At 49.5% G+C, this 281967-nt stretch overlaps 8 protein-coding genes and 6 non-coding genes across 17 annotated transcripts; 5 read left to right on the top strand and 9 right to left on the bottom strand.

Annotated features, from left to right (window-relative positions):
• Nucleotides 1-8636: 8636 nt before the first annotated feature.
• Nucleotides 8637-21144, bottom strand: TMEM40 (transmembrane protein 40). The gene is made up of 9 exons (XM_049766107.1): nucleotides 21072-21144; nucleotides 14599-14652; nucleotides 12482-12517; nucleotides 12056-12085; nucleotides 11271-11321; nucleotides 9577-9648; nucleotides 9327-9401; nucleotides 8771-8833; nucleotides 8637-8707 (listed from the first exon to the last, which is right to left on the bottom strand). Exons 1-9 carry the CDS (start codon nucleotides 21142-21144, stop codon nucleotides 8637-8639), a joined length of 525 nt encoding a protein of 174 aa, XP_049622064.1.
• A 13082-nt stretch (nucleotides 21145-34226) lies between these two features.
• LOC125998528 (U12 minor spliceosomal RNA) lies at nucleotides 34227-34375 on the top strand. Its single transcript, XR_007492073.1, has one exon. It is a non-coding gene; the product is annotated as a U12 minor spliceosomal RNA (small nuclear RNA).
• A 19945-nt stretch (nucleotides 34376-54320) lies between these two features.
• On the top strand, nucleotides 54321-90441 carry CAND2 (cullin associated and neddylation dissociated 2 (putative)). 2 transcript variants are annotated; one of them, XM_049766257.1, is made up of 15 exons: nucleotides 54321-54388; nucleotides 60113-60256; nucleotides 61836-61990; nucleotides 62822-62945; nucleotides 65803-66068; nucleotides 71130-71235; nucleotides 71364-71510; nucleotides 73845-74133; nucleotides 76618-76759; nucleotides 76937-78439; nucleotides 80772-80867; nucleotides 83724-83893; nucleotides 87233-87397; nucleotides 88272-88379; nucleotides 90217-90441. In XM_049766257.1, the coding sequence occupies exons 1-15, from the start codon at nucleotides 54321-54323 to the stop codon at nucleotides 90439-90441; spliced, it is 3708 nt and encodes a 1235-aa protein (XP_049622214.1). The 2 variants fall into 2 exon arrangements, with proteins under 2 accessions (XP_049622214.1, XP_049622215.1); XM_049766258.1 differs by lacking the exons at nucleotides 61836-61990; nucleotides 62822-62945 and having other exon boundaries at nucleotides 83796-83893.
• LOC125998322 (U6 spliceosomal RNA) lies at nucleotides 68242-68348 on the bottom strand. The gene has a single exon (XR_007491912.1). It is a non-coding gene; the product is annotated as a U6 spliceosomal RNA (small nuclear RNA).
• Nucleotides 86673-86804, top strand: LOC125998450 (small nucleolar RNA SNORA51). Its single transcript, XR_007492018.1, has one exon. It is a non-coding gene; the product is annotated as a small nucleolar RNA SNORA51 (small nucleolar RNA).
• A 1087-nt stretch (nucleotides 90442-91528) lies between the features above and the next one.
• On the bottom strand, nucleotides 91529-97463 carry RPL32 (ribosomal protein L32). 2 transcript variants are annotated; one of them, XM_049766344.1, is made up of 4 exons: nucleotides 97416-97463; nucleotides 96153-96253; nucleotides 95174-95355; nucleotides 91529-91706 (listed from the first exon to the last, which is right to left on the bottom strand). In XM_049766344.1, the coding sequence occupies exons 2-4, from the start codon at nucleotides 96246-96248 to the stop codon at nucleotides 91577-91579; spliced, it is 408 nt and encodes a 135-aa protein (XP_049622301.1). In that variant the 5' UTR covers nucleotides 96249-96253; nucleotides 97416-97463; the 3' UTR covers nucleotides 91529-91576. The 2 variants fall into 2 exon arrangements, with proteins under 2 accessions (XP_049622301.1, XP_049622300.1); XM_049766343.1 differs by having other exon boundaries at nucleotides 96153-96250.
• On the bottom strand, nucleotides 96340-96485 carry LOC125998432 (small nucleolar RNA SNORA7). Its single transcript, XR_007492001.1, has one exon. It is a non-coding gene; the product is annotated as a small nucleolar RNA SNORA7 (small nucleolar RNA).
• A 1818-nt stretch (nucleotides 97464-99281) lies between the features above and the next one.
• Nucleotides 99282-117345, bottom strand: EFCAB12 (EF-hand calcium binding domain 12). The gene is made up of 9 exons (XM_049766106.1): nucleotides 117279-117345; nucleotides 112289-112746; nucleotides 109796-109981; nucleotides 108871-109027; nucleotides 106616-106779; nucleotides 104868-105060; nucleotides 101395-101560; nucleotides 100049-100105; nucleotides 99282-99540 (listed from the first exon to the last, which is right to left on the bottom strand). The coding sequence occupies exons 1-9, from the start codon at nucleotides 117343-117345 to the stop codon at nucleotides 99282-99284; spliced, it is 1707 nt and encodes a 568-aa protein (XP_049622063.1).
• A 2639-nt stretch (nucleotides 117346-119984) lies between these two features.
• Nucleotides 119985-131606, bottom strand: MBD4 (methyl-CpG binding domain 4, DNA glycosylase). The gene is made up of 7 exons (XM_049766285.1): nucleotides 131397-131606; nucleotides 129350-130170; nucleotides 125220-125294; nucleotides 125006-125140; nucleotides 122710-122859; nucleotides 121522-121625; nucleotides 119985-120143 (listed from the first exon to the last, which is right to left on the bottom strand). The coding sequence occupies exons 1-7, from the start codon at nucleotides 131567-131569 to the stop codon at nucleotides 120066-120068; spliced, it is 1536 nt and encodes a 511-aa protein (XP_049622242.1). The 5' UTR covers nucleotides 131570-131606; the 3' UTR covers nucleotides 119985-120065.
• A 2555-nt stretch (nucleotides 131607-134161) lies between these two features.
• On the top strand, nucleotides 134162-204938 carry IFT122 (intraflagellar transport 122). Of its 2 annotated transcripts, XM_049766256.1 has the most exons (30): nucleotides 134162-134264; nucleotides 147231-147297; nucleotides 149020-149104; nucleotides 153708-153786; nucleotides 156004-156080; nucleotides 159796-159862; nucleotides 160902-161048; nucleotides 162157-162333; nucleotides 164813-164888; nucleotides 168411-168602; nucleotides 168705-168843; nucleotides 170135-170337; nucleotides 172606-172743; nucleotides 173750-173914; nucleotides 176537-176734; nucleotides 181159-181299; nucleotides 184601-184654; nucleotides 187224-187385; nucleotides 190949-191115; nucleotides 193214-193385; nucleotides 194719-194821; nucleotides 196546-196686; nucleotides 197550-197644; nucleotides 199602-199702; nucleotides 201559-201724; nucleotides 202265-202376; nucleotides 202529-202654; nucleotides 203712-203791; nucleotides 204068-204232; nucleotides 204473-204938. In XM_049766256.1, exons 1-30 carry the CDS (start codon nucleotides 134224-134226, stop codon nucleotides 204560-204562), a joined length of 3726 nt encoding a protein of 1241 aa, XP_049622213.1. In that variant the 5' UTR covers nucleotides 134162-134223; the 3' UTR covers nucleotides 204563-204938. The 2 variants fall into 2 exon arrangements, with proteins under 2 accessions (XP_049622213.1, XP_049622212.1); XM_049766255.1 differs by lacking the exon at nucleotides 162157-162333.
• Nucleotides 150323-150427, bottom strand: LOC125998354 (U6 spliceosomal RNA). The gene has a single exon (XR_007491944.1). It is a non-coding gene; the product is annotated as a U6 spliceosomal RNA (small nuclear RNA).
• On the bottom strand, nucleotides 150462-150568 carry LOC125998340 (U6 spliceosomal RNA). Its single transcript, XR_007491930.1, has one exon. It is a non-coding gene; the product is annotated as a U6 spliceosomal RNA (small nuclear RNA).
• A 5557-nt stretch (nucleotides 204939-210495) lies between the features above and the next one.
• RHO (rhodopsin) lies at nucleotides 210496-216430 on the top strand. Its single transcript, XM_049766309.1, has 5 exons — nucleotides 210496-210856; nucleotides 212331-212499; nucleotides 214068-214233; nucleotides 214440-214679; nucleotides 216320-216430. Exons 1-5 carry the CDS (start codon nucleotides 210496-210498, stop codon nucleotides 216428-216430), a joined length of 1047 nt encoding a protein of 348 aa, XP_049622266.1.
• Nucleotides 216431-236919: 20489 nt separating this feature from the next.
• PLXND1 (plexin D1) lies at nucleotides 236920-278126 on the bottom strand. The gene is made up of 36 exons (XM_049766352.1): nucleotides 276692-278126; nucleotides 261638-261814; nucleotides 261158-261289; nucleotides 260929-261029; nucleotides 260723-260852; nucleotides 259808-259985; nucleotides 259614-259722; nucleotides 259263-259365; nucleotides 255309-255413; nucleotides 253986-254075; nucleotides 253531-253624; nucleotides 252100-252257; nucleotides 251419-251570; nucleotides 250546-250645; nucleotides 250328-250467; nucleotides 248780-248947; nucleotides 248599-248689; nucleotides 248229-248492; nucleotides 247988-248137; nucleotides 247556-247670; nucleotides 245368-245475; nucleotides 244940-245052; nucleotides 243731-243835; nucleotides 243377-243507; nucleotides 243057-243255; nucleotides 242456-242602; nucleotides 241834-241990; nucleotides 241223-241326; nucleotides 241074-241137; nucleotides 240485-240519; nucleotides 240156-240260; nucleotides 239579-239742; nucleotides 238422-238569; nucleotides 237770-237910; nucleotides 237605-237679; nucleotides 236920-237402 (listed from the first exon to the last, which is right to left on the bottom strand). Exons 1-36 carry the CDS (start codon nucleotides 278075-278077, stop codon nucleotides 237286-237288), a joined length of 5856 nt encoding a protein of 1951 aa, XP_049622309.1. The 5' UTR covers nucleotides 278078-278126; the 3' UTR covers nucleotides 236920-237285.
• Between the last annotated feature and the right edge of the window lie 3841 nt (nucleotides 278127-281967).

The raw sequence follows: 281967 nt of genomic DNA, 5'->3' as shown, positions 1-281967 counted from the left end.
AGACAGGAGTAACCCCTGAGCATCACCGGGTGTGGCCCAAAAATAAAAATAAAAAAAAGAACTTTTCCTTAGGAGGGACCCCCTGGAGATGCATGAGGAACCATTATGTGGTGTTAGGGATTTGAATCAGATTCAGTCACCTGCGAGGCAAGTGCCATCAATAACTTGCATATATATACACCTTGCCCCAAATTTCAGGTTACATCCTACACCCCAATTCTCAGAGCCTATGGTTGCTGGACCCAAGAGCAGAAACCATTTTACCAGTCCTATTTGGTGTCTCTGAACAGAAGGTAGGATGTTTTCCTTGCACGTTGGCCAAGCCGAGTTCAATCTTCAATATAGCCACTCCCCAGCATGGCCAGAAATGACCCCTGAGGATAGCCAGATATACCCCTGAACACCGCTGGATGTGACCCCCCAAAACAAAACAGAACAAAAAAAAAATTCAGGGTTGGAGAGAGAACAGTGATAAGTCACTCACCTTGCAAGCAAGTATGGTCCCCCAAGGTCCTCCAAAATAATTCCTGAGTAAGCCCAGAGCAGCACCCACTTTGACCCCCAAAGAGAAAGCAAAACAAAAAATTGGCTCAGGGATCACTCCTGACTCTGCTTAGGAATCATTTCTGGCTGAATGCTCAGGATCACTTTTTTGTTTTGTTTTGTTTTGGGGCCACACCCGGTGATGCTCAGGGGTTACTCCTGGCTGTCTGCTCAGAAATAGCTCCTGGCAGGCACGGGGGACCATATGGGACACTGGGATTAGAACCAACCACCTTTGGTCCTGGATCAGTTGCTTGCAAGGCAAACACCGCTGTGCTATCTCTCCGGGCCCTCAGGATCACTTTTGTCAGTGCTTGGGAGATCCTGTGATTTGCTGGAGATAGACCTGGGGTGAGCATCATGAAAAGTAAACATCTATCCCCATATACTTTATCTGGACCCAAGCCTTGCTCTTGTTTTTTTTTTTCACAGTCCAGAAAACTTCTTCCAAAAACAAAATCTAGAAAAAACTGGCTCGGCACTCAGAGATCACTCCTGGCAATGTTCCATCTAGAACCTCTTTTTTTTTGTTTTTTTGTTTTCTTGGTTTTGGTTTTGGGGCTACACCGGGCAACACTCAGGGGTTACTCGTGGCTCAGAATTCGCTCCTGGCAGGCTGAGGGTAATGCAGGTATTCTACTATGGGATGTCAGGGATTAAACTCGGGTCAGACACATGCAAGACAAACATGACCTATCCACTATGCTATCACGCCAGGCCCCAAAAAACTTATGTTAATGTGGGTTGGTGCTTTTTTGACTGTGGGCAGTTTCTCCTAAATATCCTTCATTATGAGGAAGAGAAAGGCCAAAGTGGCACGCATCAGGGACGGTTAGGGATGATCCTAGAGTTGGCAGCGCGCTCCAAGTGCCACAAGAGGACCGTGGGCCCACCTGGTTTTAGCAAGAACCAAAAAATATCAGTTAAAGATCTCTAGAAGTTTCCTCATTGTTTTTCACCTTTTCTTCTCCAAAGAAGTCTGGTTAGAGTCCCCTCTTGTGTCTGTGTCCTGTAATTGCACCTTTCATTGAGCAAAGGACAAAAAGACTTTTTACGATTTGATTTCAATCTTTTTATTTTAAATTTATTTATTTAAAGACAATGTATCACCTAGTTGACATAACTGATCATAATACAAATGTTTCAGGATGATCGAAAGCGAAGTTATTAAAAAATAGAAAATAGAAAAACTAAAAAATTAAAATAATAATATGGAAAAAAGAAAGAAGAAAAAGTTCATTAGCAAATATATTCATGAAAATTATTTATCTGCAATAAAGTTCCTAGTACAATAGCAGAAGATTTAGTAAGATCTTTTTTTTTTTTTAAGATAGGAGATACAGGGGCTGGAGAGATAGCATGGAGGTAGGGCATTTGCCTTGCATGCAGAAGGACAGTGATTCAAAACAGCATCCCGTATGGTCCCCCAAGCCTGCCACAAGCGATTTCTGAGTGTAGATAGGAGATACAAAAATACATTTAAAAAAAAAAAGTGGGGGGGGGCAGTTGTTTGCATAGGAACAGCAAAATAGGGGAGAAATAGAAAGGAAAAAACCTTTGGCCTAAAAACAGGGAGACCCTATCCATGAAGTATCCTGGCATAGGACCAAGTCCAGGCTCCAGGCGTTCTAGGTTGTCCAACCCTTTGTCATTCTCTTGGTCCCAGTAAGAGCTCTTCCCAATCATGGTTGTTGTTGTTTTTGTTTTCTTTTTGTTTGGGGGCCACATTCTGCAATGCTCAGGGGTCACTCCTGACTTTGAGCTCAGGAATCGCTCCTGGTGGTACTCAACAATACAAGTTACTGGGGATCAAACCCATGTTTGCCTCATGCAAGGCAAGTAAGTGTAAGCACTTGCTGTACGACCTCTTCAGCCCCTCAATCATTTATAGTGCAGACTATAATCGCAGATCAGCATCTCTGAGCTCCCTTTCCTTCTCAGCTCTACTTGCAAGCTTCAAACACTCTTTTTTTTTTTTTACTGCCTTCTCATTAGTTTTGTTACTTGCATATTGTTCTTGAACGATATGGCCTTAGTTTTGTCTGTTAGGAAGCTTTCATAAATGAAACTTGTTCTTGTTTGTTTGTTTTTTGGGAGGGTTGGGTCACACCCGCCAGTGCTCAGGGGTTACGCCCAGCTCTGTGCTCAGATATTGCTCTTGGCAGGCACAGAGGACCATATGGGATGCCAGGATTCGAACCGTCATCAGTCCTGGATCAGCAGCATGCAAAGCAATCACTATTGCTCCTGCCCCGTATTTGTTTATTTGTATTTTTTGGGGGGGTGGGGTAATCTTAGTCTTCTTATATGATATTCTGGTCCAAATTTGATCCAACCACTATGAATTCTTGCCCTACTGATGGATATTTGGGCATTGTTTCTGGTTCTACATTCTTCATTTGCTTATTTGCTGCCATTTTTCTGGGGTAGAGGGGTTCACCAAGCCTGGCTCAAGAGCTATTCTCAGCCTGATAAGCTGATGTTCTGACACACTCTCTATTTGGGGGGCATATCCAGTGGTGCTCAGGGGTTTCTCCTGGCTCTGCACTCAGAAATCGCTCCTGGCAACTCAGGGGACCATATAGGATGCCGAGATTCTAACCCAGGTCGGTCTTGACAAACACTCAAGGTGATCAAGTATGGGGCAGTGGGGAATCAAACCAGGCAGGTACTTGATCTAGTTGCCCCACCCCAAAGTCAAAGATTGACTAGAAGTTTCTGTTCTGCTTTGAAGTATGCAAGGCATGTTGTGCTCCACCACTGAGCCACACTCCCAGTCCCCGGATTGGCATAATTTTGAATAATGCCATGATCGATATTCTTGTACAAGTATTTTGCCACACAAATGCTTATATTTCCCAGGTTCCTACTGATTATATGTATCTCCAACTTGATAATGCATAATAATCAAATTAAACTAATATTTGTCAGTGTGCTATCTATATGTGCCAGTCATATGAGATGCCGCAATGTATACAAATTATAAATCTGTACAAGCTGATATTAGCAAGATCAAGCACATTTTCTTTTTCTTTTTTTTTTTTTTTTGGTTTTTGGGCCACACCCAGCGGTGCTCAGGGGTTACTCCTGGCTGTCTGCTCAGAAATAGCTCCTGGCAGGCACGGGGGACCATATGGGACACCGGGATTCGAACCAACCACCTTTGGTCCTGGATCGGCTGCTTGCAAGGCAAACGCCGCTGTGCTATCTCTCCGGGCCCGATCAAGCACATTTTCAGGTTTTTGTTTTGTTTTGTTTTGTTTTTGGGCCACACCCGGCGATGCTCAGGAGTTACTCCTGGTTGTCTCCTCAGAAATAGCTCCTGGCAGGCACGGGGGACCATATGGGACACCGGGATTCGAACCAACCACCTTTGGTCCTGGATCGGCTGCTTGCAAGGCAAACGCCGATGTGCTATCTCTCCGGGCCCACATTTTCAGGTTTATTGGTCAATTGGATGCCACTTGTTGAAGCATGGGGGACTATATGGGATGCTAGGATTCAAACCACCCTCTGTCCGGGATCGTCTGTGTGCAAGGCAAAATGCCTCAGCTGTGACCCCAACAGACACCAGCTCCTATGCCCTTCCCCAGATCTCCCCCCCCCCACTTCTACTTTGTCTTCTGGGTTGGATTTGGGGTTTTATTTTTAGATCACATTTGGACTGGGGCTGCTTTGGGGATCTGTGTGGCACCTGGGGTGTAACCAGATAGTGGTTGTCACTAGCCCTGAGCTTGGGGGATCAGGAGAGGGTCTCAGGTTAGAGCTGGGGGCCAAGGCTGGGAGACAAACCCCAGCCCTGCCATATGACGTCCCTGAACATCAGGACAGCCTGGACTAGAGTTCACTCTGCAGGCAGCTCAGCTGCTGGAACCCAGATTCCTGCTCCCACTTTCTCTCACATATACCTAGCCAAATCCCAGACGTATTTGGCCACACATAGAGATTATTTCCTAAACTGAAGTAAAATATATACAATGTGGGGCTGGAGCAATAGCCGATAGCAATAGTCCTGCTGTACTATCACTCCAGTCCCCTGAATTTTTTTTTAATTAGGATTTTTTTTAGGCTTTATTTATATTGATTGATGGATTGATTAGTATTTGGGCCACATCCAGTGGTGCTCAGGGGTCACTCCTGGCTCTGCACTCAGAAATCGCCCCTGGCAGGTGGGGGGACCATATGGAATGCCAGGAATTGAACTGGGTTCCTCCCAGGTCAGCCACGTGCAATGCAAATGTCCCACTGCTACGCTATCTCTCTGGCCCCCTCAATTAGGAAATTATTGAATAAAATATCAGTACATATGATTTAGTATTCAGCCCAGTGCAAAGGAGACTCATTGTATTTTGTATATTGAGCACACATCATTTTTCACCTGAAAATCTGGGTAATTTTTGTTTGTTTGTTTGTTTGGTTGGTTGGTTTTTGGGCCATATTCAGTGATGCTCAGGGGTTACTCCTGGCTATGCACTCAGAAATCACTCCTGGCTTGGGGGACCATATGGGATGCTGGGGTGATTGAACCATAGTCCATCTTAGGCTAATGCTGGCAAGGCAGATGCCTTACTACTTGTGCCACCACTCTGGCCCCAAAAGCTGTTATTTTTTTATTAAAAAATGTGCAGCACTATGATTTATAATACAATTGATATAGTACTTCACATATATAATAATCCAACAGTGAAGTCTCACACCAGAATGTTTCAGACTTGCTATTTATGTTTCCCCCCAGTTTTTGTGCTTTTTTTAGGGGGGTGGGCCAAACCCAATGGTAACTCAGAGATCATTCCTGATGCTACCAGCATAACAAAAGTAATGCTTAAGATCAAACGAGGCTTGGCCAGAAGTGATCCCTGAATGCAGAACTAGGAATGAGTCCTAGTTGCCAGGTGTGGCCCCAAAACAAACAAACAAAATCAGCAATCTTGGGGTCCGAATTATATACAGTGGGTAGAGCATTTACTTTGCATACAGCTGTCCCAGCTTCGATTCTCAGCATCCCGTCTGGTCCCCTGAGAATCGTCAGGAATGACTACTCAGCACAGGGCCAGGAATAACCCCTGAGCACTGTATCCCCTAAAAAAAGCAGCAGCTCACCAGCATCCCCTGAAACAAGGGGACCCCCAAGCTGCCTTCCTGTTCTTAGGCTTCTCTCCAGCTTCTCGGTTTTTCTGACTCCGACCTCTCAGCTGTCTCCCAGCTTTAGATGGCACCTGCTCTGCTCAAGGCAGCTCCTCTTTGGGGGGATCCTCAGGTGCCTGCTAAACACAGCCCCATGCTGAAGTCCTTGCTGTGGTCTGTGGCCCTGGCTGGGACCACTCTGTTGGTGTCACTGCCTCTCAGGACACATAGGGGCCCTTCTACTGCCCTGTCCAGTTTTCCATGTGGGTTCCCTTTGTCTCAGGGATGACATCAGGGGTCTGGGTGGGTGATGAGAAGTCCTTGTTTTTGTGAACTGTCAGTAAAGAATCCCACTGTGATCAAAATAAAAAGTTTTGGGTCACACCCAGTAGCGCTTAGGGTTACTCCTGGTTCTACGCCCAGAAATTGCACCTGGCAGGCTCGGGGGACCATATGGGATGCTGGGATTTGAACCAATGACCTTCTGCATGCCAGGCAAACTCCTTACCTCCATACTATCTCTCCAGCCCCAAAATAAAAAATATTAAAAAAAAGAATTGGGGCCCGGAGAGATAGCACAGCGGCGTTTGCCTTGCAAGCAGCCGATCCAGGACCAAAGGTGGTTGGTTCGAATCCCGGTGTTCCCATATGGTCCCCCGTGCCTGCCAGGAGCTATTTCTGAGCAGACAGCCAGGAGTAACCCCTGAGCACTGCCGGGTGTGACCCAAAAACCAAAAAAAAAAAAAAAAAAAGGGCTAAATGTTTGGGCCCGGAGAGATAGCACAGCGGCGTTTGCCTTGCAAGCAACCGATCCAGGACCAAAGGTGGTTGGTTCGAATCCCGGTGTCCCATATGGTCCCCCGTGCCTGCCAGGAGCTATTTCTGAGCAGACAGCCAGGAGTAAACCCTGAGCATGGCCAGGTGTCGCCCAAAAACCAAAAAAAAAAAAAAAAGAATTGACCACACACACACACACACACACACACACACACACAGCAACAAAGCAAGTTTATTCAAGCCCAAGCAGTTAGTTTCATATACTTTAACTCTAAACAGATGATCTATCTTCCATCACAATGGGGTGATATTTAGGTGGGTCCAAGATAGATGATAATTGACAGGTATGGATTACAGAACTAAATGACTATATGCAAACAATTATCCATAACCCATTCCAGAAAAGTACCCTTGGCGGTGGGAATTTCCTTCCATTGCTGTTCCTTGAAGTGTCCATGCCAAAAACCAAGGGTCTTTCCTATAGCATATTGAAAGCCATCTTCATGTTTCAAGCATGTGATCAAGCAGGAGAAAGTTCAAGATGACTGAGTCTGGGGACTGGAATAGTAGCAGAGAGGTCATCGGGGCTCTTGCCTGGCACATGGCCCACCTGGGCTTCATCCCCAAAAGCACCACTTATGGTCCCCTGAGTCCCATTAGGAATAATCCCTGAGCACAGAGCCAGGAGTAAGCTTTGAACATTGCCAGGTGTGGCCCAAAACAAAAACAAAAAGATGAACAGGTTTGAGGCTGGAGTGATGGCACAGTGGTAGGGCGTTTGCCTTGCACATGGCTGACCTAGAAAGGACCTGGGTTTGATCCCCGGTGTCCCATATGGTCCCTAGAACCAGGAGCGGTTTCTGAGAGCATAGCCAGGAGTTACTCCTGAGCGTCACCAGGTGTGGTCCCAAAACCCAACCTCCCCCAAAAATATGAACAGGTTTGAGGACCAGATAATACAGCAGGTAGAGCACTTGCCTGGCATAAAGCTGACCTTGAATAGATGGAGACTCTAGTAAACTTAAAAAAAAGAAAGAAAATACTTGGCTGACATTTTCATCCAGGGAATATGTTTATTGATTTGGATTTGAGGGGCAGGGTGGGATTTCCAGGGCAGTGGGGCTGGCAGGAGGCAGGGGAGTTGAGGTCAATGTCCAATGGTTAGCTTTAATACCTGGCCTCTCACCTGTTTTAGTTTCACCTTTGTCACGGCAATTCAGGCAAATAGGTTCCCCATGTCTGGGTCATGGTCTCCAAGCCTGTTCTAAGAGACTCTGGGGGACCCCTGAGATGGGGGATTTGAGAGCTGTACAGAGAGGATGTTGTGCAGAGTCCAAGGTCTCCTGTCTCCTGAGACATCAATTCTGCTATTGATTTAGGTCCTGAGAAAGGCACAGGTCGGCCCCTGCCTCTGCTGTTGGCCCCTGCAGCTGACTTGCATAAATAGGGTGGCCTGGGCCAGTGCCACGCATGGTTCAGATCACAAAAGGGATGGCACTCTCTGTATTGCTCTAGTCTGGTCCGCCTGGTGCCTCTCAAAATACAGCTTTGTCCTCTAGTGTCTTGGGGATGTGGTGGTGCTCCAGCGGCTGGGCTGTCTGCCCAGGCTTCAGTCAGTTTTTCTGAACCCTGGAAGACAAAGCAGGCAGGATGGCATGGAATGCTGAAGGCGGCTGATCTCAGACACACCCTGAGGCCCAGACTGATTGGAGATCACTGTAGACTGTCACCCAGCAACATTTGGCCTCTATTTCCACAGCCACCAGAACTGAACTCTGAGCAGAGATAGAGCCCCTCCCCCCACACCTCTTGTTGAACAGGGGGAGTCCTTTAGCCCTACCCTGCCATGCTAGCTGTCTGACCCTGGGAAAGCCATTCTGCCCCTCTGAGGGGCATTTCCCCATCAGGAGTAGGAAAAAGTCTTGGTTTGTTTTGAGGCTACACCATAGCTGGCAGTACTCCAGGTCTACTCACAGCTTTGTGGTTGGGAAACCCGTCCCCCCAAGAGTACTTGGGTACCATATGGTGGTGCTGAAGACTGAACCTTGTATATAAAGTGTGTGCTTAGCCCACAGAGTCATCTCTCTGGCCCCTGTTTTATGGCATTTCATGCTGAACGACTTTTGCATTCATGCTTTACTTGGTTTCTATGATCCCTTGTGCTACAGGCATCATTATACTTATTTTCCAGGTCATGAGAAGTGGAACTCAGTCCCCAAGTCCCGATTCCAGACCCTCTGTCCCTTCTTCCCTGCTAACCCTCCTGCACAACAAAAGAGCCTGATGGGTTGGGCCAGTGTCAACAAGAAAATGGCGGGAGAGTTACCCATGAGTCTTAGTTTCTGGAAGAGAGGGATGAAGCCTTGCAGGACACTGTGGATCCGGTACACTGTAGGAAGCAGAGAAAGGCAACTGAGCTTTGAGCCCCAACGAGACTAGACACCCCCTCTTCGAGCAAAGGCCTAACCACACATGCAAAGCTCCCGGTGGAATTTCAGGCAGTAGGTTTACTTACAAAATAGCACTAGTTATCACTATTAAAAACAATTAACACAGGCATTGATAACAGCACCAGGAAACTCAGTGAATCCAGTACCAGGTTCCATTAACTAACTTGTTTTCTTATTGGACTTAATCATTTATTTTGGGTATTTTTCCTCCCTTTCGACTGTTTTTGTTGCATTTTCATGGAACTAGCCATTTTTCCCCCACTGGGTTTTGCCAACAACATCACAATGACCTGAGCAATGGTCAGAAAGAAAACACCAGCATAGAGACATCTTTTACAAAATGATCTGGGTGATGGCTTTCTAGCCCTTGGTGGGCATCTGGGACTGGTGTGGCCACCTGACCCTGGAGGTGCATAGATTAGGGGGTCTCACCTAGCCCGAAGTAGATGCCGACGGTCTCTAGAGAGGCAAAGGTGAGCAGGCCAACGCCAAGAGACATGAACCAGTCTGCAGGGTAGGAAGGCAGAGGTCAATCTATGTGCCCTGCCCTTCCAAAACCCTGTCCCTTGGTGGCATTCCCCAGGGCATGTCCCTCCTCCTGATATGCCCGCATGACATGCCCATCATCAGGACAACCCCCCCATAGGACACACCCCTCCAAGCCAGCCCTATCCCCACTCACCTGCATAGTAGTGGTAACACACCAATAAGGACCCAATGGCGAAGCAAAGGAGGACAAAATGGAAGAACTCATCTGTAGAGGCAAACCGGGGACTTGACTTACCATCTGCTTCATTTTCTTTAAATATTCATCTCTGCTGGACCATCAGGTGACCCGGGACAGACTCCAGAGCCGCCCCACTTACAGAGCATCCCAAGTCTCACTCCTTTCTTTTTTTTTTTTTTGGTTTTTGGGCCACACCCGGCGGTGCTCAGGGGTTACTCCTGGCTGTCTGCTCAGAAATAGCTCCTGGCAGGCACGGGGGACCATATGGGACACCGGGATTCGAACCAACCACCTTTGGTCCTGGATCGGCTACTTGCAAGGCAGTCTCACTCCTTTCTAACCCTGATCACCTTTATTATTTTTCTGACGTTTATCGAACTTAAGATGTTTTTATTTGGATTTATTCTTTCTTGGTTCTGTTGGTTTGTTTTCAAGTCACACCAGACAGTGCTTAGAGGTTATTTTCAGGACCAGGCATGTTGGGTATCCTTGGGGGCTGGGACAACAACAGTACAGAGGGTAGGACCTTTGCCTTACACCCTGCCAATCTGAGTTTGATCCCCAGTGCCCTACATGGTTCCAGAGCCCCTCTAAAAGTGATCCCTAAGTGCAATGCCAGAAGTAAGCCTTGAACACCACTGCATGTAGCCCCCTCTAAAAAAACAAAACTGGGGCCGGAGAGATAGCATGGAGGTAAGGCGTTTGCCTTTCATGCAGTAGGTCGGTGGTTCAAATCTCGGCATCCCATATGGTCCCTGAGCCTGCCAGGAGTGATTTCTGAGCTTAGAGCCAGGAGTAACCCCTGAGTGCTGCTGGGTATGACCCCAAAACCAAAAAAGCAAAAACCAAAACAAAACAAAACTAAGTATATGCTACCCTTTGGCCCTTCTCCCCAACCCTCTTTTCTGTTGATTCTTTGATTCCCTACAGGGTGGCAGATAAGAGATCTCCAAGCATGAAGAATTGCCCAGCCTTTATTTGTCAAAGGAACATGAAAAACAACTGTAAAGAATACAGGTTTTGGGGCCGGGCAGTGGCGCTGGAGGTAAGGTGCCTGCCTTGCCTGCGCTAGCCTAGGACAGACCGCGGTTCGATCCCCTGGCGTCCCATATGGTCCCCCAAGAAGCCAGGAGCAACTTCTGAGTGCATAGCCAGGAGTAACCCCTGAGCGTCACAGGGTGTAGCCCAAAAACCAAAAAAAAAAAAAAAGAATACAGGTTTTGGGCCCAAGAGATAGCATGGAGGTAAGACGTTTTCCTTGCATGCAGAAGGATGGTGGTTAGAATCTCAGTATCCCATATGGTCTCCCGAGCCTACCAGGAGCGATTTCTGAGCATAAAACCAGGAGTAATCCCTGAGCACTGCCAGGTGAGACCCAAAAACCCAACCCCCCCCCCCCATAAAAAGAATACAGGTTTCAGATTCCACATGGTTGCTTCTCTTGGTGCTCATGGCTGCTCCCTGGCTCTGTGCTCTGAAGTCATTCTCAGCAGTGCGTAGGGGACCAAACTGGGATCAGTGGCCTGCAAAGTGCCTTAACCTAATACTATCTCTCCAGCCCTTTGTTTGTTTATTTGTTTGTGGAGTCAGCTGAAATCCACAGCCTGCACTAGCCAGGGCAATTCTCTATCGCTGAGTTCACATCTTACCATCTTTCTTTATATTCAGTTTTCTTAGTTGAGAGGCCTCCACTTCCCCTTCTCCTGAGGAATGAGAGAGAGAGAGAGAGAGAGAGATGAGAGAGAAGAGAGAGAGAGAGAGAGAGAGAGAGAGAGAGAGCGAGAGAGCGAGAGAGAGAGAGAGAGAGAGAGAGAGTGTTTAACTTTGGCATGGGAAGTTATCTCTCCCCTGCTCACTGTAAATGGCACCCTGGATCCTGGATTCTCCTTGCTGGGCCAGAGGGCAGTCACAGGTCATAGCAGGCACCAGACCAGACCAGGCCAGAGTATAATGGTGGGGGAACTATCCTTGGAATCCCAGGACCCATCCCTACCTCCTCAGGCGAGAGTTTTGTGTTTTGTCCCATTTCCTTTGGGCCTTGAAGTCTCTTTTCTTTATTTTTTATAAACTTTATTTATTGATTAATTGATTGGTTGGTTGTTGGGCCACACCCAGCGGTGCTCAGGAGCTATTCCTGACTCTGCACTCTGAAATCACCCCTGGCAGGCTTGGGAACCATATGGGATGCCAGGAATCGAACCGAGTCCCTCCTGGGTCGGCCACATGTGAGGCAAATGCCCTATTGCTGTACCATTTCTCCGGCCCCCCAGAAGTCCCTTTCCTAAATCACCAGGACATTGCGTTGGGGACAGATGACTTCCTTCCCAGGACAGACATGAGAGACATTGAAAAAGGTCGACTCACCCTTCAGGCCATGCATGTACCCCCAAACCTGCCGCCCAACACTTATTGCTCTGAGCGTGTGCATTACCACCGGCCATGTCTGAACCTCTTCTTCGAAGTCCTGCAAGCAAGAGACACAGTGTTAGTCTTAAGAGCAGCTAGGATCTCTCCCAGGGGCTCTACTTGGGAGAGTCCATGGTTGAGCCCGGAAAACACTGTGCTTGCATTCTCCAGCCCCCAAGAGATCTTTGTCCCTATCAGCTGTGATACACACACCCCTGACCTCTGCCTGAAGCTTCCTTTCCCATCTCCTCTGGCCACTGTGCCGCAGCTACCACCAGCCTTTTGGACCCAAGATGGAGACCCAAGAGCTGCTGGACCCAAGATGGAGACTCAGCCCCTAAATGGACTTGCATTCTTGTGCACCCAGAAAGTAGCTGGTTCTCGGGGCAGGGCAGGTGATGTACAGAACCCACCCACTCTATCACTGATGTCCCCCCCTTTACCCCAAACTCACCTGATTCTCCTGAATGTACCAGCTCTCCATGGGTCCCTGCACAGAAGGAGAAGCATCGGTCACACCCCACCACTTTGCCCAAGATGGATCCTGCTTAGGGTTGGCTTGGGCTCCTCTTTCCAAAGGGATAGTCTCCCCACCAGTCCTGCTGAAGGCAGGCAGGCTCAGGAAGTGGCCTGAATCTCAGCTCAGTTTCTCAGGAGAAGCCAGAAATCTAGAGCTAAAGACGGACATCTTGATGATCAAAAAGATAGATCAGTGGGGTGAAAAAAAATGATTTTTGGTTTTTGGGTCACACTCAGTGGCACTAAGGGGTCATTCCTGCCTCTGCACTCAGAAATCGCTCCTGGCAGGCTCAGGTGACCATATGGGATGCCGCTCTGGCCCTTAGTATAATGGTGAGGGCGTTTGCCTTACATATGGCCGACTCAGGTTTCATTCCTAGCCAGGAATAACTTCTGAGTATTGCCTAGCCAATAAATTATAAAAAACTACTTTTCCTACACTGAGATAATAGTTTATTGGTAGAGCACTTGCCTTACTTTAGAGTTTAATCCTCAGCATGACAATAAATAAATCAAGTAATACCTATTATTTCCAAATACAAAAGTAAAAGATAAAAAAAAAGACAACTTGAAAACTCAGATAAGGGCTGGGGAGAAAGCTTAAAGAACAGAGCAATGTGCTTTGCATGTGTGGTGACACGGGTTCAATCCCACACAGCTAAGAGAATAGCATGACACATCTCACCCTATACCATCATCTCTGTTCCTGGGTGCCTGGACAGTGCCACACTGCAGACCATGCACCAATTATGTCAGGCCATGTGTCCTGAGAGTAGCCACAGAGCCTCCAAACACTGCCAGGGATCTAATACCTTTAAAAATGCGAAGCAAGGGCCAGAGTGACAGCACAGTGGGTAGGGTATTTGTTTGCCTTGTATGCAGCCAATTCAGGTTTGATCCTCAAGCACTGCTCTACCCCTAAGAACAGAGCCAAGGGGCCCGGGCAGGTGGCGCTGGAGGGTAAGGTGCCTGCCTTGCCTGCGCTAGCCTAGGACGGACCGCGGTTCGATCCCCCGGCGTCCCATATGGTCCCCCAAGCCAGCAGTGACCTCTGAGCGCATAGCCAGGAGTAACCCCTGAGCGTCACCGGGTGTGGCCAAAAAACCAAAAAAAAAAAAAAAAAGAACAGAGCCAAGAAACCCCTCAGTGCAGCATCCAGCAATGACCACTGAGCACCACCAAAGCACTGGCCCAAAAATCAAAAACAAATAAAAATAAAACATGAGGGCCAGAGAGATTAGGGCATTTGCCTTGCACGCAGTCAATCCAGAACAGATGGTGGTTCAAATTCCGGCATCCCATATGGTCCCCAAGCCTGGCAGGAGAAATTTCTAAGTGCAAAGCCATGAGGAACCCTGAGTGCCCTGGGCACCAAAAATAAATAAATGAATAAATAAAAATAAAAAGCAAACTAAACAAAAAGCAGATATGGAGCTGAAGAAGTTTTGCAGAAGTTCTATGAAGGCCTTTCAAGCAGCTGACCCAGGTTCAATCCTTGCAACCCATATGGTCCCCAAATCTGTCAGGAATAATTCCTGAGTGCAAAGCCAGGAGTAAACCCTGAGCATTGTTGGGTGGGACCCCAAAATCTAAAAATATAAATAAAATTTTAAAGCATATTAAAGATGACTTATTTGAAGACAGCACACATAATATTTGGATAAAGAACATTGACTGGCTCTTTGGCAAACTGGTTTTCCATTTCCCCCATTTCATTAAGGCTCATCTAGCCAAGCTCCCTAACTTTATCCCTACTGCCATGATCACAGAAACAAACAGGTATTCCTTCAGCAGATTAGTATAAGATCATATATCATTGTCAGGCTGAGATCCAGCAAGATGGGGTGTCTGTCTGGTCAAGGTTATATGTCAGGAGAAAGTTCGGGTTAGTCTGGGTAGAAAGTTCTTGACTTCATCCCCATATGCTATGTCCTAACCATGGCCTGGCCACATTCATTCCCCAGAATTCTTCAGACTATAAAATCTATTCACTATCTTGGTTTAGCCCTTAGTCGATTCTACCCTTGGCAAAGCTGCTGACACCCCTATTACCTCTGTAGATCTGAAGCTCATCCTTCGAGACATCAGACTCTCCATGCTCAGCATCTAGGTGGAGATAGAGTCTTTAGTTTGTTACCTTTATCCCTGGACAGAGCACCCCACAGCAGCTTCCACCACCAGGGACCTGGAATCCTAAGAAAGTAACACCAGGGCTGGAGTGGTAGGGCAACAAGAGAGTACAGCAAGTAGAGCATTATTTGCCTTGCACAAAGCCCAACCCAGCATCCCATATGGTCCTTCAAGGACCACCAGAGTGATTCCTGAGCATAGAGCCAGGAGTAGCCCCTGAATATCACTAGTTGTGGGGAAATGTAACCCCCATCCTTATGCTGAGGGTCTTCCAGAACCCAATGGTCTCAGAACTCAACCTCACTAGAGATTGAGGGGGGATTATGTTTATACTCAGACCTGGTGCTCTAAGGCCTGGTATTTGCCTTTGAATCTGTTGTCTAGGACTGTATTTCTTTTTTTGTTTGCTTATTTGTTTGTTTTGTTTTGGGGCCACACCCGGTGATGCTCGGGGTTACTCCTGGCTCTGTGCTCAGAAATTGCTTCTGGCTTAAGGAACCATATGGGATGCTGGGGGATCGAACCGTGTCTGTCCTAGGTTAGTGCATGCAAGGCAAACACCCTATTGCCTATGCCACCACTCTGGCCTCATCTAAGTCTGTATTTCCAACTGCTTCTTTTCTCCTTCCTGGACCACACCTAATGGTACTCAGTAGATTATGCTGAGCCATGGATCAAGCTTAGGGATCCTGCATACAAAGTCTGTGCTCCAGCCCTCCCTGGCCCATCCCAATTATTTTTTGGTACTGAGTTTATACATATATACATACATACATACATACATACATATATACATAGTATATATGTGTGTTTAGGGCCATACCCAGTGGAGTTTAGGGCTTACACCTCGCTGTGTGCTTAGGAGATGCTTGAGGAAACCATAGGCAGTGCCAGGGATTTAACCTGAGTCTACCATATGCAAGGCAGGTGCCTTAAGCCCTGTACTATCTCTCTAATTCCCTCCAGTCATTTTTATCCCCAGAATTCAGACTTATAACTACATGATGCATAAAACTCCAGTGTCACAGGCATCGTGATAAAAACCCCCTCATGTGCTAGTGTCTGTGCTAGGTGCTTAACTGCACAATCTTTCCTTCCCACAGTGTGCTCCGATGTATCATCATTTAAAAAATATCAGGGCTGGAATGATTGTACAGTGGGTTAGGACATTTGCTTTGCATATGGTGGATCAGGATTTTAGTCCTTGACATCCCATATGGCTCGGTGCCCACCAGGAAGTCATTGCTGAGTGAAAAGCTAAAAGTAATCTTTAAGTACAACTGAGTTATGCCTCTAGAAACAAAATAAAAAGAATTCTATTTTCAGGGTGAGAGAGATAGTAACAACTAGGTAGAGCTTGCTTTGCATGTGGCTGACCCAGGTTTGATACCCAGCACCTCATATTGTCCCCTGAAGTCACCATGAGTGATTCCTGAGCACAAAGTCAGGAGTAAATCCTGAGTACTGCCTAGGTGTGGCCCCCTGTTAGGTTACACCTTATTTTACCCAAACGAATCATCATCCAGCCTTGTCTGCTACATGCAAGGCAAAGGCCCTACCACTGTGTTATCTTTCCAGCCCTCTTGTTGTTGTTTTGGGGCTATAACTGGAGGTGCTCAGGGGCTACTTTTGGTCTGGTGCTTAAGAGACCATGTGGTTTCCAGGGATCAGACCTGGGTCTCCTGTATACAAAACCTCGTCCTCAGTCCATTTTTCTCTCTCTGATCCAAGAAAATATTTTGTTACAATTATTTGATTCGGGGACTGTACAATAACTCCACATGCCATACCCTCCAACCCCAGATGAACAAGTCGGAATCAATTCAAAAATAATTCAAACCAGGCTGAGGATGAAAACTCATATAGTCTGGCAGTCTTCTACCTCATATCTAGAGCAAACTGCCTGCCATAAATGTTTTTATTGGGGGGCCAGAGTAATAGCAGTGGTAGGGTGTTTGCCTTTGAAAGAGGCCGACCTGGTACAAACCCGGGTTCAAATCCCGGCATCCCATATGGTACCCCCCCCCAAGCCTGCCAGAGTGATTTCTGAGTGCAAGAGCCAGGAGTAAACCCTGAGTACCCCAGGTGTGACCCAAAAAGCCAAAAAAAAAAAAAAACCAAAAAACCAACAACAAGAAAATTATTTTCTTGTATTTGTAGAAATAAGACATATTTTCTTCTTGTCAACTATTTCTGGAACCTGATCGTTCTAGAAAGAGAGAATTAAAAGCACCATATAATTTAACCATCTGGAGCGAACATTCTTAACATGCTCATGTTTTTCCTTCCCTTCTTAGTTACAATGACATGACGTGTGAATTTTTTCCTGAAGCCTCGAGGAGAGCAGACTCAGGAAGTGATCTGACATCTGTCTTCTGTCACTTAACAAATGCAGCTAGCACAGAGCCCCAACGGAATAGGGTTGCTCATATCAGTGTTGCTGTCACATGGGGTGGTTCTTTCTCTCAATGACACTGCTCGGAGCCTGGGCAGTGGCCTGGGCAGCCCTTAGGACACTTACCTTGGAGCCAGAGGGCCGGGGAGGAAGAAGATCTATTACCTACCCAGAGAGCCATCCTTCGGGACCAGCCCAGTGCCTCCACCTGGTCCTGGTTTTCTGTTTACTCTGGAATGCTAGGTCCCTCATCACTACTGTCTACAGAGAACAAAATATAAAGCTAGAGTGGGTGGCATATCTGGAGTTCCTTCTCCAAATTACAGCAGTTGAAGTGAGGCCTGTGGCCTGAGGAAGGAGTTCAATTCTGGAATTGCGAGGTGCCATGGACTTTAATTTTTTTTTTTTTTTGGTTTTTTGGGTCACACCCGGCGGGTGCTCAGGGGTTACTCCTGGCTGTCTGCTCAGAAATAGCTCCTGGCAAGGAAACGGGGCGGGACCATATGGGACACCGGGATTCGAACCAACACACCTTGGTCCTGGATCGGCTGCTTGCAAGGCAAACACCGCTGTGCTATCTCTCCGGGCCCGGACTTTAATTTTTAACATATCACTGTTGCCTCCATAGGCCTTCTGAAAAGACATGAGCAAGCCATAAAAAAAAAAAAAAAAAAAGGAGAGCATAAGATAGCACAGAGGTAGGCTGTTTGCCTTGTACGTGGCTGAGCCAGGGAAGACCCAGGTTTGATCCCAGCATTTCCATTGGTCCCCATGCCTGCCCAGAGTGATTTCTGAGCACAGAGCCAGGAGTAAACCCCTGAGAGCAGCGGGGTGTGACTCAAAAACCAAGAAAAGAAAAAGAACAGAAATTAATGAGAAAGAAATTAAAGAAAGGGAAGGAAGAAGGGAAGAAGGAAGGAAGAGAAGGAAGGAAGAAGGAAGGAAGGAAGGAAGGAAGGAAGGAAGAAGGAAGGAAGGAAGGAAGAAAGAAGCGAAGGAAGGAGAAAGTAGAAAGGAAAAAGGAAGGAAGGAAGGAAGGAAGAAAGAACGAAAGAAAGAAGAAAGAAAGAAAAGAAAGAAAGAAAGAAAGAAGAAAGAAAAGAAAGAAGAAAGAAAAGAAAGAAAGAAAGAAAGGAAGAAAGAAAGAAAGAAAGAAAGAAAGATAAGAAAAGAAAAGAAGAAAGATAAGAAGAAAGAAAGAAAAAGAAAGAAACTAAGAAAGAAAGAAAGAAAGAAGGAAAGAAGAAAGAAAGAAAGAAGAAAGAAAGAAAGAAGAAAGAAAGAAAAAGAAAGAAAGGAAAAGAGAGAAAGAAAGATGGGAGAAAGAAAGAGAGAACAGAAGAGAAGAGAGAAGAAAGAAACGAACGAAAGAAAGAAAGAAAGAAAGAGAAGGAAAGAAAGAAAGAAAGAAACGAATGAAATAACTAATGAAAAAACAAATATTTGTTGCTTAGGGGCCAGAGAGATAGCTCAATAGACTGGGGCACATTACTGTGCTTACAGGAGGTCTGAGTTTGATTCTCAGCCATGCAAATTCTCGAAGTGCAGCTTTCACTCCTCAAGGCAGTGCTTTACAAGCTTTTATCTATTTGTTTTAATATTGCTCAAGAACTCTTTGATTGGGAGCCGGGAGCTAGGTGGCGCTGGAAGGTAAGGTGCCTGCCCTTGACCTGCGTAGCCTAGGACGGACCGCGGTTCGATCCCCCCGGCGTCCCATATGGTCCCCCCAAGAAGCCAGGAGCAACTTCTGAGCGCATAGCCAGGAGTAACCCTTGAGCGTCACAGGGTGTGGCCCAAAAAACCAAAAAAAAAAAAAAAAAAAAAAAAGAACTCTTTGATTGCACCAATCCTCAGACCCAGGTGCACAGAGAGAGAGAGAGTTCAGAAGATTGGGGGCACCTGGGTTCAATCCCTAGCACCCGCATGGTCCCCCCACACTGACTGAGAGCTGAGCTGCCTCATCTCATAGAATAGGAAAAGCCTCAGAGCAACACCCTGATGTGGCCTCAAGAAACAAAAATCAAACCTCAGAACCAAACCGCTGTGTAACACAAATTCTCCAAGCAAGATTCCTGCTGGAAGAGGAGACCAGTACCACCCCCGTTGCTCCCCAAGAGACTTCCAGGCCCCTCTTAAATTGCCTGAGCCTCCTTTAAGCAGGTAAGGAAGCCTCTCTGGGCCTCAGCTCCATCACCTATAAATTGGAAATGATGATACTGTCCTAAAAGGGGGCCATGGGAGCTACTTTATGGCGTTATTACACAAATAGGGCTCCTGGCAGCATCTGGCCTAGAGTTTGTGCTCCACAAATGCTGAAGCTGCTGCTACAAATTCAGTTTGAGACACTAGATAAGAGAGTAAAAAGGGTGGAGAGAGAGGACAATGGTTAAGGTACTTGTCTTATATGTGGATGATGCAGATTCAAACCCTGACACCATCTATGGTACCTGAACCCTGCCAGGAGCGATGACTTAGCACAAAGCCAGGAGTAAGCACTAAGCACAGCTGGGTCTGACCCTCCCCAAACAAACCAAAGAGTAACAAGGAAGGGCTTGAGAGATAGCATGGAAGTGAGGCATTTGCCTTGCATGCAGAAGGACGGTGGTTCAAATCCCAGCAGCCCATATGGTCCCCTGAGCCTGCCAAGAGCTATTTGTGAGCGTAGAGCCAGGAGGAACCCCTGAGTGCAGCCGGGTGGGATCCAAAAACAAAACAAAACAAACAAAAAGGGCCCGGAGAGAAATAGCACAGCGGCGTTTGCCTGGCAAGCAGCCAATCCAGGACCAAAGGTGGTTGGTTCGAATCCCGGTGTCCCATATGGTCCCCCCAAGCCTGCCAGGAGCTATTTACTGAGCAGACAGTCAGGAGTAACCCCTGAGCACCGCGCCGGGTGTGACCCAAAAAAACAAAACAAAACAAAAAAAAGAATGAAGAGTAGAAAAAAAGTTAGGGAGACGGTGATTCAGCAATAAAAACTGATGGTTTGCATATGTGAGATCCAAAGTTTAACTTCTGACAATGTAAAAAAAAATCCCACCAAAACCCAAAAACAAAACAAAACAAAACAAAGACCTGGGGCCTGAGAGATAGCACAAGCGATAGGACGTTTGCCTCGCACACAACCAATCTTGGACAGACGGAGGTTTGAATCCCGGCATCCCATATGGTTCCCCGTGCCTGCTAGGGGCGATTTCTGAGTGCAGAGCCAGAAGTAACCCCTGAGCACAACCTGGTAGAATGTTTTTCTCTGTAAATGCTGCATGCAAGTGCGTGTGTGAATGTGTGTGTGAATTTGTGTGTGCATGTGTGTGTTGTGTGTGTGTGGTGCCAGGATACATTCCAGGTACCTTCCCCCTCAGCCAAAACCCTATATAAGCTTTTGCTTTAATAAGAAACCTTTGCTATACCTGAAGAAGAAGAAGAGGAGGATGAAGAGGAGGAAGAAGACGAAGAAGAAGAGGAGGAAGAGGAGGAGGAAGAGCCTGGCTTGTGTGTCTCCCGGTGTCCGGACTCCCTTGCTTTCAGGCGGGTGTCCTTCTCTCCATCTGGATGGCACACACAGGCAAGATGGTCACCCCCACTGCCACCCACAGACCCCACAGCCACCCCATACTTCCCCCTGGACTTGGAGAACTAGATCCTCCATGGCTGAGGGGGACTGCAGGAGCTTTAGGCTTAGAGACCCTAAAGGAAGGCTAGAGCTAAAATTCTCTGAATAAGGAACCCCTTGATGGGGTTCAAAGGCCCCATTATGCCATGGAAGAGGTATGGTGCCAACTTAGATGCTCCTTAAACTCCAGGCAAGGGAAGGGCTCTGAGCCCCCCCAGAGTCTCCTTGTTCCCCATTCCTGGACCAGGCATGAGCACTCCCACCCCGAAACTCCCTGACTGCAGTTCCAAAAACCTCTGAGGGTCCAGGGAGGGTGTTGGCCAGATTTGAGCAGGGCCTGTGCTTCCCACCCAGGGGTTCAGCCCAGGGGGTGCAAGAAGACAAACTTACAGTGGAGATCTTCAGTGTTTCCATGTTCTGGGCTATGTTCCTCTGTGGGCACGGAGGGTCCTGAAGTCGCCATGTTCTTCCTTTCTGCAGGAAGCACAACAACAAAGAAGAACTCTTTAGTGGACAGTTTTTGGTTTGTTTCCTGATGGTGCTCAGGACTTCCTCCTGGTACCCGGCTCAGGGATCACTCCCAGTAACCTATGGGGACCATATGAGATGTCAAAATTGGATCTGAATTGGCCACACGAAAAGCAAGGCCCTACCCACTGTATTCTCTCTCCAGCCTCCACCATATATGTTTGTATATGTTTTACTAATGTAAAAATCTAAAGCAAGGGGCCATAGAAATAGCATGGATGTATGGTGTTTACCTTGCATGCAGAAGGATGGTGGTTTGAATCCCGGCATCCCATAGGGTCCCCCGAGCCTGCCCTGCCAGGAGCAATTTCTGAGCGTAGAGCCAGAAGTAATCCCTGAGCGTTGCCGGGTATGACCCTTAAATCCAATATGTATGGGGCCGGAAAGATAGCATGGAGGTAAGGCGTTTGCCTTTCATGCAGAAGGTCATCGGTTCAAATCCTGGGGTCCCATATGGTCCCGTCCCCCCGTCCCTGTCCCCCCCCCTCCCGTGCCTGCCAGGAGCAATTTCTGAGCATGGAGCCAGGAGTAACCCCTGAGCACTACCGGGTGTGACCCAAAAACCACACACACAAAAAATCCAATATATATATATAGTCTCAGGCAGAATTCAGCCAAGTGTCAGAAAAGAACATTTTTTTTGTTTTTTGGGCCACACCCTGTGATGCTCAGGGGTTACTCCTGGCTATGCACTTAGAAATTGCTCCTGGCTTGGGGGACCATATGGAACACCAGGGGATCGAACTGCAATCTATCCTAAGCTAGTGCATGCAAGGCAGATGCCTTATGCCCTGCACCACCGCTCTGGCCCCAGAAAAGAACATTATTAGCTAGCAAATCCAACTGATGCTCAGGGTAGGTCAGAGGTGATCTGGTCAGGGCTGACCACATACATCTGAGGCCTGAGAGTCTCAAGGAGAAATTTAGGTGGAGCAGAATTGTGCAGTCATTTGGGGAAAGGGGGGCTAGAGTGATAGCACAGCAGTAGAGTGTTTGCCTTGCATGCTGCAGATCCGGACGGACCCAGGTTTGATCCCCAGCATCCCATATGGTCCCCTGAGCCTGCCAGGAGCGATTTCTGAGCACAGAACCAGGAGTAACACCTGACATCGCCAGGTGTGGCCAAAAAAATTGGGGGGAAAAGGGAGCGGAGGGCCAAAGCCAAAGATCCCGGAAGTCAACCCAACTGAAACATCAATTTTCTGCTGCAGTTGCTCCTTCCCTTCCACCTCCCAGGACACAGAGCATATTCAGACCTCAGCCATGCTTTCCTATTGTCCAAATTTTAACTGATTCCAGATATAACTAAAATGTCACCTCCTCCAGGAAGCTCTATTCTCATTGCTTCACCAGCCACCATATTTCCTATTCCACACACCAGTCTTCTGGCTAACCAAAATTCTATTTTGTACTTTCAGCTCCAATTAGTAGCTTGTTTTTCTGGTCTCTCTTGTATCGAGGCACGAGTCGCATGACCTAGTTTTTGGGTTTTGGATTTTGGGGCCACACCTAGCAGTGTTCAGTGCTTACATCTTGGGTCTACACTCAGGGACCGATCCTGGCAGGGTTTGGGGGACTCTATAGGATGTTGAAATTTGAACCCTAATTAGCTGAATGCAAGGCAAGTGCCCTACTCGCTGTACTATCACTAGGCCCCAATATGTGACCCAGTTTAGAGCAATGAGTAAATAGATTTGGCTGGAGTCCTGGGAAGGATTTTTTTAACCACACCCAGCAATGCTCAAGAGTTATTCCTGGCTCTGCACTCAGGAATGTCTCCTGATGGTGCTTGAGGGACCATATGGGGTGCTGGGATTGAACCTAGATTGGTGGCATACAGACAAGCTTCCTCCCCACTGTACTAACTCTCCAGCCCTCTTTCTCTTCTGAGATGGCTGCTGTTGTGTCTGTCTTTTCTTCCGGCATCATAACTATAATAGCAGGAGCTACAGTGGCCATCTTGTGACCATGAGGAAAAGCCAAGAAAATGTAGAGAGCAGGTTGAGTTACTGAGAGCTGGGCCCAGTGGCAGGGTGAGGGGGGAACTCAGCAATTAGTTCATGGGAAATAATAATAAAAAAAAAAACCAACATGGTTTTCTGTCACTAGCCCTAAAGCAGATCAAAGAATTGTGTCTGGACCCATTTTATGGACACAGGAACTGAGGGTCTGATAAGACTAAGTGGTGCCAGCACAAGCCAGAAATGGCAGGGCCCCCTCCAGAGAGAAATTCATAAGGACATAGAAGTGGACATCTTGATAATGCCTGTCTTGAATATTGGCAGGGGTAGGGGGGCACTGGTGGTGGAAATGTTGCACTGGTGAAGGATGGGTATGTTCTTTTCATTTTTTGTTTGCTTTTTGGGCCACACTCGGTGACACTCAGGGGTTACTCCTGGCAAGAGCTCGGAAATCGCCCCTGGCTTGGGAGGACCATATAGGACACCAGAGGATCAAACCTCGGTCTGTCCACGTGAAAGGCAAATGCCCTACCACTTGCACCACTGCTCCAGCCCCAGGAGGTGTTCTTTTTATGACTGAAACCCAACTACAAACATGTTTGTAATCATGGTGCTTAAATAAAGATATTTATTAAAAACAAGTAAAATAAAAAGAAGTAATTCCTGAGTGCAGTCAGGAGTAAGCCCTGAGCACCCCAGGGTATACCTCAAACACACACACACACACACACACACACACACACACACAAAATAAAATGAAAACAGACAGCCCCACATTGAGGGAACCCATAAAACTAACTTTTCAAAGGCAAGTGTGTGCCTCCCCATTTTGGGGTGACCTGCATCTCTCTCTGAGATGTGGTTTCAGCCCTTTGGAGAAGTCCACGTTCTCTCTTGAAACATCATTCTCTCTCTTCTTCCTCACAATCTATTTTTTTTTTTTTTGGTTTTGGTTTTTGGGCCACACCCGTTTGATGCTCAGGGGTTACTCCTGGCTATAAGCTCAGAAGTCGCTCCTGGCTTGGGGGGACCATATGGGACGCCGGGGGATGGAACCGTGGTCCGTCCTACGCTAGCGTTTGCAAGGCAGACACCTTACCTCTAGCGCCACCTTCCTGGCCCCCTTCCTCACAATCTTTAATAAAACCGTTCTATTTCATGGGCCGGAGAGATAGCACAGCTCTAAGGTGTTGGTCTTGCACCCACCCAATCCAGGACAGATGGTGTTTCGAACCCCAGCATCCCATATGGTCCCCCGGACCTGCCAGGAACAATTTTTGAGCACAGAGCCAGGACTAACCCCTGAGTGCCACTGGATGTGACCCAAAAACAAACAAACAAACAAACAAAGAAAAAACTGTTCTAATTCAATATTCACTATCCTCCAAACATTCTTTTCTGAGGGAAGGTAACAGACCTGAAAAGCCTGGGGAAGTCTAGGGCTGACTTTCCTTTTCTGCCAAGAGAAAATTCCAGCTTAAGTTCATGGCTCCCTGAGAAATCGGGAGTCAGGGGTCACCTTCCATACTGTGTAGGGATGTCATGTGTGATTTAACAGCCGCTTCGTGGGGGTAGTGGGACATGAGATCCGCACTGCGCAGGAGCTCAGAGCAGACTCCATCCGTCCTGGATCCCCAAGCACGGATGACCAAGGTAGGAAGGTAGAGAAGGAAGCAGCAGAGTCCCTCCTCGAGGCTGTCCCCTCTTTTCATTTCACATCAGTCACCCACAACATTTCCTTGCAGAGCAGTGTTGAGAAAGCAAACGCCATTTTACTTACACCTCTATTTAGAATTTTTTTTTACACTTGTAGTCGAACAAAATCCTGACCTCTCTTACACCCACATACTAATTCAACATCTATTATGTGCTAGCGAGGGAGAACATTATGATCAAACATTGTAACATTGTCCTCAGGGAATTTTGAGGCACGTCGACAGGTTGTGAGAATTCAGGGGTTAAATCAGAATCCATTAGGAAATGTTCTTTTTGTTTGTTTGTTTATTTATTTATTTTTGGGCCATGCCCAGTGATGCTTAGGGGTTACTCCTGGCAGGTTTGGGGGCCCATATGAGATGCCAAGGATCCAATCTGGGTCAGCAGCATTCGAGGCAAACACCCTACCCATTGTGCTATCGTGCCAGCCAAGGAAATGTTCTTTTTTTTTTTTTTTGAGTGGGGGGTTTGGGCCACACCCGATGACACTCAGGGGTTACTCCTGGCTATGTGCTCTGAAATCGCTCCTGGCTTAGGGAACCATATGGGGCACTGGGGGTTCAAACCGTGGTTCGTCCTAGGTCAGCCCGTGCAAGGCAAACGCCCTACTGCTGCGCCACTGCTCCAACCCTTTCCAGGATATGTTCTTGAAGGAGATTCTGGGAGTGAGTTTGGAGAGGTCTTTCTATATTCAAAGAGCCAAGGTCCCTTTCCCAGCATGGGAAAGTCTTGCCCAGAAGAATTGGGCAAGGAGAGACCTAGAGGTCAGGGGAAGAATATGTTTTGTACACACCCACACACCACGCCCCAGTTTTAATCCCTGGCACTGTATGGATCCCTGAGCACCTCAGGGAGTGGGAAAAGGACTGAATAGACAACTCAAGAGATGCTTTTTGGGGTGCAGCAATAGCACAGCAGTAGAGTGCTTGCCTTGCACATGGCTGACACTGGCAGATATGCACCAGTGCTCCAAGAAAAAAAAATTCAATTCAGTGAACCGGAGAGATAGTCCCGGGGATTAGATGTATGCATTGCATGTAGCTGACCCCATTTTGATCCCCAGTTTGGTCAGTACTTGAAACATCGCCCAATGACCTCTGAGACCTGAGAATGGTTTCTTTCAATCCCTCAAAATTAAAGTTCAAGCATTGTCAAATGTTACTTAGACTTATTGTGGTGGTATATATACAAATATCGAACATATACAAATACCGAATCACTCAAGGGGCCCGAGCGATGGCGCAGAGGTAGGGCATTTGCCTTGCACACAGCTGACTCAGGACAGACCTCAGTTCGATACCCCATCCAGTCCCCCAAAACAGGAGCGATTTCTGAGCACAGAGCCAGGAGTAACCCCTGAGCATCACCAGGTGTGGCCCAAAAGCAAACAAACAAACAAAAAGAAAGGTTCAAGTTCATAAGCTAGAGCTAAGAGGACTCAGGAAGCTGAGACACAAGTGAAGAAAAAAGCAGCAGCTTTGGGAAAGAGCCATGGCCCCTCTCCCCAAGAACCTAGTTTATCTACGCAGGGGATATGGGGGTTCAGGGAGAGGATCAAGCTCATCCACAGGCTCCCCAATCCCGAGATATAACCTTGAATGTGACCCTGGCCCAAGAGAGAGTCCCTCCCCTCTCCCGGGGTTTCCAGGCCTTGTACTGAGGCCCCTGGCTTATCCTAAAGAAAAGGAAATGCCTGCCTTTCTAGCACTTTCCTCTCAAAGGCCCAGCCCTGCTGACTCATAGGTTTGTGGAGCTTTTGTACCCACATTTCTTGCCGAACTGGATCTCCCCTTAAGTATGGCCCCTATTTCCTAAGCTCCTGCTTTTGCCAGAAACCAGGAGCTGAAATCTCCTCGCATTGTTCCCCTGACCACCTTGCTGAATTTCCTTATTTGTTTGTTTGTTTGTTTGTTTATTTATTTATTTATTTATTGTTTTGGGTCACAACCAGGAGTGCTCAGGGGTTGCTCCTGACTCTGTGCTCAGAAATCGCTTCTGGCAGGCTTGGGGGACCATATGGGATGTCAGGATTCAAGCCACCATCCATCCTGTATCAGTTGCACTCAAGGCAAATGCCATACTGCTGTGCTATCTCTCCAACCCCTTCCTTGCTGTATTCTCACTTACCAGCAAGGAGGCTAGGGATTATTGTTCTATGCTCAGGTGGAGAAACTGAGGCCTAAAATAACAAAGAAACAGGAACACAGGAACAAATGACATCTCAGGACCAGGCTGACTTTGTCTTTTGTTTCAGAGGCTCCTTTTTTCTTTTTCTTTTTTCTTTTTTTTGGTTTTGGGGTCACACTCTGCAGTACTCAGGGGTTACTCATGGCTCTAGGCTCAGAAATTACTCCTGGCAGGCTCGGGGGACCATATGGGATGCCGGGATTCGAACCAATGACCTTCTGCATGAAAGGCAAAAGCCTTACCTCCATGCTATCTCTTTGGCCCCAAATGCTTCTTTAAAAACAACAACAACAACAACAAAACTTTACTTGGGGCCAGAGTGATAGCACAGAGTAAGGCGTTTACCTTGCACGTGGCTGACCCAGGACCAACCTGGGTTAGATTCCCTGTGTCCCTTATGGTCCCCCAAGGCAGGAGCAATTTCTGAGCACATAGCGAGGAGTAACCCCTAAGCATCACCGGGTATGACCCCCCCCCAAAAAAAAAACTATGTTATGTATTGATTGATTGGTTGATTGGTTTTTGGGCCACACCTGGCAGCGTTCAGGGGTTACTCCTGGCTATGCACTAAGAAATCGCCCCTGGAAGGTTAGGGGACTATATTGTATGCCAGGAATCAAACTGGCAAACGCCCTATCGCTGTGCTATCTCTCCAGCCCCACAGGTTTCTTATACGGCCCTAAGCCCCACCTGGCAAAGAAAATAGGGTGGGATGCAGACAGAGGTTGGGCAAATGCAGCTGGACGAGTCTGGGCAGGAAATAGAACCCCCTTGCTTGGGGGACCACATGGGATGTTGGGGGATCGAACCACGGTCCATCCTAGGCTACCGCTTGCACCACTGCTCCAGCCCCTCTTAAGTTCTTTCTAACAACTAGACCAAGCTTGGCTTTGAGGAAACTCAACCCCAATGGACATACATCTTGGAATGGGCCCTCCAGGGGTTAGTCTGAGTGCTTAACTAATCTATTATTGCCCTAAAATCCCAAAGCTATCCCCGAGACATAGCATCACCATTGAAAGTATTTGTGGCTTGGACAAGCACCCCTCAAATGGGCGGTACTTTTGACGCAATTATTCTGAAGGGTCACTGCCCTTTGACCAAAGTGGACCACCATTCTCTCTCTCCTGTGGCCCTCCTTTTCTGACCAGAATGACACAGAGCCAGCACTGGGGAGTCTCTTCTTGCTCTGACCTCAGTCATGTCTCCTCCCAGATTCTCTACGTGCTGAGACACCAAAGCAATCCTATTTTGACAGCCTGGGGTGGTTTCTGTCACTTCTGGCACTGAAGAAGCCCTTTTGCTAAAATGGGGCAGAAAGAGGGATGGTCCAGTTGTTCTGCAGAAGCATTTCCTAGCCCCTATCACAGAGCAGCCTCGTAGCCCATTCTCATAGGAGGAGTAAGAGGCCCCAGAAGGAAGGGCACTGGCCTAGCACTTGGTTGACCTGGGTTTGACCCATGGCATTGCATATGATTTCCTGTTTCCCTTCAGAAGTGATTTCAGAGCACAGAGCCAGGAATAAATATTGCACACTGCCAGTTGTGACTCAAACACTTCCACCAACAAATACATTATAAAAGTTAAAATTAAGTTCTGAATAGCTCCTATAGGTTTTATCCCACTAAAATTTATCATCCAATCTGCTTGGAATTCCAGCTTAGTTAGTTAGTACTTGGATGATTTCCCAATTAACACTACATAAAAAAAAAAGTAATAATTGCCATCCCAGCTCTGGGAGAGTCAACATAAAACAAAATAAAGACAAACTCGATGGTCTTGACACTAATTTTTATGACACAAATTTATAAACTGATTTTTGTAAAGGACCAGGTTTTGAAAGCATATTTCACTGGATGTTTTCTACTTGCATAAGTAAAGTATCATCAAAATAGTTGTTTAAACCAGTTGTCAGAGAATCTTTGCACATAGGAAAAAAAAACCAGCAAATGGCTGTTAAGTTGAAATGTTGTTTTGACATGTTAGGAATATTCAGAATGCTCACAATGAAAAATAAAATAAAACCCTCAGTTTTCTTAAGAAACCACCTTGAGTGGCCTCTAGATTTCTTTTTTTTTTTTTTTTTTTTTGGTTTTTGGGCCACACCCTGTGACGCTCAGGGGTTACTCCTGGCTATGCGCTCAGAAGTTGCTCCTGGCTTGGGGGACCATATGGGACGCCGGGGGATCGAACCGCGGTCCGTCCTAGGCTAGCACAGGCAAGGCAGGCACCTTACCTCCAGCGCCACCGCCCGGCCCCTGGCCTCTAGATTTCTAATGAAGAATGATGATACAGTTTGAAGGAAGTATCGAGGACTGTTTCAGATAGTGCTTTGTACCGGATCTGCTGAAGCATCAGTCCAGTTTGGATTCCTGTGAAAGTTATTTTCTGTGTAGACATTCTTATTGAGTATTGTCTTTAAAATCAGACAGTCTCTTCTATATGGAAAGCATTTTTATGTTTTCTAATTTAAAAATTAATATTTTCTTATAGATATTGTGCAATAAAGCTCAAGTAGGCTGTGTGGTTATTTGCAGATGCTTTAACAACTGATAAAATTTTACATTTGTAAAATTAATATATTGTACTGGTACAAAATAGTTTTAAATTATATTTTAAAAAGTTAAAATAAAAGTTCTGAATAACTCAATCGAGGCAGCAGTTTGCAAACAAAGGAAGGAAGAGGGGTCAGAATGATAGCACAGTGGGTAAGGCTTTTGCTTTGTACATGGCTGACCCTGATTTGATCCCTGGCATCCCATATGTCCCCCACCCCAAGCACGGCCAGGAGTGATTCCTGAGTGCAGAGCCAGGAGTAATGCCTGAGCACTGCCAAATGTGGCCCCAAAATCAAAAAGAAAGAAAAAAAAGATAAGGGGGGCCAGAGCAATAGTACAGCAGCAGGGTGTTTGCCTAGCACTTGGCCGACCCTGGACAGACCCAGGTTCGATCCCCAGTACCCCACATGGTCTCCTGAACCTGCCAGGAGCGATTCCTGAGTGCAGAGCCAGGAGTAATGCCTGAGCACTGTCCAGTGTGACCCCAAAATCAAAAAGAAAGAAAAAAAAGATAAGAAAGAAATATTGAAAATATGTATTTTAAAATGCCGTGTTCAAGAGCATCTTTGAGCCTTCTGATTTGGGAGGACATGGTGTGTATATATATTGGGACAAGCCCCAGGTGAACAAATATATGTTGTTGCTTCCTGCGTTGTTGTTTTTTTTTTTTTTTTTTTTTGGGCCACACCCAGCATTGCTCAGGGGTTACTCTGGGCTGTCTGCTCAGAAATAGCTCCTGGCAGGCACGGGGGACCCTATGGGACACCAGGATTCGAACCAACCACCTTTGGTCCTGGATCAGCTGCTTGCAAGGCAAACACCGCTGTGCCCTGCTTCTCTGGGCCCTGCTTCCTGCTTTTATAGTTGTATTTTGAACAACTATAAGTGTATCTTAGTGCCCTTCTTTTTCTATAAGTGCATAGATTCATTAACTGTCCATGTCTAGTGTTCTCAATAGTTAGCTAAAGACACTTATTTTTTGTTTGTTTTTGGGTCATACCGACAGCACTCAGGGTCACTCCTGGCTCTATGCTCAGAAATCACTCCTGGCAGGCTCGGGGGTCCATAAGGGATGCCAGAATTCGAACCACTGTCTTTCTACATGCAAGGTAAACGCCCTACCTCCATGCTATCTCTCCAGCCCTGGAGATCACTTTTGAATGAGACTTATTTCATCTTTATCCTTTCATTGGATTGGGTTCATCAGTTTAATAAACTACATGACTTAACAAAATAAGACATGCTTGAAGCTGGAGAGATAGCACAGGGATTAATGTGCTTGCCTTGCACATGGCCAACCCTGGTTCAATCCCTGGTACTGGATACGGTCCCCCAGTATCACCAGGAGTGAGCCTTGAGCACTGATAATTGTGAACCCCCATCTCCCACTACTACACACACACACACACACACACACACACACACACACATACACACACACACACACATGAAACTAACCAAACAGGGGCCGGGTGGTGGCGCTAAAGGTAAGGTGCCTGCCTTGCCTGCGCTAGCCTTGGACGGACCGCGGTTCGATCCCCCGGTGTCCCATATGGTCCCCCAAGCCAGGAGCAACTTCTGAGCACATAACCAGGAGTAACCCCTGAGCATTACCGGGTGTGGCCCAAAAAAAAAAAAAAAAGAAACTAACCAAACAACATTCTACTTATGAGAAAATTAGACCATCAGTAAAATCATAAAGTTTTTAAAATAAAATATTTTTGTATTATAAAAGAGATGACATTAAATACATTAAAATAATATGAATGCGGGGCCAGAGAGATAGCACAGCGGTGTTTGCCTTGCAAGCAGCATTCCATATGGTTCACCGTGCCTGCCAGGAACTATTTCTGAGCAGACAGCCAGGAGTAACCCCTGAGCACCGCCGGGGGTGGCCCAAAAACCAAAATAATAATAATAATAATAATAATAATAATAATAATAATAATAATAATAATAATAATAATAATAATAAATATGAATGCTGACTACTAGGTATCTTTGAAGTTTTAATTGTTTCTTTGTTTTTTGGGGGTCACACCCAGCGGTGCTCAGGGGTTACTCCTGGCTCTACACTCAGAACTCATTCCTGGCAGGTATGGGGGCCATATAGGATGCTGGGAATTGAACCTAGCTCTGTCCTGGGTCAGCCACATGCAAGGCAAATGTCCTACCATTGTGCTATCTCTCCTGCTCGCTCGTTTTGTTTCTTAAAACGTAATAAGAAGTGTCAGTAAAAACACACAAATCTAGAAAGCAACGTGGATTCAAAGTCACCTAATGTTTAGAAACGAAACAAAAAGCAGCAGATCAACAGCAACAAATTGCTGAGCAAACCTCAATGATTTCATTGAGAGATAAATTAGTTTTTGTTTGCACTCAGAAATTGCTCCTGGCTTGGGGGATCATATGGGACACGGGGATAGAACCGAGGTTGATGCCTGACCCCTTGCACCACTGCTTCGGTCTCTCTCAGGCCCACAATTGTACTTTATTTTTTAAAAAGCTTAATTTCCACTTACCTATAAACAAGAAATATAAAATATATTATTTTATGCCTGCCAAGAGGATAGGCTTGGAAATGGATGGGAATCTGGGAACAATGGTGGAGGGAATTTTATAAGGATGGGGTTATTGGTCTTAGAACACATACATTATGAGCAACTATGTAATACATAATCTTCAAATAAAGTGATATACCTAAAATATGGCAAAAGTCTCTACCAGGGAAGACCTTGCCGCTACCCTGGCATTGACTTATTCTGAAGAGTGTTCTCTTAACACCCAGACGACTTAGCAACAGCAACAGCCTGCTTGCAGGGCAGGGCTCTCTGCATCTAATAATGAGGTGAAACTAGAAGTTGCTCCACATCATCCTGACTTCGATGAAGGAAATGCACAGAAACCAGAATCTTTAACTACAGGAACCTGACACCAACAACAGCAAAAAAATTTCACTGGGAGCACACAGAATGACTCAGTGATTGGACAACCTAGAATGCCTGGAGCCCAGAGTCGGTCTTATGCCAGACAACTTCAGGGGTAAGGTCTCCTTGTATTTAGACCAAGGCTTCCCCCCCACCCATTTTCCCCATATTTTTCTGGGCCTATACAAACAACAATTGCCACTCTCACACCATTATTACTGTACTTTTTTTTTGTTTGTTTTTTGTTTTTTTTTTTTTTGGGCCACATCCGGCGGTGCTCAAGGGTTACTCCTGGCTGTCTGCTCAGAAATAGCTCCTGGAAGGCACGGGGGACCATATGGGACACCGGGATTCGAACCAACCACCTTTGGTCCTGGATCAGCTGCTTGCAAGGCAAACGCCACTGTGCTATCTCTCCGGGCCCTACTGTACTTTTTTTTAAGAAGAAGAAGAAGGAGGAGGAGGAGGAGGAGGAGGAGGAGGAGAAGAAGAAGAAGAAGAAGAAGAAGAAGAAGAAGAAGAGGAGGAGGAGGAGGAGGAGGAGGAGGAGGAGGAGGAGGAGGAGGAGGAGAAGAAGAGCTTACTAAACTTGAAAAATAAAAAGTAACTGTAGTAAAAGCCTTCTTGAATACAGGTAGGGGATGGGAAGGAGAAGGGGGGGCAATGGTGGTGGGAATGTTGCATGATGAAGGGGATGTTCTGTTAATGATCGAAACACAACTATGATTGTGCTTGTAATCATGGTACTTAAAGAGTTTATATAAAAAAATTATGGCAAAAGTGGGGACCGAAGTGATTGTACGTGGCTGACTCAGGATAGACCTGCGTTCGATTCCCAGCATCCCATATGGTTCCCGGAGCCTGCCAGGAGCAATTTCTGAGTGCCTAACCAGTAGTAACCCCTGAGTGTCACTGGGTGTGGCCCAAAAACAAACAAACAAACAAACCAAAAAAAAGGCAAAAGTGGAAAAAATTATTAAGAGGCCAGAGCAATAGTACAGCATAGTGCATGTGGCTGACCCAGGTTTGATCTTTGGCTAGAAGCAGTGCATAAGAATGTAAAACCAGAAGTAATTCCTGAGCATTGCCAAGTGTGGCTCAAAAAGAAAAAATAATAATTAAGAAATCTAGGCCTGGGGCCTGAGAGATAGCATGGAGGTAAAGTGTTTGCCTTGCATGCAGAAGGATGGTGGTTCAAAACCCGGCATCCCATATGGTCCGAGCCTGCCAGGAGCAATTTCTGAGCATAGAGCCAGGAGTAACCCCTGAGCACTGCCGGGTGTGACCCCCCCCCAAAATCTAGGCCAGAGATATAGTTCAGTGGGTAGAGAATTCACTTTGTATGTAGCCAACTCTATACCTGACATCCCATGTGGTCCCCCAAACCTCAGCAAGAGTGAACTCAGGACCAGGAGTAAGCCTTGAGCATTACTGTTTATGACCAAAAAAAAGTTATTAAGAATTAGAAGTAGGGCCAGAGTGGGTAGAGCATTTGTCTTGCATGCAGCCAACCCAGGTTCAATCCTCAGTATCCCATCTGGTTCCCTGAATCTGCCATGAGTGATTTCTGAGCGCAGAGCAAGAAAAGAAAAGAAGTCAGAACCAATGAATTCCCAAACAACTACATGAGACCAAACAATTAGCCTTTGATTTAAATGTGTAACTGCTATGCCTTAAACTTATGAGTAAGGAAAATAACAATTTGGGGTGGTGCCAAATCCTCACTGCTAATGTGAGACAAATTTTTGCAAGGGTAAGGGATGTCTTCCTATTAACCCACCTACTTTACGGGATGCTGGAGTGGAGAGATCTGCCCTACCCTCTTACGCCAGAAAAACAGATTGTGCAAAGGGGCAGGTGAGGCAAAATGCTGGAGTTTTGAAATGCGGAAGTGGTCGTTAGTCTGCTAGTGGCTAATGTCAAATGTCAACTTCAGGATTAAGGGATCTAGGCTATTAAAAAAAAAATGTGTAGGGCTGGAGCGGTGGCGCAGTAGTAAGGCATTTGCCTTCCATGTGCCTAACCTAGCCAAGATGGCGGTTCCATCCCCTGACGTCCCATATGGTCCCCAGGCCAGGAGCAATTTCTGAGCACATAGCCAGGAGTAACCCCTGAGCATCACCAGGTATGGACCCCAAACAAACAAACAACAAAACACACACACAAATGTGTAACTGCTGATTTGTTTCCTCGAAGAAGCCTTTTTTACATGGTGCCTGTTTCATGTAGGACAGTTTTACCTTTCAGTCAAGATGCTTTATCTCCCTACCCCAGAATCAATGTCTAACTCTTCAGATGTTTATTTAACTTCAAAAAGTTAAATATCTTAACTTTTGAAATTTGAAATTAAATATATTAAATGTTTTTATTTCTTTGTTTTATTGTTTTTATTGAGCAGTGGTGTTTTTTTTTATTTTTCATTTATTTTATTTTATTTTTCATTGTTTTTATTGGTGGACCACATCCAATAGTGCCCGGGGGCTACTTTTAGCTCAGGGCCTGGGGTAAGGGTAATTTCAGGACATAACAAGATGATGGAATTGAAATGTCAAAGAATCTGAATGTCCCTGTTGTTCAAGAATGGATGCCCGGGGCTGGAGAGATAGAACAGCGGTAGGGCATTTGCCTTGCACGCAGCCAATTTAGGACAGACAGTGGTTTGAATCCCAGAATCCCATATGGTCCCTGGCACCTGCCAGGAGTGATTTCTGAGCACAAAGCCAGGAGTAACCCCTGAGCATTGCTGGGTGTGACCCAAAAACAAATAAACAAAACCCAAAAACAAACAAAAAAATAAATGCCAATAATTAGGGGTATGTGCAAAGATGCTGGGCACCATTAGTCAATGGAGAAACTCAAATCCAAAACCCAGCACCCTCCATGCTTGGTGACAGAGATAGGCAGTCACCAGCAGCATGGCAGAGAACAAGAAGCATGTGGCTTGCGTCCATCATCAGTGGGAATAAGAAATGGTGCAACTTTGGAAAATCTTTGGGTGGGTCCTCAAAATATTAAAAAGAGAATCCCCTGGGTCCAGAGAGATAGCACAGTGGCGTTTGCCTTGCAAGCAGCCAATCCAGGACCAAAGGTGGTTGGTTCGAATCCCGGTGTCCCATATGGTCCCCCATGCCTGCCAGGAGCTATTTCTGAGCAGACAGCCAGGAGTAACCCCTGAGCAATGCCAGGTGTGGCCCAAAAAAAAAAAAAAAAAAAAAAAAAAGAGAGAGAGAGAGAATCTCCTGGGAGTCAGTCCTTCTAGTCTTAGTACTCATTCCAGAGTGGAGACTTATGTCTACCTCTGGCACCAAACCAAGTGACAGAGCACATTGTTTGTGAGGCCGTGGATCTGCTCCCCAATAAGGCATGGCTGCCTGAATGTGATGCTGGTGACCCCTGAGCAAGGCTCCCTCCCCCCCCTTACTGGAAGTGTCCCCTTAAAAAAGAAAAGAGGGGACAGAATGATAATACAAAAAAATAGAGTGCTTGCTTTACGTGCAGGCAATCCAGTTTCTATTCTTGATAGTCCTCCAAGGTCGCAGGAGTGATCCCTAAGTGCAGAGCCAGAAGTAAGCCCTGAGCACAGTTGTGACCCCCCAAACAAAACAAAACAAACAAAAGAATGCATTCTTGGGGCTGGAGTTATAGTATGGAGTATAGATGGCAGGATTGAGTTCAGTTTTTGGCACCACCAATGTCCCCCAGCACTACTAGGAGTAGTAAGTCCTCAGTACCACCGGATGTGGACCCAAAAAGAAGGAAAAAAAAAAGTGTCTTAGACTGGAGCAGTGGTGCAAGCAGTAGGGCATTTGCCTTGCATGTGCTAACCTAGGATGGACAAGGGTTCGATCCCCCTGTATCCCATATGGTCCCCCAAGCCAGGAGCTATTTCTGAGTGCATAGCCAGAAGTAACCCTGAGCATCACCCGGTGTGGCCAAAAAAATAATAATAATAGGGCCGGCGCGGTGGCGCTAGAGGTAAGGTGCCTGCCTTACCTTCGCTAGCCTTGGATGGACGCGGTTCGATCCCCCGGCGTCCCATATGGTCCCCCAAGCCAGGAGCGACTTCTGAGCGCATAGCCAGGAGTAACCCTGAGCGTCCCCGGGTGTGGCCCAAAAAACAAAACAAAAACAAACAAAAAAAAAATAATAATAATAATAATTATAAAACAAACAAAAAATCCACGTGTCTTCACAAAATCATATATAGCATTGTTTTCAGCAGTATTATTCATCACATTGTCCCCCTTTCCAGTGGAAACGACCCAAAGGTCTGCTGAGTGGAGAAACAGCATGTGACCCAGTACCACAAAAACGTTTTGTTCACTGGCAGGAGGAATATGGGGCTGACACAGCCAAAACCCAGGTCAGCCTCACAAGCTTAGCACTGAGTGAGAGGAGCTGATGTTGGTCACTGCAGTGACTCTGTGGATATGAAACATCTGGAACCAGAAAATCCACATAAAAGCTGAGCTGTGAGTGCCAGCAGGCAGGGGAAAGGCAGCCAAAACTGTGGGGGTTAGGAAAAATGATTAAACTATTCTGAATGGCAGTGGTTATGATGGTCACACATCTTGGCTTCTCGATTACAGAATTGTATAATCTAAGGGGCAAATTTGAGGCTGGGCTAGACCAAGGGCAAACCACATGTCTCCCCACTGTGAGACCCTACATTCTATCCAGGCACCTCAAAAAAAAAAAAAAAAGAAAAGAAACGAAGGGCCAGACTGGTATTCGAGCTCTTATGAATTGACATTACTGCATCAGCCCAAAGGGCTTTCATGCATATTATTATAATTTTGGAATGTAATTTTTTGGGGAGTTGGTTTTTGACTCACACACAGTGGCGCTCAGGGATTACTCCTGGCTCTATGTTCAGAAATCACTCCTGGCAAACTTGGGGGACTGTATGGGATGCCAGAGATCGAACTCGGGTCCGTCCTGGGTCAGCTGCATGCAAGGTAAATGACCTACCACTGTGTTATCACTCCGGCCCCTGGAATATAATTTCTTTTTTTTTGTTTGTTTGGAATATAATTTCTATGTTAAAGTGTTACTCAATATCCCTGACATTAATCCTGTTTCTTAAATGTGCCCTTTTATTTTCATAAGGCAGTAATAAAAAATTATGATTAGTAAGGGACTGAAGAGATAGTGCAGCAGATAAAGTCTTTGCCTTGTACATGCCAACCCGGGTTCCATCCCCAGCATCACATATGGATCCCCTAGCACCGCCAGAAGTGATTTCTGAGTGCAGAGCCAGGAGTAACCTCTGAACTCCACTGGGTGTAGCTCAAAACAAAACAACTCTCTCACCAAAAGGATGAAGGACCAAAGAAATAGTTCAACAGGCTTTGCATGCAAGAGGCTCAAGTTCAATTCCTGGCATTGGAGCCAGAGTGGTGGCGCTAGAGGTAAGGTGTCTGCTTGCAAGAGCTAGCCTAGGACGGACCAGGTTTAGATTCCCCCAGCGCCCCATATGGTCCCCCCCAAGCCAAGAGCGATTTCTGAGCGCATAGCCAGGAGTAACCCCTGAGTGTCAAAAGGGTGTGGCCAAAAAAACCAAACAAACAAAAAATCCAAACAATTCCTGGCATTGCATAATTCCTTAAACTCTATCAGGAATGACCTCTGGACTTTGAGAGTAGCCCCTGAGCACCATCAGGTGTGGCCCCAAATGAAATAGAAAAGGTAAATTTTGGGCATGTGAATGTTATCTCTCCAAAACTATTACTGGGTGTGGGAAAAGGCTACTTGGGGGCCAGGGTTTGTCTCAGCAGCAAAGTTCATCCCTTACTTGGATGAGAACTGGCTTCGAGCCTTGCACCACCACCACTAACAACAACACCACTACCAATAACAGCATCAACAATAACAAATGAGAAAATACTTTTGTAAAATAGGAAGGCAAAGGGCAGGGCAAGTCCCAGATCTGAGAGATGCTGCCCAAGAAAGGGGCTCTGTGGCGTGCAATTTCAGAGGGGACCCCAGCCTCAATTCCAGAAATGTCAGCGCCTGGGCAGGCCTCATGATTAATAGATGGGATCCACTGATGTAGCCCCAAGGATTCACCTCAGCCTTCACTCACCTCAGCTGCCACTTCCCTGCCAGGAAGATAAGGAAGGGTTGGAGTCATGCCTGGCATGCACTTGTCTCTAGACGCAAGTCTCAGCACCTCTGAGATAGTCCTGGTGGTCCCTAGCACTTCTGCGGAGACCTTTTCCTGCTCTCCAACAAAACCACACAAACCCCAACACACATGCCAACCTTTCTAGTTAGGGATCTCAAGTTTGGGGCCGTATTTTTGGGGGGGTTATGCCCATAGGCACTCAGGGGTTCCTCCTGGCTCTGCATTCAGAAATCACTCCTGGATGGGCCCGGAGAGATAGCACAGCGGCATTTGCCTTGCAAGCAGCCAATCCAGGACCAAAGGTGGTTGGTTCGAATCCTGGTGTCCCATATGGTCCCCCGTGCCTGCCAGGAGCTATTTCTGAGCAGACAGCCAGGAGTAACCTCTGAGCACTGCCGGGTGTGGCTCAAAAACCAAAAACAAACAAAAAAAAAAAAAAAAAGAAAGAAATCACTCCTGGCAGGCTCAGGGGACCGTATGGAATGCTGGGATTTGAACCACCATCTTTCCTGGATCGACTGCATGCAAGGCAAATGCCCTACTGCTGTGCTATGTCTCCAGTCCCCATGGGGGCAGTTTTTAAACAAAAGGGAATGGATAGAGGGGTTAAAGTGTTTATTTTGCAACTCATCATCACCCTAGTTCAAATCCCTGACACCACATGTGGGCTCCTGAGCTCTGCCCAGCTCACTTCTAAACATAGAGTCAGGAGTAACCATTGTGGGTGGTCCATCCCTGCCGAAGCACCCCCCGCAAAAAAAAATGGAGTGAAAGAAACATATCCAAGATCATCTTTGTTGTGTTGCTTCAAAGGAAAATGAATCGGAATCCAGATGAATAATACAGTGGATAGGATGCTCATTACCTTACACACAGCAGACCTTCATACAATCCCCAGAACTCCATAGAGACCCCCAGGCTTGCCAGGATCGACTCCTGAGCACAGAGCCAAGAGTATGCCCTGAGTATCTCTGGTGTGGTTCCAAAATACAACAAAGCAAAGCAAAATCGAGGAAATGGATTTGCCTGAGGTCTGTAGGGTTGAGTAGAGGACTGGAAGGTGGTGAAAAGCGGAAGCCTCAGTTTCTCCTTGCCAAGCTTTCACGAGCAGCTCCATATTAGTTGTTTTTATTCCATGTTTTAACATTCCTGCAAACCTGGGCTTTTTGTATGAATGGGAAGTTGACAATTTCCCATGATCATCACTCAGACTTTAGGTTAGGCTCACTGGAGACTAAAAAATGATAGGATTACCTAGAAAATCGAGAACTCAGAGGGCCCTAATTTATTCTGGTCATTTTATTTAATCCTTGCTTCCTCTGTCACATTCCACCACTGGACAAATAACACGAAGACCCAGTTTTCTTATTAACAACTTCATAAACTGAGCCATATTGAACTTAATCCTTCTGTCTGGGACTTGCCAATCAACTTTTTGTTATTGTTGTGGTCTTTGGGTCACACCAGGCAGCGCTCAGGGGTTACTCCTGGTTCTACACACAGAAATTGCTTCCGGTAGGCTCAGGGAATCTTATGGGATGCCGGGATTCGAACCACTATCCAACCTGGATCAGCTGCTTGCAAGGCAAACACCCTACCGCTGTGCTATCTCTCTGACCCCACCAATGAACTTTTCTGCTTCCTGAGTCTGAACATCTTTTGGATTCAATATATCCATTCTTGAAGATATTGAAGAACAGAGAGTGGGCGAACAGAGACTTGTGATCTCCACTCCTGCATTAATGGGGTCTCCCCACCCCACCTTTCCCTGCCCCTAACTGTCATGGAAGGGCCTTGGTGACTGAGACGGGGTCTTCTCTACCATTGGAAAACCCTTGTCAAGCTCAAGCTCAGGATAGACGGAGAGGCTGGTAGCTGTTTGCGGTTACTTAAGTGCAGGACAGGGGTGCTTGAGGAAAACAGCCACCCCAGGGTGCTCCTTTTAGATTGCTCCATCTAGGGGACCAGAGAGATAGCATGGAGGTAGGGCATTTGCTTTGCATGCAGAAGGATAGTGGTTCGAATCCTGGCATCCCATATGGTCCCCCGACCCTGCTAGGAGCGATTTCTGAGCGTAGAGCCAGGAGGAACCCCTGAGTGCTGCCAGGTGTGACCCAAAAACCAAAATAACTAACTAACTAACTAACTAACTAACTAACTAAATAAATAAATAAATAAATAGATTGCTCCATCTCAAAGAGGTGAAATGAGAGCAGCTTATAGGACCTTAATTTCCAGACCGAGAAAATTTCTCCTCAGAGAGCACAAGGAGTTTTCAGGAAAACTCATAACATCTGGAACCATGGCTGCCTTGAACCTGGAGACCACCCAGCGAAGGAACAAGAGGGGAGCTGGGACCCAGAATCAATTTCAAAACCCCAAAAATACCTGACTGGCTGAAGACATTTCCAATCTCTTCACACTGATCCCTATTCCCCCCACAGCACCTCAGCCCATCCCAGCCTCACCCCCATTACCTGTTATAGAGTCCTGTGTTTTCTGTGAGGTGAGCAGAGTAGAACTGTGCCAGGCTGGGCCGGGGGAAGATGGGAGGAAGGCCTGGCCACACCCCCGTGTTGACAGGCAGAGGCGGGCTCAGGACTCACTCAGCTGGCATGCCTTCCTGGGGTGCTATCAGGCCCCAGGCCTTCCTGTCTGACACTTCCCCCAAGGTTCCCAGAGCAGCAGCAGCTACAAACCTCAGGCCTCACTACCACCGCTTGTCCTGCCAGAGAATAGTGATGTGTGGTTGAGTCAAGCTCAGGGCACGGAGAGAGGCATGCATGGGGTGTGTCCCAACCCTTGTGTCCCCTGTTTCCAGGAGTGGAGAACGTTGAGTCAGCACCCAACCATGTGTGCTGACCTGCTGCTCCTAAAGGGGTGAGTTGGGGCCTTTGAAGCAGCCAGGCCAGCAACTTAGGGGATTTGTTTCTCCTTCCTCATCAGACACTCTGGAAAGCAGGACAGTAAACATGTTTTTCCTTGTACAGGGAGTGCCCAGGCCAGAGATGGGTTAGGACAGGTTGTAAGACAGTAGGCAACTAGCATTCCCAGGAGGGCTTCCTGAAGGAGGAGTTACAAGGAGCTCAACCCTTTGGGCCAGACTTGGGGAGTCAGCAGTGACTCACCTGTAACCTCTGCAGCAATGCGTGGGCTCCACCTTCAGCAGATCTGAGTCCAGCCCCTTCAGTCCATCTGTCACAGCCCCTATCCTGGTTCTCACAATGAAATCCTGAGTCTCCTTTCTGGACACCTGCGGGAATTGTGTTCAAACCTGTCACCTTATGTTTCTCTTCTCCTCCTTCTTGTTGCTCCAACATCCCAGGTTGATTCTTCCCAAGCTATTATTCCCTGGACACACAGTGTTTTTCTCAGCACAGTCATCCAGCTCCTCTCCCACCTCTTTTGGTCACTATGCAATGCCACCTTCTCTGGGAGTCCTTCCTTAGCTGCTTTGGAGTACCAGCCCTCACCTTTCCTCACACATTGCTGGTGCTCAACTTATGCCTATGTTCTTGAGATGTATTTGTTTGCTGCCAGAAAACAGGTTTGGGGGATCTGAGCCAGGATCCTCAGGGATAACACTGAAGGTCTTCTCTCCAGCCCTAAGATCAATCTTGAGATCAACATTGCATTTCAATGTTGCCCTTCCTAATGGAAGGACCAAAGCCTCTGCTGCCCAGTCTCAAAGCTAAGACTCATGAAGGTGAAGAGCTCAGGACAGTTGGTGGACTATATTCAGCTTCAGTGAAAAAGATCCTCAGTCAAACTGCAAATTCTTCACCCCTCCAACTTTCCTTCCCAGTTTTGGAGTTTTTTTTTATACCCACACGTGGTAGCAATCAAGAATCATTCCTTGATGGTGCTCAAGGCACCATATTGGATACTGGGGATTGAGCCTTGGATCAGTTACGTGCAAGGCAAATGCCCTCCCTGTTGTACAATCGCTTTGGGTACAATTTTCCTCTTTTTAACGAGGTCTTATAATCAGAGGCAAAAAAATAAATAAATAAATAAATAAATAAATAAATAAATAAATAAAGGAGTACAACTAAGGCTTCATGTTCATCTCAGTACTTATCACATAGTTTGTATCTTTGCAGTAAGCACTGTCTAGATATAAAGGGGTTTGAAAGAACAGGCAATGAGCTTTCCATCTCTGGAGGTATGTAAGAAGGACTTTAGGTCTATCATTACCTCATGGACAGGAAATTTAACTAAGTAGTTATTCTGTGCATATGGCCTGTGGGGGACAATAGGGAAACTTGGCAGTGGGGAGTCCACTTCACATTAATAACACACACACATCCTACTGAATCCAAATTCTGCTGTTGGCCCTGAGTTGGCATGTTGGCAGGGCACTTTCTGTCTCTGCATGACGGAACTGCATGACTTCTTTTTTTTTAAATTGTGACTGAAGTTTATTTACACAGAATTATTTACGATACATAGTGACAATGAATGAAGGGCATTCCCACCACCAATGTTATCCTCCCTCCACTCTTGTTCCCAGCATGTCTCTCACATTTCTTTCCTTCACCCCCCCAGAATCCTACTGCAAATGGTCTCCGCCTTACAGCTTGTTATAGGTTGGATATCTATTCTGTTTGGTGTTCCAGTCTGGTCATTTTTTTATTTACACTCCATGTTCATATGACTGGTCCTGGTATCATTCTTTTCCCCCCTCAATTTATGAGGCTGAATGATTCAAATTGTGCTATTCTGTTGGAGGTAAAAGGTTAAGGAAAAGAGGAGAAAAAAATTGGTATCAACTAAAAAAATAAATAAATAAAATCACTGCATAATATCCACAAAAGTGGAAAAGAAAGAGAAAAGTGGAAGAAAAAGAAGGAAAATAATATCAAAAAAACAAACAAAAAATAAAACAAAACAACACTAGAAAAAGTGCTGCAGTGGCAGGGTTTGTGTCACCCCACCTTTTTTTTTTTTGTATAGGCACAGCAAGTATTGGGGAAGGAAGGAAATTCCCGTGGCCTAAGAGATTCAGGGTTTCTCCACTCTTGAAGCATATTGTCATGGGAACAACCACTGGCTCCATACCTTCTCATTGCCATATCCCAGGGTTGTTTGTGTGTGTGTGTGTGTGTGTGTGTGTGTGTGTGTGTGTGTGTGTGTGTGTGTGGTGTCAGGAACCTTTCTTCTCTCTTGTGGATGAGAAAATAAGGCCACTATAGCAAGCAATCTTGGTATTTGTGCAGGTCCTAGGATAGGGCCTAGGATAGAGTCTTTAAGGTTCTAGAAGTACTGTTCCACCATTGTTGGTGTGTTCAGTTTTCTGTATCATGTGTTCCATGTTTTTGCTCGTTCCCTAAGCTGAAGTCTAGGAAATTATGGTTCCAATGGTTCTGCTCAGTCTCTGTTGTCAGAATTGTGCCTCTGTACTAAGAAGCCTTGATTTTTGTAAAAGACCTGGGCTATAGCCTAGGGTAGGGTTTTCCTTAATGGTCTCAAGGTACGTTCCGGAACTGCATGATTTCTAAGCCTGACGGAACTGTCAGAGGTTCTGCGTCATCCTGGGTTGACCTCATGGCCCTGAGTATGTCTGGAGGTGTGTCTGACTCAGGAGACAAGCTCCCACCTCCTGTGGACACAGCTGGCAGCCCCAGGGAACCAACTCAGCGGCATCTGGTTTCCCCACGTTCCAGAGCTGCTGGGGGCATGTGATTCATCAACCCGTGCACAGTGGAGACCATGATGACGTTACATGACCATCTCTGCACCCATCACACATGGGCTGATGGAGCTGTGTTGCTGGGCTGGCTGTGGCATAGCATCAAGAAGCCCAGGGTACCAGAAAACTGGCTGGACAGCCAGAAAATAAGTCGTACAAACACCCCTGGGAATTTCATAAAGGGACCAAAGGCCCAGGAAAAGAGGGCCTTTTGTTTGTTTGGGGGCCACATGCAGAGATCCTCAGGGGTTACTCATGGCTCTGTGCTCATTCATAGATCACTCCTGACAGGGTTCAGGGAACCATCTGGGATGCTGGGAATCAGTTGCATGCAAGGCAAATGACCCACTTTATACTCTCCAGACCCATGAAAAATGTTCCTTTGGTTTCTCAAAAGAGATTCCCTGTTTGAGCATGCCACTTTTTAGGGGGGGTTCACACCCAATGAAGCTCAGGGGTTACTCCTGGCTATGCGCTCAGAAATCGCTCCTGGCTTGGGGGACCATATGGGATGCTGGGGGATTGAACCGAGGTCCGTCCTCAGTCAGCCATGTACAAGGCAAACGCTCTACCACTGCACCGTTACTCCAGTCCCTGATTATGCATTTTTTGTTGAGGGGAAGTTGTGTGTTTGGGGGTCACAACCAACAATGCTCAGGGGTTATTCCTGGCTCTGAGCTCAGCTATTAATCCTTGTGGGGCTCAGGGGACCATATGGGATGCCAGGGATCAAACCTGGATCAGCTGCATGCAAGGCAAGCGCCTGACCTGCTGTGCTATAGCTCTAGCCCCTTATACTTTTTGACACATTAGATTGTTTTACTTTATTTCGTCAGTGTCCTGTAAAAACTATATCATTACATACCGATGAAGCAGCACATCTTGTGACAGACACCATGTCGCCTGTCAGTAAATTAATCCACCTGATTTGGGGTCATACACCTGCAATGTTCAGGAGCCAATCCTGACTTGGTACTCAGGAATCATGCAGAGATGAGATCTGAACCCAGGGCCTCACATATGCAAGGCAAGTGCTATAGCCATGAGCCATATCTCCAGCCCAGATTGCCCTCAAAGCCTTTTGTGGGAGAAGATGGAGGAGAAGAGTGGCTGTCCTCTTGTCCAGCGCTGCTAAGTAGCGAAACTGTGAGGTGGAACTCAAAGACGTGATCATGTTCATTAGGAGGGTCTGGATCTGCCTTCCACATCTTTGTTTGTTTGTTTGTTTGTTTGTTTTGGGGCCACACCCGTTGGGCTCAGGAATTACTCCTGGCAGGCTCAGGGGACCATATGGGATGCCTGGGATCAAGCCTAGGTCAAACACATTCAAGGCAAATGCTCTCCTTGCTGTGCTATCTCTCTGGACTCTCACATCTTTGAAGCTAGAATGGGAAGTTTGTTTGTTTTTTTTTTTTTTTGGTTTTTGGGCCACACCCGTTGACGCTCAGGGGTTACTCCTGGCTATGCACTCAGAATCACTCCTGGCTTGGGGGAACATATGGGACGCCGGGGGGAATCGAACCACGGTCCGTCCTAGGTTAGCACTGGCAAGGCAGACACCTTACCTCTAGCACCAACACCTTGGCCCCTAGAATGGGAACTTTTAGCAATGGGTGCTACATCCCCCTGTATTAACAAATCCTGAGACCTGGGAAGGCACCAAGTTTTAAAAGGCCCTACCTGCCTAAGGAAGAGTTTTTCAAAAGCTGTCTGCTATTCCAGGAACTTTATTAAAGCAGTCCGTACTTGTAGAGAGAATGTTTGAGAAAATAGCACCTGTAAGAAAAGATGCTTGCGAGGCCAGAGCGATGGTGGAGAGGTTGGGCATTTGCTTTGCAAGCAGCTGACCCAGGACAGACATGGTTTGATCCCCTGGTGTCCCATTTGATACCGTGCATCCCTGGTATCCCATATGGCTTTCCAAGCCCTGCAAGAATGATGTCTGAGTGAAGAGTGGAGAGTAAGCCATGGGCATCACCAGATATGGCAGTGGTGCTGTGCCATGAAACCAAGCTCCTGGCAGGCTCCACACTGTGTCTATGGCCACAAAGTCTGTTTGTGTCAGTCTGGCAGCATCTGATGTGTGGGTCGTGGCTGGTCCCTGAGTCAGGGCTCAAGAATCTTGTCTGTTTAGCTGTACCCATCCACATAGCACGGTCCACCCCCAGACACATGTCTTAGCATCTGTATGTTCTCAGGTAGCCTATGATGTGTGCTTAGACTTGAGATCTGCTCTGACCCATGTGCATGATGGCCTCCTTTTTTTTTTTTTTCTTTTTTGGTTTTTTGGGTCACACCTGGCTGTGCTCAGGGGTTACTCCTGGCTCTGTGCTCAGAAATCAATTCTGGAAGGCATGGGGGAAGGGTATATGGGATGTCAGGACTCGAACCACCATCCTTCCTGGATCAGCTGCGTGCAAGGCAAATGCCCTACCACTGTGCTATCTCCCCAGCTCATGACAGCCCTTCTGAGTTTCCTGACATCCATCCTGCAGAGAGGAGCCCTGACAATGACTGGGTAAAGATGTCGAAGATGCTGAAGATGCTCTGGAGATCTCCCACTTCACACCTTTCTCCAGGTGCTCTGAGTGAAAGAACAATGGCAGAGGCGTGGGGTGGGCAGAGAGATATCACAGTGGTAGGGCATTTGCCTTGCACACAGCTCACCTGGGACGAATCTTCTTTGATTCCTGGCATCCCATATGGCCCCCCAAGCTTGCCAGGAGAGATTTCTGAGCACAGAGTCAGGAGTAACCCCTGAGCATCGCCAGGTATGGCCCAAAAACCAATAAATAAATAAATAAACTGTTTTTAAAAAAAAAAAGGACAACGGGGAGGACCCTTACCTTGGACATGGCCAACCTGAGCAACCTGAGTTTGATTTTCAGCATCATATATGATCCCCCGAGTCCACCAGAGTGATCCCTAAGTGCAGAGTCAGGAGTAAGTCCTGAGTACTTCGAGGTGTGGTTACCAAAGAAAATAAACAAACAAACAAACAAACAAACAAAGAAAATAAACAAACACCGTCTCCGAAATCAGCCAAACAAAAAACACAAAACCTCTCTCCCAGGCTCAAGAAAGGTAAAGTACAAGGGTTAAGGCTCTTGCTTTTCATGTGTCCAACCCAGGCTTGATCTCTGGTCTCACAAAGAATTCCCCCAGCACCCCCAGGAATGATTCCTGAGTTTGGAGGGAGAAGAAAAGCCTGAGCATAGCCAGGTGGGGCCCCAAAACCAAATAATAATAATAATAATAATAATAATAATAAAAGGAACCAGAGAGATAGTACAGCATGCAGAGCACTTATAATGCATGTGACAGATCTGAGTTTAATCCCTGATATCCCACATGGCCTTCCAAGCCATATTTTTTTTGTTTTTGGGTCACACCTGGCTGTGCTCAGGGGTTCCTCCTGACTCTGTGCTCAGAAATTGATCCTGGCAGGCACGGGGGACCATATGGGATGCCAGGAAATTCAAACCACCATCAGTCTTGAATGCAGGACAAATGCTGCCCCCTCACCCTCTATACTTACTGCAGCCCTTGTTTCCCCATTTACTTATTTATTTTGGTTTCTAGGCTACCCACTGCAATGCCCAGGACTTACTTCTAGCTCTGCACTGAGGAATGACTCCTGGCATTGCTTAAGGGACTATATGGGATGCCAAGGACTGAACCAGGGTTATTCTTTTTGTTTGTTTGTTTGTTTGTTTGTTTGAGAGCCACACCTGGTGATGCATCCCTGGCTATGAGCTCAGAAATTGCTCCTGGCTTGGGGGACCATATGGAACACCAGGGATTGAACCACGGTTTGTCCTAGGTCAGCCGCATGCAAGGCAAACATCCTACCACTGCACCACCACTCCGGCATCCTCAGGATACCTCAAGATGCCTCAGGATCCTCAGGATCCTGGTTTGCTATTGCTCTCACTTTGTCTTTTTTTTTTTTTTTTTTTGGGGGTCAGACCCGGCGGTGCTCAGGGGTTACTCCTGGCTGTCTGCTCAGAATAGCTCCTGGCAGGCACGGGGGACCATATGGGACACCGGGATTCGAACCAACCACCTTTGGTCCTGGATCGGCTGCTTGCAAGGCAAATGCCGCTGTGCTATCTCTCCGGGCCCTCATTTGTCTTCTTATTTTATTTTATTTTTTTGGTTTCGGGACCTTACCTGGTGACTTTCAGGGAACTACTCCTGGTTCGCACTCAGAAATCACAAACCTGGCAAGTTAGGGGAACCATATGGGATGTGACCGTCGAACCCAGATTGACAGAATGCAAGGCAAATTCCCTCTCTGCTGTGCTATCACTCTGGCCCACTCTTATTTTATTTTTTACAGCTCTTCCCTTCTGGTCATCACTGCTGGGCTGGGGGGATGCACTGATGAGGCAGAACCTAAATAATGGAGCCAGCTGAATTGTTCTATTGTGGAAGCAGAACCAGGGATGGGCAGGCGGGGGTCCTGTCCTGGGACCACAAGAGTCCCCCTCCCTTCTTGTATCTTTGCCATCTCTGCAGGTGCTAGGGCCTGGTCCTCTCACTTTTAGAAGCCTGCCAGCCTCATCTGTCTCAAGATGGAGTCAATTCATTCTGGATTACTTCAAGCCACAAGCATCTCTCTCTGTCCCAGGAAGAAGTGTTTCTTATCAGTGGCCCTGGGCTAGGACAATGCCATCAACAAGCTGACTCCAGCTGTGTGACCATCGCCAAATCCTCTCTGTGGCTGCTTCTTAACAGGTCAAATGGAGAAGGCTTTGCCCTGCACAGGAGAGCTGCAAGGATGCTCCCAAGTGTCCCTCTGACAGTTCTGTTAGGGTACACAGGTACCAAAAGCCAGACAGAGACCTGCTGAGATCCAGGTGGAAGTGGGGCCCTAACAGCAGCTTGGCTCCACAAAGGGTCAAGTACAACCAATCCCAAAACAAGGGACTATATCTGGGGTGGAGCAGAGTGGGAGAAGGCGAACCCCTTCAAGTCCTGACATGGACCAATTTGAATGAAGAAAATGAGTCGTCAGCAAAATTCTTCTTCAGGCATCTCGAGGCACTTCCTAAGGGGGTTCAGGAAAGACTCAGCCCTGATTCCTTCTCTAGAATTACAGTTGAGCAAACATCTACCAAAATAGAGGTTGCATTTCCTAGTGCTTCAGTAGGCATGTGTGATCCATGGGTTATCAATGGAAGTTTGATTTCAATTTGCTGGAGTGTAGAGCGATGGGCAGGAATAAGAGAACAGAATTTGGCCATGAAGTGAGACTGATTGGGAAATTAGTGATAGAAGGGAAGACATCCAAGTAGCCCCAATAAAACCTGGCAAACAGTTTTTGAAAGAAAAATCAGTTAAAAGTCCAGGGCTCGGGGCCGGGAAGGTGGCGCTAGAGGTAAGGTGTCTGCCTTGCAAGCGCTAGCATAGGACGGACCGAGGTTCGATCCCCCATCGTCCCATATGGTCCCCCAAGCTAGGGGTGATTTCTGAGTGCATAGCCAGGAGTAACCCCTGAGCGTCAAATGGGTGTGGCCAAAAAAAAAAAAGTCCAGGGTTCGGGGCCAGAGAGATAGCACAGTGGTGTTTGCCTTGCAAGCAGCCGATCCAGGACCTAAGGTGATTGGTTCAAATCCCGGCATCCCATATGGTCCCCCGTGCCTGCCAGAAGCCATTTCTGAGCAGATAGCCAGAGTAACCCCTGAGCATAGCCGGGTGTGGACCCAAAAACAAACAACAACAAACAACAAATGTAAAAAAAAAAAAGTCCAGGGCTCTATATTATAGTGGGTAAAGCTCTTTTTTGCACATGCCTGACTCAAGTTTGATTCCTTGTATCCCTTATGGTCCTCTGAACACTGCTGGGAGTAATTTCTGAGTGGCAGAGCCAGGAGTAACCCTGAAAGAGCTGATTGTGGGTAAAAAGGAAGGAAGGAAGGAAGGAAGGAAGGAGAAGGAAGGAAGGAAGGAAGGAAGGAAGGAAGGAAGGAAGGAAGGAATGAAGGAAGGAAGAAGGAAGGAAGGAAGGAAGGAACGAAGGAAGGAAGGAAGGAGAAGAAGAAGAAGGAAGGAAGAAAGAAAAGGAAAGAAAGAAAAGAAGGAAGAAAGAAAAGAAAGGAAAGAAAGAAGAGAAAGAGAAGAAAGAAAAGAAAAGAAAAGAAAGAAAGAAAAGAAGGAAAAAGAAGAAGAAAGAAAGAAAGAAAGAAGAAAAAGAAAGAAAAAAGAAGAAAGAAAGAAAGAAAGAAAGAAAGAAAGAAAGAAAGAAGAGAGAAGGAGAGAAAGAGAGAAAGAAAGAGAGAGAGAAAGAAAGAAGAAAGAAAGAGAGAAAAAGAAAGAAGAGAGAGAGAGAAAGAGAGAGAGAAAGAAAGAAAAAGAGAGAGAGAGAGAAGAAGAAAGAGAGAAAGAGAAAGAAAGAAGAAAGAAAAAGAAAGAGAGAGAAAAAGAGAAAGAAAGAAAGAAAGAAAGAAAGAAAGAAAAAGAAAGGAAAGAAAGAAAGAAAGAAAGAAAGAAAGAAAAGAAAGAAAGAAAGAAGGAAGGAAGGAAAGAAAGAAGGAAAGAAAGAAGAAAGAAGAAAGAAAGAAGAAAGAAGAAAGAAAAGAGAAAAAGAATGGGCCGGAAATATAGCACAGCGGTAGGGTGTTTCCCTTGCATACAACCATATGGTCCATGTGCTTGCCAGGAGGGTTTTCTGAGCACAGAGCCAGGAGTAACTCCTGAAGGCCACCAGATGTAACCCACCCCCCCCAAAAAAATAAAATTTTAAATAAAAAAAATAAAGAAAGAAAATCAAAGGGCAAAGACTTAATACAAGGTCAGAGAGAGGGCTGCAATGGTCGTATAGTGGGTAGGATGCTTGTTTGCATGTTGCAGACTTGGATTCACTCCTCAGTACCCCATATGGTTCTCCAAGTCCCACCAGGAGTGATTCCTGGGTGCAGAGCCAGAAGTAAGCCCTGAGCACTGATGGGTGCAAAATAAATGGGACAAAGAGATAATGCAGGCTTTGCATCCTTTTGACTCTACTTTGAATTCCTGCCACCGCATATGACTCCTTGAGCACAGCCAAGAGTGACCCCTGAGCCCAGAGACCAAGCACAGGCAGGTCTGATCCAAGAATAAAACAAAACAAGGGCTAAGGGCTAGAGCAATGGTCCTCAAACTATGGCCCTTGGGCCACATATTGTATTTATTCCCATTTGTTTCTTCACTTCTAAATAAGATATATGCAGTGTGCATAGAAATTTGTTCATAATTTTTGTTTTTACTATAATCTCGCCCTCCAGCAGTATGAAGGACAGTGAACTGGCCCCCTGTTTAGAAAGTTTAAGGACCACTGGTAGAGCGATAATACAGCAGTAAAGCACTTGCCTTGTATGAGGCTGGCCCGGGATGAACTTGGGTTTGATCCCCAGCATCCCATATGGTCCCCTGAATCTGCCAGGAGTGATTTCTGAGTGCAAAGCCAGGAGTAACCCCTGAGTGCTGCCGAATGTGGCCCCCAAAACAAGTAAATAAATAAATAAAAATAAGGGCTGGAGAGGCTGGAGAGATGGAACAGAAAGTGAAGCATTTGCCATGTATGCAGTTGAAGCAGGTTTGACCCCAGCATTCCCATATGGTCTCCCAAGTCTCATCAGAAATTATCCCTGAGCAAAGAGCCAGGAGTAAGCCCTGAGCATGGCCAGGTGTACTAAAAAACAAAACAAAATTTTATTTATTTATTTATTTATTTTTATTATTTGCAATTTACAGTATTGTTTTTTTTGTTGTTTTTTTGTTTGTTTGATTTTTGTTTTGGGGCCACACCCGTGACGCTCAGGGGTTACTCTTGGCTATGCGCTCAGAAGTCACTCCCGGCTTGGGGGACCATATGGGACACCGGGGGATCAAACCGCAGTTCATCCAAGGCTAGCGCAGGCAAGGCAGGCACCTTACCTCTAGCGCCACTGCCCGGCCCAATTTACAGTATTGTTTTTTTTTTTTGGTTTTTTGTTTTTTTTTTTTTGGTTTTTGGGCCACACCCATTTGACGCTCAGGGGTTACTCCTGGCTATGTGCTCAGAAATCGCCCCTGGCTTGGGGGGACCATATGGGACGCCGGGGGATCAAACCGTGGTCCATTCCTTGGTAGAGCTTACAAGGCAGACACCTTATCTCTAGCGCCACCTTCCCGGCCCCTGCAGTATTGTTAATGATAGTTTCTCATGCACATATTTCTTTTCTTTTTGGGGGGGTTTACACCGGGCAGTGCTCAAGGGTTACGCCTGGCTCTGTGCTCAGAAATCACTCTTGGCAGGCTGGGGGGACCATATGGGATGCCGGAACTTGAACCACTGACTTCTGAATGTGAGGCAAACGCCTTACCTCCATGCTACTCTCCAGGCCCCACTTTTCTTTTTTCTTATTTATTTATTTATTTATTTATTTATTTATTTATTTATTTATTTATTTATTTATTTATTTATTTATTTATTTATTTATTTGTGTTTTGGAGCCACACCCAGCTCAGGAGTTACTCCTCACTCTTCCGCTCAGAAATCGCTCCCAGCAGGCTCAGGGGACCATAAAGTATGCTGTGATCGAATCCAAATCCATCCCGGGTAGGCTGCATGAAAGGCAAAGGCCTCACTGCTGTGCTATTCCTCCAGCCCCACATATTTCTTTTCTTTTTAGCAGAGCTCAGAGGACCACATGTGATGTGGGGATCAAACCTGGTTCAGCTGCATGCGACGCCAAAGTGCTCTACCCTCTGTACTATATGATCCTCTCATGCATATAATTTCATACCCACACACACTCATCACGCAGGTATCCACCTCTGTCCCCAAAGACCCACCATCCCTCTCTCTCAAACACCCACCACCAACAACAACTCAACGGTACAAAGCAGCTCTCAGGCTGTGTAGCATTTGACCCTTTGTTATTCTGCTGTCTTATCTTCATTTCTTTTTCCCTATGTTTTGGGCCACACCTGGTAGTGCTCGGAATTACTTCTAAGGGCTCTCTCAGCCATATGGGAGTGCCAGGAATCGAACTTGGGTTGGTTGCTGCAAGACAAATACCCAACCGCTCTGGCCCCATCTGGTGTACCATTTTTTGTTTTGTTTTGTTTTGGGGCCACACGGTGACGCTCAAGGGTTACTCCTGGCTATTGCGCTCAGAAATCGCTCCTGGCTTGGGGGACCATATGGGACGCTGGGGAAATCGAATTGCGGTCCATCCTAGGTTAGTTGCATGCAAGGCAAATGCCCTACTGCTTGTGCCACCGCTCCGACCCCTTATGTGGTGTCTCTTCAAATCCTACATCTGAGTGAGATTATTCTGTATTTTATACCCATTTTATAGGCAACTCAACAGGCAGTCTTACAGGGATCTGAAAACAGCGGGATGCCTCCTTTTTCCCCAGAGCCAGGAGCATGCTAAAGGATTGCAGAGGCCCAGGCTCTTTCAAGCTTCTCTGGGAAGGGTCAGCCCTCATGTCTCTGCCTCTTGAATCAGGACTGCAAGGCTCAGGCACTACTGGTTTGTTTTTTTTGCATGGGCTTCTGGCGGTGTGTGTGTGTGTGTGTGTGTGTGTGTGTGTGTGTGTGTGTGTGTGTGTGTGGTGTGTGTGTGTGTGTGTGTGTGTCTTGTCCAGCTCTCTAGCAGGCTCACCCACGAGTAAGGGACTCTGAGGGAGCTGATGTACTTCCTTTGAGCTGTAGCCCCAAAGGTGTACGGTAGTGAGCTCTTCATCGTTGGGGGTGTGCAAGCCAGAGCTGAGCCTGTGAGCACTGCTGCTGGGACAGGCCCCAGCCACTGCGGGGCTGTTTCCCTGGACAGGGCAGGCACAGGTCGGGTCGGGTGGAGCTGGGCGGGGCAAGGGCTGCTATTTCTGGAGGGTGAGTGCAGCAGGCCCTGGGGGACCAGGGCACCCCGCTGCAGCCATCTGCCGTCCCTGCTCTGCCGCAGCTGCCACTATGTGCACCGCCGCCTCCCATATCTCCAGCCTCTTGGAGAAGATGACCTCCAGTGACAAAGACTTCAGGTGGGTTCAGTGTCTCCCCGGAGCCCCAAGTCCCTGTCCCAACCCCAGGTCCTTGTCCCAGGCACCTCTGCAGCTCTCCCAGCCCCTCTTCCCAACCTTTCCTGGGGTATTAAATATCACCCCCTTCCACAGTGCCACCCTCCCCAGCAGTTCCACTTGAGCCCCAGAACTGTGGCTTCTGCTCACAGCCTCATCCTCTGTTCCTCTCAAAAGGGGGAGTCTGAGTGGGGAGGGCTTCTGCCACCTGTACCCCCACCCTGATGCCTGTCTGTGATGGTTGGAGTGAGGGCAGCTGGAAATTATGGGTCTTTTTTCTCCCCAATTCTCCTTCTTTTTTCTGAATCCTGCCACCAGAGTCTTATATTCCCCCCCTAGGAACAGGGGACTTACTACTGGCTCTGTGCTCAAGATCACCGTTAGGCTCAGGGCACTGTATGTAGTGTCTGGGATCCATCGCAGGTCAACTGAGAGGGAGGCAAAGGCCTCACTGCTGCTTTTTTGCTCTGGCTGCACCCCTGAAACAGATCTGTTTAGATCTGGGGGAGGGTCACCCTGGGGGTACTCAGGGTTACTCCCTTTTTTTTTTAAATTTTAAACTTTATTGATTGTCTTCTGGGCCACACCCAGCTGGTTCTGCACCCAGAAATCGCTCCTGGAAGGCTGGGGGGTCCATATGGGATGCCAGAAATCAAACCGGGTCCCTCCAGGTCGGCTGCATGCAAAGCAAATGCCCTGCACCTGCTGTGTTGTCTCTCGACACTCAGGACTCACTCTGGAGGTGCTCAGGGACTTTTGGGAAGCTGGGGGTCAACCTGGGTCAGCCTTGTGCGAGACGACTACTTTCCTCTCTACACTATCCTCCTGCCCTAAAATATATTGGATGGGTCGGAGAGAGAGATAGCATGGAGGTTCGAATCCGGCGTCTTCATATGGTCCCCCGAGCCTGCCAGGAGTGATTCTGAGCATAGAGCCAGGAGTAACCCTTGAGTGCTGCCGGGGGTGACCCAAAACCAGATAGATAGATGATAGATAGATGATAGATAGATAGATAGATAGATAGATTGTAGTTAGATAGAATAGATAGATAGATAGATGATAGAAAATATATATTGAAAAGAAACAGAGGTATCACTGGCCCAACTCTGTACTTTTGGAGAAAGGTGGGTCAGGAGGGAGAGGGTTGGCCCTGCTCTGTCCCCTCTGAGTGAACAGGACTGTAGAGACCAGCATCCACATTCACTTGCTCCCATTCCTGGGACTTTCCTTTTTGCAGAGGCTCGAGAGCTAGTGAGCCTGGAACTAGTGTAGAGGTCCAACCAGGGAGGACCCCACAAAGGCGGGGCCTTATTCTGGTGTCTGACACCAGCCTTCCCCCCTCTCTCCTGAGCCTTTCAGGAACCCTGGAGTTCCTTAGAGTTGGGTTCAGCACTGGGGGGCTACAACCCATGGGGAGGGGTTTTGCACTGGCAAAACCTCAGCTACAAGTGGGAGTGCTCCTTGTCTGCTTAGGTTTTCCAGGGGACACTGAGAAATTTGGGGGACTCTATGTAGGAAACCCCCCTCAGAGTTTCCCTTTGGGGGAGCATTTGGGCCATAGCCCTAACTCTAGCCACTTAGTGGCTGTGGAATGGGGATAAACCACTTGCCCCCTCTGAACTCAGTTTCTTCTTTTTTTGGGGGGACGGAGGGGACACACCCGGTGATGCCCAGGGGCTACTCCTGGCTATGCGCTCAGAAATCGCTCCTGACTTGGAGGACCATATGGGACGATGGGGGATCGAACTGCAGTCTGTCCTAGGTTAACGCATGCAAGGCAAACGCCCTACTGTTTGTTACCACTGCTCCGGCCCCCTCTGAGCTCAGTTTCTGTTCCACTTTAGTATGTATATGGGGGGGTAATAGCAGAACCCCACAGACAATGAGTGGAAGATAAAGTAGTGATGGATGCCAGGTGAGGCGCAGATTTGCCTCAGTTTCAGAGCACCCCTCACCCTTCACTGGCCCTCCTGGTTCAGGGCCTTCTCCCTATCTTCTCCCTGTTGTTCCCATGTCACCTGCAGGCTGGGTTCGACACCCCCTTTAGGTCCCCCTCCCATTCAGGAGTGATTCTTGCTATATTGTCTCTTTTTGGTTTGGGGGTCACACCCGGCAGCGCTCAGGGGTTCATCCTGGCTCTACGCTCAGAAATCACTCCTGGCAGGCTCGGGGGACCATAAGGAATGCCGGGATTAGAACCACCATCCTTCTGCATGCAAGGCAAACGCCCTACCTTCATGCTATCTCTCTGGCCCCATTTTTTTGTCTCTTTAGTCCTGGGAAACCCAGAATACCTTGGGATCTACTAGCCTTCTTTCCCCACCCAGAGCCTAGCAGTCTGTCCCCTCCACACGCTCAGTGAATATTCTCTGCAAAGCTGCAGGATCCAGCTGAATCTCTGGGACCCTTGCCCCAGGCTCATCATGGGGGGGGGCAGAAATTGTACTAGTTGTTCCCCAAGGTATGGGGAGTTGTGAGATTGTTCAAGGTCACACACCACACACCAGAGGGAGCTGTGAGCAGAGCAAGCCCTGCCAGTCACCATGAGTGCCCAGAAACCACCCCCACCCCAGGCAAGTCAGTGGCTATTTTTAAAGTCCCCAAACCAAGAGAGTTGAATCCTGATGCCAGGAGTCCAGTAGCCCTGTGTTTCAGCTAAGGTGCCTCTAGGGTTTCTCTGGAAAGAAGCAGAGCAACTGGCTCCTGAAGGCAGGTCTGGGGGTTCCCAAGCAGGCAAAGGAAGGCAGGCAAAAAAAAAAAAAAAAGGCAGGCAAAATAAACCATCTTTTGTTATTGTTAATAATTAATCCCCCCCCCAAAAAAGGGTCGGGAGATAGCATGAGGTAGGGCATTCATCTTGCATGTAGAAGGATGGTGGTTCGAATCCCAGCATCCCATATGGTACCCGAGCTGCCAGGGGTGATTTCTGAGTGCAGAGCCAGGAGGAACCCCTGAGCACAGCAGGGTGTGACCCCCAAAACAAACAAAAAAGATATTTTTCCCATTAAAACTTCCCAAGAATGGGATAAAGTGGGGGAAAAAATTTCCATTCTGCAGATGAAAGAACTGAGGCCCAGAGAGAAACTATTCAAGACACTATGCCAATGAAATGGCCAGGCCCTCTAGTTACAACAGCTAAACTCAGTGCTCACTCTTTTTGGATTTTTGGGTCACATATGGCTAGTTCTAGCTATATGTTCAGCTTAGTGGTGCCCTGCTGGTTGTGTGTGATGCCAGGGAGGGAACACAGAACCCCTACTTATAGGCTGATGTGTTCGGCCCATTGAGCCAGTTCTCCAACCCAGTGCCGAGACATATAGGGGGGCACACCTGGAGGTGCTCAGAGTTTACTCCTGAACTCTATGATCAGGATTCACTCCTAGTGGGCTCGAAGGACCACATGGGATGCCAGGGATCAAACTGGAATCAGCTACATGCAAGGCAGTGCCCTTTTGCTGTCCTATCATTCCGGCCCATTTCTTTCTTTTTCTTTCTTTCTTCCTTCCTTCCTTCCTTCCTTCCTTCCTTCCTTCCTTCCTTCCTTCCTTCCTTCTTCTTTCTTTCTTTCTTTCTTTCTTCTTTCTTTCTTCTTTCTTTCTTTCTTTCTTTCTTTTCTTTCTCTCTCTCTTTCTTTCTTTCTTTCTTCTCTCTCTTTCTTTCTTTCTTCTTTCTTTCTTTCTTTCTTTCTTTCTTTCTTTTCTTTCTCTCTCTTTCCTTCTTTCTTTCTTTCTTCTTTCTTTCCTTCTTTATTTTTTCTTTCTTATTTTCTTTCTTTTTTTCTTTCTTTCTTTCTTTCTTTCTTTCTTTCTTTCTTTCTTTCTTTCTTTCTTTCTTTCTTTCTTTTTTTTTCTTTCTTTCTTTCTTCATTCTTTCTTTCTTTTTCTTTCTTTCTTTCTTTCTCCCTTTCTTCCTTTCTTTCTTTCCTTTCTTTTGTTTTATTGTGGTCATGCCCAGCAGCGTTCAGGGGTTCCTCCTGGCTCTACACTCAGAAATCACTCCTGGCAGTCTTGGGGGATCATATGGGATGCCGGGATTCGAACCACCATCTTTCTGCATGCAAGGCAAACGCCCTACCTTTATGCTATCTTTCCAGCCCCATTCCTGTTTTCTTACAGTATGTAAACCAATTCGAAAATGTACATGCTAAAAAAAAATGTACATGCTAACTTTTTCTGTTTTGTTTTGTTTTGTTTTGTTTTGGGCCACACCTGATGATGCTCAGGGGTTACTGCTGGCTATGCACTCAGAAATCACTCCTGGTTTGGGGGACTATATGGGATGCGGGGATTGAAACCAGGTCCGTCCTGGGTCAGCCATGTGCAAGGCAAACACCTTACTGCTGCGCCACCACTCTGACCCCTCCAAACCAACCCTTGACTGGGTTCAAATCCAAACTTGTGTTTTGTTTTTGCTTTGGGGAGATCACACCTGGCAGTGCTCAGGGGCAGTGCCTGGAAGCATGGGGGACCATGAGATGCCAGGGATAAAACCCAAGCACAGGCATGCACTTTAGCACATGAGCCATCCCCAGCCAAAACCCTCTCTGGCTGTTTCCCCTGTGGTGACCAGGCCCAGGCGAGAGTTGTGCCAGTCTTGCCACTCGCTGCCCACCTCCAATCCAGCTACCCTCAGCTAATCCCAGCTGTTAAAAATAAACAGCTCTGACAACCACAAAATGCCTGCCTGGTATAAGGGGTGCCATGGCATAGGTGGCAGGTCAGAGCACGCAGATGCTGGCAACTCAGTCATGCCCAGTTTTGCCAGGGGAGGCCTGGGGGCAGGGCTGTAGGGTTGTGCCAAGTTGTCAGAGACTTGCCCTAAGCTCCCATCTCCAGCTCCTCCTGGCTGTCTTGCTTCTATCTACCCTGTGCTGTCTTTGCAAATCCCTCTTGGTGTCAACCAGCTCCAATAAATAGGGGCATTCGGGTTGCTGGGAGCCTGGGTCATCAGAGTATATGGATCTGTCTTAAGGAGAGAGCCATGCCTGTCTCCAAGGATACATTCAAATATTTGCTTCTAAAAAACAACCCTGAAGCCAGCATGATCTCTGTGTCCCAATGCTTCAAATATGGGCCAGAGAGATAGCATAGCAGTACGGTGTTTGCCTTGCACACAGCTGAACCAAGACAGACAGTGGTTCAAATCCCAGCATCTCATATGGTCCTTCGAACCTGCCAGGAGCGATTTCTGAGTGCAGAGACAGAAGTAACCCCTGAGCGGGCTGGAGAGATAGCATGGAGGCAAGGCATTTGCCTTTCGTGCAGAAAGCAGTGGTTTGAATCCCAGCATCCCATATGGTCCCCTGAGCCTGCCAGGTACAATTTCTGAGTGCAGAGCCAGGAGTAACCCCTGAGCGATGCCAGGTGTGACCCAAAAACAAAAACAAAAACAAAAAACAAAATCCAGTTTTTCAAACAGCCCTACTGGTACTCAGAGAAGGGAAGTCATATAAAGTCATGCAAACACAGTTTCCAGGGCCATGTGCTACGCAACCCTGAGCGTTTGTATGTTGGGTGCACCGTGGCACAGGGTGAGGCTGGCTTTATCTACAGCCCAGGGAAATTCTTCATAGTTCCCATATGTTGGTTTTGGGTGGTGGTGGTGGTGGTGAGGGAGGGAGGGAGGGAGGGAGGGGTTCAACTCCAAGATCCCACTGAAGTTGCTTTCATCTTTCTGTCTCCTGTCCAGGTTTATGGCCACAAGCGATCTGATGACAGAGCTGCAGAAAGACTCCATTCAGCTGGACGAGGACACTGAGCGCAAGGTGGTCAAAATGCTGCTGCGACTTCTGGAGGACAAAAACGAGGAGGTGCAGAACCTGGCTGTAAAGTGGTGTGTGCTGGCCACTGGGTGCAGAGGGGCAGGGCCCAGTGATGGGGGGTTATCTTTAGGGGTCCTTATCTCATGATCCCTTAGATAAGATGATCTTAGATAAGGACCCCTTATCTAAGGGAAACATTTTTTTTGTTTTTTTTTGGGGGGGGGCTACACCTGGTGACACTCAGGGGTTACTCCTGGCTCTGAGCTCAGAAACCGCTTCTGGCTTGGGGGACCATATGGGACGCCAGGGATCAAACCCAGGCTCATCCTAAGTCAGCCGCGTGCAAGGCGAACGTCTTACTGCTGTGCTATTGCTCTGGCCCAAAGGGAAGAAATTGTGAGCAGCTCTTGGAAGCCCATGAGCTGCTGATAGTGCCTTAGTCTGGCTTTCATGAATAGGGAGACACTGAGACTAGGATTGTGTGTGTGTGTGTGTGTGTGTGTGTGTGTGTGTGTGTGTATGTGTGTATGCTATACCCAGTAGTGCTCAGAGCTGACTCCTGAGTCTGCACTCAAGAATTTCTTCTAAAAGACTTAAGGGACCCGATGGGGTACTGGAGATCAAATCTGGATCAGCCATATGCAAGGCAGACACCTCTTTCACTGTCTTGGGTCCAATGCAGTCATTTTTTTATTGTTGTTGTTTTGTTTTGTTTTTTGTTTTGGGTCCACACTCTGCAGCGCTCAGGGGTTATTCCTGGCTCTGTGCTCAGAAATTACTCCTGGCAGGCTTGGGGGACCATATGGGATGCGGGGGATTGAATCTGGGTCTGTCCTAGGTCAGCCACATGCAAGGCAAACATCCTGCCGCTGTGCCATGGCTCGGGCCCCCAATGCAGTCATTTTTAAACTTTGATATGCAGTCAAATCACTGTAGGGTTTAGGAGAAAGGCAGATCCATAGACCCAGAGCAGGACCTGGGAGCCTGCATGTCTGACAAATTTGGGGGAATCTGGCCTTGACTGTGCTTTGAGAAGCAAGGCTCCTGGAAGGCAGAGGCTCCCCATGATTGGTCCATGGACTGCCAAATCAGCATTTCCTGAGCACTTGCTAAAAAAACACATTCTTTTCTTTTTTTTGGGGGGGGGGGTCCACACCCGGCAGTGCTCAGGGGTTACTCCTGGCTCTATGCTCAGAAATCACTCCTGGCAGGCTCGGTGGACCCTAGGGGATGCCGGGATTCGAACCACTGTCTTTCTGCATGCAAGGCAAACACCGTACCTTCATGCTATCTCTTCAGCCCCCAAAAAGACACATTCTTGTAGCCTCCATAGAGCTAATCTAGCCAGGGCTCAGGAGCTTTGTTCTGAGGAGTTCTGATACATGCTTACATTTGGATGACTCTGCTCTGGCCATCCAGCAGAAGTTGCTGGAACTGGCGATTTGACCCTATTCTGAGATGCTAAACCCATGGGGGCAGCAGGTCTGGGAAGGGTCAGGAAGGATGTGGGCAGAGTGGAGAATGTCACTCCTGACATGGAATCCTCCTCTTGATGGAATGGGGGAGCACCTTAGACCTTTTCCTTAACCCTGTGGCCCCAAGGGTCTGAGGGTTTACTCACTCAGGCTCCCTTCCTGCCTACATCCACAGCCTGGGCCCTCTGGTGGGCAAAGTGAAAGAGTACCAGGTGGAGGCCATCGTGGATACCCTCTGTGCCAACATGCGGTCAGACAAGGAGCAGCTCCGGGATGTTGCAGGCATCGGCCTGAAGACGGTGCTCTCGGGGCTCCCTGCTGCAGACACAGGTATCCCAGCTTCAGGGATGCAGGAAACCTCATTCTGGTTTTTCCGCACTGAGGTCATGTCTGAGAGGTGCAGGGACCTGTCTCAGGCTGGTGCGTTAGAGGCAGAGATTGCAGACCCTGAGCTACTTAAATATCATAAGGTGCTGGTCAGGGAAGCTTCTAGCTGTAAGGAGCCAACTTGAGGAGTTGAGAGTGTTTCTTCATCATGCCCAAAGGGCCTCCCTGCACCAGGCAGATAATTTAGCAGCATGGTTAGGGTATGGATGGGGTCTCTACCTGAGTTTCTGCCAGGGGCTTTCCAAAGCCCCCCCCCCAAAAAAAAAAAACATCCACCTCTATGTTACTCACGAGCATTGAGTTATCTGGATTCCCAAGAGTGAGGCTGTCTGGCATGCAGATGGTCAGCTTCCACACTAGGGAAGTAAATGGCATTGGGGGTTGCTTGGGATGGGCCAATCCTGCAGATTGACTTGCATCTGAGATCTGCTCCCTTCTGGGATTCTGTTTTGTTTGTTTGTTTGTTTGTTTGGTTGGTTTGGGGTTGGTATACCTAGAAGTACTCAATGGTTACCCCTGGCTTTGCACTCAGGAATCGCTCCAGGAATGTTGGAGATAGAAACCAGCCAACCATGTGCAAGGCAAATAACCTCCACACTGTGCTATAGCTCTCTGACCCCCTTCCTGGGATTTTGACTCAGGCCTTTACCCATGGGGCCCTCCCTGGCTCCCTGACTCAGCAGGATTTCAAAAACTGTGGGCTCAGGAATGCAGGGGGAGCATAAGGGTGAAGATTGGCCCTGACCTCACAGTGTCCCCTCATGCCCTGTGCAGGCTCAGGTCTGGCTGCCACCGTGTGCAGGAAGATCACGGGCCAGCTCACCAGTGCCATAGCTCAGCAGGAGGACGTGGCTGTGCAGCTGGAAGCCCTGGACATCCTCTCTGACATGTTGAGCAGGTGACGAGATCTCTCTGAGCTCCAGGGTATAGGATGGGGGTACCCCGTGCTCAGGGCTCCTCATGGGTCCATCAGCCCCAGAAGTCTATGTACCTAAGGCCACACTGTTAGGTGGCTGCGTTTGGACTTGAACTCAGGTCTTTCAGAGCCAGAAGTGACATTTACACATTCTCTTCCTTTCTTCCTTCTCTCCTTCCTTTCTTTTGGGCTAGTACAGCTGAGATTTCAAATTGTAGCACAAGTTATGGTTTGAGCATCCCTGTAATATCTGAAAGACTATCAGGGGTCAGAGAAAGTGCCTAGAAGATGGTGTTGGCTGTGTCCAGTGGCACATAAAGCCCCCTGAAGTAAGATCAGCTATCAGAGCAATGTCTGAAGGGGTTCAGAGGAGGAATCCCTGCCCCCACAGAATGGTGGAGAACCTTTCTAGAAAGGGTTGTGCTAGAGCTGAACCTCCACAGATGGACAGGGAACATGGCTCAGTGGTACAGCACATGGATTTGACACTCTAAAGTTGGGCAGGATGTAGTCTGACCTGGACAGACCCTAAGTTAGGGGACACTGGACAGAAACCATTACATCTGGAGCTCGGAGAGAAGATGGAAGTGTGGGATCCAGAGCAGTTTGGGGGGTGTGGAATGTGGAGGGGGATGAGGCCTGAGGGCCATGGTGGAGCCAGAGGGTGGGCAGAAAGTGGGTAAGCTAAGACTATCCGGAAGACCTGAGGATCTTATGACAGGGTTTTTGCTGTTGTCATGGTGTATCCATTGCATGTGGAAGAGCTGGGCAGAGGCATATGATGCAGTAGTGAATGGGTTAGGGCTGGATCATGCAGGGGTGAATAGTGCAGGGGCACATGGAGCAGGGGCACATGGTGCAGGGGCAGATGATGTAGGAGTGATGGTATAGGGGCAGATGGTACAGGGGTAGATGGTGGAGGGGTGGATGGAGTAGGGGTGAATAACATAAGGATATGGTTTGAGCTGAATGCTGCAATCCCGGGATATTTAGACTGAATTTGGGGCGGACACATCCAATGGTACTCAGGGTTGTTTTTTTTTTTCCTGGCTCTGTGCTCAGAAATCATTCTTGGTAAGCTTGGGGGACTACATGAGATGCAGGGGATTGAACCCTGGTCAATCCCAGGTCAGCTGTAATGCAAGGCAAATAAATGCCCTACCCACTGTGCTAATCGCTCCAGCCCCTAGACTGAATTTAAGAAATTAATTCATAAGTCCAAGACTCGAGGATGGCACCTCCAGACCCCCCAATACATGCCATTGGGTTCACATGAGGAACATGTGTTCACATGGGGAACAGAAGCCAAGTAGGAAAGGACTACAGAGGATTCAGTTTGGGACTTATTGGTTTGGCAGGACTTGGTCTGGCTACCAGAGTTTCCAGAACAGGCCCTGCCAGGTAGCTGGTAAACAAATACCAAAAGTCCCAAGGGTCTCTGGACTGGACAGAGCCACGGGGAATGTGAGGGCATGTGTTCCTATGAAGAGAGAGAAGAGATTTCAGAAGGCCAGAAAGGTGGTTTGTTGGTAACACTATGTCTCGTACGAATGTGGTGTTGGCCTCAATCCCAAAGCTGTTAAAGAATAAGTAAAGGGATCAGAACAGAGAGGCAGAATCTGCCTGCAGAAACCATTCTCTGCTGTATGTAGCCTATTAACCCTGCACCCAGAGTTCAATTTACCCATTAGGCACTAAAGTCATCAAGAATTTGTTAGAGTGGGGGCCAGAGAGATAGCATGGAGGTAGGGTGTTTGCCTTGCACGCAGAAGGATGGTGGTTCAAATCCCAGCATCCCATATGGTCCTCTGAGCCTGCCAGGAGCGATTTCTGAGTGTAGAGCCAGGAGGAACCCCTGAGTGCTGTCGGGTGTGAGCCCCCACCTAAAAAAAAAAAAAAGAATTTGGCAGAGTGACTAGGTCAGACAAGTCAGAAGCCTATTTTAGACTAATCTGGCCTCAATGATTAGCATAAATTAGAGGAGAAACGACACACCACCCCCTTCACCTCCCCACCCCTGTTATCTTTAGCAAAATTCCAAGACCTACGTTCAATCTTGACTTTCCATTTCTTGACTGAGTGGACTTGAGAATGACTCTTCCAGGGGCCAGAGAGACAGTACAGCAGGGAGGGTTCTTGCCTTGCACACCACTGCCTGGGATTGGATCCCTAGCAGGATCCCATATGGTCCCCTGAACCTGTCAAAAGTGATCAGAGTCTGCAGGGCCAGGAGTAAACCCTGAACACTGCTGGGTGTTACCCTAAAATTTGAAAGGAAGGGAGGGAGGGAGGGAGGGAGGGAGGGAGGGAGGGAGGGAGGGAGGGAGGGAGGAGGAAGGAAGGAAGGAAGGAAGGAAGGAAGGAAGGAAGGAAGGAAGGAAGGAAGGAAGGAAGGAAGGGAAGGAAGGAAGGAAGGAAGGAAGGAGGAAGGAAGGAAGGACTCAAAGGAGGAAGGAAGGACTCAAAGGAGGAAGGAAGGAAGGACTCAAAGGAGGAAGAATGGAGGGGAGGGAGGGAGGGAAAAAAAGGAAGGAAAGAGGGAAGGAAGGGAGGAAGGAGTGAGGATGTCCCTTCAAGGACTGGGACGTGGCTCTGAAGTTATGCCTTGCATACACGACACATAGGTTCCATCTCCAGCATGGCAAGAAACAAAATAGAACAGATGCCTTCCCAGTGTGCTTTCCTTCTGTGAGAAAGTCACTCCACGCCCTCTCAGGATGCCACTCCATCTCACAGGGCCCAAGAGCAATGAGTTGACACAGGTTCCAGGTGGAGGCAAAGAGGGAGTGAAAAGTGCCCGTCTAAGCTGGCACTTCCAACACCTACCCTGGGTCCCCAGGCTAGGTGCCCCCTTGAGCGCCTTCCACGCCAGCCTCCTGCACTGCCTACTGCCCCAGCTGAGCAGTCCGCGTCTGGCCGTTCGCAAGCGTGCTGTCGGGGCACTGGGCCACCTGTCAGCTGCCTGCAGCACCGACCTCTTCGTGGAGCTCGCCGACCACCTCCTAGACCAGCTGCCTGGCCTCCGTGAGCCTGCCAGCCCTGCCACCATTCGCACCCTGATCCAGTGTCTGGGAGGAGTGGGCCGCCAGGCAGGACACCGCCTGGGTAAGGAGCAGGGCACGGGTGAGGGGCATAGTTTGTAGTGGGCATAGGAGGCCAGACATGGTCCCTCGATAGATAGATAGATAGATAGATAGATAGATAGATAGATAGATAGATAGATAGATAGATAGATAGATAGATAGATAGATAGATAGGTAGATAGATAGATAGGTAGGTAGGTAGGTAGGTAGGTAGGTAGGTAGGTAGGTAGGTAGGTAGGTAGGGTAGGTAGGTAGGTGGATGGATGGATGGATGGATGGATGGATAGATGGATGGATGGATAAAAAGAGTTAGATGGATGATGGATAGATATAGATAGATGGATGGATGAATAGATAGATAATAGATAAAAAGATAGAGTTAGATGGATGATGATAAAGAAGATGGGTAGATAGATAGATAGATAGATAGATGAATAGATAGATAGAGTTATATGGATGATGGAGATAGATAGATAGATAAAAAGATAGTTAGAGGATGATGGGTAGGTAGATAGATGATGGATGGATGGATGGATGGATAGAGAGATAGATGGATGGATGGATGAATAGATGGATGGATGGATAGATAGACATACATAGTAAATAGACAAATACATAGTAGCTAGACAGATAGTAGATGGATGAAAAGAAAGAAGAAAGAAAGAAAGAAAGAAAGAAAGAAAGAAGAAAGAAAGAAAGAAAGAAAGAAGAAAAGAAAGAAGAAAGAAAGAAAGAAAGAAAGAAAAAAGAAAGAAAGAAAGAAAGAAAGAAAGAAAGAAAGAAGAAGAAAGAAAGAAAGAAAGAAAGAAAGAAAAGAAAGATAGAGAAAGAAAGAAAAAAGAAAGAAGAAGAAAGAAGAAAGAAGAAAAAGAAAGAAAGAAAGAAAGAAAAGAAAGAAAGAAAGAAAGAAAGAAAGAGAAAGAGAAGAAGAAAGAAAGAAGAAAGAAAGAAGAAAGAAAGAAAAGAAGAAAGAAAGAAGAAGAAAGAAAGAAAGAAAGAAAGAAAGAAAAGAAAGAAAAAGAGAAAGAAAGAAAGAAGAAAGAAAAGAAAGAAAGAAAAAAGAAAGAAAAGAAGAAAGAAAGAAAGAAAGAAAGAAAGAAAGAAAGAAAAAGAAAGAAAGAAGAAAGAAAGAAAGAAAAAGAAAGAAAGAAGAAAGAGAAAGAAAGAAAAAAAGGAAGGAAGAAGGAAGGAAGGAAGGAAGGAAGGAAGGAAGGAAGGAAGGAAGGAAGGAAGGAAGGAAGGAAGGAAGGAAGGAAACAAAATAATTGGGGCCAGAGAGATAGCATGGAGGTAAGGCATTTGCCTTGCATGCAGAAGGTCAGTGGTTTGAATGCTGGCATCCCATATGGTCCCCCAAGACTACCTGGAGAATTTTCTGAGTGTAGAGCCAGGAGTAAGCCCTGAGCGCTACTGGGTGTGACCCAAAAGAAAAGAAAACTAAATAATTGCAGCCAGATTTAATTAAAGCACTTTTGTTTTTCAAAAGCAAGGGGTTTTATTATGCAAGCATATGCAGGGGCTCTCAACGTAGCCTAAATAAGCCATAGAATGAGAGCCCCGAACCAGATTTAACAAGCCTTTATATAGCTTTTCAGACAGTGGGAAATTACAGTAGGGTGGTCCATTTCAGGGAGTACATGACACTTGACTTTTGCTCAGTTACATTTTTGCAAGATTTAGATAATCACAAGTCACAAGGTTTGCAACAGTTAAAATGTTAAGGACAAGTCCTTGGGATTTAGGAAGGGGTGGGGTCCAGGGCATCAAGGGCGAGTCCTCGGGAAGCTTGATGCAGCCAAGTTCAGTTTGGTGCCACCTGGTCTCCTTAAAAATATGGACCGCTTCGGGGCCCGGAGGGCGTTTGCCTTGCAAGCAGCCGATCCAGGACCAAAGGTGGTTGGTTCGAATCCCGGTGTCCCATATGGTCCCCGTGCCTGCCAGGAGCTATTTCTGAGCAGACAGCCAGGAGTCACCCCTGAGCATCGCCGGGTGTGGCCCAAAAACAAACAAAAATCTTATTCTTGGGGCCGGAGAGATAGCATGGAGGTAAGGCGTTTGCCTTTCATGCAGGAGGTCATCAGTTCGAATCCCGGCGTCCCATATGGTTCCCCGTGCCTGCCAGTAGCGATTTCTGAGCCTGGAGCCAGGAATAACCCTGAGCACTGCCAGCTGTGGCCCAAAAACCACCAAAAAAAAAAAAAATGGACCGCTTCACGAATTTGCGTGTCATCCTTGCGCAGGGGCCATGCTAACCTTCTCTGTATCATCCCAATTTTAGTATATGTGCTGCCGAAGCGAGCACTAAAGCAACTTTTGATTGGGGAAATAATGCTTACGTAAATGAACCACTCTTGTTTTGCTCATTTGTTAATTGTATTCCTTTGTGGCACCACACCTGGCAGTGCTCAGGGGTTACTGGGACAATTGTGATGTTAGAAACTTAATTTCAGCTTACTGCATGCAAAGCATGTGTTCCAGTCCCAGGACCCCCCTTTTTTTTTCTTTTGTTTGTTTGAAGGCCTCACTGGCTCAGGGATTACTCCTGGCTCTGCACCACTCAGGAATGAGTCCTGATGATACTGAGGGATCACACCTGATGAGCTCAGGGAATCACATAAGATGCTGGAGAATGAAACTGGCCACCTGCAAGGCAAACAACCTACCCACTGTAGTATTGTATTGCCCCCCTCTTCCCACTTTTTTTTTTTTGTTTTTCGGGCCACACCTGTTTGATGCTCAGGGGTTACTCCTGGCTAAGCACTCAGAAATTGCCCCTGGCTTGGGGGACCATATGGGATGCCGGGGGATCGAACCACGGTCCTTCCTTGGCTAGCGCTTGCAAGGCAGACACCTTACCTCTAGCGCCACCTCGCCGCCCCCCCTTCCCACCTTTTTATTTTTTGTTTGGTTTTGGGGGCCATGATCCACAGCATTCTGGGGCTATTCCCAGTAGTGCTCTTTCCCCAGTCCTAGCCACACTATTTAATGGATACAAGTTAGGGCCTAGAGAGCCATCTCACTGGGGTTAGTGCATGCTTTGCATGCAAGAGGACTGAGTTTGATCTCCAGCACTGTATGATCCCCTCAGGGGCCCTAAGAAGTAAGTCCTAAACACAGAGCTAAAAGTAGACTCTGAGCATTGCCAAGTGTGGCTTCTGCCCCTCGCCCCAAAAAGAATGTGATTCCATAATTTTTTAACTTTATTTATTGCTTGACTAATTGATTGGTTATTGGGCCACACCCAGTAGTGCTCAGGGGTCGCTCCTGGCTCTGGACTCAGAAATCGCCCCTGGCTAGAGAAGGAAGGCTGGGGGACCATATGGATGCTGGAAATCGAACTGGGTCCCTCCAAGGTCAGTTGCATGCAAGGCAAATTGCCCTACCACTGTATATCTCTTCGACCCCTGATTCCATAATTTTGAGCTTGCTTATTTCTATAGTATGTGGTACTCACTGCCACCGCAATAAAGAACATGCCCATCATCCTATAAGTTTCCTACCATCTTTGATTTCATCCTTCCCTATGTTTCACTCCAGCAACTTGGTCTGTATTCTCTCAGTACAGGGAAGTGGTACAGAAACAAAATCCTGCAATCTGGCCTGTGCAGATTCTTACAGATTTTTACCCTAGAATTCTGTGCCATAACACAACAGTGTAGATGGTGTCACCCATTCTGCCCCAACCTCACTGCAGGGCGCCTTGTAAACACATATGGGCTCTCCTCATCTCTTCCCAGACAGCAGATCTACTCAGGACTATGTGTCTGGGAAAGAAGACTGCCCAATTAGGCAGGCCTGAGGGTGAACCGGGCAGAAATAGGGAGGTGTTCATGGCCGGAGAGATAGCATGGAGGTAAGGCATTTACCTTGCGTGCAGAAGGATGGTGGTTCAAATCCCGGCATCCCATATGGTTCCCCGAGCCTGCCAGGAGCAACTTCTGAGCGTAGAGCCAGAAATAACCCCTGAGTGCTTCTGGGTGTGACCCCAAAACAAAACAAAACAAAACAAAAGAAATAGGGAGGTGTTGTCTGGAGAAGGGTCAGGGCGAAATCCTCTGAGGTTTGGGAACCTCAAAGGGGCCCTTCTTTCTACCTAGGATCTCCCGCCTCTGTACCTGCTCCCTTCTTTCCCTACATAGAGCTATAACCCACTGCAGAAATAAGACTGGGGTGGCTGGGGTGATAGCATAGTGGTAGAGCATTTGCCTTGCATGCAGATGACCCAGGATGGATCTAGGTTCAATCCCTGGCATCCCATATGGTCCTTCGAGCCTGCCAGGGGTGATTTCCGAGCACAGAGCCAGTAGTAACTCCTAAGCACCACCAGGTGTGGCCCAAAAACTAAGAAAGAAAAAAAATATAAAGAAAATAAGACTGGGGCCGGGTGGTGGCGCTAGAGGTAAGGTGCCTGCCTTGCCTGCGCTAGCCTTGGACGGACCGCGGTTCGATCCCCCGGTGTCCCATATGGTCCCCCAAGCCAGGAGCAACTTCTGAGCGCATAGCCAGGAGTAACCCCTGAGCGTTACCGGGTGTGGTCCAAAAACCAAAAAAAAAAAAAAAAAAAAAAAAGAAAATAAGACTAAGGAAGGGATGAGAGGAATCTTCGACCCCAAATGCTACATACTTTGCATCCAGGCCTGAGCTTAGACACATTCTTTATCTGCATCCTAACTTAGATTATAACCAGGGGCCAGAGAGATAGCACAGTGGTAAGGTGTTTGCCTTGCACATAGCCAACACAGGACAGGCCTGGGTTTGATCCCCATCATCCCATATGGTCCCCCAAGCCTGCCAGGAGTGATTTCTGAGTGCAGAGCCAGGAGTAACCCCTGAGCTTGGCCGGGTGTGGCCCCAAAACCAAAAGATTGTAACCAAACTTCTGCCTGATTGGCACAGCTGCCCCTGGGGTGCCAATGAGCAGTTTGAGATCTGACGCCTGCAGATGTGTCCTGGGTGGCCCACAGGGGCAGAGAAGAAGTTCGCTACTCTGGCAGGGTCAGAGGTACAGGGCAGGATGGGCTGAGAACAGTGGGGCAGAGTGAGAAGAGACTGGCTTGGCTCAGAGACACACCTGGCCCCGCAGGTGCCCACTTGGACCGCCTGGTGCCCCTGGTGCTAGAATTCTGTCACCTGGACGACGATGAGCTCCGTGAATCCTGTCTGCAGGCTCTGGAGGCCTTCTTGAAGAAGTAGGTGTTGGAATGCCCGAAGATGGGGGACCCAGGGCTCCCCTGGGAACGGGGATCAAGAGGGGAATCCTAGTCTCAAAACAGGAAAACTGCAGGATTCAGCTTTGCTCCTCCCCATTTGCCCACAGGTGTCCCAAAGAGATGGGTCCTCATGTTTCCAGTGTGACCAGTCTCTGCCTCCAGTACCTGAAACATGACCCCAACTACAACTATGACAGTGACGGGGACGAGGAGAAGATGGAGACCGAGGACAGTGATCTCAATGAGCAAGGTATGTGGCCAGCTGCTCTTTGGGGTGGGACACAGGAGTCAGCCTTCCAAGGGCCTTCCTGGCTGAAATGTGGGCCATATCTGGTGCCCCCATTTTGATCCTGCCCCTCTACCAGGCTTTGTTCCTGCTCTCGGGGTCCCTGGTTGTCCCCCCCTAATGGCAATAAGTACCATAGCTATCCCTGTCCTGTATGCATGTTTCTGTCAGTAACTTAGGGCCACTCTTTATTAATCTCTTTCATATTTCAGACAAGAAAACTTAAGACAAGAAGACTTAAAAGATCTTTGGCCAGGGCTAGAATGATAGTACAGTAGGTAGGGAGCTGATCTTACATATGGTACATCCAGGTTCTGTCCTCAGCATCCCATATGGTCCCTCAAACAGTGCCAGCAGTGATTTTTGAGTGCAAAGCCAGGAGTAACCCCTGAGTACCACCAGATGTGGCCTAAAACCAAAAATTTTTTATTTTACTTTATTTATTTTGGTTTTGGGGCCACACCCGGTGACGCTCAGGGGTTACTCCTGGCTATGCGCTCAGAAATCGCTCCTGGCTTGGGGGACCGTATGGGATGCCAGGGGATAGCCGGGGGTCCATCCTAGGTTGGTGTGGGTAGGGCAGAAGCCTTACCCTTTGCGCCACCACTCCGCACCCCCCCCCCCAATTTTTAAAAAGACCTACTTAGTTTGTGGTCAGAACTTTGGTATAATGGGAAGGTTGCCTTGTACTTGAACTCCCAACCCTGGTTCTATCCCTGGCATTCCATATGGTTCCCCAAGCTCTGCCAGAAGTCATTCCTGAGTACAGAGCTAGAAGTAATCAGGAGCAATGCCTAGTGTCCCTCCAAAACAAAGTAAAACAAAAAAAAGAGATTCTTTGCCAAGGAATAACACAAACAGGAAGTGGTATGGAGGGACCTGGACTTGGAACCTGCTCTGTGACATAGCAATCTCTCTGCTGCCCCCCTCTGGACTCATGGGGGAACAATAACTGGACTTCCATGTCTGGGGTTTCAGAGGGTGTTGGGGAAGGTCAGGGCCTTAGGGCCAGAAAAAATAGCGAGCAGGAGACAGAGAGTTTCCTTGTCAGGCACAAGTGCTGTTTCTTCAAGCATAGCAGAGGGTGAAAACACCCTCAAAATATCATTATGTTGGGGCCCGGAGAGATAGAACAGCGGTGTTTGCCTTGCAAGCAACCGATCCAGGACCAAAGGTGGTTGTTTCGAATTCCAGTGTCCCATATGGTCCCCCATGCCTGCCAGGAGCTATTTCTGAGCAGACAGCCAGGAGTAACCCCTGAGCACCGCCGGGTGTGACCCAAAAACCAAAAACCAAAAACAAAACAAAACAAAAAGATCATTATGTTGAGCTGAGCTGTGGACAGCAAACACTGCAGGACCTTTCCACATGGCCCATGGTAGCACAAACCCCCAACAGATGCCAGTGCTCTGAAAGTCCACGGGTATCCTGTGGACAGAGAGGAAAAGCACAGGTGGAAAGGGGTAGGGGGCACCCCGTTCTGGTGTTCCTTCTTTGTCTCCCATGCTAATATGCACTCGTTTTGTAGGCCTGAATCTCAGTTCTACTGTTTTGGAGTTGTGTGTCCTTAGTAGAATCAATCACCATTTGGGGGGGCCGGAGCAGTGGCACAACAAGCAGTAGGGCATTTGCCTTGCACTCGATTGACCCAGGATGGATCTGAGTTCGATCCCCGGTGTCCCATATGGTCCCCCAATTCAGGAGTGATTTCTGAATGCATAGCCAGGAGTAACCCCTGAGTGTCACCGGGTGTGGCCCAAAAACCAGAAAAATAGGACACCCCTATCCTGAGGTGTGGGATAGATTTGATGTCTCTCCGTCACCAACATAGCTTTTCCTCCTCATGAATCCTGCCTGGAAGCCAGAATGGGGGTGTCAGATGCAGGGAAAGGAAGGATTGGGGTATCTGTGGCATCTCCAGAAATTCCAGTGAGTGATTCCTTTTGTGGCCTAATAGATTCTGAGTCCTCCGAAAGCCTGGAGGGTCTTGGGGTTTGGACACAAAAGTTGGACGCCATCAGTTGCAAGGTCAGCTCCATCTACTCTGCGGTTGCGAAGTGATCGCCCCACACAGGTCACAAGCAATGTGACGAGGTGGTTGTTGTCTCCAAACAAACCAGCTTCAGTAAATGGAGCTTTGGCCCAAAAATGGGGAAGCTGGGGCTAGACCCGTGGGTTTTGTGTGCAGCCTTTAGTCCAGTGTGGAGTTGGGGGAAGCGGTGGCCCCATCTGTCTGAGATGTAGGACATAGAAAGAGCTCTAATGGAATTTGTTCCATTGCAGAGAGCGACAATGAATATAGTGACGATGAATATAGCGACGACGATGACATGAGCTGGAAGGTGCGACGAGCGTCGGCCAAGTGCCTGGCTGCGCTGGTGGCAGCAAGGCCTGACATGGTGGCCGACTTCCACCGTGGTCTGGCACCGGCACTCATTCGTCGCTTCTCAGAGCGGGAGGACAATGTCAGGGCCGATGTGCTCCGGGCCTACATCGTGCTGCTACGTCAGACGCGGCCCCCCAAAGTCTGGCTAGAGGCCTCGAATGAGCTGGCCCAGTCAGGAGCCCACCTCCAGCTGCTGCGAGGACAGGTGACACTCCCTGTCCCTATGCCCATGTCTGGCAGGTGCCTGGGATCCACAGGGAGGGCCCTGGGAACAAGGAGGGGTTCCAAGCCAAGGGAAAGGGGTTCGGGTTTATCCTAAGAGTGACTTAGCTGCAGCAGCTGATTGATTGAATGGTTTTTGGGCCACACACAGCAGCACTCAGGGAGTACTCCTGGCTCTGCATTCAGAAATCTCCCCTGGCAGACTGGGGGACCATATAGGATGCTGGGAATCCAACCAGATCCCTCCCAGGTCGGCTGTATGCAAGACAAACGGCCTATGGTTGTGCTATCTCTCAAGCCTCTCTGTCTCCATTTGAAAACTGTGTGGGGCAGAGCTGCAACGAACCTGAAACTAGAGGTTAGAGACCCACTGAAGTGTGTTCAGGGTGAGAGAGAGGATTGTTGAAGTAGATTTGGAGTCTGTTTGTTTGTTTGTTTGTTTGGGGGCCATACCTGACAGCACTCTAGGGTTTCTCCTAGCTCTGCGCTCAGAAATTACTCCTGGCAGGCTCTGGGGAACATATGGGATGCCCGGAATCAATCGAACCCATGTCCATCCCAAGTCCTTCTGCATGCAAGGCAAACACCTTTGGACCCACTTTGGAGGTCTTTAAAAAAAATGTTTTAGGGGCCGGGAAGGTGGCGCTAGAGGTAAGGTGTCTGCCTTGCAAGCGCTAGCGTAGGACGGACTGAGGTTCGATCCCGCAGCTTCCCATATGGTCCCCCAAAGCCAGGGGCGATTTCTGAGCGCATAGCCAGGAGTAACCCCTGAGCGTCAAGTGGGTGTGGCCCAAAAACAAAAACAAAAAAAAATTTTTTTTAAAGGAGTTGAAATAGCACAGCAGGTCAGTTCTTGGCACCCCATATGAACCCCTGAGACTGCCAGGAGTAACTCCTGAGCATCACTGGGTTTGGCCCCAAAACGAAACAATTAAATTTAAACACCTTTTTAATTTAAACTTCTATAAAAGTTTTATTATTATTTTAAATGTTGTATTAAAAAATAAAAAAATAATTTAAAAAAATAAAATGTTGTATTAAGAGGTTGGAGAGATAGCATGGAGGTAGGGCATTTGCCTTACATGCAGAAGGATGGTGGTTCAAATCCCGGCATCCCATATGGTCCCCTGAGCCTGCCAGGAGCGATTTCTGAATGTAGAGCCAGGAGTAACCCCTGAGCACTGCCAAGTGTGACTCAAAAACAAAGAAAAAAAAAAGTTGTATTAAAAAATTTTAGGAGGGGCCAGGCGGTGGCGCTAAAGGTAAGGTGCCTGCCTTGCCTGCGCTAGCCTTGGACGGACCGCGGTTCGATCCCCCGGTGTCCCATATGGTCCCCCAAGTCAGGAGCAACTTCTGAGCACATAGCCAGGAGTAACCCCTGAGCATTACCGGGTGTGGCCCAAAAACCAAAAAAAAAAAAAATTTTTTTTAGGAACCTGAGCAACATTGAGGAGGGCCTTGCACTTAGTTAATAGGTATTTGATCTCCAGCACTCCATATGGTCCCTGGAGCCTACCAAGAGTGATTCCTTAGCATGGAGCCTCAAACTAATAAGTAAATAAATAATTTTGATAGGGTTTTCATGGATATGGGGGCCCTGGATGAGTACCAGGTTAGGCTGTTTTCTAGGGGTGCACCGAAGAAGGACATGCAGTTCCCTAGATGGCCTAGCAGGGGTCCTCAAACTTTTTAAACAGGGGGCCAGTTCACTGTCCCTCAGACCATTGGAGGGTCTGACTATAGTAAAAACAAAACTTATGAACAAATTCTTATGCACACTGCATATATCTTATTTTGCAATGAAGAAACAAAACAGATACAAATACAGTATGTGGCCCGCGGGCCATAGTTTGAGGACCACTGGGAGGGATCAACCTAGAGTTTTCTCTATGGTTTTGTTCAAGGGCTTCAGGTGTCCTTGTGGAGATGGGGGCAGTGGTCACAGCAGTGTGATGTTTTAGATGGAAATGGTGAAGATGGGGACACAGGTCTTTGCTGGTGTGTGCAGCTTAGGAAAGGGATTGAGAGGTGTGTGTAGGAGAGAGAGAGAGAGAGAGAGAGAGAGAGAGAGAGAGAGAGAGAGAGAGAGAGAGTGAGAGAGAGAGAGAGAGAGAGAGAGTGAGAGAGAGAGAGAGTGTCAATTCTGGTAGTGAAGGCGGTAGGGTGTTTGCCTTGCATACGCCAACCTAGGACAGACCTTGGTTCGATCCCCGGCATCCCATATGGTTCCCCAAGTCAGGAGCGATTTCTGAGCGCATAGCCAGGAGTAACCCCTGAGCATCACAAGGTGTGTGGCCCAAAATCAAAAACCAAAATGAAACAACAACAAAAAATGAAAGTGGGACTGCAAACTCCTGACTCCTTCAGCCTGGCGGTCCCTCCTGGGTATACTCTGCACTGATTCCCCCAGAGGTTGGTGAGGTGGGTGATTTTCTAGCTGCTTACTCACCTCCCCACCTGCCCACAGGTGCCCCTGGTGATGAAGGTTCTTCATAGGCAGCTCAAAGACCGGAGCGTGCGGGCCCGCCAGGGCTGCTTCAGCCTCCTGTCCGAGCTAGCTGAAGTCCTCCCCGGCTGCCTGGCCGAGTACATGCCTGCACTGGTAGCAGGTAAGAGACACCTGATCCAGCCTCCAGCCTTGTCCCTGTAAACCAATGTATGGGGCTCTCCCTTCCCATAATGCTCAGGTAAACAGGCCCAGCTTTCTGGTGCCAGGTGGGTTGAACTGGGCTCCAGAAGGGCTGGCCAGCATCGCTAGCCTTGTAATCTTTGTCCCCCAACTGCAGGCATCGTCTATTCCCTGGGGGACCGCTCCAGTTCCTCCACCATCCGGATGGATGCTCTGGCTTTTCTGCAGGGGCTGCTGGCCACGGAGCCGGCCGAGGTTTTCTATCCACACCTGCACAGCCTACTGCCCCTGCTGATGGCTTGTGTAGCAGACCCTTTCTACAAGATTGCAGCCGAGGCCCTGCTGGTGCTACAGGAATTGGTGTGTAGACTGTGGCCGTTAGATGCACCTCGGAAACTGGACCCAGAGCCATATGTGGGACAGATGTTCGCTGCCACCCTGGCTCGGCTCCGTGCCACTGACCTGGATCAGGAGGTGAAGGAGAGGGCCATCTCCTGCATGGGCTATCTCGTGGGCCACCTGGGTGACCGGCTCGGAGCTGACTTGCAGCCATCACTGTCACTTCTTCTGGAGCGTCTACGCAACGAGATCACTCGGCTGCCAGCCGTGAGGGCACTCACCCTGGTAGCCTTGTCCCCTTTGAAACTCAACCTACAGCCCATCGTGGCCGAGGCGTTGCCCCTTCTGGCTTCATTCCTGCGGAAGAACCAGCGGGCCCTGCGGCTGGCCACGCTATTTGCCCTGGATGCCCTGGTCCAGCATCTGGGACTCAGCCTCCCACCACCTGCTGTCCAGGCTGTGCTGGCTGAATTGCCTGCTCTGGTTCACGAAAGTGACATGCATGTGGCCCAACTGGCTGTGGATTTCCTCACCACGGTGACACATGCCCAGCCGACCTCTCTGGCCAAAGTCAGTGGCCTGGTGCTTTCAGAGCTCCTGAAGCTGCTGCGATCACCGCTGCTGCCAGCTGGAGTGCTGGGGGCTGCTGAGGACTTCTTGCAAGCTCTAGTAGGGACCCGGCCACCATGTGTGGCCTATGCAGAGCTCATGCGACAGATCACTGCGCCTGTCTATGAGCAGGCCTCAGATGGTGGGTCGGGCTTGCACAAACAAGTCTTCCACTCTCTGGCTCGCTGTGTGGCAGCGCTGGCAGCCGCCTGTCCTCAAGAGGCAGCTGGGACAGCTAACCGCTTGGTCTGTGATGCCAAGTCCCCTGATACCAGTACAGCTGTTAAGGTCCTGGCATTCCTGTCACTGGCTGAAGTGGGCCAGGTGGCTGGGCCAGGTCCTCAGCGGGAACTGAAGGAGGTACTTCTGGAAGCTTTGGGGTCTCCCAGCGAGGATGTGAGGACAGCTGCCTCTTATGCCCTGGGTCGTGTGGGAGCTGGGAACCTGCCCCACTTCTTGCCTTTCCTGCTGGGACAGATCAAAACTGAGCCCCGGAGACAGTATTTGCTGTTGCAGGCCCTTCGGGAGGCCCTGGCAGCCGCCTCACCGGACAGCCTGAAGCCCTATGCTGAAGACATCTGGGCTCTGCTCTTCCAGCTCTGTGAGGCTGCAGAGGAGGGAACCCGGGGTGTGGTGGCCGAATGCCTGGGGAAACTGATCCTTGTGAATCCACAGTTCCTGCTGCCCCGGCTGCAGAAGCAACTTGCTGCAAGTAAGGGGCACTGGGTGAGAAAAGGAGATCTAATTGGAGATGGGCACCTTGCTCCTGAACTTCTAGCAAGCTCTGGCAGTTACAGCTCATAGGGTTAAGACAGCAAACATAGGCAGAAACAGGATTCTCCTCTTCTTCTTCCCCCAGGGGACTATTTGAGCTGTAGGGCCTGAAATTTTTCTATGTCCCAGCAACACATCAGTTTTTCCCAGTGCTAGGATGCTCCAGCCAGAGGTTAAGAAAAGTGTTTCTAATTATTAGGTTTTTTGTTGTTTGTTTTGGGGCCATACCCGGTGGTGCTCAGGAGTTCCTCCTGGCTCTATGCTCAGAAATCGCTCCTGGCAGGCCCGGGGGACCCTATGGGATGCCAGGATTCGAACCACCGACCTTCTGCATGCAAGGCAAATGCCTTACCTCCATTTTATCTCTCCGGCCCTAAATGTAGTGATCTTGACTTAGAAAAATCTTTTTTTTTTTTTTTTTTTGTGGTTTTTGGGTCATACCCGGCAGTGCTCAGGGGTTATTCCTGGCTCCAGGCTCAGAAATTGCTCCTGGCAGGCACCGGGGACCATATGGGGCGCCAGGATTTGAACGGATGACCTCCTGCATGAAAGGCAAATGTCTTACCTCCATGCTATCTCTCCAGCCCCAACTTAGAAAAATCTTAACTAAATCCATGAATAAAACCCCACTGGCAAGCTTGAAGAATCAGCTTTGTTTTGTTGCACGTTAGTTTCTCCAAAGCATTTATTGATAGATTTTCTTCTCCACTCTTCTTGGCTTCTCCGTTTGTTATCCTTAAAGGGGGACACACCTGAAGTATTTTTAGGGCCTCTTGGTGCCAGGGATCAAGTCCTCATACATGCAAAAACACGTGCTTTATCTCTCTTTACCAGGGAGTCACATCTCCCTGACCCGTAGCTCCTTTGTCAAGTATGAGCTGACCATGTATGCTAGAGTTTCTTTCTCAGTTCTTGTTCTGCTCCATTGATCTATATGTCCATTTAGTTTTGGTTTGGTTTGGTTGTGGGGCCACTCCTGGCTGTGCTCAGGGCTTATTCCTAGCTCCGCACTCTCTCCTGATGGGGCTCAGAGGACCATATGGGATGCTGGGGATGGAACAGGCATGTGTTCTACCTATTGTACTGTCATTCTGACCAATGTCTGTTTTTATGCCAGTAAAAGACTAGAGGTTTGTAACACAAGGGGTTTGTTTTTGGAGGGGGGCACACCTGACTATGCTCGGGATATATTCCTAGTTCTGTGCTCAGGGATTTCTCCTGATGTTCCAGGGCACCAGATGTGGTACTTGAGATCAAATCTAACTTGGCCACATGCAAGGCAAGTGCCATGCATGCTGTATTATTATATGTCTGAACCCTATATATATATATTGGTTTATGGGTCACACCTGGCAGCACTCAGGGGTTACTCTGGCTCTGTGCTCAGAAGTCGCTCCTGGCAGGCTCGGGGGACCATATGGGATGCCGAGGACCCAACTTGGATCTGTCCCAGGTCGGCCATGTGCAAGGCAAATGCCCTACCCTTTGGGTTTTAGCTCCAGCCCCTGGCCCTTATAATTTAAAACCAAGCAGTATGATGCCCCTGGCTTTGCTCCTTTTTCTTAGAATTGCTTTGACTTGCGCAGAATTTCTGTGGGTTTAAAACAGAGATTTTAGGATTGTACCTTCTGCTTCTGTGAAGAAAATGTGTCAGTGGAGTGTGACTAGTTTCAAGAGGAGATTTGAGAACATAGGAACAGCTGTCGATTTCTTGGTTAGCCCATATAATGGGGAATGCATTTTCTTCTTCTTCTTCAGAAAGCATTTTCTTCTTCTTTTCTCAGAAAGCAAGACTGGAGCAAAATGAAGTGAGGTCTCTGTTGCTAAGTCTGGGGAGTACTGTGCATTTTGTGGGTCTGTCTGTAGAACCACTACCCTTGCATGGAGAGACCTGTAGAATATGGACCTGGCCAGGACTCAATCAGCTGTGGGATTCTTTTTGTTGTTGTTGTTGTTGTTGTTGTTGTTGTTGTTGTTGTTGTTTTGGGGTCACACCTGGCAGTGCTCAGGGGTTACTCCTAGCTCTGTGCTCAGAAATCGCCCCTGTCAGGCTGGGGGACCATATGGGATGCTGGGATTTGAACCACCATCGGTCCTGGGTCAGTCACATGCAAGGCAAATGCCCTACCACTGTGCTATCTCTTCGGCCCTAAATAGGGTTCTTGAGTGGGGTACAGTCTGTCTCCCACAAAAACAGAGGAAAACCCTGGTACCTTTGGACTTGTGGGTGTCCTAGTGTGGACCCAGACACCCTACTTTCGTTCTTGCAGGCCAACCACACACCCGGAGCACTGTCATCACAGCAGTCAAATTCCTCATCTCAGATCAGCCTCAGCCTGTCGACCCCCTCCTGAAGAGTCTCATCGGTGAGCCCCCCACTCTGCTGACCCCAATCATATCCTGTCTGGGTGACCCAAGGGGGGATGGATACCAGAGAGGCCCATATCCCCAGTGATGGACTATGGGAACAGATGATCACCATGGTCCTCCCTCTGGGCCTCAGTTTCCTCATCTGTAGCATAGATTATCTGCATTCTTTGGGATGACTTTTGGATGACTTAGGGGTCTATGGGTAGGACACCCAGCATCCCACCTCATCATATATTTCTCTGGCCCCGCATGTCTCAATTTTTAAGCCCTGGCAGTGTCAAAGAGAAAAAGCATTTTCTGGCCGGAGAGATAGCATGGAGGTAAAGTGTTTGCCTTGCACGCAGAAGGATGGTGGTTAAAATCCTGACACCCCATATGGTCCCTGAGCCTACCAGGAGCGATTTCTGAGCGAAGAGCCAGGAGTAACCCCTGAACGCTGCTGGGTGTGACCCAAAAACCAAAAAAAAAGGGGGGGCGGCGCTGGAGAGAGCCTGGAGGTAGGGCATTTGCCTTGCATCCAGAAGGACAGTGGTTCGAATCCCAGCATCCTATATGGTCCCCCATGCCTGCCAGGGGCAATTTCTTTTTTTTTTATTATTTTTTTTTTATTTTTGGGCCACACCCGGTAATGCTCAGGGGTTACTCCTGGCTATGCGCTCAGAAGTTGCTCCTGGCTTGGGGGACCATATGGGACACCGGGGGATCGAACCACGGTCCGTCCAAGGCTAGCGCAGGCAAGGCAGGCACCTTACCTTTAGCGCCACCGCCCGGCCCCAGGGGCAATTTCTGAGTGCAGAGCCAGGAGCAACCCCTGAGCGCTGCTGGGTGTGACCCCTTCCCCCCAAAAAAGCATTTTCTACTTCCCCACTCGTTGATTTGTTCATCTAATTATATAATTCATGGATCCTTTTTTTTTTATGTATCCTTTTTTATCCAATGGGTTCGAATGATAATGGATTTGAGTCATTGGTTTGTTTTGTTTTGGGGCCACACATGGTAGTTCTCACTCCCCTGGCCTTACTCCTGGCTCTGCACTCAGGGCTCACTCCTGGAGGGCTCAGGGGATCATATGGGATGCCAGGGATCGAATCTGGGCCAGCCTCATGCAAAGCAAGTACCCTACATGGTGTACTAATGCTCCAGCCCCAGATTTAGGTAATTTTTTGTTTGTTTGTTTGTTTTTTGGGCCACACCCAGTAACGCTCAAGGGTTACTCCTGGCTATGCGCTCAGAAGTTGCTCCTGGCTTGGGGGACCGTATGGGACACCGGGGGATCGAACCGAGGTCCATCCAAGGCTAACGCAGGCAAGGCAGGCATCTTACCTCTAGCGCCACTGCCCGGCCCCAGATTTAGGTAATTTTTTAAATAGTTTTTGAGGGGTTCTCCCAAGTGGTGCTTGGGGCTCTCCTGGCTATTCTTGGTGAGCTGACTGACAGGTCAGTGAGAGTCTGAAGATGTGATGCCTTAGGGTACTATAGAGGTGTCATTACAGGGCCACCACTGCAGTGCTGTGGGGCCTCTAGGACCACACCTAGTCATGATCAAGGATTGATCCACTTGATTGATCGGGGATTTGCTACTGACAGTGCTTGAGAAACCATGTGCATTGGGTATTAACCCCAGGCTTCCAATCCTTTAACCTATCTGCCCAGCTCTGAAAGAGCCTTAGAAATTACTTGAGTTAGGGGCCTGAGCGATAGCACAGCGTAGGGAGTTTGCCTTGCATGTGGTTGACACAGGACAGACCTGGGTTCAATCCCCAGTGTCCCATATGATCCCCCAAGCCAGGAGCGATTTCTGAGCGCATAGCCAGGAGTAACCCCTGAGTGTCACCGGGTGTGGCCCAAAAACTGAAAAAAAAAAAAAAATGAGTACTTGAGATTAGTTGATTTTCAAATGGCTGGTTCTAGTCCTCATATAAAATACAGTTAGGAGGTTTGTCTGTTTTCCTCACTGGAAGTGTCAGGGATCAAATTTAGGGCCTCATCTGTGCAAAAACATGTGTTTTACCACTGAATGACATCCCTGGCCAATTAAGAGTTTTGTTTGTGGGCCCAGAGAGATAGCACAGCGGCTTTTGCCTTGCAAGCAGCCGATCCAGGACCAAAGGTGGTTGGTTCGAATCCCGGTGTCCCATATGGTCCCTCGTGCCTGCCAGGAGCTATTTCTGAGCAGACAGCGAGGAATAACCCCTGAGCACCGCCGGGTGTGGCTCAAAAAAAAAAAAAAAGAGTTTTGTTTGTTTTTGGCAGGAGGGAGATTGAAGACACCCTATTTAAAATTTCATTTATTTTTGTGTACCTAAGATACTAAGAATGACACGAAACTTAATCACTACCAAAATGTATGTACAGTGTGCGGTTACTTGGTGCAAATTTTCCCAGCAGGCCTCACCTGTCCGTGTTACAACAGCACTGAAACTGCCCTTTTTTTGTGTGTGGGATTGTTTGTTTGTTTTGGGGTCACACCTGTCAGTGCTCAGGAGTTACTCCCAGCTCTGAGCTCCAAAGCTGCTCCTGGCAGGCTCGGGGGGCCATATGGGCTGGTGAGATTCAAACCGGGGTCCGTCCTGTGTTGGCAAGGCAAATGCCATAACACTGTGCTATTGCTCCAGTCCTACTAGTAGTAGTATTATTACGGCATTATTAGCCCTGAAAACTGTCCTCCAGCAGGTGGGAGGTAGTTTGGGTTATGAGGTTATGAGGTTCTTAGGACTCTGAGCTCCAAATTAGGAAGTGGCACACAAGGGTTGAAGCCAAGCCCCGTCTAGCTCCTAAGACTTGGAAGCCTTGTTCCATGCCACGGGTGGGATGCCAGCTCCTTGCCTTCCCTCACTCCTCCCTCCATGTAGGAGAGTTCATGGAGAGTCTCCAGGACCCGGACCTGAACGTACGCCGGGCAGCTCTGGCCGTCCTCAACTCAGCCGTGCACAACAAGCCCTCGCTGATCCGTGACCTACTGGATCACATCCTGCCCCGCCTCTACCAGGAGACCAAGATCCGAAGGGATCTCATCCGTGAGGTAAGCTTGATGGAGCAGTGAGGTGCAGCCAGAATTCGGGGCACAGCTTTTTTATTTTTATTTTTATTTTCATTTTTTCTTTCGGTTTTTGGGCCACACCCGGCAGTGCTCAGGGGTTACTCCTCGCTGTCTGCTCAGAAATAGCTCCTGGCAGGCACGGGGGACCATATGGGACACCGGGATTCAAACCAACTACCTTTGGTCCTGGATCGGCTGCTTGCAAGGCAAACGCCGCTGTGCTATCTCTCCGGCCCCTTATTTTTATTTTTTGACCATACCTGGCAGTGTTCAGGGGTTACTCCTGGCTCTCGCTCAGAAGTTACTCCTGGCAGGCTCAGGGATCCATATGGGATGCCAGGGATAGAACCCGGGTCATCCACATGTAAGGCAAAAGCCCTATCCACTGGAGGGCACAGTTTTCAGGGCTGGCCCCAGGGAAAGCTCCAGACCTCAGCACAACCCAAGCCAGGGGCAGACAGCATGGGTGTTATGAGGAAAAGCTCCATCCCTGTCCATGTGCTGTGGGGAAGACAGGAGCAGACAAAGCTCAGAAGCCCCAGTGTGTGGGGCCAGAGAGATAGCACAGTGGTAGGGCATTTGCCTTGCATGTGGCTGACCTGGAGGTACTTGGTTCGACTCCCAGCATCCCATATGGTTCCCCAGTCTGCCAGGGGTGGCTTCTGGGTGCAGAGCTAGGAGTGATCCCTGAGTGCCACTGGGTGTGGCCCCAAAACCAATCAATCAATGAATAAGTGAAGTTTAAAAAAATAAAATAAGGGGCCGGGCGGTGGTGCTAAAGGTAAGGTGCCTGCCTTGCCTGCGCTAACCTTGGACGGACCGAGGTTCGATCCCCCGGTGTCCCATATGGTCCCCCAAGCCAGGAGCAACTTCTGAGCACAAGCCAGGAGTAACCCCTGAGCATTCCCGGGTGTGGCCCAAAAACCAAAAAATAAATAAATAAATAAATAAATAAATAAATAAATAAATAAATAAATAAATAAATAAAATAAAAGAGGAGGCATTTGAGCTGGGCTGTGAGAGGAAGGCCTGGAGCATAGTACAGCAGAGAGGGTGTCTGCTTCTTGGGTAAACACATGCCAGACTCAGGTTTGATCTCTAGCATCCCATATAGTTCCGTGAGCACCACCATCAGGAGTAATTCCTGAGTGTAGAGCTAGGAGTAACCCCTGAGCATTAACAGGTATGACTCAAGACTCAAAGGAACCTTTAAAAAAGAAAAAAGGGAGAGGGTGGACAGCGGGAGGGCGTTTGCCTTGCAAGCTGCTGAGCTGGGATGAACCCAGGTTCAATCCCCAGCATCCCATATGGTCCCCTGAGCCTGCTAGGATTGATTCCTGAACACAGAGCCAGGAGTAACCTGTGGGTGTGGTCCAAAAACCAAAATAAAAAAGGGGGAAGTAAGTAAGAGGAAGCTTACATTTTGGGAGGGGGCGGAGATGGGGGTCACATCCAGCAATGCTGTGGGTTACTCCTGATTTAGAACTGATGGGCATGTGATGTCAATGACCAAACAGGCCTCCTGCATCCAAAGTATGTGCTACAGCTTTTGAGGCCCTTCTCTCCAGTTCAGGAAGTTCACTTTAAATACAGAGCCTTGTGTAGGCATTAGAAGTCAAGTCACGGGCCCGGGCGGTGGCGCTAGAGGTAAGGCATTTGCCTTGCCTGCGCTAGCCTAGGACCAACCACGGTTGGATCCCCCCGGTGTCCCATATGGTCCCCCGTGCCTGCCAGGAGCTACTTCTGAGCGCATAGCCAGGAGTAACCCCTGAGCGTCGCCGGGTGTGGCCCAAAAACCAAAAAAAAAAAAAAGAAGTCAAGTCACTTGGGGCCAGAGAGATAGCATGGAGGTAAGGCGTATGCCTTGTATGCAGAAGGATGGTGGTTTGGCATCCCATATGGTCCCCTGAGCCTGCCAGGAGCGATTTTTTTTTTTTTTTTTTTGCCAGGAGTGATTTCTGAGTGTAGAGCCAGGAGTAACCCCTGAGTGCTGCTAGGTGTGACCCAAAAACCAAACACCAAACAAAAACAAGAACAAAAAAAAGTCGTCACTTAAGCGAACATCAACACGGAATGGCCGAAGAAGCTTCAGAAGTTTTTGTTCATTTGTTTTGGGACTATACCTGACAGTGCTCAAGGCTTACTCCAGGCTATGCTCAGGGATCCATCACTCCTGGTGGTACTCATTTGGGGTGTTGGGAATGGAACCTGGGTCACCTGTGTGCAAGGCAAGCACATTACCTTTCTGTATAGTTACTCTAAGGCCTGGGTTTTTAATTCTGGTTTAACCTCTTAGTTAGCTTATGTATTTGGACACTCGAATGGGCCTCCACCCTTACTATCCTTTTTGTTTGTTTGTTTTTGTTTTTGGGGGGGTGTTACACCCTGCAGCACTCAGGGGTTACTCCTGGCTCTATGCTCAGAAATTGCTCCTGGCAGACTCAGGGGACCATATGGGATGCCAGGATTCGAACCACTGTCCTTCTGCATGCAAGGCAAACACCCTACCTCCATGCTATCTCTCTGGCCCCTATCCTTTTTTTGTTTTTGTTTTTGTTTTTGTTTTTGGGCCACACCCAGCATTGCTCAGGGATTACTCCTGGCTGTCTGCTCAGAAATAGCTCCTGGCAGGCACGGGGGACCATATGGGACACCGGGATTCGAACCAACCACCTTTGGTCCTGGATCGGCTGCTTGCAAGGCAAACGTCACTGTGCTATCTCTCCGGGCCCTATCCTTTTTTTTTTTAAATAAAAGCTTGAGCCTCCCAATTCTTACAACAGGCTGTGTCTTTACACTGACTATATAGAAAAAGGAGGTACAGTAAATGCACCTCATATACATCTCAACCCAGGCCCCTTGCCTGGTCTGTATTGTGAATTGGGGGACAAAAAAAAAGTTTGATTGATTGATTGATTGGGGGCCACACCCAGCATTGCTCAGGGGTCACTCCTGGCTCTACACTCAGAAATCACCCCTGGCAGGCTGTGGGACCATATGGGATGCCGGGATTCAAACCGGCTCTTCCCGGGTCAGCCACATGCAAGGCAAATGCCCTACCGCTGCGCTATCTCTCCAGCCCCTAGCTTTACTATCCTCATTGGAATCAAAAGTAAAGCAGCTTCCTAGGGCTGTTGAGAGGCCTGTATAGGGTGCCATAGTAAGTGGTGCCATTACTGACAGTGGTGGCCATGCTTCTGTAAGCTGAGCAGAAGTGCCGAGATTTAGATGTGGAGACACGATCTGGGGACAAGGGTCCCAGAAAAGAGATGGAGGTGTGGCGAGCCCTGAGATCACTCTCCTCTACTTCCACTGCCCCAGGTGGAGATGGGCCCCTTCAAGCACACGGTGGACGATGGCCTGGATGTGCGGAAGGCGGCCTTCGAGTGCATGTTCTCGCTGCTGGAGGGCTGCCTGGACCAACTGGATGTGTGCAAGTTCCTACAGCATGTGGAAGATGGGCTGAAGGACCACTACGACATCAGGGTAGGGCTCTCAGGTGTCCTGCCCTATGGGCCTGGCCCTCAAACTGTAGAGGGGTTTAGGGAGGCAGGCTCTTTGGCTCTATGGAGTTGGCAATAGCCAGAAAAACCTGAAACGAAGATATACCCTTAGCTTAGCAGTGCACGTACTTGAGTTTTAGGTTCCAGGCACTCACCCCAAATTCTGGGGGAGGCTGTGGAGACCAAGCTAGTTAAAGGGTACAGCAGGGCCTTGTCTAATGTCCCGCTCTCTGCTGCTTGCTATCTCCTCATAATTGGGGTGCAGGCAAGCCACAATGATTTCTCCCACCAACACAGGAGGATTTGACCATTTCTCCCATAAGCAGAGGCCGGCCTGTTGTTGAGTTTGGTGAATCAGTTTTCTGGTGTTTATTGTTTTATTTTTTTTGTCTTGTTTTGTTTTTGGGTCACACCCGGCAGCACTCAGGGGTTACTCCTAGCTCTATGCTCAGAAATCACTCCTGGCAAGCTCAGGGACCATATGGGATGCCGGGATTCGAACCACTGTCCTGAATGCAAGGCAAACACTCTACCTCCATACCTCATGCTATCTCTCCAGCCCCTTGTTTTATTTTTTTAATCAGGTGCCAATGTTTAAAAATAGGGAGATTTCCATGAAAATCGAGGTTTCTTTTGCAAACAGCCCACCCACCTCGCCCGTGGGCTGGAGCCGAGCAGCTGCTGTGGGGAAATGTGGGCCTGATACTCCCCCAAGCCCATCTGGTTCATCACTGCTCTGAGTCCCCCAGGATCCTGAAAACTGGGCTTTGGAGCTTTTTTTTCCCCTTGGCTCTAGGTCTGGGCCTGGGCCTCCTCCTTTGGGTTCATTTCACCAGGAGCTTGGTTCCCTCCCGTAGATGCTGACATTCATCATGCTTGCAAGGCTGGCTACCCTGTGTCCTGTGCCTATACTGCAGCGGGTGGATCGGCTCATTGAACCACTCAGAGCCACCTGCACTGCCAAGGTAAGGCCTGTGCCCAGCTCCAGCCCAGCCCAGCAGGCTCCTGGCAGGGCGGTGGGTGGATGAAGCACTAATACCCTCCCTAGCACAGGCCTATATTCAGGACTCAGAGGGTGTCCCTGCCCATTAATCACCCCCTGAATGCCCAGGTCTTTGTACAGGTTTGCTGGGATGCTGAGACACAGCTGACTTATCTCCCACAGTTAGATGTGCAGGCAGGGGCAATAGAGGTGGTGCTAGAGGTAAGGTGTCTGCCTTGCGAGCGCTAGCCTAGGACAGACCGCAGTTCGATCCCCCAGCATCCCATATGGTCCCCCCCAAGCCAGGGACGATTTCTGAGCACATAGCCGGGAGTAACCCCTGAGCGTCAAATGGGTATGGCCAAAAAAAAAAAGCTAAAAAACAAAAAAGAAAAATATTTGCAAGCAGACAGACATGACCAGTGTGGGAGATGACAGCAGTGCTTCAAGGACTCAATAAGCAGGCTGCTGGGGTGTTTCCCAGATTTAGGGGCACTTGGGAACTCAATAAATACCTGTTGGGTAAGGATAGTTGAAGTTATGGAAGGAAAAGAACCAAGAGGACAGAATTTTCTAGACTGAATTTAAAGGTAGGGCAGAGGGAGATTAAGGCTCTTGCTTCTCTTATGGCAGCCATTCAAATGACTGGTTGGTTCCTACACCACATGGGCCCCAGGGCAGTGCAACCCAAGCTGAGAGCAGGGCCCCAGCACCAAAAGGTATGACCCTCCCAAAACTTATTACTTTGGTTTTGGGCCACACCTAGGTGTTGGGAAGAAATTGCTCCCAGCTCCATGCTAAGGGAACCCTATAGGGTGCCAGGAATCGAACCTGAGTTGGCTGAGTGTAAGGAAAGCACCCTACCTGCTATAGTATATCTCTGGCCTAGAAAAATGGTTTATTTTGTGGCCATATCCACATCACTCCTCCATGCAGTTTGTGCTCCAGCACCTTGAATATCTCCCTGACACCAAAGATTTTTAAGTAGCAAAATCTTTTTCAGAAAATAGAAATATTTTGTCCACATTTCATTCAGGGCCTGGGGAGTTCAGGGGACTCTTCAATCAGTCCTGAAATCTGCAAAGTTCTAGAAACCAAAAGCAGGAACTTGAGTGCCAACATTTCAATTGACATAGGCTACTTATGATTTTTAACTCGAAGACTTCCATTTTTTTTTCATACCAATGGGGCAGGAAATCTTAATGTTCTTTACTATTGCCCATACCCAGGTTATATGCAGTCTTCCCAAATGCCTCATTTTTCCAAAGCCTATCTGTACTCAGTACCGGGGCCAGTGATGGTTCAGTTGGGCCTTTGCGTCACACAGGGCTGACCCAGGTTCCATCTCTGGTATCCCATATGGTTCCCCCACCCCGCACTGCTATGAGTGAAGTCAAGAATGAACCTCAAGTACCATTGGATTATGCCCACCACCAAAAAACAGCTATCTGGATGCCAGAGTAAAAAAAAAAATTAGGGGCTGTTTTCTCCTCTCATCCCCAAGTCATGGTTCTCCAACTGTCCTAGTCTGAAAGCACTGCATATAGTCTAGGTTAGGCCATGGCCTCTTCTCTGCAGCTACCTACAGGGATAGAAGCAGCCACTGGCTCCAGTGTAGTGTTCTCCCACCTAAAACACTCCTCCTGGGGGAGACCCTAAGACCCCTGAATTGGAAATGAATGATCCAGGTCCAGCCTGAAGAGGGAAGCTCAGTCTGGGGCACCGTGTGTAAGTGGGGCTTTTACTACAAGGAAATCACTTCAGGGTCCCCATAAACAAGAGGGCCATCTTCATTCAGCATGGCCCCTATCACTCCTCAGGTGAAGGCTGGTTCTGTGAAGCAGGAGTTCGAGAAACAAGACGAACTGAAGCGCTCGGCGATGAGGGCTGTGGCAGCCCTACTCACCATCCCGGAAGTTGGAAAAAGCCCCATCATGGCTGACTTCTCCGCCCAAATCCACTCCAACCCTGAACTTGCTGCTCTCTTCGCAAGCATCCAGGATTCTGCTTCGGCCCCCAGCACAGACACCATGGAGCTCAGCTAGTTCTCCGCTAGCCTTGGAAAGGGGCCTTCTGATCCCAAGGCCTACTTTGTCCCTTACTCACCTCCTGGGAGTGGGACTTACAGTGCCTTGAGGGCCCCCAGGTTGCAAGCCCTCACCCAGACATTCTAGACTGCTGGCAACTGGGTCCTGCAACTTGGCCCAGTTCAAGTAAAAAGGTCTCGTTTTCTAGACTTTTCTAGAAGCTGGATGTTATTTCACACTGCCTGAAATCTTAGCACGGGCTGTGGGCAGCCTCCAGCTTGTCTGGAATACTTTGATTAGGAATCTGAAGCATCTCAGGATTCAAAAACTGTTCTAATTCAGTGATTAATCACCCAAAAGTGTGTGGCGCTCTTTGCAGGGGGAGGTGTGTGGGCAGGGAATTGGACCCTATTTTTACATTCAGAATATTGTGTAGCAAATGGAACATGCACTCCCCCATTGACAGTGTATAGTGACAGGCCAGAGGACTGTGTTCAAATTGGTGACATCCCAAGTAGGGTCTTTACTTCTCCCTCTACACACCACCATTGGGACCTTTGTCACAGTAACAAAAACCACAACTTACATTCAAACAGGTGATGGTTATGGCCCATAACATCCTTTCTGGCTGGCTCTAAATGACAATAGCAAGTACAACCACACCATAGGTGGCAAGGTTTAAAAAAAAAAAAACTCCCAGCGCCAACCAGATTTAACTGCCGTCACTTGAGAAACAGAAATAAATGATTTAAAGAAACTGTTAAAACTATCTTCAGAAGTCCAAAGCTAATCAGAAGAGAAATTATTAGTACATCATAATATGATTGAGGCAGTCAGAGAACTTAATCTGAACTGTGCTCTGAATAGTCTCAGCTTCACAAGCACTAAGTAACTCATCAACTTTCTGCCAGGCATTTCAAAGGCCAGAGATTCTCTCCTTAGCCACGGAGCAAGTCCCCCGGGCACCTGACTTCCCTGTGAAGGCCCAAATACTCTTTCCAAACCTCTCCCAAATCCCATAGTGTACCAACAACAAAAAGAACAATCTGTGACAAGCTGTCAAAGTCAAAAGCGGCAGAGTAAAAACCAAGGGGGAAGTGGCAGATGGCAGTTTACGGTTTTATTAACACAATAACACGTGCCCAAAGACTGTCTACTCGTTTTCTTCGCTGCGCAGCCTGGCATTGGGATTGGTGACTCTGATGGCCAGCTGGGCCGCTCTTTCCACAATTGCTTTACGGTTCTTGGAGGAGACATTGTGGGCGATCTCAGCACAGTAAGATCTGGAAGAGAGGTAATAAGAGGAGGTAAGGAACAAAACAAGGCAGGCTGGAAGACACACTTGGTGCGCTCTAAGTAAGCTGACCAGGCAGCTCAAATGCTCTAGTTACCTCCAGAGCCATGTGCAGAAGGTAGTAGAGGCAAAAGGCCGCTGATGGCAATCCCCAACTGCCACCCCTAATCCCATGGCACCAGCGGCAAAGCTCTTGAAATACTTTTCAGTGATGAAATTGTCCCTTTAGGTAATCCTCACAATGGCTTTGCAATGCAGGTCAGGGCCTCTATTGCACAAGCAAGGAAATCAAAGCCCATAAAGATAAAGGCAGCATTAAAGGATGGACAGATCACCACGACTCAACTCCAACTCTAGCTGCCAAGACAACCCTCAATATTTTGGTCAATCTTGCCCATAAAAAGTTTTAAATTACTCTGCAGAGTAAAGTGAGAGAACAATCATCTGTTCAAATGCAGGTGCCCCAGACCAGTTTAGACACAGCTACTAACTAGATCCAAGTTGTAAAAACTGCCTGAATCCACCAGTCTAGAGCCCCATCTGACCTGGTTCATTTATTACCTGCTGACATTAGCACCAGGCCACTTGGTGGGAACCTTTCAGTAAGGAAGTGGTTTATAAAACCATCAGTGAATTAGGACGGGATGGTTCAAATCCTGGCATCCCATATGGCCTGCCCCCAGGCCTGCCAGGAGCGATTTCTGAGAGTAGAGCCAGGAGTAACCCTGAGCGCTGTGTGGCCCAAAACAAACAAACAAAAAACCACAAAAATAACAACAGGGGAACGTTCTTTTTAAGAACACAAGCAAATATAGAGAATTAGACTTACTTAGACTTACTAAGTAATTTTCATACAAACCCTCATGGTCAAAGTTATTGAAAATGTTCTTCTGGGGCCGGGCGGTGGCGCTGGAGGTAAGGTGCCTGCCTTGCCTGTGCTAGCCTAGGACGGACCGCGGTTCGATCCCCCGGTGCCCCATATGGTCCCCCAAGAAGCCAGGAGCAACTTCTGAGCGCATAGCCAGGAGTAACCCCTGAGTGTCACAGGGTGTGGCCCAAAAACCAAAAAAAAAAAAAAAAAAAAAAGAAAATGTTCTTTTGGGGTGGGGTTGGTCACCAAGCTGATTGTTGAATGTAAGAGCCCAGGTTAGGGATGCAAAGAATACCTGGGACACAACAGCGGTGCTGAGGTGCTTTAGGGCCATGCTTAGGAGACCATGTGGTGCTGGGGATCAAACCCAAGTCAGGCACAGGCTAGACACACACCCTAACTGGCTAACCTTTTCCTGAGCCTTCTATTGTCTGATTTAAGAGGTTCTATTTGTCCACCTGTTTAATGATTAGAATACTGAATGGTGGGCCCGGAGAGATAGCACAGGCACAGCGGTGTTTGCCTCGCAAGCAGCCAATCCAGGACCTAAGGAGGTTGGTCCCCCGTGCCTGCCAGGAGCTATTTCTGAGCAAACAGCCAGAAATAACCCCTGAGCACCACTGGGTGTGGCCCAAAAACAAAAAAAAAAATACTGAATGGTCTTTTATATGAACAGGGACTGTCTTCCAAACACCAAAATCAGACAGTGCAAAGTCATAGCTGTTTCTCTGGTATGTACCTACTATGTAACATGTCCACAGGGTTGGTTTAAATAAGGCACAGCAAGAACTTCATTCACAACAGTGACAACATGCTGTTGGTGATATGCTCTACACACCCTCTATGTATGACCATTTCTAACTGCTGCTGGTAAACCAGAAAGGGACACATGACCTGCAGTTAAGCGGTGGGTACACCCCACAAACCACCATCATTTTAGTAGACATGCATGTCACTTGGAAGTTCTACAGTCAACACCGTTTGGTTTTCTAATTTGGGGGGCCCACCCTTGGTGACACTCAGATATTACTCCTGGCTTGGGGGACTATATGGGACGCCAGGGGATGGAACGGAGGTCTGTCCTGGATCAGCCATGTGGCAAGGCCCTATAGCTGTACCACTGCTCTGGCCCCTGTAAATCTGTTTGTTTTGAACCCACGCTGACAGCATGTAAGGCAAGTGCCTTGCCCATGATATCTGAGTCCCATAGGCCATTCACTTCCATTTTGGAGAAAAATGCCCATAAATGGAACTTGCAGATCAAAGGTTCTAAGCATTTTTTCATGACTCTTAATATGCGATTAAAACATTTTTTTAGCATTTGCAGTACTCAAGTATTAAATGGATTTATCACTGTATCACTGTACTTTACTATCTGAGCATCCACCAGGAACTTGCGATCCTGAGCAGAACCCCAGCATTTTAATACCTCGTTAAAATTCCATCCTAAGAATTCAACCAAGGTTAATTCAGTTCATTTCCCCCTACTCAACACCAAGATTTGTCCATTTTCCTAACTCGCATCTACAATCACTGAAAGACTGAAAAGATTATTTTTTTGTTTTTTTTTGTTTTGATTTTTGGGTCACACCCGGCAACACTCAGGGACTCCTCGTGGCTCTCGCTCTAGAAATGGCTCCTGGCAGGCTCAGGGCACTGTATGGGATGCTACTGGGATTCAAACCACCGTCCTCCAGCATGCAAGGCAAACGTACTACCTCCATGCTATCTCTCTGACCCCCAAGACTGAAAAGATTCTGATTTTACACATACACCAAGTCATATTTCTTTACTTTCTTAGAAAATGCAGGGATAGGCCTCAACAGAGACAAAAAATAACCACCGCCTGCCACGAGACACAAGTGCTTAAATCTCTTTCCATGAGAAATATTTTCTCATTCCACTGCCCTGGTTTTGATTTGCCTCTTTTTAAGGGGCCAAGAGAGCCCTGAAGGCTAGTGGTGAGTGTACTGGCTAGCAGAGACTTTGGCCTCTACACCTGTGAGGTTGTAGCCTACCTTCGAAGCTTTCCTCAAATTAGTGGGCTTCAATCTAGGAAACTGTCAGTTCCTATAGCTCTCAAGAGAGGTGGCCCAAAAGTCAAGAGTCCCTAGGTCTGGGTCAGACAGCATAGCAGAAGGGCATTTTCCATGCTTGCGGCAGACCCAAGAGGGACCTCGTTCGATTCCGGGCACCCATATGGTCCCCCAGCCTGCCAGGGTCGATTTCTGAGTGCAGAGCCAGGTGTGACTCCTGAGTGCTGCTGAATGTAGTCCAACAACCAACCAATCAACTAATAATTGTTTTTTAAAAAATAAGAGTCCTTAGGTCTGAGGTGACATTTCCTCTTTCCCTATCTAACAGAGCAATGTTTTAGAAAATGCCACAAAACACCACCACTACTGTGGCTGCCCCATCTTCTCAATGTCAGGCTTGAGCTTCTGCAAGGCTTGAGCCTGCAAACCAATGCAAGTCCACAAAGGCCAGAAAGCTGAAGAACACCAACCCAGTTCTTGCAAACAAACAAAACCAGGACCATGCAGTTCCCTGAGCCCCCCAGACCCAGAGGCAGGACCCAAACTCACTTGTTGCACATAAGCAGCACCTCGAGCTCCTTGACGTTGTGGACAAGGAACTTCCGGAAGCCACTAGGGAGCATGTGCTTCGTCTTCTTGTTGCTCCCGTAACCAATGTTGGGCATCAAGATCTGGCCCTTGAATCTTCGGCGCACCCTGTTGTCGATACCTCTGGGCTTCCGCCAGTTTCGCTACAAGTACAGATAGGAGGTTAGTTCTCAGGGCCTGGCAACTCTTTGGGGTGGGACAGGAATAAAGTAAGCACGCTAAAAACCAAAACAGGGTCTTGGGTGAACAAGGCATCAGACCTATATTGTGTGCAGAAACAGGAAGTCCTCAAGGATGGTATGGCTCAGCTGAAAAGGCTTGATTACTCATATGTGGTTCAATTCCCAGATAACCAAATAAATAAAGACGGGATATCCCTGCCTTTGATCACCAGTTATATAGCTCCTTTACATTCTTCCCAAGCAAAAGAAAAGCAGAAAAATACAAGTGTGTCAGGGACAGAGGTTTCACAAAGAGAATCTTTTGAGTTTTCCAACTTGCAAAAGATATCAAAGCTAGAGCCCTTACTTGCCTTGCACAAACCTGAATTTAATCCCCAGCTCCCCAAGCCCACCAGGAGTGACTCCTGAGCACTGCTGGGTATGTGTCATCCCCCCCATAAGGAAAATCTCCATACTCTTAAGTCCTAGTTCTCCCAAAGACAAACCTCAGAATAACCAGGCCTATCACTTCAGCTTGAGACCTGGCCATCAACAAAATGGCAGCACCCACCAATTTCTCTACCCCAGAGCTGTGTTATTTCTTACATTAATCTTTCGTTTTGTTTTGGGGTCACACCCAGCAGCGCTCTGGAGTTACTCCTGGCTCTAAACTCAGGAATCACTCCTGGCAGGCTCGGGGGACCATATTGGGATGCCGGGATTCGAACCACCGACCTTCAGCATGCAAGGCAAAAAGCTCTCTCCGGGCCCCTTCTTACCTTAATCTTGACATAGCGGTCAGACTGGTGCCTGATGAATTTCTTGGTCCTCTTCTTGACGATCTTAGGCTTTACAAGGGGTCTGAGGGCCGCCATGACTTCTAGAAAGAACAAGATCTATCAAATCAAAAGTTTCCCTGGGTGGGCCAGCTCAGGCAGCTGACCTCAGGCCCACACACACACACAGCACTGTCGCAGAGAGTCTTCCAATCGCCAGCCACGGAGCAAGCTGGGAATGGAATGGGTATCTCCTCTGCCACGGCTTGTTTTTCCTCCCATCTCCGAAGCTAGCAGAATACAGATCCACTCTGCAGATTCGATCTTTGGGAGGTGGGGGCCCCATAATCAAGTCCTCTCCTCCCCTCCCCAATCACCGTTTAGCTGCACCAGTTTTGCAAAGACTTGGGGGGGGGGGGGATGATGTCAGTCTTACCTGATGAGTCGGTCACCCCAGGACCCACTTGTCAACTCTGACTTGCCTATGACTATTTCCCAGCTGGGATCCCCATTGATTTCTTCCCCTCTATTTTTTTTTTTTTTTTGCGGGGTGTCACACCCAACCATGCTGAAGTCTCACTACTGGCAGCATTCATGGGGGAACCATGAGGATAGAACCTAGGTCCACCATGTGCAAGGAAAACTTATTCCTATTCTCAGGACCCCATTGATCTTTCTCCACTCTTAATATAAACACAACTATTCTATTTTATATATAATATATATCTTACATATCTTAAGATAAATATAAACTTTCGACCATCAAAATGACCTTCCCCCAATCCCAGGCTCCATGTTACCAAGGCCAAGGATTGCAGGTTGCCTTGCTGGTCCCTTTTCTTTATTTTCTTCTTGTTTGTTTTTATGGGATCACAGCTGACAGTGTTCAGGGGTTACTGCTGGTTCAGTTCTTAAGACTTTAGGGGAAGCAGGGATTAGAACCGGGGTCCCTCCTGGATTGGCTGCAGCAATCAATTAGAGGCATCAGGCCTCGGCCTATATCCAGACCAGGAGAAAATGCAAACACCTAAGCCAACAGCCATGGGAGCAGGACACCCCTGGATAAAGCCTGATGGGCGGATGGCACAGGATTGGGGTCCAGCCCCCACCACCCAACTTCCATCCGTTCCTATCCGAGCTCCCAAGAGCCCATCGAGACAATTTTCTCCGATCCGGAGCTGGGGAAGAACAGTCCCTCTCTCTCCCAGAGGCGATGCAGCCTGAGGAAGGGAGCAGAGACGTGGATGGCGGACGATTACGACTCACCTAGTAGGAGATGGCAGCCACCTCCGTAGGCAGCGCCGGGGAAGAGAAGGAGAAGGGGGCACAAGGGCTGATGGGAAATAGCCCGTAGGTCCTGGCAGGGAATAGCAAGTATTTCCTGATTTTGAATTATCTCAAAAAAATAAAGAAACGTCTGAGATAAATAATACCAAAAATTTAAGGTTGTTAAAAATCAGTATAAACTTACACTAAGATTAATCAAAGCTGCCATTGAGGGGTACATAGAAAATTTAGAACTCTTTTTTCTGAGCTTCCAAGACCTAGAAGGGAGGGTTGTACTTCCGCCAGTAGTTGAAGCTGTTTCGCCTGAGGGCATGTCAATTACTTCCGCTGTATCCTAGAGCGCCCCCTAGTGACCTGGAGGGAACAAAACAGGCACTTTATAATTCTGGCACCAGATAAATTCAAGCCAGGAGAATGCAATCAATCCGCTGTCATTGGGGGAATGGCAGCCCCCCTTCATTTCCGCTTTTGACATACGGAGAAAGTGGAGTTTAGAGAAATTGGACTCCCAAATGCACCCTCCCAAAAACCACCCAAACTGACCACAAAATAAAAAGATATGCTTTATATATAAATTAATATATGTAATTATATATAAGAACCATCCTAAAATATATAAAAATAAATATATATATATTTTAGGATGGTTCTTAATTTGTTCTGCTTAGCTTTTTTTTTTTTGTTTTATACTTAATATGGGAGGGGGGACAAAACGCCCCCTTGATTCCACAGATCCAAGACAACACAGATGTCACCAGCTAGCTAGCTGATAGGCGTCTTTCCAGGGCCCAGATGGAGAGGGAAGCGAAAATGGGGGTGTTGTCAACTGAAGAAGTGAGAAGAAAGGGAGGGAGGGAACGCTGACAAACTGTCATGAGAGTTTGAGTGTGAGGGAAGGGGAGTGGGGGGGGGCAAAGAAGGGAGGCGGGAGATGCTGTCTCTGGGAAGTCCCTGCCCCTGATCTTGCTGCAGTCAGAGGAATACTGACATCCAGCTGGACAGCAGAACTGGACACTGTCATACTTGAAGCATGCTGGGAAGGACAACTTCTGGGTGGGTTGAGCTGTTGAAGCCCAGAACCATCCTTCAACTGCAAAAATCCACAGTGATTCAGTAGCAGAAACCCTAATGGCCGGATCTCTGGGTGGCTAGGAATATTAGCTACGTTGCTGGAAGAAAGGACACCCAACTGCTTGTTGTCTCCCTGGGGGGAGGGGGGGTATGGACACGGAGGTACTATGAACTCAGGATTGTGACTGCTGAGTTTCCCCAAACTCAGGACTTTATGCTTTCCAAACACCTCTGCTGGGCAAGAAAACAAACATATAGGGGCCGGAGAGATAGCACAGCGTCGTTTGCCTTGCAAGCAGCTGACCCAGAACCTAAGGTGGTTGGTTCGAATCCCGGTGTCCCATATGGTCCCCCGTGCCTGCCAGGAGCTATTTCTGAGCAGACAGCCAGGAGTAACCCCTGAGCACCGCCGAGTGTGGCCCAAAAAAACAAAAACAAAAAAAAAAGAAAAAAGAAAAAGAAAACAAACATATAGACTCAATTGCAAGTTATAGGAAGGAGACACCCTCCAAGATGCTTTATTTCAAGAGGACAGGAGAGGGGGACACCGCCACTCTCTCTCTCTCTCTCTCTCTCTCTCTCTCTCTCTCTCTCTGTCCCTGGGTAGGCAAACTTTCAGGATATCTGACACCTCAGAAGCAGCAGCTATCCCCAGGCCATTGCACTGCAAAGGGCTTGTTAGGCTCTGCCATTCTCCTGAGCCTGTCATCCATGTCTCCCAATCACGCTGGTGTCCATTCCCAGCCTCTGCTGGCCTAGTAGCAGCCGGGCCCTCTAGGCAATGTAATACACTTTGTTGTCATCATAGTTGGCATAGGTCACGTAGTTCCTGTTCTTAATGGGCCACCACCGGTCAGGGTGGTAGGTGGCAGGGTAGGCAGGGGGCTGTGGGCAGACAGAGCTGAAGAGGGCCAGGCTCCGGTCCCTCTTCATGGTGGGCAGATAAAGCTGCAGTTTGTCCAGCAGGTGACCGGGCCAGAAGAAATTGGGGTCCGTTTGCTGTGTGACATCAGATCTCTTGGTCTTCAGTTCACTAGAAAACAGACAAGGATGGATGATCATGACCCAATACCAGGGTTCTGGCACCACGGAGCAAATTCACCATGAAGGCATTGAGCATCCTGGTCTCCCATACTGGCCTGACTACCTGGCACTGAATACAATCCGGAGGTCTTGAGGGGCTACATCAATTCCCAAGAGATGTGGGGATCAGGAGAGCTTCTGGCTGCTGCCTCTCCCACCCCAACCTCTAAGCTCACTCAGTCTATTCTCTAGAAACATTTCAAAATGGCGCACTTAACCTCTCAGCGCCTCACTTTGCTCTTCGGTTAAATGGAGATGCAGAGTTCATCAAATTTCAATGAAGCAACCCCAACAGAGAGCCCAAGAGCAGCATATGCCTGCATCCCAAATGTGCTGCCTTCTCTTTTCTGAACGCCAGGTGTGGGGTTCAGAGGTCCAGATACCCTGCCCTCCCTCAAAACTAGACTCCATCCCCTTCCCCGCTTCCTTGCTTTTGCCATTAGAGGATCACCACAGACCTGAGGAAGACCTCGAACTCCTCAAAGGGTAATTCCTTAGTTTTCTGGGTCATTTTCCTGGTGGAGGAGAGAGGGGTAGGGAAATTCAAACATATGGATCACAGAAAATAGGGCCATGGGAGTGGATGTGTCTTGAGCCCAAATCAGTGTGGAGAATTGCATTTTTGTGGGGTTTTGTTTTGGTTTTTTGGGGTCACACTTGGCAGTGCTTGAGTTACACTGTCATTATCACTCTAGATCAAGAGGAGAATTTCTTGGATCCGAGGCTAAGTTAGAAGCTGATGCTTTGCTCTCCAAGGCCCAAAGGAACACACAATGGTTGTCAGAAGGGACTCGTATCCACGCTGTCTGTGATTGCGAGCAGGTCCCTTTCCTGGCCAGTGTCTCAGCTCTCTGCCTTTCCCAGAATGCACACTCAGGAACAATGCTTGATCACCTCAATTCTTTTGGAACCCCCTCCTCCAGTGCTCAGCACTAAGGCCACAAATTTTAGCCCCCATGCACTTCAGATCTTTGACCCTTCAAGTCCAAGTCGCAAAATGGAACTGGTGTCCATGGCCTCTTTTCTACAGCTGTGGCCGACACCCCCTCACAAGCACCAAATTCCTTCTGCTGCCCTCACCTCATTCCTAGTTTGGGGGACACATGGCAACCATGTGGCCAGTAGGGACTGTCCAATCATTGCTGCCCATTTCTAGTCTCCATCTAGGTCTGTCACTCCTGGGTGGAGAATGTGGAATTGGGCACACTAGCTATTAATATGGGCAGAATAAAGAATAAACAAGGAGGAGCTGGAACGGTGGCACAAATGGTAGAGCATCTGCCTTGCACATGCTAATGTAGGACAGGCTGCGGTTCGATCCCCCCACGTCCCATATGGTCCCCCAAGCCAGGGGCGATTTCTGAGCGCATAGCCAGGAGTAACCCCTGAGAATCACTGAGTGTGGCCCCAAAACGAAAACAAAACAAAAAAGAGCAAACAAGGAGGTACTGGGCATTGGGTGCCATCAGAGCAAGCAAAATCCTGAGTCTAACCTCTGACCATACAAGTGCTAAATGTCTTTGTGAAGAGGAGATGCCCATGCATTCCTTTTCTCATCCTCATTGGTTTGTGGGGAGTCCCTGGGAAGGGGTCACCATTGCAGAGAATATAGAAGCTCCTTTCAGCACCCCGATATCCCTCAGCTAGAGATCAGGTAGAGTGGAAGAGGCATCATGGAAGAGAGGGGCTTGGAGACCCAGTTCTGGACATAGGCCAGTCCATGAGGGCCTTTGGGCAGGGTAGGTGGCCCAGGTCATAGACACAGGCACATGTGGACATCCGGGTACATCAGTGTCCCAGCAACCGAGGCAGGGGAGAAGGCCGGGTGGTACTCAGCTTGTCCTTCATCTTATCCTTGGTCCTTGCATATTTCTGGCCCCATTTATTTGCATTGTAGTAGCCCCCTGGCTGCCGAATGTGGTGTTCTTGGTCCTTCTGGGAGATGACCTTATCCCCGGGGTACAGAAGGGCTGTGAATACAAAAGAAATAGGACATCATCTCAAGTCTCCTCCTACCTCCGAGTCTGGGGGCCCAGGAAGATAATGGAGGGGCCAGAAAAATAGCACAGTGGTAGGGCATTTGCCTTGCATGCAGACGATCAGAAGGTACCTGGTTCGATCCTGGCATTTTTTTGGTTTTTGGGCCACACCCGGCAGCGCTCAGGGGTTCCTCCTGGCTCTACACTCAGAAATCACTCCTGGCAGGCTTGGGGGATGCTGGGATTCGAACCATCGTCCTTCTGCATGCAAGGCAAACGCTCTACCTCCATGCTATCTCTCCGGCCCCTAGTTGTGTGTGTGTATTTATCTTTTTGTTTTGTTTTGTTTTTGGGACCACGCCTGGTGATGCTCAGGGGTTACTCCTGGCTATGCACTCAGAAATCACTCCTGGCTTGGGGGACCCTATGAGATGCTGGGGATGGAGGGGATCGAACCAAGGTCCGTCCTGGGTCAGCCGCATGCAAGGCAAATGCCCTACCACTGGGCTATCACTCGGGCCCCAGGTATGTGTTTTAATATCCCTCTGGCCCAGCCCTCGCTATGTTTTGTTTATTTGTTTGGGAGCTGTACCTGGTGATGCTCTCATCTTAGTTCTGGCTCTGCACTCAGTAATTACTCCTGGCAGTGTTTGGAAAACCATACAAAATGCCAGGGATAGAACCCAGGTTAGCTGTAGGCAAGGCAAGTACCTTATCTGTAGTAATGTTGCCATGACCCCCTCCCATGTAGCTATGGCTTTAAAAAATAAATTCCCTTTTATGTTGGGAGATAATTTTTCTTTTTTTTTTTCTTTTGTGGCTTTTGGGTCACACCCGGCAGTGCTCAGGGGTTACTCCTGGCTCCATGCTCAGAAATTGCTCCTGGCAGGCACGGGGGACCATATGGGACACCGGGATTTGAACCGATGACCTTCTGCATGAAAGGCAAACGCCTTACCTCCATGCTATCTCTCCGGCCCCTAATTTTTCTTTTTTTAAGAAAACCTTTCACTGTTGAGGGATTGCAGCTTTTTTTTTGTTTTGTTTTGATTTGTTTTTGTTTTTGGGCCACACCCGGCAGTGCTCAGGGGTTACTTCCTGGCTATCTGCTCAGAAATAGATCCTGGCAGGCACAGGGGACCATATGGGACACCGGGATTCGAACCAACCACCTTTGGTCCTGAATCGGCTGCTTGCAAGGCAAACACCGCTTTGCTATCTCTCCGGGCCCGAAGGATTGCAGCTTTACAGCCAAATGCCATGGAGTATGTGGCAACCCTCAGATCCCCCCAATCCGGTGACAACCTGGAGCTGCTTGTGATGTCAGGTTCTGGGGAACACAGGCTATCACTGGCTATCAGACTGATAGGCCTGAATCTCAGGGCCTTAGGAAGAAACCACACCCCTTTGTAAGCATGTGACTTGGGGTCCAGAAAGGCTGGAATTCTCCTTTCTCTAGTGAACTGAGACTTAGTGAAGGTCACATTCATTTCTCTGCTGACCTTGGGGGTCTCCTAAGGGCCAAACATGAAGTGCATGAGCCAAATATTTGTGAAGCCATGGATTTCATCCCAGCACCAGATGGCCCCAGGAACCACTAGCGAAACCACATAACTGGCTCTGAGCTTTTTTTTTTTTTTTTGGAAGTGGGGGGAATCTTTGAGTCTTTTTTTTTTTTTTTTGGTTTTTGGGCCAAACCCGGAAACACTCAGGGGTTACTCCTGGCAATGCGCTCAGAAGTTGCTCCTGGCTTGGGGGACCATATGGGACGCCGGGGGATCGAACTGTGGTCCGTCCAAGGCTAGCACAGGCAAGGCAGGCACCTAACCTCTAGCGCCACCACCCGGCCCAGAGTCTTTTGTTCTTAAGCCACACCCAGCAGTGCTCAGGGCCTACTCACAGCTCTGCACTCAGGAATCACGCCTGATGGTGCTCAGGAGACCATATGGCATGCCAGGGATTCAACCCAGGTAGGCTGCTATAAGGCAAATAAGCTCTACCCATTGTGGTACTGTTCTGGCCCCCATTGGTGGGTTCTTTGGACTATCGGTAGTTGTCAGGGGAAACTTAGGAGCAGGCTTGAAGCTTGGGATTCCCATGTAGTGCTGGGAATGGAACCAGGGGGTTCAGCATGCTGCACCAAGCCCTTTAGTCTCTCCTCAGTCCAGCCCTGGGCATTGAATTGGGGTAAAGCAATCCTGGGAAAGGCTCTGAGCCCAACCTATGGAATGTCAATCCAGCCATCAAGCACAGGTCACAGGACCCAAGGCCCCTCTCTGTGGGGATACTATCAGGAGTCCCCTTCCTCAGAACACCAACACATCCTGCAAGGGCATCTGTTGGCCTGAAGAGCCATCAGCTTTAACCCTTGAGGGTGGATAAAAGCCACATACTCCATTCTGGAACAGAGCAACAAAGGTTCCCCTCAACTGGGCATTTGAACACAGGATGGTTCTCCCAAGCTGAAGGCAGAACCTAGGTGCAAGTGGCCTGTGGATGCCATGGTCTGAGTAAAATATGGTCCGGCTCCCATCAGCAGAGGCAAGTATCCACATTGGCTGTGACCCTGTCATAGTCCTGTGTTACCCCTTTCCCCAATTTCCTGTCTAATCTTACCTGATGATAAGACCAGCCCATTTCTGGGCTGGGAGGGGCCTATGGAAGGTAACAAAGGGGTTGCCTGAGGGGTGTAGGGGATTAAGCAGAAGATTCAGAAGAGAAGTCTGGGTAGATATACTCGGGACTGAATTAGATGCAGGGCAGTTTATGGAGCCTGCTTAAAAGGTTACTTAGAAGCCACACATGGTGGCTAGGACTTTAAATAAAGTTTTATGTCTCCTGAAATCTGATGCTATGAGTCATTTCCTCGCCACTACCCTGAACCCGCAGACTCACCAGCAGGAACGGGGTGCAGGCATTGGACAGGCCAAGAAAGGCCTCACCATCCATCCAACATCATCCACCACCATCTAGGACTTATATTAATTTAATTAATTCTACAATCCTAGTCATGGCAGGGAACTGAGAAAGATCCAGCCCTGTCATGACATCAGCTTGCACTCTGCAGTCTTGGGTTGTCCCTTAGTACCCAACTTCAGGGGTCCCTCATTCTATTCTTGGGGTTATTTGTTTCAGAATGGCACCCATCATAAGGCTGGGGTGGCCAGACCAATGGGTCTGTGCTAGATAACGCGGTCAAGAAGCAAAACATTCAGGGGTGTCCCTCCCTCCTTCTTGGGCTAGGTTCACTTAGCTGAGTGGATGGAGCCCTGGCCTATCCCCTCCTCCTGTCCCTTACCTTTCACCAGAAGGTCTTCGGTGAGTGGGATGTCGTACAACTCACAGATTTTGCAGCACTGCAGGTAGACCAGGAAATTTTTCTGGCGGAAATGGTTGATAAAGTCCTTCATCTCCCCCTCTATGGTGGATGGCAGACAATGGTTGGGGACCTGCTGGACGCTGAGGTGATCTGGGGATCTCTGCTTTGTTTTCTGCATGGGTGGGAGGAAGAAGCATTGTACCGGGCTGAGGTTAGGCCTGGGATTCTGTGTAGCAGGGAGCAGGGACACAAGTATATGAGGCCTCAGGTTCAATCCCAGGCAGACACCACAGTCTGTGAATACTGCTGGATATGGCCAGTACATCCTTCTCTTCATCTGGGCTAATTTCTCAGGGCCAGAGGCAGCTGGGGAGCCTCTGCTCTGCTCCTTCCCACACCTCCCAGAAAGGACAAAGGCCTAGAATGAACAAGGACTGCTGGGCAGGGGCTAAAATCAGTGATTTAGGGGACTGGGCACAGCACCGAATGGTGAGTATACTTGCTGGTATGGAGAGGCACAGAGTCCATTTCTAGGAATATTTCCCTCACTGAGTGCTTAACTCTGTTGTGGGATTTAGACCTTGGGGTGGAAGTGGGGGAACCACTTTACATTTTGTTTTTTTTTTTTTTCATTTGTTTTGCTTTTGTTTTTTGGGTGACACTCAGGGGTTACTCCTGACTATGCACTCAGAAATCGCTAAAAAAAAATAAAAAAAAAAAAAAGAAATCGCTCCTTGTTCGGGGACAATATGAGACACCAGGGATCGAACCAAGGTCCATCTTGGGTCAACTGCATGCAAGGCAAAATGCTCTACCACTTTGCTATCGCTCCGGTCCCAACTTTTTATTTTTTACAAGGAAAAAATTTAGCTTGGGGAAACTGCTTGTGCCAGAATCAGTCAATGTTGACTGACGTGGACTTGATTCCTGGCTCCTTGGCTCCTGTACTGACTTCTCCTGAGACAGTGGCAGTGGCAGAGATGAGGACATCTTGGGGGCAGCGAACCCTGAGATATTGACCCTTCTATTTTGTTGTTGTTGTTGTTGTTGTTGGTTTTTGGGTCACACCCTGCAGTGCTCAGGAGTTACTCCTGGTTCTATGCTCAGAAATTGTTCCTTGCATGCTTGGTGAACCATATGGGATGCCAGGATTCGAGCCACCATCCTTCTGCATGCAAGGCAACCCCCCTACCTCCATGCTATCTCTCTGGCCCCGACCCTCCTATTCTTTACAGAGATCCTTGACCAGTCTCTTCTCTAATGATCTGGAGTTTTTTCTTCTTCTTATATCATACATACTAGAGTGTATGTTTGTGCATCTAGTTGCACTCAAGAATGGTCTATCCCCTCAGCAGACCTGCAGCTTCTGGGTTTTGGGGTGCAGAGCTGTTAGCTATGGGCTCAGAGGCTGGAAACCCTGAGGGACTCATAATAACTCTTCCTGGGGGTGGGGGATTCATTCACACAGTCAAGTGTGCTTTCCTGTACCAGTCACATATTTCTAAAACATTTGGGGCACAAGAGGGGACCGTGGCTGAAGACACAGTCCTGGGCTCTGCTGATAGGACTTGTGCAGGAATGGGGGAATATGAGAACGTGCTTTCATTCGTACAGCTTAGGCGACAGGCATAGGGGCCACCCGTGGAAAGGAAGGGTGGGTGCCATGGGTTGGTGAATGACCAGGCCCCAGTTTTCTCCCTGTACCCTCTGTGTGGGTATTGGGGTACCTTGGTCTGTTGCTTTCTCTTGTGGTATGGCTGTTGCTTCACTTTCTTCAAACTCATGGAGTGCGAGGTGGACACCTTGGGCGTGATCAGCCAGTACTTCCTGGGGGAGGACTCCTGGTGGGTTTTTGCCTTCAAGGCGGCTTTCTGCTTGGCTAAGCCATAAACTGGGGGTAAAAAACAAGATGATGGGTTGAGTGGGTGCTGAGCTGTGGATTCTGTCCAGCTCTAAGTACCCTTGGGGCCCTAGTCATCCTCCCCACCTGCATCTAGAAAATGTCTCTTCTTCCCACTTCCTGGATGCACCTGGACCCTAACATCCCATTTCCACCCAAGTATAGGATTACAAAATAAAGGCCTTGGTCTGGCAGATGGCATAAAGGGCATAAAGGACAGGAGCACAGGCTTTGCCTGTAGAAGAATCATGGTTCATCGCAGGTACTGCATGGTTCCCCAAACACTGCTGAGGGGGTTCACCCAGGATATAATAAGCCAGACTATCTCTGGCATCCACAGCACTGAGGAGAAATCCAGCACACACTTGAGGTCTGCAAAGCCCCCTTGCCTCCTCTGTAGCCTTCCCATCATAACTTTCTCCTGTTCTTCCTGCCCACTTATTCCCCAGGAACCCCCCCCCCCCAATCTCTGTTTCTCTGACTCTTGATTACCACTGCTAGAAAATACCCAGTTAGACTTTGTGTGTGTGTGTTTTGGGGGGTCACACCCGGCAGTGCTCAGGGGTTATTCCTGGCTCCAGGCTCAGAAATTGCTCCTGGCAGGCACGGGGGACCATATGGGATAGCAGGATTCAAACTGATGACCTCCTGCATAAAAGGCAAACGCCTTACCTCCATGCTATCTCTCCGACCCCTTAGTTAGACTTTTTAGGAACCTCTAAACAGGTGATTTGGAAGCCCTTTTAGGTAATTTTGTATGATGAAATGGGCCGAGGTTTGGGTTTCAACTCCCGGTGCATCTCAGGATGGATTTGTGTTTGTGTCAGTTTTTGCCTGGCCTGTCTGAGCTAGGCTAAACTGATTATCCCGGGGAATGCACCTTTCTTCTGACTTCAGACTCTCTACATGTATGAGGTATGCACTTGAGCCCAGAGACACACCAAAGGACTGAGACTCCTTTAAAGATAGACCAGGATCCCTTTGGCTTAGAATGAACAGAGTTGGTAACTAGACACCCAGAAAGAAATTTGCTCCTGAGTTCAGGACATACCACAAGTGGCAGGGGACATGCTTTGCATGTGAGGGCACTGGGTTTAATCCCCAACACTGTGTGGTCTTTCAAGCACAGTCAAGAGTGACTCTACGGGGTCTGAGTGATAGCACAGTGGATAAGGTGCTTGCCTTGCATGTAGACAACCTGGGTTCAATCCTAGCATCCCATATGCCCCCACCAAGACCTGCCAGGAGTAGTTCCTGAGCTCAGAGCCAGGAGTAACCCCTAAGTATCTAAGGGTGTGACCCCAAAACAAATAAAATAAGAGTGGCCCTGAGCATAATACCAGAGCACAGTTTAGAGTAATGAGAGAGAGAGAAGTGGGGGAGTGAGAGAGAGTAAGAGAAAGAGAGAGGAGCCGAAGAGTTAGCACAGCAGTAGGGCATTTGCCTTGCATGCGGCCAACCTGGGAGGGACCAGGTTTGATTCCCGGCATCCCATATGGTCTCCCAGCCTGCCAGGGGCGATTTCTGAGTGCAGAGCCAGGAGTGACCCCTAAGCGCCGCTGGGTGTGACCCGGATACCAATCAGTCCATTAATAAATAAATAAAAATAAAGTTAAAATAAAGGAGTAGGGGCCGGGAAGGTGGCGCTAGAGGTAAGGTGTCTGCCTTACGAGCGCTAGCCAAGGAAAGGACCGCGGTTCGATCCCCCGGCGTCCCATATGGTCCCCCCAAGCCAGGGGCGATTTCTGAGCACATAGCCAGGAGTAACCCCTGAGCGTCAAACGGGTGTGACCCAAAAACCAAAAAAAATAAATAAATAAAAAAAAATAAAGGAGGAAAAGAAGAGAGAGAAGGGGAGAGAGGGAGGAAGAGAAGAAGGGAGACAGAGAGAGGAAAAGAAAGAGAGGGAGAGGGAAAAAGAAAGAAAGAGTAGAAGGAGAGAGGGAGAGAACATGCGAGAATATTCCCTAGTTCTCTCTGGGCCTAGAAACTCCAAGTTATGGCCAAAGGTGGGACGCAGCAGAGGGAGGTGAGTTGAGCAATCATCATTCAGGCAGGGTAGCCAGATGGACGGGTACGCACACTCTCTCGACATCAGCAGGCTGTTTTTTCGCCTCGACACAACCCACTCCTTGTAGCAGGTCTCCAGGTTGTTCAGAGTGATGATGTTTTTTTTGCTCAGGGAGCTGAGGTAGATCACCATGTCCTCCATGTCCTGCTGGTTCAGTGGGAATTGCACCTGGGAGAGGCAAGAAGTCCCCATGCAACCATGAAAACAGTTGGTCTGGCCTGATCACCTCCCCTGCTCGTTTTCTTAGTAGCCATGGCCAAATCATACCCTGGTCCTAATCTCTGAAGCCCATAACACTTCATGTAAGGGCTTCTGAGTCAAAAATGCTTTTTAACAAACTCCTAATGTGGGCTGGAGAAATAGCATGGAGGTAGGGTGTTTGCCTTGCAAGCAGAAGGATGGAGTTCAAATCCCAGCATCCCATATGGTCCCCTGAGCCTTGCCAGGAGCAATTTCTGAGTGTAGAACCAGGAGTGACCCCTGAGAGCTGCTGGGTGTGACCCAAAACCAAAAAATAAGCAAGCAAACAAAAAAAGGTCCTTTGGGGCCCGGAGAGATAGCACAGCGGCATTTGCCTTGCAAGCAGCCGAGCCAGGACCAAAGATGGTTGGTTCGAATCCCGGTGTCCCATATGGTCCCCCGTGCCTGCCAGGAGCGATTTCTGAGCAGACAGCCAGGAGGAACCCCTGAGCACTGCCGGGTGTGGCCCAAAAACCAAAAAAAAAAAAAAAAAAAAAAAAAAAGGTCCTTTGCTCCACAGACCTTCCCCTCAGGCATTTTTTCAGGCTCAGAGAGATGCATTTCTGGATTTAGGAAGTTGTTTGAGCTCTCGCACCTGCTTTGTAGTTTGAGGAGAAGACACAGGTGGGGAGTCAGAAATGTCAGCCCTGAGAGCCAAAAGGAGTCAGGAATATCCCTCCTGAGACCCAAACTCACTTTCTTGAGGGTATGCATAAATTCCTCCCTGGTGATCTTATGGTTGCTGCTGATGTGACTCCTGCTGAAGATCTCTAGGATCTTGAGCTTGTGGAAGTACAGGAAGGAGAAGAGATTGTGCAGCATGGTGGGTGTGGGCAGCAGGAGCTGGGGCAAAGGTTGGTGCAGGGTTCGGAGCTTTTTCTTCTGAAAGAGGCCAGAGAGGGAACACAAGCAGAGTTCAACGGGATGGGCCAGTGGTGCAGGATAGCAAGCTCAGAGAAAAGGGAGAGTGAGAGAAACCAGGTGATTTTTAAGAGGCATCAAAGGGCAGAGAGATAGTACAGTAGTAAGGCATTTGCCTTGCACGCAGCTGATCTAGGACACATGATGGTTTGAATCCTGGCATCCCATATGGTCCCTCAAACCTGCTTGGCAGGAGTGATTTCTGAGCACAGAGCCAGGAGTAACCCCTGAATGATGCCGGGTATGACCCCAAAACAAACAAACAAACAAACAAACAAGTGAGGGGTTTAGAAAGCCTGGGTATGCCTAGCATGCTGGGAACTGTGCTCAGATATCACCTTTCCCATTGGAAACAAGAGGTGTACCCAGTATAAAAACTAACATTTTATTCTTTTTTTTTTGGGGGGGGGGGCTGGGGAAGTGGAGGGATCAACCTCTAAGTGATACTGGAAAGCTTCTCTATATGATTCGTGGACAACTAGGCTCATGACATAGTGCTCAGTGCTCAGAAATTGCTTGTGATGCCAGGCATTACCTGTTCAGAGGTCCCCCAGGGTAATGCCCAGGGGACTGGCCAGATGGTGCCAGGAATTGAACTGGGGGCAGTTGAAGGTAAAGCAAACATTTTAGCCCCAGTACTCGTCTACTGGCCCTTGACTGCATGGCTCCCGGGTGAGGTGTCACTATAATCCCCTTGGCTATCAGGGGTCTAGAACTAGTTCTTGTGGGAGCCTGATGGTGACCCCCACTCTCCCAGCTTGGGCTCTGCTAAGCTTAGTATCCAGAATGCCTTTCCTTCTATTTCCTTTTCTGATTTTTTTTATCTTTTAATTGAATCATTTTGAGATGAGTTAAAAAGTTGTTGATAGGAGGGGTAGTGCAAGCAGGAGGGCATGTATCTACCTTGCTAGGGTGGACTGCAGTTCGATCCCCCGGTTTCTCATATGGTCCGCCAAGCCAGGGGAAATTTCTGAGCGTATAGCCAGGAGTAACCCCTGAGCGTCACTGGGTATGCTTCCCCCCCACCCCCCCAATTCTTGATAGCCCAGTAGAAAACTGGCCTGGTGCCTCTACCAATCTCTAAAAGAAAATAATGACTACCCATATTTCCCAGGTGGTCTGGTCCAGGCCAGGAGCGATTTCTGAGTGCAGATCCAGGAGTAACCCCTGGCACTGCCAGGTGTCGCCCAAAAACCAAATACCAAAAACCAAAAAAACCACTTGAGACCGTAGAGTACAAGGCAAGTATCTGCACTATCACTCTGACCCTGATTATCGTTTGTTTATACCTAAATGGTTAGATACCCACTTGTTTCCATGGCCTGTAGCAAAGTGAAATGATTGTTCCCTTACTTTCTTTTTTTTTTTTTGGTTTTTGGGCCACACCCGGTGACGCTCAGGGGTTACTCCTGGCTATGAGCTCAGAAGTCACTCCTGGCTTGGGGGACCATATGGGAAACCGGGGGATCGAACCGTGGTCTGTCCAAGGCTAGCGCAGGCAAGGCAGGCACCTTACCTCTAGCGCCACCGCCCGGCCCCTCCCTTACTTTCAAGACTGGGCCTTATTTATTTATTTTTGGTTTTGGGTCACACCCGGCTTCGTTCAGGGATTACTCCTGGCTCTGCACTCAGAAATTGCTCCTGGCAGGCTCGGGGACCACATGGGATGCTGGGAATCGAACCACCGTGCGTCCTGGGTTGGCCACGTGTGCAAGGCAAACACTCTATTGCTATGCTATTGCTCTGGCCCCATGCACCTTATTTGCAGAGCCACTACCCCAGGCCACCTCCCATCTTACTGAACAAACCCCCCCCCTTTGTCCCAACCACAGGCTCCAGAATTAAACATAGGAATTATTTCTGAGTGGAAAAAAAATGATACTGTCAATTTAATATTAGACATAAATTTCCCTCAGAGGATCCTTACTTCCCTCTACTTTGCAATGGGTTGTCTGGGGACTCAATTCCTTCTCCCCAAGCATGGTGGAGGCAGAAGAGGGGGGCTCATGCCCAAGCCACCTTGTGAAGAGATGCTTGTGGATGGTACTGAAGCCTCCTATCACACCCCATGAGGGGGCCTGCTTGCCCAGGAGAGGAGCAAGTGCGAACCAATGTACCTGCTCCCAGTTTAGCATCTCCCAGATTCCTGCTCCCCAGAACAGTGAAATTAGAGATGGAGTTGTTGGAAGTTGGGGGGAATTTGTGCTCACCCATCATAAACTTCCCCAAGCACCTCCATATCCTCAGCTGGCCAACAGGGCCACTCACCTTGTGGGCCATGAACATCTGGTGTTCCTTCAGCCACACCTGGCTCCCCGTTTGAAATTTGTGTAAGGCTTTGACTTCTAGGTCCGTGATCTCATTCTTGTTCAGCAGCCACTTCTGGAGGTCGCCTAAGGTCTCAAGTTCCCTCCTGAAATGCATCCTCTGTTTCACCCAGGTACTCAGATCATCTGGCTGTTCCTGGGTAACCTTAAAAATTTCTTCATAGCAGCGAATGGGCTCTGGGGGAGGTTGGGGTGGGGGTTTTGGAGGGGGGGACATGGCATCCTCCTTTTGTGGCAAAATGAAGATGCGCCGGCGGCGCACAGGCAGGTGAAAGTCCTTTCTCTTGAACCGCTGGAAGCAATGGGCAACGATCTGCTGGGAGCAATCATTGGGATCGTCGCTGGCAGGTTGTTCAGAGTTGATGATTGGACTGGTACTTCTCAGGTTCTGGTGCCATTCTTGGGAGAGAAGAGAGTTACAAGTTGAGTTTTGAAGGCCGGAGCGGTGGCACAAGCGGAAAGGCATCTGCCTTGCATGTGCTAGCCTAGGACAGACCACAATTCGATCCCCAGAGTCCCATATGGTCCCCTAAGCCATTTCTGAGCGATTTCTGAGCGCGTAGCCAGGAATAACTCCTGAGCATCACTGGGTGTGGCCCCCCAAAAAACAAAAACAAAAACAAAAGAAAACAAAAGGGATTGGAGAAATAGTACAATGGGGAGGACCTTGCATGCAGCAGACCCCGGTTCAATTCCCAGCATCCATATGGTCTTCCAAGGACCATCAGGAGAATTCACCAGGAATGTAGGAATAACCCCTGAGTACTGCTATGTGTAGTCCTCAAACAAAAAAAGAATAGTCGAGTTCCTTGGGGAATAGAGATAGTACAGTGATAGTAGCTTGCCTTCCACGTGGTTGGCCTGGGTTCTATCCCTGGCATTCCATATAGTCCCTCAAGATTTCTAAGAGTGACATTAAGTGGGAAATATTACATATGCAAACAAGTTCTTATCTAGTAGAGATAGGAACACAAATTTATTAATGCAGTGGGGCCTTACACCCTGAACATTGTCATAATGACTTGGCTCAGGCCTCAGAAGAACAGGCATTGCTCATACACCCCTGAAACATGGATACCATCTATGGAAACAACCACAGTTGTCTATAACATCACCAGGAAGCAAACCTCTACCAGGGAAGACCCTACTGCTGCCCTGGCATAGACTTACTCCAAAGAGGGCTCTTTTAACACCCAGATAACTTAGCAACAGCAAAAACCTGCTTTCAGGGCAGGGTTCTCTGCATTGCCCTCTAATGGTGAGGTGAAATTAGAGGACGCTCCACAGTAGAATATGCACAGAAACCAGGATCTCTAACTACAGAAATCTGACACCAACAACAGTGGTTGTGCAAAAAAAAATCTTACTGGAACCACAAAGAATGACTCAGGGGTTGAGCAACCTAGTATGCCTGGAGCCCAGAGTTGGTCTTATGCCAGAAAACTTCAGGAGCAAGGTCTCCTGAAAAGCCAAGGCTTTTCCTTTCCATTCCCCCATATTTTGCTGGGCCTATGCAAACACCAATTGCCTCTCTCTCTCTCTCTCTCTCTCTCTCTCTCTCTCTCTCTCTCTCTCTCTCTCTCTCTCTCTCTCTCTCTCTCTCTCTCTCTCTCTCTCTCGTTTTTGGGCCACACCCGGCGATGCTCAGGGGTTACTCCTGGCTGTCTGCTCAGAAATAGCTCCTGGCAGGCACGGGGGACCATATGGGACACCAGGATTTGAACCAACCACCTTTGGTCCTGGATTGGCTGCTTGCAAGGCAAATGCCGCTGTGCTATCTCTCCGGGCCCCCAATTGCCACTCTCACCACTTTTACTGTATTTCTTTAACCCTTATCCTTAACGAAGAAGAAGAAGAAGAAGAAGAAGAAGAAGAAGAAGAAGAAGAAGAAGAAGAAGAAGAAGAAGGAGGAGGAGGAGGAGGAGGAGGAGGAGGAGGAGGAGGAGGAAGAGAAGGAGGAGGAGGAAGAGAAGGAGGAGGAGGAGGAAGAGAAGGAGGAGGAGGAAGAGAAGGAGGAGGAGGAAGAGAAGGAGGAGGAGGAAGAGGAGGAGGAGGAGGAAGAGGAGGAGGAGGAGGAGGAAGAGAAGGAGGAGGAGGAAGAGAAGGAGGAGAAGGAGAAGGAGAAGGAGGAGGAGGAGGAGAAGAAGAAGAAGAAGAAGAAGAAGAAGGAGGAGGAGGAGGAGGAGGAGGAGGAGGAGGAGGAGGAGGAGGAGTAGGAGGAGGAGGAGAAGGAGAAGAAGGAGAAGAAGAAGGAGGGGCCGGAGAGATAGCGTGGAGGTAAGGCATTTGCCTTTTATGCAGAAGGTCATCGGTTCGAATCCCGGCATACCATATGGTCCCCCGTGCCTGCCAGGAGCAATTTCTGAGCATGGAGCCAGGAGTAACCCCTGAGCGCTGCCGGGTGTGAGCCAAAAACCACAAAAAAAGAGGAGGAGGAGGAGGAGAAGAAGAGGAAGAAGAGGAAGAAGAAAAAGAAGGAAGAGAGGAGGAGGGGGTCGGAGAGATAGCACAACGGCGTTTGCCTTGCATGCAGCTGATCCAGGACCAAAGGTGGTTGGTTCGAATCCCGATGTCCCATATGGTCCCCCGTGCCTGCCAGGAGCTATTTCTGAGCAGACAGCCAGGAGTAACCCCTGAGCACTGCCGGGTTTAAAGAAGAATAATTTACTAAACCTTCTGTTAATGCTTTAATGAGTTCATGGATGCTTCAATAATATTCAAAAATATACTTGCGCGGTTCGATCCCCCGGCGTCCCATATGGTCCCCCAAGCCAGGAGCGACTTCTGAGTGCATAGCCAGGAGTAACCCCTGAGCGTCAAATGGGTGTGGCCCAAAAACCAAAAAAAAAAAAAAAAAAAAAAAAATACTTGCTGCTGAACTTTTTCTTCTTTCTCTCCCAGCTATTTAGTTTTTTTTCCTATTTTTTAAATAACTTTTCTTTTGGTTATCTTGAAACATGTATTTTGATTAGTTATGTCAACTATGTGATGCATTTTCTTTAAATAAATTTAATTAATAATAATATAAAAAAGACAGCCAAGAGTGAATCCTGAGTGTAGAGCCAGGAGTAAGCCCTGAGTACTGTTGGGTGTGTCCCCCCCAATACAAGAGTGTTGAGTTATTGTCAAGCAGAGGACCCAAGGGGTCTGGAAGGAAGGACAAAAGTTTTAGCTTGGGCCTGGAGAGACAGCACAGCGGTGTTTGCCTTGCAAGCAGCCGATCCATGACCAAAGGTGGTTGGTTCGAATCCCGGTGTCCCATATGGTCCCCTGTGCCTGCCAGGAGCTATTTCTGAGCAAACAGCCAGGAGTGACCCCTGAGCAACGCCGGGTGTGGCCCAAAAACCAAAAACCAAAAAAAAAAAAAAAAAAAAAAAAAAAAGTTTTAGCTTTGGGGCCAGAGAAAAAGTACAGTGGGTAAAGCTCTTGCCTTGCGCATGGCCAACCGGGGTTCAATTCCTGTACTGTATTGGGTCCCTTGAGGCCTGCTAAAAGTAATCCCTGAGCTCAGAGACAGGAGTAAGCCCTGAACATTTGCCAAGTGTGGCCCCAAACCAAAATAAACAACAAAAAGACCTTGGTCTCAGTCTGGGCATCAGGGCACTGGATTTTATCATTAAGGATAAAGATAATGATAAAGACATTAATTATAAATATGATGATGAAGACAAGGGTCTCCAAAAGGTGGGCTTGAAGCCTTTCCCCTTTAAATTTTAAAGTTTACCCTTGCACTCTCCCTCCTCCTTCCCAGGCTCACATGCCACAGTTTAATGGCAACCAGACCCCACAAAGCTCATATCTCCTGATGTGCTCACCATTTTTATTGGGGGGGTTGGGCCACATCTGGGGAAGCTCAGGGGTTAATACTGATTCTGAGCTCAGAAATCATTTCTGGAAGGCTTGGGAACCACATGGGAGGCTGGGGTTGAACAGGGGTTGGCCGAATGCAAAGCAAACGCTCTGTACTATCGCTCTGGCCCACACTCAGCACTTTGAATCAGCTTTCTGGACCAATAATTTTTTATTTTTTAGTTTTGGGTCACACCCGGCGCTCAGGGGTTCCTCCTGGCTCTACACTCAGAAATCGTTCCTGGCAGGCTTGGGGGACCACATGGGATGCCGGGATTCAAACCACTGTCCTTCTGCATGCAAGGCAAATGCTCCATGCTATCTCTTCAGCTCCTGGACCAATAATATTTTTTTTTATTTTTGGGCCACACCCTGCGATGCTCAGGGGTTACTCCTGGCTGTCTGCTCAGAAATAGCTCCTGGCAGGCACGGGGGACCATATGGAACACCGGGATTTGAACCAACCACCTTTGGTCCTGGATCGGCTGCTTGCAAGGCAAACACCGCTGTGCTATCTCTCCGGGCCCCCAATACTATTTTTTAGGGGAGAGGCGGTTGGGCCACACTTAGCACCATTCAGGGCTTACTCCCCAGAAGCTACACTTTGCAAGCATCTTACTTTGGTTGTCTTTGAAGAAACCACCCCGGAGATTTTCCATTGAACTGCCTGGCCTTCACATCTGCAGATCCAAGGTTGTGCCAAAGACACATAGCATGCTACTGCTTGAAATCGGAATTAGTTTTTATGCTCTTTCTTCAGCTCTGACCACATGAATATCAGTCAGTCAGAGGAATGACAAAAGCTAAGGGGGCTAGACAACTTTCCCAGGGACACCATTTGCACTTCTACTTGCAAACCACACCAACTTGTGGCCTCCTAAGGGAAATTGGAGAAATGTTGATCTGTAAAACCCAGACTTCCAGGCAACTCCACTGGGGGAACCTGGATGACACAGTGAGAGATTCACTCCCACCCTTCATTTCTTTGCACCTCCCATCCTTTCCTACCACCACACACACACACACACACACACACACACACACACACACACACACACACACACACACACACACACACACACCTATGTCCACGAGATCCAGCAGAGACTGGAACCGTTTCCAGGTCATCCCATGAACATATTCTCCCATGGTCTCAGAGTTGATGACTTGGGGTGAACGTGTGTGCTTGTTTGCAAGGCAATAGCGGGAGCCCAAAAACACAGCATCAATGGCAACTTTTGATGTAAGAGATGCTCGTTGCCAGGCAACGGACGCTCCACTCTGATTGGCTGAGACAAACGCCCCACTCTGATTGGCTGAGCGTTGTCATGAGCTTTGGAGGTGGAAATTACTTGGTTGGGAAGGTCCTTGACTCAAAGACTGAGACCCTTGACCCAGCAAATAGAACAATCAATCAGTCAATCCTGGTTTCTGCATAAATCATAGGAACTCTGTAATAATGCATGTTGTTCCATCCCTTTGTTTTCACTCAAATAAAAGGTCCTACAGCCCCACCATTGTGGCTGTAGGTTGGGATGAGTCTCCTAAATAAAATCCAGCAGATGAGAGATGTGTGGCTCAGTGGTAAAACTCATGTCTTCTCACATGCATGACACTCTTACATAGTGGGTCATGGGCTCCACAAAACAATAAAAAAAAAAAAAGTGCATCAGTTTATTGGATATATAAAAAGGAAAAGGTGGTCTCTCTATCCAATGGAATAATTGGCATAAAAAGCAATGCATTATTATCACAAGGCAGCAAAATAGAAGAATTTTCTAAATATGATGCAAAGGGAACAATAAAAGTCAGATACAACAAGCGTAGGAGTAGCTGATTCTATTTTTCCAGACAATCTGTAAGCTCCCAAGAACCAGTTCGTGGTTGCTAGAAGTGGCAGAGAAAGGGGCATTGGGTTTGACTGCTCACAGGTTGGGGTGTGTGTCCTTTTGGAGTAATACAAATGTATGGGGTTAGTATAGGACACAAAATATTGTGAGGGGACTGATAGAATATGAAAAGAATACTAATGTCCACAGAATTGCATACTCTGATGAAATTATGTCAAGTATGTTCTATGACTTTTTTTTTTTTTTTTGGTTTTTGGGTCACACCTGGCAGTGCTCAAGGGTTACTCCTGGCTCTACACTCAGAAATTGCCCCTGGCAGGCACAGGGGCACATGGGATGCCAGGATTCTAACTACTGTCCTTCTGCATGCAAGGCAAATGTCCTACCTCCATGCTATTTCTCCGGCCCCTGTTCTATGACTTTTGCCTTTACTGTTTTTTTTTGTTTGTTTGTTTGTTTGTTTTTGGCTTATTTTTTGGTCACACCCAGTGATGCTCAGGCATTACTCCTGGCTCTAAATTCAGAAATTAAGCTTGGAGTGATAGCACAGTGGGGAGGGCGTTTGCCTTGCACATAGCCAACCTGGGACGAACTTGGGTTTGATCTCTGGCATCCCATATGATCTCCCAAGCCTGCCAGGAGTAATTTCTGAGTGCAGAGCCAGGAGTAATCCCTGAATACTGCCAGGTGTGGCCCAAGAATAACAATAACAATAACAATAACAAAAAGAAATTAAGTTTGGCAGTTTGGGAAATCACATGGGATGCTGGAGATGGAAGCCAGGTAAGCTACAAGGCAGAGACACTCTACCTGCTGTAATATGGCTCTGAACCTGCCTTTGTTCAAGTTTTTGTTTTGTTTGTTTTTTTGTTTTGGGGTCACACCTGTCAGTGCTCAGGGGTTACTCCTGGCTCTATGCTCAGAAATCGTTCCTGGCAGGCTTGGGGGACCATATGGGATGCTGGGATTCGAACCACTGTCGTTCTGCATGCAAGGCAAATGCCTTACCTCCATGCTATCTCTCCAGGCCCTTTTGTTCAAGTTTTAAAAAATCCAGACACTCCCCCAAAACCGAAAAATAAATCCAGAAAGATAGAGAGTGTTTTCTATCACTCCAGGTAGGATCCCTAAGATCTTCCCCTTGGGCCATATTAATGCAGCCTGTGAGTTGGCACCATGGTCCCCATCACAGAGATGAGGAAATAGATACAGACGTTTGCCCAGTTACCCATTCTATTCTTTTGGCTTGAGACAGTTAATTATCAGCACACCAAGTAATAATATGCAACAGAATTCTGAATTCCATCATCTTATAATTTTGAAAAACTGCTCGAATAATGATATTAGGTTCACTGCCTACCCCTTAGCAGAAAGGATGAGTTTAAGGCTGGCTGCCATTTTATACAAGTTTCAAAGATATATTATATTTTGCTTGCCTTTTTTTTGGGGGGGGGGGTCACACTTATATGTGGTATCAGGGATTAAACCCAGGTTGGCTACATACAAGGCAAGTGCCTTACCCACTGTACTATTATCTCTCTGGTTCCATATGACAATTTTTTGTCTTGTTTTGTTTTTTAAATTCAATCACCAGCACCAAAAAAAAAAAAAAGTTATTGAGAGTTGAGTTTTGGTAATCGTTGTTTAATTCTCTTTGAAAAAAAAATAAACAAACGGAAAACCTCCAATTTCTCTCAAGGTTCACATAAATTTGCTTTGTACTGTTGATAGTTTAGAAAAGTTTATTATTTTACCTTCAAATCACATTTCATTATTACCAGTCATACACATTTTTAGGATTGTTCTCAAATCATTTATTTGAGGCAAGACTCAAACCATAATCCAGAATAATCAGTGTGTCTGAGGTATTCCCATTAAGAAAACATGATTAGGTTTTTAGTTGAACTGGTTAAAATCTTTGCACTTGTTAAGGGGGAGGTGGAGTTTCTGCTCCATGGAACTTTAAGAAGCAAAGTGCAAAGCAATGGATTTAAAAATAAGCCGTAAAACTTCAAAGTTTCAACACAGACTTAATTTTTCATGATTTTCCCAAAGCCAGTCATGATATTTATTTAACTTGTGGTCTTTAGGGTGTACCTGGAAGAAATACAAGATAGGAGACAGTTACATGAGTTAGAAAGTTTTTTTTTTTGTTGTTTTTGTTTTTTTGGGCCACACCCGGTGACGCTCAGGGGTTACTCCTGGCTATGCGCTCAGAAGTCGCTCCTGGCTTGGGGGACCATATGGGATGCCGGGGGATCGAACCGCGGTCCGTCCTAGGCCAGCGCAGGCAAGGCAGGCACCTTACCTCCAGCGCCACCGCCCAGCCCCTAGAAACAGTTTTTAAATTCCACTTTTTATTTTAATTTTTGGGGTTTTCATGGGGTCATATATTTTTTAAAACAATATCTTTACTTAAGCACCATGATTACAAACATGATTGTAGTTGTGTTTCAGTCATAAAAAGAACACCACCCACCCTTCACCAGTGCAACATTCCCATCTTCAATGCCCCCATAAAGTCATATCTAACAATGCTCAGGGACTATTCCTAACTTTGTAGTCAGGATTAACCCTGGCAGAATTTGGGGACTAGATAAAGTGCTGGGGATTAAACCCTGGTGAGTTACATGCAAGACCAACACATGACATCCTGTATTAGCCCTCCAGTCTCTGAATCAATCTTATATTTATTTTTATTTCATTTTATTTTATTGGGGGGGGGCTACACTCAGGTTGCTCAGAGTTTACTCCTGGCTCTATGCTCAGTTAACATTCCTGGTAGACATGGAGGATCATGTGGGATGCTGAGAATCTAATTTGGTCATCTACAAGCAAGGCAAGTGCCCTACCTGCTGTCCTATCTCTCTAGCTCCTTGAGCAACCTTTTATACATATGATGGGAGATCAATGATACATTATTACATACCTGGATACTATAATCCTCAACCCAACAGAATCCACAAATGGTTAAAATTACACCTTCCACTAATCAATCCTTTATTATTTACTATTTACTATTCTATACTATTATATATTCTATACTATTTATTATTTAAAAAAACTTTTTTGTTTTGTTTTTGGGTCACACCAGCAGCGCTCAGGGGTTACTCCTGACAGGGTCGGGGGACTATATGGGATGCCAGGATTTGAACCAGGGTCTGTTCTGTGTTGGTTAAGTGCAAAACAAACGCCTTACCATTGTGCTATCGCTCCAGCCCCAATGGGTCCCCTTTGAAGGCTGCACTGACTATGACAGGTTACTACTGCAGGTGAGAAGTAGAGGTCACACCAAAGAGTCACCACAGATTTGGGATTCTGTATCTCCCATCTCTCCCTCTATCCTTGTACCATTTGCTTTCCTTAAACTTACACAAAACTGGTTGTGACTAGCAGAAAGCATTTTAGCTCTATCAGTGGAGCTCTTCTGTCTCAGAGTCACAATATGTTTTGGCTGGGAGTGAGCGGTCCTTACCTGCTTCCACTCATTGACGCAGAAAATTCGGTAGGAGTCGTTGCCATATTTGCCAATACCATGAAGCTCGATAGGATACCGCCATTGCTTTGTCAGATATTCATCTGTGAATGTAACAGACCACACAACAGGTTAGCCTTGAGAAAATTACTTTTTTTTCCATCAATGTGTGAGGAGATGGGGCTGAATCGAGGACAGCAAGAAGGCCTGGGAAGGGAGCCTGCCCAAGACCACCAGAAAAGATAGTTTTTTTTTCTCCTCTCTTCCTGCAGCCCAGTTGAAAAATCTGTCTCTTCCAAACCATTTATTTTTTATTTTTTGTTTTGTTTTTGGGTCACACCCGGAAGCACTCAGGGGTTACTCCTGGATCTATGCTCAGAAATTGCTCCTGGCAGGCTTGGGGGACCACATGGGATGCCGGGATTTGAATCACAGTCCTTTTGGTTTTTGGGTCACACCTGGCAGCGCTCAGGGGTTACTCCTGGCTCTATGCTCAGAAATCGCCCCTGACAGGCACAGGGGACCATATGGGATGCCGGGATTCGAACCACCGACCTTCTACATGAAAGGCAAATGCCTTACCTCCATGCTATCTCTCCAGCCCCACCACCGTCCTTTTGCATGCAAGGCAAACACCCTACCTCCATGCTATCTCTCCGGCCCTAAATTATTTTTTTTAAACTTTATTGATTGATTGGTTTCTGGGCCATGACCAGCGTTTCTCAGGGGTTACTCCTGGCTCTGCACTCAGAAATAACCCCTGGCATGTTGGGGGACCATATGGGATGCCAGGAATTGAACTGAGTGGGTCCCTCCCAGGTTGGCTGCATGGAAGGCAAAAGCTCACCACTGTGCTATCTCTCTGGGTCCTCTTCCAAACCATTTTGATTCTCTGTTGAGCTAGCCAGCCAGAGGTAATGTCCATAAGGTCAACTGGGCTGTCAGCTTCACTGACTAATTCCTTTCACTCAGAACACAGGGCACGACCCAGTGCTGGGCAAAGATTTATTGCCTGAATCAGTGGGAGACCGTGGTTTGGGGCATGGGGACTGCTTCTAAATGGCTTTGGCGTTGGAGTGCAGTGACTTCTGTTAATGTAGCAGCCACTGGCATTAAAGTTTAAGGTGTGGCTTTCTTAAATAGACACTCGTTTATGATTTTTTTCCCATTGTGTATGTGGAAAGATACCTGAGAATTTGATTATGGTTTTTGCTCGAAGATCGTAGAGACCAAGTGGTTTAAGAAGTTCTGACACTTCTCTCCAGTCCGCGGTTCTTGCTACCTCAGCTGAAGGATATTTTTCCAGAAACTCCCAAAGAACAGGGATTGCCATTTTCCCTGGGAAGAAAAGAGAGCAAAGTGATTAAAAGCTCCTAGACACGCGGGCCCGGAGAGATAGCACAGTGGCGTTTGCCTTGCAAGCAGCCGATCCAGGACCAAAGGTGGTTGGTTCGAATCCCGGTGTCCCATATGGTCCCCCGTGCCTGCCAGGAGTTATTTCTGAGTAGACAGCCAGGAGTAACCCCTGAGCACTGCTGGGTGTGACCCAAAAACCAAAAAAAAAAAAAAAAAAAGCTCCTAGACAGACTGGTGATTTTAGATTCAGGTTATTCCCTTAGCTGTCAATCTCATGGAGGGCTGCTATTTTTCATTTTTGTTGTTTTTTTTCTTTTGGTCTTTGGGCCACACCCTGTGGCACTCAGGGGTTACTCCTGGCACTGTGCTCTGAAATCACTCCTGGCAGACTTGGGCGACCATATGGGATGTTGGGATTGAAATTACCATCTGTCCTGGATCGGTGGCTTGCAAGGCAAATGCCCTACCATTATGTTATCTCTCCGGCCCCTGTTGTTGTTGTTTTATTTTTTTTAGGGGCCACACCTGGCAATGCTTAGGGGTTACTCCTGGTTTTATACTCCAGAATTATTCCTTTTGGTATTTGGGGGACTATATTGGATGCTGGGTATTGAATGTGGGTTGGCTGCATGCAAGGCAAATGCCTTCTTTGCTGAACTATAACTCCCGTCTGACCCTTCCTAGGGTTGTATGTTTGTTTTTGGTTTTTGGGTCACACCCTGCAGTGCTCAGGGGTTACTCCTGGCTCTAGGCTCAGAAATCACCCCTGGCAGGCACAGGGGACCATATGGGTTGCCAGGATTCAAACCACCGTATTTCTGCATGAAAGGCAAACACCTTACCTCCATGCTCTCTCTCCGGTCCCAACCCTTCCTAGTTTTAAGCCATATTTAAGAAGTCATTACCTGAACCAATGATCACCTTAAGAATGGAAATACGGGCCCGGAGAGATAGCACAGCGGCGTTTGCCTTGCAAGCAGCCAATCCAGGACCAAAGGTGGTTGGTTTGAATCCCGGTGTCCCATATGGTCCCCCATGCCTGCCAGGAGCTATTTCTGAGCAGACAGCCAGGAGTAACTCCTGAGCATCGCTGGGTGTGGCCCAAAAACCAAAAAAAAAAAAAAAAAAAAAAGAATGGAAATACAGGGCTGGAATGATGGCGCAGTGGTAGGGCATTTGCCTTGCACATGGCTAATCTGAGATGGACCGTGATTCGACCGCCTGGCATTCCATATGGTCCCCCAAGCCAGGAGTGATTTCTGAGTGCACAGCCAGGAGTAACCCCTGAGTGTCCCAGGAGTAATCCCTGAGTGTCACCGGGTATGGCCTAATAATAATAATAATAATAATAATAATAATAATAATAATAATAAAGTAATGCAAATACCAACATCATGGACAGGAGACATAGAGTACTTGCCTTGCACAGGCCAACCCAGTTTGATCCCTATTCCACATAAGGTCCCTGATCCCTACCAGTAGTGATCCCTGAATGCAGAGTCAGGAGTTGCAGCCTCCCAGGAACCCCAGTCTCCAACAAGGAGTAAGCCCTGATTACATACAGTTAGGTGTGGCCCCTAAACCATTAACCTATTTAGATAACAGTTCAAAATATGTGAAAATTTGGCCTTGTAGAATACTTATCTCTAAGCATTCAGATAACAGCCTAACAGCCTAGAGAACATAGGCATCCAAGCAATTCAAGAAAGCCTTGAATGAAAAAGCAATACTTCCATATAGAACATGGGAGAAATGATCAGAAATGTTAAGAAACTGATTCTCAGGTCTGGGGCAATAGTACAGTGGTAGGGCATTTGCCATCCACAGGGCCGACATGGGATGGACTCGAGTTCAATTCCTATCATCCCACATGGTCCCCCAAGCCTGTCAGGAGAAATTTCTGAGCACTGTAGGGTGTGAGCCCAATATGTAAACAAACAAACAAAAAACAAAACAACAACAACAACAAAAAACTGATTTTCTAACCTGAACATAGCAAATAAATGAATGCTAGGAGGGGAAGGCCTAATTTAGGTCAGACTGCAATCCAGGCCTCCACATCAACCCTGTGCTCTTTCTTCTCATCATACCTTCTCTCCCAAGACAAAGACAGACACGATCCACACACCTGAGGTCCGATTGAGAAATATAGTCGCAATTAGGAGCTTCCACGGATCATGAAATAGTGTTTCTTGGACGAGGTTAAAAGGTGATCGAGGAGGCGTCCACTTCTTGAACGCTTTGCGTCGAGGGGGGCTAAGAGCTAAACACACACACATTTCATCAGAGCTCAACATGGGAAATAGATTTCAAATCTAAATTTCTGATTGGAAAAGGAATACCTTCTTTGGTGTATTTGCTGGAAAAATACAGGCTTGTTTTTCTTTTTTCTATCTGTGTCCGGGGAACCACATCCTCTGAAAATGAAGAGTGAATATAATTTAGAGTCTTGGGTTTTGTCCAGAAGTTCTCCAACTTATTTGACCTACTGCTCCCTTTCAGAAACAAAATCCAAGTTCCCCTTATTATCTATCATCTATCTATCTATCTATCTATCTATCTATCTATCTATCTATCTATCTATCTATCTATCTATCTGTCTGTCTATCATCTATCTATCTATCTATCTATCTATCTATCTATCTATCTATCTATCTATCTATCTATCTATCTATCTAAGCCACATCCAGTGGCACTCAAGGGTAACTCCTGGTTTTGCGCTCAGAAATCACTCCTGGAAGGCTCAGGGACCATATGGGATGCCTGGAATTAAACCTGGGTCAGCTACATGCAAGGCAAATGCCCTACCATTGAACTATCTCTCAGGCCCCTGAGTTTCCCTTATTTAAGCACATCAATAGAAAGCAACAACTAATTGCTTCTGAGGTTACTGCCTGCCCCATCATTCCAGTATTTCTGAGGTGGGGAGAAATATCACCCACTTTAGGAGACACTAGGATAATGTAAGAAATATTCAGAGGTTGGGGCCAGAGTAATAGTACAGAGATTAAGGTGCTTGCCTTGCATGCAGACAACTGGGGTTCGATCCCTGGTATCCCATATGGTACCCTGAGCACCACCAGCAGTGTCTCCTGAATGCAGAACTAGGAATAACCCCTGAGCACTACTAGATGGAACTCAAAACCCCACCCGAAATAATTCAGGGGTACAAATAACAACAACTATATAATAATTTATAAAGATTATATAAAATATAAATTATATTACTATACAAAGTATTATTATGTACTAAGTATGCTACAAAAATTAATATATATTTTTCTATACACATATATTTTTCAGAGTTGGGTCAAAATCAGGTTTTGTGTAAAGCAAGACATACATAATAGCATTGAGTCATATCACTGGCCTTAAAGATGAAGTAATTTGGGGGCCAGCGTGATAGTACAGTACGTAAGGTGCTTGCCTTTTACATGGCTGACTTGGCATCCGTTAAGGTCCCCTGAGTCTGCCAGGATTGATTCCTGATGTAGAGCTAGGAGTGATTTCTGAGCACAGAGGCAGGAATAATACCTGAGCACTTGTAGGTATGGCTCAAAAGCCTAAATAATAAATAAAATGTAACTGAGATTATATCATAAAGATAGTTCCATGTCATTGTTTTTTTTTTCTCCATGCCACAGATCAAACCTAGGACCTCACACATATAAGGCAAGTGTTCTACTACTAGTGACGTATCAACCCAAGGTCATTTTTTGAACTGAAACAAGCAATAGTTCATATATGATACCAATTTAAAAAACAATGAGGTTGGGGCCCAGAGAGATAGTACAGCGGCATTTGCCTTGCAAGCAGCCGATCCAGGACCAAGGTGGTTGGTTCGAATCCCGGTGTCCCATATGGTCCCCTGTGCCTGCCAGGAGCTATTTCTGAGCAGATAGCCAGGAGTAACCCCTGAGCATCGCCGGGTGTGGCCCAAAAAAACAAAACAAAACAAACAAACAAAAAAAACAATGAGGTTACAATGATTAGATTGGAATAAATGATCTAGTGATTAACTTTTCTTTTCTTAAATTTTCTCTATGTTCCAAATCTTTTGCAGTGACTTCTTTTAAAATTACAAAAATAAAAGAAGGGTATTTTGAATAAAAACAAAACAGAAATTGCAGAAACCTATTGGGAAGCCATTAATTTGTCAGACAATTTGGCCAGATTATCAGGCTTCCCAGTTTTCTAAAACCATCAATCACATTGACCCTTGCCAGGCCCTTATATCTGCATAGCAGCTCGTAACATTCTATATTCCCATAACATGAAGTAATCTTCTCACTTCTCATTTTATTTATAGAGCCCAGAACCTCACACATGCACAGCATGTGCTCTACCGCTGAGTGGTAACGCTCCCAGGTACTTTATAAAACTTACTTTCCTCTTTTTTGAACTACACCTGGCATTTTGGGCACACCTGCTGGTGTTCAGGGGACCATGCAGTACTAGGGAAGACATGTAAAACATGGAGCTATTTCCCCAGCTCTATAACATTCTGGTTGGTTTTTTGTTTATGTTTTGTTTTTGCCACACCTGACAGTGCTCAGGGCTTACTCCAGGCTCTGCACTCAGAGATCATTCCTGGCAGGCTCGGGGAAACATATGAGATGCCAGAGATAAAACTCCAGTCAGCTGTGTGTAAGGCAAGCATCCTATCCATTGTGCTATTGCTCTGGACCCACCAAATATATTCTTTTTATTTATTTATTTATTTATTTATTTATTTATTTATTTATTTTGGTTTTTGGGTCACACCTGGCAGTGCTCAGGGATTACTCCTGGGTCTACACTCAGAAATTGCTCCTGGCAGGCTCGGAGAACCATATGGGATGCAGGAATTTGAACCATCGTCCTTCTGCATGAAAGACAAACACCTTACCTCCATGCTATCTCTCTAGCCCGCCAACTACAATATTCTTGATGTGAAAACAAGACCAGTGAAGGTTATCACTTCCATTTTACAGAGGAAGAAACTAAGGCTTAAACATTAAGCAAACATCTCAGAAGGAGAGCAATACTGGGGCCAGAAAGATAGTACAGTGAGTAGAAAGCTGGCCTTTGCACAAGGCTAATCTGGGTTCAACCCCTGGCACCACATATGGTCCCCAGTTTCCACCAAGAGTGATCCAAGTGCAGAGCCAGGAGTAAGCCCGGGGCATGACCTGTTATGGCCCTCCCACCAAAATAAATCAAAGTAAACTGCTTTCATTATTTGACCATTTTCCTGTAAGTTCCTCCGTACAAATTATTACTAATAGATACAGCTCAGTTTACATGGCAATTCTAATCGTGCAATGGAAGAGTCATTACTATTCTATTGGACATCTATTAACCTACTGCATCTATTTTATGGCCTATTTTATGTATAAGAATGGGATCCTAATATTATAGATGCAAAAGGATGTTTTTAATATTTAATATGCTATTATCCTAGCAATAAATCTACATCAGCACAGAGTTAGGAGTAAGTCCTGAGCACCACCACACTACACCTGGGTGTAGCCCAAAAATCAAACCCTCCCTGCCAAAAAAAGAAAACACTTGAAAAATTCCTATGCTATCCTAGGCATCTGATAGTGCCTTCTGTTAAAGGGAAATAAATTTCAGGCACAGAAAAAAACATAGAATCATGCATGGAGCTAAGAGTAAAAATCAAGTCCAGGGATCAGAGAGATAGCACTTGTATGTAGAATGTTTGCCTTACATATGATTGATTTGGGTTTGATCTGCGGCATCTTTTGTGTTTCCCCAAATACTTCCAGGCATGATCCCTGAGTGCAGAGACAGTGAGTATCTCTAGGTATGGACCAAAGCACTTGATTTCACCCCCCCAAAAAATCCGAGTCTAAACCATACTCCAGATTGGTTCAGACTATCTCCCCACAGAACTTAAGTAAAACGACTTTTCTTCTTTAAAGGAGTTATTCATTATACTGTAATGGCATAATGAATAACTAATATTCGGCTGCTCAAAAGGTCTTCTTTTTAATCTCTTATTCACTGAGGTATTATAAAAGCAAAACTGCTAAGCTATGAACTCTGCATTAAGAGCATAATTACAAATAATAGATGAACTATGTGATTTCAGTTTTGCATTATTTAGCTCTCCAAAGTATTGCAAGGGCCAATTACATTATGATAGCAGAGGACTCTGATGAATTCAAAAATAAATGGAAAGTCACAGGTTGAGTGTGAAAGAAGACACCATATTTGGCAGGGGGTTGGGGACCACACCTGGAGGGGCTCTGCTCAGCATCTGCTCTGACTCAAGGATAACTCCTTTGGAGCTCAGAGGACCATATGGGTTGCTGGAGTTCAAACCTGTTTGGCCACCAGTGGATCCCCCTCTCTGCCAGTAGAAATGACTTGGAGGTCACAAAGATCAGCCGGATCTAATATTTGACCCAATTCCTTCTATTCTCACAATCTAAAAGGTATATAGTTGCTGTCCAACACCAAATACCTTTAACTATTTTGACAGAAGATTCTTTCTTAGTTTGCGAGCAGCTGTCATCCATTTCAGAACCAGGTTTTAAACAGTCAATATGCAAATCCTCCTTCCTTCCCCCAACGTCTACTTTCATTCTTATTTCCTTTGATTCTAATAAGGTATTCTCACACTTCTCAGTTCCTTCTTGTCCTCTGGCTGGATCTAAATTGCTTATGATGTCAGAAGTTATTTGGTCAGGTAGAAAATTCGGTCCTGCACTCAATGATGTTGCCTTTTTAACTCTCCTTTTTGCACTGGTCACTGAGAGGATTGGCTTGTTGGCTCTGGTGTCAGATACGTGGCAAGTTCGATCAGGGTGACTTTCTGGGAAAACAAGCCCACTTTGCACATTTGTGTTATTATTCCCAGGTGCTCTTTCTCTTTTACTTTGAACAGACTCTGAAACATTCTTCCTGCACCGAGTCACCCTTCCTTTAGCCTTTCTAACCTTTCCAGAAACAACATCAGGCATACTTTCATTTTCTCCTACAAGCAAATCAGCAGAAGAAGCACAGTGGGACAGTTTTTTGCTTTTCTGCAATTCCAAACTACCACTTGGCAGAAAAAATTCATCTTTTTTCCCGCTGCTTTGGGTTCTGAGGCTCCAGTTTGAATTATTCCTTTCGTTTTCCAATTGGGGTGTCGGAACCTCCTGGTAGTCTTCACATCTGGGCTTGCGGCTCCTCTTGGAAAAGGCAGTAAAATCAAAATCTTCTTTGGTAAGAGAGGTCTCTCCCACTTTGAGAAGATAATCAGCGAGTGAACGTTTGGATCTGAACTTCAATCCCTGTGGGCTAGAAAATGATATTAAAGAGAACTTATTGCTAGTAAAGTGACTTTTAAAAAAGAATGAGACCACATTTCAGATTGCTAGCTAATACTTTCCACACATTGCCCAAGTTGCTGCCATTTAAAATAAAAATTAATGATAAAAATAGTACGTTAAAAATACAGTCTATGGGGTCAGAGTGATAGTACTGCAGGTAGGGCACTTGTCTTACAAGTGGCTGATCTGGGTTTGATCCTCAGAATCAGTATGGTTCCTTGACCCCACAAGGAGTAATTTCTGAACATAGAGCAAGGAGAAACCCTGAGCATCACTGAATGTAGCCCAATAAAACAAACCAATCAAGCATACAAAATAATAGAGTCTGATCTGATCCTATAGAATATTTTTACAAATATAACCTAAGAGCATTCACACTATAAACCATTCACAATAGCAACACAGTATGCACTCGCCCCCAAATCATAACCTGTTATAACTCATCAGTGACATAGAAGAGAATCCATTCTGATTTTATAGTAAAAAGAGAAAGTCAGGATTTCTTTTCTACTTTTCAGCTACCTTCCTATCTCCCTTTTTTGTTGTTGTTGAAGCAAGACAGGTTTTTTTTTTTTTTGTTTTGTTTTTGGGTCACACCCAGCGGTGCTCAGGGGTTCCTCCTGGCTGTCTGCTCAGAAATAGCTCCTGGCAGGCACGGGGGACCATATGGGACACCGGGATTCGAACCAACCACCTTTGGTCCTGGATCGGCTGCTTGCAAGGCAAACACCGCTGTGATATCTCTCCGGGCCCGCAAGACAGTTTTTATTTAATAAAACTAACTTAGAAAGATGTGGGGCCGGCGAGGTGGCGCTAGAGGTAAGGTGTCTGCCTTGCAAGCGCTAGCCAAGGATCAGGACCGAGGTTAGATCCCCCAGTGTCCCATATGGTCCCCCCAAGCCAGGGGCAATTTCTGAGCGCTTAGCCAGAAGTAACCCCTGAGCATCAAACGGGTGTGAAAAAAAAAAAAAAAGAAAGATGTGAGGAGAAAGAAAGAGAGGGAAAACTATTATAAGAGAAAACATGGCCTTCTTTAGAGTGGAAAAAGCAAGCAAAGAGATAGACAAACAAGTGAAATATGTGTTCAAGGGAGAACACAAGCTTGAAGCAAGCCCCAAACAACTTTTGTGAGAAGTCCTACCTTTTAGACAGAAATTATTTGCTTATATTTACTTTACAGTCTCACCTTCTCACCTGATAAAATACACATCATATCTTCCAGCTGTTTTCCCAGATAACCTTTGCTTCACCACTCTTTCCCATCCAGAGGGAACAGGTTTAGGGGGTTCTATTTCTGCAGTTCCACCAAGCAGGCCAGGAGCAACAAGTGCCTGCTGAAGAGGACCACATTCACTACTGTTCTCCATCACCCTTTGTTTCTCAGTTGCTCCCCTTCTTTCTGATTCCACATCTTCTTCACTGGAAGACAAATTACAAGTGATTAAAAAAATTCTTTTTTTCCACTCGAGCTTACCTGGGGAGGGAAAATATGGATGGGAAGGGTCCCTGAAACCTTGGTGGAGGGAAGAAGGGATTCTGGGTGGTGTTGGAATAATACATGCATTGTAATTGACAGTAGTGAACATCATGACACCTTCATAAAGAAAAAGAAACAGGGCCCGGAGAGATAGCACAGCAGCGTTTGCCTTGCAAGCGGCCAATCCAGGACCAAAGGTGGTTGGTTCGAATCCCGGTGTCCCATATGGTCCCCCGTGCCTGCCAGGAGCTATTTCTGAGCAGACAGCCAGGAGTAACCCCTGAGCACCGCCGGGTGTGGCCCCAAAACCAAAAAAAAAAAAAAAAAAAAAAAAAAAAAAAAGAAAAAGAAATAATGGGCTGGATTGGTGGCACAAGTAGTAGGGTGTTTGCCTTGCACACGCTAACCTAGGACGGATCGTGGTTGGATTCCCTGGTATCCCATATGGTCCCCTGAGCCAGGAGAAAAAAGAAATAAGTAAAATTTCATTTGTCTGTGAAAGAAGGAAGTGCATAGATTATTCCAAGGGAGAGATTAAATAAGATCAGTATGGAGTCGTCTTACTCTTCGGGAATATATTTTTACTTTCCAAAAGTTTCCTGATCTTAGCTGAATAAAAAGCTCAAGCTACCTGCTACATACATTGTCTGCTAATTACCATCATGAGAATATTTTATTTAAAGATTTCTGTTGCTACTTGGAATCAAGAGGACTTAAAGGAATGAATGAAACAGCCTCCTCTTCCCCAAATAAAACATGTATAATTTTAGATATGAGTTCATTTTTCCCCCCAGGAAGGTCTCACTTTCATTATATACTTTAAACCTCCGAAAGGTAAATGTTTTCTGACATAGAATTTTCAGATCTCTTTCATTTTTGATTTCCTGATAACCATGTGAGGTAGAAGGTAAGATAAGGAGTATCCCCCATTTTATTGATAAAATTGAGTGAAAGGAAGATTAAGTTATTTGCAGTCATACTTTACCAACCGTTTTATTATTGAAAAAGCTCCTGTGTGTATCCTACTTACTAGTCAAGTATTTTGGAAGTTGGTTGGGCCAATAGAGATCTTAATATTATTTCTTTGGGATTTTGCTTCTTGAGGAACATTAAATAAGTAGTGACTAGATTTGGAATTGAGATATTTTAATTTCAGAGATCTGGGCAGTTCTTAAGAAATATAATTTACAGTTTGGAGTTAAGGAAACATAAACCTTTTTTCTTTTAATAGCACAAACTGTTGAAGTCTACAGACAGAAATGCCAGCTCTCTTTATCCAGCTGTATATCCAAGAACAAATCAGTTCAACTCTCAAAGCTTCATTTTGCCAAATGTTTAAAAATAGGTCATTCTTAGAGTTAAATCTTGGGGGAAAAAAGTAAATGTAAATTATTTTGATCCATACACACACACACACACACACACACACACACACACACACACACACACACACACACACACACACTTACTCAACAAATGACATTTCTAGGGCGCTGACATTTCTTTGGCTGCTTTCAGATGACATCTTCCTAGGACAATTCCAACTCAAGCAGACTTCTTTTTGCACCCCAGAATCTCCCTGATCCTCCCAGCTTCCAGATAGATCAGGAAAGAAAGTGGGGAGTACCCTTAGTTGCCTCCCTGGAAGAATTCTCTACTGATGGATGCTGTGGGCCTCCAGATCTCCATCAACAGAATAGGTCAAAAAGGCTCAATCCCTCTGCCATAGGTAACAGAACTGAGACCCGAAAGGGAACAGAACTTGCCTAAGATCGTAAGGCCGATCAGATGCTTGGCGATCACTGGAGGAGGCAGCGGCGACAGTGTGGCAGCCCCCTAGGTTAGGGCTCTCCATCCCAGTGGCACCCTGTAAGAGTGCTCCAGCTGCAGCAGCAAGTGCCCTACTTTGGAGGTCTGAGGCTCAGGTCTTGTAGTGGAGTAAAAAAAAAAAAAAAAAAAAAAAAGGCTCAGTTTACTGTGCTAGGTTGAACCCCAAATTTGCAAGACTGTAAACAAAATTCAGACTTCCTTTTTAGGGGGTGTTTACACCGGGCAGCCTGGCTCAGAGGTTATACTCCTGGTTTTACGCTCAGAAATCGCTCCTGCCAGGCTCGAGGGAATCATATGAGCTGCCGGGATTCGAACCACCGTCCTTCTGCATGCAAGGCAAACGCCCTAGCTCCATGCTATCTCTCTAGCCCCAAGAGTTAGATTTCTTAGCACGTCAATTTCAGGCTCAGTAGTTTTTCCCACAATGCACCTGACCAATTTCAGGTAGAGGCAACTTCGCGTTTCAACCAATCGCGTGCACCCCTGTGCGCAGCCGCAGTTCGGGTTTCAGGACGCTTGAGAGCTGGGCGACCTTCTCTTCTTTGACATGCGCAGTAGAAGGTCTTTAGGATGCGCGCGCATGCTCTAATGGGAACGGGCTCTGCCGGGCATACGCAGTGGAGACGGTCACACTGCGCATGTGCGTTGCCCTGGGTAGCAAGGTAGCCCAAGTTGGAGCCCAGAGGTGGGACCGGAAGTGGAGGGGAAGCCGCCATGAGGGCCGTGTTGACATGGAGAGATAAAGTGGAGCAGTGGTGAGGACCCTGGCGGGTCGGGAGGAGCGGGTGGCTGAGTCTGGGAGGTTATGGCTGGAGCTTGGGTGGAGATCCCAATGGTTGCCATGGCCCTAGCCTGGCCTGGTCTAGCAGTGATGTTGCATCCTCAACTCCCAGCCACTTGCATGCAATGGCTTTCCCACTCTCACCCAATGGGGTTGCCAATGGGGAAACTGAGGCTTGGAGAAGGGGTGATGGGAGGTCCCTTATGCGATGGAGTGGCTTGTCAAGGTGATCTCCAGTGGTGATCACAGTCTTGGCCCTGTCTTCCCAATCTGCCACATCCTACCCACCCCCTTGATGCCCAGTGCTTCCAAAATAGAGACTCTCCCTTTTCCTGGACGTTGCCTTGGAAATCGTGTCTCTTCTTTCCACTCCATTGTGACTTTTCATCCAAGGATCTTTCTAATTCCGTAGGTGACAACCCACATGCAGCACTTGAGGTTCAATGTTGGAGCTGACAAGGTATAGGGAGAAGAAATCAAGGCAGTCAATGATCCAATGATTAGCCCAGGCGCCTTAGAAAGTGGAAGATTCTCCTGCCTCCTGCCTCCAGCATGGAACTGGAGGAGCCTGGGCTATATAGTTTAGCTTTGGAGGATTCTTGCCTTGCATGCAGCTGACCCGGATTCAAACCCCTGTACCACACATGCATGGTTTCCCCCAACCACTGCCAGGAGTGATGCCTGAACTCAGAGCTCCGAGTAAGCCCTATGCATTGCTGGGGGTGGCATTACCATGTGTTGCCCCCCAAAAAACAAAAAAACAAACAACTCCCCCACAATCTCTGTTTAATCCCAGAGGCCAAACATGACCCCTAATCACTGCTAAAAGTGACCTGTAAGCAGAACCAAGAGTAAGCTCTTGGATATGAATAAAAATAAAAAAATAAAATTGGAGATTTAGTGCATCAGGACTTAGTCTGTACTCAAGATGAAGAGCAACAAAGCTTGACTCTCCTGGATTTAAAGCCCCATTTCATCTCTCTCTCTCTCTCTCTCTCTCTCTCTCTCTCTCTCTCTCTCTCTCTCTCTCTCTCTCTCTCCTCTCTCTCTCCTCTCTCTCTCCTCTCTCTCTCCTCTCTCTCTCTCTGTCTCTGTCTCTGTCTCTCTCTGTCTCTCTCTGTCTCTCTCTCTCTCTCTCTCTCTCTCTCTCTCTCCTCCCCCTCTCTCCTTTTCCTCCTCTCCCCCCTCCCCGCTCAGAAGTCGCTCCTGGCAGGCTCAGGGGGGCCATATGGGATGCCTGGAATCAAACGCAGGTCTGTCCTGGGTTGGCTGTGTGCAAGGCAAATGCCTTACTGCTGTGCTATCTCTCTTGCCACTGGGAGCTTACTCTTTATTTTCCTCACCCGTGGGAGCTTACTCTTGATTCTGCTTACAGGTCACTTTCAACACTGATTGGGCCTTTGGGATTGAACAGAGTTTGGTTCACATGCAAGGCCTTACTTAGCCCTTGTACTATTTCTCCAGTCCTCAGTTTACTATCTCATAGTTACACTATGTCTATGAACCTATGAACCTAGGGGGAAAAGGATTTTTGGAGCAAGAAGTTGGAATAGGAACTTATTTCTTCCACTCCCTAAATCAGTCTGGTATATATCTAGGAATAGTGCACCCCAAAATATCCATCACACAGTGGTACACTTTAAAATACTTCGTGGAAAGTTTTCAGCCTGACTTAGAAGGTCTCTTCGGTTTTGTTTACACTACTGGGTAAGGATACTTGTTCTTGCTGTTTTTCCTTTAATATCTCTACATCCATTTTCAGTGTTCACCTCACATTGAAATCCCAAATGCCCTTTAAGGCTTTAAGGATGCCTTCAGAGTTGCTAGCTATCTCTTTTGTACTTTGCACTAGTAATAGCCAACAGTAAGTGTTGGCACTCGTTGAGAATGTTATACCTTTTCGCTCATTGTCAATCTATAGCAGCCCTAATTGCCTCTATTTTACATGCAGGGCATTGAAGCACAGAGAGGGTAAATAATTGCACTGGTCGCATGGTATCTAACCTTTATGCCTAGGTCTTCTTCACTCCACAGCCAATGCTCTTGACTTGTGCATTTCCTTCCTCATGACTGAGGCAGCAAACTTGAATACAGGAGACAGATGGGCCACGTAAAGGGGACACAGAAAATGTTTATTTGCATTTGATTTCTCTTTCTTTCTTTCTTTCTTTCTTTCTTTCTTTCTTTCTTTCTTTCTTTCTTTCTTTCTTTCTTTCTTTCTTTCTTTCTTTCTTTCTTTCTTTCTTTCTTTCTTTCTTTCTTTCTTTCTTCTTTCCTTCCTTCTATCCTTCCTTCCTTCATTTTCTCCTTCCTTCCTTCCTCCCTCCCTTTTTCCCTCCTTCCCTCCCTCCCTCCCTCCCTTCTGGCAAAAACTGTTTCTCTCTCTCTCCTCTCTCCCCCACCCCGTCTCTCTATCTCTAACTTTTAAGTTCACACAGTACAAGGCCCTTATACAACTGCCAAGCGCATGTTAGGTGTCACTGTCAGAGTAACAGAGTGATGGTGAGCCTAGCCAGTTGCAGAGCTCATGCAATTCCTAGATTCCTATAAGGGGCAGCTGCTACTCACTTCCTGCCAATTACCCCCATGTCGGAATTTGGCCTGGTGTTCTGATCTTCCTACTTTCACCAGAAGCTTGGAATCTGGATTTTTAATATGAAGTGTTTTAATTTCAGAATGTTGGCGCCTAATCTCAAAATATAAAATCAAACACCATGTGTTTTGATTTTATTGGCCAAACCAAACATTTGCTGGCCAAGTACAGACTGCTTTGCACCCAGTTTTTAACCCATGGCACAGAATTTTGCTCATTCTTCTCTTGTGCTTCGTAGAATCTGTCTAGTGTATGAGTTATTTTTGAATCTGTTTATCCTCGAGTTTTTCAACCCCTTAAAAACTCTGTTTCTGGACCGGAGCGATAGTGCAGCACTTAGGATGTTTTCCTTGCACGTGGCTGATCCGGGATGGACCTCATTTCGATCCCTGGCATCCCATATGATCCCCTAAGACAGGAGTGATTTCGTTTTTGTTTGTTTTGGGGTCACACCTGGCAGCGCTCAGAGGTTACTCCTGGCTCTACACTCAGAAATCGCTCCTGGCAGGCTCGATGGGACCCTATGGGATGCCAGGATTCGAACCACCATCCTTCTGCATGCAAGGCAAATGCCCTACCTCCATGCTATGTTTCCGGCCCTAGCCAAAAGCGATTTCTGAGTGCATAGCCAGGAGTAACCCCGAGTGTCACCGGGTGTGGCCCAAAAATAAACAAACAAATCCCTCTATTTCTTACTTTCTTTTTTTTTTTTTTTTTTTTTTTTGTTTTTGGGCCACACCCGTTTGACGCTCAGGGGTTACTCCTGGCTATGTGCTCAGAAATCGCCCCTGGCTTCGGGGGGACCATATGGGACGCCGGGGGATCGAACCGCGGTCCTTCCTTGGCTAGCGCTTGCAAGGCAGACACCTTACCTCCAGCGCCACCTACCCGGCCCCTATTTCTTACTTTCTAATTATTGCAGAGTTTAATAAAACCAGTGATTGTTATGATCTATATGTGTATTCATGAATTAATGAATAAGTTAATGAATGATGAATAAAGATTAGTTATTTGGTTGTTGGCCCATTAAAAGTTTGAAATAGCTTATTAGAACAGGGACCAGGCTGGAGAGATAGTCCAGAGGTTAAAGTGTTTATCTTGCACGTGGCCAATCCTGGTTTAGTCCCTAGCATAGCATATTGTTTCCCAAACACTGCCAGGAGAGAATCCTGAATCCTGACTGCAGAGCTAGGAATAAGCCTTGAGCAGTATAGGCAAAATTCAAAAAACAAACAAGTAAATAAGAAGACTTCTGGAGTGATAGCATAGCAGGTAGGGTGTTTGCTTTGCCAGGAGTAATTTCTAAGTCCAGCGCCAGTTGTAACTCCTTAGTACCACCAGGTATGACCCCAAAATAAAAACAAAAGAAAATGACTATAATTAGGATCATAGAGGCTCGCTAAATGAGAGCTGCTTAAACTTTTCCACTTGTACCCCCTTTTCACTTGAGAATTTTGTTTTGTTTTGTCTTTGGATCATACCTGGCTATGCTCAGGGCTTACTTCCAGTTCTACATTCAGGAATAACTTCTGATGGGTTTTAGGAGACGATATACAGTGTTGGGGTTTGAACTCAGGTTCAAACGTGTAAGGCACAAGTAAGACAAGTGTCCTATTTGGTTCCTCAAGCTTTTTTTTTCAGGGTACATTCCCAGGTGATACCCAGAGTCCAAGGACTACTTCTGGCAATACTTAGCTAATTGAGGTGATGATTTGATGCTAGAACCCAAGTATGTAGTGTTGCTTAGATCTTACGGTAGCAGGGTCTATCAAGGTAACCCTAGAGATGGGGCCGGCAAGGTGGCGCTAGAGGTAAGGTGTCTGCCTTGCAAGCGCTAGCCAAGGAAAGGACCACGGTTTGATCCCCTGGTGTCCCATATGGTCCCTCCAAGCCAGGGGCAATTTCTGAGTGCTTAGCCAGGAGTAACCCCTGAGCATCAAACGGGTGTGGCCCGAAAAACCAAAAAAAAAAAAAAAAAAAAAAAAAGGTCACCCTAGAGATGCTTGGTGGCTTCCAGGGTCACCTCTGCTGATGCTGATGCTTTGAAGGCCTCCTGGACTGTATCTGTTATGCCTATGGGGCATATGCTTGTGTGCTTGTGCTGGATATTGAACTTGGGTTAGGCGCATAATCACTGAACTATCTTTTGCCCCCAAACAAAATTTGAGTATATTTTGTGATTCCCCCATTTAACCCTATCCACATTCAGTTACATGATCTCATGTGGAGTTGCCATTTATAGATTAAGAAGCTAGACTAGTCTAGACCATCGGTCCTAATGGCAAAACTAAAAATTATGAAAAATAGAGCTTGAGAAATAAATTCCAGATGTCTGAAAGTAGTCTTCCACCACTGAACCTGCTTGTCCCCAATTGCCATTTTGCATCAACTCTAAACTTTATTGATCAATAGAAGGCTCTCAAGTCCTGCTATTATAATCAACTGCTTCTCTGCTCCTCAAAAATCTAGGTGATTCTAAAAGCCATCCTTATCAAATTGAGCATTTTTAGCTGGGTGATTCTGGAACCCAAGCCATATTAATATTTAAGTTTATGCTCTGTTCATTTTTTTTTTTTTTTTGGTGGGGGTCACACTCAGTAGTGCTCAGGGGTTACCCAAAGCTTTGATCTCAGGAATCACCCCAGGCAAGTTCATGGGACCATGTGGGAAACTGGGGTCAACCATGTCCAAGGCAAGTACTTACCTGCTGTACTCTCCTGCCCCTCTGTTCAGTCATTAGTTGTAGCTAAAAGTTTCATTTTCCTACCCAAAGCCCTTTGCCAAATTCCCTTTTATTCATCTCTGAACCCTCCCTGAAAGATACCCTGCCAGGTTTATTTAAACCACAATTTCCTTTTTGGTGCTTATTATGGATCTTCCTTATTCCAGGCAGGTCAGTGAATTCCCTAACCTTCCATTATGATAAGTTATATTGAGTTATATTCCGTTATAATGAGTTATATAACCTTCCGTTATAATGAGTATTCATTTTATATATAAATATTCATTATTATATATAATATTCATTTTATATGAGTATATATATATATATATTTAGCTGGGGAGTGTTTATATGTGTTACCCTATTTAAACATTGCCAATATATGAAGTTGGAATTGTAGACTCATTTGCCAGTGAAGAAAGCAAGACTTGCCTGACAAGTCTTACTTGGGAGCGATGCAAGGTTGGCAAAAGCCAGGCATATTGTTTGTAGTGTAGGCAGTTAGGTGAGAGTGCTCACCAGCCTGGGATCTCTACAGAAGGGGCTGGAGGGCCAGCTCTGGTTTTAGGGTCTAGGGTCTTTCTCATTCTGAGTTTCTATGATTCAGCAATGTAATTAATGTTCAAGGGGTTCAAATTTGTTGATTTGCTGCATCTATTCATTATAAGACAAGGAATGTACCATTCTTGTGGATCCATAATTATAAAAAAAAAAAATCACTGCCCTCAAGTTGTGTATGACTGTTGTTGACTGAAATAGTCTTCACTGTCAAAGTGAATTCAGAATTTAAAAGACATGTTAAAGAGGTTATTCCAAACCATATTGAGAACTCGTGTGAGGAACAGTCAACAGATTTTTTTTGGGTAACTCACCCTTCTTCATAGGCCTGGTCTTAGATGTAGGCAAATTACTTTCACAAAAAGAATAGTCCTTAGAGAAGACAGCTAGTTAATTTCTAACATCATCAATTACCCAAAAGATTTTTGTATCTAGCATTTTTAGAGATAAAAGAGAAGCATTCTTCATATCTTTCAATCAGTGCCTTGATCTCACAGTCACTTTAGTCAAAGCCATCTGTGTTTGGGAGGAGGGCAGGACTTTAGGTTGTTTGAATTCTTATCCTGAAATGATTCCCCAGTAGCTGAGACTGCCCAGTCAAGCCATTATCTCATGCTTTTCCCACAACTTGTAAATAGAACAGAAGTAGACTTTTTTTTAGAAGTTATCTTTGCTTTCACCACAGGGTTCTTCAAAGCAAACCAAAACCATTGTCTTGCTTGCTTCAGCCTCTAGGAGGCCTGTCAGGGTCCAGGAGACATATTCCAGCAGAGCAAAATGCAGTCATTTCTCTTTCTTTCCCCCCCCCCTTTTTTTTTTATCTTGAAGAGTGTTTACTGTATAAATGACAAGAGTGTATTTAGGCCTAGTCTTTCATGCCCCATTGCTGGTAGCCCCCCACCCAATATCTGTCCTTGCCTCTGAACACCTAATGAGAGATACAGCCTCTTTCTGGAAGCCCCACTCACCCAGCCTGTTCTTGCCTTGTGGCCACTGATCCACCTATCTATTGCTCCCCACCTCTGGAAACCTAAGGGGACCATCCCTCTATAGGTGAGATGTACCACCTTTGCGTAGAAAACCCACCAACTCACTTATTCAATTCTATGGCTACCCATCACCCACCTGTCTCTTCTTATCTCCAAACCCTGATAGAAATTATATATGTGATTTACATCTGTCTGGCTGAGAAGAAAGTAATATTCAATTGAATCACTCAGAGAACTCTGTCTGGAAGGGTGTTGAATTATAAAATTTTACCCCTACTTGGCAATAGACAGAATGGGAAACTGCTTAGAAATGCACCAAACTTTATAACTGAAGGTAATAACCTAGAAGACCTAACCAATACTATATAACCTCTCACAACAGTACTTTAGAGACTAGAGAAATAGAAATGCCAGTAGGATGCTTGCCTTGCACGCAGCAGACCTGGGATTGATTTCCAGCATCCCATATAATTCTGAGTCCCAACAGTAGGAATCCCTGAGCACAGAACCAGGAGTAAGCCCTAAGCACTTTTGGTTATAAAAACAAACCAACTAGAAAAGGACCTTAGGGATATACTGCTGAGAATGCTTAGTGAGCTCAAAGAAAGAATGGTACAGGGACAAGAGAACATCAGTTCAGAAGTAAGAAAATTATAATCAGAATTGAAAGAAACAAAGGATTAAGTAGGGAAAATTAAAAAATAAAAAATAGGGGCCAGAGCAATAGCACAGCAGGTAGAGAATTTGCCTTGCATGTGGCCAGCACAAATTGGATCTCCACCATTCCATATGTCCCCCCTCCCCGAGCCTGCCAGGAGTAGTTTCTGAGCACAGAGCCAGGAGTAATCCCTGAACACTGCTGGGTGTGGCCCTCAAACAAACAAAAAAACACAAAACACAAAACCTTCAGTAAGAGTAGCTGAGGATAAAATCTGTGACCTACAAGAGGCAATACAGGAAACCTCTAATAAAATATTGAAGATGGAAAAGTCTAAAAATGAATGAACAACTAGAGAACTATATGATGAGATTAAGAGGAACAATATAAGACTTATTTGAGTCCCAAGAGAACAGGAAGCAGTACTCAGGAAATAACTAGACTAAGAAATAAAATGAGATGTTCCCAGAGTTAAGAAGTTCAGACATCGGGCCCGGAGAGATAGCACAGTGGCGTTTGCCTTGCAAGCAGCCGATCCAGGACCAAAGGTGGTTGGTTCGAATCCCGGTGTCCCATATGGTTCCCCGTGCCTTTCAGGAGCTATTTCTGAGCAGACAGCCAGGAGTAACCCCTGAGCATCGCCGGGTGTGGCCCAAAAACCAAAAAAAAAAAAAAAAAAAAAAAAAAAAGTTCAGACATCCATATTCAGGAAGCCTAGTAAAAATGGACGCTAGTAAAAATACTCTGATACAAATCATAAGAATCATACAATCATACAAATCATAATGCCAAAATCATACAAATCATAAGAATCATGCAATCATACAAATCATAATGCCAAAGATAGATGTTGAATATTGAAAGCAGCAAGTTCATAGGAGGAAATTACATACAAAGGAGTTTCCTTGAGATTCACATTAACTCTATCAACTGAGATGTTATGGGCTAGGAAAACATGGGGGATATAATTAAAATGCTCAATGATACGAACACCTCACCAAGAATATTCTACCCAATAGCTAGACTATTATTCAGATTCCTTCCTCCCTTCCTTCCTTCCTTCCTTCCTTCCTTCCTTCCTTCCTTCCTTCCTTCCTTCCTTCCTTCCTTCCTTTCTTCCTCCCTCCCTCCCTCCCTCCCTCCCTCCCTCCCTTCCTTCCTTCCTTCCTCCCTCCCTCCTTCCTTCTTTCCCTCCCTCCCTTCCCTCCCTCCCTCCTTCCTCCCTCCCTCCTTCCTTCCTTCCCTCCCTCCCTTCCTCCCTTCCTCCTTCCTTCCCTTCCTCCCTCCCTCCTTCCTTCCCTCCCTCCCTCCCTCCTTCCTTCCTTCCCTCCCTCCCTTCGTCCCTTCCTCCTTCCTTCCCTTCCTCCCTCCCTCCTTCCTTCCTTCCCTCCCTCCCTCCCTTCCTCCTTCCCTCCCTCCCTTCCTCCTTCCTTCACTCCTCCCTCCTTTTCTTCCCTCCCTTCTTCCTTCCCTCCCTCCCTCCTTCCTTCCCTCCCTCTCTCCCTCCTTCCCTCTCCCTCCCTCCTTCCCTCCCTCCTTCCCTTCCTTCCTTCCTTCCTTCCTTCCTTCCTTCCTTCCTTCCTTCCTTCCTTCCTTCCTTCCTTCCTTCCTTCCTTCCTTTCCAAATATTGTGGTACTTGAGTAAGGACAGATTTTCAGACCATAGTCATTAAAGTGGATTAAAGACCTCCATATCAGACCTGAAACTATATATTATATGGGGAAAACATGGGTAGAGTACATTATGATACTGAATCTAGAAGTTTCTCAGTGATCAAGTACCATTGGCCAAACAAAAATAGAAAAGTGGAACTGCATCGAATTAAGATGTTTTTACACTGAAAAACAATGATAAGAAGAAAAAGATATCCCACAGAGGAGAAATGATATTTGCCTACCACTCCTTATTAAAGATATATAAAGCATTTGTTAGAACTTTACAACAAAAGAAAACAAAAACTCCACCACCACCACCAACCACCATCACCAAAACAAAAATAAAAATAAAAAATAAAAACCAACTCCATCAAAACTGGGTTGTTGGGGAGAGAGGAACAGAAACATCCTCAAAGAAGAAATACAGATGACTAAAAAGTACATGAAAATATGTTCCACATCATTTATCAGAGAAATGCAAATCAAAACAAGCATCTCACACCAGTGAGACTGACGCACATCACAATGTAAACAATCAGTGCTGTTGTGGATGTAGGGGAAAATTCATTCTCATTCACTGAATTTTTGGAAAAGTTGATTGTTTCAGTCCTTTTGGAAAATAATATGGATGCTTCCTAAAACTAAGAATTGAACTTTCATATGATCTAAGAATTCTTTTTTTTGAGGGGGGGAGTCACACCCATCAGCACTCAGGGGTTACTCCTGGCTCTACGCTCAGAAATGGTTCCTGGCAGGCTTGGGGGACCACATAGGATGCTGGGATTTGAACCACCATTCTTTGCATGCAAGGCAAACGCCCTACCTCTATGTTATCTCTCCGGCCCCTAAAGAAAGTTTTTAAGGTCAGTGGAGTAATACTCAGAAATCTTTCATAATGAATGCATTGGGGGCAGGAGAGATAGCATGGAAGTAGGGCATTTGCCTTGCATGCAGAAGGACGGTGGTTCAAATCCTGGCATCCCATATGGTCCCCAGAGCCTGCCAGGGATGATTTCTGAGCGTAGAGCCAGGATGAATCCCTGAGCACTGCCGGATGTGACCCAATAACCAAAAACCGAAAAAGAAGAAGAATGCATTGAGTTAGGTGAGATTTTTTGTGATTATCATTGAGGCATGGAAGTGATTATTACTTTGTCTACCTTGACATATGAAAATAAAAATTGGAAAGCAGGTTCCCAAGCACAGTGAATGTTAAGAATGGGCTTCAGAACCAGATTGCCTGGGTTTGAGTTCTGGCACCTCTACTCAGTGGCAGTCTGTTGGATGTACATTATATTATTTCTCTGTGCTATAGTTTCCTGATGACAGCCTGCTGTGAGGATTGCATCAATATGTTGTAAGATGATACCCAGCTATCAACTGCAAACAAGGGTGTTTTCCCAACATTCTCCTTCCTTAAATCTCTTCCTTTGATATGTAAAACCCACTGGATAGGTACTTTTGTCTTATTCTCAACCTCTTCCCTCCTGGTGGTTGGGTATTGATATAATAATAATAATAATAAAAAAAGTGAGTTTTGGCTCATGAGGAAGAAGTCATGAGAAGTCACTGTAAAAAGCCACTGACTTCCTGACTTTCCTGACTGAGTTTGTGTTTTATTTTTTTGCTGTTACCCAACTTCTTCAGCCCGTCCACCTAAGGGGTTAGAAACCTGGCATGTAGGGTGATATCACAACCTGTGGATTTTTATTTTAAAGTATGTAAATGATTACTGTGCTGAGCATATACAATAAATGTACTTAGCAGTGGCTTCTGTGATTAAAGGGAGCAGAGTGAAAGGCAGGGTAGCTAATCTTGTTAGATGCAGTACTTAACCTTGACTATGGTGTCCTGGTTACGTGATCAAATCATAATTCCTCCCTCCAGTTTTCAGGTGAGGGGGGGCTCGATTGGTACATTGGCAGTGCTTGGTGTGGTATTTGTGCTGGATGGATGGCTGACAAGAGATTAGGTGCCTTGGTGTCTTGTTAAGTCCTGCAGTCTGGTGCGGTACAGTCTGACATGTTCTTTCTTATTAGATTCTCAGAATTAATGAGCAGCTCTGCCCGGGGCATTCAAGAACCTTTGTAATAGAGCTGTTTCTGGTCTGCTTTTCCAGCCTTATCTATCTCCTTCTGCTGCCATACACACAATCAAATGTTTTGGTCAGATTTGATTATGTCTACCCCCCACTGCCCTAGCTTGCACTGTTTTCTCTGTATGAAATACAACATCTACTCCCTCCCATGCTCCCATGTCTTAAAGGTCCTGCCTTTTTTTTTTTTTTTTTTCTCTTATTTTCTTTCTTTTGTATTTTGGGCCACACCAGCAGTGCTCAGTGCTTATTCCTTGCAGTCTCAGAAAACCATATAGGGTGCTGAAGATTAGAAAACCTGGGTTGCTGTTATGTAAGGCAAACCAGTTGTACTCCAGCCTTCATCCAGAGTTTGTTTTTGTTTTTGTTTTGGAGGGGAGAGAGTGTTTTGTTTTGTTTTGTTTTTGTGCCACACCCCTCAGTGTGCAAGGGTTATTTCTGGCTCTGCCTACACTCTGGAATGACTCGTGGCAATGCTCGAGTGACCATATAGACCATATAGGATGCTGGGGAATTGAATCTGGGTTGGCCATGTAGAAGGCAAGTACTCTACACACTATCCTATTGCTTGAGCCCCAAAAGTTTTCTTTATGAGTATTTTACCTCCCTCCCTTCATCATTATTCTGTGATGATCAGGAGTCGCACATTCCTGTCGTTGGTGTCTACATAGACAGTTGTAGACACCTTTAGCTATGCTCACACACACCTGCTTTATTGAAGCTGAGATCAGGAGTGACCCTGGGGAGTCACAGACATCAGATCTGCCAGGGCTGTGCTCAGTGCATGTGGGGCACTTGGTGGTGAATTCTCAACTTAAAGTTGGAACTACAGGGCCCTCAACCACTGAGTTATCCCCATCCAGTCCCAGGAAGCTCTCTCTGACCCTCCCTAAATAAGGACTTATTTATTATTTAAGGACTTATAAAAAAACTTCCTCCTTGGAATGTTTTGACGTATCTCCAAAAGCCTGGTCTTTGTATCTCATATAATTTTAAGTGACTACCATTGTATATACTACAAAGAAAACAAAAACAAAATACTACCAGTTAAACTAGTGACTTCCATTGAAAGGTTCACCCTCAACCCTAAGAGATACGAAACTGTGACAAACCCTGACTTCAGATGGTTCTTCATGAATGTATGTCAGTCAGACCTTTTCTCTAACTGGCGATAATTTCCTTTAGGGCAGGAAGGGATCATGGTTTATTTAACACTACCACCTCTCTTGTCTCTGTTAGTGTTAGCACCTGAGAGGCGGTCAGTAGAACTGGTAATTGGAAATAGCAATACTATGAGATGACTAGTTTTTCCAGAGATCTCTGGAATGTGAAAATGTGGACTTACTACCCCTTCCCCATCTTCTCAGGTCATCTAGCCTTTATGAAATTATTAGGAGAATTAGTGCCCTCAACTGTGGGCTCTTGGATGAACCATTTTTGGCTTCTAGTTCAGGACACAGCTAACTGCAGGGGCCTGGACTGAGTTGGCCTGCCTAGCGGCCACATGGAGGTTGAATGGAATTTGCACCCAAAAGCAGTTTGTAGCAATTTTTCTCTCCTTTGGACACAAGCAGCTCATAATGGAAATGAGATATACTTTCCTGGTCATTAGCAGACCTCAGATTTTGATTTCTAATTGTTCTTTTGTTTCGACTTGTCTCCTGTTTAGTATATATGACCTGGCATTTAAACCCGATGGAACCCAACTGATTTTGGCTGCAGGAAACAGATTACTGGTAGGATTTTGTCTGAGTTTCCTTTTTAAGTGTTTTTTTTTTCCTTTCTCCTTCTAAGTACTCTGATATTTGACCTCTTTTTTTTTTTTTTGAGATAAAAAAGGCGGGAAGGGGGAGTGGAAATCAGTCATTACTTTTTTAAATAGGGAAGGAAATGGGCTATTTAAAACAGGTAAGTAAACTGTCTATCAGATAGTCCCTTGTGGACATTACCTCCTTTGGAGTCATTCCTCTTTCCTTTTTTCCTTTGAGACCCTCATGAAAGAGTTGAAAACAATTCTTCAAAATGTCTTTGAAACTGGGTTGGTGTCAGCTCACATTCTGTCCCCCACTGAAAAATTTAGGCACAAGAACTGAAGGTCCTCCCTCAGGAGAAGTCAGATAGTCTGACCCCAACTTTTAGACTCTGGCCTACCTAAACAATTCCATATGGATATTGTCCTATTTGTTATATTTTCAAAGAGGATTAGCTCCCTCTGGAATCTATTTCAGTGTAGAAAAGTCATTTTATAGACTTCTTTATGTTCGACCTAAAAACCTTTGCATACTCTCTCCCGCCTGCTTTTGTTCACTTCATCTTGCTCAGTTTCTCTAGATGTATAGGCTGACTGAACTCCATTCTCCACACAGTTGCTAGCAAAACCATAGAATTAGAATTGCTCCACAGACTTCTCCAAAAGAGAAATCAACTTTCCATATCCTTCTATTATTTTTTGCTCAGGGGTTACTATTGGCTCTACATTCAGAAACTGTTCCTGGCAGTCTTAGGGGACCATATGGGGTGCCAGGGATTGAACCCAGATCTGTCCTGGGTCGGCTGTGTGCAAGGCAAATGTCCTAACGCTGTGCTATTGCTTTGGACCCAATTAAATTTTTTTTTTTTTTTGCAGAGGTTCTTCTCTAAGATGCTTTTCGGGGGCTTTTCCCTTGATTTCTTAGATGATGTGTATTTTATTTTAAATCTACGCATCATGGATAGAAGTTACACAAATTCACATTACAGCTGAGTTTTAAAATCCTCCTGTTTGCAAACCCCACTGAGACCTGTGATTTTCTGTCTCTTGAAGTGACACATTTATTTCTCAGTGGTGTTGCTATTAGGGGCAAAGCTAGTCAGCACTAACATTTAATCCAGAGTGGTGCTTTCATGAGCTGACTTACTCGGAGGACCTAACCTGATTGATACTGTGTTCATAATCTCAGAAGATTTGTCTTGTTTGTCTTTGGGCCACCCCTGGTGGTACTCGGGGCTTATTTCTGGCACTGTGCTCAGAATTTACCCCAAGCTCTGTGCTTGGGAGACGATTTTTTCCTGGCTATCTAATGCACAGAATTGCAACCTTTACTTCTAATGTTTTCAAACTTTAAGTCATAGTCTTTATGATTTCTCAGTGCATTTATTATTTTTTTTGGAAGTGGGGGGCTAGTCCCAGCAGTACTCAGAGATTATTCCTGGGTCTGCACTTAGGAATTACTCCTGGTGGTGCTCAGGGGACCATATGGGATGCTAGGGGTCAAACCCAGGTTGACCGTGTACAAGTCTAATGCCCTACCCACTGTGCCAACTCTCCAGCTCCTCTTTAGTGCATCTTTTACTTACCTAATTTTAGAAATTTGGCAAGTGGTTTGGTTACAAAGATGAAAAATAGCAGGAGTAACATGTAGGGATTCTGGCTGAGTGATGGCTGTGAATAATATCTGTATCTTGGTTCTTCTTTGCAGGTCTATGATACCTCTGATGGCACCTTACTTCAACCCTTAAAAGGACACAAAGACACAGTATACTGTGTCGCATATGCGAGGGACGGTAAGAGGCTTCTCAGGGCTTGAAGTCTCTGTTATGGCTTCACTGCTGCTCATTTATTTCTCTCCCCAGACATTCTTTAATTATTTTTAGGAAGCCAAACTACAGGTGGTAGGTTCTGAAGATAGTTAAGTGTCTTAGACTTGAATTGAGTTCAACAAGTATATACTGAAGGCCAGCTATATGCCAGGCACTTGCAGCTGAGAACAGACAAAGCTTCCTGCCCTGGAGAGGCATGTGTCTCCATAGGGGTGGTGAGGAAGGAGACAGCGTATAATAAACACAGTGATTAAACAGAATGTGGGGAGTGGTATGTATGAAGGAAAAAGGAAACAGAGCAGATTGGGTGGGGTTGAAAGTGTGGGACAGGGGTAAGGTAGTGAGGGTGGGCTACTGGGACAGGCACTGGAGAGCAGAGACTTGAAGGCTACAGGCCTGTGGGGAAAGAGTTCCCCTCAGAAAGGGGAAGGATTGCAGAGCCCCTGGACTGGGAGTGTTCCTACTGAGGGCCAGGGTAGATCTGCAGGAAGCAGGAAGGGATGAGGAAGAGAGAGTAGGTCAGATCTTCTTTGCTTTCAGAAATACTGTTTTGTTTTTTCTCAAGTCCACTTTTACATAGTTTCTCTCTTTTTTGGAGGGACCACACCTGGGGGGCGGAGAGATAGCATAGAGGTAGGGCATTTGCCTTGCATGCAGAAGGATGGTGGTTTGAATCCCAGCATACCATATGGTCCCCGAGCCTGCCAGGAGCGATTTCTAAGCATAGAGCCAGGAGTAACCCCTGAGCGCTGCTGGGTGTGACCCCCCTCCCCCCAAAAAAGAAATCACTCCTGGCTTGGGACCATATGGGACACGGGGGATTGAACCACAGTTTGTCCCAGGTTAGCACATGCAAGGCAAATGCCCTATTGCTTGTGCAACCCCTCTGGGTCCTCTACATACAGTTTCTTGATATATGTTGTTTGCTAAAGGTTTTAAAATATCAAACTGTTTATTAATTAACTGCCTGTCTTAAACTATGTAACACCTTTTTTTTTTTTTTTTTTTTTGGGTTTTGGGCCACACCCGGCGTTGCTCAGGGGTTATTCCTAGCTCCAGGCTCAGAAATTGCACGGGGGACCATATGGGACGCCGGGATTCGAACCAATGACCTCCTGCATGAAAGGCAAACGCCTTACCTCCATGCTATCTCTCCGGCCCCCTTTTCTTTATTTTTCTTTAAAAAAATAAGGAAGCTTCATGAATTTGCGTGTCGTCCTTGCTCAGGGGCCATGCTAATCTTCTCTGGATCATTCCAATTTTAGTGTATTGCTGCCAAAGCAAGCAAGCACTGTAGCACCTTGTCTTTATTTTTCTTTTAAAAAAATATGGAAGCTTCATGAATTTGCGTGTCATCCTTGCTCAGGGGCCATGCTAATCTTCTCTGTAGCATTCCAATTTTAGTGTAAATGCTGCCGAAGCGAGCATTGTAGCACCTTTTCTTTGAGAACTTCCCCTTCTATGAATCTAGACAATAAAAATGTGAAAAAAAAAGAAAAGAAACACTGGGTTTGATTTTCAGAAATAGGAGGCCTCTGAAGTGTTCTGAATAGAAGAGGGGTCTGATCTGTCTATTATCTATCACCTATCAATCAATCATCTAACTAGTTCACAAGCAGGACATGGGGCCTGAAGTCATCCCTGGAAATACTAGGGCCACATACTGCAGTTTCAGGGGACTGCCAGGATCAAATGGAGTTAAGCATGGGGCCTCCACATGCCAGGCATGCTGCCAGCCCTTTGAGCTCTCTGGCCTGGATCTATATTTTATGTATTTAATTTTAGTTTTGGGGGCCACACCCAGTGGTGCTCAAGTATTGGACCTACCCACTCTACTATGGCTTCAACTCCTGGATTTATGTTTTATGAGGGTCTCTGTGACTGCTGTATTGGGGAGAACTTGTAAGAGGTGAAGATTGGGACAGGGAGATGAGCAAGGAAACAGGTTGTTCAAGTAATGGGAGCCTGTGGCTGAGCTCTCTGGGAAGTGGAAGAAGGATGAGGGGGGACAGATGCCTGATGAAGTGTGAGCACTCATGAGGCAAAGGTGTCAAAGAACTGGGTTTCTTGTTCAAGAAAAAGTAATACAAGACAGTTTGAAGAAATAGTTAAAAATAATACTAAAGGGGCCAGGTAGTGGCGCTGGAGGTAAGGTGCCTGCACTAGCCTAGGACGGACCGCGGTTCGATCCCCCGGCGTCCCATATGGTCCCCCAAGAAGCCAGGAGCAACTTCTGAGCGCATAGCCAGGAGTAACCCCTGAGCGTCACAGGGTGTGGCCCAAAAACCAAAAAAAAAAAAAAATAATAATAATAAAATACAAAAATTAAAAATAGGGGCTGGAGCAGTGGCGCAAATGGTAAGGCATCTGCCTTGCCCATGCTAGCCTAGAACAGATTGCAGTTCAATCCCTCCGCATCCCATATCGTCCCCCAATCCAGGAGCGATTTCTGAGTGCATAGCTAGGAGTAACCCCTGAGTGTCACCAGGTATGGTCTAAAAAAATTAATTAAAAAATTAAAATATGTTAATTTCAGCATTGAATCGATCCTAGACATTATCCTGAGTCCGAGTACTTTCTTTTTTTCTTTTTTTCTTTTTTGTTTTTTGTTTTTTGGTTATCCCGAGTACTTTCATCTAGTACTTTCATCTTCCCAGCAATTACAAATGCTATTACTATATCCACTTTTGTTTGTTTGTTTTGTTTTGTTTTGTTTTGTTTTGGTCACACCTGGCAGCACTCAGGGGTTCCTCCTGGCCCTACGCTCAGAAATCGCTCCTGGCAGGCTTGGGGGACCATATGGGATGCCGGGATTCGAACCACTGCCCTTCTGCATGCAAGGCACATGCCTTACGTCCGTGCTATCTGTCCGGCCCCTACATCTACTTTTCAAGTGAGGAAATGATGGCCCAGAGATGTTCGGTCACTGGTTCCCAATCAACAGCAGCAGGTAGTGATGTCATTGGGGCTTCTGGCCCACGCTGTGTCCAGAGTTCAGACTCTTTCCACCTGTTGCACGCCAGAGAGACTTGAATAGTATATATAACAGATTCATATATTTTGTCCTTGCAGCCCTCTCATCCAGCTCACTCTAATATCTGCTATTTGGCTGACATGGAGGTGCATTAAAGAGAGGCTCTTGGGAACTGGAGCGATAGTGGGTGCTTGCCTCGCATGCTCACCTGGGTTTGATCCTGGCTTTCCATAGGTCCCCTGAGTACCGCCAGGAGTAAGCCCCGAGCAATACTGGGTGTGGGTCAAAAACATAAAAAGAGAGGCATGATTGGCCTCCACAAAGAGCTTCTGAAGCTCAGAGCTCAAGGGTAAGTTTCACTTATTGGAAAAATTAAAATCCAAAGCCACATAACAACATCTAAGGAAAATGCCTCAGTGGTCCTATCTCAGCAGTTGGGGAAGCCCTGTGCCTCTTCCAAGCCTGGCAGACTTAACCTGATTAGCTTCTACTTGATACTAAGGGACATGTTGCCTGTCTCCTGCCTGTCCCTTCATAAAATTGGAGCACCGTATGTACTCCAGTATAAGCTGACCCGAGTATAAATTGACCCCCCCTAATTTTACCCTAAAAACTGGGAAAACGTAATGACTTGAGTATAAGCCAAGGTGGAAAATGCAGCAGCCACTGGTAAATTTCAAAAATAAAAATATATACCCAAAACAATTACAACAATTAAGAATCAGTAGGTTAAAAGGTTAAATGTTTTTCAATATTTATTGCTAAAGAAAAACTGGAAACTAGCAACAATAACTTTAAAACTTTAAATAAAGTGCAGAAAACCGTAGCTTCACAGGTGATTAAGCTAAATCACAAAGGTTAAGATCCTTCAAAACTGGATTCCTCCTCCTCCTCCTCCTCATCTGTATGTCCAAACAGAGCTTCAGCTGTATCAGCTATATCAGCGCAAACATTGTTATCATCACTGAGTTCGCAAATATCATCACTGCTGTTGGTCTCATATAAAGTGCAGAATATTGTTATATTGGTTAAATAGTTCAGATCAGCCACAGCCTGTGGACTGAACTGAAGCACCGGGGGCTCCCTCCAGCAGACGGCAGAAGATGACTGGAGACTACATGCATTTGATTTGGGGTGCCTGCGCACTGAATCAAATAACTGGTATGACCCGAGTATAAGCGAGTTCAGGTTTTTGGACACACATTTTGTGCCAAAGAAACTCGGCTTATACTCGAGTATATTTGGCAGTGTAAAATCAAGTTTGTTTATAGATGGGCCACACTCAACAATCATTGGGGTCAATGGCCTAGTGCTGGGGAATACATCCTGAATAAATAAAGTGAAATGGGGACCGGAGAGATAGCACAGTGATAAAGGCATTTGCCTTGCATGTGGCCCACCCAGGAGGGACCTGGTTCTATTCCTGGCATCCCCATGTGGTACCCTGCCAGGGGAGTATTCAAGTGCAGAGCCTGGAGTAAGCCCTGAGCACCGCTGGGTGTGGCCCAACTACCAATCAATCAATCAATAAAGTTTTTTAAAAAAATAAAGTGAAATGAATGTGAGCATTTTTCTTTCTAAAAACATCTTTAGGCAAACGCTTTGCTTCTGGATCAGCCGACAAGAGTGTGATTATTTGGACATCAAAGTTGGAAGGCATTCTGAAATACACGTAAGTAAACCTTAGCAAGAAACCAATTCAATGCTTGGTATCACTACTTTGACTCGTTGAACTACAGTAGTAAAAAGTCTTTAGTAGAGGTAAGAGGAAGAGGTGTTTTCCCCTTGCCATTGAGAGTGAAGTTGGGCTCTGTGGGGAGGATAGAAGGCTGGGAATGACTCCATGATCATGACTTGAGTGCACCTGTTTGGCTAGTACCAGGATGGCTGGTTTCTTAGGCAAGCTGATGCTGTGGATTCTACCCCAACCAGTTTATCATTTTCCAGTTTCCTTGTCTAGGAATGACCTCATAATCTCCCAGGAGCCACAGCCAGAAATATGGAGGTGCTGTGCCCCCAAGTACAATCTTCCACTGTGGGATCTGCTCACCTTCTGAACCCAGTCCTCTTCCTCAATTCCCCACTCACCCTACAAAGCACAGGGACGAATGTTGTGCTTTGCTTCTGCCAAAAGCCTTTGCTGTTTCTGTAGATGTGGTCAGTCTCCTTGATCTATCTATCATCTATCCATCCATCCATCCATCCATCCATCCATCCATCCATCCATCCATCCATCCATCCATCCATCCATCCATCCATCCATCTATCTATCTATCTATCTATCTATCTATCTATCTATCTATCTATCTATCTATCTATCTATCTATCTATCTATCATCTATCTATCATCTCTATCTATCTCTCTATCCATCCATCCATCCATCATTTTTTTTGGTTTTTGGGTCACACCCAGCAGCGCTCAGGGATTACTCCTGGCTCTATGCTCAGAAATCTCTCCTGGCAGGCTCGGGGACCATATGGGATACTGGGATTCAAACCACCATCCTTCTGCATGCAAGGCAAATGCTCTACTGCCATGCTATCTCTCCAGCCCTGGAGTTTGATATTTAACTACCAAAATGTTTTTCATCTTGCAGCCTAAAACTTTAGACCCACTAAATAACAGCCCCTCAGGCCCCAATCCCATCTGGCTATACCTGTCTCCACCTGTGCCCTCCCATTCCTCTTACCTGTCCCTTCTGCTTGACCCTTCTCACTGACTCCAGACTTCACGCTCCTTTGTTCTTTCTCTGACGCCTCTGTTTCCTGTGACTGTCATTACAGTATAAATTCATTTCTTTTTTTTTTTTTTTTTTTTTGGTTTTTGGGCCACACCCGGTAACGCTCAGGGGTTACTCCTGGCTATGTGCTCAGAAGTTGCTCCTGGCTTGGGGGACCATATGGGACACCGGGGGATCGAACCGCGGTCCGCCCAAGGCTAGCGCAGGCAAGGCAGGCACCTTACCTTTAGCGCCACCGCCCGGCCCCCATAAATTCATTTCTTAAAGAACCTGACATCCTCATGGTTCACTCATGTTGTAGCATGTGTCAGAATTTCCTTTCTTGGTCCCATGGTGCTAGGGGATGAAATCCACGGCCCTATGTGTGCAGGACAAATGCTCCACTGCTGAGCTGTACCCCTGACCCCCACTGAGAAAGAATAGCATTCTGGAGTGCACTAAAATGGTCTCCATCTCTATAGCATGGAGGTAGGGCATTTGCCTTGCATGCAGAAGGATGGTGGTTCGAATCCCAGCATCCCATGTGGTCCCCCGAGCCTGCCAGGAGCGATTTCTGAGCATAGAGCTAGGAGTAACCCCTGAGTGCTGCCGGGTGTGTCCCAAAAACCAACCAAACAAACAAAGATTGTCTCCATCTCTATACTGCCATAAACATGGAGTGCACATTAGTAAACTGCCTCTGAATGAATGAATGAGGTGGTGAGTAAAGCATCAGCCAGAGTGCAGGAGCCCAGTGGAGACTGAGTTGCCCCATGTGGTGTCTGACTCACTCAGCTGTCACATGATCGAAGGGTTTATTGAGTCTCAAAGCCAGACCTACCCTGTCGTCATCACACCTCATCCAGGCCTCCACAGAGCCAAGAGTGATGGATACTTAATAAAGCACTTCCTGTGCACCTGGCATAGTCCTGGTGCTTTAATCATAATCTTATCGGCTCACAGTAAGTGGTCAGCAGCCCGGAGTTGGAGGAGGCAGTCTTTAGGGCAGCTGATTTTGTGGGGTGGGGGCTCTCGGGAGGGAAGCTCTCAACTCTACTCTGCTCTGTAGCAAAGCTTATGGGGTATGGTCAAGGGGTTGGGGCACATTGTCAGCATCTTCACCAAACACTCAGGGGTTGCTGCATGATCTGCCTTTGTTTCCTTGACAGGCACAACGAATCTATCCAGTGTGTTTCATACAACCCCATTACCCACCAACTGGCATCTTGTTCCTCCATTGATTTTGGTAGGTTCTGATTCCCTCTGGGTCCAAAATATTGATGTATTCCCACACCAGTGACTTTGTCTTAGACATTCCATGGAGTGGCTGATGGGAAGCTGACAGTTTCTAAACTGTGTAGAAACCAAGAGAATGAGTGATGACATGGAGTTTGGCAAGAAACTTGGGAGCGGTAAGAAACTTGGGAGCCAGGAAGGGACAATGCCTCCCGGATACCTACCTTGCATGGCCCTGGCAGAAGTGCTTTGGTGGCCCCTACCTGGAGCCATGCCTCCTTGTGCCATATCAGAATTACTTGTTTGGCAACAAACATTGTCATGGGATTTTTTTTATTTTCAGGAAGAAACACACCTAGTGTGTACCTGGTGTGTACCTGAGAAGAGCTATTCCCAATTCGGTGCTCAAGGGTCATTCATGGCAGTGCTCAGGACCAATGCAGTATTGGGAAATGAATATGGACCTCTTGCATGCAAAGCCTGTACTCAGCCCATTGAGCTGTCTCTCCAGCTCCAGGCTGTCTTCCTAGATAAATTGAATGTCTGGATTTCTCTTGCCCCACATAGAGCACTGTGTGGTGCTGGTACAAAGAGTTTCATCAAGTCAGGGCAGGCGGCTATAGTCTGGGAGTGCCTTTGTTCAAGGTCGATTTTGGCTTTTTCTGAGACTGCCCCCATGCCTTCCCCACTCTGGGGACTGGTCCCAATGGAGGAGCCAGGGCCCTGGCCTGCTCTGGCTCACTTTCCTTATCGAAGATGAACACATTCCCTCCCAGCTGTCTCATTGGTAGTCAACTGAGGTTTCCAGGAGAGAACATACTTGAAAGCACCTGTAAATAAAAAGCAAACAAGCAAACCAAAAGAAGCATTTTCTCCATGCAAAGACCTGATCTGTGTGCATGGAATGACAAAGACAAGAAAATCTCTACCCTTCTGAGTTTGTGGCTAGTGGAAGGTGGGGAGGTTGAATATGGAGAACCAAGTAATAGATAGGAATGATATTTGTTGAATGATTGCTAGGGCAGGCTCGGGATACCCTATGGGATGCTGAGATTCGAACCACCATCCTTCTGCATGCAAGGCAAACACCCTACCTCCATGCTATCTCTCTGGCCCCAAAGCAACCACTTTAAACCCTGTACCATCTCTCTAGCTTTACCATAAGTAATATAAAAACCTGAAACATAGGCTTGACACAGTATATTTCTTTTTTTTTTTTTTTTTTTTTTTGGTTTTTCGGGCCACATCTGTTTGATGCTCAGGGGTTACTCCTGGCTAAGCGCTCAGAAATTGCCCCTGGCTTGGGGGGACCATATGGGACGCCGGGGATCGAACAGCGGTCCTTCCTTAGCTAGTGCTTGCAAGGCAGACACCTTACCTCTAGCGCCACCTCACCAGCCCCAACACAGTATATTTCTTTTTTTTTTTTTTTGGTGGTTTTTGGGTCACACCCGGCAGTGCTCAGGGATTATTCCTGGCTCCAGACTCAGAAATTGTTCCTGGCAGGCACAGGGGACCATATGGGATGCCGGGATTCGAACCGATGACCTCCTGCATGAAAAGCAAACGCCTTACCTCCATGCTATCTCTCCGGCCCCATCACAGTATATTTCTATTGCTGTGGCATTTCATCAGCTTTGTACATAACCACTCACACATAGATAACTCCTTATTATCACCTCCTCTTCCCCATATTTCTCACCACTGGCATCTGGTAACTGTCATGCTAATTTCCAGATCCTTAATGTTATAATTTAAGAATGTTATACAGTGGAATTTTAAGGCTGGAACAATAGCACAGCAGTAGGGCTTTTTGCCTTGCATATGGCCAACCTGGGACCGACATCCCATATGGTCTCTCAAACTTGCCAGGAGTGCTTTCTAAGTTCAGAGCCAGGAGTAACCCCTGAAGACCTCTGAGTGTGACCCAAAATAACCCACAAATTAAAAAAAATGGAATTATAAGTGGGGCTAGAGCTATGGTACACTGAGTAGGGCATAATTGCATGGCCAGCCTGGGTTTGATCCCTGCCATCCCATATAGTCCTCTGAGCCTACTAGGAGTGATCTCTGTACAGAACCAGGAGTAAGCCCTGAGCACTGCTGGTTGTGGCCCAAAAAACCAAAATGAGATCTGCTTTATTCACACAGCATAAAACCCTAGATTTGGGCCTGGAGAGATAGCACAGCGGTGTTTGCCTTGCAAACAGCCGACCCAGGACCAAAGGTGGTTGGTTCGAATCCTGGTGTCCCATATGGTCCCCCGTGCCTGCCAGGAGCTATTTCTGAGCAGACAGCCAGGAGTAAACCCTGAGCACTGCGGGTGTGACCCAAAAACCAAAACAACAACAACAAAAAACCCCCTAGATTTAAGGGAACAGAGATTCTGTGGCCCCTGGTCGGCCATAAGTAGGTATTGACTTTTTGAGGGTGAAGGCATCAGTTACCAGAAGCCCACCTCTTATAACTGCTGCAGGAAAACAGTTGGTCCAGGGGTCTATAAAGCCCCAGGTTGAAGTGCTGGGGGTTGGTAGGAGACTGCCACTCCTGCTGGATGGTTGTTGCCTGATTGCTGGAGAAACTGCTGGACTCCCAGCTCTTGCTTCCTTTTTGCAGCTTCTCTCCTACTGCTCTGGGGCCCAACACTAACAGATGACAACCGAACAGGAGTTGAACCCTGAAGTTTTAGGGGAGTAGGAATAAATAGCTGTATCCAAGTATTGTTTTACACTGCTGATCAAGTTTCAGGTAGGTCAGATCCAGAGGATTTCAGATGATGACATAATCTCTCAGTGCAGGGCAGTCAGGAAGCCATTAGTCCTCTGCAGGTCAAAAGAGGCAGGTCCTCGAGCCAGGACTTCAGTTGAAGAAGCAGATTCAAGTAGGTGGTGGATTGGTTGCAAGCAGCAGTTCTTTTACCCTTAAGTAATTTGATGACTACAGTATTATTATTTTTTTTATCATTATTTGGAGATAAATATTCCAGCCTGTCCTCACCCCTAATAACATGAATAGCAGTAGATCTTTGAAAGACATGGAATTGGATTAAAAAAGGCTTTCATTAAATATCCAGGAGGCCATCATAGATTTAATTCTCTACGGGATTAGGACCTTGATCCATGAAGGAATCATGGCTTTGATTCACAGGATCACAATCCTGATTCCCCAGAGGATCATTACTCAACCTGACAGTGTTAGGCCTGGAACAGAAGGAGAGATGGGAAAAGGCAAGACCAGGAGTCCCTTAGTTTCTCCAACATTCTAGCAGGGACCATTCAGCAGGAGAAACAGAGTCTCCTCGCCTCCCATCTCCTCCCCCAGCACTTCAGTCCCTGGTCCAATTGTCATGGTGGGCTTCTGGTAACTGACATTTCACCCTTAAAGGGACAATACCTACTGTGGTTGACCAGAGGCTGTAGAGTCTCTATTTTCTTATACTAGAGAACTACCTAGCTATGCCAAATTTCTTTATTTTATATTTTATTATTTTTTTCCGGTTTTGGGGTCATATCTGGTGCTTTTCGGGGTTACTCCTGGGTCTGCACTCAGGAATTACTCCTGGCAGTGCTTTGGGGGACCATATATATAGACCTCTGGGAACTGAACCCAAGTCAACTGTGTGTAAGGCAATTATCCTACTTGGTGTACAATTGCTCCACTCCCCACATTTCTTTTTTGTTGCTGAGTAATATTCCAACCAATCAACCTTTGATTTTGCATTGAAGGCTTGTGGTCTCCTGAACAGAAGTCTGTCTCCAAGCACAAAGCCAGCAGCAAGATCACCTGCTGCAGGTGAGTCAGAAATGTGCTGAAAGAGAATGCATGTGTGTTCCTTCACCCAATTCCCACCCAATCCCAGGAGAAGGCTGACATGGGAGGGGAAGCTGCCTATCTTTTCTCCCTTCTTCCTGTCCTCAAGGAGGAGGCCCTGTGCCTTTGGCCATCATATTGTGTTGGTGCTGTCAGCAAGTCTCTTCAGCCTGAACTGGGCTGCAGGGAGGCTCTGGGGAGAGGTGAGGCTGGAGAAAGACAGCTCCCAAATTAGGCCCAAATCTGAATTCAGATCTCATTGCTGATAAACTTTGTGGTCTTGGTGCATTACTGGATCTCAGAGCTGGGTCCTCTGGTTTCCTGAAGTGGGGATCAGAATGTGGACTCAGGCTGTCATGAAATAAATGCACACAAATTGGCAGTGGGGCAGGATCAGCAGTGCCTACCAACTGCTGTGTGCTGGATAGAGGTCAGGTAGGTACTGGATAGATTCTTCCCTTCAGCATTCAGTGTGCACTTGTTCTCAAGGGTGGGCTACACCATGACAGAATCTATTTCCAGGTGCTCTTGCAGTGGGAGGGACTAAACATTGACAGGGAGAAAGAGGCCTACTCAGGAATGCTGCCATAGCCAAAGGCTGGCTGGAGTGTATATGTCCAGAGAACCAGGGAGTGTGGAAAAAAAGATGCCATTGCCATGATGTCTCCCAGTGGAGGATTGAAACTAATGGGGTTTTATTGATTTTTTTTTCCTTTTTGAATCATACCTGGTAAGGCTCAGGGATTATTCTTGGCTCTGTGCTCAGGGATCACTCTTGGCAGGACTCAGGAGACCACCTGGAATGCTAGGGATCAAACCCAGGTTGAATATTTGTAAAGCAAGACTCCTTCCTACCCACTGTACTATTGTCCTTGCCCCCCAATGGGGCTTTAAACTTGGTCTTCTGATTTTTATGTCAGGACCAGGATAGATCCCACTGCGGCTACCTTATCAGACTGTGTTTCAACCAAGATGCCCTCCGCTATGATTACCTCATATGTGTGCCTTTTCCTTTGAACAGCTGGACAAATGATGGTCAGTACCTGGCTCTGGGCATGTTCAATGGCGTCATCAGCATACGGAACAAGAATGGGGAGGAGAAGGTCAAGATCGAGCGGCCAGGGGGATCCCACTCCTCCATATGGTCCATATGCTGGAACCCTTCAAGGTAGCCTTTCCCTCCCATGGGCAGACTGTTAGGGGGCAGGGCTCACTCAGCAGACTGAGGGTTCCATGCTTCTAGGGGCTTTTCACCCACTCACTGCTTTGTCTTGGAACTTATTCCTTCCATTAGAATGGGATTTTTTTTTAAAGTGCCCATCTTGTGCTTTGGAATGAATCCCAGATATTTAGCTAAACAGATGAGCTATATAGGCCAGCTCAGAAAGCGAGGTTGAGTGGGAGAGAGAGAGAATGTGTGTGTGTGTGTGTGTGTGTGTGTGTGTGTGTATGTGTGTGTGTGTGTGTGTGTAAAGGGAAAGGGGGGAAGAGAGAGAGAAAGAGAGAGAGAATGAGTAGGTTGTTTTCTTATTAATTATAGCTCAACTCTTTGCTGTGGCTTTATTTTGCTCTTTTCCCTTTTCCACTTCTTTCCTCCATAGGAAGGGCAGAACCTGTACCCACACAAGACTAAATAGGTCTCCCAGGAGCCCTTTTATTTGGCTGTCATTGCTAAATTCGAATTAAATCTACTAACGTCCCCAGAGCCTAGAGTTCCACAAATGATTGCCGTCTACCTTTTCAGGCTCACATCCATTTTCCTTTCCCGGCCCATGTGACTCCGAGGGCGAGCTAATAGCTTTCCATGCCCTCCTGTTATTAATATCATTAATGCTCTAATAATCCTCTAATGTTATTAAGTCATCACTGTTCCCCCCACTGAGCCCTCTGTAGGTTGACTCGTTTCCCAGCCCAATGTCATTTTATAGGTGTTGCCTACATGATTTAGAAGGTGGTTGAATTCCATTGCCTTTCCTACCCCAGATTATTACACTGCTTCCTGAATAATTTCGTCCCACTCAGGGCTGGACCATGTCTACCTAATGCCTCCGGAGGCTATTAGTATACCCCCAGAGTTCCTGCTGTTTGATTTTGTATCCGCAGAATGGTCTGTGGCTTCCAGGTACCATTTTTAATTCATGAGGTGCAGGATGCCCAGTGTACCTGGTTGCCTGTTCCTTTCCGGGCAGTGCCCAGATCTCCCTGACAGGTCTGAAATGAGAGCTTCAGTGTAGTTCTAGGTCCTAGGATTATGACCCATCACTTCCCGCCGACAGCCGTTGGGAGAAATCCTGGATGAACAGAGACAGCGAGATTGCCGAGGAAGAAGACATTGTCAACAGATATATTCAGGAAATCCCCTCCACTTTTCCGTCAACAGTATACAGTAGACAGGGTAGTGAGGCAGAGGAGGAACCAGAGGAAGACGATGCCTGTGCCAGGCATAACCGCTTGTGAGTGTCCCTGGGCAAGGAGCAAGGACTTGTCGGAGGGCCCAGGCCCCACACCCACCTCCCAGGACCCATGCTACTCTGAAGCCCCTGTCAGGGAGTCCCTAAGGAGCTGTTGGTGATGCTCCAACCTCTGTTTCGGTCTGACTTTGAGAGTTTAGGAAATACTGAAAAGTAGAAAGGAGGAAGTTCAGCTTTTCTTTCAATTCTAATCTCTTGAGAAAAATGACTCTTAGGATTCTTTTTTAATTTGGTTTTTGGCCATACCTGATGATGCTCAGGGCATACTCATCATAGTTCTGCATTAGAAATTATTCCTGGGGCTGGAGAGATAGCATGGAGGTAAGGCGTTTGCCTTTCATGCAAGAGGTCATCGGTTCGAATCCCAGCGTCCCATATGGTCCCCCGTGCCTGCCAGGAGCAATTTCTGAGCATGGAGCCAGGAGTAACCCTGAGCACTGCCGGGTGTGACCCAAAAACCACAAAAAAAAAAAAAAAAAAAAAAAAAAAAAAAAAAAAAGAAATTATTCCTGGGCCCGGAGAGATAGCACAGTGGCATTTGCCTTGCAAGCAGCCGATCCAGAACCTAAGGTGGTTGGTTCAAATCCCAGTGTCCCATATGGTCCCCCGTGCCTGCCGGAGCTATTTCTGAGCAGACAGCCAGGAGTAACCCCTGAGCACTGCCGGGTGTGGCCCAAAAACAAAAAACAAAAGAAAAAAAAATACTCCTGGCAGGACGCTGGACCATGTGGAATACTGGGGATTGAAATTGGGTTGACTGCATGCAAGGCAAGCACCTTACCCACTGGACTATTGTTCCAATACCTGCTCTTAAAGGTTTGCATATTTCTTCTTAATCCCTTTGTGTCTTTACATAGTTCATGAAATTACATTCTGCTTTTCTTTTCGTTCTTTTTTCTTTCCTTTCTTTTCTTCCCCTCCCCACAACATCATAGAGTGAACGCATTCCAGCAACTCTTTTATCTTTTTTTTGTTGTTGTTGTTGTTTTTGGGCCACACCCGTTTGACGCTCAGGAGTTACTCCTGGCTATGTGCTCAGAAATTACCCCTGGCTTGGGGGGACCATATGGGACGCCAGGGGATCGAACCGCGGTCCGTTCCTTGGCTAGCGCTTGTAAGGCAGACACCTTACCTCTAGCGCCACCTTCCCGGCCCAACTCTTTTATCTTGTGTTTTGTGGTGCTGAAGACTTACTCCTGACTTTGTGCCCAGGGGTCACTCATCATAGTTCTGGGATCAAACCCTGGTTAGCTATGTGCTGGTCAAGGGCCAAAATCTTTTGTATTATACCTCCGATCCTTGAGCAGCTTCTATATAGACTGACATGAAATGCAGTTTTGACAGTCTTACTGCATGGGGAAAAGGCAGTTGAAAACCCCCAGTTCAGCTCCTGGGAAGTCAACTCTGAACCCCACTCAGAGATGTCTGTGTCCTCCTCAAGAGGCTTTTCTGCAGGCTGGGCTCCCCACCTGAGTGTGGACATTACTGCTAGCAGTGCAAAGTACATGTGCAGGCCTCTTCCAGCTATCATCTTCTCCTTTCTTCTTCTTTTTTTTTTATATGTATGTGATTGTGATGTAAGCCACTTTGCTGCTCTCAGCTGGGTTTTGGAACGAAGGTGCTGCCAGGTGACCTGGAGTTAGGAAAGAGGAGATGACTCTTGGTGGAGTCAAAGCAGGTGATGAGAGTGGGAACAGCTCTCAAGCTCCATTGCTGTGCGGTCTGACCCCTGCCTCAGTGGAGAAGTTTTCTCTCTGCTGGCCCCACCATCATTCTCTAGACTCGATCCAGGAGGAACTTTGTCTCTGAGACAGAGGCCTCCCATTCTTTCATATCACGTTTCATTAGAAACCATTTGCCCACTGTGAGAGAACCTAGTTTGAAGTGTTACTTTTCCCTTTACAGAGGGAGTAAGCAATCTCATTCAGAAATCAGACATTCTGAGGGGCCAGACTGGTGGTGCAAGGGGTAAGGCGTCTGCCTTGCCCGCGCTAGCCTAGAATGGACCGTGGTTCGATCCCCTGGCATCCCATCTGGTCCCCTAAGTCAAAAAGAAATCAGACATTCTTTGCCTTCCTTTGCCAGACACATGTTTCTCCATCATCTCCCAGTTTATAGTTTGTCAGAGAAAAGCACTCTTGGATTTCCAGCCTTCTTCTTTCTTCTGCTGCTTCCCAGGAAGCTGTGAAATGTGGTTTTTCCTCCTCCTCTCCTCCCAGTGAGGTCTCTGGGTTCCACAGGCTCTCAGGAGTGGGGTCAACGGGAGAACGGGTCCCAGAGGGCAGCCCTCTCACCTCACCTCAGCACCCACTGATTGGCAGGTTGGCCTCAGTACAACTGTACATTTGGCAACCTGCCAACCTGGCCAGGGCTTTCTCTTTCCTGTTGTTTGTTAACCCATAGGGCTAATTCCAGGGCAGGTCCTGACTCCATTTAACCTTCTTTGTCTTCCATTGATTAGAGAGGAACATAATGACATCCTGGCTGTGGCTGACTGGGGACAGAAACTTTCCTTCTACCAACTGAGTGGAAAGCAGGTATGTTGTGCAACTCAGCGACAATGGTACCACCCTGCTAATGCCGAGAGAGTGTTTTTCCATATTCTGAGACAGTCTTCTAGGATTCATACCACTTTATCACTGCTCAGTGCCATGCAAGCTTTCTTTTGGTGAGCTCTTATAAAACCTGGAAGTACTTTATTGGCAGGGTGCATTGGGCTACACTTGGTGTAAGTGCTCAGGGTTTACTCCTGTCTCTGTGCTCAGTGATCACACTCTTAATGGGACTAGGGGGGACCCTCTATGGTTCCAGAGATCAATTCCAACCAGTTGCAAGGCAAACACCTTACCACTCTACTATATTTTCAGTCTTGGGAATATTCTTCTTATGGGTGTAGGATTGAGCAGACAAGACTCTTAAGTAGGGAAAGGCAGTACTGAGATTCTGCCCAACTAACTGTGATGTTTGGGATTGAAACCTAGCTTGGTCCAACTGGGGAGCCTTTGTCCTCAACTGTCATGGTGTCAGCCACACATTTCTGAGCATCACTTAAGCCAGCCCTTTGCTGTGTTAGGAGCAGCAGATTAGCACCATAGTCACAGCCTCTCCCTGCATCTTCAACAACCCCTGAGCGGTGTAGAATGCAGAGGACAGAATTATGTTGGTAGACAGTGACAGGAATGCGAAAGGGACCCAGAGGAATAGCACAGGGGCTTCAGGCATCAGCCTCACAAGCCATGGGTTCACATCCCTCTCTTGCATGTTGATTGATTGTAACAGCTGTGCTACCTGCCATCCATGCTACCACCAGTGGTTGCTGGCTGTATCAGTCAGCAACTGTGGTCACCACAGAAAGAGGCATGACTCCAGGCCACATTGCAGCTATAGTATGACCTCTGGTGCGAGCACCTCCCCTAGTGGCATGGAGGCTGAGAGATTGCTCAGAGGGCAGAAGTCATACTTTACATGTGGAAGTCCCAGGTTAGACCTGCCAGGATCACATGACCCCTGCACCACTGTGAATGACTATTTTTTTCTTTTTTGTGTGAATGACTCTGGAGCAACAAAACGGGAGTGACCCCTGAGCACTGCTGGCTCTATGTTTGAGCCCAAAACAAAGAAATATAAATATGGATGAGTGCTACAGCCAAGTGTAAGAACCCTGCCTCCCCACCCCTCAATGCAGTCATCACTACTGCATTGTCAACAAGAGGAAGGGGAAAATGAGGTTGACATCACTCTCTGGTTGGGATAGAGGATTTTTAGAGATGTTTTGAGTAAGCAGAGCTCAAAGGACATCAGGAAGTATTTCAGGAAGAGGAAGTAGCATCTACAAAGGCAGGATGGAATGACTATGTAGGCCAAAGTGAGAAAAAGATGTTCAGGTGACAGACCCAGGATTCTTGAGAGTGGGTAGGGAGTTTTAGGCTACCACAGTGCTATTCAGGGCTTGCTCTTGGCTCTGCACAGGGGACCGACCATATGTGGAACCAGGGCTTGAATTGGGGTTAGAGGTATGCAGAGATATTGCCTTAACCTGTGAACTGTCTCTCTGGCCCTGACCCCAGTATTTTTTTTTTTAGCAAGAGTTAGAGCTGGAAATAAAGCTAGGCACATGGTTATAAAGACCCTCCCTGAGAGTGTGACTAGAGTGAATGCTCAGATTTTGGTGAGGCGTGATTTGGTCCAGTTCCTGCTCCCTGTTTTGAGAGAAGCCTTGTTTCTAAGAAGGATCCCTTAGACTAGAAGGGCCAAAGAACAGGAGTAGAGTGGAAGGGCTGGGTGGCTTAGGTGTCAGGGCCACTCATCGAGAGATCTGCCTATTCACAGAGCCTTTTATACTAGCATTTTCAGTCCTCAGCAGTTGGTGCTGATGGGAGCCTGGCTCCAAGGCCATTTCTCTTCTGTCTTGTCTTACCATTGGTCGTTTCACAGTGGCGTAAAGAAAAGAAAGAGGTGTTGGCAGGATAGGTAGCTCAGCAGTTGAGCATTTTTCTTTTTGTACGCACATTTTCCTGCAGTGAACAACACCCCCATCCCTGTAATGGAAATAAAATACTGAGCTGTATTCCCAACCTTTGACTTTTATTCTAAAAGCTGAGGGATCACCATCCAAATGAAAAGTTGACCCACAGAATGGGAGGAAATTTTTGTAAATTATACACATGATAAGAAACTTGTATCCAGAATATATGAAACACCCTTACAACTCAATAATAAAATAATTCAATCTCTAAATGGAAAAGGGGTCTTAGGAGTGTGATCCTCATGGGAGAGCATGTGCCACACATCTGCGAGATCGTGGGTTTCATCGTGGGCCCAACATGACCAGTGTTGTAAGTGATGGATACTGTCAGGGTTCATGGCCATGACAAATTGAAACAAAAAGGAAAGGGAATCTGGAGAATAGACATTTCTCCAAACAAGATAGACAAGTGGTAATGAACAGCTGCTTAACATCTGCAGCCATAATTTAACTACAAACTAAAATCACAGAAAACTTGACTTCTTAGCCACTAGGGTGGGGACAGTAGAGCCCCTTGTATGCTCTGTGAATAGCAAATGATACCATAGCTTTGGAAGATCCCTCACGGAGTAAAGCTGGAGTTGCCATATGACTTAAAAATTCTACATATGTGTGTATATATATGTGTGCATATTCACACATCATGTATAGTTGTATTTAAAACTTACATACAGATATTCTTGCAGCATTGTTTATGGAAGCCAAAAGCGACAACATAAAAATTCAACAGCTAATGAAAGGGTAAATGAAGTGTGGACTGGCTCTCAGCCAGAACCGTGCAGACTGATTCAGCCATGCAGAGGAATAAGTACTAATGCGTGAGCGAACATGCATGAATTAAGCACAAAGGCTTGTCCAGGATTGCATGGACAGGAAAGGTCTGTCTTGAACAGGCCTCTTCTCAGCTGCGAAATATAGATTAGTGGCCACTAGAAAGAGGAAAGCAGGAGGAACTGATATGATCAGGTATAGATTTTCTCTTGGGGAGGATGGAAATATTTTTAAATAAGTGATGATATTTGCACAAATAATGAGTAAATTAAAAGCCAAGTAACTATACCCTTTTAATGGATGAATGATAAGATCCGTGAATAGTAACGGCAACAATTAGGTTACTTTTGGCAGAAGTAAGATGGATGTCATTTAGAACATAGGGCATTAAAAAAAAATAAAATAAATTTAGCTTGGTGAAATAGTATAAAAAAAAAAAGAGGGGAGGAGCTGGAAAGATAGCACAGCAGTAGGGCCTTGCATACAGCTGATCCAGGATGGACGGTGGTTCGAATCCCAGCATCCCATATGATCCCCCGTGCCTGCAGGAGCGATTTCTGAGCACAGAGCCAGTAGTAACTGATTGGGGGAAGTGGCAGGAAAGGCTGGGATAACCTGCTGAAAATAGGCCTGTGTTTACCATGGAATCCCACTTCTCTCTCCTCTGCCAAGGTCCCCAGTAAGGTCAGTGAGAAAAGCCCTTAGATCTCTTGTGTTTGTGCACTTAGAAGTTGTTTTCTCCATGTGTGTTTTCTTTCTGCAGATTGGAAAGGATCGCTCACTGAACTTTGACCCCTGCTGTGTTAGCTACTTTACTAAAGGGGAATACATCTTGCTAGGGGGTTCAGACAAGCAAGTATCCCTTTTCACCAAGGATGGAGTGCGGCTTGGGACTGTGGGGGAGCAAAACTCCTGGGTGTGGACATGTAAAGTGAAGCCGGATTCCAACTATGTGGTAAGACATTCATTTCAAGGGGCCTTGTCCGACAGCCATGCTGACACCAGGCATCTGGGAGTGAATGAATGAATGAATGAATGACAAGCTCTTTCCCTCCAGGTAGCCGGCTGCCAGGATGGCACCATTTCCTTTTACCAGCTTATTTTCAGCACTGTCCATGGACTCTATAAGGACCGCTATGCCTACAGGGACAGCATGACTGATGTCATTGTACAGCATCTAATCACTGAACAGAAAGGTGAGGGCAGGGGTAGGCCTGCTCCAGAGGGTAGAAGGGAATGGGCAGAAGAATAGGAGAGGCCAAATCTGGGTTCCTTGGAAACACTGGGCTTTGTGGGAATAGGGTGGTAAGAGTAGGATGTAAATCTTTGGGGCATCCTCTGGGGCCCATCTGGAAACATCTCTGAAGAGTTCAGCTGAGCCAACTCTGAAAATAGAGAGCTCTTCGACTTTCTCCTGTAGCAGCCATGAACTAGACTTGCAATGTTTTGAACTTCATTTCATGGGAACATGGATTTCCTGACTCAGGAGAGGTCCTTGTGTGTGTGTGTGTGTGTGTGTGTGTGTGTGTGTGTGTGTGTGTGTGTGTGTGTGTGTATGTGAGTGGCTGGTCTGTTGGTGTGTGTGTATGTGTGTGTGTATGTGAGTGGCTGGTCTGTTGGTGTGTGTGTATGTGAGTGGCTGGTCTGTTGTGTGTGTATGTGTGTGTGTTTGTGTGTGTGTGTGTGTGTGTGTGTGTGTCTATGGCCTTCTAGTCTCTCTGGGGAGTCACTTTGGGATGCTTCTCTTTCTCTCCTGCTCTTCTTGGCCCTGGGCAGGTCCTGTCCATGTGGAAACACAAAAATAGTGACTCACCACACACTTGGTGAGTAGGTCCCGTTCCAAGCTTAGTACAGTCACTCCAGAGCCCAGTTTCACTTCTGCCCAAATAGTGGTTGAGAGGGTAAGGGCCCCCCATTTTCATCAAGAGTTCACTGGTCTGGTGGTGGGGGTTGAGGTGGAAGCCTGCTCCAGATGACACTCTCACATCCTCAACTAGAGCAGCTGTGGTGGTGAGGGTGCAGCCACCAGGGCAGCTGTCCTCCATCCCCTCAGCTTTGCCCAGAGGGTGAAAATGGAGTGACCCCAAACCACCTGCCATTCCTCTCGTCAAAAGTGGTGCGTGGGAGTGACCAGAGGTCGGATAACCTCAAGAGCAGGCCGATTCCTGGTCGATCAACCAGAGCCATTACCACCACACAGAGGAATTCAAATTTATATTCAGCAAGTGATGGAAGCTCTAAGGGTTTTATTTTCTATACTCGGCTACAGGTGCTTTGGACCACAAAGATTTGCTCTGAATTGGGTTCCTTGTATTTCAGCAGACCTGATTGTGCGTATCAGACACACCGTAAAGAGATTTTTGATGAGTGTCTCACTTTAATTGCCAATAGCATTAAGTAAATGATAGCTTTTAATTTCTCTGCCATCTACCTTACTTAACAACCCCTTGCTATTGCTGGATTTATATATATTTTTTTCTTTGACAGTTCGGATTAAATGCAAAGAGCTTGTCAAGAAAATTGCCATCTACAGAAATCGATTAGCTATCCAGCTGCCGGAGAAAATTCTCATCTATGAGTTGTATTCTGATGACTCGTCAGATATGCATTACCGGGTGAAGGAGAAGATTATCAAGAAGTTTGAATGCAACCTGCTGGTGGTGTGTGCCAACCACATTATCCTCTGCCAGGTGGGTACCCATGGAATCTGCCTTGTGCACCACTGAGGAAGGGGCATCCAAGACCTGCTTTCCACTCGGTCTCTAGGCCACAGTCCTTGCCTATCCATCCAAATGCTATTCCTGAATAATTTCTTTATTAATAGCTTCATGAGTCAGTCTTTTTTTTTTGTTTGTTTTTTGGGCCACACCCATTTGATGCTCAGGGGTTACTCCTGGCTAAGCACTCAGAAATTGCCCCTGGCTTGGGGGGACCATATGGGATGCTGGGGATCGAACTGCGGTCCTTCCTTGGCTAGTGCTTGCAAGACAGACACCTTACCTCTAGTGCCACCTCGCCGGCCCCAATGAGTCAGTCTTGACTAGAACTCCTGAGCCATAAAGAGTTTTGTATAACAAAGTACTTTGTTGTACTGAGAGGATACGTCTTAATTACTTCAAGCATAAATTCATATCCTAAAAAATGAAGATTGATTTTTTTCTAGTAAATATATACATAAAATTATGTTTTTTTCACTTTAGCAACAACAAAAAATGTAGGGTCACAGAAAAATAGTAATGTTTTTTGTTGCCACACCTGGTGGTGCTCAGGTGTTACTCCTGGCTCTGCGCTCAGAAATTGCCCCTGGCAGGGCTGGAGAGATAGCATAGAGGTAGGGCGTTTGCCTTGCATGCAGAAGGACAGTGGTTTGAATCCTGGCATCCTAAATGGTCCCCCGAGTCTGCCAGGAGCGATTTCTGACCATAGAGCCAGGAATAAACCCTGAGTGCTGCTGGGTGTGACCCAAAAAACCAAAAAAAAACAAAAAAAAAAAAAGAAAGAAAAGAAATTGTTCCTGGCAGGCTTGGGGACCATATGGGATGCCTGGAATCGAACCCAGGTCTGTCCCAGGTTGGCTACGTGCAATGCAAACACCTTACCCCTGTGCTATCACTCCAACCCCGAAAATAGTAAAGTTTTATTTATTGAAAAGTTTTATTTTTTTTATAGAGAAGACTCTAAATTTCCTAGAAAATATTTAGGTCAGGGCTAGAGACAATAGGTAGGACACTTTCTTTGTTTTCCCAGAATAGGTTGATTTGTATCACAAAACTAGACCATTGGAAGAGATGAAGTGGAAGAAATCCTAAAGGAATCGATGTAGTATAAAAAAATCAAGGGCCAAGAATGTGGCTCCATGGCAGGGTACATGCCTTGCATGGGTTTGATCTGGATTTTATCTCTATTATGAGACCTCCAGTACTGTGACAAGTGAGCAACCCCCAGTATCATCATATCAGCAGAGGGAGGGACAAGGACAAAGAGAAATCTAGTCTTGGCCAACACCACATGACATTCCCACACCCAGAAAGACCCTAGAAAAGAAAGAAATCTCAAGAACAATGCATTTAGTTGGGGGGGGGGGGCTACCAAGTTGTACCCAGGGCTGCAAACTACTCCTGGCAATCATTAGCCAACTAGGCCCATCAGTTTAATGTTTGGACCTGTTCATATGGTGAGGCTTGGGCCCCAGGGGTATTGGGGACCACCAGGGTCACCCAAGTGGTGCTGGGAATTGAACTTTTGTCTCTGACCACTTAGGTCTCCTTAGGTCTTTGATACTAAGGTATGACCCCCAAAGACAAATGCTCCACAGCCTGCAAGTATTTGGGTTACACTGGTAGTGTTTTTAGAGCTAATCCTAGATCTTTGTTCAGGAGTGATATCCATACGTTGCTAGGGATTCGAACCTTATCCCCTGTACTATCTCCCTGACCCCACAAATGCATGTTTTTAAATATATATATATTTAAAACAACACACTTCATATTACAGTTGTTTGAGGCATACAGTGTTTCAACACTTAATCCCATCACCAATATGCCCTTCCCTCTACCAATGTCTTCGGAGTCCCTCCCCTACCTACAGTCTGCCACCTTAACAGGCACATAACACATTTACTTCATATTATTTGCTCCAGGAAAACTTAAAGGAATGGCAAATGAAATGATCAGAAACTAAATCCATAAAAGTTAATCCCACAAGTGCATTTTTAAAAAGTAAACGGAAGATCAGAAGTACAAGTATCTTAGGATTATAGAAAAGAGGCGCCTGTAGGCATGCCTTGGCACAGTTTCATGCCAGGGCTGGGGTCTTGAGGAAGCTCCAAAGTTGGACGGAGCTTCTTCAAGACGATTTGTGTGAAGATCACGGATACAAGTCACAGGGATCTGAATGTAGAAAACCGGGAGGGCTGGGTTCCCCCTGCCAACATGGTGACTGGCTGCTTTGCTTTCTAGGAGAAGCGCCTGCAGTGTCTGTCGTTCAGCGGAGTGAAGGAGAGGGAGTGGCAGATGGAATCTCTCATTCGCTACATTAAGGTCATTGGTGGCCCTCCAGGAAGGGAAGGCCTCTTAGTGGGCCTGAAGAACGGACAGGTGTGTGGCCCCTTGGTAACTAGGTTGGTGAAGGCCTCCACATCAGTTCCCACTAGTAGTGGGGAGTCCAGGGGGCATGGACCCTCTACAGAGCAGCCAGGGTTTGCTTTGAGAATAGCTTCCTCCCCAAACTCTCTTGTAGCATGAGTCTGTCACCTGCTACCAAGGCAGCTGAACCTGAATGCATAGGCCCCTCTTGGTGTCAGACTGTTCGGGCCAGCAATGGCCTGGAATAGTGTCCTCTAGTTCCTGTCCTCCAGTGTGCTGGGCCTCAGGCTGTCCTAGAGGTGAGAGCAGTGAGTCCTTCCTTAGGGAGCAGGGGGAAAGCCCAGGTTACACACGGCGACAGATTTCTCCCTGTATTCTTAGCTCAAAATAAGAAAAGTTCTAAGTGAGCTGGCTGCATGGAAATTTGGAAGTGCAAATATAACTGCATTAGTCTGAGAGCCAAGCTGTCTAGCAGATGGCCGTGGCTGAGGCTTGTCAGCCTTTCCTGGGGACGGAAGTCACAGAATATGAGATTAGCAGGGCCGGAGAGTAGCCACTGCAGAGGGGAGAAAGAACCTGCTGCTTTCTCAGCCTGCACTCAATTCCAAAGTCAGGCCTGAGACCCATGATGGGGGCCTGGGCAGGGCACACCGGCTTCTCAGGGCCTGAGGTTTTAGACACAGAGATGTCCAGGGCTTTGTCCCTTTCTGGACCCAGGGTTGACTGATGTGTTGGTGATGAGAACCTGACTAAACAGTGTTTCTTATCAGCCCCTTAGTTCTGGTCATGTTTTTATCAAGTCTCCCAGACATTCTTGAGGGGGTTTGTCCTGGGATCAGCTATTGCTTCGGTGACCTCTGATGTGCCCCAATCTTTGGTACTTCTCTGAGTGGAGGCTCTGGTGAAGTTGGTGTGAGTCGTTCTTGCCCAGCACATGTCTTCCAACAGCCTGGCATGGGGCCAGGGTCTCGTTGTCATGGTAGCTCACACTTTTTTTTTTTCTCTGAAATGTCGCCAGATCCTGAAAATCTTCGTGGACAATCTCTTTGCTATCGTCCTGCTGAAGCAGGCCACGGCTGTCCGCTGTTTGGACATGAGTGCTTCTCGCAACAAGCTGGCAGTGGTGGATGAGAATGACACTTGTCTGGTGTACGACATCCACACCAAGGAGCTGCTTTTTCAGGTGGTGTCTCAGAGAGTGCCTTGAAAGGGCTGGCCTGGGATGGGAACCTCATCTCCCTCCGCCCCTGACTCTGCACCAGGGAATCCAGACCAGGCGGCTCTCTGGAAGGACAGTCCTGATCTGGGAGATAAGGGGGATATGGAGGAGGGCCCCACAGATGGAGAGGCAGGGGATGGTACAGAGAAGCTCCAGGACACAGCCTGCCTCCTCCTCCCCATCAAGTCCCCTCAGCTGCTGGAGCGAAGGTGTCTCCTTGTCTTGGAGATGACACATTTCTTAGGAAGCCCGAGTGGGGACAAGGTAACCCCAATTAGTACCAGGGTCACACAGAACTATCTGTGTTGACTAATTTAAAGAGGAGGAGGAGGGGGCCGGAGAGATAGCACAGCGGTAAGGCGATTGCCTTACATGCGGAAGGTCGCTGGTTCAAATCCCGGCATCCCATATGGTCCCCGAGTCTGCCGGGGGTGATTTCTGAGCGTAGAGCCAGGAATAACCCCTGAGCATTGCTGGGTGTGACCCAAAAATCAAAAAAAAAAAAAAAAAGAGGAGGAGGAGCAGCAAGTGGGAAAGGCTTATATTTCACCTGGGAAGTCTGGAAACTGGAAAGAAGGGTTGGGGAGGGTGGGTGTGAGGGCTCCCTGCTTTCTCTGTTTGGGGCCACACCCAGCAGGGCTCAAAGCAACTTCTGGCTAAGTGTTGAGGGGTCCTTCCTAGCCTGCACTCAGCCTATGAGCATCTCCCACACCCTATTTCTGTTCTTTTTCTGTTAGTTTGTTTTTGGTTTTGTTTTTGGGCCACACTCAGTGACGCTCAGGGGTTACTCCTGGCTATGTGCTCAGAAATTGATCCTGACTTGGGGGGGGACCATATGGAATGCCAGATATCAAACCCAGGTCCGTCCTGGGTCAACCGAATGCAAGGTAAACACCCTATCACTGTGCTATAGCTCTGGCCCCTCTGTTCTTTTTTTCACATGGACATATTAGTCTGTAGGAGATAAACTTTGGGGGCGTACTATTGATAGCTACATTTGGTCTGTGGCAGGAGGAAGTGTGGCACCGGGAAGAGAGCCCCAAGACTCTGGTGCCCCACACCTGCTGGCTCTCAGTAGGACCCAGAGCTGCACTTGCCTTTGGGGGGGCTTGGGAAGCCAATGCCCACTCCACCCATCCCCATACCAGGAGCTTCAGTTAAGAGGCGACAGGCAGATCCAGGCCATTCTGGAGTTTCTTGGGGTCTTTGTGGTAAAGCTGGGTTGGGGGCAGGGGTACTGCCAGTGCACGAGGGTGATACCTGGAACCATTCACCCCCCTGCCAGGCCTCCTCTGGGCCTGTTCACGGTGTAGTTTGCTAGGTGACCCTCGTATCTTAGCTACTTCTCCTGGCTACTATTCTCTAAGTGAAGCTAGTCATTGCCCCCTGAGTTGACATAGGATTAAACAACATGCCATAGCTTGGTTGTGCAGTGCAGGGCATAACCTGGAACATGACATCTTAGTGGTTCAGGCCCCAGCCCTGCCTGCGGCCCAGCTGTGAGCACTGTTTCGTGCAGGCTCACGGAAGGGGAGAGATGTGCTTCCTTCCGGTTCTCACAACAGCCCGGCAGGGGCCAGGGACGTAACCCCAGCCTTATCCGGAGATATAAACAGTTCTGCCACCTCTCATCCTCACAGTGCTTTAAAGCCCCTTCCCCCGCTCCTACCTCTGCAGATGAAAACAGCTCCATCATTTTCCATGCTTTGTGCTCATGGTAAGAGAGGCAGGCCCTGTGGAAAATCCAGGGCTCCAAGGTGCCCATTCTGCCCAGCCAAGAAACCCACCCCCTTTGCAAAACTTTGAGAGGAGGTGGGGAGTCGGGCTGCCTCCTGGGGTGACTGTTTTCACAGCGTGCGAACTGCAAACACAGAGACAAGATATTATTTTCTAATTTTAAAAATAACCCACTGTTCCATTCTTATTATAAAAATGAAAAGATGTTCACGGCCCCCTCCCCCACCCCAATTACAGCAGGCGAATGTAAAAACCTAGAAAATAGAGAATAAACACAATTCAGTCTTCCCAGGGCCCATTATTGTTCATCTTTTGAAAGATGTTTCTCCAGCCTTCCTCTTCATGGTCACATAAATCCTTTAACAGTAGGGTCCATTTTGCTGACTCTCCTACATACTGTACGTATAGTCGCGAATATTTGGAGCCACTGCTCTCTGGGCTGAATAAAAATGTCAACATGGGGACCAGAGCAGTGGTGCAAGCAGTAAGGCATCTGCCTTGCATGCACTAGCCTAGGATGGAGCGCGGTTGGATCCCTGGCATCCCATATGGTCCCCCAAGCCAGGAGCAATTTCTGAGCACATAGTCAGGAATAAACCCTGAGCATCTCTGGGTGTGACCCAAAAGCCAAAAATAAATAAATAAAAATGCCAACATGTTCAACTGTATGGAAGACTTTGCTTCTGAATCCCCATCCCTTTCTTTTAGACCCCTGCCTTTTCCTCCCCATCTCCTCGCTGTTAGCAAGCAAGTATGACTCAGGCTTTGGAAGAAGGATGTGAGTTTGCATTTGGGGGGGGGGGAGCGAAAGCCCAGGTTGCTCATCATGTCCCTCCTTGCCACCCCCAGGAACCGAACGCCAACAGCGTGGCCTGGAACACGCAGTGTGAGGACATGCTGTGTTTTTCGGGTGGGGGCCACCTCAACATCAAGGCCAGCACTTTCCCTGTGCACCAGCAGAAGCTGCAGGGCTTTGTCGTGGGCTACAACGGCTCCAAGATCTTCTGTCTCCATGTCTTCTCCATGTCGGCTGTGGAGGTGCCGCAGGTAATCCATCGGGCCTAGGGGACCCCAAAGGCTGAGCTTGGCATTGGAACTTTGTTTTTTAGTTTGTTTGTTTTTTGTTTTTTGGGTCATACTCGGCAGCGCTCAGGGGTTACTCCTGGCTCTATGCTCAGAAATCACTCCTGGCAGGCTCGGGGGACTACATGGGATGCCAGGATTCAAACCACTGCCCTTCATGCAAGGCAAACACACTACCTCCATGCTATCTCTCCAGTCCTAACATTGGAACTTTGTGGGAAAGGGGGAGAACCTGAGCTTTGTCTCTGCCTTGGACCAGTGGTACAGCTTCACTGGGCTTCTGTGACTTCCTGCTCCCTCAATCCTGTAAAGACAATGAGGCCTATATGAGTGTGTCACGTTTCCCTGAGAACCATCCACAGGGGTGCAGAGTGGAGTGAGCCAGTAACACAGGGAGTCTGGCAGGGACAGGGAAGAGGTGTGTGAGAGAGACAGGATATAGGAGGCATTGGAGCCAGAAGCTGGAAGCTGAGCCAGAGAAGGAGCTGGCACGTTTGATGGTTCCCTGAAACAAGGAGATAGGACAGAAGCGGGGTGGGGAAGGCTGGAGTTTGGCATTCAGGGGGGCCAGGACAGGAGCATGGTGGGCAGGATTGCCAACTGGAGTAGGGGTGCAGTGCCCTATCAGGGCTATTGGAAAGTAGAGACTTGCAGGGGAGATGTTAAAGAGGGGCAGAGCTTGGACAGAGGTACTCCTGAGATAGCTTCCCAGACTTTTCGTGTCACTGATGTGCAAGGCAGAGTAGAAGCAGCCCCTGAGCAGAGGGCAGTGGCTGCCACCCTGTGAGGTGATAGATGATCATATCATCACCATGTCTCTTCTTGCCCCCTTACATGTAATTTCCAACTTTGATTTTTTTATTTGTTTATTTATTTTTTGTTTTTTGGGTCACACCCGGCAGCACTCAAGGGTTACTCCTGGCTCCACGCTCAGAAATCGCTCCTGGCAGGTTCGGGGGACCATATGGGATGCTAGGATTCGAACCATCATCCTTCTGCATGCAAGGCAAATATGCCTTACCTCCACGCTATCTCTCTGGCCCCTCCAACTTTGATTATTGAACATTTTCAGGGGCTGGAGAGATAGTATAGCAGTCAGAGTGCCTCTCTTACATGCACCTGACCCAGGTTCAATCCCTGGAACCAGAGTGAACTCTGACCACTACCAGGTGTGCGTGTCCTGGACCCAGACCCAGTTTCTTTTTTCTAAGGTCACCCCTAACAGTGCTCAGGGTACTCTCTGCCATCACTGGTAGTGTTCAGTGGTCTGGACAGTAGTGTTCAGTGGTCTGGACAGTTCTGGGGATCAAACCCGAGTTAGTCACATCAAAACCTTACCCCAGTATTATCATCTTTCCAGCCCCTGCTGTGACTTGCTGTAGTGCTGGTTTCAGTGATGGAATCTGAAGCCCTCACACATACCATGCATGTGCAACACCATTGAGCCACACGCCAGGTCCCTACCTGTTGCCACAACTGCATCTCATTCAGAAATTTTCTGCAAGCCATTGGCTGGTTGCTGTGGTTGGACTTGTAGATAGTTGTCATGCCGTCAGATCTGATGGCCTCTTTCTCCCTAGTCTTTGCCCTTCGTCCCTTAGTGTCTGATATAATTTTCTCAGAATAAACTAGCACCCTCCAAAGCCTCTGCTCTAGAAAGAACTTTAGGTGTGGTTCCAGGGCTCTCTTCAGCAGGGCTTCCTTATTGTGTCCCCTCTGCACACCTCACTTTCTTCATTCTTTTTTTAGTTTTTGGGCCACACCTGGTTCTGTACTCAGAAATCATTCCTGGCAGGCTCAAGAGACCATATGAGATGCTGGGAATCAAACCCGGGTCTGTCCAGGGTCAGCTGTGTGTAAGGCAAATAATACCCTACTATTGTGCTATTTCTCCCTCCCTTGCCTTCCTCATTCTTCCCAGAGTGGCTTCTTGTCCAGGACCAGGTGGATTGTACTTTTTCCTCTCTAAGTTGATAACACCCTAGTCACTCCTGGCTGTAGAAATTCTGGGTACCCGAATATCTGAACAGAGCAGATATACCAATACTGCTGGTACGGTTCAGAGCTGAGGTAAAAGAAAGAAGGGACTGAGGTGGGGATGGGAGGGCCAAGAAGACACAAGATCACCCCTTTCTGCACTATCTCCTCACCATCCTCATCTCCCCATCCCAAACCCATACACTGTGTCCCCCAGAAACCCCATCTTCCGCAGTTGTGCCAAACAGGCTCTACTGATTGCATGTTTTCCTCCCAAGATTGCTGTGCTGACCTCAGAGAAAACTGGAGTCCACGGCTGGCTCCCTAACTTGGCTGGCCAGGACTTTCTCTGCCAAGCCCTGAGGAGCCAGGAGCCAGAGTCCTGTCCCACCCCCCAGGGCTGGAGAAGGGCCTTCCTGCTGATGCAGCAGCTTCCCCACTGCCCCGGTCAGAATGGGGCCTCCAGACAAAGGCTGTTTCTCTGTGGCCTCTGCTTCTAGCCATGCTGTGGTTTTGGCCCGGAGGAAAGAGAAAACTACAGACTAGAGACCCACTGTGGGATTTCTGGTTTCCTCCAAAATTTACATCATCTTGTGCAAGAGTGGGAACTTTGGGCTGCCAAGTAGGGCAGCGTGCCCTGCGTGCATGTGTGTGTGCGTGTGTGTGTGTGTGTGTGTGTGTGTGTGTGTGTGTGTGTGTGTACAGTGGAGAGGGTGCTTGCCTTGCCCATGGCCAATGTGGGTTCAATCCCCACCCCACCCCCCAAGTACCACTAGAAGTGATCCCTGAGTGCAGAGCCAGGAAGAAGCCCTGAGCATTGCCAGCTGTGCCCTGTTTCACCCACCCTGCCACCCACCCATCCACCACCACCACACACACATACACATATTAAACTGGAGTGCAGAGGGTGTTTGTCCTCTCAGGGTGATTTTATAGCAGCTCTCCTTTGATTGTGGCTCCTGAGGTAGCCCCCAGGTGGTTCCTGAGATTCCTAGCATCTTGTCCTTCCTTCCCTAGTGGAATGATCAGCAAGGCACAGGCTTTATTTAGTAGACACCTCGGAGACGGGCCACCGGCTTGCGTTCTGGCTGCTGCCTAGACCAGCTGTGACCCAGAGCAGCTTCTCTCTCTCTGCAAGGCTGGGCCTTCATGTCTCATCCAGCCTAGTTCCCATCATCATTATTTTCCTGTTGCTGTGACCCTCATCCTGATCCTCCACAGTCTTAGAACAGCAAACACAGCTCAGTCTGGGCTGAGGGGGCTTCCGAGAGGAATGCAGCAGGAAAGCTCATTACTGTGCGTGGGGGTTGAGTGGGGGACACTTGATCCGAGCCCCGGAGGTCTGGGAAGGCAGAACAGGGTAAGGAGGGGCTCCAGACAGAAGGGAGATGGGGAGTTCTTCCTGCAGTCTGGAGAGGGGAGAAGCCAGGGAACCCGGAGGAGGCAGCGGGGGCCCACTTCTGCGTGAAGCAGCAGCTTCTCCTTTGCTCATCGGCTGGACAGGACAGTTGCCCAAAGAGAAGGAGCTGCAGAGCCAGATCTGGGCTCCAGCTCACTTCCTTAAAGAGAGTGATGTGGTGACACAGAAAAGATCAAGATGTTAGAGGCATCCCCATCTTGCTGTGGGAGGGCAGACGGCTGGCTCATAAGAGGGAAATCGCCTTAAGCTCTGAAGCTGAAAAATGGGACAGGAAATGTCAGAGAAAGACCCCAAATGGAGAAAACAGCACTTCCTGCTCCACATTTGGGAGCCATTAGCACAGAAGAGCTGCTAAGGGCAGGACAGCTTCCCCTGTGCACTGATGCATCTATCCCTAAGTGCTGGAGGGCCTGGTACAAGTGTGGCCCTTTCATTTTTTTTTCCCGACCACTCCTGGTGATGCTCAGGGGTTACTCCCAGCTATGCACTCAGAAATCGCTCCTGGCTTGGGGCCCATAGGGAACGCCGGAGGATAGAACCACTGTCCGTCCTAGGCTAGCGCCAGCAAGGCAGTGCCACCGCTTCAACCCCAAGTGTGGCCCTTTCTTTCCTGAAAACCCAGGTCCAGCTCAGATTCTTTACACATAGTGTCAAGGAGGATGAGGCCTAGCGGAGCGAAGCGAGGCATCCCTGTGCTACTCCTGTGTCCTCAGACAAGCCGTTCTCCTGGGCTGGTTGTGAGGCTGCTGACTTTATCACTATGACACTGATTTTGCATCTGGTGGACTGGGTGGGCAGGAAATTTGCTGCTTTCAGGAGCTCATTTGGTATAGTTAATCTGGACTGGGGAAGGCAGAACCGTTGGCAGGTGGTGTGGACTAGCCTGAGGGGAACCTTCGCTCTGAAGTCAGCGTACACAGGAGGAACCAGGTTTATGCATCTCTGAGCTTTGCTCTGAATTGCATCTCCTTTGCCCTTATGAACCCTACAGTCTGCCCCGATGTACCAGTATCTGGACAGAAAAATGTTTAAAGAAGCCTACCAGATTGCTTGCTTAGGCGTCACAGACACGGACTGGCGCGAGTTGGCCATGGAAGCATTAGAAGGATTAGAGTTTGAAACAGCCAAGAAGGTAAGCACCATATCTGCCTGAACTGGAATCTGGGCTCAGAGGTTCCTTGGTGGGATGGAAAGTTGTTCAAAAGACATGGTGAAGTAAATCTAGTATGGGGTGGAAGTATATGGGGTCTCTTGTTTGTCAAACGGAGATGCTAAGAGGCATCCTCATTGAGGTAGAAGGCCCTTAGATCTGGAGATCCTAAGGTAGGCAAAGCTTCTGGAAAATTCCAGCTCTCGCGTTCTTTACATTGGCAACCTTACTCAAAGCTTGGCACTGGACTGGCACTTAGTGTATGGAGATTTCACTGGTGTGGGCTTTTCAGACAGTGCTGCTGTGGCTGCTCTGTTGCTGCCCAACTCTCCTAACCAGCATCAGGGCTGTGGCCCAGGTGCCTTCCTGGCATAATTTCTGGGGTGATTTCCTAGCTTGGCCTATCAAAACCTCAGAAATGGTCAGAAACACTCACATTAGAAAATTCCAGCTATGTTTCTGAGTTTGTCCCTCTAGACCAGAGGGTTCATGTGAACCCTCTAGGGAGATAGTGCAAATACGCTGCTCCCATGTGGGGTCTGTGCTGTCATGGTCTGCAGTGCCTGCCTGAGGCATCTGGGTTGTAAGAGGTTCTTACTTCTAAGAGGCTGTACAGATGCCGACTGGCCAGTTAGTTAGACTAGCATGTCAGGATGATGTCTGTTCTGTTTCTGGATCTGCTGAGGGTCAGAGAAGTGGTCCTGGAAGAGCTTTGAGGATTCTGAAACAGTACTCCCCTCTATCCCTCTACCCAGAAATGCCAGTAGATTCTAAAATAAATTTTGTTTGCTTTTTAGCTGAAAAAAGATGAACATTTTTCTTGTAGATTGTCATCTCCTTGGCTCCCAGAAGTACCCCCTCATCTTCTTCCAGACAGCCCTGCCTAGCACAGTGTCTTAGATGTGTCTGGAGCTCAGCAAATGTTTGAATGGGTGGAAAAGAAACTGCTGAACCCCCTTTGTTGCTCAACTCCCTTTGTGGAACACCCTGTTGCCTAATCCCGTATCTCCTAAACACTCCTCAGGAATAGGAGTCTTTGTACTCACGCCATAAGATTTTTGTCCCGAGATTATAACTTGATTGTTTTACCCAGATCCCAAATCCCTGACCTCTCTTTCATTTTCCTCTTTGCCAAATCACCCAGGCAGGTCTGGAGGTGGAGGGTGGGTCCCCACCATGGACCCCTGTGCCCACAAGATGGCAGAGGAGAGCTGCTCAGCTCCTTGGCCTGCTAACACTTCCTCCTGCAGGGTTACTCAGTACCTTGTGACTGCCCGCACCAGCCAGGCTGCCCTGGACACTGCAGAGTGCATGCACCCAGTCTGAGGAAATAGTTGGGGACACAGATGCCTCCCACGGCTTGGAGGGGTACCCCATTTTTTTTCTTTTTGTTTTTTGTTTTTTGGGTCACACCCGGAAGCGCTCAAGGGTTACTACTGGCTCTATGCTCAAAAATTGCTCCTGGCAGGCTTGGGGGACTATATGGGATGCCAGGATTCGAACCACCGTCCTTCTGCATGCAAGACAAATGCCCCACCTCCATGCTATCTTTCCGGCCCGGGTGCCCCATTTTTATGGGGGAGAGGAGACAAGGAAGGGGGGAGAGAATCAGGAGGCAAGGAAAGATGTACAGATATCCAGCAAGAATCTCAGAACTTGGGGCCAGAGCGGTGGCGCACGCTGTAAGGCATCTGCTTTGCATGCAATAGCCTAGGACGAACCTCAGTTCAATCCCCTGGCGTCCCATATGGTCCCCTGAGCCAGGAGCGATTTCTGAGCGCATAGCCAGGACTAACCCCTGAGCGTCACTGGGTATGGCCCAAAAACAAAAACAACAACAAAAAGAATCTCAGAACTTGACCTCAGACTCGAAAGGGGCCTTGGTTCTTCTGCCCACTCGGCCTGCGACAGGTTCCCGGCTCCCATTGCTTCAGGTTGCCCAGCTCTAAAAGGGCAGCTTTGGGGCCTGGAGAGATAGCACAGCGGCGTTTGCCTTGCAAGCAGCCAATCCAGGACCAAAGGTGGTTGGTTCGAATCCCGGTGTTTGATATGGTCCCCCGTGCCTGCCAGGAGCTATTTCTGAGCAGACAGCCAGGAGTAATCCCTGAGCAGCGCCGGGTGTGACCCAAAAACCAAAAACCAAAAAAATAAAATAAAATAAAATAAAAATAAAAGGGCAGCTTTGTGGCACCATAGAGGCCCTGGCACCTATGAACAGCTGTCCTTCCTGTAGAACACCTTGTCAGGCCTCTGTTCTGGGATGCCTAGCTAGCTACCCCATGACCTGTGAAAGCTCAAACTCATCGCCTTTTAGCACCATGAGATTCAGTCAGCTGATTTCCTCACTGTTTCACTGAGCTCCTGACTTGAGAAGTGGGCAAGGAACCAAGACATTATCCTCTCTGGGTCCTCAGCCTGGCCCCCCAATGAACTTGTTTGCTCTGTGATGGTCTGTGAAGCCAGAGGTGGGAGGGCCTGCTCATTTTCCCCAGATCCTTGGCTTGCTGATGCCCGCATGGAGTGGACAGTGTGGAAAAGCGCACTGGCTGGAGATGTCAGTAGCAAAACTACCAGATGATCCACCCAGCATGGCGGGTGGGCATTGCTCATCCTTGAGCAGAATCCAAAGGGAGTTCACATCATTTTGTCGGTGGAGGTCCACAGAGAAACTTTTAGTACCAAATGGGTTAAAGACTTGGCTTTATTATGAGTCCAAGACATGAGAGGCACTTTGAGGATTTACGTAAGTGTTTGCCTTCCAGGGACTTGGAGTGATGCATTCCCTACCCCCCATTCCTTCCAGAAACCATCTTTATTCCTTCTCGGCTCTCCCCTCCTCCTTTCCTGCCGTGTACCCTCTGTTGATGCACTGTCAGTAAGCAAAGTGTGCTTGGCTTTCTGTCCAAGATGCAGAGATGAAGGCATAGGCTCTTAGCACCTATTCCCATCCTGCTCCCAAGTGGCAGCCAGAGGGGGTGGGTATCCGCCCAGCCCTCCTCTCCGGCCACAGCAGCAGACCGCAGTGGCATGGTTTGGTTTTGCCTAATCCCGGAGTGATGGATGCAGCCGGGACCTCTTTTGCAGGTCTTTGTAGGACTAATCCCTGGGATAAAGTCTTACCTCCTGGGTGGTAGAACCCACCCAAACACAGAGATTAATCAGCGCTTGTTTCTTTCCCTTGCTTCCCCATCACTTTCTAAAGCTTGACTTCCCGCCCCCAGCCAATCATGGCTTTTGAAGCCCCGAAGGCAGGTGATTTGACTCTTTTCTTCTTTCCCTATAGGCCTTCACCAGAGTACAAGACCTGCGGTACTTAGAACTCATCAACAGCATTGAGGTAAGGATGAAGCTCTCGCTTTTGGAGAGCAGACTAGCTATCAATGGTTTCTGGGGCAGGGGGTGGGAGTGGATATGGGGCTAAAAGTGGGGAGTGAGAAGAGGGAGGGAAAGGGGAGGCAGGTTCTTTGGAAAGATCCCATTGGTCAGGGCTTTGTGCACCTTGGGCACCAAGAGGATCACATGGGAGGGAGCAGGGGGAGCATTCTTTCTTGGGAGTGGAGAGTGGCCACATCCCTCTGTGACATTGGGCCCCTGTTTCTAGGTGCAGAGTAGCTACCATCTTGTCCTTGCCTCAGTAGTGGGCCCTTTCCCTGCACGGAGGTTCTCACAGTATGCTAGGGGAGGGGGGGCGTCCTTCCCCAAGTATCTGTCAGCTTCCTCCCCAAAGCCACAGCACTAGAGGGAGGTGTGAAAAAAAGAATCCCCAGTGTGGGGGCTCTGTGAGTCTCCCTTGTGACCCACCATTCCTGGACACTACCTTAGCAGACCAACCCAGAAAGAACTCAGTTCTCTGCCCAGAACATGTTGGGCGAGGGCAGGCGCCCTTCCTTCTCCAATCCTGTGTGTCTTTGTGGGGTGTGACTGAAAAGGCGAACATGTTTGTGCCTCGGAACAGATTTATTGTGAGGCATCGAGAATGTGAGATACATTTGAGTCCCCATATGGATGCAGTGAGAAATCAGCAAACATCATGGGCCAAGTCCTGGGCCGAGCCCACTGGGCTCAACCAGGCGAGAGGCCTGCAGGAGCTTATCTGCTGCAGACCTTGGAAGAGCTGCTATTCAGAAGTGCCTGCACCATGCCCTGCCTGATGGATTGCCACTTGTTCAGATCTTCACCACTTAATGAGGCAGGGACTGTTCACAGCCGCTTGGATAAGTAGAGCAGAGAGGCGGTGGCTAGGCGCCATCTCCACAGACACACCCTGGGTTAGAATTCAAAGCCAGTTGCCGGCTCTCTAAGGCCTTGCCCCCCGCTTCAGTACCCAGCATCCTGGGGAACATCTATGCCTTCTAGGGGCTTGCTTAGCTGCCAAGGAAAGGATTTGTCAGAATCCTTCTCACTGTCATGCCCACTCTGCTCACCCTCGGCTCTGGGTCTGTGGCTTTTAATCAGAAGCAGCAGGAATAGCATTGCTCTCTGCAGAGGGAACTGACAGGCCTTGCTTCACCCAGCACATCTCACTGCATTCCCGGGTCCAGGGGATGTGCCGGTGTGGCGCAGGAGAGCCCAGCGTTTCCCTTCCCACCCCAGGCTGGTTGCCTGCTTTAGCATCAACACGCAGAGAACTAGTGTCCTTCCTGGCTCCTTTCATGGGGGGCGAGATGGAGACCCACATGTGCTGATAGCAGAAGCACAAAATAATACCTGCACGTGGTATAAGGCCCAGAACAGACGAAGCCTCGTGACACCTCTCTTTTTCGTTTGTTGGATTTTGTTTGTTTGTTTGTTTGTTTGGGAGCCATCCCTGATGGTACGCAGGGCCTGCCCTGGGCCCTGCAATCAGGGCTCAGTCCTGAGCAGGGCTATCAGGGATCAAAACCTAGTCACAGTGTATGTAGTGTCAGGTATGGAACGCTATTCAGGTGTGTGCAAGACAGGCCTTACTCTTGGTACTAACTCTTTGGTCTCTCTTTAAAATGTGCTCTTTTCTTTCTTAATATTACTGCCAGATTTTTAATTAATTTCATACTATTAGGAGTTGACTGAGTAGTCTAAACGATGTTTTTTTTTTGGGGGGGGGAGAGGTTTTAAAATTATTTCTGTCGGCGAAGAAGCATGTTGCTTCCAGCTGTTGAAACTTTCACCAGCTTGTCTAGGAGTTTGATTCAGTGTCTCAGCTCCCTCCACTGTGATACACTTGCCGGAACACAAGCCAAGGGAAAGTGCTGGGGAGGAGAGATGGGGTGCTGCCACGTGTTTACAAATACTCAGCTGTCGACTCCGAATGTTCCCCAACACGGGGAGGAGTGGGCCGGCAGCTTCTCTCCGTCCTCAGCTGTGCACCGTGTGCATGGTGGAAGCTGGGGACGTTCCAACAGAGGCAGACAGATGAGTCCAGATGTCCCCTCTGCCTGACTTCTACATCTTGCCTGGGTGACCCATGTGAGCAGTGGAGGCCTGGCCCCAACTGAGCTTGGTCTGTGGCACCATTTACCTCAGATGGGCTTTGATAGGGCTCAGCATCCTATTTTGTGGTCTCCTTGTTGGAAGGAAAACCCTAAGACTATGAGTTACAGAGCCAGCAAATAAGCCTGGGGAGTTCAGGCCACAGGAGTGGTTCACGCCTCTTCACCTTGGAAGAACATACAAGAAAGCTGCCCTGAGGAATTTCCCCATTCAGTAAACAAAAGCTCCCTTCTCTTTTGATCTGCACTTGTCTGGAAAAAAATATCTGCTTTTATTGTCCAGTGTTCCCCTCAGACACCTAGGTGAGAGAGCCGGCAGCCAAGTGTGGCTCCAAAGGAAGGCCGAGGCCCCACTTGAAATAGCAGCGTCTAACCTTTGTGAAGGCTGCTTCCTGCCCAGGATACAGAGGCCATTTCCTGTGCTTCTAATTTTTCCAGGAGAGGAAGAAGCGGGGAGAGACCAACAATGACTTGTTTCTGGCAGATGTGTTTTCCTACCAGGGGAAGTTCCACGAGGCCGCCAAACTGTACAAGAAAAGTGGCCACGAGAGCCTCGCGCTCAACATGTACTCCGACCTCCGAATGTTCGAGTATGCCAAGGTAACCCACCTTGTCCTGGACCCCCAGAGCTCCCCCAGGCCGGTGTCCTGGTGGGCAGTGGCATCAGTTTCAGAAAGGGAGCGAACAACCGCTCGGTGGCCATGGCTGAAGTGAACCTAAAAGTCACCTTTCCAGGCTCCAGCTGAGGTGCAGAATATAACGGTTTAGATTTTCGTCAGCAATAGAGCTGACCAGACTGAGTCTAAGCCAGACACCAACAATGTCTTCTGCCATTGTCACATAGGGCCATGGAGTCACTCTGGCCAATGCCCCTAAGTGCCCACCCTTCAAGTAGTCCTGGGCTACACAAAGGGCCTGAAGACATCCCACCCACCTTTAGAGGAGCCCAAGACCCCCTGCCCCATGGTCTGGAGGAGATAGTGGAGAGTGGTTATCTGGAGGGACCCTAGAAGATTTGTTCCCTTTAGGGGTTTGCAGGATCTTCCAGATCAGCCTCCCAGTGGCTGTGTGAGAGTGAATCTCCTGGGAGCCCAGAGCACACTGCCTGCTAACTCCATGGAAGGTGCTATGGCACTTGGGGCAGCCCGACATCTCCCTGAGCTTGCCTCAGTTAACCCACCTTTCCTGGTAGTATCAGAAGAAGCTTTAGAATGCTCTTAAGTGAGTCATCAGCCAAAACCAATTACTGGGCTATTAATGGTAATTATCTAGCTTACAAGTTCAAGATGGAAAACTTTCCCCAGTTTTTTGTGCTCCACTATTCCCGTACATGACCGCATTCTTTTATCTTCACCACTGGGTAGCCCGTATGTGCTCGCCACACACACACACACACACACACACACACACACACACACACACACACACACACACACACACACACACACACACACACACACACACACACTGAGCATGCCAAAAATCACTCTCTCTGAAGAAAACAGTTAAGCTGGGGACAAAATGTTAAACTGAAGAATGAACTCCTTAGAGACAAAATTTAGGCAGAGTCAGCTGTCTGTCTGTCTTCACTTTTCCAAACCAAAAGTCCTTTTGAGAGCCCCGGAAACCTCCCAGTAGGTCACTATAGCTAAGGCCTTGCCCTTCCGAGGGGTGGGAGGTGGGAGGTAGGGAGTAGCTGAGGAAAGATTCTGCCATTTTCATCTCAGAGAGTAACAGCCCCATTGTGCTTGTTCTGAGCACAGGTCATGGGGGAGGAAGCCCCCCCCCCACCTACACTTTCTAAGGCTGTCCAGTGATGAGGACACTTCAAGACCCTGGAGTGGGGGGAGTCACTGAAAGTCTGCTCTCCTGGTCTCCCCCAGCGGGCTTGGCCCCACCCCAACCCTGCATCCAGGTCTCCCCTCAGAGCTCTCTTCCCCCATGCATGGGCATGGCCTCCCTCCCAGAAATCCTCCATCTGGTCTCTCTCTCTCCCTCTCAAGGTAAATACTCTGGGGGTTGTTTTTGGTTTTAGCTTTCAGTCACAATTCCAAGTAGGTGGGTTCTGTTTCAATCCCCCCCCCCCAATAGTCTGAACTTGAGGAAATGTATACATACACATTATGTGGGGGAGGGTCTACAGTACTTATTAACACGGCATGTTTTTGTTTACTTGAAAATTGCTTCCCAAGATTCAATCTGGTTTTTGGAAAAAATTTTAAATTACATTCCCACGTACAAATAAATTGTATGCTTTCCGGATAAGTGACATGTTTATATGGTGATAAAGGGAATTATAATGCTCTTAACTCTTATGTAGCATGTCCTTATCAAAATCACCAAGCATGAGAACACTGCCTCGTCTCATTCATCACCCCGTGCGGCCTCTTTCTGCCCGGCCCAGGATGGAGTTTTTGCCATGGCCCCAAGATAACGTGTCAGTTAGTTTCTGGGAACCAAAGATCCTTTGAAACTGGTTTGTGAACCTTTTGGAGGAACTCAGAGACTCAGCCGAAAATTCTTTGGGGTTATTGATTTAAGGATCCTTCAGATCTCTGAGCCTGGCTGTCTTCTTATGGGTGGAGAACCAGTGGCTCCCTGTAGCCTTTGCCCCCTCACTATAGTTAGCCCAATGTGGAAGCACTTGGAGGACTCTTCTCTGTTCTCTCAGGGGCCATTTTTTTTTTTTTTTGCAGTCCACCTTATTTACCCAGCCACAGGAATTAAACTTCTGACTTTGAGTCCATGTAGTAGTTCCCAGAGTGAAGAGACAACTGGAATAACTGAGAGCAGGACCTGCACTCAAGGCTGTATCCCTGTTTTGTCTCCCAAGTGGACTCGAGAGATCACAGGCCTGTCAGATGGGCCTGGCTCAAGCTGTACTCGCCACCTCTTAGGTTACCAGGTGCCCCTTCTTCCCCTGGTTGTCTCGGGCCTGTCTAAGATATTATTTTAGGGGCTACACAATTATCTTGAAATCAAAGGGGGAAGAAAGAGCATTAATTGTTCCGATGGGTTTTTTAGCATACGTTGTCTCTACATTCCTGACAAATGAGTGCTAATCACGGAGTGCTTTTTTAATCCAAGGTGGGGTTGACACTGTGCGCTCTGCACTTATTATTCCTAAAATGAACTGCTCCTTGCTCCTAATGCAGATCCGGGCTCTCAGCGCACTCAATTTCTCTTTTTGAAAAGCCCCACCTTCAAAATATGTCAGCACCAAAGCAGCCTCAGCTAAGCCACACACTCCCACATTGTATTTTGGGTAACAGATCCTGAAGAGGTGACTTTCGGAGGCTGCTGCTTCTGCCTTCCAGAGGCAGTTGAAGGAAGCTGGGCACAGCCCATGAAGAGGCCCCATGGCAGTGGAAGGAACACAGGCCTGTAGTCTGACCCTGACCACAAGCCCCTCTTCCTTCCAAGACTTCCTTCAGGTCCTTATGGCTTTCCACTATTCCCACCCTGCAGACTGCTGTCCAACCCAAGTCTAGTACTAGAGAAAGAGTGGCCAAAACACTGTTGGCTGGCTCTTCTCACCAGCAAATGCCATGCCCTGAGTTGAGGCAGCACCTATCCTGACCAGACGGGAAGACAGATGTGAGCATCCTTCCAACATACTGGCGATGACAGAGGGGAGGGCACCGAGGGCTCTTCTGGAAGTTTCTAAAGCGATCTATGTGTTTACATTTCAGGGAGCATGTGCTCAGCCACACTCAGCTTGTGCTGTCATTCATAGGATCTGAATGAAGAGCAGGTCCAAATATTTGAGCTGCCATGGTGTAACACACACACACACACACACACACACACACACACACACACACACACACACACACACGGCAGGGGAGAAAAAGGGAGAGAGGGAAAAACTTAATCCTACCCCTAACCCCTCCCCACGGTTTGTGCAGTTTCCAGAGTCTGGAAAGCATTTAGCTAAAGAACAAAACGTACGTTCGAGGGCAGGGCCAGCAAAGCTCAGACAAAGTCCTCACCACTAGCCACTGGTAGCCCCAGGAGCCCCTTGGGGGGCAGCCTGTGTGCTGAGCTCGGCCTGCTTCCTGCTCTCTGCAGCCCACACAGCCCTTCCCTCGCCTAGTAGCCTGACGTCATGCTGGCAGCAGGAAGTTCTAAACCGAGTGTTTTTGTTTGTTGTGCTTCCTCAGGATTTCCTTGGATCTGGAGACCCCAAAGAAACAAAGATGCTAATCACCAAACAGGCTGACTGGGCTCGGAATATCAACGAGCCCAAAGCTGCAGTAGAGATGTACATGTCCGCAGGGGAGCACTCCAAGGCCATTGAGATCAGCGGTGACCGCGGCTGGGTGGACATGTAGGTGCTCCCCCCTGCCCCACGAGTGCCACTGTCTTCCTGGGAAAGTGGCTGAGTTGGGGGGCGGCAACAGACTAAACAACTCAGCCTTTGTAGATCTACCAATTCTCTGGGAGGACAGAGAGAAGGAGGAAGAAATGATTCTCAGGCGTCAGAGCCACCATTCATTCACTCAGCTCCCACTAGGAGCCTGGCATGATGAACCTCTGAGCATTGGGGTTCTGCCCACATGCAGGCTAAAGCAATGGCGATTCCACACCATGCATCACCATGGTGGGCATCTCAGGAAAGGAGATGTGAGCCCTCAGAGAAACCTAGGTATATTCTAGAGGCATTGTTTGCAGGATGGGTAGGTACAGGGCCAGAGTTATGGTACAGTGGGTAGGGTGTGTACCTTGTATACAGCCAAGGCGAGTTCCATCTCTGGCATCCCATAGGGTCCCCGCCAATCAAGAGTTATCCTTGGGGCTGGAGAGATAGCATGGAGGTAAGGCGTTTGCCTTGCATGCAGAAGGAAGCGGTTTGAATCCCAATATCCCATAGGGTCCCCTGAGCCTGCCAGGAGCGATTTCTGAGTGTAGAGCCAGGAGGAACCCCTGAGCGCTGCCGGGTGTGACCCCAAAACCAAAAAAAAAAAAAATAAGTTATCCTTGAGCACAGGACTAGAAGTAAACCCGGAGCATAGGTGGGCATGGCCCCAAAACCAACACAATAATGAAAAAAGATGAGGGAGAGGGGGCGAAAGCGCAAGGACACAAGTCGGAAGAATGAGTCTCTGTGATTGGACTCACCTGGAGACTAGCTAGAGGCCACTGAGGCTGACGGCTTCAGTGAGCACTGGAGAGTGGGTTGGAGGCTAGGCTGCCAGGAGAGAACGGACTCAACAAATGGGCATACCAAATACACGTCACCTTCAGTACCTTGTTGCATTTTCATACTGCTTTGATTTGCTATGAGAACAACCAGCTGCTTGTGTAGATTCAGGAACGGGGTAGAAAGCCATTCATTCCCACCAGCTCTGACTAGAGGTAGAGCTTCCAGAAATGTTCGGTTGTGGGGGGGGGGGGGTGTCCCCAAGGACTGCCTTTACCACCTTTCCCTAAAAAATGTGTCCTTTCCTCTGCCAAGTGAGGAAGGGAGCAGTGTTATTTTTAGATGCCATTATTATTCAGGGTGTAGATTGACAGGCCCCCTGAGCTTGCCTGAGATGGCTTTGTGGCAGCTGCCTCCTCTTTCTTTCTCAAGGATCAAGTTGGGTAGCAGCCTTTCCCAGGAGACCCGCTCTGCTCCCCACCCCGGCCAACAAGGGAAGCATGGAGTTTCAGCAGCTCATGCATGGGGAGGCCAGTGCTCGGGCTCCACACTCATCAACCATGATGCCCAGAGCAACCCACACTCAGCTCTCCCTCTAGGCCTCCTCCTGCTGAAGAGCTCCCAGGCTCTGGCCACTCCGTACTTAGGAGAATTCCCAGCAAGGTTCTAGAAAGATGTCTTGCTGCTCCTTAACTGCAATCGTTAGTCTTTTCCATCAGTCAAATGGGAATAGCCCCACCCATAGGGTGCTGGGCTGGAGACAGGAGGTGATGAGCAGAAAAAAATTTCTCTTCTTCCCTTCTGCTGTGGTCGAGGAGGCCCATGAGATGGGGGTGGAGGCATGCAGCCTGCACCCTTCCAGCAGTAATGGCCAGCAGTTGGGGCCAGAGCGATAGCATAATGTCTGCCTTGCATGTGGCCTACCCAAGTTCAATCCCTGGCATCCCATATGGTTCCCCAAGTCTGCCATGAGTAATTTTTGTACTCAGAGCCAGGGGTCATCCCTGAGCGACCCCTGAGTGCTGCTGGGTATGGCACCAAAGCCAACCAAACAAAAACCAAATAACTGGCCGTGTTTTTTGAGTCTTGTCTTCCCTAGCACCTCAGGAACTAGAGCCCTGGCTTATATCTTAGGACATAGGCCTGAAAGCTGCCCCCATCCCCACTTCTTTCCCAGGCATCCTCCTCCTTCCTCCATCTTCCCTCCATCTGCCTCCTTCCTCTCCACTCTCTTCTCCTCTCCCCTCCTTTCTCCTCTTTAACCCATTCTCTCTTGCTTCTCCAGGTTGATCGACATTGCTCGGAAGCTGGACAAGGCCGAGCGGGAGCCACTGCTGCTGTGTGCCCAATACTTCAGGAAACTGGATAACCCTGGCTATGCAGCCGAGACCTACCTGAAGATTGGAGACCTGAAGTCACTCATCAAGCTATATGTGGAGACGCAGCGCTGGGATGAGGTGAGGGCACTCCTGAGGGCGTAGGGCTACAATGGCCCCTGTGGGGCTCCACTGGAGAGAGGTACCCTTGTGGGCATGCTATCACACCATACTGAGTGTAGGAGGAGGTCTCTGGAGTTTGATATTCCATTTGCTCATTCATCCATCCCTCCGTCCACTGATTCCTAGTTCCATGCCTGTCTTGATGGGGACTGAGAGTCAGCGATGGCACCACAGTCCTTTGGGCCTGGTTTGATATGAACCACCTCTGAGTAGCTCCACAGTTGACATCCCTAACAGGGAGACATGCCTGTGTGATGGCAGGAATCGCCCGCTGTCCTCCCAGGGAGCAGACTGCCAGTGCCTCCTCCCATTAAGGCCCTCCCAGGGACAAAGGCAGGCTCTGAGAAACAGCCACAGGAGAGGTGACTTGGGTGGGGTCAGGGGTGGGTGTGAGAACCAAATAGCCACAGGAAAAGTGGCTGGGGAAGGCTGGAACAGGGGAGAACCCTGAGGAAAGGCAGCTGGAGAAGGCGAAGCAGGTAAGGTAAGAACTGGTCAGGTCCAGAGCAGCCTTTCCTGCACCTTGTGGGCTCGATCCCCTCTGGTTCCTTTTCTGGATTCTTTTCTGCCCCCCGTCTGCCACTCTGGCTACCTCGTAGCTCCTTCACCAGTCTCTGGGCACAGCTGAGTTGGCTCCATCTGGTGAGTTGACAAGGTCACAGTGAGAAAAAATGGCGGACGGGCCAGAGGAGTGATGGCTTCTTGCCCATGTGTCAGGAGAGACACAGGTGCAGAATTCAGAGCATCTTCGAGCCACTCGGTCTTGGCTGTGTGTCCTGCCAACTTTCTCTCTGTTGCCATGTGCTGTCTGTCCCCCGTGATTCATTTCTGGTTCTCCTGCCCAGACAGGCAGTTCTGGGCCCAGATGAAGCCAATTCGGGTCCTCTACAGCCCTGAATCCCCAGCCACCTCCGATAGCTAATAAGGAGGGATGACGATCATGTCAATTCTGGATCCTTAGGTGTTGCCTGCAATTAAAAGAAATCTGTTTGCAGCGCTCTCGGAGCCCACGCAAACCCTCAAAATAAAATGTTTCCGATTCTGCCGCTGCTTCTGTAGTCCAGAACAGACTGTGTTGTTACTGAATCCAGGAGCTTGCATATTGCTGCTAATTGCCTTTTGTTTTCAAAGAGCTGATTTGTTTTTGCCTTTCTGGGGCGGTGGGGAGGCACTCTCCCACTCTGCTCTCAGGCTGGCCAAGTATGACATCCATCCCTAATGGACTCAGCCCAGGGCTGCGTTTCCCCCTGAGGGGGGTGCCATGCTCAGAACACATTGCCCCTCCCTCCAGGCCTTTGCTCTGGGCGAGAAATATCCTGAGTATAAGGACAACATCTACGTGCCCTACGCACAGTGGCTAGCTGAGAACGATCGTTTTGAAGAAGCCCAGAAAGGTAGGCCGCTCTGCCTGGCTCTTGGGAGAAGGCTCTGTCATGACACACGTTTCCCAAAGGCTGCCAAGTTCTTGCCCTGGGGCCCCTCTTGTGGACCCCTGCATGTGGGGCGTGGGATGTATTTGAAGGTGGCAGATCCAGGAACCCTCAGATCCCACGCATACTGGCCTGGAGCGTGGGCATACCCACCTTTTAGTGCTAAATCCAATCTCATCCGATCTCACCCCATGCATGGGGCGGTTGTTGTCAAGAGGAGGAGGGGGGGGGAGAAAGGGACAGGGTCCCCAAAGGAGGTGGCCAGAAGGGAGACTTCCTCAGAGGGCCCCACACACTCCTCTCTTTCACTGATGAAATGGAGAAGACCATGTCTGATACAGGAGTGGGAGAGTAGAGAGCTCTCCTTGGCAGTCATTTCCTGCTCTGTAATGAGTGCTGGCCAAGCACTTCACCTTGAACCTGCAGAACTTTGAGCCTTGCCAGCTGCCCTGCAGAGACAGGGTCTCATGGAGTGTGCAGAAGCGCCAAGGTCTATGCTGGGCTCCTGCTCCTACTTGCGAGGGCTGGCAGCCTCACAGGGCAATCATTCATCTTTCATTGCACCTGGGTGTGGCCCAGCCCAGAGCATCTCACACTTGTGTATGGTGATTGTCCCCGCTTCTGGAGGTTTTGTTCAGCCAGTGACCCCCTGTTGGAACCCCTTAGCTGAAAGCCCCTGTGGAACACACACACACACACACACACACACACACACACACACACACACACAACCTTAGCAGTGCCAGGCCACCAGTGGCTGAAGTACATACATGTTTCGACAAAACACACCAACCTCTCCATCTGTCTGCGCCTGCCCTTCCAGGAATCCATTGCCATAGTAACTTGAGTCTCAGATAAGAGATGAGCAATGAGAATTAGACAGGGGCCAGGATTTTCTTCTCAAAACTGGGGGATTTGGGTCATCTGAGAACCAACCCACTTGTAGGCGCATGTCACTTCTAGCAGTGACGCACCAAAGCTCCCCACATCCCTGGGACCTGGGATTTCTGTTCAGTGCACGGAGGTATGATGTCTTTGCAACTGCTGGCTGCTAGAACTGAGCCATATTTTTCAAGATTGTCATTTGAAATCCAGCAATGAAGGCAGGCTGAGGGCCTGAATAGGACTTTCAGTTCAGTGTGACCTGGGGCGAGTCGAACCTGTTTTGACGGTCCGTGGAAGTGGTAACAAAAAAAAAAAAAGCCCTTCCTAAAATGTCAGAGCCAAAGAGTTAGAGGTAGTTCCTACTGATTCCACCTTGGGACCCATGACCAGAACCTCATCTGTCACCACAAGCAAAAGACCTGAAGCCATAGCACAAGTGGGAAGGGCATCTGCCTTGCATGCTGCTAACCTGGGTTCAATTCTCAGCACCCCATATGGTTCCCTGAGCACCAGGTATGCTCCCCCACTCAAAAAAAAAAAAAAGAATCCCACAATCTCCAGCCTTGCAGATCGGCCCTTGGATCTTCACTCCTTCCCCCTCCCCAAACTCAGTTGCCTTTTCTCAGCCAAAAATAAAGGAGTATTATCTTCATGTGCTTTCCTGGATGCAGCCATGGTATTTATAGCTTCCAGCCTGGCATCAAGAACTGCAGGCGCTTCATGTGCTGCTTCCCTAGCAGCCCCCCACTGAGCCCCACAGGGCCCTCACCACCCCCACAAGGCCTGTGCTCTCTGCCCCATAGCATTCCACCAGGCCGGGCGACAGGGGGAGGCGGTCCGCGTGCTGGAGCAGCTCACACACAATGCCGTGGTCGAGAACCGATTCAACGACGCGGCCTATTATTACTGGAAGCTGTCCATGCAGTGCCTCGATATAGCTCAAGGTAAGCAAACAGCCCCACTCTCGCACCAAGATAAACATCGAAAGGCCGGATGCTTCTGTCAAGGCCCTGGGCTCGTGGATGTGCTCTATTGTTGGGAACGCAGCCTTGCCATGGCCTGATTCGCTGTGTCATCTTTTTCCAGCTTGCCATAGGCTGGAGGAGGCGAGGTGGGGAGAGCCTCCCAGGCAGCAGCTAACTCAGAGCATCTCTCCGTTTCCTTGGGGCCCGCTCTGGTTTTCCAAACTAGAATTAAATGAGAAGTAAAAGGAGTCTCTTTATAGTAACACGGCCAGATTCTCACATAGCTCAGGCAGGGAAATGGCTCGGTGTTCCTTTGCAAGATTTCCCGCCATGAACCGAGGGTGTTCAGGACGCCAAAGCTTCAAGGCCAGCTAGCCCATCTCTGTATGGGGAAACACTGGTCCCGGAGGCACTGAACAAATCCTGGTCCATCTCTGCTCTCCATTCCTGGGTTTGAGTGGGATACCTTGCCTGGTGCCTTCTCCAGACCTCTGTGGTGGGGAGGCAAGCTGAGGTGGGTACTGTGCCAGGGCTTTCAGCATTGTGAGAACCAAGGCCTGAGGAAAGAGGGGAATCCCAGGCTGACCCCACACTCTCTTCCTTGAACCACTCTGTGATACCTGGGTGCTGGTGGATGTCTACTTTCTTCTGCATCAGCTGCTTCCCCAGGGAAAGGCTGTGGGGAGACCCCAAGAACCTAACAGGGCCCTGAGGTTCTCCACAGAGCTCTTTCCCCTCACGTCACCTTCTGCCCTCCAAGGCTTGGGAAAGTGCCAGAGACCCCCTCGTCTGGCCCTTCCTTGATGTCCTGTTTGCCTGTCCTCTCTTGCCCTGTGCTGCAGACCCTGCCCAGGAGGCCAGCATGCTCAGCAAGTTCCACCACTTCCAGCATCTAGCTGAGCTGTACCACGGCTACCATGCCATCCACCGCTACCTGGTAAGGCAGTCAGGTTTGTCCTGTCCGCTGGGGACACAGCCCAAGGCTGCGGGGACTGAGCTGGTGGCCTGCTTGTTGAGGCTTTAGGTCTGGAACCATGCCTGGCTCGGGTGCCAGGGCACTCCCATCAGGGATTGGAAATCACATGGTCCTCCAAGGATCTCACACAAGGTTCCAGCATATGTAGAGTGTATGCTTAGCACATGTGTTTGTGTGTATCTCTGTGTGCGTGCATGCATGGGCCCTCCTCAGAAGGCGAATGCCCATTGGTAACCAGTGGCAAGGTCCCTTCTTGGCCTGCCTGTGACCACATGCAGCTGACTTACCCTCTCGGGCTCCGTTTCCTTCTCCACAAAACCCACGACTTGATCTCTTCTCCGGAGACCCTGCCACTCTTCTCAGCCATTCCTGGCGCCTTCTGACCAGCACTTCTGACTGTAGGCAGTGGGAAATGGTGCCAGGTTGCTGCCAGCCTGCTCAACTCTGTGTCCTCAGTCATGTGACTACAGATGTTGGCACCTTCCCCGGAATAGGGCCACTTGTCCTGGCTGACTAGCTGGAGAAGAGCATCTGCAGGCATGCCTCAAGTACTTCCTTTACTTCCTCCTGCACCAGCTCCGTTGCCAGGACAGGTTGCCCTGCCCTCGGCATTGTGCAGGAGGGTGACAGAGACTTCCTGTGACTTCCTATGTCCTCGCCCTTCCCTCACTACACTTTCCTCACCTATTGGCACCTTCTTGTCTCTGGGAAAGTCTGTTCAGAGCCCACAGATCCTGCATTTGCCCTACTCTCAGGGTTCTCCCCCTTCTCTTCTGCTCCTTCCCAGGAAATTTTTTTTGGGGGGGGGGGGTTGGTCCACTCCTGGCGGTGCTCCCTGGCTATCTGCTCAGAAATCGCTCCTGGTAGGCATGGGTGACCATATGGGACACCGGGATTCGAACCAACCACCTTAGGTTCTGGATCGGCTGCTTGCAAGGCAAACGCCGCTGTGCTATCTCTCCGGGCCCCTTCCCAGGTCTTTTTGCTCATCTGGGGAAGAGGCACCAAATAAAAGAGCTACCTGAGCTGAGACACAGAGTCCAGGCCTGTGAAAACTCAGTTTGCATGACCCCGCATGGTCTTGTTTTGCCAAAGTCCACACAATCTCAGTGTGCCATACCCTTCATGGTCTTGTGCCAGCCCCTCTAGGAGTAGCACTTTTCTTTTTTGGGGTGGGTTGGGGTCACACCCGGCAGTGCCCAGGGGTTCCTCCTGGCTCTATGCTCAGAAATCACTCCTGGCAGGCTCGGGGGACCATATGGGATGCCGGGATTCAAACCACCATCTTTCTGCATGCAAGGCAAACGCCCTACCTCCATGCTATTTCTCCGGCCCCGGGAGTAGCACTTTTCTCTGCATCCTGCCCGAGGCTTCTTCCTTCAGGACACCGTGGCCATCAGCAAGGTTGTGTCCTGGAAGGCAGCAGGGCTGCCCCATCTGACAGTGCCAGGTGCCATCTGGACAGAACCCTAACCTGCCCAGGCTCCCCCCCCCCCCTTGGAGCATTCTCCTTTCCCCTGCATTGTGCTGCCGCTGGGTGCTAAAGGCCTATTATTTCACTGATGAGCATTAAGGGCCTGTGCCAGGCGCTGGGTGCAGAGGTGAGCTGAGAAGCTCTTCACACATGTGTTTCCCCCTCAAGGAGTCCTTGACCTCATGAGGGCCCTGTCAGCAGCGTCAAAAGGGAACTGGAAACTGCTGGAAACTGTAAACGGGGTAGAGGGCCCGCTGGTTCTTTGGGGTTGTCCAGGCTTCACTCTCCACTAAGCCCTTTCTAAGTCAGTTTCCTGATGGGCCAAGTGGGTGGGTGACTCTCAGGCAGGCACAGAACAGTCCACAGACCCCAGCCCTGGTTGGTGACTCATACACTGGCTATAGCCCACTCTAAACCCTGTCCCATTTGCTCTTCCCACTGCAGGAGGAACCATTCAGCTTCCACCTTCCCGAAACCCTTTTCAACATCTCCAGGTTCCTGCTGCACAACCTGACCAAGGACACCCCCTTGGGCATCTCCAAAGTGTATCCTTCCCTTGCTTCTGCCCTTGGGCCCACTCTGGTCTAATGGCCCAAACACTTTCCCTGAGATTTCCCGGCAGAGCTGCCTTCAGGGAAGGCGAGACCTTGCCCTGTGCTACTTACTGCTTTGCTGGGGGGAGAGGCTCTGCCCGGGGCCAGTGCCAGGTTAGTTTTCTGGCTCTAGGACTGCTCCAGGCAACGGGCCTCTAGCTGGCACTGAGGCCCAATTCAACCCCCAACCCATTGCTGGGAGACCAGTGGGGACACTCTTCTGGGGGAAGTGCCATTTGATCCTCCCCACAGGTGGGGGGAGCCCCAGGCACTCAACTGGGTTGCAGGTGACAGAATTGCATGTGATGGGAAGGTGACAAGTTTCAGGCATGTTATGTCGTATGTAGCTCAGTGGGTGGAATGTGGTTAAGGCAAGGACTGTGATCGGGGACAGCTGCCTAGTGATGATGGTGCTATCCTGTAGAGAAGGCAGGTGAAGAAGGCAACAGATGGAAGGGTAGGTGCTGGAACACAGCAGGCATGGCGGGAGGAGCCGGATATCTGGCCAGGTGGAACACACATACCAGAGCAAGGAAGGGTAGATGTCCTATGCTGCCTAAATGCCAGCAGCCCAGAAGTGGGCATCTCCTACCCACTTCTGACCCCCTGCCCTTCCTGGCCTCAGCCCCACTTCATTCCTGAAGTGTTGCAAGTCAGCCCCTGAAGAGGTTGACTGATGGAGGGATGGAGGATGAGGTCTTTTCCCTCCAGCTCAGAGCATGCGTCTGCCACCCTGTTCAGCTGGCGGTTCTGAGGTGAAGCGGCGGCTAAACAGCTCGCAGCTTGTGGCGGCTAAACAGCTTGTGGAAATATTAGCTTTATTCGGTGGACGAGACTGAAGTCCAAAGTCTCAGCCTCAGTTCCAGCCAAAAAGCCCTTTGCCTTCCACAGACCCTTGTTTTTCTTCCCCTAATCAGGTACTACCCAATGGTGGGATCAGAGACCACCCAATGGTGGAAGCAAAATCAGGTACCACCCTAGGGTGGGGGCAGAATGCCAGGTCACACCCTAGGGTAGGGCACAATCACCGATCAGGGTAGGATCAGTAACATAATAATCCCATAAAATGTTTACATACACAACACTGAAGGAATATTCCTCCTAAGAAAAGACCACCAGCATCTCCTGAAGGCCCCAGGACTTCATGCCTGGGGATACCTCTCCCCCCCAAATCAAGATTGCCAGGTCCTCAGCTCTCATCAGAACCTGTTCTGTGTGACTCCTGTGGCCTGGAAGGGCACCACTTCCCTCTGACTACTGGGTTGTGGCTGGAAGGCATAGGCGTCAGGGATAAAATATGGGACTTGGGCCTGAAACAGTCCGTCTTGGCAGAGTAGGACAAGTACCCCAAGTAGGGTCACTGGCATTTGTGGCTCCCAAAACTCATGGGTGAAGCGAGAGAAGCTGGAGGAAGACAGCTGAGGGCGGGCAAGGCCTTCAGGGACATACAGGCAGGAGCACTCAGGACTCTGTGGCTCTTGGGCTGACCCTGGGCAGCTCCCCAGGCCATCTTGGTCAGGCTCCACTTGGCCAGGCTGGAGCCAGCGGGCATCTGGTGCCAGACACCCAGAGCCTGGCAGGCAGAGGGCAAGACTGGCAGTTCTGGCTTGTCAGGGTATAGGCTGAGCCTTTGGAGAGTGCAGAGAACCTAAGCAAGGTTAAAATATTAATGAAAACTTCATCTCGGAAAAACCCTCAGCCTAAGGATCCAGCCCCAGGAAGAGCTTCCCGCAGGCAGCTCCCACCCCTGCTCTTGCCTCCAGCTCAGCTGCACGCAGCTTCTGCTTTCCTTAACCCCAGGCTGGCAGGAAAACACTCTTCACTCTGGCCAAGCAGAGCAAGGCCTTAGGTGCCTACAAGCTGGCCCGGCACACCTACGACAAGCTGCAAGGCCTCAAGATTCCCGACAAGTTCCAGAAGTGCATTGAGCTGGGCAGCCTGACCATCCGCTCCAAGCCCTTCCACGACAGTGAGGTGCGCCACCCACCCTGACCCCACTGTGTCACTTTGACCTCGCCTAATAGCATCCAGGGAACGTAGCATTGGAAGATGCTACTTTCATGGGGCTCCATGCCACCTTCCACCTAGCCCTGGCTGACTCTTTCCTTTCCATCCATCTGCTCTCCATTCTTGGCCTACAGTGCCCAGCTATGCCCCAGCTTCTAACCCAAAGCCCTAGCTTGGCTCTCAGGCCACCCAGCCCTTGAGGCCAGGTCATTACTATCCCTGTGTTTGTAGCCCGTCCCTGGCTGGTCCACACTTCTCTGTCCCTCCATCCAGATGAGAGTCAGAACTGAGCCTCACCCTGTCCCGAGCTCTGTCCTTTGTCCACCTTTATTCAGAGGCCACATGAAGCCGCTGAATGAGCTTCCCCACTTGGCTCTTGCCCTTCCTGCCCCTTCAGATGGTAGGGGTCATCTCCTGCTCCCCAGCTGGCCTTTCAGCTGGGAACAAGAACATGATGGCCCCATCCCCGGAGCCCAGAGGCCAGCTGTGGTACTTGTGTGTCCACAGGAGCTCGTGCCTTTATGCTACCGCTGCTCCACCAACAACCCCCTACTCAACAAACTGGGCAATGTCTGCATCAACTGCCGCCAGCCCTTTGTCTTCTCCGCCTCTTCCTACGGTGAGTGCAGCTGGTGCAGGGCCTGGGGAACCTATGCAGCTGATGGGACCTGAGAGGCGGAAGGCCCCATTCTTCCCCCATGTCACCCATGCATGCTGCTGCTGGCTCAAGAGCTTGGGGACCCCCACCACACACACTGCATATGCCCACAGAGGTGCTGCATCTGGTGGAGTTCTACCTGGAGGACGGCATCACAGACGAGGAGGCCGTGGCCCTCATTGACCTGGAGGCCCCGAGGCACAAGCCCGAGACGAAATGGCAGGAGATCACAAGCGACCGTATCCTGCTCGAGCCATGGGCAGAGGGGCTGGGGCGGGGGCAGGGGGCCTGCTGGGGTGGGTGGGGAGGTTGATGACCTTGGCCCAAATCGTTCGGCTCCTGAGGGCACTGTGGTGCTGGCCCTGCACAATGCATGGGACTTGCCTGGTGAGATGACTTTTACCTACAAGGGGGGGACACAGCTGCACCTCAGTCAAAGCTTGGCCAGACCCTCGCCACATACAGTCCCTCATAGCTCTATGGTCCTCTGGGTGCTTCATGCGAAGGCAAGTCCTGCCCTTCCCCGTGGCAGGGTTGGCCCTTTGTTCATTCTGACAAGCCTCTCTGTGTTGGCACACCTTAGCCGCAGGTTGGGTCCTACACCACCCGGGCCTATTGTCACAGTGCTGGATGCCCTCATGGGCCTCAGACCACTCACCCCCTGGGCCACATTTTGAGAGAAGAGAAGGTAGAAGATAGAGGTCCACACCACAGCGCTGTGATGCTGGACAGGCACCTGTGGTTTTTGATCCTGGATGTAGGCCAGTTCCACAGGAACCACATCACCAGGGCCTTATCAGTCCTCCTGGGCAGAGGAGTACCCCTACAGCTTCAGCTGTGCCTCGGGATCTATAGGACTCTGCTCTTTAGCCATGGCCTGCAAAGCCAGAGCAGCACAATCCACCCTGCACCAGCTCCATGTTGGTCTGGGAGCTGCCACTGCCCATCCCTGTGCTGCTGCTGGCCTGTAGGCCTGCTGAGTTCTAGAGGCCCTTCATCTCCCCATTTCCTCTCTGGAAACCTGTCTGCTTGGCACCCTAGGAAGCTGGTCAGGATGTCCATGAGCCTTTTTTGGAGGAGTCACACAGCCATGCTCAGGTTACCCCTGGGATCTGCACTCAGGAATCATTCCTGGCAGTGCTCAGGGGAGCAAAGAGGGTGGTGGGGATCAAACCCAGGTCGACCGCCTGTCCTATCGTCCTAGCCCTAATGCTTGTGTGTCTTCGCACAGTGGGGGGGGGGGGGAGAAGCCTGTTTCCCTCTTAGCCTTGGACCACATCCTTGATCAGACCCCAGATTCCCAGACTCTGAGGCTGGACGAGTGTGTAGACACCCTGGGAGACAGTGACCCCTTCAATGCAAAGCTGAGCTTCGAGGTAAGTTCCCCCCCGAGTGGCAGAAGTCAAGATGGGGTGGGGAGCAGTCAGGACTGAGGTGTGGACTCCTCCCTCCTCTGTCATCCCTTCCACCCCGTGCAGAGGGATACCCTCAGCACAGCAACCCTCTGCCCAGATGCCAGTGGGGCAGCAACAGTCCCTGGCAGGGTGGGTGGGGTTGCCTCTGGTCACCCCGAGATTTCGTGACTCATCCCTGGAAGGGTGGCCCCGTGCTGGAGGGTTGCAGGCCCTGCCACTTGTCCATCCACCCTGCAGCAGGGTGGCTCAGAGTTCGTGCCCGTCGTGGTGAACCGCTCCGTCCTGCGCTCCATGAGCCGCCGGGATGTCCTCATCAAACGCTGGCCGAGACCACTGCGCTGGCAGTACTTCCGCTCACTGCTACCTGGCGCCGCCATCACCATGTGTCCTTCCTGCTTCCAGGTACTGGCTTCCAAGTCCCCTTGGGGAAGCTGTGTGGGGCAGGGGGAGGAGGGAACCTGACGGTCCTTGGTAGCCGAGGTGGAGCCCTGGATCTCCCCCTCGGCCCTCTTTTCTTCATAATGCCACGGCCCAGAGAAGACGCTGTATAGGAGGCCCAGGAAGGTCGCTGAGTTGAGGAGGGGCCTCCCCTTGGACCCTGGGTCATCCGTGCTAGAGCTCATCCCTGCTGTCGTCCCATAGATGTTCCACTCGGAAGACTATGAACTGTTAGTACTGCAGCACACGTGCTGTCCATACTGTCGACGCCACATCGGGGACCCAGGTCAGTGAGCACCTGCAGCCCAGCACCATATGGGGGACCTGGACTAGTGAACGTCTGCACCCTAGCGCTATCCATGCTCCAGGGCAGGAAGGAGAGTTGGACGCCCCATGGCTTCTGCCCGGATGAAGTTTGTATTTTAGGGAGCTGACATGTGTGTGTTTCCACTGAATTCCTATTTCTGGCATTTTGTGCCTTGTAAATAGCACCAGGGGATGGGGAAGGGATTGTACATATATTTCCTAAGGAAAAAAAAAAAAAGCTGTTACTTTCTGAGCGGCCCGCGGATCTGTCAGACCATTACCATGTACACTCCGCGAACAGATTGCCTCAATAATTACAAATAAAAGGGCTACTTATTTTCATCAGTGTCTGCATTTTAGTAAATCTTGGTATTGTCTACGACTTAATTTCCTTATGCAAAAGTGCACCTGTTTCTAATTTCATCCGAGGGGAGCATTACAGTTGTGTGCTCTTAAAATTTAATCTAATCGAAACAACAATATGGAGAATGGGTCGGGGGAATGGGTGTTTATTTATTTGGGCATCATGGGGGAAGTACTGTGACAAAATCAATACCTGGCGTCAGGAGCAAGAGCAGTTTTGCCGACATTTTTGCACCAAACCTTCAGCTCCCAGCTCCCAGCCCCCAGCCCCATGTCCCCATGGAGGTCTTTGTTCACCCTGCAGCTTTGCCCTGCATTGCAGCAGGGCGTTGAGGTTCCTACTCTGGACAGGTAAGGTTCCACCCTGAGCATGTGACCAGAGAGTTTGGGGCATCAAGGGCATGGGTCAAGGAGAGAATTGACTCATACCAGAGCTTTTTCTGTGCCAGCCATGCTATATGGGTGGTCCTATGCTCACCCCAGCCCTGTAGCACTTGGGTCAGATTTGCATTTTCCAATCCTGGATGGGGATTTGGGGCGGGGGGGATACAGCAAGCTTAATAGCCCCTGCCAGAAGGCTTAGTTCTGCCCAAACTCTTGGGCAAGGCCAGGAGTCTTGAAACATTGGATCCGATGCTGAGACTTTTTTTGGTTTGCCTGGACATGGCCAGAGCTGGCCAGATGCTCGCCGTGGAGAGAAGACACTGAAGCCCAGAGGGGAGAGGCTGGGGAGGCCTCAATGGGGAGAGCCAGGCTGGCCCCGGCCCCACCCCACCCGCCTGCTCCCGCCTCCCCCAGCATCAACTCTTCGGAGATGATGGAGGAAAATAAAGAAAGGGAGCCAGACAGTTGTGCCAACAGAACTCCTCCGTGGAGTGTCTAATTACTTATGATCATGCATGCTCTCTCTCGCGCTAAACATTTATTAATGTGTTAGGGTTTCCATTAGCGTGTTACTTGAACTGAAATCATTTGCATTTGGCTGGGAAAGCAAGGAGAGAGAGAAAACAGGCGTCAATCACGGTGACAGATCAGATGGTCGGGGCTAAGGCAGGGCAAAGCGTCCGCCTGAGACGCCAGCACGCGAAGTCAGTCTCTTTCCCGACGGATCCGCGGTGCCAGGCTCTGCAGCACCAGGTTCTGCCTCTTGGGGGAAAAGTTGGGCTCAGAAGCCTGTCTGAGCCACGCTCCCCTCACTCATCTCAGCCCTTGGCAGCCTGTGGAATGCCCTTTACACAGATTAGAAACTGAGTCTCAGTACTTCTGTAGCCAAGACAGGCTTACGGGCCCAGGCACAGCTATACACAGAAGCTCCATATTCTGCCCTGCATCAGGCACTCCCTGTTCCTAACCTAGCTCTTTTCTCAATGATTTGGAAGGCCATATCCTCCCTGACACAGGTTTAGCCTCTGCCTGTCTGATGGCGCCACACAGGAAGGCAGCATGGGGATTTCGAAATGCCCTATTTCATAGAAAAGGGAGCCAAGCCTGTAAGTGCTCAGGTTTACAGATGTTGACCTCTGGCCTTCCAGGCCTCCACACTCTCCTGTGCTCCGGAAAGGAGGAAGGAAAGGAGAGAGGCTTGGCTATCCAGAAAGAGTCCCTGGCCCCAGCCTGGTCTCTGCATGTCCCCGGCCTGCTTCTCCCAGAGGGCAGACACCCACTCTGCACTCTTTGTCCCTTCCGGGGCCATTGGTGCTAGGAAGACTTTCCTCTTAAGGTCTAAGTGGCCTCTTTTTTTTTTTTTTTTTTTTTTTTTTTGTGGTTTTTGGGTCACACCCGGCAGTGCTCAGGGGTTATTCCTGGCTCCAGGCTCAGAAATTGCTCCTGGCAGGCACGGGAGGACCATATATGGGACGCCGGGATTCGAACCGATGACCTCCTGCATGAGAGGCAAACGCCTTACCTCCATGCTATCTCTCCGGCCCCCTAAGTGGCCTCTTAAGGAAAGTAGGGAGCCTGATCCTAGCGGCCACTGCTGGGTGGGGTTAGAAGCCTGGAATTAGCCAGCATTATTTCTGTGTCCTCTCTGCTCCAGGATATGCTTGGGGAGTTGGGGACCTGATCTCTCTCTCTCTCTCTCTCTCTCTCTCTCTCTCTCTCTCTCTCTCTCTCTCTCTCTCTCTCTCTCTCTCTCTCTCTCTCTCTCTCTCTCTCTCTCTCTCTCTCTCTCTCTCTCACACACACACACACACACACACACACACACACACACACACCAGCTTTTAGCCCCCACAGCTGCCATCTGACTCCTGCCCTGTTGATCCCCATCCCCTACCCACTACCCACTATGCTCCCCTCTCCTTGGGCTTTGGTTCAGGCCAGAGATACTTTCAGGGGTTCCACAGTCAGGGCTGGGAACACAGGCCTATCCCCAGGCTTTGCTGCTCTCTGGGCAGGGTCTGAGTACTGGGAGGCCGAAAGGAGGGGCTGGAAGGCAGCAGGAAGGAAGAGGTGGGAGAAAAGGAAGGAAGGGTGTGTGATGTGTCTGCCTCCTTCTCTTCTTCCCCCTTGACCTGACCAGCTAAGTGGGGGTGAGGGGCTGCCTGCTGACCTAGCAGCATCACATGCAGGCTTAGATAAACCCCTAATCCTCCCTGGCCCAGCTCTGTACTGGTCCCCAGATTCCCCCGGTTCACAGAGATAGGAGCCCTCACTGCTCCTCACAGCCTATGCCCAGTCCCACCAAGGGGCCAGAGCTCAAGAAGTCATTCCATTGAGCTTGGCCACCCCATGCTCCCTTCCTTTCTCCAGAGCATCTAACATGAGTGCAGAAGCTTGGTCATTGCATCCTGACTCCACATTTTCCCCTCACTGTCCCCCACATGAGCCTGCATCTGAGCATAGAGAAGTTGTGTGTTTAATAAAGTCAAAAATTGGGGGCTGAGATATAGCAAAGCAGTAGGGTGTTTGCCTTGCACGCAGCCGATCCAGGATAGACGGTAATTCGAATCCCAGCATCCCATATGGTCCCTCATGCCTGCCAGGAGTGATTTCTGAGCACAGAGCCAGGAGTAACCCCTGAATGTCACCGAATGTAGCCCAAAATCCAAAAACCAAAAAAAGAAAGAAAGAAAGAAAGAAAGAAGAAAGGAAGGAAGGAAGGAAGGAAGGAAGGAAGGAGGGAGGGAGGGAGGGAGGGAGGGCGGGAGGGAGGGAGGGAGGGAGGGAGGGCCAGGAGTGATCCCTGAGCACAGAGCCTGAATGAGCATCACTGAGTGTGCCCCCCCCGCAGCCTCACCACCACTAAAAATAAATTTTCCTCTTTTAGGAGGGCACATCCAGTGTGGCTCAGGGCTTATTCCTGACTCTGTAATCAGGAATCACTCCTGGCAGTATTCAGGGGACCATATGGAATGCCAGGAAACGAACCTGGGTCAGCCGTGTGCACAGCCAGCATCCTACCCACTTTCTAGTCCCTACCCACTTTCTAGTCCCTACACACAGTTCTTGGTCCTGCCTTCAGTCCTAGAGTTCTGCCATCCCAGCCCCATAGTCCTGGGAGCCTAGGATGACCTGAGTGTGGCAGAAGTAAGACCAGGACCCACCCTCACAGGGACAAGCACTGACTGAGCCCCAGGTGCCAGCCCTGAGATGGTGGTGGGGGCAAGACAGACAGAAATTCCTGACACCATCACCAATGCTTCTGCTTCCTTAGCCAAGGTCCACCCTCGTGGGCTCTCATGGTGGCCTGGGTGGACAGAAAATAGGGATGCAGCAGGAAGGAAGTGAGCATACCCAGTTATGGGAATTAGAGGTGCCAGGCAAGGTGCTGTGGTCAGGGGCCCAAAACTCACCTAGGGTTATTGCTTGACCTGCTTGTCACCGCTTTTCTCCAGAAACACAGGCTGAGCCATGGCTCTAGAAATGCCTAGAATTCATGACGTGGCTGCTTTGGAGTTAATTTTTGGACCTCGTACATTCAGAAACATTTTGCTGCTATTTTTTGCAACATGCAACCCCATCTTAAGAAGCTGGGCACCAGTTTCAGGGGAATCAGTCTCTTTTTTGTTTTGGGGGTCGCACCTGGTGACACTCAGGGATTACTCCTGGCTACGCGCTCAGAAATAGCTCCTGTCTTGGGGGACCATATGGGATGCTGGGGATCGAACCCAGGTCTGTCCTTACCGCCTTACCGCTGTGCTATTGCTCCAGCCCAGTATCAGTCTCTTTTCTGCTGCCAGGACCCATGTGGAATCAATCCTCCACTTGACCTCATTAGCGCCAGCTAAGCCTGATCATTGAGTTAAACACCTAGTAAACTAAGCCCAGAGCCTTTATTTTTCTGGGCCCCATGCTACACATTTTACCTGCAGACACCAGCGGCCAGGAGACAGAAGGAGGTGGGTGAGAGGGAAGTGTATGAATCCATTCTGGCAGAGTGGTGCAGTGGTAATCTCACCACTGAGCCTGGCCCAGAATCTTGTCACATGCTGGAGTCTGTGCCCATCAGTCAATGGTGCACCGAGCTCTTTCCAACATTGAGTTCTAAGGCCTTCAGTCCATTCAGGGGCCCTGCTCTTTCTTTTGGGGGTGGTCACACCCAGCTGTGCTCAGGGGGTTTCTCCTGGCTCTACACTCAGAAATTGCTCCTGGCAGGCTCAGGGGACCATATGGGATGCCCGGATTCCAACCACCTTCAGAAACATTTTGCTGCATGCAAAGGCAAACTTCTGCATGCAAGGCAAACGCCCTATCTCCATGCTGTCTCTCCAGCCTCAGGGGTCCTGCTCTTTATTTGTTTTTGGTCAGGGTCCTCTCTACAGCCCCAGATGACACTTGCTGCAATGGGGGGACTTGACCCCAGACTTTATCTTCAATCTCACGGCCTCCCCACTTCCCGGCCTTCCTCCTTCCACAAACCCCTGCTTCCTCAGGCTGTTTGTCCCCCAAAGTTTGCACAGGAATGTTGAATGAACCAGTGAGTGAGTGAGTGAGTGAGTGAGTGAGTGAGTGAGTGAGTGAGTGAGTGAGTGAGTGAATCTGACCAAACCCAATGCCTAAGGATCTCCATGATGGTGGCGGAGGGGTCTGAACCCCGTAGAATGGGCCCCGACAAGCTGTGGGGTCTGTGGAGGTGAGCTGTTGACAGTGCCTGGAGGCTGGAAGGCCAGTGAGGGGCCTCTGTGAAGTCAATTCTGGGGCACCAGTGGAGTGAGTCTATCCTCTGGAACTCAGAACCCCAAGGTAATCATGCTATGGGCAGGAGCAAAGGCATCCCAGGCAGAGTTGCACAGACTTCTGGGGTGGGAGAAGCATTGGTTAGCTTTCCCAGGGTTCCCAGCACCCCTTCTCCTGAACCCAGATTTCCATCAGGAGTCACCTTGGCCCCTTTTGGAAGCCAATTAGGCCCCCAGTGGCAGCAGTGGAGATTAATATGCTTAATAACATCCCCAATCTCCTGGGTGCTGATTCAGTGTGGGGGGGGGCACAGTAGGGAGGGCAGGTCCCCTTATAAGGGCCTGGGGGGGATGGGGCCACAGCCAGAGCCCCCAGAGGAGGCCAAGCTTGGGCCCAGCCGCACGTTTGGCACCAGGACTCGCACCAGGGCCTTCGCCATGAACGGGACAGAGGGCGAGAACTTTTATGTGCCCTTCTCCAACAAGACAGGCGTGGTTCGCAGCCCATTCGAGTACCCCCAATACTACCTGGCCGAGCCCTGGCAGTTCTCCATGCTGGCTGCTTACATGTTCCTACTGATCGTGCTGGGCTTCCCCATCAACTTCCTCACACTCTATGTCACGGTACAACACAAGAAGCTAAGGACACCCCTCAACTACATCCTGCTCAACTTGGCCGCCGCCGACCTCTTCATGGTCTTTGGGGGTTTCACCACTACCCTCTATACCTCCCTGCATGGCTACTTCGTCTTCGGGCCCACGGGCTGCAACCTGGAGGGCTTCTTCGCCACCCTGGGAGGTAGGAGATGGGCACTGGGCCAGAACGGGGGGAATGGCCTGTCTCCTTGGGAGTGGTGGCACAGCCTAGAGACCCCAATTCTGTCCTCATCAACGATGCTGGGCTGGGCAGCAACGAGACAAGGGTAGGCCCTCGAAGAATTATTGTGGTCCTGCTTGGTAGGAAGATCATAGGAGGAGTTATGCTAGATCTTTTTGGGGGCCACAGTGGGGCCTTGAACCCACATCCAGGGGAGCAGCTGGGTTGGACAGGTTGGTGCTGAGTACTGGGACAGAAGCAAACCAGATGAGTTCCTGGGCCTAGGCCTACAATCAGGAAGCGCTGCAGCTGGCTGTACTCCAGATTCCAGTGAGCAGTGCTCAGAAAGTGCTCCCAGAGCTGGAGAGATAGCATGGAGGTAAAGCGTTGTTTGCCTTGCATGCAGAAGGACGGTGGTTCAAATCCCAGCATCCCATATGGTCCCCCAAGCCTGCCAGGAGCGATTTCTGAGCATAGAGCCAGGAGTAACCCCTGAGCGCTGCCGGGTGTAACACAAAAACCAAAAAATAATAAATAAAAGAAAGTTCTTCCGGGTGCCATCTCCACTGGCAAATGTGCAGTGGGTCCCTGTGGCAGATGAAGCCCTGGAGAGGGCGACCTTTCTGGTCAGGGATGTTGGCTGCTCAGGTCCAGAATTCCCCATTATTGGCAGCAGGAGCAGGGTGATTGCGAAGTCTGGTTTGAGGCGTGAGGCCCTAACCTCCTCCCTCACAGGTCCCCCATTCTTGGAAAGCGCCAAGCACTAAGGATTCTCTAACTGCAGTGCTCAGCCAGATTGGGCAGAACTTGGCACACAAGATGGCCATGTCTCTGCAGAGCTGCCTCCTGCCCGGAGTAGTACCCATGGGGTAAAGTCCCAAGTTTTTGCACCCCATCTCTTTCCTTCCTCTACCCCATCTGCCTCCTCCCTCTGCCTCTGAGGGACCCTTTACCCAGATGATCACATATGGTCCCTTCGGCAGCTTTCTTTGTTTGGTTTTTGGGCCACACCCGGTGATGCTCAGGGATTCCTCCTGGCTCTGCACTCAGAAATCGCTCCTGGCTTGGAGAACCATATGGGACACCAGGGGAGCAAACCGAGGTCTGTCCTAGGTTAGCATGTGCAAGGCAAACACCCTACCGCCTGCACCCCCTCTACAGCCTCTTTCTTGGTTTGGTTTTGAGCCTCACCCTACAGTGTTCAGAGCCTACTCCTAAGTCAGTGCTCAGGGGTCTCTCCCAGAGGTGCTCCAAAATCCAAAATAGGACGTGGGGGTGGATCCAGATGTGCAAAATGCAAGCTCTTGAGCCATCTATCTGACTTGTACCCTTAGAAAACACAACTACATGCCCACTGGGCTCCTGCCCAGACTCCCAAGAACCAAATACAGGAAGTTAGCTCTGCTCCTTTGCTCGGGGCTGAGCTCCAGCTGTGACCACTGCTGCTGCCTTGCAGGAGAGATCGCGCTGTGGTCCCTGGTGGTGCTGGCTATTGAGCGCTATGTTGTGGTGTGTAAGCCCATGAGCAACTTCCGCTTCGGGGAGAACCACGCCATCATGGGTGTCGCCTTCACCTGGGTCATGGCTCTGGCCTGTGCGGCACCGCCCCTTGCTGGCTGGTCCAGGTAAGATGCTCAGTAGAAAGGGAAGGGGGTGGTTTCCAGGCCCTCCAAGCTAGGACTCTGCCCACCCAAAACTGTTGTCCTAGGTGTTGAGTCCCCAACCTGGGAGAGTAGGCAGACCCCAGTGTTGCTGTGGGGGGACTGCTCCCTGCTGCACTCCCTGCCAAGGAGAGTCCAAGATGCACCCCACAACCTTCACCTTGGCCATGCCCCTAATCCCTAGCTAAGCCAGGCCAGGGCACAATCCGCTTTGGTTCAGGGGCCAGGGAAGCTCCTCTGACCTTGGGGGGCCCCAGGGAAGCTAGGGAGTGTTGCAAGTCAGCCCCTGAAGAGGTTGACTGATGGAGGGATGGAGGATGAGGTCTTTCCCCTTCAGCTCGAAGCACGTGTCTGCCACTCTGTCTAGCCGATGGTTCTGAGGTAAAATGGTGGGTAAATAGCTCGCAGACAGTCAGGCTTGTGACTTTATTCGGTGGGCAAGACTAAAGTCCAAAGCCTCAGCATCAGTTCCTGCCAAAAAGCCTCTCGCCTTCCACTGACCCTTGTTTTTATCCCCCAGAATCAGGTACCACCCAATAGTGGGATCAGATACCACCCAATGGTGGAAGCAGAATCATGTACTACCCTAGGGTGGGGGTAGAATGCCAGGTCACACCCTAGAATAGGGCACAATCACCATCAGAGTAGGGTCAGTAACATAATAATCCCCTAAAATATTTACATACACAACTGGGAGCAGAATCCCCATCAGCCTCCAGGCTGGGAATGGTTTCCAAGGCCTACCCTCTCTGACCCTCCTGCAGTTCCTTCTTTTCCTCCTTCTATCTTACTTTGTTTCCAAATTCAGCATAGTTCCCCCTCTCTTTCCAGGTCTTCCATGAATGTCACAGTCCCCTAAGTCACCTGATCACATACCCCAAGGACCTCTTGCTGCTAAAAATATTTTGTGTTTTAGGCCACGCCTGGTAACAGGGTTATTCCTGGCTTTGCACTCAGAAATTACACCTGGGAGGTTCAGGGGACCATATGGGATGCTGGGGATCAAACCTGGGTTGGCCAAGTACAAAGCAAATGCCCTAGCCATTGTGCTATCACTCTGACCCATGTTTCTAGGCCTCAATACCATGCTGCTGGGGCCCAACAGTGTTGGGATGATGTTATGTGATTCTGGGGATCGAATTCAGGACTCAGAACATGCTAGGCATGAGCTTCAGACTGAACTCTCAGGAGACAGTTCAACCCCACTGAAGACTATTCTGCGGGTCAGTTAGTGGTTTATACCAAAGGTTTGTGATTGTGTCCTTGTCCCCACCAGCCTGCTTTGGGACATGGGGTTACAGGGAGGGCTAGGCAGGGTCTCAAGGTGAGACAGAACCTGAGATTCAGTGACCCCAGGAAGACACAGGCAGCCTTAGTGAAACAGCCTTTCACAGAACAAGTACGTGACTACCTTGTAATCCCCGTTTACCAAAGGGGGAAGAATGAGGTTCCCCAAGCTTGAACCTGTCCATAAGTGCCTCACACATAGACTCAGCTTCTCTCCTGTCTCCTGCCCCTGTGCCTTGCCATAGATACATCCCTGAAGGCCTACAGTGCTCATGCGGAATCGACTACTACACACTGAAGCCCGAGGTCAACAATGAATCCTTCGTCATCTACATGTTTGTGGTCCACTTCTCCATCCCTATGATCGTCATCTTCTTCTGCTATGGGCAGCTGGTCTTTACTGTCAAGGAGGTACCAACCATGGCTGGAACAATAGCACAATGGGGAGGGTACTTGCCTTGCATGCAGTTGACCCAAGTTAGATCCTAGGTATCCCCTATTGTCCACCATGCACAGGGAGTGATTCCTGAGTGCAGAACCAGGAGTAACCCCTGAGCATTGCTGAGGTACCAACCTGGTGGGAGATGGCTAAGAGAATAAGTCTCATGTCCCCATAGGCTGCAGCTCAGCAGCAAGAGTCAGCCACCACCCAGAAGGCTGAGAAGGAGGTCACACGCATGGTCATCATCATGGTCATCGCCTTCCTTATCTGTTGGCTGCCCTATGCCAGCGTGGCCTTCTACATCTTCACTCACCAGGGCTCCAACTTCGGGCCCACCTTCATGACTCTGCCGGCGTTCTTCGCCAAGTCCTCCTCCATCTACAACCCTGTCATCTACATCATGATGAATAAACAGGTGCCTGGCAGTGGGGTGGGGACTCCAGACATGGCCTGCTGGGGACCAGCCTCAGTGAGAAGCTACCTGCCTAGACCAGAGGAGAGGATCTCCATAAGAACCCCAGATACACCCGGGGAAATATAGCTCCAGTTGGCATCAGAAGCTCAGGATGGCATGGGAACCTGAATTTCTCATCTTTTGTTCTGTTTTGGGGCCACCCCCACCTGTGCTCAGTGCTTACTCCTGATTTCACACAGGAATAACACCTGATGGGGTTTGGAGAGATAGTTTGTGAAACATGGGTCAGTGGTGTGCAAGGCAAGCTTCTACCTACCTGTTTTTCAATTTGTTTTTCATTTTGGGGACCATATCTGGTGGGTGCTCAGGGCTTATTCCTGGCTCTATGTTTACTCAGGGGTCACTCCAAGTGGTACACAGGGGACTATATGTGTTATTGGGTACTGAACCCAGGTCGACTACTTCCAAGGCAAGTTCCTCACCCACTGTACTGTTTCTCCAGCTGTGCAAGGTCAGGGTTTTATCCCTAGTACTACAGTCACTTAAGTACCACCAGGAGTGACCTCCAAGTCCTGAGGTCGGGGAAACCTCTGAGTACTACCAGTTATGGCTAAAACTGCACCGCCAATACCCAAGTCTCTGCAAAGCTGAGTAAGGAACTAGGGTCTGGTCTGAGGGATGAAGGGCTAGAACGTTCGCTAGAACATTCCTTTCTCATGGTGGCAGCTCCTTGTAGAATCAACATCCTTTGGAGAACTGGCCTCTGAACTTGGGCATAACCGAATATAAATCCTAGCTCTGGCCCTTGCTGCCTTTCAATCAATAATCATGGCTTGGGGGGCTGGAGAGATAGCACAGTGGTAGGGAGCTTGCCTTGCACACAGCCGATCCAGGACAGATGGTGGTTCAAATCTAGGCATCCCATATGGTCCCCCGAGTCTGCCAGGAGCGATTTCTGAGTGCAGAGCCAGGAATAACCCCTGAGCACCGCCGGGTGTGACCCCAAAACAAAACAAACAAAAATCATGGCTTGGCTTGGGGCCGGAGAGATAGCATGGAGGTAAGGCGTTTGCCCTTCATGCAAGAGGTCATCGGTTCGAATCCCGGCGCCCCATATGGTCCCCCGTGCCTGCCAGGAGCAGTTTCTGAGCCTGGAGCCAGGAATAATCCCTGAGCACTGCCGGGTGTGACCCAAAAACTACAAAAAAAAAAAAAAAATCATGGCTTGGATAAACCTCGTTGGCTATGATACTGACATTGCACAAAGCTGGTCTTTGTGGTGTGGCCTGGGCAAATCCCTTCTCCTCTTGGAGTGTCATTTTCCTCTCCCACGGAAAGAGGAAACCCCAGGCTTTCAGATCCAATGACAGGATTGGTGGAGAGTCCATGGGTCACCAGTGGCATCATGGAACAACATCTCTCTTGACAAAGTTTCTGCGTGGGCAGAGGGAGTCACTGACTTAGATTTTTCTCCAGGGAGTCTAAAGAAAGAGGAAGGAGGAGTGTGTGTGTGTGTGTGTGTGTGTGTGTGTGTGTGTGTGTGTGTGTGTGTGTGTGTGTGTGTCAGAAGGCATCTCACTCTAAGGTGGAGGGGGGGGTCCAGGCTGCCCCTGACTCTGACTCTCCCCCTTGCCTTTCAGTTCCGGAACTGCATGCTGACCACCCTCTGCTGTGGCAAGAACCCCTTCGCCGACGAGGAGGCCTCCACCACTGTCTCCAAGACAGAGACCAGTCAAGTGGCACCAGCCTAAACCCTGCCAAGGCCTTCGTGTCCGGTTGTAGGAGATACTCCGCCCCTGTTCCCAGCCCCAACCCCAGCCATCCCACTGGCAGCCCTGTTTGTCAACCCAGGGGGCACAAGCTCCCCAAGTTTTAAAAAAGGGAGAGAAAAATGAGACTCCCCTATGGTTGGGAGATCCCAATCCTGCGTGCTGAGTTCCCAGGGGCTGGTGGCAGGGGTGGGTCTGTATCCCTCTCCCACTCCCTAACAACTCATCTCTCAGAAACACAACCCCTGCTCTCTGGAAAAGTGTCCCTAAGAGTTTAGGGATAAATGTCTAGCTTGGAGCAGGGCACACAGTAGGTGCTTAATAACTGCTAGCCGGATGAAAGAAGGATGAGTGGAGGAACAGATGAAAAGGTCAATGGGCAGGGAGAGCCCTCCTTGCCTCTCCAAGCCACCTTTGCATCAGCAGCTTATCCTTAGATAACAATTATCAAGACACCCCCCACGTCCTTCCCTGTAAAATGCAACCCCCAAGCCCCACCTGCTGATACCCAGCTGCTGTGATATTTAAGTGAAAGAATGAAAGTGTGTGTCTGTGTCTGTTTAAGCACATTGCGAATGGTAATGAGCAGTACAGATTGCAGTTAGTTTTATAATATCAATTCACACAATTCATCAGTATGATCATCCCTTTGAATGATTTCTTTTTTATTTTTGTTTCATTTGTTTCTGTTTTGGGGAGGATCACACCAATGGATGACAGGAGTTACTCCTGGCTCTGCACTCAGGAATTACTCCTGGTGATGATCAGGGGTCACTCCTGGTTCTGTTGTTCAGGTATTACTCCTGATGGTGCTCAGGGGACTATATGAAATTGAACCTGGACACATACATGTAAGGCAAGCACCCTATCTTCCATACAATTTGCTCTGGCGCCTAAATGATTTCTTTAAAAATTAAAAGCAATCTTTTTTGGCAATACCTGAAGATTTCTCAGAACTTACTTCTAGTTCTCTGCTCAGGGTTCACTGTGCTGGTAAGCTCAGAAAACCATATGCGCAATAGCACAGCGGTAGGGTGTTTGCCTTTCACGAAGCTGATCCAAGACAGACCTGGGTTCAATCCCCAGCATCCCATATGACCCCCAAGCCAGGAGTAATTTCTGAGCACATAACCAGGAGTAACCCCTGAGCATCACCGGGTGTGGCCCCAAAACAAAAACAAACAAACAAAAGATAAGAAAACCATATGAGATCCCAGAGATTGAACCTGGATCAGCTGTATGCAAGGCAAGAGCCCTTCTTGCTATGATATCTCTCTGACAAAATGTTTTTTTGTTTTGTTTTGGGGAGAGAAGACCACACCCAGTGGTGCTAAGGGGTTACTCCTGGTTTTACACTCAGGAATTTTTCCTGGAAGTACATGGTGGCCATATGGGATGCTTGCAAGGCAAGCACGCTGTACTATTGCTCAAACTCCTAAATGACATTTTTTGAATAGAAGTATATTGATAGATAATGTTATATGACTTTAGGGAGATGTAGAGATCGGACATTTGTATATAGCAAGAAATAATCACTATGATCTGTCAATTTACTCCTTCATCACCTCCTCAAATAGTTCATTTGAGATCAAAAAAGGATCTTCGTCTTTAACGTTAACAAGAGGTCAAGTCCAAGGCATGGACTGGAGGGAGGTTCAGGGAGGGTCAGTCCAGAAAGTTTAATTATCAAACCTGAAGAAACAACAGCAGGGATTGAAGATGGGGTCAAGGTTCAGGGCCTGACCTCTGGTGGGTGTCCAGGCCAATGCCTTCCCTTCCAAGCAACCTATCAAGACTGACTTTTCTGCTTTTGAAAACCACTTGCTTCCTGTTCAACTTTAATGGAGCATCACATCCCTGAAAACACCCTTTTCTGGAAGAGTTTAGAAACAAAGAGTGGGCTAATCCCCCTAGCCCACCTTGGGGGGGTGTTCACAGTTCCCAGCTTTCAGCTGGGAATATTGCTCTGATAAAGCAGTTGCCTTTCACATAGTCTGAGATCAACCTCAGGCATCACAGAGTACGACTCTCTTATGGATAAGCTCATCTTCAGAGGCACCAGTCCCATTCTACATTCTCAAGAGTTTGGCTAGAACTCTGGGGCACTAGAGCTGAGCCATCTCAGCAACAGCACCCTCTTTTTCCATATAACCAAAGCCAGAAGCTCTAGCTTTGCCCAACCTACCTGGAGTTCAAGGTAAATTGGGGCATTAAAAGCTCAGCTTCTCTACCTGGTGTCAATATGGTGTGTGAGTTTTTTCTCAAGCTCTTTAGTTACAAAATGGATTGAAACTGGCATCTACTCAGCTCCTGAGATGCCTGATTTCGGCAGTCAAAGGACTTCCTGAAGCTCTGGGATGGAGGGAGTAGATAGATCTAGGAACAAGGAAAGTTCCACCTTGGGAATAGAGACACCCTGGAAAACTGTGGAATTGTAATCAAGATTTCTCACCTCTCTGCAAAAGGGATCTTAGGGCCTGAGTGATAGTATAGCAGGGAAGGCGCTTTCCAGGTTGGATCATGGACAGCCAATATGGTCCCCAAGTAGAACTAGGAGTAAGCCTGGAGTAAGAACCATGAGGTGTGGCCCCAGAAAAAAAGGTTGAGATCTTAATTTTTTCTTGAAGAGCACTGATGAGATTACAGGCTCACATGTAGTCTACATCCTGGTAAGCAGACAGGGGGTGGAACCTAGCATTGTTAGGCCTCAGATCAGCTTTTATTGTACCCACCCAGTGATGCTCAGGGGTTACTCCTGGCTATGCGCTCAAAAATCACTCCTGGCTTGGGGGACCATATGGGATGCCGTGGGATTGAACTGTGGTCTGTCCTAGATCAGCCACATGCAAGGCAAACACCCTACAGCTTGACCCAGTGCTCCGGTCCCTCAGATCAGCTTTGACCTTACCAGGTATATCCCCATGAAAGACCAACAAAATGGAAATTGAGTTCCAAAGCATGACCTGGGTCATGGAAAAGGGTAGCTGCAGTCTAAGACACAGCTCCTAGCTGTCATGTTGGGCTGGTACAGGTATGAGTTGTGACCTCTGGTATGGTACCTCTGCTATATATCCGTAGGCAAGGCCAAGTTAGAATTTCTTTAGGTATAATTGATTCAACTCAATTCAGCTGAAGCATAAGAGAGAAAGCATTAGTTTCTATAAATGAGAAGTCCAGGGCTTCAAGCACTATGAGATGCAAGTACTAAGATGATACAGTCAGTTTTCTACACCTTTTCTCCTAGCTTCCTATTGCATTGTGCAGAGACTGTATATACAAGTTCTGTCTAGAGACAATTTCACTTTCTCATAAATCCCATCAAATCTTAGCAGGTAGGACTCCCATTGGTCAGGCCTGGGTGACCTGATGCCCCCTAAACCTATCACCAGGTTGAGATGGAAATTCAGTCTCTGATTGGTTAAACCTGCGTCCCATGCTCTTGCAACCCAAGATAACATTAGGGCCACAGAAACCAAGTGGTGTCAAAGCGGCGTTTTCCAAGTATTGTATGAGAGGGCTAGGGATAAGGTGGACAGAACTACCATAGTCTCATTAAAGGAACACAAGAAGATTCCCATGACTGAAGCCCAGGCCTCACGCGCTGTTTCAGAGGCTACTTAGCAGGAAGTGTCCGGAGAAACCATAGCATTTCAGCTGTGAGGTTTTGCAGGCAGCCCCCCAGTCTACTTATTCTAAGGAGCCATGCTTGTCTCCACTCCTCTGCACCGTCTCTGAGTTTTCCTGGGAGACAGAAAATCTCTTTCCCTCCTTAATTTTTGAAACCACTTATAGGACACACGTCTCAGGCAGGAGCCGCTGTCACCAGCCTCCTTCGTAGGCAGCCCACAGACTGCAAATGCCTGTTGTATGCAATCATTTCCCCATACAGTCTAAAGCCACCCTCAGTCTGGGTGTTGGAGGTGAAGGTATGTAAAAATGGAATGAAGGGAAACAATTTACAGCCAGGGACATAGTATAGTGGGGAGGGCTCTTATCTTGCACACACTGACCTGTACTGGAGCATCCATATGGTTCCCCCAAGAGCCACCAGTAGTGGTGATTCCTGAGCACAAAGCCGGAAGTAACCCCTGAGCATTGATTGCCGAGTGTGGCCTAAAAACCAACCAACCAAAACAAAATGGAGGGCAACTATCTTAACCTGGAGTAAAAAGCTCCTCTGGGAATGTGAGTGAATGTGGACCTTCTGGGTCAGCAAACTGACTCTGACTTGCCAGTTCTCCTTCTCTCACCATATCCTACAAAACTGGAAGCCCCTCCACCACTTCTGCCACCCTGTGAGACCTCAGGGAGATGTTGGGTGCCCTTCCCAGCTGCATGAACTTAGGCCAAATCCCTGAATACCACTAGGATGCAGTCCCCTCAATTTTATTTATTGATGGATTGTTTTTTGGTTCACACCCAGCAGCACTCAGGGGTTACTCCTGGCTATACACTCAGAAGTCATTCCTGGCAGGTTAGGGGACCATATGAGATGCCAAGATTTGAACTGGGGTCCACCCTGCATTAGCCACATGCAAGGCAAATGCCTTACCGCTGTGCTATTGCTTCAGCCTCCCCTCAGTTTTAAAGGGGAGGCAGTGCATAGGACTTTGGACATTAAAGAGACAAAGCATAGCAAACAACCAATACATATTCCTTTTTCAAAGTATTGTAGGTACTTGCACCAGGTTTGGTGGGAGATGGACAGAGAACAAGATCAATATGATGGAAGGAAATGGCCCAAATGTTCACTTTCTTTCTTATAATATCACTCAAATTCTAGCTGGGCATCTGTTAGATATATTAAGATCTGGACAAGAAAGTGTAGACAGAAGTGATGCATTTTGGGGTTGTGCATTTCAGAGAATGTAGATGTCCTTCACTTCCTCCCTTCTTTCCTTCTGTGTGCTGAAATGTAGTTGTGATGAGCAGAATAACAGCCATCTTGGGTCAGGAAGTAAAATCTGTGAGCCCTAAACATCAGAGCAATGAAAGGAAAGGAGCCAGGGGCCAGAGAAATAGCACTGTGATAGGGCATTTGCCTTTTATGCAGCCAATCCAAGATGGTGGTTCAAATCCTGGCATCCCATATGGTCTCCCAAGCCTGCCGGGAGCAATTTCTGAGCACAGAGCCAGGAGTAACCCCTGAACGTCTCCGGGTGTGACCCAAAGACCAAATAAATAAATAAATAAATAAACAAACCAACAAATAAATAAGAAAGGAGCCTGGGTCTCTCATACTGCTTTTTAAGCCTTGCACAACTTTCTACTTGCAGAACTTCATAAGGGAAGATATCATATCACCAAGGGAATATATCATATCATTGTTCAAGTCCCTATGAGTTTGAAGATAGCTGCTTCCTTCTGAGGGCTTCTAGAGGCTCTCAGGAAGATATGAGTCTCCCAAAAATATCTGCTTCTTTCTGGATAAAATATAAAATAGTCATGGCTATAAAATACTTACACAGAGATCATATGTGGCCATGATATCCTTCCACTGTCCTTCCAGATTCCCTGACCTATATCCCAGAAAGAAAAGGCACAGATGTCCTGCCATGCCCTGTGGGGTCAGAATCTCCCAAAGCACGCTGCAAATGCTCATATTCCTCCTCATCTGCAGAACTGTGAGAAAAGTCGCCTGTAAGAAGATTCCATTCAGGCTTCCAAACTGCTGGAGCGGAAAATGAGCCGATTTTGGTAGAACTTAAATTCTGCTCAGGCCTCTGTAAAGAAAACACAATTCTTCATCTTCCAAGCACGGCTCAAGGTAAGACCCAAGTTCAGACAGAGTCAGGAATAGACCCTTGTGTATCACTGGGTGGGGACCCCAAACCGAAAAAAGACAGTTGGGTTTTGGCAGTTGGCTCCTTCACGCTTGCCCTGGAAAAAGGCAATCCTCGAGAGGAATTTTTAGAACCCGCTGCATATTTTAGAAATGCTTCCCTCGGCACGCAAAGCTCTGTGCTGGCACCGTCCGGAGTCATTTTAGAAGAAGCTCGTGGGAATGTTTGTATCATCCAGGCTCTATTTCTCAATTCTTGGCAAGGCCCCCACAAATGGGAGCAAGACTGCTGCCCGCTTCATGCCAGCTTCCACTACCTTTTTGCCTTCTTCTTCTCCAGCACTAGCAGGGTCCCTGCAGATGGCTCACAGACCTCTTCCCCTCCGCTGGGCTATGCTCAAACACCGGGCACCTGCAGAAATGGGGTGCTGAAAAGTGGCTGTGCATGGGGCATGGGCACTACCTCAGAGTGCCAGGTATCCCAGTAGAAACAGGACAGCTACATCCTGGCCCCCCTCCATCCTCCTGAGCTCAAGGGCTTGCTAGGGAGACAGGGAAGAAAGACTGTAATTCGGGGTTCTACAGACTTCCAGGGCTGCTGACTACAAGAGCAGGAACCTATCTCTTTTTTTGGGGGGGGGGGCTAGTAGCAGCATTTACATAGCGGCCAGAAGAGTAGAAAAGATTCCAGAGAAGGCAGATTAGGTCATCAAAGACTGTAGATTCATTTCTGTGTGCTCAAGCCAGTGGTCAGCAGTTCTGCCTGCTTGGTTTCCACTGGGCTTGTTTAAGTTCTAGAGTCATCTAGACAGTAGGCTGGTAACCAGAAGGTGACTGGGCATTAGTGGTAACAGCCAAATGCCTCCAGTTCCTGGAAGACCGGTCAGGGTTTTCCCCTCCTCTCCGATCACAAGCCACACCAAGTCACAAACTATTGCAAGTGTGTTAGGGAGTAAGAGAGGTTGTAAGTTCAGATGACAGATGATGGCATGATGTGAACAGGAAGAAAATGAGTCATTTCAGCACCAATGGAGCATGTGAAGAGGAGACACAAGCAGAACTTCCAGCACAGCCTCTTCTCTGGGCCACCACATCATTGAACTGTGGAGTCCCAGGCCAGGAGCCTCCTTAAGTCAGGGTGGAGTGGTCAAACTTTCACCCCAGGAAAATGGGGAGCCACAAAAGGTGTTGGTTTGTCAGAAGATCAGAGTGGATTTCACACCAGAACATGTGGCTGACCATAGCTGCCTCCTCATTAAGAGAAAGTTCTGAGAAGCATTCTGACTGAGAGGGACGGCTGGCAAACTGAAGATCACCCCCTCCCATACCTTCCTATATCCTTGGGAGGGTTCCTTTGGACCCTCTGTGTGTGCAAGAACACACAGACACAGACACACACACCTGATACTTTCTCACAAACAAGAAGATATAATCTTTCCCCAGACATATTCTGGCTTGTTCATTTTCACAGCTGTATACTATTCGACCCAGACCGACCAGTTGTATCTGTCTACGCTTTTCTGAGTTGTCACAGGCAATTTTGAATTCTTTAAGTAGAGTGGTCGAAACGTGTATCGTGAGAACATTTCCATGGTGTCGTGCCAACAATAAACAAAATGGTGTGGATTTGTATCAGATGTGGCTAAATTGCTTCCTACAGACATTGCCAATTCCCCCTCCTAGTTAGTGGTTGTCTTCCTCCACCTCTGGACATTCAGTATTACTAGATCTTCTGCTGGCCATGAATCTCACCTCATCCTCCTCTGAATCCACCTCATCATTATATTTATTTAGATATTTAGGGATTCTATAAGCAATGCTCAGGGACTCCTGGGGTGGTATGGAACCTTGGCCCAGCTGTGCAGGCTTAATAATTTGATGCTTGGGTCCCCTGGCAGTGCCTGCAGGGGGGACCATGCCATGGCCTTGGGGGTCCCACATGCAGAGCAAATGTTCTCAGCCATGATGCACCCATGTGGTTCTCTCTTAACTCATGATCTTAAATGGCTCCAGAGATGGACTCATTCAGCCAGGCCCCAAGTGGTTCATTTATCAACTCTATTTTTTGCTTTTCCAAATAATGCGGTAATGATTTCTTTTCCATCGAGTGCACTTCGGGGTAGCTGGACCCAAGGGACAATCCTCCCAAAGTAGATCTGCACCCCCCCAACGTACACTCCTGCTCCCCCTTGCCAACGTCGCCTGCAATTCGTAAATGGATGGCAAAAGAGCATCTTATCATTGTTTTACTTTTAATTTCCCGGAGTGCCAAGGAGGTTGAGAATCTTTGCCTGTTTATCAGTCTTTCTGGAGAATTGCCTGTTTAGATTCTTTGTCCGCTTTTCCCATAGACAGGGCCCTTATTTATGAAGCTCTCACTAAGCAATTATATTGGGGGAAAAAAAATCACTCCTTCATCCTTTATTTCCTTCTTCAAAAACAAACTAAAAGAGGTTTCACTGGCTCCAAACCTACTGCTGAGGGGTGGGTGGGTCCAGCCTCTGTGCTTGAGCCAGGTCAGCAGTGGCTGTGCAGAAACAGAGGGGCTCTTCTACCATGAAAGTGCTGCCAGTTCCACCAACACAACCAATAGCACCAGATCCAACAGCACCCCCAAGTCAAGAGATCAAGTTCACCCAAGGTCATGCTGGAGGGAGGGCTACTGGGGGTTGGCCGGACACAGGGCAGGCCCAGGCCCAGGTTTGCTTCCTCTTGCCCCAATTAGTGGTTCCAGCCTCCCTGCCCATCAGGGGCTGATTGAAGAGGTGGGTGGGTATATAAGTAGAAGGAAGCAGGTAGGCAGCCTCTCATCTGCTCGCATCAGCCTCCCCCTGCACCATGGCTCAAAAGAGAAAGACCTTCACCTTTTCTTCTTCCTCCTCCACCATCATGTCTTCTGTGGACAACTCCAAAGAGTCTAAAAAGCCAGGTAAGCCTAGACATGGACAGAACACTGCACTGCCCAGTAATGGCCCCTTCCCTGGAATCTCCCACCCCTCCAGCCCTATTCCCCCAAAACCCACTTGTTCCTCACCCTGTCAAGCTCACTTGCCTGTTTTGTTGGATTTTTTTTTTAAGCACACACCTCGATGTGCTCAATGCTTACTCCTGGTTCAGCACTCAGGGCTCGCTCCTGGCAGAGATCTGGGGACCATATGTGGTGCTAGAGATTGAACCCAGGTCAGCCACGCTCTTGCCTTCCCTCTCTGAATTAATCTCTCCAGTCCCTCACTGGCCTATTTTGCAGAGCGATGATGGCCCATAAGCAGGGCCAGGGAAGGTTGGGGGGTGGGGTGGGAGGAAGGCAGCCTGGTGGAGGCAGCTGGAGCCCATTAGTTGTGTGGGAGGCAGAATCCTACACAAAGCAGGGCAGCTGGAGGGCAGAATGGCCTTGGGACTTAGAGATGCATCCTTGAGGTTTCTCTGGGTGTGGTTCCAGGGAAGCGACACCCCCTCCTCCTTCCTCTTGGGGAGATGGTGGAGCCTGCCTTGCTCACAGAGCCACTGTGCTTTAACATTCAAACCCAGAGAGCTGGAGGTGCCCAGAGGAATTGCTTTGGGGAGGTCAGGAAAGGCTTTCTGGAGGAGGTGATGGGAGCCAAATGGGCTCCAGGTGCCTCTTGGGGGAAAATGCTCATGCTGGCTTGAGGAGATGGGAGCATGCAATGGTGGTGGTGGGGGACAGCCTCCAAAATCTCTGCTGCTGGGGCCGAAGAGATAGCACAGTGGTAGGGCATTTGGCCAACCTAGGAGGGACCTGGTTCGATTCCCGGCATCCCATGTGGGCCCACAAGCCTGCCAGGAGCGATTTCTTTTTTTTTTGTTTGTTTGTTTTTGGGCCACACCCTGCGGTGCTCAGGGGTTACTCCTGGCTGTCTGCTCAGAAATCGCTCCTGGCAGGCACGGGGGACCATATGGGACACCGGGATTCAAACCAACCACCTTTGGTCCTGGATTGGCTGCTTGCAAGGCAAACACCGCTGTGCTATCTCTCTGGGCCCTTTGTGTGTGTGTGTTTTTGTTTGTTTGTTTGTTTGTTTGTAGGAGCGATTTCTTAGTGCAGAGCCAGGAGTAGCCCCTGAGCACCACCGGTGTAGCCCCCAAACCAATCCATTGATAAATAAATAAATAAATAAATAAATAAATAAATAAATAAATAAATAAATAAAATAAAGTAAAAAAATATCCCTGTTGCTGGGATGGATAAGGAGGAGAAGGGGGAGTAGAGGAGGGATCTTGGAGGAGCTCTTGCTGGGATATCTGGGTTGGTATGGGGACAGGGCACCATTGGGGGGGGTCAAAATGCAAGTTTGGGACTCTAAATATTGGCCCAGTGACTCAGAGTGCAACAGGCATCAGATAAGCAGCCAGGAAGCACATGGAGAGATTTGAGGTGGCTGGCTTGGAAGGCAGTGAAGGTTTGGGCAGTCACCTCAGTCCTGAGGGTCCCTCTAAAAGTGAGTTAATACTAAAGATCCCCATTTCTGAAGAAAAAAAAATATATTGGCTTTTCCCCCTGGAAACCCACATTCTTTGGTCCTGAAGGGAAAGAGAGAAGGTGAAGGCACTTGGTTTCTCCGCTGTTGATACCAGTTTGATCCCTGGGATACACAATTTTCCGAAGTACTTCCGCGTGTGCCCCCGCAAAAAGAAAATAAACCAACAGGGATTGGAACAATAACACAGTGGGTAGGATGTTTGCCTTGCATGCGGTCAACCCAGGTTCTATCCCCAGCACCCCATCTAGTCCCTTGAACACTTCTAGGAGTAACCCCTGAGCACCACTGGGTATGGCTCAAAACCAAAACAAACAATAAAAATAAATAAAAATAATACAATGAACTAGCACAAAATGCCCCCCCTGGAACCCGAAATGATTCTTCTGAGACCCTAAATTACTCTAGCACCCCATGGGCATGGTTGCTACTTGGATGTCTTGTTGTGGGGCCTGGCAGAGCTCAAGAGTTACTTGTGGGGGCTGGAGCAGTGACACAGCGGTAAGGCATCTGCCTTGCTAGGATAGACCACAGTTTGATCCCCCGGCATCCCATATGGTCCCCCAAGCCAGGAGCGATTTCTGAGCACATAGCACATAGCCAGGAGTAACCCCTGACGTCACCAGGTGTGGCACAAAGAAACCAAAAGAGTTACTCCTGGCCCAGTGCTCAGAAATCACTACTGATTGTGTTCAGGGGACCATATGGGATGCTGGGCATTGAACTTACGTTCAAAGCTGTGTGCAAGGAAAAGACCCTCCCTGCTGTACTAGTGTTCTAGGCCCTCAGGGCTGACTCTTGGCTCTTCACTCAGAAACTACTCCTAGTGGTTAATGGGGCACCATATGGGATGCTGGGATCCAACCTGGGTTGGCCATATGCAAGGCTGGCTGTCCTGTGGCTTTAGTCTAGTGCCAGCCACTTTAGAAAAACACTGGTGTGGAGACCCTCTAAGACACTCCATCCCCAGGAGTCAGGCAGGAATATAGAGGAGTGGAGAAGTGACACTGCCAGACGCTGCTCTCTGGCTTTGCCTCCACTCCACTTGTCATTCCCAGAGCCTAGACTCTCTTGTCTCAGAAGCTCACAGCTACAGGCCTCTAAGTTTGGCTTGACTCAGGCGAGGAGTTGCTGGGGGAGCCTTTGCTTTTCTCCTTTAAAATGTGTTTTTTGTTGTTGTTGTTTTTGCAAATGTATCTGTCCAATCAGTTGCTCCTTTTGCCTCTAATTTTGGTAAATTGATCCGAAATCACGTCTTGCCACATTTAAATCAGGTATCCTATTTAAATCGTGTCTGTGCACCTTCTGGTGACTGACAGTTCAGCTATCCACCCCCTCCCAGATCTTCTTTTCTTCTGCAACTTTTTTTTTTTTCTGGAGCAGCTTATTTTAAGAGATCATTTACATATCTTACTATTCACCCATTTAATGTGTCCAATAGCTTTAGTAGACTCTTGGCTCCTATACCTATCCCCGCAATTCCTTTTAGAATATTCTGGCAAGGGGCTGGAGCGGTAACGCAGAGGTAAGGCGTTCGCCTTGCATGTGGCTGACCTAGGACTGACTGCAGTTTGATCCCCCGGTGTCCCATATGGTCCCCCAAGCCAGGAGTGATTTCTGAGCACAGTGCCAGGCATAACCCCTGAGCATCACTGGGTATGGCCCCAAAACAAAACAAATAAACAAAATAATATTTTGGCAAACCGGCCATCCTATTCCATCCCAACCCTGCCCTCTGCAGCTCCTGGAAATACCTTGCCTCTACTTTCTGCCTGTGTGATTTGCCCCAGTCTGAATATTTCTGACAGAGTGAATCAACACCCCAAAGTATGCTTCTGTCATTATCTACACTCCCAGACCCTGCTCAGTCAGATGGGAGCCCCACAGACTGCATCTGATGTATACAGTTCCCACACCTTCCCCACCACCAAAAGTGACCATGCCCCACTGCCACCATCCCATGTCGCCTCTATCCCCCTTCATGGTATCCTCAGCTATGTCAAGTCAAAGCTTGTCTGTCGGGCCCAGAGAGATAGCATAGCGGCGTTTGCCTTGCAAGCAGCCGATCCAGGACCAAAGGTGGTTGGTTTGAATCCCAGTGTCCCATATGGTCCCCGGTGCCTGCCAGGAGCTATTTCTGAGCAGACAGCCAGGAGTAACCCCTGAGCACCGCCGGGTGTAGCCAAAAAAAAAAAGCTTGTCTGTCTTTGGTATCATCTATTTCTTTGTTCTGCTTCACTCTATACCATAGGGAAATGATATTATCTTCCTCAGACTTATTTCACTTGCTCTGATGCCACCAGTGAACTCATTCCTTTTTTGGAGGGGGGCACACCTGCCAGTGCTCAGGGGTTACTCCTGGCTCTGGGCTCAGGGATCATTCATGGCGGCGCTGGGGGGACCATATGGAAGGCCGGGATAGTACAGCAGGGAGGGAGGGAACCTACATTAAATATTGCTGACTAGGTTCTGTCTCCAGCATCCCATATGGTCCCCCGAGCCCCACCAGGAGTGATTCCTGAGCACAGTCAGGTATAGACCCCTTTATAAAAAAAAATAGATGGGGCCAGAGCAATAGCACAGCAGTAGGGCATTTGCCTTGCATGCAGCCAATCCAGGACAGACCTGGTTTGATTCCTGGCATTTCATATGGTTCCCCGAGCCTGCCATGAGTGACTTCTGAGCACAGAACCAGGAGTAACCCCTGAGCACCACCAGGTGTGACCTAAAAACCAAATAAATAAATAAATAAATAAGTAGAAATAATCCAGGGCCTGGGCCAGAATAAGATAATACAGTGGGTAGAACATTTGCATTGCATGCAGCCAACTCAGGCTTAATTCCTAAATGGCCAGTACCGCTATGGTCCCCTGAACCCTAACAGGAGTTAGTCCTGAGACCACCTGGTATACCCCCCAAAAAAGAGAGCATACAGACCCTGTGTTCCCCAAAGCATCTCTCTCCAGTTAGGGTCTTGCTGCTTCCAGCCATCTGGACCATCTGATCCCACAAAGACCCACTTTATTTATTTATTTTTTATTTTTTTGGTTTTTGGGCCACACCCGTTTGACGCTCAGGGATTACTCCTGGCTATGTGCTCAGAAATCGCCCCTGGCTTGGGGGGACCATATGGGACACCGGGGGATCGAACCTCGGTCCATTCCTTGGCTAGCGCTTGTAAGGCAGACACCTTCCCTCTAGCGCCACCTTCCCGGCCCCAAAGACCCACTTTAAATGGGTCTTTGAAAGTTTCATTTCTGCCCCTTCATGTGATTTCTGGCAATGCCAGGTTCAGAGAGGCATCGGAGGCCTTGTCTTTCAAGCCCAGGATTTCTGATTTGGTGGGGTCAGGTTAGGTGTCCCTGGTGTGCAGGGTTTTGGAGAGCCTGAGAGGAACCTTGATCTTGAATGACACACCTGCTGTCTGGTCCATCCCTTGTAGGCTGTGCCCAGAGTGCTGCCAGAACACTGCGCCGCCACCCCCCTGTGCTAAACATGGTGTTGGAGGCGATGCAGGCCAAGAGACACCCCAGGGGCACCTCAGTGGCTGCCATCAAGATCTACATCCTGCACAACTACCCCTCAGTGGATATGACTCGACTCAAATATCTGCTGAAGCAGGCGTTGGCTACGGGCGTGAATCGCGGCCTCCTCACCCGGCCGGCACACTCCAAGGCCAATGGTGCTACTGGCAGCTTCAAAGTGAGTTTGGCCCCATTCCCTGTCCCCATGTGCCCACTGCCCATATGGCAAAGCCCCACTGCTGGTTCTTAGGGCTTCCCACCCTTTCTCGGGGTCCTCCCATGGTCTGGACAGAGCCCAGCTCAGGTTCTACATAGCATGTCATGGGACTGGGAGCCATTCCCCAAGCCCTGGCTGCTTGGTATTCTTCCAAGGAAGCTCAGTCAGACTCGAGGATGGGTTGGCACCAAATTCCAGGAGGGGTCCCTATGTGTGGTCATCGCTCATGTGTCAAACTCCACATGTATCTGGCACCGTGACAATGGCGAGGGAGCCAGGGCACCATCTAAGTCTGCCATGTCCTGTCCTGCAGTCCCCATGTGTGCCCACTGGGATGGGGGTGGCCTGCTAGTCCTCGGGAATCAGTCAGGAAAGAGGGAGGGAGGTGTGTGTGTCCAGTTGGGCTATTTCTGGTCTTGGGGAGTCATGAAGTCATAAAGTTTGGAGTTGGGGACAAGGTCATCAGACCAGACCATAGAAGGCAGACCCTGCCCATGCCCCCAGGTCTCTATCTCATTATACAGATAGGGAAACTGAGGCATGAGGAGAGGAGATGTGGAAGATGGGTGGTTACGTTTCCCATCAGGGATAAAAGGGGGACTGGAGAGCTTCAAGGCAACTTCAGCATCAGCACCCCAGAAAATGGGGTGCCTTGATTCTGTCCCTAGAGGGGATTAGGGTTAGGTTCTGTCCCTAGCAGGGGGGGGCTCATAGGTAGGGGAACTGTGTGGGCAGCAGACACAGTGCAGGACCCCCATCCACAAGGCTCTGGTCCTGATCTCTGTGCTCTCACATCCTCTGTACCCCACTCCCTTTCCAGCTGCAGCGCCTTTATTCTGAGAATCTCTTTCTCTTCTTCTCCAGCTAGTGCCCAAACCCAAGAGCAAAGTCCAGTCCAAGAAAACACGCCCCCAAACAGCCTCCAGAAATCCAGGGGGGGCCACAGGGCAGGGGCCCAAGAGACCCGGCAAAGCCAAGAAGGATCTCCCCAGCCAAGCCCAAGCCAAGGGAAACCCGAAGAAGACTGGCGAGGAGAAGATGGTACAGGCCAAACCAGGAGCAGCCAAGGAAAATGCTCCCCCGAAGGCCAACGAGACCAAGAAGAACCTTCCCAAACAGGACAAAGTAAAAAATGGGGTGCAGAACCCACAAGGGGTGAAGGCAGCCCAGCCTAAAGAAAATACAGTCAAAGAGAAGCCCCCCAAGAACAGCTGCCAGACCACAGGCCCCAAGGCCAAGGCCACTGTACAGCCCAAAACGGCCAGAAAGGCCCCTACCAGTGGAAAGCCAAAGGCTGTGGGAGGGAAGAGCAAGCCAGGTAGGTGGGAGGTAGGAGGGAGAGATTTAAAAAGAGGTGTGGGGAAGGCAGGGACAGTGGGGGGCTAAGGGGAACCATGTGGACAGTAGAGACCCAAGTTTGGGGAAGACATTTCCTGCTCCTGTGAAAGTATTGACACAATCTGGAAAGATTGTGTGGGTAGAACTGTGTTTATGTGGGGGGCTTTGATTGGGCTTAGATGGGCCTGACTCATCCTTGAGAGAAGCTAGAGAAGACTTTCTACAGGAGGTGTCCCAGGCCAGAGAATAGCTTAAGCAAAAGCTTGAGGCAGAAAGAAGGGGCATGTGGAGGGGCTGAAGTTAATTCTGTCTGTGGGCAGAGAGGGCAGGGAGGGCAGCAGGGTGGCTGAACCTGAGCCTCTTTCCCTTAACCTCTCAGCAGTTCTGCCTGAGGTGGACCCTTCCCTGTCTCCTCTCCCATCCCTGACAGACACCAAGGCCAAGAGCCAGAGCTCAAAGCCCAAAGTCACCAAGGTAGGTGCCTGTGTGACCACTGAGGAGGTGACCAGAGGGTGATGGCCCATCTTAGCTCTGGGGGTGGGGGTCATTGGGAAGGAAGTGATTTAGGAGTACACCCAAATTTCAATCAGTAAACAGCAACTGGGAGGTATCTCTGGGAGAACACCCCCTTCTTTCTCTGGGGAAGATGAACAGCAAGTCTGCCTTGCTCATAGATCCATTCTGTGTGTGTGTTCTGTGCTTTCACATTTGAACATAGAAGGCTGGAGGTGCCAATGAAAATGCCTTTGAGAAATCAGAGAAGGCTTTCTGGAAGCTAAGCGAGCCCACAGTGGTCTGTCCTGTCCTCTCGAACCCCAATCCTTGTGGATCAGGGATGGACTTAGCTGGATTAGGTGGTCTAGAACTGCTTGTGCCCTGCCAGCCTACCCTAATCTGTGTTTTCCTCCTCCTAGAGCGAGCAGGGCACAGCCACCCCCTCCAGAAAGAAGGCGAAAGTCAAGACCCTGAAGTCTGGCACAGCCCTGCCTCTTCCCAAGGACAGTGGGGCCCAGCAGGAAGCTGCTCTTGTCCCATTGACCAGATAGAAGAGACTGGACACAAAACCCAAGATCTCCCTATCCATAGCGGCGGGCAGGAGAGCAGATGCCAAGAGTTTGGAGGAGAGAGGCTGAGAGTCCCCAGGAGCTTTTATTCCCCACAAACCAGAATCTGTTGATAAATAAAGTGATGTTTCTTTTTGCACAAGGATTGTTCAGGGCCAAGCATTCGGCCACTGGAGGCATAACTAGGTGGGAAGTTAGTTCAGGGCCCTAAAGCAAGTGGGTCACAGGAGGGGCCCGTGCCATGCAGCCTGAAGCCTGGGAGGATTTCTTGGAAGTGACTTGGTTCCTTTTTTGTTTTGTTTTGCTTTGGGGTCACACACGGCAGTGCTCAGGCATTACTCCTGGATTACATATGGGATGCTGGGATTCGAACCACCATTAGTGGTCGGTTGTATGCATGGCTAACTACTGCTGTGCTATCTCTCTCAGGCCCCCTTCTTTTTTTTTTAAGGTGGGGGGAGTTGCTCATACCCATATGGTGCTTGGGGGCCAAAGCAGATGGTGTAGTGATGGGGATAAAACCAGGGCTTGTGCAGCCTAACACATGACCAGGTCTAGTGACTTTTGCTCTGGAAAGGATGACAGGAATGACTAGCAAGGGGATGGAAGCTATGGGCACAAAAGGGTAAGGCTGGAGCAGGGGGAAGGGAGGAGGAAAAGGAGGACATCAACACACTGAGGGTTGGGAGGCCTGTGGAAAGCTTTGTCTGCAGGGGGGTGGATAGGAAGCTATTCAGGACAACCCCCAACCCTGTTTAGATCTGCAGGGATGTACCTTCAAAGGGCTCTGTCCCCAGACCCAGGTGTCAGGACACTGTGTTCCTAAGGACCAACAGGGCAGGGTCTCAGAGTAGGGTGGGCTGCAGAGGGACCCTCTGAAGGGGCAGACATTCAGGGGAGCCATTGGCTGTTGGAAGTGAGGTCTGGAATCTTAAGAGCACTGCCATGATCCTGTGGGAAGGCAGTGCTGCTTCAAGGCTGGGCTTTGTCTTTTGACACCATGGACACGACCCCCAGTGTCTTGGGCCAGATGCCTGGTTTCTGCTTCCATGTGGGTTGGTGACACTCACTTTCAGAGCTTAGCTGCCACATAGCACCCCAGAGACCCCATCACTGCCCAGAAAGCCTTTTCCTGGGGGCCCAGCCCTTGGACTGGCCACTCCTAATAGAATAGACATTCTGAAGTGCCTCATCTGGGCTCCCAATCAAATTGCCCAGATGACACAAAAGACAGAGACAAAGATCCAAGCCTTCCCAAATTTTTGTCTGCCATTGCATGAAGGGACAGTAGGTCTGTGGCCATGAACCCAAACAAGGCTACCACTTAGGCAGATCCTCCGGGACAGAACATTGGCTTTGTCATCATGGTGCTAAGGAGCCACTGGAAATCAGAAAGTATAACACAGGGACTTGAGGGGAACCTGGCCCATAGCGATTCAGAGAAGATGACCTGAAGATGAGGTTGATGGAACAGGGGATCAGTGACAAGCCCAAAGTTGGGGTGTACATAGCTGCATGAGACTGCAGGACGATTTCCTGGGTTGAAGCTGCTGAGATGGCCCAGATGAGGGGTGACAGCTACGATGTCAAATGGAGGGAACCATTTGAAGGAACTTGGTAGGGGAGGGCAACTGGTAAGGGGGATGATGGGACTCAAAGGGAAACTGAGCCAGTCTGCCATGGGATTGCTCTCTTCCTGCTCTACATGCCCCCACCCCCACCTGCACCTTCTCCCTTCTCCACCCTGAATCCCACAAGAGGCTTTGTCTGTTCTGGAAGCTTCCCTGGGGGAACAGTAATGTGGTTGCCAGCAGGTCCCAGAGGTACTATGAGCAGACGGCAGTGACAGGGCCTGGGTTGGCACTTATCGTATCTGTTTCTCTCAGGGCTTGGCTAGTCGCTGTGGGCTGCAGGCCTGGCGGGGGGCTGCAGGCACTTGCTGGCCATCTTGTCTCCAGGAGGCAGAAGGGATCCAGGACCTGAGAGACGTGGGCTGGTTCCCTACTCAAGACGAAGGGAGGGGAGCCCCTCAAGCTAGGAGCTGTGAATCTTCAGGGGACGCCCAGAATCTGGATGGGGTGGCTTCGAGAAGTTGGTCACCGTCTGTGCTGAGAAGTGACCCCGGCCACTCGAGAGTGTCTCCTTGTGCAAATGTATTCCTAACTGGATTCGAGACGGGCCTGCATGCTAATCAGGCATTAAAAGCAGGCTGTGGAATATTTAATGGCACAGAAAGATGCTACCGACATATTGTTGCTTGTGGGGGGAGGAAGCGGCAGGTTAGAAAGTGCTGCGAACACCCCGATCCCACTGTGCTGGCAGGCCCCTACCCCCCACACAGCCCAGAAGGAGGTTCTCGGAGCCGGGGCCCGTTTGAGCAGCTGAAGAGACCCCATATTCCTTCACTTCCCGCGCTCACTGACATTTCTCCAGGAAATATTTCCCCCTTCTAGATTTCGCACAGGCGCACAATTCCTATCCAATGTGTCAATAATTTAAATTAGAAAATCTGCTGCTTAATAAAAAGGAATCTGTGCTCAGAATGGAAAATTTGAAAAGATAAAAGACTTTCTCTCTCTCTCTCTCTCTCCCCACCCAGAAGCCACTCATAGCAAAAGGCTATTTTGGAAGCTAAAAATGGTTTTTTACTTTCTCTCTTCTCACTTTTCTGTTCTCATTAATTCTAGCATGGGTGCTGGTGGGATTTTTTTGCTTGGATCGCATGAATTTTTCTGTCCCAGTTTTACTCTTGATAAATGTGCGAGGATTTTTCCTTCATAAAGGGCAGAAATGAATCGGGCTGGCTTCTAAGCTGGAGATTTCTCTCTTCTGTTTCTCATCTAACCTTTCCTGGGGGTGGGGTAGATGGGGAAGAAACTTCACTCCTGGTTCGAGTCTAGAGTCCATTGCTAAGGCTGCGGAGGCCTCTCTGGCATCTCCAGTTTTGTTTTGAGACCACACCTAGTGGTGTTCAAGGCTTACTTCTAGCTCTGGGCTCAGGAGACCATATAGGATGCAGGAGACCAGACTTGGGTCAGCTGTGTGCAAAGCAAGTGGCCTTCCTCCCTTCTGTGCTGTTGTGGCATCTCTTGACCCCAGGTTAGGTCACTCCTAGCCCTTGCCTGCCATCTGGGAAGGGCCCAGGTTATCTGAGAGAAGTGAAACATGAAAAAATTTTCACCCAAATGGGTGAGAAACTCAGGATCTGTGTGTAAATGTCTCTCCAGGTTGCTTGCCTTCACACATTTGGGGGCCATCACAGAGACTGGCCTAGAGAAAGCAAAGCCTGGGTCTGAAGAAGGCTCTTGCCACTACATACATGTCCTTCCCTGCATCATCTGTCCAGCTAGGAGACTCCATTTCTCCATCTGTCAAGGGGAGATCAAGCTGGCATCATGCCCTATTTCTCTGCACATCCCTCAGAAAGGAGCACGGCGACAGGCCTGAGCCAGCCCCTTTCCCTCTGGGCTCATCTCTCTCTCTGTTTTTTTTTTTTTTTTTTTTTTTTATTATTATTATTTGGGCCCATCTCTTGAATCAAGACTACAGGCACATGGCAGGTTTTCCCATCAGGCTTTTTATTATAAAGAAAGTTCCAGAGAGTCTCAGCGGCCACCCACTTCCAGCCCACGGGCTCCAGGCCAGGCCCAGCGCAGGCCGGGTCCTGTTAAAGGAGCTTGTGCTGGGAAGAAAAAGGCCGATTTTCTCGAGGCCCTGCTGGGCTGCCTGTCCTCTGGAACCATCATTTCCAGTGTTGTGGAGGGAGCCCCCCAGGGACAACGGGGTGCTCTGCACAGCGGCGGCAATTCACAGTTGGCGCGTGAGAAGGTTCTTAATATATAAAAGCTTTCTTATAAAATAAAGAAGGGGGAAAAAAATAACCCAAACACAAAACACAAACAACAAAAAAAAGTGGTGCTATCTTTAGAAACACTTCCAGCTACAGCCTTGGTGCCAGCCTGCCCCCCAAACCAGGTCTGTTCAGTCCCCATTCCAGCTGGGCACTGCCCCCCAGCCCCCCCCCCAGCGCCTGCTGGAGCTCTACAAGGGCTGACCCTGCTGGGGTGGTGGGTCCGGAAAGCCCCCTCCCTGATTGCTTGAGGTAGTGTTTCCGACATGGACTCTGCCCTGGCCCCATGTGCCTGTGTCCTGGGCCGTTCGCTGACCATCCAGGCAGGGCAGGACCAAAGCAGGAGCTGTCCCGGGGCTGGATATGGCATTCCAGGGCCCAGAGATAGGAATCTGGGGTCCCATGGGAGGAGATGGAGGTGCCCACAGCCACAAGAGTTGGGGGGCTCCTTGCTGCCCCCCCATACAGCTCTTCTGCTTGGTCCTGGGAAAGCCGGAGCAGAGGCTGTGGGAAGAGAGGCCTCTCCTTTTCAGGCCTCTCCTTTCAGCACCTAGCGGCTCAGGGGCTCAGGCCTCGCTGTAGCATTCATAGATGTTGTCTTCCATCAGGGCCACGACCTGCTCAAATTTATGCTGCAGTTGGGTCCTCCGGGCTGTGGGGTTCGCCTCCAAGGCTGTCGTGATCTGGGGAAACAGAGGGAGGTTGCTAAGCCACAGAGAAGGGCCCATAACAAATCGCAGAGGGGGGCACAGTCCCACTGCCTGCCCCTCCATACTGGCCGCTAGTGCCGGAAGCACAAAGTGAGTGCCCCCCTCCCTGCCCTATTTCTCTTTGCCAAGAAGCAGGCAGGCTATACTGAAAGGGGGGGGTAGCAGGGGTGCTCACCTGAGGGCGGTACCTCTTGGCATATTTGTAAATCTCAGCCATGGCTACGTTGGTGTTGAATTCGTTCTGGTATTTCTGCGGAAGTGGGCATGTAAGCACGGACAACACCATAGAGCTCCTGCCTGACCCTGTAGCACCCCCCCCCAGCTCCCTGCACCCCCGTACCCTTGACTCCTCGGCCAGGTGTGCATTCATCTCCTGCTCGCTGAGTGGTGTCATGTCGTGGATTTGCTTATAGTAGCGCTGCACAATTTTCCTGTACTCGGGGATCTCCTTGGCATACAGTAGCTTGTTGGTGGGCGAGTCCTAGGCAGAGATGGGGACAGACTAGATGCTGGTGGCCATGGGGGAAATATGTGCGTCTTCTCCAGACCCTGTGCCTTGAAGCTGGATGTACCCTGGACTTTCTCTCTTTTTTCTTTTTCTTTTTCTATTTTGTTTTTGGGTCACACCCAGTGGCACTCAGGGGTTACTCCTAGCTCTGCACTCAGTAATCGTTCCTGGCAGGCTTGGGAGACCACCATAAGGGTTGCTGGGATTCGAACCACCATCCATCCTGGATCGACTGCGTGCAAAGCAAATGCCCTACACCCCTGTGCTATCTCTCTGGCCCCTGGACTTTCTTGCTGAGATATTCCACCCCTCGCTCTGTGCCCACAAGCCTGGCCACTCTTTGGAGCCTGGATGGTTCTCAGCCCTTTGGCCCCTGACCTGGGCTCCACTGTGGCAACCTAGGGCTTCTAAATGCCCCCCCTATGATCCTCTTAATCCCCCCCAGGTCTGATTGTGCCCCCCCCCAGGTCCCCTTCTACCCCACCTTGCCCAGCTGGAGGTCAGAGATGGAGCAAGCGTCGATGAAGGCCTGAGCGATCACCGACAGACAGGCGTCGATGTGGTCCGTCTTGTCAATGTCGAAGACGAACTGGGGGTTCTTCAGGATGTTTACCCAGAACCGTAAGGGGAGGCTGTGTGGGGGTAGCAGACATGAGATCCCCCAAGGGCGAGACAGCAGGGAGTGCCAGGAGTGGCCACCAGGCTCCAGGACAGGCAGATGGGCCGGGAGCGTATGCTCCCCATGACACTCCTTGGCTGGCCAGGGCAAGTAGAGCTGGTTTCCAAACAGGGTTAAGAAGTGGGGCTGGGGTGGTCTAAGGTCATCCTCACTGTCTGCCCCCCAACTTGGCTCCCCTGTACTCTGCAGAGCTTCCTTGGTTCCGAAAGGATCCTCCAGCTAAATGCTGGTTTTCATTAGGGATCTCTCTCCTCCCTGTTCCTTCCTCACACGCGAAGCAGCAGCAACAGCTGAGAAGCCAGGGAAGGGGGTGTTGTGGGGCGGCCCATGAGGGCTAGTCACCCCCACCCAGGCTCAGGGCCAGCCGCCAATGCTGCCCCACAGAGATCAAAGATCTGGGGCCTGGGGCAGTGGGAGAGCTGGAATAAGATTTTTATTGATTTTTGTTTGTTTGTTTTGGGCCACACCCGGTGATGCTCAGGGGTTACTCCTGGCTATGGCTCCTAGCTTGGGGGACCATATGGGACGCAGGGGGATCGAACCACACAGTCCGTCCCTAGGTTAGCGCGTGCAAGGCAAACGCCCTACTGCTGTGCCACTGCTCCGGCTCCAAGGAATGAGATTTTTAATGGCCTCTCTGGGGGAGATATGTTACCCCCAAGGCTAAGATGTGCAGCTGAGCAGGGTGTGACTTTGGCGCTGTGGCAGAGGGTTCCACCAGCTGCTACGCATAAGCCTGTGGGATATCTGTGTAAGGCAACTCGAGAAGGGCCCAGGAAAGATACAGTCACACTCTCTCCTTCTAGTTGCTGTGGGCGAGAAATACTGCCCAGATTATGGGGGCCACAGAACCCGAACAAAGCCCTGAGAGGTCTTTCCGCTGGCCTGAAATCACACAGCGGGGGTGGGGGGAACAGCTCTAGTCCCTTATCCTGGTGCTATCTTATCCACCCTGTGCCTACCTGTTGGTTTTCCAGATGTGCAGTGTGTCGGGGTCCGAGATCCCCCTCTTCTCGGCCTGCTCCTCCAGGAAGTCGAAAAAATACTTCACAGCCAGCGGGGGCTTATCCTCCCGGATGCTCAGGATGGCCTTGAACAGGTCATCCAGGAATTTTTGCAGCGTTCCCTGGAGAGGGGTTGCAAGGGGTGCCATCAGCCCAGGACCATCTGTGAAAAGTAAGTGGGAGTCCACTGCCCCCCACCCAGTTCCAGGGAGCTTTCGACACTCCGCTGCCAGAGCGAAAGCACAGCGGGTAGGGCATTTGCCTTGCATGCAGCCAATCCGAATTTGATCTCCACCATCCCATATGGTGACTCAAGCCCACCAAGAGTCATTCCTGAGCACAGAGCCATAAGTAACCCCTGAGTACCACTGGTATGTCCTCCCCAAAAATAAAACCCACCAAAAACTGGGCTTCAGTTTCCCTGCTTATAAAATGTGGCACAGAGCCGAGAAGAGGAATCAGTGTGTACCACCCCCCCCCAAGGCAAGTGACCCCAACTGCTGCATTGGGTCCCCAAGGCCCATGACTGGCCCACCTTGGTGGACAGCAGGCGTGTCAGGTAGATCTCAGGGAGCACTTTCTTGCGGTGGCTCTGCCGGTGAGATTTTTTGGGCTCTGCCAGTTCATCCGTGGGCAGCACCTGGGAGCAGATCACTTAGTCCCAGCCCCAGGCCTCCTTGCTCACCCCTGCCTGCAAGTTTCCTGCTATTTTTGGGACCTGGCTGCTTCCCCCACCCCAGACCCAGTCTTTAGGAGAGCCTGGGAGCACACTGGGTGGGGGGTGATGGTGGGCAAACAGAGGGCAGCAAGCCAGGCCCACACCCAGGGCAGGGGTGCCCCCAGGGCGAGAGGCTAGGCACTCACCAAATGGAAATACTTCTCGCTGTCCAAGTCCTTTACTGCGGGTGGAAAAAAAACACAAAATAAATAAACAAGAGAGAAAGAAGAGTGGCGAGAGGAACAGAAGGGGGGAACGGTTCCAAAGAGGCTATGGGGGGAGAGAGAGAGAGAGAGAAAGGGAGAGAAAGGGAGAGAAAAAGAGGAAGAGAGAGAGAGGGCAGGGTAGGGAGGAGAGAAGAGAGAGAGGGGGGGAGAAGGAGGAGAGAGAGAGGAGCACAGGAGAGGTTGTCCCCAAAAAGGGAGGCTTGGGGGGCTTTAGGAGTTGCTTCCCAGCTCCACAATAGCCCAAACTCCTGCCAGCCTCAAGGGTTGCTACGCCGAGGATTCTCCCCTCCAGAGGCAAATAGAACTCCTGGCCTAGCTACCAGGCCTGTGGGTTCACTGATGGTGTGACAGAGACAAAGGCAAGACAGATCCACCGGCCTCCCCTTGACCTGGCAGTGTCCTGGACACAGCAAACCACCCCCCCACACCCCCAGTCAGCCCTACCCCAGAGTTTCAGTTTCCCCCTGGGACCCAGCCTGCCCCGATCCCTATAGCCACCCAGCATTACCTCTGCCCCGGGTGTTGTCCTTCTTGTCGGTGAGGCTCATGGCCAGAGAGGCACCTTCAGGAATCTGATGAGAAAAGAGAGGGTCAGAGGTCAGAGATCAGAGGCCATTGGGGCCGCAGGAGGGCTGGGTGGGGCAGGGCAGGGCCCACCTTATAGTGCGCCAGCGTGTTGAGCTTCTTGCGACCATCCTCGACCACCGAAGTGTCGTCCAGGTCACGCAGGATGTAGCTCTGTGTGCTGGAGGCGAACCACTCTGGGGACAGAGGGACAGGGTGGTCACTTCCACCTCCTGCTCTCAGGGCATCTGGGGTCATGATGATTTACCAGCCTCCTGCCCAGCCCAGGCTATCACCCCAATTTCATGCTTTGGTCCGGTCACCCTCACAGCCCAGGGCAAACCTTTTGGAGACAGAACAGACTTTAAATCCATCTGGGGCTTTCCAGGACCTTTTTTTAATTTCTGGTTTTTGGGTCACACCCGGTGATGCTCAAGGGTTACTCCTGGCTATGCACTTAGAAATCGCTCCTGGCTTGGGGGACCATATGGGATGCCAGGGATCAAACCTCGGTCCGTCCTAGGTTAGCATGTGCAAGGCAAATGCCCTACCACTTGTGCCACCGCTCTGGCCCCTGATGCGTCCCTTCTAAACCCACTCCCTTGTGCCCTGCTAAGGGAAGTCTTTCAGGCCTGGTGCTTTGCCAGCAGCCTGTCTGATCCTCTCAGGGTGGGGAGGCCCTGGCGATTCCTGCCGCTGCCCACCGAGGTCCACATCCTCCGCGCGCGGCCACTGCGAGTAGGGCACATTCTTGCAGAAGGCCTCCAGGATCTTCTCCTTCACCTGCGTCAGTGTATCAGTGTCCATGGCCCGAACGCTCAGCGAGTCCATGCCACAGCCTTGGAAAGACACATTCAGGTTCTGTGGGAGAGAGGGCAGGGGTAAGTGTGGGCCTGTGAGCACAGGACCCTGGCAGGCTGCCTCCCTCTGCCCTGCAGGACCCCCAGATCTGGCCTCTTCTACTCCTGTGGGTCCTGGCCCAGTCCTTTTCCGCAAACAAGTCCCCAGGGTCCAGAGGGATAGCATCACGGGTAGGATGTTTGCATTACACACAGCCAACTCGGGTTCGATTCCAGGGTTCCCATATATTCCCCCGAACCTGCCAGTTGTAATCTGAGCGCAGAGCCAGGAGTAACCCCAACAAGACCCCAGATCTGGAGCCCTCTGTCCCTGCAGGATCTTGGCCAGCCACCTCTATGTGGGACTCCTGATCTAGCTCCCTCAAAATGGCAGGACTCCAGAACCCACCCCAGATCTGCAACCGTGGACCCCACCCAGCAGCCTCTCCTCTGTGGCACCCCAGATCCGGCCTCCTCTCCTGCTCACCCGGGGCTTGGCCTCGATGTTCTCACGTAGCAACCACTCCTCATTGAGGGTGTAGCGAGCTTTGCCAGTGATGGCATCGATGGAGCCTTTGTTGACCTGTTGCTTGATGGCGCACAGGAGCAGAAAAAAGGGCTCCCCAACCGTTTCCTGGGGGGAACACACACAACTGTCAGTCAGTGTCCCACCCAGAACCATCCCATATGGTCCCCCGAACCAAGAGTGATTTCTGAGCACATAGCCAGGAATAACCCCTGAGCATCACCAGGTGTAGCCCAATAAACCAAAAACAAACAAACAAAAAAAGAAGTAGCCAAGCCAGACTCAAGGCCCAGCCTGTGACATTGCCAGAAAAACCATCTGAAACTGGGGCCTTGGAGAAAGAGGATGGGCCTGGGGGCAGGGAAGCTGTGTGAGGCTCCAGGGGAGGACCAGGTCGAGAGACCCCCACAGCCCGATGCTTCCTGCTCTTAAGGCCCAGAGGAGGACAGACCAGACCGTCACATTTAGTGGAACAGGGGATCGAAGCCAGGGCTCCCGCATACCAAGAACTTTGAGACGCCCCTTCACCCTTCACAGCTGAACAACCGGGGACCCCGCTCACCCGAAGGCAGCTGTACATGCAGATGGACATCCAGTTAGTGAGCATTTTCTCCACCACTGACTCCGTGCGTCGCAGCATGAGCTTGGGGTTCTTGGCAGCCGAGGCATCAATGAGATCTACCAGCAGCTCCTTCATTATGACTGTATAGTACTCCAGTTTGCCATGCAATGCGATGGTGAGCAACGAGGCCAGACTGCACCTGCGTGGGCATTGTCTTCAGTGCCAGGACACCGAAAATAATGCCCCCCAGATGGGGTCCTGGATCCTGACATAGCTGGCATAGAGGGCCAAAGGGAGTTGGGGGGGACCACGGACCACACCTGTCACGGACAGCAAAGTCCTTCTGCTGCTCCAGGGCGTGGACGAAGACGATGAGGAAATGCTTGTTGTTGAGCAGAGATGAAAAGAGGCTGATCCCCTCCTCCATGTGGGGTCGGGAGCTCTCGGGGATCTGAGGGGGGCAACTGGAATCAAAACCTAGGAGACCACAATGCCCTGACAAGCCCCTTAAATGCCTCCTGGGGTGGAGACCTCCTGGCTTTTAAATGTACGTCAGCCCCCTAATGCCTCATGAGAACTGTGGTTCAGTGGAATGGGACCAGGGGAGCTTAGAGAAAGGCATGGTGGGGGGCCTGGCACTGACTCGATGGATCAAATGTACTGGGGGTACTCACCCTCCACTCTCCCAGCAGCGGGTGTGTCTCCTGCACTGGAGAGCCACCCTGAGAGTTGAGGGTCTGGGAAGGCAGGATGTAGCGCTCTTCATTGAGGGAGGAGCACTGTGGACAGAGAACCCCAGTCATCAGCAAGCCTGTAGCCCTCTCGCACAAACATGTGAAGTCTCGGGGCTGGAGAGATAGCACAGCGGTAGGCGTTTGCCTTGCATGCATTCAACCTGGATGGAGCATGGTTCGATTCCCGGCATCCCATATGGTTCCCTCGAGCCTTCCAGGAGTGATTTCTGAGCACACAGCCAGGAGTAACCCCTGAGCGCTGCCGGGTCTGACCCCCACCCCCCCCCAAAAAAAAGTGAAGTCTCGCCTTAGAAAGGACAGGCAATAGGTTGAACCCAGGGCCCATGGCAGTGTCTGTGGGGACACTGGGGTCTGGGGAGATTCTGGGGAACCACAAAAGGGCTAAGAAAGCAGCATTGTGGGTGAAGGACAGGATGGGCAGTGGTTGGTGGGATCAGACCACGTGCCAGGAGAAAGGGGCGAGTCCTATGACAAAGCTCAGAGTGGGTCATAGAAGGCGGCAGGTATTGGGGGGGGGGCGTGCAATGGCCCTAGAGGAAGCATGAAGGGGTTCTTGGTGGGGTTGCAAGGGTAGGAGGATGGTTCGTGGGGTCCTAAGGAAGCCTGGGCAGAAAAAGGTACAGATGGGGCTGGAGCAATAGCAAAGTGGTAGGGCCTTGGCTTTGCATGTGGCTAACCCCAGATGGACTCCAGTTTAATCCCCTGGCATCCCAGATGGTCCCCGGAGCCAGAAGCAATTTCTGAGCACATAGCCAGGAGCAACCCCTGAGCGTCACCAGATGTGGCACCAAAAAACAAAAACAAAGAAAGGTACAGAGAGGAGAAATGAGAGTCCCTCTTTGGTGAAGGGACAGGCAGATCTACCACTGTGGTGGGAGGAGGGGGCCTGGCGGTGACTTCTATGGGGGTGTCCAGTGGGGAAAGAAACTGGACTCTCTCCCTGAACAAGTGAGGCAGCTGGGACTGCCACGGACAGTGTGCAGTTTGCATACTGGTCCAGATGCCCTTGGCCTGTGTGAGCCATATTTCCCATCTGTACCTCGCCAACACCAAAGGAATTTTGGGATAGGGGGTCCCCTGAGATGGGGCCAAGGGGCCTCAGACATGCAGGGGCAGCTGCAGGCTGACCTTGGGGAAGAAGGTGCGTGTCACAAAGTGCTTGTACTCCAGGAAGGGGATGCCCTGGCTTCGGTTCAACTCCTTGGTCAGGTCAGTCATGTCTGTCTGCAGTTCAGCAAAACCTGGTGGGCAGAAGGGAGGCAAGAATGTGAGTGGGTCTCCAGACAATACTCCTGGCAGTGGCAAAGGGCCTGACCTGGGACACAGCACCTCCTACCTTTCTTGTTTCAGGGTCCTCCCTACACATCCGGGCTTCTGGGCCTCCTATCTTTCCAGGATACTGGGGCCCCAAATTTGCAAGTTTGCGTTTCCCCTTTCTGAGTTCCTGGGTCTCCCCCTGCTTTTTTGGGGTTTCTGGGTCACCCTCACTTTTCTGAGTTTCTGGGTCACAAGCCCTACCTTTCGAGGGTTTCTGGGTCCCAGCCCCCTCACCCCACCTTTCCGGATCTCTTCTCGAATCTGGGACTCCATCTCTTCCATCTGCACTAGTGTCTTCTGCCAGTAACGCTCAGCGCGGCGGCTCTTGGTGCAAAAGACGAACAGAGCTGGGGGGCGGCAGTGAGAAGGGGCTCAGGCCTGAGAAGCACCCTACGAAGCAGGGATCGGGGCTCTGGCCCTGGCAGGACCTGTGGGAGAGGGTGTAGGGGCAGCCCCTCAGCCTGCAGCCCCCCAAATCCCTGTGTGTGTTTAAATGGTGGCTTCTGGGGCTGAAGAGAGAACAGCAGGTAGGGCACTTGCCTTGCACACGGCCCACCCAGGTTTGATCCCCAGTATCCCATATTGGACCTCTGAGCACAAGTGATTCCTGAGTGTAAAGCCAGGAGTAACCTATGAGCACTGCCAGGAGTGTCCGCAAAACAAACAAACAACCAAATAAATGGTGGTTTCTCTGGAGAGAGTTTTTGTTCTTTCTTGCAGCCTTTTAAAATTCTCTCTATGATGATCGGATGCTACTTTATGAAGAAGTGTGTGTATATATGTAAGTATATATATAAATATATATTTGCAATGCTAGGGATCAAACCTATGACCTCACATACTGTAGGGCAAAAGCTCCAATGATTAGCAACCACCCCAGGCCAGAGAAAGATTTTAAAAGCAGATTATAAAGTGGCACTGCCTTATAATTATTATCATCCCTCTCTTGGGATGATTATATGGCCCCTTCCTGGGTTTATCTAGAACATATAATATAGTAAATAGTACATGGAAAAGTTTACCCAAGAGGAAATCTACCAGGTGTTAATGATGGGTGTTTCCTTCTTTAACTCTCTCTGTTTCCCACAGTAAGTATTTACTTCTTTAGAAACAACTTTATGGAGACAGAACACACAGGCCTTGTAATCCAGCCACTTCAGTTTACAATTCAGTGGCTTGAGGGTTGTGCAATCCTCCAAGGGATCTTCTTACAGACCCTGGGATGAGCTGGGAAGGAGGGGGCCCTCTCCACTGCCCTCATCCAGTCCCCCCCAGCAATCACTGGTCTGCTTTGACTCTGGACACACTCCACAAACAAAAACAGACATGGCACGGTCCTTCCTGCCTGATTCCCTCCATTTCACTTAACTAATAATGTTCTCAGGGTCCTTCCCCTCCACGCTTCAGCACCCCCATTCCTGTTGAAGGCTGAACAATAATCCATTGTCCGGACAAACCCACGCTTTGCTCTTCCAGCCCAACCCTGGGTGGACATGTGGGATACTTCTGCCTTGTGGTCAGTGTGACTAATGCTCCAATCCTCAGTTCTGAGTATTTTTTATTTTTTGCACAGATACAAGTTTTCAGTCCTATCCCAGGGGAAGATTCACTCAATCACACGCAAACCCTGTTTCATATCCTGAGGAACTATTTTTTCCAAAGTGCCCACGCTGCGCTGGTCAGGGGCGAGAAGGGAGAGAGAGTGTCATACCCAGAAGTGCTGAGTAGATTTTTGGGGTATCAAACCCATGGCTCTCCCACGCAAAACTGTGTTTCAGCCCCTTGTGTCACCTCCCTGACTATGACTGCATCATTTCACAATCCTACCAGCAATGCCTGTGGTTACACATTTTGAGTGCATTTCTTTTATTCTTTTTTTTTTTTTGGGTCACACCCCGCAGCACACAGGGGTTCCTCCTGGCTCTAAGCTCAGAAATCGCTCCTGGCAGGCTCGGGGGGACCATATGGGATGCTGGGATTCGAACCACCGTCCTTCTGCATGCAAGGCAAATGCCCCACCTCCATGCTCTCTCTCCGGCCCCTGAGTACATTTCTTTGCCCATGACCGTGACAGCAAACCATGACAACATGCGTCACCTGGGGTAGGGATTTCACTGCTGTGCGAACATCAGGGTCATGTCTCAACACTGGGACCACCACCAAAACTACACTTTTCACTAACAAGTCACCCAGCTCGTTGCTGATGGCAGTTTAATTTTCCTCGAACAAACTCTCTTACCTCCAGACAAACTGTCATATCCCCAGGTCCCAGTTCAATCCCAGAACTCAATATCAGAGGACAAAGTCCCACATTCTTCCACCCTGACTTCAGGATACACACAGTATGCACCCCAACGTCCACCTACGGCACTGTGCTGACCACTCTTCTCTCCCACCATCCCCCCCGGCCTCTGCCCACCTCCGTACCGACTACGGACAGCAGCAACAGGATGCTACAGATGACAATGGAGACCACAATGGCAGTCTCGCTCCCGCCCAGCTGCAGGATGGCGATAGTCTGGTTGAAATTCCCCACCTGGACCTGTGCAGGGCAACAAGGGGTGGAGAACTGTTATCTCCCCAATGCCTCCAATGCCACAGAAGCCATGGCATAACCATGTAACCACATGCATATAACCACATGCATCCCCTAAGCTCATGGTGGGGGGGTTTGCCAGGCCTGGCACAGAGGCAAGGTCAGTGGGGCTGTTGGCCTCAGTCTGCTCTGTTTAATGGGGACATACTGCCTTATACTTTAGCATTGGGACATGCAAACGCTGGCCCAGAAGTGCCAGGTGATGGACAGGCGCTGTGGCAAACGGGATGAGGAGCCCCCCAATTCCTGTCCCAGCTACTCACCGTGATGGGCAGCTGCCCTTCCGCAGTGCCCAGAGATTCATTGACGGAGCAGTGGATGACCTTGTCGGAGACGATCTGGATATCACAGGCCACCTGCCCAATCTTGATCCGGTATTCATGGCTCTCAAGCCCCAGACTGTCCTGCTCCTTCTGTGGACGGATGTGCGCGGGGATGCAGTAGGAACACAGACCCAGGCTGAGCAGAGCCCCCCACTAGGCTCCCCACACCCCTGGCACTCACGTGGATGACGAGGGTGAGGGGTTCTCCGGGGTGGTGCTTAATCCACCTCTCCCTCTTGGCTGTGGAGAACTGCGGGTCGGGGAGGTAGTCCAGGCGGAACCGGCTGCTCCGTTGCATGTTCTCGGGGTCCAGCTGCTCCTCAGCTGTCCCCATCTCATCGACATAAGCCAGTCCGTTGATGAAGAAGTCCACGGGTGCCGAGTCATTGCTCAGGGCCCCAGGGGATGGGCAGGTGAGGAGGGTGGAGTTGAGGACTTTACAGAGCTGGAGGGGGTTGAGTGAACAGATGCAAGATCAGACCAGCAAGTTTGGGGGAATCTGAGGGAAGGTAGGGGTCCCCTCCCACACATGCCCCAAGCCCCTCGCTCACCGTAGGCTCCCGGCCAATGAGGTGCACAGCCATGGACACATTCTGCACCATGTGAAAGCGCTCCCCGGCCACCGTGATGGTCCTGCCACCGCTGTGAGGACCAGCAAAGCCATCAACCCGCCTGTCAGCCAATGGGGGGCCAGGGCGTTATGAGGGGCCTCGGGGGTAGGGCCAGGCTCACCTCACATGGCTTCGGTGGGGGCTGATGGCTGTGATGACGGGGTCTCGCACGTACAAGAAGGTGAGGTTGCCATGCACACAGCCCCGCTGTTCGAAGCGCACACAGACAGGCACTAGGGCAGGCAGGGCACCCCCAGGCACTGTGCAAGTGATGCTGCTGTCTGAGCGCCTGGGGGAGCAGGAGCTCTGTGAGGTGCTCCCTCCTCCATGTTCCCTGCCCTCCACCCAACTGCAATGTCCCAGCACCTGGCCCAGAGGTTCCAACCTACGAACCATGCCCGTGCCTGAGGTCAAGGCCTCCTTCACATGACCCAGCCTTCTCTCCCCTCCCCAGTGCAGAAATTTTGTCAACATATTCCTACAATGAACCTCAGTTGCATGGCCCTCCTGAGCATCATTCCATTCATTCTTGACAGGGCTCTGGGACCAACGGGATGCCAGGGCTGGAGCATGCCCCATGCAAGACAAATGCTCCACCCTCTGAGCTCTCTCCAGCCCCCAGAGCTCCATTCTTTAGTTTGTTTGTTTTTTGGTTTGGGGGCCATACCCAGTGATGCTCAGGGGTTATTCCTGGCTATGCACTCAGAAATCACTCCTGGCTTGCGGGGGGTCATATGGGATGCCGGGGGATAGAACCACGGTCCATCCTAGGTTAGCACGAGCAAGGCCAACACCCTACCTCTGCGCCACGGCTCTGGACCTAGTTTTATTTATTTATTTATTTGTTTGTTTTGGTTTTTGGGTCACACCTGGCAGTGCTCAGGGGTTACTCCTGGCTCTATGCTCAGAAATCGCTCCTGGCAGGCACGGGGGACCATATGGGACGCCGAGATTTGAACCACGGACCTTCTGCATGAAAGGCAAACGCCTTACCTCCATGCTATCTCTCCGGCCCCCTAGTTTTATTTTTTTAACTTTATTTATTAATTGATTGGTTGCTTGATTGGTTTTGGGGCCACACCTGGCAGTGCTCAGGGGTTACTCCTCGCTCTGCACTCAGAAATCGCCCCTGGCAGGCTAGGGGATCATATGGAATGCCAAAAATTGAACCTGGGTCCGTCCCGTTTGGCCATATACAAAGCAAATGCCCTACTGCTGTGCTATCTCTCTGGCCCCAGAGCTCCCTTCTTGAATCCATCATAGAGGGGAGCCCTCCAGCACCCCAACAGTCCTCAAGATACTGACTTCTCTCAACCTGACCTGGATCTTCCCAGTTCCTAGAGGAGTATCTGCTTTCTCCAAGTGGGGAGACCAGGTTGGGGACCCCTAACAAAGCTGCTCAGGAGCTCATAAAACAATTAGAACATCCTAAGGAGCATTTCACTAATGGGCTCTGGACGAGTTCTGTGCTTGGCCACACTCTGTGCCAGTGGGGCCTTGGCTGTGCCTTCACTTCACTTCACACTGCTGCTTCAGAAGCACCAACTGCTCTGAGACACAGAGAGCGCCCCCATGTCATATTGCCTTAGGAGAATGCCAAGACTGGGATGGCCTTTGAGGTGACAGTCACTAGAGTGCCACATAGTGCCCACTCACTGCCCAGCCTTACACCAGCTCCGTGCAGGGCTCCGTGTCATTCAGTAGGACCTGGAGCTCAGAGCCCACTTGGAGGTGACTTCCGTGGATGGTGATCTGGGTGCCTCCAGCCTTGGGGCCCATGGTAGGCTCCAGGTAGTGGACGAGGGGCAGCTGTGGGGAGAAGGCACAGTCAGGCACTTTTGGGGAGACATGGGTGCAGGCAGCACGGGGGTCCCCTCCCCTCCTTACCACGTAGGAGAAGCGCTGTCGAGACCTGCCCTCTTTGGACGCGTTCACCACCACCACGTCCGAGAATGCTCCTGAGGTTGGCCCAGTAGCACAGACGATCCTGGGGGCAGAGGGTTTACTCTGGTAAGAGGGCCCACCCATGCTCCCATTCTTCTCCCCACTCTATGATTTCCCCATGATTCTGCAGCTACAAGGGAGGGTAGCCATGATGGTCTAAAGGACCCCCTGGGAGTTCTCTGACTAGGAGACCCTATATGGGGCTCCTAGATGGGCTTGCAAGGGAAAACTCTAGAAAGGAGCCCAGCTCAAAGACACCCCAGCTGCAGACAACCCCCTCCCAACTTTCCTTCTTTTTTTTCCTTTTCTCTCTTACCCTCCCTCTCTCCTTACATCCCCACCCTTCCTCTCTATCTACTTTCAGGGATCACTCCAGACAGGCTGAGAGGATCATACAGAATGCTGAGGATGGAATCCAGGTAGATTGGCCACGTGCAAAGCAAGTGTTGTCCTTCTCCAACCCTCCACTCAATTTTTATTTTTTGGTTTTGGGGCCACACCAGGTGATGCTCATGGGTTGGTTACTCCTGGCTTAGGGGACCATATGGGACACCAGGGGATTGAACCACGATCTGTTCTAGGTTAGCGCGTGCAAGGCAAATGCCCTACCGCTGCGCCACCGCTCTGGGTCCTTCACTCAACTTTTTAACTGCAAGTTTCTAGGCAGCAGGGCCTGTGTAGAGGGTAGACGGGGCTTCCTGGAGGATGGGGAGCATTTCAAAAAGAGGGCCTTACAGGACACAGCTGGAGCTTCTAGGAGTTGTATGATCCACAAGGAGTAGGAAATGAATGGTGGCTCAAGCCCAGGTGACTTACTGTTCTGACACGGTGTATCTATTGGCCAGTGGCTCACAGGCCACGCTGCCTATCCACACACCGTGGACCACGTCACTGAGCCGCCGGCCCAGGTTCTTGCCGCGGATGGTCAACAGTGTGCCACCGTCTAGGGGGCCACTCAGGGGCTCGATCTGTCGGGAGATGGGACAGAGGAGTGATGGGGCTGAGACAGATGCAGCAGGCAGGGGAGACTTCTGGAGAACTGGACAGTGGGTGTGAGAGTCTGAGCGGGCAAAGCCATACTCAGGGGCCGTGTCTGACCACATGTGCCACATCCTGGCCTGAGAAGAGCACCTGTTTCACCCTATTGCTATCTTTTTGTTTGTTTGTGGGTCACGCCAGGCAGTGTTCAGGGGTTACTCCTGGCTCTGCGCTCAGAAACTGCTCCTGGCAGGCTCAAGGGACCCTATGAGATGCCGGGATTTGAACCACTGTCCTTCTGCATGCAAGGCAAAACGCCCTCCCTCCATGCTATCTCTCCAGTCCCAGTTTTGTCTCTTGTTATCATCAGTCCTGCACCCTATGAAGTCACTGTCCTGGGGCCCAACGCTGTAGAGTACCAGCATCTGACACACCTGTGTGTATGCCTTTAGTGTGGACATGTGTGCATGTGTTTAGGCTCTGAAGGTGCCACAAGTTCCCAGCCTGGTGGGGGCTTACCGTGCGGATCTCAGGGGCAGGGCAGATGGTGGGCAGGGGCTGCTGAAAAGACCCCCGAAGGCGGCAGCCGTCATTCCACATGCACAGGTGACCCAGATCCTCGCGGCCCAGACACTGGGAGCAGTCGGGACTGCCCATGGCACAGTTGTAGACCTCCACTGGGGTGATGAGAGAGAACCAGCAGCCACTCAGGCACTCCCTTACCTCTGTACTCTTGCTCCAGCAGCAGTCATGATTCTAAGGTTCTAAGGGTTCCATCAGGGTCTCAGCTCCTGCCTCCCAACCTGGGAACACCAGGCGGCCTCCAGTATCTCCAGTAATATCATCACAATATTGACATAATCTTTTTTTTTGGGGGGGTCACACCCTCTGACACTCAGTGATTACTCCTGGCTATGCGCTCAGAAATCGCTCCTGGCTCGGGGGACCCTACAGGATGCTGGATATCGAACCAAGGTCCATCCTAGATTGGCTGTATGCAAGGCGAACGCTTCTACTGCTGTGCTATCTCTCTGTCCCCTATTGACATAATCTTGATAAAACTACCAGATAGTCTGGTCGTTATTAATAAAATTACCCTCCCCACATGCCTATTGTTGGGGGCTCGACTCATAAGTCCCACTCAACAGAGAAGAGACAAAGACTCAAGAGAGGGAAAGAGGTTTGTCTACAATCACAGTCTCTCAGTCTCTGAGATTTCTAGTCTGGCTGGGACTCACACATGGACCTAAGTATATTGAATCCTGATGGGGGTCCAGTGATTGGGTACCAGAGTCCCAGAGACTCTAAGAAGAGACAGAGAGAGGTGTCCAGGGAGGGTTCCCTGGGGCTCTGGGATGTGTGTGTGTGTGTGTGTGTGTTGCTTTTGGAATCTTCATGGGATGAAGAGAGGGTGCCCTGGGGTTGTGGTCTATGCATTGATTTTTGGAATCTTCATGGTGGGAATGTAGGGGTTCCAGGTCCACAAAGGCTGTTTGAGGCTCCCCAGAGACAGGCCCTTGGAAAATTTTGGTTTTGTTTTTGTGCCACACTCGGTGACACTCAGGGGTTACTCCTGGCTATGCGCTCAGAAATCGCTCCTGATTTGGGGGACCATATGGAATACTGGGGAATCGAACTGAGGTCTGTCCTGGGTTAGCCACATACAAGGCAAATGCCCTACCACTGTGCAATCACTCCAGCCCCTGAAGAATTGAGTTGATTTAAAACTAACTTCCATCTGAGGCTACTCTGACTCATGCTCTCAGCAAATGCCCCCATCACCCCCAGATCCTATCACGGGGCCTATGTCCTCTCCAAGGTGCAGAAGGGATTAGGGCTGCCGAGTTCATCGAGATACCCAGAGGAGTGACACATACCCAAAGCTAAGCCCCACCCTGCCAGTTGTGTCTGAGTCTCTTGTGGCTAAGAGGGAATAGAGGGGGCTCCCACCTGTCATGGGGTCAGGGCTGTCCAGGAAGCGGGGAGGCTGCCCCTTCAGCTGGAGACGGAGTGGAAACACCTGGCTCTTCTGGTTGGTATGTAGCTGCAAAGGAAGGTCAGAGCTTGTGGGTTGTGGGGCTCTGTCCTCTGCAGAGGAGGAAAGAAATACATGTGTGGGGGTCTGTGCTCTGCAGAAGGAGGAAGAATGTGGAAGGGCCTGGTCTGTGTTCTGCACAGAAATGAACATATGAATGGGCAGGATTTTTTTTTTCTGCAGAGGGAGGGGTATACATGCAAAGGAGCATGCGGGTGGGTGAAATCCCTGGAAGGGTAAGAGCAAGAACATGCAACGGACTGGCCTGCACTCTACAGAGTTGGTTTGGAGACAGTCCCAGGAACAAGAGGGTCATATGTGAGAAGAAAGGAAAGAACAAAACAGAGGGCTGCAGGGCCAGAGGTCTCACCACCACTTGGTCACAGCGCACGGCTGTCTGATTCACCCACACGGCCTCGAAGATCTCCTGGAGCCCAAAGCTACAGTCTAAGGGTGTGTCCTATGAAAGAAGAGATCAAGAAGGCATAAGAGGCAGGGCACCCCACTGCTTTAACTCCATCCATACGTGGTGACGGATATTCAAGAGTGGCCGTGTGACCCCTCCTTCCTGGACAGCCATCATGCCTGGAGATATCCGCTCCCTAGGAGAGAGCTCCTGCTTTGCCCTTTGTGAAATAACCACAGTAAACATTTGCTGAGTGAACAAAGTCAGCTGGATGTGTGCTGGCCTGGCCCCCAGCTGCCATGTGGCCCAACTTCCTGTTTATGTTGCTGTGGTTGGCACATCAGACACTGGGGCAGAGTGGATCAGCCCTCCTGGCCCTGCTAATGCCCCTTAGTCCATTGGGCTGAAAGGTAGGCATGTCCTCTGTGTCCCTGAGCTCAGCCCAGTGGGTCAAGCCTGTTTTGGGGATGGGGTTTTACAGCCAGGCAGGGGGCTCTACTAGCACTTTTCTTCTAGAAGTACTTCCAGGTCAGGGTTCACCATGGCCCAGTAAGCAGCCAAGTGATCACTTCTAAGCAGCAGCCAGGACGGGGCCTCCTCACCCAGACCCTCAGGGAGACGTATCCCTGTCTCCACAGGCCCCTCACGGAGCCCCAAGTTCCCAGCACGTCCCAGATGCCAGCACGTGGCCTCCACGTGTGACAGCCATCACAGGCCCCCAGTTCCCAAGCAGGCAACAGATGGCAAGTCCCAGGAGCTGGGGAGGGGGTGGCTGGCGTGCAGCCAGGACTCGTCAACGCTTCTCACCCAGGAGGGCCCCCCAAGGGGCTGCATCCCTGCCCCCCACCCAGATGGGCATGAGGGAAAGGAGTGGGTGGGGAATGAGCACCTGTTGGGGAGTCCAGGCTTTGGATTCTAGTCACCCTGTTCCCTTCTGGGGTGTCCAGGGCCCTAGCTCTAAGAGAGATGTCAAAGCAGGAAACTAGATAGGTGGCCCCAGGGTGACCTTCACATCTACAGGTTCAGGACTGAATGCAGGGCAGATGGGGACTTGTAAAATCACCCCAGTGTCCAGTCCCTGGTCAGCAGACAAGTGGCCTGTTGGGCATTTTTGGGGGGAGCTCTCAGTGGCTGCTGCCAGCTTGGACCTGACCACCCATTCCATGCCTCAGACCCAAACAATGAGGGGGACTTTCTTGGAGAACCTGCAAAAAACTGATAACAAAACAAAACAAAACAAAACAAAAAACCAGCGCATAGTGGTACCCGGAAGCCTCTCCCACTTACCTGGAAGAAGGCGGCGTTGGCTACAGGCACCTGGATGCTCTGAGAACCACCTGTGGGCACAGGGGCCAGTGGGGTGGGCAGGCTCTGGGGACAGTCCTGAGAGTTCTGCACCAAAGCACAAGGCGGGGCAGGAGCATTTCAGAGGAGCTAAACCTGTGCCTGGAGAGACACCAGGAGCCTGGGGAAGCGGGGAGGGAGAAGGAAGGGGAAAGCGGGAAAGGGGGAGGAAGAAAGGGAGGAGGAGAGAGGGAGGGGATGAAAGGGGAGAAAGAAGAGGTGAAGGAGAGAAGGAGAATGGAGAAAGAGAGAGGAAAAAGGGAGGGGTGGGGAAAGGAAGAAGGAGAGGGAAAGGGAGAGGGTTTTTGGCCAGGAAGTTAGTGCATTTGACACGTGGGAGACAGCCCAGAGAGGTTCGATAGTTTACCCAAGATCACACAGCCTCAAGACTTCTGGTCAGGACCCAAAGAGCAAACTGACTTCTACCCTAACACCTTAGATAGATTTGAGCCTACCAGGGTACTCAATAAAAGCTACGGTGAGGGGCCGGGAAGGTGGCGCTATAGGTAAGGTGTCAGCCTTGCAAGCACTAGCGTAGGACGGACCTCGGTTCGATCCCCCGGTGTCCCATATGGTCCCCCCAAGCCAGGGGCGATTTCTGAGCGCATAGCCAGGAGTAACCCCTGAGCGTCAAACGGGTGTGGCCCAAAAACCAAAAAAAAAAAAGCTACGGTGAGGTCTCCCTAGAGTACAGGAGGCTTTTTTTTTTTTGGTAACATCCGGCAGTGCTCAGGGGTTCCTCCAGGCTCTATGCTCAGAAATCGCTCCTGGCAGGATCGGGGGACCATATGGGATGCCGGTATTCGAACCACCGACCTTCTGCATGCAAGGCAAACGCCTTACCTCCATGCTATCTCTCCAGCCCCCCCCTTTTTATTTTGTTTTGGGTTTTTTTTTTTTTTTTTGGTTTTTGGGCCACACCCGGTGATGCTCAGGGGTTACTCCTGGCTATGCGCTCAGAAGTCGTTCCTGGCTTGGGGGACCATATGGGAAACCGGGGGATCGAACCGTGGTCCATCCAAGGCTAGCGCAGGCAAGGCAGGCACCTTACCTCTAGCGCCACCACCCGGCCCTTATTTTGTTTTTTTGAGTCACACCAGGCAGCGCTCAGGGTTACTCCTGGCTCCATGCTCAGAAATCGCTCCTGGAAGGCTCGGGGGACCATATGGGATGCTGGGATTCAGACCACCGACCTTCTGCATGCAAGGCAAGTGCCTTACCTCCATGCTATCTCTCCGGCCCCCCGAGTACAAGAGGCTTTAGGCAAGCATGCTTTGAACCCCTTCTGCATATACAATCCTTGGATGGGGTCAGAAGGACCCCCCCCCACACACACAAAAAGCACAGTCGTCCTAGTGGTCCAAAGTCCAGAAAAGAGACTCAGGGTCTCTCCATGACCACTGGCCTCCTCCCAGCACCAGCAACTCCATCTCTCCAACTCACCGGCCCCTCGAACCAAGCAAAGCCCTGTTGGCTCCTCTGCTGCTGAGGTGCATCTGGGGCAGGAGGGGCAGAACACAGGCTTCAGCCCAGGTACAGAGTCTGCTGAGAACCTGCCACCTGCCGTAGGCAAACCAGGCGCCCAGTGCCTAGAAGGTACTCTGAGACCAGCTAAGAGGCTGAGCCCTAGAGTTCTGCTCAGGGCTGCCTTCCAAGAAGGGTCCGTGCTAGAGGCCAGGGCACCCCAGGAAGAGGGGCTGCGTCAGTGGTACTACCGGAAAAATGAGCAGCAACCTGCTTTCATGGAGAGACTCAGTTCTGTGGGCACTCAGGGCCTCACTCAGACTACGCCCAGCCCTGCTATAAGATTAGGGTCCCCCAGTGATGTCTGATAACCAATGTCAATATATTCCAGAGTGTCAGGATCCCACTGGACATCCCAGGCCTGGGTAGCAAATCTTTGGGCAAAAACAGAGGTTTTCAGGGGCCGGAGCGGTGGTGCAGGCTGTAGGGCGTTTGCCTTGCATGTGGCTAACCTAGGACAGACTGTGGTTAGATCCCCAAACCAGGAGTGATTTCTGAGCGCATAGCCAGGAGTAACTTCTGAACGTCACCGTGTGTGGCCCAAAAACCAACCAACCAAACAAACCAAAAGCAAAAAAGTGAAAAAACAAACAAACAAAACAGAAGTTCTCTTACAAGAAAACTCAGCTCAGTGGCTGAGAGACAAGACAGTGAGGAGGGAGTTTGCCTTGTATGCAGCAGGCTGCGTTTGATCCCTGGCATCCCATATAGTCTCCTGAGCACTGCTAGGAATAATTCCTGAGGGCAGAGCCAGGAGTAACCCCTGAGCACTGCGGGTGTGACCCTGAATCCGAAACCAAAAAAAAAAAATCCAATGGGGGGGGGGGGGGAAATCCAATAGAATGCATCCCAGAAACCAACCCCTGATGAGTACATAGCACCGCATCTGCATCCCACATAATTAAACCTATTTTTTTAGAAGCAAAGCCTGGAGGTCTAGGCCTTAGCCCTGCTAGCCCACAACCAGGATCGGGGGATATAGATATCCGAGGCCACTAACCTTCAGCTCCCACCTTCTGCTGTGCGTCTCCACCCCACATGGAGTTCAGAAACTGACTGGGAGTAGGGGCACAAAAAACGTGAGCAACACTCAAGAGGCTTCTGAGTGTGCAAGGCCAGAATTTAATACAGAACTAGACACATCAAAAATCAAAGGTGCAACTGTCACTCAGGTAAAACGAGGGGTGCAAGGGGAAAAAGTTTAAGAAAATCTGTTGAAACTCCCCTCCAGTTCAGACACAGACATGGCAACCCCAGCCCTGGGTCCCCCATTCCCACAGAGAGAGCAAGACAGGGCCATCATCCAGATCTTATCTGGGGGTAGCAGAAGAAGAAAGTGGGCTCCAAACTGCTCCAGAGGTTCAAGTCCAGAAGTCCTGGACCTCAAGGCCCACCACCCTGATGATCCCCAAGATCAAGCTACAATGCTGAGGGCACATGGGACAGGACCAGTGAAGGAAGGTGCCAAAACAAGCATGCCCATCTCGGAGGGCAGTGGAGCCCCTCCATAGTGGCCAAGGACCTTGAGCTGGTCTCCTAGGACTAATGCCCAGGAACAGGAACTGCGGGGGGAGGAGGGAAGCAGGGTCTGTGCAACACTCACAGGAAGGGGCTTATACCATGTAAGGCCACATGCTTAATTCAGCACAGCTGCTTCGTCCATGCCAAGGACAGAAATGGTGATGTGAAAATGTTCCCAACACAGGGGACAGAGCAAGAGCACAGCGGGGAAGATGTTTGCCTTGCACATGACCGACCCGGGTTTGATCCCCAGCAGAAGTAATTTTTAAGCCTGCCAGAGGAATTTATTTTGGTTTTTGTTTTTAGATTATACTCAGAGGCGCTTAGGGATTACTCCGGCTCTGCACTCAGAAATAGCTCCTGGCAGGCTCAAGGGACCATATGGAATGCTAAGAATCGAACTTGAGTCCATCCCAGGTTGGCCACTTGCAAGGCAAATGCGCTACTGCTGTGCTATCACTCCAGTCCGTAGAAGAAATTTCTAAGCACAGAGCCAAGAGTAACACATGAGCGCCACCGGGGTATTTTGTGACTCAAAAAACAAAAAAAAGGGGGCCGGGAAGGTGGTGCTAGAGGTAAGGTGTCTGCCTTGCAAGCGCTAGCATAGGACGGGCAGCGGTTCGATCCCCCGGCAGTGTCCCATATGGTCCCCCCAAGCCAGGGGCGATTTCTGAGCGCATAGCCAGGAGTAACCCCTGAGCGTCAAACAGATGTGGCCCAAAAAGCAAAAAACAAACAAAACAAAAACAAAACAAAACAAAACAAAAAGATATTCTCAAACAGTCAAAGAAAACAGCCCCCAGAGGACCACAGAGGTGACAAATCTTGGGAGAGCATGGGGCATGGGCTTACCATGGGGTTTGGGGATGTCTCACACAGGGATTGGTTGGAGACGCAAACATGCTGCTGAGTGCACCAGAAACAAGGCCACTGCGCGGACAGGCAGCTGCTGCAGCTGGAAGACAAGGGGCTTCAGACGCGTGGATCCCCGCACTACCACCCCTTCATTCCAGACCCAGCTCAGAGAAATCTTCAGAGTGGCCAGGAGGAGGTGGGACACATTGGATGAAGGGAGCTCTCCCATGCAAGGAGAAAATGGCCAAGTGGGGCATCGAGTTATCCATACAAGGGCTGACTTTGCTTGGGGATCCGAGGAGTCCCTAGGACACCCCTGGCCCCTGCCCACCAGTCCCCATCACTCACGCTGTGTGCGGGTACACCTGCCCGATGCGGCTGCAGTCGTAGATGCTGAAGTTGGCTTTCACGATGCTGTGCCCACTGACCCTCACGGCCATCTCCACAGTCACGTGGTCTATAGGGGCGAGGGGTTCCACTCACCTTCCAGCCCCGAGATGCAGCCACCACCACCCCCAGGTCCCCATGGAGAAGACACTCACCCTGGTGGGGCAGGAAGGGTGGAAAGTGGGCTCGGGGTAAGAGGTCACAGTAGGCTAGCTGGTGGCCAAAGGCAGGGACAGGCACTCGGGCCACCGTTCGGATGCCATTCCCATAGTCGCAGGCCATCTCCACACCACTGAGGTCAGGCAGGCTCCCGGACAGCTGTAGGATCATGCCCTGGAGGGGCACAGAGAGAGACCCCCATGGCTGAGACAGAGGTAGAGGGCAGAGGCAGAGCAGCCCACCCCACCTGGCAACACTAGGAGAAGTAAGGGAACAGACAGCCGCATCCTACAAGGAACCTTGCAGGCCTTGGTTCCCCCGTCTGTAAAATGGGGTGTCCCAGAGCTGCACAAATTGCCACGGAGATGGTGGCACTATATCCCCCTACAGCAGGGGTCTCAAACTCAATTTACCTGGGGGCCACAGGAGGCAAAGTCGGGGTGAGGCAGGGCCGCATAAGGAATTTCGCTTACCAAATATTCGCAATAAAAAATCGCATTAGTAAGAAAAAATTCGCAAAAAATCGCATTAAACATTTGCATACCCTGAATGGAACTGCTTGGGGTATGCGAATGTTTAATGCGATTTTTTTCTTACTAATGCGATTTTTATTCTGCGATGTTTGAAGGCCTGCCGCGGGCCATAACATGTTGTACGGAGGGCCACAAAAGGCCCGCGGGCCGAGAGTTTGAGACCCCTGCCCCACAGATACTCTGTCCCCCTCACTGGTCACTCCTGCACCCCCAAATATTCCTGATCCCTCACCAGTTCTCCTGCCCCCCATAGGTACCCCTGCACCCAGCACCCCTACCCCTATAGGTATTTCTGTGCCCCCCAGTACCTCTTTCCTATAGGTACTCCTTCCTGCTTCAGTGGGTATTCCCCCAAATAATCGGACACCCCCCCCTCACCGAATACTCCTGGCGCACATCTATCTCTGCTGGCAGCACTGTCATGGTGGGACAGCGGCCTGGGCCTTCGCTGGCACTGGTCCAGAAGTGTGGCAGGCTGGCATTGGCGCAGTCCCTCTGCAGTGTGCACCTGCAAGATGGAGGGGTGTCAGCACAGGTGGACAGACCCCCCCAGACACAGTGGCCCCTAGCAGCCCGGGACTCACCGTGTCTCCAGGGCGCACCAGCCACAGTAGGCATCGGCGGCTCCCACGCAGTCTGTGCAGGTAGCATGCAGGGCACAGGCGGCCACGCTCACTCTGGTCATCTGTGGGCAGGAGTGCCCAGCTCACTGCTGCTCCCCGGCTCTTGGGGAGTCAACAGGGCTGGGGAAACTGAGGCTAGGAAGAAGGGGGCTTTTGTGGGGGACTGCCCATGACTCTCCGGGCGCCTTACCTGGTGGGAGGTCATCAAGTAGAGGTAACTGGAATCCGTGGGGTCAAATTGCATGACATGATGCACAGGCTCGCCATAGGCCACGGTCAGCACTCGCCTGCTCACCACTTGCATGCTCTCGTTCAGGTTTATCTGGGGGGGGGGGGCAGGCACGGGGCTGAGTGCACTGCACCCCTCGGCCCAGCCGTCTGCCCCCAGCCAGAGCATCAGCAAGTGCCCTGGGCCAGGCCACTAGGGCTTCAAAAGCCCATCCCTCTCCAGGCTCCGGCATCTTCCCCAGCAGCTGAGGGAATTGATTTATCGGATCAGTCAATTATGAGGGTCTGGTATTCGGTGGAGCCAGGCCAACAGCCGACTTTCCCGACAGAGGCGTGCCGGGAGCCCGAAGACCCCACAAGGTCCATTCTGCACCCACCAGTAGGGAATGAGATTTCCGGCCCCCCCCCCCAACTCCCTCTCCCTGTGAACCCTACAGCCCACCTTGAGCAGGTGTCCATTGACTGTGCCTAGGAAAACCACCGTGTAGCTGCCCACGCTGGCCACGGCCACAGAGGAGAGTCCCGGGGCTCGGAACACGGGTGTAGCCTTCAGAGGCTGCAGGACGGAGAGAGGGTGCTGCAGGTGGGCCGCCCCGCACTCCAGCTGCTCTGGCTGCAGCTAGAAAATAAAAAATAAATAAATAAATAAATAAATAAATAAATAAATAAATAAATAAAATAAATCAGGTCTCCAGATGGAATGGTGGGGGGCTCAGGGCCCCCAGACTCAACTTTAAAGTCTCGTTTTTTGCTTTGTGTGCCCAGCTGCCGTCGTGGGCCACAGCAAATCTGACCCTAAAATCTGCATCCTCTTCAGTCCCCCCAGCAGCCCCAGGGGAGAGATTGGGGTAGATGGGAACCAGATAGATTGGCAGGGTCAAGGAAGGACAAGGTCAGGCTCTCAGGGGTGCAGACCACCCAGGGCATTCCCTGTCTCAACTTCCCCACTGACCCCAGGAGCCCTCTTAACCCCAGCTTAAGGGGTCCCCACACAGCCACGGGGTTTCCCAGGAACCCCAGAAGCTCAGCCGGCCGCAGATGGAGAACCCCCTCATTGCTTGCACACTGCTTCTCTCCCCCCCCCTCTTCTGCCCACAAGACACATGGGCCTGGAGACCAGGGGCGTCTGAGTGCATCATTGTGCAAGGACTCCCACCCTCCCAGGTCTGGCGGTCTTTCAGGGTTCTTGCTACTTTGCATAAAAAATGCAAATCAGCCCCGCAGGAAGTGCCTTCCAGAAGGTAGCTAGCTGCACGCAGACCTGGGAGATCTGGAGGAAGAATGGCACAGAGCAAGCAGGGTGCATGCTCACCGTGGCAGAACGACCTAGGCCCATTGCCTGAGCAGCTCCCTTTCACCTCAGTGACCTTCCCAGACATCACAGGACATCTGGGAGAAGCCACAGAGGTTGTTAAACTGAGTCAATATGACCACAGCTAGTCACCAAGCTAGGCTTAGTCGAGTACCAACTAGTGCCCTGGCAGCCAATGAGATCTGGTGGCAACAGATGGGGAAACTGAGGTTCGGGCACAGAGGCGAGGACCTGCCTTTTTTGAGACTAGAGCTGAGAGCAGCCAGTGATTGGGGGATAATTGGTTCAGTCTTGGGGGTAGGGAGGAGGTCCCAGGCCCAACCTCATCCCGTGTAAATGAACTGGGGTACAGTCCTAGAAAGTGTGCGTTGGTCCATGCATGCCCCTTTCCAACCCCAGAGAAGAGAGAGACACAATAGTAACAAAAGGAATAGGGAGGTCCCCCCAGGCCGAGCCATCCCTCTGACATTTCTAGGGTTACTTAACTTTCCATCACTATGGGGTGACCTGCATCCCTAAATAGATTTAAAATTAAAACTGGGAACCCTTGCGGGGAGAGAGGGAGGGACAGATTTTCTGCCCTTTGCCCCAAGAAATAAAGGGACCAGGAAGGGTGCCAGGACACCTCCAGGATCTTCTGTTCTGTGATGGGGACCCCGTCTGCCAGCCAGGGGGTCCTGGGAAAAATGGCATCAGGGGGGCCCCCTTGGGGTGAGGCTGAGGGGGAGCCCGCTGGGAAGTTGCTCCAGCCTGCCGGTCCTGCCCGCCCTGTCGTTCACAAGCCATTAATTCTGCTCCGGAGGAATTTTCTAAAAAGCCTTTCCTCCAAGTTTTTTTTTTTTTTTTTCTTATCCTAAAAATAAAATCTAAAAAAAAAAAAAAAAAAAAAAAAAAAAAGTTTAAAGGAGACGTAACCTCGGCTGCTCTGAAAGATCTGTGCTCTGGGGGGACAGAAGCTTCCCCTGTTGCAGGGACACATGTCATCTTCACGTGCCTGCTGTGGGGGACCACGGCCCAGCCAGGGGAGAGGGGAGACCATGGGGCTGGGGGCCAGGGTGTTGCTGAGCTGAGTTCGAGGCCAGACTTGGTCCCCGGGGGGTTTGCGTGACCAGTATGGCCACCACCCTATCCCTTGCTCCTCGGTCAGCTCTGCCTGCTTTGGGCAGGGCTTTCAAAGTGCAGGCGCCCCTGAGAATGGAGGGGGTCACCCCTCTACGAGGCGCCTCCTTCCAAGCCCATAAACACTTGCTCTCCCCAGCCAGAAGCTGCCTCTGGTTTCCCGGCTCCAGGCCCGGCTCCCAGGACTCAGCATGAGTCCCTCGGCCTGATCCCAACTGGCCGAATAACCCCTAGACTGATGGATGGACAGACAGACAGATGGATGGACAGGCTGACACCTGTGAGGGTTCCCTCAAGATATGTTTCCTGGGCCAGAGAGATAGCTCAGCAGTCGGGCATTGCATGCAGCTGACCCGAGAGGGACCCAGTTCAATACCCAGCATTCCATGTGGTCCCCCAGCCTGCCATGTGGTCCTCCGGCCTGAGTACAGAGCCAGGAGTAACCCCTGAGCGTCACTGAGTGTGGCCCAGAAATCAATCAATCAATCAATCAAGTTTAAAAAAAAAAATCAGTTTTCTGGGACCAGAGAGATAGCATGGAGGTAGGGCTTTTGCCTTGTATGTAAAAGGATGGTAGTTCGAATCCCGGCATCCCATATGGTCCCCCGAGCCTGCCAGAAGTGATTTTTGAGCGTAGAGACAGGAGCAACCCCTGAGAGCTGCCGGGTGTGATCCAAAAACAAAACAAAACAAAACAAAACAAAAAGTGACTTCCCTGAGTTTGGGGCCCACAACACATGGCTCAAATGTGTAAGGCCACAGGTTGAATCCTCAACACCAAGAAAAAAAACAGAGAGAGTAACGTAACATGGGCAAGAGTGAGCCTGCAGACCCCATTTCATCCCTGGGACCCCATCTGAGCACCGTGTTTAGTTGCTTCCTTTCCAGACCCATGACAGGCAGGCAGAGCCAGATGTGGGCATGCTGATGAGGTGGGCGTTTAGACCCAGAAAACCTCAGACTTCTTTCTACTTGGCCACTGTAAGAGCCTCAGTTTACCCTTCTCCAAAGTGGGGTGAGCAACAGATGCTATCTCAGCTCATTTCCCTCCCCCCATTCTCTCTCACTCTCCCAGTCCCACGCTGCCAGATCGATTTCTCTTGCTGACTGCTATCCTGTTGACTTTCTCTCCCCAGGAAGCCCTTTGGAGCCAAAGCTTCAGAGATGGGCTCTTAGGCCTCCACATCCTGCCCACAGGCCCACCCCAATCTCAGCACAGGGGCCGAGGATGCCCCATAAAGGCCATAATGGCGCATGGGGGGACTCTGTGGTAGGTTGCAAGGCCCGGAGCATCCGTCTCAGTACGGATGGTACCGACCACCCTGTGGTGAGCTCTGGGCTGGGGGCAGCACACATCTCTTCTTGTAATCACTATCGACCCGTTGAGATTTCCCTGAAAGTGATGAGAAGCCAGACAGAGCGCTGGGTGTGACTAGCTCAAGGCCAAGGGCAGGTGGGTGGGCCCCACATTTTCCTTTCCAAACAGCCCAAAGGGTACTTTTGAAAGCTGCAAAGTGGAGGGGGGCTGAAAAGGTGGAGAGGGAGGTCAAGCCTGATGTTTCTGACCTAGGTTCCATCCCTGCCATCCCAATATGGAGTTCCAAGCTCTGCCAGAAGTGGCTGCTGAGCACAGAAGCAAGAGTACATTAGCCCATGGGGCTGGAGAGATACCATGGAGGTTATGCGTTTGCCTTGTATGCTGAAGGTCGGTGGTTCAAATCCCGGCATCCCATGTACGTTAGCCCTGAGCACTGACGGGTGGGGCCCCAACACCCAGAGAGATAGATAAAATAGAATAAAACTGTCAAACACCCAAAATACCAATGTAGATCTCAGGGAGGATAAAAGAGGACATTCGTGGGGGGTAGGCGGAGAGCTCCCTCAGCGTTAAGAAGCAATTTTGTTCATCATGTCCAGGGTTCCATGGAAATAGAACCTTAGCAACAGGGAAAAATGGGTCTGGGACTATCTGTACTATCTTTGGACCTTCCTGTAAATCTAAAATCCTTCCAAAAGTAAAAGTGTACTTACTGAGAGCTGCAGAGCGAGGGTCCGAGTACAGCGGATCTTGGGGCTCTCCAAGTCCTGGCCCCACCACAAAATCCCTGAGCTTATTCATTGCGGCCTGTGGGGCCCTCAACTGAACCAGCAGGCTCTGAGCCCCACTGGGAGGCCCCCAACTCTATCTATCTATCTATCTATCTATCTATCTATCTATCTATCTATCTATCTATCTATCTATCTATCTATCTATCTACCTATCTATCCATCCATCCATCCATCTATCTATCTATCTATATTTTTTTTTTGGTTTGGGGCCACATCCAGCTGTGCTCAGGGGTTACTCCTGGCTCTGTGCTCAGGAGTCATTCCTGGCGGTGCTCAAGGGACCACATGGGATGCCAGAGATCAAACCCAGGTTGGTCATGTGCAAGGCAAACACCCTCCCACTGTGCTATCTATCACTCTGGCCCCTCAAAAAAAATTTTTTATTGTTGATTTTTGGGCCACACCTATTGATGCTCAGCGTTACTCCTGGCTATACACTCAGAAATTGCTCCAGGCTTGGGGGACCATATGGTATGCCGGGGATCAAACCAAGGTCCATCCCGGTAAATGCCCTACCGCTTACACTATCACTCCAGCCCCACCCAAATTTTTAAAGCAAGCTTGTAAAGCAAATTGAAACCCCTCCATGGCTCAAAGCTTTCATTACCCCAAGTCCATGTCACACAAACCTACTTCATTGCTGGGCCCCCAAACCTCTCCATCTAGAACATCTGTGATCTAACCACCTCCCACCAACACCCTCTCCCTTAGCTTGGGGTCCAGAAGAGACCCCAGTGAATGCTGAGGGGTACCACACAGAACCACCAGGGAGCTGCCACCTTGGATACCCACCTCCACCCCATTGAGAAAACATGTTGTGGGGGTCAGCAGGGAATGTGTCTGGGGGTTACCCAACTGCACAGGGTCAAGGCGAGGTCTGAAGCCACACAGAACTTTGCCCTCCCTTTAGGTATGGACCCATCCCTTTGAGGGTAAACTGAGTCACGGAAGACCCTGTGGCCCCACTATGTGCCAGACTTCAGAGGGCAGGATGTACTTGGCTGGGAGGGCCTCTAGCAACATTGACCAAGTGGAAGATAAAGACGATTGCTAGGGGCATGCTAAGTGGGCAAAAGAGATGCCTTTTGGGGGGTGGGGGCATTGGGCTACCCGGTGATACTCAGGGGTTACTCCTGGCTATGCACTCAGAAATCGCTCCTGGCTTGGGGGACCATATGGGATGCTGGGGGATCCAACCGTGGTCCGTCCCAGGGCAGCTGCGTGCAAGGCAAGTACCCTACTGCTGCGCCACCGCTCCAGCCCCACTGTGGGGGAAGGGGGTATTTTGAATCCATACTTGGCTCAGGGTTTGCTCTTGACTGCACTCAGGGAATATTCCTTTTAGGGCTTGGGGAGACTTTATGGGGTGCTGGGGACGCGATCCGGGTCAGCCATGTGAAAAATAAGTGCCCCACCTGCTGTCCTATCCCTCTGGGGAAAATGTTCCATTTCTAGAGACTAGGTGGGTCAGAGGACAGAGGCTGTGCCCTGATCTGGCAGGCACAGAGAGGGACAGAGGTTTCCTAGGGACACATAGCCCAGCCAGTCCCCAGGGGCCACCCCGAGTTACTGGACTCTAACAGGGGACGCTGCCAAATGGCAGTAAGATTCACAGCTGGGACAGAGCCATGCACGCGGAGCAGGCCTGCCTCGGTTTCCCCCGCCCCTATCGGGAGGTCATCCAGGCCAGCTGGGCACCATCTGGAAAGGGCGTGTGAACGGGCTGGCCAGGCCACAAGAGCACGAAACACTCCCCCCCCCCCCCACTGGCATTGCAGACACAGCCGGAGGGGCCAAGAAGTGTATGTACGCAGGGCCAGAAACAGAGCTGCCCCTCGGACACCAGGCGTATATGCCCGTGGGTCCCTAGGGAAACTGAGGCAGGACATACCAAGCCTCCATATTCTTTTACCCAGCAGTGCTCAGTGCTTACTCCTGGCTCTGCACTCAAGAATCATGCCTGGTGGGCCTGAGTAACAGCACAGCAGTTAGATATTTGCCTTGCACGCAGCCAACACAGGACAGACCCCCGTTTGAATCCCGGCATCCCATATGGTCCCCCGAGCCTGCCAGGAGCGACTTCTGAATGAGTGCAGAGCCAGGAGTATCCCCTGAGCACCAGGTGTGATCCAAAAACCAGAAAAAGAAAAATTATGCCTGGTGGCCTCCGAGAATCATAGGGGATGCAGGGATCGCACTTGGGTCGGCCACATCTAAGGGAAGCTTTTCAACCCCACGCATTTTGGTTCTTAACACACAGTGTGAAAATGCCCCGTCCTCTCTGTAGGAGCCTCAGTCTCTGCATCTCTAGAATGGATCTATGTCGGCCCAGAGCTGATGGCCCAGAGTCACCCAGCATGAAGGCTGGAGGTGCACAGGAAATATTCTCAGCCATTGCTGCAGAGGCCGGCAGGCTCCGGCAGTCCCAAGGACAGAACTAGGAAGATGCCGGAACCCCCAGCTCCAGGCAGCCACCCTCACTTGGACCAGGCCACGAACTTGGGCCATCCTGGGAACTGTGGTCCTTGCTGCTGACTCAAGCTGCGGTTGCTTTGTTAGCTGGACGCGCCCCCCCCCCCCAGACACCCAGCTCCCCCTTCTCCCTTCTAAAAGCTGTTTCTCATTCCAGCCCGGCCTGGCCCCATTTCTAGCCCTCCCCCCTGGTCCCCTAGGAGCACAGAGCAGGCCGGGCAGTCGGAGGAGAGCTTCCCGCCCGCCCGCCCACTCCGCCTCACCCTAGAAGTTTCTCTCCCAGCCTCTGGCTTGGCCTGAGCGGACTCTGGCCAGAACCAAGCACTGCAGTTGCTTCTCAGGGCCATGGCGGGCCAGCCCCTCCTGGGTTCAGGGGTGAGGGGGGCTGGAGATCAGAGCTCACTGCCTCCTCTCCCACCCCAGGGGTGCTGGCCTGGGGCCCAGCCATCAGACAACCGTGGGCACATCTAAAAGGACAGAGCTGGCCAGTCCCCAGCAAACATCTCTGGGGGGTGCTCTGAGGCTGGGGACACAGAGGTGCCACTTGGGGCGCAGGGAAGAGGAGGGCAGCTTGCTAATAACACGGTTCTAGCAACCACATGGCCAGAGGGCCCAGCTGGTTCCACTGTGCAGGAGGCGGCCTGCCTGCATTACCTCCTGTCACTCTCCCCACATCTTTGCCAGGACACAAGGGAAGAAGACGGAACACGGAGAGGTGAAGCGATGGCCGGGATGGCCCCACTAGGGTGACCCCCACTGGCCTGCTGGCCCTGGAGCCATTGCCTCAAGCCCAGCCACGCAGCTGCCTGGGATTGGAAAGCTTGCGAGCTGGGAAACTGAGGCCCACCCAAGTGATGGCCACTTCTAGAAGCCTCCATCCAGCCCGACCCATCATCCAGCCAGAGTGGATGAGTCCTGGAGGAGCAGGGCCGTGGGAGTGGTTCCCAGGCTCTGTTAGCTCCTCCTCCCCACCCCCTCTCCTGGCCCCCACTTCAAGGCCTCTGCCCACTACCCCCCCATTATTTACCGATCAGAGCAGAGAGCTCCGTGATTAACGCCCCACTGGGGCCTCTCTGGGACTCGTAATGGAGCTGCGAGCTTCCTCCCTCCTCCAGTGTGATTTATCGGGTTTCAGGGTAAAGGACGGGCTTGCTGCTGGCCGCAGAGGGGAAGGGCACAGAGCTGGGAGGGAGGCAAAGCCCAAGCTGGAGGGATGCTGGCTAGGTCCCTCAAACTCAACTCTGGAGAGAAGACAGTGCCTCTACTTGAGAACTTGAGAGTGGGAGCGGACCAGGAACCCAAAAACAAATCCACAGGACAGTGCTGGGAGCACCCCAGGTCTATCCCCAGATGGGGACACGCAGGTTTCTGTGGCTATCCTTGCACCAGAAGCTTTTGGGGTGATTTTTTGTTTCTTTGTTTTGTCTTGGGTCACACCCAGCGGTGCTCAGGGGTTACTCCTGGCTCTGCTCTCAGAAGTCGCTCCTAGCAGGCTCAGGAGACCACGTGGGATGCTGCGGATCAAACCAGGGTCCGTCCTGTGTTGGCCGCCTGCAAGGCAAACGCCCTACCGCTGTGCTCTGGCTCCGGCCCAGCTTTTAGGGTAACCGGGACACTCAGACAGTTCCTTCCTACTACCTGTTTCCACCAGCTCCTAGCAGGGCAAATGGGGTCACAATCACGGTCCCTTGGTCTCTTCTAAGGCCAGGCTCTCCCCCCAATCTGGCTCCTGAGTTTCACAGGATGGTGTCCACAAGCTCTTGGTCTCATCACTGCCTGTTACCCAAGCCTTGTCCTCCTCTGCATCTGCAGGTCTCTGGTTCTCTGACAGCAACACCTAGCTCAGTCCTGCAGGCACCTATCTCCCCTCCTCCATGAAGTCTTCCCTGACTCCTTCAGCGGAGGCTGGTATCCAGGGGCATTTGCAGAACAGTGCATCTCATCCTTGGCACTCTGGAGCCCCTGGATGACAGGCAAGAGATGCTGCCTGGGAGAGCTGAGGGCTGGACCACGAAGAGCCCCCCTCTACTCTCCTTTCCCTTCCCCTTCATTGTTCCTCTCCTCTTTTCTTCCTCACTCTCTCTCCCTGTCTCTTCTGCTCTTTCTCTTGCTTTCTCTCTTCCTCTCTCCCCTCTCCATATTACTCTAAACGACTTAATTCTTAAAGTAGGGGCTGGAGCAATAGCACAGCAGTAGGGCATTTGCCTTGCACTCAGCCAACACAGGACGGACCCCAGTTCGAATCCCAGTATCCCATATGGTACCCCGAGCCTGCTAGGAGCGATTTCTGAGCCCAGAACCAGGAGTCACTCCTGAGCGCTGCCGTGTGTGACCCAAAAACCCCAAATGAAAAAAAAAAAAAAACTCTTAAAATATATTTATACGACTTATAGGCTATATCTATTATTTCTCAAACTAGTTTACTTCAAAAGTGAAACATTCAACCTCTTTGCATTGGTGTGATTGGTTGGAACTGATGGGTTATTGGGGAAATCTGCACTTTGAGGGGTGCTGCTTCTACATTTTTCACTGCTCAAGGGTGACAGGATTCCGGGAATGTTCCTGTTACACGGTGGGGGGCATATATGTGTACATATGTTGTGTGCTCTTCAGAAGACACGGAACATGTCTCCAGGAACAAATTGCCAAGGGTGCTATCTCCCCACAGTCAGACACAGAGGGGAAATCAAGTCCCAGAAGGGAAAGAGCCCATTTCACATGCCTCCAGGCACATTGAACTTGGTGTCTCCCTAAAACCCACAGCCGTGGGGGGCTAGTGCACTCTCACGGGGATCCCCTGCAAGGTGGAGGTCAGGGCACTCTTTCTTCCCTCTCCGTGCCCACCTTCCAGACAGGAAAGTGGAGGCATAAACCTGGTCTAGGGGTGGCCCCCAGGGCAGTCTCCCTGCCACTCTCTGCAATCCCTAAGGGTGGCGTCTGCCCTGGGGGAATCCCTCACTCACCCAAAGGCCCAGCCAGCAGCTCTTGATTATTCCAGCATGCAACTTCACAGCCTTCCCCCCACCTCATGCCAGCCCCCCACTCACAGCAAAACCCAGGGGTGTTACCTAGTTCCAAAGGAAGTAAGGCAACACCAGCCCCAACTGGGGATCCCCAGGCATCCCAGACAGCGGGCTACTCCTACAGACTCAAGCCTGACTCCCCATCTGAAAACTGGTCCAGCCGAGCCCCTCACACTTGGAAGGCCAGAGACTTTTTTTTTTGGGGGGGTCACACCTTGCAGCACTCAGGGTGTTACTCCTGGCTTTATACTCACAAGTCGCTCCTGACAGGGTCAGGGGACCTTAGGGGATGCCCACATTCAAACCAGGGTCCATCTTGTGTTGGCCGAGCGCAAGGCAAACGCCTTACCACTGTGCTATCGCTCTGGCCCCGGCCAGAGATTATTCCATGTTACCCTATGTCAGGAGTTAACACTCTATATACATACATGCACACAAAACAAATCATACCACAAACACACGCATATATGTACATGCAGACATACACATGGACACAGAGACACAGTCTTATGCACACATATGCACAGGCCGCTGAACTCTCCTCCCCAGCCCTATATTCCTTCACCTGGACCTGCTCAGAAATACAGCTCCTGCGGCCAGAAAGAGAGCATGAAGGTAGGGTGTTTGCCTTGCACGCAGAAGGACGGTGGTTCGAATCCCGGCATCCCATATGGTGCCCTGAGCCTGCCAGGAGCGATTTCTGAGCGTAGAGCCAGGAGGAACCCCTGAGCGCCGTTGGGTGTGACCCCAAAACAAAACTAAACAAAACGAAATACAGCTCCTGACCTGGTTCCTATCCATCCTTTCCAGGACCCGGTCCCCTCTATCCCCCACATTGACCACAATTTTCTCCTGTGGACCCTCCTGCCTGGACTGATACCTACAGCTGTCATTTCGGGGACACCGCCCCCATCCTCAGAGGCAATCCTGGCTGCATAGCCATGAGAAAGTACAAGGCCCAGAGAGCTGCAAGCCTTAACCTGGGTCACACAGCGTACAGGCCAAACAGGACAGAATATCTACCCAGACAAACTCTAGAGGTCCTGCCACCATATGACCCTGGGCTGCTAGGATTCCCTACCTCCAGCACCCCTAATGTCTCCCTTACTGGCAGCCCCAAGTCTGGAAGCCCATCTTGCAAGCTCTGTGCCCCCACCCCCACCAGGGACAGCAGCCCCTCGAGTTGGTGCAGAAAAGCGCCTTCTGCAGAGCTGTGCCCACCCACCCACCCACCCACCCACCCACCGCCTGCTATAAAGCGCTGGCTGAGTTTTTATTTCTACCTTGACTATAAAAAGGCACCTCGGACAGGCCCCCGCGCCATTTGCCTGCCGACAGGCTCTTCCACTCAAAAATAAAAATACGGGGGCCGGGCGGTGGCGCTAAAGGTAAGGTGCCTGCCTTGCCTGCGCTAGCCTTGGACGGACCGCGGTTCGATCCCCCGGTGTCCCATATGGTCCCCCAAGCCAGGAGCAACTTCTGAGCACGTAGCCAGGAGTAACCCCTGAGCGTTACTGGGTGTGGCCCAAAAACCAAAAAAAAAAAAATAAAAAATAAATAAATAAATAAAAATACGGTCACTGGAAGATGAGGGGGGGAAGACTCAGGCTCAGCTGTGCCCCAGTTTCTCCCCCACCAATGACATCTACATGACACCTTGCCAACCTGTTCACCTTCAACTGAGACATGGGGAGGAGCCCTGTTCCATCTGGGGGCTCATTTCCTCTCAGTCTGTCCCCAATAGTCCCATAAGATATAGCCAAGGGCTGGAGTGGTAACACAGCGGTAGGGCATTTGCCTTGCAAGTGGCAGACCCGGATTGACCTGGGTTCGATCCCCAGATTCCCATGTGGTCCCCTGAGTCTGCCAGGAGTGATTTCTGAGCACAGAGCCAGGAGTAATCCCTGAGCACTGCCGGGTGTGACCCCCCCCCCCCAAAAAAAAAGATGTAGTCAAAGCACCTGGGGAAAAGGAAGGTGGGGCCTTGGGGGTGCTGCTGACCTTCCAGCAGGGGGCCTTGCTTCTGGTCTTGCCTACCTGCAACCTATTCCTCAGGTCTGGGTCTTGGGAAGAAGTGGAAAAACTGAGAGATCAGAAGAGGGAACAATGTGGGGGGGCTGGAAACCACCGTGACTAATGCTCTTCCGCAAGACACCCAGCAGTGTCTGGAATTCAGTGAGCCCTTCTCGCCAGGATCGCAGGAAGGGGATCTTCTCGCCCTGAACTCCCACTTTTACAGCCATTTTATCCTGGGCCTGATCTTGATCTGGCTTCTGCCCTCCCTCTGCTACCCTGGTTCTGCTGCTCCTGGCTCCCACCAGGCCCCCACCCAAGGCAGGGCTCATGGCTTCCTCCACTGCTGGCCTTTATGGCCTCTCCTGCCCATTGCCCTATCTCAGAATGCACCAATAAAGGCCTATCAAGGATGGGGATTCAGCCCCAGCTGCCTTAGGACCCCCCAAAAATCTTTCCTGGGCCAAAGGTGGCTGAAAGGTCAGGAGCACAAGCTTTATACATTCCTGTCCTGGGCATGCTCTGTTCCAACCCATCCCATGAAGGTCACAGCCAGGTGTGGTCCTAAAATGTTTACAAAACAAAATCTTGAAGAAAAAAATATATATAAATATATGTATGTATGTATATATATGTGTGTGTTTATGTATGTGTGTATATATATATAAATAAATTCAATGGAAAGTCCTAACATAAGGCCCTCCAGTCTGATGACCTGAACTTCCCGTGTCCTGGCGCCCACCCGCTGTCATGCAGGACGGCGCTCAGCCAGGTTTACTTGGGAATCAAGTGTGCTTCTGGGGGTGAGACTGCTAAAGTGGGGGGCCCCCCACCGGGGCACAAACCACCCTTAGAGACCACACTTCCCGGATGTGGAAACCACAGCTCGGAGAGGTCAAGTCACTTGCCAAAGTCATGCAGAAGGGAAGTAAGAGAAGAGGACAAACTTTGGCTTCAAGGCCAAGTCCTTATCCTAGAATTGTGGAGCTGGCCTGGGCCTTGGGTGAGAAGGGGATTACCCCACCCAGCCTTGCCCACAGTGGTGCCAGATGTGCAACCACAGCTGGGAGGGGCTGTGGAGAGGAGCCTGGGAAAGGGGTGAAGGGGGGTGTCCCGCCTGCCTGTGGATCCCAGAGGAGCCACTGTGTTCCATCCTGTGGTTGCCCCAAGGACAGAGAAGTGAGTCAGGCCCAATTGGGACAGGGAGAGACCATGGAAATCACCAGGACTGCCTTAGAGGAAGGGGAAGGAAAGGCACAAGGGCCCCTTCAGCAGAGAACCAGCTCCTCACCACTCACCCCTTCCAGCCTGAGACCCCCACACAGCCCATTGGGCAAAGCCCGCTGAGCAGGGATTCTTAGGAGGAGCCTAAGAATGGTTGATGGAGGGAAGTCAAGCACTCACATATGCTGACTCAGGTTCAGTTCCCAGCACCTTGCACACACGGTCCCCTGAGCACTATCAGGTGTGGCCTAAAAACAAAAACAACAGGGCCGGAACGGTGGCGCAAGCAGTAGTGCGTTTGCCTTGCACGTGGCTAACCTAGGATGGACCTGGATTTGATCCCTAGCGTTCCATATGGTCCCCCGAGCCAGGAGAGATTTCTGAGTGCAGAGCCAGGAGTAACCCCTGAGCCTCACCAGGTGTGGCCCAAGACCAAAAAACAAAAACAGAAACAACAGCCAGTGGGAGCCCTGACCTGTGCACCTCAACTCGCACTGCTGATTGAGGGGGGCTGGCGTAGAATTCACTGTAAGAGATAAACTGTCCCCCTCTCCACTGAACCAATGCACTCCAATCCCACTGCAGAAGGACTGTCTCCCCCCCCCACCCATCCCGTGTCCCACTCTGTCTCCCCATTCCCCTACCCCCGCCCTACAGTCTAGGAACGGTCTTCCTCATCTCACCCCACTACAGAACTGACTCCCCCTGTCCCAAAAAGGAGGATAACCCCTCCATACCACAATGACACTTCTGTGAGACTCATTCCTTCTCAAGGTTCTGTCCAACCCCTCTCGTTCTGGGGCGTGAAGTAAGGGCAACTTGGCTTTCCCAGGGAACTGTCGAGGCTGGGGTTCAAACAGGACCCCCCCCCCAGAATCATGGACATAGGAAAGGCAGAGTGCCAACTCCCAGGGATCCCAGAGAAGAGACCCCTTTTTAGGCTCTTCTATGCCCAGGTCCCCAACAAGAGCCTCACTGAAGCACCTCACTTGCCACCCTCATTCCCCCTGTGCCCCAGAATCTCCTTCTGTCCCTGACCTCATGCCTCCTCCCCACATCCCTGCACACACACACACACACACACACACACACACACACACACACACACACACACACACACACACACACACACACACACACACGGAACTCCAAGGCCTTGCTTGGAGCTTTAAAAAGCCAAATCTGGGACTGGAGAGATAGCACAGCAGTAGGGCATTTGCCTTGCATACAGCTGACCCAGGACTGACAGTGGTAGGAATCCCGGCATCCCATATGATCTCCCTAACCTGGCAGGAGGGATTTTTGAGCGCAGAGCCAAAAGTAAACCCTGAGCCCACCAGGTGTGACCAAAAACAAACAAACAAGAAAACAGAACTGTGGCTGTCCTGGGTTCAGAGTCCACCTTCATAAGTCCCAAACTGAGTGATCTTGAGCAAAAGACTGTGTGCCCCTCTTCGTGTCTCCATGTCTCCCTCCGCGCAAAGGGGGTCACACAGGGCAAAGATGCGTGTGGAGTCAGGTCCTGCCATGCCATAGGCATGCTTCCCAGAGCTCTGGGCTTCCCCCAGCGGCCATGCCTGGCACAGTCCGGAGCTCAGCACTGGAACTGAGCTAGCGGCAGAGGGAAAAGGGAGGGAGCCCCAGGAACAAGCTGTGTGCCAGTCACTCACCAGTTTCCCACTGTGCCGGTTCTGGGAAACTCTTACGACCCTTACCCCCGCCAACTCCCCAAAGTTGTGTCTTCCCCAGAGTGTCCCCTGCAGAACTCCAGGCCCTATTCCCAGACTGTGTGAGCACTCACAACCTCTCTCACTCCCACCTGGCCGCCCCCAGAGAGAGCGCATCTGCAGGCGGATTTGGATACAGGTGTGGCTGTTGGCCACAGGTCTGCAGCGCACCTTGGAAGCGGAGGAGGTGCCGGGGACAGGACAGTCTCTCCCCACACACACATCCATGGTAGGTGCATCACTTGCAGAAGGTTTCCAGCACACCTGGGTACCCACGCTGTAGCTTCAGAATGCGCACAGCACTCACCACCTGAGTGTCTGCGTCAGAAGCCCAGAAGTGCCAGGAAGGACCCCTGCTTAGCTAACAACACACGCGTCCTTGCCTGCGCGCACCAGGGGAGCGTCCCCTTCCTTTCCAAAACCTGGCTGTGCGCACACCGCCCTGGAAGGCCACTCTTGGGGTCCCCTCGAATTCTTCCCAGAGCCCACCTTCTCACCTGGATGTTGCGTTTGCGTTCACAGGCCGGTCCGGTGCCCTGCACCACGCTGTCCAGCACTGCCACCACGTCGGGCGTGGGTTCCACGAAGCAGGCGGTGCGCGCGGCTCGGATAACGGTTTGTACATCTGCAAAGCGGTAGGCGCAGAGCGCGGCGGGGACAGCTCGGGAAGAAGATGGGGACCCTCCTGGGGGTCGCTCAAAGACCCCAAAGAGCAAATCGCGCGTGGGAAAGACAGACACCAGGCGGCTGTAGAGGTCCCCACGGCCCGCGCCTCCAGAGCATTGCAAACCCAACTGGATGTAAGATTCGGTGAGCTTCTTGGCATCGCCGCCCGTGCCACCCCGGGGCAGGCAGATGCGTGCCAGGAGGCTCCGGGCCTGGCTGTCCTTGTCCCCAGCTCGTGCCTCGCTGGTGAGTGCCAGGTAGGCATAGGGTGCCCCGGTGTCAGTTGGCACATGCTGGGGGTGCAGAAAGGCGCGCACAAAGCCCAGCTTGTGCTGCCCCTTGGCACCCTGCTTGATCTTTAGGATATTATCGTCGGATGGGTTGAGATCGAAGGTGAAGAGCTTGGCCAGGTCCCCACTTGCATCCAGGGACCTGATGGCAATCTCAGGGGTGTTTTCAAAACGGTGATCTTCCAGGCTCCTGTTGCGCGGGAAGAAGGCACTGCCATAGCCCGTGTATGTGGCGCCCACCAACAGCCTGCTGCCCACTCCGGCTCCTCCTCCGGTGCCAGGGCTTGGGGGCAGCACCAACCCCACGGTGGACGCATTGGGGTGGTTGGCAGCCACATTCAACATGCTGGGGAACACAGACACCGGTTCCAAGGCTGGTGAGGCGGGTGGAAAGCGCACAGCCACCGAGGAGATGTTGCCAAGGCGTCTCAGCTGGCACAGGCCCTGGTAGATGGAACCGCATACCACCACCAACCTTTGGTCCGGGTCCAGTTGCAAAATCTTGTTGTAGTTGTCGGTGAGGCGTCGTGGATGCTCGCAGGAGGCTTGGGGCAGCTGTGGGGCGTGGCACAGTGGACTGTCCGGCACTGGGCCCACCATCGCTTCTGCTTCCAAACTCAGGTTGGCACCAGAGAGTTGGTACAGGCGGTTCACAGCTGCCAGGTACACGGTGCCCGCTGCGCCGTCCAGGGCGAAGTTGTTGGTGGGCGTGGGGGACACGAAGCGCTTCTGGATCTCCAGTGCCAGGCAGGCCTGTGCCCAAGCCAGCAGCAGCAGCAGGAGCAACAGCAGCAGGACTTGGGGAGGCCAGGCCGGGCACCAGGGCGCACGGGCCGTGGCTACCCGGGCGCTAGGAGCCATCTGGGCGAGCGCGCAAAGCTTGGAGTGGAAACTGCATGGCACGGGGCGCTGCCCGGAGCCTGGCATAGGCAGGCCAGGCTGGGCTGGGGGTGATCGGAGCTTCCTACCCGCTCCAGCCAGCCGCCCCCCGGCCCGGCTCCCCGGCCCCGCTCCGCAGCCAGCCTCGCCTCGCCTCGCCCCGCTGCGCCGCCCCAGGGCGGGCCAGGGGCGGCCCAGCGCCTGGCACGCCCTCCTGGCCACGCCCCGCGCCCCTTGGGGACCCTAGCCGGGCCCCCTAGATCCCGGAGTCTTCCTCCTAGCCGGCTCTCCCATGCACACTGTCCCCCGGCTTCAGCGCGAGTCGGGGTTCCAGCCCACGCGCACCCCCAAGTCCCGTGCGCCCTGGCTTGCTTGCTTACGCGCGCGCGTCTCCTCTCCTCTCCTTTCCTTTCCTTCCCCGGTTCCTTCCAAGCATCCGCTGAGCTGAGCAGAACTGAGCTTCCCCGTTTTCCCGCTCCACTCCTGTTTCCCCAAAGATCCCCCTTTTTCCTTCTCCCTCCCTTTCCTTCTGCACCCCTGATGGAGAGCTCCTCGGCCACCCCCCTTTTACGCACAGAAGCACCCTTCTGGTTAGAGGATCGCTGGAGTGTGGGCTCGCTCTCCTGGTACAAATCAGGCAGGGGCCACTACCAGTCCCCCCCCCCGGGGGGATCTATAATCTATCTGTCTGTCCCCCCAAACTGCCACAGCTTCAAAGAGGGTTTATTAGAGGCCGGCATAAGGGCAGGGCTTAGGGTCATGCTTCGGAAGCCGGGAGAAGGAGAGAGGAAGAATGTCAGGCATGTTGCTTTTCATGGGCAGGCCACTGGGTGCCTGGACTCCAGAGCCAGGCCTCTCGCTTCTGGACTTCTGCAGCCCCCACCCCACCCAGGCGTCTTGTCTCCCCGGGCAATGCCCCCTTTCTTAGGTCTCCCCAAGATTGGTGACACATCAGGTCCTTTTGGGGGAGTGCAAAGGCCAAGTGGAACCCTGGATGAGTGGCAGAGGAGATGGGATATCCCACATCTAACTATGCAGTTCTCTGCCTGGGCTGCCCCACCCTGGCACCTCATAAGTGCTTTTCATGAGTTCACTCACTGGTCCCCCTCAGTGCTGGCTCATCTGTGGCACGTGAGGGCCAGGGGAGGGACTAGCTGGCCCAAGGCACAGCTTGGATCTCAGTTCCTGCCTCTGCAAGCTGAAGGCAGCCCAAGGCAGCTCTGGCTTCTCCACAGTGTGTGGCAACCCGTGGTCTCTGGCCATGGGGGAGGGGGGTCTCCACCTGGCCAGGAAGGAAGTCTAGAGGGGCTTCTGCACCCCCTCCCAAGGCAGGAAAGACAAATACCCTACTGCTGTCACCCACAACTTCCCCCTCTCCACACCCTGGTCTTCCTGCCCCAGCGCTGGCCCCTAACAGCAGCAAGGGCCTCCGATTCTCCTGCAGGAAATCAACTCCTCCCCAAGACGGGCTCAAGGCCACTCGAGGACAGCCCTGTGGCACTCAGTTCCCGCCACATCTGCGGGAAGGGGGGGGGTCTGTGCTGCTCACCCTACTTTTTAAGGGGCCTTGCTTGGCCTGCTGGGCTGAGCGAGGAAGGCTGCTGGCCTCAGCCCTGAAATGCCCCCCTCACGCGCACTCTAGCCCTTATCTTTCCTTAGCTTTCCCCACCCAGGCCTGGTGTTTGAGTTTCTCCAGTTTCTGGTTGCTGGCTCTTTGTCTCTCCCAACCCCCTCTTTTCGTGTGTGTGTGTGTGTGTGTGTGTGTGTGTGTATGTGTATGTGTGTGTGTGTGTGTGTATGTGTGTATCTCTCCTCTCTGTCTCTGCCTTTTTCCTGCTCCCCTCTGTCCTCAGCCCCTCCTGGTTTGTGTGTGTGCGTGTGTGTATGTGTGTGTATCTCCTCTCTTGGTGTGTGTGTGTGTGTGTGTATCTCCTCTCTTGGTGTGTGTGTGTGTGTGTGTGTGTGTGTGTATCTCCTCTCTCGGTCTCTGCCGGTCTCCCGCTCCCCTCTGTCCTCAGCCCCTCCTCGTTTCCTTCCTGTCTCTGGGCTGCTCCAGCGCATCCTGCAGCTCCCCCCACCGAGCCTTCATGATAATGCTTCTTCACTGCTAAACCTGGAACCCCGAGGTGGTGGAGCAGAGATGCTTGGGGTACCTTCTGTGGCCCCCAGATGCAAACGACTTGATACCCTAAAAACAGGGGTAACACAAAAAAGAGACTAAACTGCAGGGAGGGAAAGAGTATGGCCAGGGTCCTCCTGCCCTGCAGTGCTGTGTGGCATAAGGCAGGCCCTTGACTGCTCTGAGCCTATTTCCTTCCCTCTTCATGTACCATCCCCTGGGAGGGCCCTGATTGCATGGAGTATCATGTACTGGACATGACAGGGCTGGCCACACCATGGGAGCCTGGCAAACAGATTTCTCTCCCTTTGCAGAGAGCAAAGTGCTGTCCCAGAATCCTGCTTCTTCTAATCACCATGGTGACCAGCAAAGTGGCTGCCCACCAAGAGTCAAATTCTGTGTCCAGGGCTGCCCTACCACAGCTGTGCCATTCTCAAGCTGACAAGGCCGAACCCATCTCACAGATGAGGGAAACTGAGGCTGCTTGGCGAAGGCGAGGCTTGGAACCCTGCTCCGGCCTCCTGCACTGGAGACCATTAGCAGGGGGTCTCCTTTGGGTCTGGAGAACATGCTGAAGGAGGGAGGGAGGGGAGGAGGGACGGAGGGAAGGAAGGAGGGAAGGAAGGAGGGAAGGAAGGAAGAAGGAAGGAAGAAGCGGAGACATGGGGCTTGTCTCAGAAGGGGTGTCAGGGCTGGACTTGCAGGAGGTCCAGGTTTATTCCTGGTGTGTATGGTCTCCCAGGAACCACCACAATCTACCCTTAACAGAGCCAGGAATAGCTCCTCTGTGCTCCTGGGTGTGGCCTGACCCTCCAAATACAGTGGGAGGTTTAGAGGGACTCATGCTGGCAGCTGGCAGGAAACTCCATCCACCAGTTCACCAGCCAGCACTGTGATTTGGCCTTCTCGGTTTTTGTCCCAGCCTTTCTGATCTTATCAGGGAAAAGGTCTCCTCTGTGACCTGCGTGTCCTCAATGCCTTGAGAACATTTGTCACTGTCCCTGTTTATTACAAAAAAAAGGTCTCCCGCCGAGGGTGTCAGCCTTCTAGAACCAACTTAGCTCTCCCTCTCCTTCTCATAATAGTCGTATCATTTTCTGACTTTGGTTCATGATACAGGCTTGAGAAATGCAAGTATGGGAGCTGGAGCAATTGGACCTTATATATAGTGCTTGACCTAGGTTCAGTCCCCGGCACCCCATATGGTCCCCCCAAGCCTGCCAGGAGTAATCCCCAAGCACTGCCCGTGTAGCCCCCAAACAAAAGAACAAAAATTGCAGCTATGGGGCCAGCGCAATAGTACAGCAGGTAGGACATTGGTCTTGCAGGCAACCGACCCAGATTCAATCCTTGGCATCTCATACAGTCCCCTGAGCCCTGTCAGGAGCCTGACCACGACCAGGTGAAGCCCCAAAACGAAAAGAAATTTGGGGAGCATGTGGATTCCATCTAGGGCCTTTTGCCCCTGAGGACATAGTGGCCCCAGATGCAGCAAGTCCTGGGGTCTTGGGGGGCATCAATTAGGCCAGCCTGGGAAGATAATATGCACCCCTTCACCCCCACTCTGCCTGCCTTGGGTCTCTTGAAGCCTGAGCTGAACTGAGAGGATAAGGAGGAGGAGGAGGAGGAGGAAGAGGAAACAAAAAAAAAATGGAGGAGGAAGAGGAGCAGGCGGAGAAGGAGGAGGAGGAGGAGGAGGAGGAAATGTTTTTCTTCTTCTATTGGAAAAAATAACAGTGGGGCCAGGGCCGTGTGTCGCCCTGCAGGAAATGCCCCAATGGGCCAGAGGCTCCCAGGTGCTGGAAGCGGAACCCCTCCC

Source organism: Suncus etruscus, chromosome 20 (assembly GCF_024139225.1).
Source record: "Suncus etruscus isolate mSunEtr1 chromosome 20, mSunEtr1.pri.cur, whole genome shotgun sequence".
NCBI classification, from domain to species: Eukaryota; Metazoa; Chordata; class Mammalia; order Eulipotyphla; family Soricidae; genus Suncus; species Suncus etruscus.
Note: the sequence above shows the minus strand (reverse complement) of the source record. Positions and strands in the feature narration are given on the sequence as shown.

Coding starts and splice junctions, on each gene's coding strand:
- TMEM40 (XM_049766107.1), bottom strand. CDS start 21,144: ATGGCGACTTCAGGACCCTCCGTGCCCACAGAGGAACATAGCCCAGAA. Junction 12,086..12,481: donor GGTACATTCAGGAGAATCAG/GTGAGTTTGGGG, acceptor TCTTGCTTGCAG/GACTTCGAAGAAGAGGTTCA. Junction 8,708..8,770: donor CCAGAAACTAAGACTCATGG/GTAACTCTCCCG, acceptor TTTGTTGTGCAG/GAGGGTTAGCAGGGAAGAAG.
- CAND2 (XM_049766257.1), top strand. CDS start 54,321: ATGTGCACCGCCGCCTCCCATATCTCCAGCCTCTTGGAGAAGATGACC. Junction 60,257..61,835: donor CAGAACCTGGCTGTAAAGTG/GTGTGTGCTGGC, acceptor CTACATCCACAG/CCTGGGCCCTCTGGTGGGCA. Junction 88,380..90,216: donor GAGCCACCTGCACTGCCAAG/GTAAGGCCTGTG, acceptor ATCACTCCTCAG/GTGAAGGCTGGTTCTGTGAA.
- RPL32 (XM_049766344.1), bottom strand. CDS start 96,248: ATGGCGGCCCTCAGACCCCTTGTAAAGCCTAAGATCGTCAAGAAGAGG. Junction 95,356..96,152: donor ACCGCTATGTCAAGATTAAG/GTAAGAAGGGGC, acceptor CTGTACTTGTAG/CGAAACTGGCGGAAGCCCAG. Junction 91,707..95,173: donor GTGCTGCTTATGTGCAACAA/GTGAGTTTGGGT, acceptor CCTCTCTTCCAG/ATCTTACTGTGCTGAGATCG.
- EFCAB12 (XM_049766106.1), bottom strand. CDS start 117,345: ATGGGAGAATATGTTCATGGGATGACCTGGAAACGGTTCCAGTCTCTG. Junction 109,028..109,795: donor TTATGCATACCCTCAAGAAA/GTGAGTTTGGGT, acceptor TGCCTCTCCCAG/GTGCAATTCCCACTGAACCA. Junction 101,561..104,867: donor CGAAGACCTTCTGGTGAAAG/GTAAGGGACAGG, acceptor TTGTATTCACAG/CCCTTCTGTACCCCGGGGAT.
- MBD4 (XM_049766285.1), bottom strand. CDS start 131,569: ATGGAGAACAGTAGTGAATGTGGTCCTCTTCAGCAGGCACTTGTTGCT. Junction 130,171..131,396: donor TATGATGTGTATTTTATCAG/GTGAGAAGGTGA, acceptor ATCATTTTCTAG/CCCACAGGGATTGAAGTTCA. Junction 122,860..125,005: donor ATTTCTCAATCGGACCTCAG/GTGTGTGGATCG, acceptor TTTTCTTCCCAG/GGAAAATGGCAATCCCTGTT.
- IFT122 (XM_049766256.1), top strand. CDS start 134,224: ATGAGGGCCGTGTTGACATGGAGAGATAAAGTGGAGCAGTG. Junction 134,265..147,230: donor AGAGATAAAGTGGAGCAGTG/GTGAGGACCCTG, acceptor TCTCCTGTTTAG/TATATATGACCTGGCATTTA. Junction 194,822..196,545: donor TTTTGAAGAAGCCCAGAAAG/GTAGGCCGCTCT, acceptor TCTGCCCCATAG/CATTCCACCAGGCCGGGCGA.
- RHO (XM_049766309.1), top strand. CDS start 210,496: ATGAACGGGACAGAGGGCGAGAACTTTTATGTGCCCTTCTCCAACAAG. Junction 210,857..212,330: donor CTTCTTCGCCACCCTGGGAG/GTAGGAGATGGG, acceptor GCTGCCTTGCAG/GAGAGATCGCGCTGTGGTCC. Junction 214,234..214,439: donor TGGTCTTTACTGTCAAGGAG/GTACCAACCATG, acceptor ATGTCCCCATAG/GCTGCAGCTCAGCAGCAAGA.
- PLXND1 (XM_049766352.1), bottom strand. CDS start 278,077: ATGCCAGGCTCCGGGCAGCGCCCCGTGCCATGCAGTTTCCACTCCAAG. Junction 253,625..253,985: donor TGCGCTGTGACCAAGTGGTG/GTGAGACCTCTG, acceptor CTTCCTTTGCAG/CTACATACCAACCAGAAGAG. Junction 240,261..240,484: donor GCGAGAAGTATTTCCATTTG/GTGAGTGCCTAG, acceptor ATCTGCTCCCAG/GTGCTGCCCACGGATGAACT.